The following is a 233,272-nucleotide window of genomic DNA, read 5'->3' as shown; positions in this document are numbered from 1 at the left end:
AAGGAACGCCTTTTTTATGAATCGTCGATAAATAGTCGAACGATGTTTACAAAGCGGCAAGTTTCAAAATGTCAAACGCCAACCTTGAACCTACTCATCATGACATGTTCAAAGATAATCTTCAAACAGTTGACAATGCTGATAAACTAAACTTCTAAGCATCAAAATGGAAATATTTCAATGAGTTTTCCTTCCCAATGAGGTACATTTTGTATAGATTATTTGTGAAGTATAATTAAATGTGTAGTGCCCCGTAGCATTTGGTATTAGAGGACGATAAAGTACACATTTAAGATAGAGGTGTCTGTTTTAAGTGTTGTTATTCATGATTTATTTTGATTTTAAAAATGTGCTGATAGCTATTTATTTCATATATCAGATAAACAAATATTCTCTACAGATATTGACAAGAGTCCCATTTCTCAAAATTGTCGAATATACTGCGGGTTAAAAAAAGATCTTTTTTTAAATACCCCCCCCCCTCCAAAATTAAATTTGTCGTCAATTGTCCGGTCTAGGGCTGCTTAACGTTCACCGTGAACGGGAAATCGAAATGCAACGGGTAATAGAGATCTTCACCAAGAAGAAGGATTGACGTATTGCAGTAATCGGTGAACATTTCCTTCAGTGCATACTTTGAACGACTTTTTGCTATGCAGTAGAAGTTTGTTTCGTGTTGAAAATGTTAAATGAGCTTAGGAAAACCTTTTAACAATCGTTCATTTGCATTTTCGTTATTTAAGACAATTACCATTTTTGAATTTCCTACGAACCCGTTTCAGACATAGCATTTTTGAATATAATATTCGTTGATTAATTGCTGATGATCCTGTACTAAGAAATTTATGTTGCTATACAGTATCATTCTGACCTATGACAAAACCGAGAGCTCCAGGAGGGGGTGGGGGGCAGACCCCGACCCCCCCCCCATAAGGACAATCTGCCCATTGCAACAGCAATTGTGCGTATACTTCGAAACGGCCTAGCTACGCCCCTGAGATCCTTTTGATTTATAAATTGACGGCTGCACGGTCATAAAGTTATCGTCAAAACCGAAATATTTGATACAAAAACTTTAAACTGGATCAAGACACTCTGCCTGCATGTCTAGCATACCGACGTTTTAAAGCGGTTTAAATAGTTTTCTTATACATTTAAACACATGCAAAAAACGTTCATGTAAATTTAGTATAATAAAAATGGCAAACTGGTTTAAACTGAATTTAAAATGTGCTTTTTTTCTTATCAGCTAGTTTTAAAATATGAAAGTTTAAAGAACATAACATGTAATACGCATTTAGAACCAAGGTCAGTTAAGAGCCTTCCACAGTGCAAAATATATTTGAAGGGGTAAAACAATAAATTCTAAAAAACAAAAACATAAGTTCAGTTTTTGAAATAACAGAGAGTGTTGAATTTTTTATTTACTTGAGCACGTGACAGACAAAACACCAGCTTATGGTTAGATGTTTTAGCAAGTAAAGGCCACAAATGAAGTGACGTAAAAGCCCGCCGTTAGACTTAGCGATTGCTGTTTTACAAACGTGACTGATAGAATAGGCCGTGTACGTAAGGCAATACAAACGTACATGCTGGCAAACTAAACCCAAACCACAAGTACCCCACACTTTACCACATGGACAAAAAATGGCTGACAAACCCAACCGCCTGTTTCCCACACTTTACAACATGGACAAAATGGCTGACAAACCCAAACCGCCATTTACCCACACTTTACAACATGGACAAAATGGCTGACAAACCCAACCGCCAGTTTCCCACACTTTACAACATGGACAAAATGGCTGACAAACCCAAACCGCCAGAACCCCACACTTTACAACATGGACAAAATGGCTGACAAACCCAACCGCCTGTTTCCCACACTTTACAACATGGACAAAATGGTTGACAAACCCAAACCGCCAGAACCCCACACTTTACAACATGGACAAAATGGCTGACAAACCCAACCGCCTGTTTCCCACACTTTACAACATGGACAAAATGGCTGACAAACCCAAACCGCCTGTTTCCCACACTTTACAACATGGACAAAATGGCTGACAAACCCAACCGCCAGTTTCCCACACTTTACAACATGGACAAAATGGTTGACAAACTCAAACCGCCAGAACCCCACACTTTACAACATGGACAAAATGGCTGACAAACCCAACCGCCGGTTTCCCACACTTTACAACATGGACAAAATGGTTGACAAACCCAAACCGCCAGAACCCCACACTTTACAACATGGACAAAATGGCTGACAAACCCAAACCGCCAGAAGTAAATTTTTGAATTATATAATTAATTTAATGTTGTGTTTAGCTTGTATTTATCTAAGTTTAAATTGATTGCCAGTGAAGTGTATTATTGCAAACATAATTAAGATTCCCAAGAGTTAAGTCATTAATTGCTAAAATAAATTACTACGCGATCTACTTGCAGCGGATTTAAAGATACCGATTTCTGAGTATGTAAACCGTCCATATACATCCGAGGTTGCGTTCGATAAAAATGGGCGAGGTCCTCCGAATGCTGTTAAGCATCGCCATAATGCAAAATATACGAAGAATGAAACTGTTAATATTTCTTTATCTAATCTACTTTCTTTTAAATCATTGTGCATTGTTAGCATATGACTATCAATGAACACATGTCAATGCTAATGTAGTAAACAGTCGCGAATATTGACATAAATTGACCTTTAAAGTGTCAAACGATATTATCATTGAAACTAAATATTTTCTTTCTTATATTTGCGGTCACATGGTATATTCTTTAACTGCGTATGCGTAACTCTGATCGGTGCACGAGTAATACCAGATTAACCTGCGAAGTTTATTTTCTGATTATTCTCACACACCCACAATGCAATTGTACTACTGAATTAGTTTTTTTTTTTTTTTTGCGTTCAGATTTGAAAATAGAGTAAATATTTGAATACGTGTTCCTAATTTTAACCATTGAAATTTTATTCAAGAGGTATTATCATTGTTTCATATCTTTTCATGCATTTGAAATTGCATGCGACAATGTTCTTTGTAAAGCATTGATCTTAACTTCCTTGTTTTTTTTTGTCTAAAAACGACAAAGGAGGGAATATCTGCCAGTGTTTTATGGAATACAAGCATCCTGATAAAATTGACTAATAATAGAAAAAGAAACAGTAAAAAAAATATTTTTAAAATTTCAAAACCTCGGAAAAACTTGTTTTCGGGTATGAAAGAAAATACATTGTCACATGGAAACAGACGGAGCAGAATATTTGGTGACGTCAGTTGCTACGTTTAGGACACGATAGGATGGTGCAAATAAATATGACACGTTCTGGGCATGAGCAAATGGAGATGGATTATATGCAGCAAGGTAACATTAGTCATGAACACTCGATGCACGAGAAGATGGACCACGAACATATAATGCACGAGAAAATGGGCCATGAACACATGATGTATGAAAAGATGGACCACGAAAACATGATGCACGGAAAAATGGGTAATGAGCATATAATGCACGGGAATATGGGCCACAACAACATGAAGAATATGTCTCCGGTATGTTATTGGCTGTGTTTCATTTTCGTATGATTATTTTCTATTTTCTTTTTTTGTGGCCATCTTTGTGAAATTTGATGTTAATTTTATCCAAAATTATGTATTTGTTCATATTGCCAATAAACTGAAATTTTAACTACATTTGATATAGAAAAGGAGGTTTCGTTCGATTGAAGTGGATTTATGTAGATTCGAATTTCAAAATTTGCAAAAATGTCCTCGAGAGTCGAAAATAACCTGCTGGATTAAAACTCAGTAGTTTTAACTTTGTTATTGTATACATAAATATGTATGAATACTTTTAATCATTTTAAAGACACGTAATTGCATGTTAAAATGCTTTTTAAACTGCACTATTTTGTTTTATTAAGACGTCATTTAAACATCGAGCAATGATATTTGTTATGACATGACGTCAGTAGAGGGGAATGTATTCGTATGAATGCACTACGCCGTAGAATGCGGACAAACGTTTTCTGCGACAAATGTTTTATTTACATATTTATTACATGTATATAATATTTAGCCTTTTTTTCTTTTAATAATACTTAAAAATGGTCCATTATTCCTTTCCAGTACTTCACGTACCATTTTCAAGGCGATTTCCTCATCAAAGATGTGAAGATTTCAGCTCCAAGTGGTAAGAACTCTTGTACTTAAGGCGACTACAAAATTATATGCCAGATTTTCATCCCCTCGCCCCCTCTTTTTTCCGCCGCCCCGTAAACTTAACTGACTCAAATAAAAACAGTGGTCTGTATTTGCGCATCGGTCCGGTACTGTCCAGTAACGGCGTCTATTCAAACCTACGGTGTCGATGTATAACATTCACATGTAAAACAGGAGAATTGGAACGATCTTTTTGTGGTTCGTCTAGAAACACATGTATGTGGTCCTTTTATGCAATAAAAAACGCATGAAAACATATTCAACGGTGAAACAGTCATCTAAGAAAAATTAAACATTACATTTCCTCTTGTGTCAGTAACCCAGAGACTCGCTCGTGTTTTTTGTAAAATGCACTCTTTTTGTATGGCGAATAAAGTGTGGGAAATCATTGGGAGTGTTATAACTAAGAAACTGACGGCTGGAACCCGTCAACAAATGTTGATGTATCCTCAAATATCGTCTTTGATTCTACGATTCAGCATAATATTCTGTATACTATTGTATTTTTTTCTGCAATATGTACTTGTTATATGTCTGGTGTTTATACACCTGTGTTTCATTTATAGCGTCAATGTATTTGTACAAGTTTAAGGCCTGGTGTTTAAACACCTGTGTTTTAATTATAGCGTTAATGTATGTGTGCATTAACATCTTTTAGATCTGGTGTTTATACACCTGTATGTCAATTGTAGCGTCAATGTCTTTGTACATGTATCCGTTATAGGTCGTGTTTATACACATATGTGTCGGTTGTATCGGCAATGTACGTGTACATGTTTATATTTAAGGTCTGGGTTTCATACGCCTGTGTGTCAATGGTAGCGTCAGTGTCTGTGTACATGTTTTAAGTCTTGTATTTATACACTCGTGTGTCAATTATAGCTTTAATGTAGCTGTATACACATCTATGTTAGGGCACGTGTTGCTGGCTCTCGATCTTAAACACGTGTGTCAATTATAGCTTTAATGTAGCTGTATACACATCTATGTAAGGGCAGGTGTTGCTGGCTCTCTATCTTAAACACGTGTGTCAATTATAGCTTTAATGTAGCTGCATACACATCTATGTTAGGGCAGGTGTTGCTGGCTCTCGATCTTAAACATGTGTGTCAATTATAGCTTTAATGTAGCTGTATAGACATCTATGTTAGGGCAGGTGTTGCTGGCTCTCGATCTTAAACACGTGTGTCAATTATAGCTTTAATGTAGCTGTATAGACATCTATGTTAGGGCAGGTGTTGCTGGCTCTCGATCTTAAACATGTGTGTCAATTATAGCTTTAATGTAGCTGTATAGACATCTATGTTAGGGCATGTGTTGCTGGCTCTCGATCTTAAACACGTGTGTCAATTATAGCTTTAATGTAGCTGTATAGACATCTATGTTAGGGCAGGTGTTGCTGGCTCTCGATCTTAAACATGTGTGTCAATTATAGCTTTAATGTAGCTGTATACACATCTATGTTAGGTCAGGTGTTGCTGGCTCTCGGTCTTAAACACGTGTGTCAATCATAGCTTTAATGTAGCTGTATAGACATCTATGTTAGGGCAGGTGTTGCTGGCTCTCGATCTTAAACACATGTGTCAATTATAGCTTTAATGTAGCTGTATACACATCTATGTTAGGGCAGGTGTTGCTGGCTCTCGATCTTAAACATGTGTGTCAATTGCATGTTTAATGTCGGTTCTCATGTACTAGTATATGTTATAGGTCTGGTGTTGTTGGCCCTAGTTTGTACACCTTTGCGTCAATGTATGTTATAACAGTATGCAGACATCCATGTTATAGATCTGTGGTTGCTGACTCATAAACATTTGTGTCAATTGCAGCTTTAATGTCCGTATACATGTTAATGTTATAGGTCTGGTTGTGCTGGCTCTTATATAAACAATTTATAAACATGTGTGTCGATTGCAGCTTTAATGTTAATTTGTCTTGTCTATGTACCTGAGTTTTAATTGCAGCGCCAACATCTGTTAAAGGTCTGGTGTAGGCCCTTGTTTATATATACCTGTGTTTTAATTACAGCGCCAATATCTGTTAAAGGTCTGGTGTAGGCCCTTGTTTGTATACCCGTGTTTTAATTGCAGCGCCAATATCTGTTATAGGTCTGGTGTAGGCCCTTGTTTATATACATGTGTTTTAATTGCAGCGCCAACATCTGTTATAGGTGTGGTGTAGGCCCTTGTTTATATTCATGTGTTATAATTACAGCGCCAACATCTGTTAAAGGTCTGGTGTAGGCCCTTGTTTATATACCCGTGTTTTAATTGCAGCGCCAATATCTGTTATAGGTCTGGTGTTGGCCCTTGTTTATATACCTGTGTTTGAATTACACCGCCAACATCTGTTAAAGGTCTGGTGTAGGCCCTTGTTTATATACATGTGTTTTAATTACAGCGCCAATATCTGTTATAGGTCTGGTGTAGGCCCTTGTTTATATATACCTGTGTTTTAATTACAGCCCCAATATCTGTTAAAGGTCTGGTGTAGGCCCTTGTTTATATAATCGTGTTTTAATTGCAGCGCCAATATCTGTTATAGGTCTGGTGTAGGCCCTTGTTTATATACCTGTGTTTTAATTGCAGCGCCAATATCTGTTATAGGTCAGGTGTAGGCCCTTGTTTATATACCTGTGTTTTAATTGCAGCGCCAATATCTGTTATAGGTCTGGTGTAGGCCCTTGTTTATATATACCTGTGTTTTAATTACAGCGCCAATATCTGTTATAGGTCTGGTGTAGGCCCTTGTTTATATACCCGTGTTTTAATTGCAGCGCCAATATCTGTTATAGGTCTGGTGTAGGCCCTTGTTTATATACATGTGTTTTAATTGCAGCGCCAATATCTGTTATAGGTCTGGTGTAGGCCCTTGTTTATATACCTGTGTTTGAATTACAGCGCCAACATCTGTTAAAGGTCTGGTGTAGGCCCTTGTTTATATATACCTGTGTTTTAATTACAGCGCCAATATCTGTTAAAGGTCTGGTGTAGGCCCTTGTTTATATACCCGTGTTTTAATTGCAGCGCCAATATCTGTTATAGGTCTGGTGTACACCCTAGTTTATATACCCGTGCTTTAATTGCAGCGCCAATATCTGTGATAGGTCTGGTGTACACCCTTGTTTATATACCCGTGTTTTAATTACAGCACCAATATCTGTGATAGGTCTGGTGTAGGCCCTTGTTTATATACCCGTGTTTTAATTGCAGCGCCAATATATGTTATAGGTCTAGTGTAGGCCCTTGTTTATATACCCGTGTTTTAATTGCAGCGCCAACATCTGTTATAAGTCTGGTGTACACCCTTGTTTATATACCCGTGTTTTAATTGCAGCGCCAATATCTGTGATAGGTCTAGTGTAGGCCCTTGTTTATATACCCGTGTTTTAATTGCAGCGCCAACATCTGTTATAGGTCTGGTGTAGGCCCTTGTTTATATACCTGTGTTTTAATTACAGCGCCAACATCTGTTATAGGTCTGGTGTAGGCCCTTGTTTATATACCCGTGTTTTAATTGCAGCGCCAACATCTGTTATAAGTCTGGTGTAGGCCCTTGTTTATATACCTGTGTTTTAATTGCAGCGCCAACATCTGTTAAAGGTCTGGTGTAGGCCCTTGTTTATATACCCGTGTTTTAATTGCAGCGCCAACATCTGTTATAAGTCTGGTGTAGGCCCTTGTTTATATACCCGTGTTTTAATTGCAGCGCCAACATCTGTTATAGGTCTGGTGTAGGCCCTTGTTTATATACCCGTGTTTTAATTACAGCGCCAACATCTGTTATAGGTCTGGTGTAGGCCCTTGTTTATATACCCGTGTTTTAATTGCAGCGCCAACATCTGTGATAGGTCTAGTGTAAGCCCTTGTTTATATACCCGTGTTTTAATTGCAGCGCCAACATCTGTTATAGGTCTGGTGTAGGCCCTTGTTTATATACCTGTGTTTTAATTGCAGCGCCAACATCTGTTATAGGTCTGGTGTAGGCCCTTGTTTATATACCCGTGTTTTAATTGCAGCGCCAATATCTGTTATAGGTCTGGTGTACACCCTAGTTTATATACCCGTGCTTTAATTGCAGCGCCAACATCTGTTATAGGTCTGGTGTTAGCGATGCTATTGGTGATGGTACTGTCAGCGCTGTTGGAAGGCACCAATTACTGGCTCAACCTCAAACAGGCTGCCAGGCGAGCGAGCTTTGCCAACAAGTATGCACGCAATATACCTGATAATTATATAATTTAGTTTTCGATATAATAAATTAATGTCTGGTCAATGTTTCAATTAGCGATTTTCGGACATCCATCGTCGGATATCCGCAGGCTCTTGCATGACTATAACGGTCCGTATATATACCGTCTTTTCGTTTTTCGTTTTTTTATAATTGAAAGTAAAAATCGGAAAAGAAACATACAAATCTGTTCCGTTTTTCTTATGCTGACCTATAATATTTCAACCGACTTCAGATAGTAGTATTTTTATAGCCTGTGGCGTTCGGGATCTGTCCAAAATAAAAAAAATACGATATCACTGTCCTGTTTCTTGTTCATTAATTCTGTTATAACGCATCATACATCTTTAAGAAATACATATCGCCATTCGGAACACCTCGGTCATTTTTCATCGAAAACAGCCTCGGATGTATCCGGACGGTTTACAATGTCAGAAATCTTTGCAACAACGATGCAAGAAGATCGCGTACTGATTTCAATTTAGCAGTTCAATTTAATTACCTAACTCTTGGGAATCTCAATTAGTTAAGAATGCAATTCAATGCCAAGTAATTAAAATTCAGTAATACAAAATACACGTTAAAACACTAAATTTAACTAAAAATATTATTAACAATTTTACGAACTACTTCTACTGATATACCGGCATACATCCGAGGTTCTTTCCGATGGAAAATGGCCGAGGAGTTCCGAATATATATGTCGCAATTCCGCCCAGTGCTAAACGGCCGTATTCCACTCAGCTGACATCACAACACAACAAGTATTATCACGCCATGTTAAAATTACGTCATTAAGAGTGTATCGTTAAATGAAATTTAGTATGTTATAGCGTGTATTCTAGGTAATTGAAAACCAATAATGTATAAAATAGGGCTGCTAGTATTGAGTTTTGATCCGAGAGGTCGTATTGGACTCTCGTGGATGTTTGCAGATTTTGAATTCTCGATAAATCGGTATCTGCAAAAATCCACTCGAGTCGATTGAACATTGTCCCTCGGACCATCACGCAGTTCCCTATTGTATCTGTATATGCAGATGACGATACCGTTTCAACATTTCCTTCAACGGCTGGAGTTCAAAACATCGGTCGTCGGAGGCTGTTCTGAAACAAAATCTCTAGAATTATTTTAACACTGTCTCTTAGAATAACCTTAATAAAACCGGGAAATATTTTTAGATCAACACAAGTCATCTGATAATTTTCTTATTTAAGATCGAAGCGTTCAAGTTCCATAGTAGACGGCAGTCTACAGGTGCTCTACGCCGTCCACAAGATGCTGACAGTAGCCCTCAGTTACACGGTGATGGCTTTACTTTACAACACTTTACAACATGCGCAAAATGGCTGACAAACCAAACTGCTAGTACCCCAACACTTTACAACATGGACAAAATGGCTGACAAACCCAAACCGCAAGAACCCCACACTTTACAACATGGACAAAATGGTTGACAAACCCAAACCGCCAGAACCCCACACTTTACAACATGGACAAAATGGCTGACAAACCCAAACCGCCAAATTTCTTTTTACAGACATAGCACACACAGAAACAATTCACAGTAGTTTGTCTGGAACGAAATTCTCCTTTTGGTGTCATATTACCTTTTAAAGAATAAAATATTTATTTTTTCATCAGATTTATCAAAGAGGCCTTCCAATGACCTAGCATGAACACTATGACATTTTTAAACTGCAGTAATTGATAGTTAATTAATAGGAGGAGTGATCCCTTTAATAACTCTGAATGCTCTTTTTTAAACTATTTTAGGTTGAATGTCACTATTTTAATAGGTCATATGACACCAAAGCAGGAGGTTATTCCCACCAAACTACTGTGGAAAAATGGCCAACGTAAACTTATCTGATTTGATTAGCGAATATGATACCAAATGGTACACTTATTTTTTTACGAGATATAACTGGTTTAGATGTCAGTGCAATGATATGGTTGGTTAACTGTAGGTCCTCAAGCCAAAGCATTACACCACCAACCATATTATTATTTAAAAGCGAAACAGTTATACACAAATTTTGAATTTTGATACGTTTACACATGATAGGCAGAATTGTACGCCACTATTGTAAAAATGTAACAGGTTGAATAACGTTGAGTCTTTTCCATGTGTCCACATCGCATGGGCGGCCTGACGCACAACCAATGGGAACCCGGATGCGCACCTAATACGCAATAGATTTGGCTCGAAAACGTATGGAAATCGTGACAAATTTCTGTTTAGCCTCGCTATCAAGCAAAATATACGAAGAATGAAACTGCTTATCTTTCTTTACCTAATTTGCTTTCTTTTAGTTCATAGTTTATTGATAAAGCCTGTTTCATGATTGCACATGACTATCAAACATTTATATTTACATTCACCTATTAAATCATTTGTATAGATAAAACTTGACGTTTATATTGTATAACACACAATGAATTATGACGTCATTGCTTATTTCAATATTGCACTCCTATTGGATAAGCGCGACGTCATTAAACCAATGATATACGATGATACAAATATCAGCTATTTTTTGTACAAACGTATGCTGTTGGTAACATTTCTTTAAGGAAAAAATATACAGAAAATACTACTAATTTTAATCGCAATGAATACTTATTTCAAATGTTAATATAACTATTGATGGCATCTTTTTCATGCGTTTATGCTGTATACATGCAGTAAGTCAAGCGAGCAAATGGCCAAGAAGAGGTCGCGCGCTTCATGGAGTTTGCTTGCGTACCCTACTGAGTTCATACAGTATAAACGCAAGAAAAATGCGAACATTATCCTTAAGGGAATGCTTATGTAGTTACTAGTCGCGGCTATTGAAAGAAAGAGCCCTTTTAACTGTCAGACGATCTTATTTTTGAATAAAAAATCTTTCTTACATTTGCGGTCACATGGTATATTTTATAACCTGCGAAGTTTATATTCTGATACTATTCTTATTCATACTCACCCACAATGCAGATGTTCTATTGAAACAGTTTTTTTATTTGCGTTGAGATTTGAAAATTGAGTAAATATTAAAATACGTGTTACTAATTGTAGCCAGTGAAGTTTTATTCAAGAGGTATACTCATTGTTACATATCTTTTCATGCGTTTGAAATTGTTCCGTTACAAGCATTGATCTTAACTTTCTTGGCAAGTGATTAAATGTCAAAAAGTGGGAGGCATCTAAAAACGACACGTTTGTGTTTTATTCAGAAAATGGAGGGATATTTGTCAGTGTGTTATGGAATACAAAAAAAAATAGATACAATTAACAACAAAAAAATAGAAAAATAAACAGTAAAAAAAAGGAGTTGAAAAATTAAAAAACAGGAAAAACAAGTGTTTTTCCCGTATGAAATAAAAAGCATTGTTTCGTGGAAACAGACAGAGCAGAATAAATTGAAATCGACAGAAGCTACGTATAGGACACGACTATAGTGCATATAAATATGACACGTGCTCGGCCTGAACAAATGGAGATGGATTATATGCAGCAAGGTAACATGAGTCATGAGCACATGATGCACGAGAAAATGGGCCGTGATCACATGATGCACGAGAAGATGGGCCATGATCACATGATGCACGAGAAGATGGACCATGATCACATGATGCACGGAAAAATGGATCATGAACACATGATGCACGGGAATATGGGGCATGAACACATGATGCACGGGGACATGGAACACAACAAAATGCATCATATGTCTCCGGTATGTTATTGGCTATGTTTCATTTCATATGTCAAATATATGAATGAAAACGGCAGTAATGCAGTTTATATTGTAAACGACATGAGATATATCTATTGTTTTACATTTAAATAGAAAAGGAGGTTGTGTTCGACTTGAGTGTAATTTTGTAGATTCTGATTTCAAAATCTGCAAAAAATCCACGAGAATAGAAATCGACCTGCCGGATCAAAACTCAGTAGTTATAACTCTGTTAGTATATTATACTCAAATATGTATACAAGTATATACTTTTAATCACTTAAAAGACACGTTATTACATTAAAAAATGCTTACGCACTGTTTTGTTTTATGACGTTATTTAAAAATCAGGCAATGATATTTGTTATGAAGTGACGTCAGCAGAGAGGAAACGACCGTATGAATAAGGACACACACTTTCTGCGATAAATGTTTCACGTAAATATTATGACACGCAGAACTACATAATAAAGACTTTTTTCTTTGAATGCTACTTAAAATGGTCCATTATTCCTTTTCAGTACTTCACATTACATTTTCAAGGCGATTTCCTCATCAAAAATGTGAAGATATCAGCTCCAAGTGGTAAGAACGTTGTACTTAAGACTATAAATTAATTGCTAGATTTTCATCCCCGCCCATCCCCTCCATTCGCGCCACTCCTTAAAGTGTATGACTCAAATAAAAAATGTCGAACAAGCATGACTTGCTTGGGTCTGTATTTGTGTATCGTCTGGTACTGTAACGGCGTTCATTCAGACATACGGTGTCGATGTATATATATGTGCCATTCACATGTGAAAAGGAGAATTGATTCGATCGTGATCTTGGTTCATCTAGAAAGACATGTATGATTCGAGGTGTGAAAGCGAAAAGGTTCTTCTTCTTTATTTAACGTCACTTAGAACCTTTTGGCATTCACCCCGGATATGGTCCCTTATGAAATAAAAAGAATGAAAACATAGTAAACGATGATTTTAGAAAAATGAAAAAAAAAATAAAGAATAAAATTTGACCTGCAATTTCGGTATCAAAGAGTAAAATATTTATACTTTAAGTGTGTTCAGATGCAGAACCGGGAAAAAATGCCCAAACATTAGCGAGTCTCTGATAATATCTCAAAAATAATCTTAAATAATCTTAAAATATCTCAATTACCTTCTCATGATTCACTTCAAGTTTGGTATTACATGTAACATATTTGGTCTGAATGGGGGGTATATTTACATTTTCAAATGTTGCACATACATCAATTGCTCAAACGTAATAGAAATAATTCGAAAAACATTTTACACAGTACATTTACTTCTGAACAAATGACTTAAACCTATCACTGTCTACTATTTGTATCATTTAATTCGGCATGCTTAAAAGTAATTTTACATTAAAAAGAAATCTTAATTAACCGAATGAATAGTTTCGTTAACATTATGAAAACAAAGCAACGCTTTGAAGGCTTCGATAATTGTAGCATATTTATGGAATTATGTTTTTCACATGAGGGAAAGGACCGAGTTATAGCTATGGTGTCGTCTTCGTAGTTGATGTCGATCCCAAATTTACTACGTGTGTAGCATGTACTAACAGAGTCCGACAATTATGTATGTTTACATGTACAAGTTATAGTTCTGGTGTTTATACACCTGTATGTGAACTCTAGCGTGGTTTTCGGTGTACATGTACATGTTATAGTTCTGGTGTTTATACACCTGTATGTGAACTCTAGCGTGGTTTTCGGTGTACATGTACATGTTATAGTTCTGGTGTTTATACACCTGTATGTGAACTCTAGCGTGGTTTTCGGTGTACATGTACATGTTATAGTTCTGGTGTTTATACACCTGTATGTGAATTTTAGCGTCAGTGTCTGTTTACATGTACATGTCATAGTTCTGGTGTTTATTCACCTGTATGTCAATTGTAACATCAATGTCTGCGTACATGTACATGTTATATTTCTGATGTTTATTCACCTGAATGTATAATTTATAGGTATGTGTTTGCTTCTGTTCATAAACGTGTGTGTAAATTGCAGCTTTAATGTGCGTATACATGTGTATGTTATCGGTCTGGTGTTACTGGCTCTTTTGTATAAACATATGTGTCAGTTGCAGCTTTAATGTCGATAGACATGTATATATAGGTCTGGTGCTGGCCCTTGTTAATAAACGTTGGTTTTAATTGCAGCGCCAATATCTGTTATAGATCTGGTGTAGGCCCTTGTTTGTATACCTGTGTTTTAATTGCAGCGCCAATATCTGTGATAGGTCTGATGTAGCCCTTGTTTATATACCCGTGTTTTAATTGCAGCGCCAATATCTGTTATAGGTCTGGTGTACACCCTTGTTTATATACCCGTGTTTTAATTGCAGCGCCAACATCTGTTATAGGTCTGGTGTAGGCCCTTGTTTGTATACCCGTGTTTTAATTGCAGCGCCAATATCTGTTATAGGTCTGGTGTAGGCCCTTGTTTATATACCCGTGTTTTAATTGCAGCGCCAATATCTGTTATAGGTCTGGTGTAGGCCCTCTTTATATACCCATGTTTTAATTGCAGCGCCAATATCTGTGATAGGTCTGATGTAGGCCCTTGTTTATATACCTGTGTTTTAATTGCAGCGCATATATCTGTTATAGGTCTGGTGTAGGCCCTTGTTTATATTCATGTGTTTTAATTGCAGCGACAATATCTGTTCTAGGTCTGGTGTTGGACCTTGTTTATAAACCTGTGTTTTAATTGCAGCTCCAGTATCTGTTATAGGTCTGGTAAATGCCCTTGTTTTTATAGCTGTGTTTAACTGCAGCGCCAATATATGTTATAGGTCTGGTGTACACCCTTGTTTATATACCTGTGTTTTTTATTTGCAGCGCCAATATCTGTTTTAGTTCTGGGGTAGGCCCTTGTTTTTTTATAGCTGTGTTTTAATTGCAGCGCCAATATCTGTTATAGGTCTGGTGTACACCCTTGTTTTTATACCTGTGTTTTTTATTTGCAGCGCCAATATCTGTTATAGGTCTAGTGTAGGCCCTTGTTTTTTTTATAACTGTGTTTTAATTGCAGCGCCAATATCTGTTATAGGTCTGGTGTACACCCTTGTTTATATACCTGTGTTTTTTATTTGCAGCGCCAATATCTGTTATAGGTCTAGTGTAGGCCCTTGTTTTTTTATAACTGTGTTTTAATTGCAGCGCCAATATCTGTTATAGGTCTGGTGTAGGCCCTTCTTTATATACCTGTGTTTTTTATTTGCAGCGCCAATATCTGTTATAGGTCTAGTGTAGGCCCTTGTTTTTTTATAACTGTGTTTTAATTGCAGCGCCAATATCTGTGATAGGTCTGGTGTACACCCTTGTTTATATACCTGTGTTTTTTATTTGCAGCGCCAATATCTGTTATAGGTCTGGTGTAGGCCCTTGTTTATATACCTGTGATTTAATTGCAGCGTCAATATATGTTATAGGTCTGGTGTACACCCTTGTTTATATACCCGTGTTTTAATTGCAGCGCCAATATCTGTTATAGGTCTGGTGTACACCCTTGTTTATATACCCGTGTTTTAATTGCAGCGCCAACATGTGTTATAGGTCTGGTGTACACCCTTGTTTATATACCTGTGTTTTAATTGCAGCGCCAATATCTGTTATAGGTCTGGTGTAGGCCCTTGTTTATATACCCGTGATTTAATTGCATCGCCAATATCTGTTATAGGTCTGGTGTAGGCCCTCGTTTATATACCTGTGATTTAATTACAGCGCCAATATCTGTTATAGGTCTAGTGTAGGCCCTTGTTTATATACCTGTGATTTAATTACAGCGCCAATATCTGTTATAGGTCTGGTGTAGGCCCTTGTTTATATACCTGTGATTTAATTGCAGCGCCAATATCTGTTATAGGTCTGGTGTAGGCCCTCTTTATATACCCGTGCTTTAATTGCAGCGCCAATGTCTGTTAAAGGTCTGGTGTAGGCCCTTGTTTCTATACCTTTAATTTAAACTTTTAATTGCACCGCCAATGTCTGTTATAGGTCTGGTGTTAGCGATGTTATCGGTAATGGTGCTGACAGCGTTGTTGGAAGGCATCAATTACTGGCTCCTCCTCAAACAGGCTGCCAGACCAGCGATCTTTGTTAACAAGTACGCACGCACTATGAGAAATTATATAATTTAGTTTTCGATAGTAAAAAATAATGGGTAATATTATTCCATTATGTGCACTTATTTATAAAACATTCTAAACGGTTTACGGATTAGCCCCTTCTTTAATTATAACTTAACCAGGTTGTTTTATTGAACAGTTTACTACATATCACATGTGTAGCAGTGAGTCCGAATTCTTCTTTTCTTTTTACTTCCTGTCTTTTACTTACAATTCTTTCACTTATCCATTTCCTTACATTTTTCTTATTTATATTTATCGCCAAATACTTATCAAGTTTATGTGCTCATTGGGAAGACGTTACTTATGTTGTTAGAACTTGTGTCCAACCCATTTGCTTTTTGTATACTCTATATAATTGATGTTAATTCCGATCATGTTGAAAGCAAAAAGGCAATAAAATATGTTTAAATAAAAAATAATGGCTGGTTTCAATTAGCGATTTTCGAATAAAGACATCCATTGCCGTATACCCGCAGGCTCTTCCATGGCTATAACAGTCCGTGAATATACCATTTTTTCGTTTCCTTTATTTTATAATTGAAAGTATAAAAAAGGAAAAGGAACATACAAATCATGTTGCGTTTTTATTATGACTGACCTTATTATAACGTTTCGACTGACTTCAGATAGTAGTATTGTTATAGCTTGGGGCGTTTTGGATATGGATAATACGATATCCATTCCTGTCCATTAATTTTGTTGCAACGCATAATAAATCTTTAAGCAATAATAATCGCAAAATATGTTTTTGCGTTTCCCACCTAGTGCAAAAAGGCCGTATTCCACTCCGCTGACGTCACAACAAGTACTATTGCCATTCGGAATTCCTCGGCCATTTTTATCGCAAACAACCTCGGATTGTATGGCGATAAAAATGGCCGAGGAATTCCGAATGGCAATAGTACGTATTATATAGGTCCTGAAGCCACGGCATGCCTCCACCACCCGTGTTAAACTGACGTCGTTAAGCAAATGAGAGTGTCGTTAAATGAAATTAAGTACATGTATGTTATAACGTGTATTCTAGGTAATTGAAAACCAATAATGTATATAAATAAAGGGTTACTAGTATTGAGTTTTGATCCGAGAGGTCGTATTGGCCATGACTCTCGTGGATTTTGCAGATCTTGATATCTCGAGTAATCGGTGTCTGCAAAAGTCCATTCGAGTCGATTACAACCCTCGGATCAATACGCAGTACCCTTTTGTATCAACAATTTGGTCAACAGCTTGAGTTCAACAATATCGGTCGTCGGCGAATGTTCTTTACTAAAATCTCTAGGATTATTTTAATACTCTTAAAATATCATTAATTTGACCGGAATCGACATATTTTCAGAGCAACATAAGTCACCTGATAGTTTTCTTATTTCAGATCAAAGCGTTCCAGTTCTCAAGTGGACGGCAGTCTACACGTGCTCTACGCCATCCACAGAATCCTGACAGTAGCCCTCAGTTACACAGTGATGTTGTGCGTCATGTCAATGAACGCTTGGATTCTCGTGTCGGCGGTTATTGGGGCTGGGGTTGGTTACCTCCTCTTGCGGCCGGCCGTTGCCTCCTGCTTTACGGTCAGCGTGCCCGTGAAAAATGTGAGGGAGGTCAAGGTCGCTGCGAATCGAGTTAACGGAACGGGTGGAACGGAAGAAGGGGAAATGGACAGTTTTCTAGAGGAAGATTATTCAAATAACGCTAATAATGTGATTCATAATAACTTTCCGACTGATGGGCTGTTGCAAAACTATACATGTGTCGAAACTGTTTAGTTACATATTCCGTCAAATTTGATGTATTGTATACTTACTACATACATTGTTAAAATGTAATTTCCCGTCAGGCACACGGAGTCAGTTTGACGAAGCTTACATAAAAGCGGTCGCTTTCTGGGAGCCCAAGCGGTATGCATACAAATATGCATTGTTTTAACGTGTACGCCCTTGTGTATGAGGACTTGTGCATTTTTCTCCGTCTTGATAGCAACATGTTCATTGTTGTCAAAAGATAGATTCATTTGATTTTTCAACTGACGGATGCACAGACGTGAAGTTAACCGAGATATTTGAGACTGACCGGCATTAAACTGGATCTCGCTTCTCACCAATGCGACCCGGGTTCGATTCCCGGCCTGGGCGCATGAGAGTTTGGTTAGTCGTCACCAAGCCGAACAAGTGGGTCTTCTCCGGGTACTCCGGTTTCCCCCACAACACAAGACCACACTCTCGCGCAACATCGTGCCAACGAGAGTGACTTAGTTATAGTATAAGCTATCACAGCTTCCTTCACAATCGTTGTAAAATATATAATGTTTAAAGTAAACTGGGTCTCGGCATTCAGTCTACTCTGCCTGCACGTCTAGCATAACGACCTTATAAAACGGTTTAGGTAGTTTGTTCATACATTTAAACAAATAAAAAACCGTTAATGTAAATTTAGTAAATATAAATTGTCAAACTGGTTTAAACTAAATTTAACATATTTTTCTTATCAGCTTGTTTTGAAAAATGATAGAACAGAATATGTGAAACGCCTTTAGAACCAAAGTAGTTAAGGGCCTTCCACAGCGCAAAGTCGTTTGAAGGAGTAAAACAAAAAGTGTTAAAATCGTTATTTTATAATTTAAAATTAAATGGGAATAAAAGACTGTTTCACTAAGGCACGTGACAGACACAACAGCAACTTATGATTAGATTATTTGGCAAATAAAGGCCGCAAATGTAGTGACGTAAAACCATGCATGTAGACTTGAAGATTACTGTTTTACAAACGGGACTGGAAGAAACAAATGTGTATGTAAGGCAAAACAAACGTACATGCTGGCAAACCAAACCAAAACCGCCAGAACTCCACACTACCGGTATACAGCATGGACAAAATGGCTGAAACCGCAATCCGACAGCACCCAGACTTTACAACATGCACAAAATAGCTTACAACCCCAATCTGCCAGTACCCTACACTTTTCAACATATATAAAATGCCTGACAAATTGACAATCCCAAACTGCCAGCATCCCAAACTTTACAACATGTACAAAATGGCTGGCCAACCCAAATCGCCTGCACCCCACACTTTACAACATGTACAAAATGGCTGGCAAAACCAAAACCACCAATCGGCCATGCTAGCCTGGGAAATATAATTACTTTTGACAGACACAGTTCACAATGAAACACGGCCAACGTTAACTTCTCTGATTTGTTTACCAAATACAAATCTATGATTCCAAAATATAACTTATAAACAATTTCTAGATAGTACGTGTTTAGAAGTCAGTGCAATGACATGGTTGGTAAACCGTATGTCCTGAAGCCGCAGCATGCCTCCACCACCCATATTGATGTTTATTCCTTAAAAGCGAATAAAGTTATACATTAATACATGATTCATACATTTTGAAATTAGATACGTTTACGCCTCACGGCAAAATTTAATGCCACAATATTTGTTTTCCTTTCAACCGATTCCTCATTATCAGATATCAAAAAACTATCCCCAAAATTATGCAATATTAACGCCGAAGAAGGCGTCATTACTCTAGTATAAGTGTTAAATGCCGATCGGTGTTGAATATCGTCCACAGACGGACCGGAACCGGTTGCAGTTCCAGATCTGCGTGCGGGGCTAGCTCCCGGAACGTGCCCATCTGAAAACGAGATAGCGCGTCGCAGATTTTGTTAACGGACCGTGGGAGATGTGACGCCCGAATTAGAATGTTGTATTTGAGACATTTAGAAGGATGGAGGCGCACGATGGACATTACATTATCTGGTTCTGATGAAAGTTTGTTCAACACATCTACTTCAAATGAATTGTCGCAATTAAACCTTACTATCTTTTTATTAAGCGATGAACTCCAATGAATACCTAAATAGAATACAACTCAAGAACTGTTATCTGCTTTTATACACCCTAGTTATTGGTTTGGTAGTCTGGGGCATTTTGGCACAAAAACAACTTCCGAATGCGAATGCTTATTGAGACAAAAACTGATAAAAACGTTGTTTTTTTTTCAAATATTTGTTCAAGTCCATATTACACCCAAACATGTCACAAAGCATGTACGTTTTATTGATGAAAAACAGTCCTCTTCAAAACTTAATCAAAAATGAACTTTTGAAACGTTTTCATTTGAGCTTTGCCCGCCCGCTTTTGCACTGTCGAATGCCATTAAGCGAGATAAAAAAAAAGAGTAATAAAGCAACCTAAACTTTAGGAAACGGAAAATGTGACTAGTTGGATCATAGTAACCTTCAAACATACAAAAACTAATGCCTCGGCAACGGCAATGATAGACATATTGTGTCGGGATTTGTCAACACTGCAGCGAAAGTTGTCAACAATCGAACGCTTTGTTTTTGTTCCGTGTGTTAGGTGTTGACAATATTTTATCATAATGAAAAAAACATGCGCGGATACGTGAAATATGTAATTCAACATATTCACACAGTGATACTTTGCTTTTATGTTTAAACGAAAAAAAAATCATAAATAAGTAGCAATAGTATTCAATATTTTGTTATTATCACAAGACAACAAGTAGCTGATGTATTCAATATTTCATTATTATCAATAAGGACATCTAATAGAAATTGCATTTAAAATTTATTATAACCACAAATAGCAATATAATTCAATACTTTAATTCCTATCACTAGACCACAAATAGTAATTGTATTTAATATTTTTTTTAAATTACCACAAGACAACAAGTAGCAGTTATATTCAATACCTTTAGTATTGCTAGGAGACAAAAAGTAGCAATAGTATTCAATATTTTAACATTACCACCAGACAACTATAGTAGCAGTAATATTCAATATTTATATTATTGCTAGAAGCAAACAAGAAGAATTTGCATTCAATATTTTATAATTATCACAAGACAGCAAGTAGCAATTGTATTCAATATTTTATTATTACCACAAGACAACAAGTAGCAATAGTATTTCATACATGTATTTGAGTTGTTAGAATTGGTCATATTTTGCATATATTTCCCCGAATGAGTAGTAATAGTTTATTTTACGAGTTAAATATTTACTTTAGTCACGTTATAAAGTAAATTGCGGTCTTACACTGAGCAAACACTTTTTTTTATTATAAACCTTAAAAGAATACATACATGTAACTACATTTAATTAAATTTTACATTACGTTTGAGATTTTAATTGTAATTTTACGAAATATAAATACCAACTTTATATTTCCACTTTTTGAAACAGTGAAATATCATGTATTATATTATAACAACTGTGTAAAAATGGTACACAATATAATATCAATATAATTAGATGTATATAGTAAGATGAAAATAATGAGGAAAAAAAAAGATAAGAATCATGTAAAGAGAGAGTGGACGAAAGAAGATAACAGTTGAACAATAAAAGGATGGTGATATAGAGATATCGGAATAAAGGAGCAGAGGGGATATTGTGGAAAGGGAAAGATGAATAGATAACAACGTAGTTGAACAATACAAGAAGGGTGGAATGGAGAGGGGGAAATATCAAGACTGGGCGGAAGGGAGAAGGCAGGACGAAAATATAATAACGGCATTGAACAATAATAGGAGGGTGGTATAGAGATTGAGAAATATCGAGGAAGAATGGGAGATAGGGAGCGGCGAAGGAGAAAAGATAACAACATAGTTGAACAATTAAGAAGGGTGGTACAGAGAGGGAAAATATCAATGGGTGGCGATAGGATAGGAAGAGGAAAAGAAGGAAAGATAACAACGGCATTAAACAAGAAAAGGAGGATTGTTCAGATATCGATAGATATCGGAAAAGAGTGGGCGATTGCGGGACAGGGAGAAGGGAAGAAGAAAAGATAACAATGTAGTTGAACATGAGAAGGTGGTATAGAGAAGGGATAATATCTGGAAGGAGTGGATGAGAGAAAATGTAACAACGGTCTTGAACAATAAATGGGGGGGGGGGGGGGGGGTAATGGTGGAGAACTATCGGGAAAGAGTTGGCGATAGGAAGTGGAGAAGAAGAAAATATACAGATGGAGAAATATACAGGAAGAATATGCTATAGGGAGCAGAGAAGAAGAAAATATAAGAACAGTTTTGAACACTAGAGAGGGATGGAGAGAGAGAGAGAGAGAGAGAGAGAGAGAGAGAGAGAGAGAGAGTGATTTCTGGTATTAATATAGAACGTCAGTTTGACATCTTTTGTTACATGCATGCCCACATATACACCTGTAAGGTTGTGACCCTGTGAGCCAGTGGGAGTCAAATCTCGCACCATGAACGACCACACGTACGACTGTCTTGTATCTCACTCTGTTTATTCAAGTCTTCCAATGTCTGGATTAGACTGCGAATTGCTGTCACTTCTATCTCATGTCACTTATGGCATTTAAACACAATTTAAGTCGTGATGGCGTCACGGTGGGGTCAAGCCATAATGCAGCCAATGGGCGCGGTTAGACCTTGATAAACTCAAATAAACAAACAAAACAACATTGGTGGAGTGTCGATTTATCATAGTAAAAATGGAGGTTATCAGGCTTCTTATATCATAAATTAAAAAACATATAAACAAATTTATTATTACCATAACAATGATTTAGTATAGCGCGTTTGCCATTTCAATGAAAGGTACACAACTGTCCATAATTGAAAAAAGGCTTGGCCTTCAGTTGCGTACTCGCAAATTTTCAAACATGAATACTGAGAAGTGCTTGTTACTTATGAAAACATTTTAAATAACAAAATTTGCATTTAACTTCGCGCACGATTTTGTTGTGTTTTTGGAATAAAACAGTCACTTATAACTATACATACGGTGTGTTGTTTTTCGAACACCAAATTTGTTATATTATTGGATAAAAATAATTTACTTACGGGCAATCACAATAAGGCAAAACAAATATGCTTAGTTTCTTAGGCACAGCCGCATTCGAAGAAGAAGAAAAAGAAGAAGAGGAGGAGGACGACGACGACAACAACAACACCAACAAGAACAAGTACAAGAAGCACAAGTTCAAGAACATGATGAAGAGAAGAGTTTATTTAAAAAATATATCGTTTTGTACATACATATTCGATTAAGCCAGCATGGCCCAATAATGATAAATGATAAATATATTCGTAAGTACAATTATCTTCGGCGAACAAGTAAATGATTAAACAAATATACTCATCATGAAACATTATTGAAATAAAAATTATGGGATTGATGGAACATTCCGCAGTAGCTGATAATTGAAATTAATTTATGGGACTCTAGACAGGCGTAACAAACTTTGACTAGGTTGTATACCGTTAAAGATGGTGTTGGTAAATTAATACTTGACTTTTTTGGTCGAACAAATGATAACAGACAAAAAATGGAAATGCCACCTCCGCGTTTAAAAAGGTGCCTGAGAAATTAAACATTACTTTGTTAGGCCTAATAAAAATATTTTTTCTCAGTTGTGCTACAATAATTGTATGTCTGTTGACTGGACGTGTTATTCGTGCGTTAGAGCACGCCGGTGGATTTCTCTGACTCGACTGGTTTAGATGCGAAAAGTTCCAGCGTTGTTGTTATTTTGTCTGTTCAGTTTCATCCACTGGCTTTGGTTTAAACATTGGGGAAGAACATTCATAATGTTCAGTCTGGATGTCGATGTAATCATCAGTATTGTTATCAAATGCTTGTAGGTCAGCATCGATTTTTCTCATTTCTTCATCACTGATTGTGAATCCCGGCATTTTTCGCTTACATGTGTAAATCACATCATGAATATTGCCATCAAATATAGCTTTTGTCTTTTCAGTTACAGCTGTGTTTTCTATGTCGTCGAACTTACGTTTGCCAGTGAATGAGTTTATCGGAGTGACTTCATCAAAGTTGGTAGACGTTTCTTTTTGAAGAGATGGATTTACATTCTTATGAAGAACTTCATGTATTTCTGCAATAAGATCATCCACATAGCTAAGCATACCTTCGATTCTTTTGTCTTCATCGTCGTCAAATGGAAATGAGAAATTTCGTCCCGCATCTTCTTCAGCGTTTTCTGGCTCTTTCTTCGAGCTCTCGGTACGGTATATGTCCTTTACCGGCTTCACAGACTTAGGACAAGCATTTTCTTCGCTAGCGTGTTCCTGTGTGGTTGCAATTCCTCCAAGAGTGTACTCCCTCTTCGACTCATATGCAGAATTTTGTTCAAATTCATACATTGTTTCTTTAGGAATGTACCGCTTCTTCTTTTTTTCGTAGATAAATGAGGATAACAACACTATTTTGTATCAAATAGAAAACGTGTCTTGCTAGCTCGGAAGCAAAAGCAGATATGACTGAATTCTTAAGAGCGTTGCTAACGTCAACTGGACGTCAGTGACGTCAATATAAAACGTCCTTTGCTTTAAATACTCGTTTATAAATGCGAGACCGGCTAACTATGATGTGTACTTAAACCTTCTCAGTCAGTGAATATTGAAGTTAAAATATAAGGCCTTGTCTAATTTATATTTAAATTTTCACTATGATCATATGTGTGTCATATACTTCAAGTTTATGAAAATTATGGAACATTCTGGAAATTAAGATAACTCGGGATGTACCAGCATCACCTGCGGATGGAATCACTTTTCTGTCTTCAAGCTCAAGTTACACACCGTCTAAGATGACAAATAATGCACTAATTTAATTAGTTTAAAATACTGCTTTTTATAATATGTATACTGTTCGTTTATTCATGTATCAGTTAATTTAATTCTATGTAAAGTAGCATTCAAATATATACATGTAATTACCTTTATACGCATATACACTGGCATGTACAAGCAAACAAAGTAGTTGTGTTGCAAATGTAAGGATGTACAACACGTTGGATTTACAATAAGTGTAATAATAATTATTCTTATGATAAATTGGGATAGTCAAGCACTCTGCTGGGCTTATTACTTTGGATAATCTATGTAGCGACCGAAATCTCTTATTTCTATTGATAACTCATTAAATTCTCACTGATTTTGGGAAGAAGTGTGTCCAAAACACTTATGTTCAGTTCGCACCCGTTTTTCTACCTATTGTATTCAAAAAGCTTGATATCAGTGGAGGATCTAGCCGAATTGATGTAAGAGGGGTCTTACCTTGAAGTTGGAGGCTTAATTCCAGACCGTGATACATACGCCCCCCCCCCCCCCCGGACCCTAAAAATATTTGTAAATTATTTATAAATGTGATTCGAGGAAACTTTGAGCTAATATGAGTCTAAAATGGATGGTGATGAATCTGTGTTTATTCTATGCATTTTATTTCTTCCAAATTATCATAAAAAGATGACTTGGACGTCCTTGCTTGAGAAATCTAGCTTCGCTACATACATGCAAAAAATTAGTGATGTTTGACCTAACTGTTTTGTTTTGGACGTTATAAACCAATCTTCTAAAGAGTCACGAAAGATGGCGGGGGCTGTAGAACTCAACGCTGTTCTGACTTCCGAAGAACTTTCTACGTTATCTGAAGAAATAAAAAATAAATTAAATACCGGGTTTGCAGCTGTAAATAACAGATTAGAGGAATTGCTATCAAATTATGAAAAACTCAAAGTCAATTCAGGTGAACATTATTCTTTCGGTTTCGTTTAAAAACAACAACGGGAAAAACACCGGTACCGTTTTGAATAGTTATAAAAGAATATTATATTCCGTTGTGTCATGTTTTAAAATCACATTCCCTGACTGAATTGGCTCATTTCTCAGGTTTTTGAACTGACAAAATTTCAGGTGGTATTTTGCTGTTGGATGACTGACACTATCGCCGATCACTATGCCTGCAATTAGTTTAACCACAGACAAACGAACCATGGGTTGGAAACTTTATTCTATGTCAATGTGCGAAATTAACCTATTTTACCTGGTAGCCAATGGGGCTACAGACTTTGAGATTTCTGTAGCCCAAGCCAGACTTCCATAGCCCACCGGTTAACAGAAAAACGCATCTTGAGTACCTTATATGGTTATAAACAAGGAATGATATGACAACTGTACAATATCTTATTATATTTTGTATAAAATGCAAGTATGGTGGTTGTGTGCAGGGCTCTCACTAGGCTGAAAATTTTGGGAGAAGTGACTTCTCCCTTCAGCCAATTTAGGGAGAAGTGGGGAGACTTTAAGGAGAAGTGATATTTGTAACACCTGATACAAAAACTATGCCATACCATTCACCTAAGTTTATATTCACATAAAATTGATTGCTATAACTATATAAAATGTTCATTAAATAATGTATCATTTTTGGCTCAGCAAAAAGCATCTAAAATGAAACAGACAAAAAAAGACAGCTTAGGTTTTGAAATAATCAAAATGACCTAAATTAACTGTCAATATAGTAGAGGGACGAATCTTGTTTTGGTACGTTCGGGATGGGTACGAATGTCACATTTAGCTATGCTGTTATTTACTTGTCTCTTGCTAAATAATTTTAAATATGCTAACATTTAAAAACCAAATGACATTTAAATCACTGTCCTTGATGAAAAATTTACCAATACATAATGGGAGGTTGAAAAATTAACTCGAGAATTGTTCTGACAAAATGGTGACCTCGCCGAATTTTTTTGACATCGTAAACTGTGACAGGAGAAAATCACTGTAAGTAAACTCTACATAAAGCAAAAAAAAAAAATTGTGTTTACAAATCAATTTTTATCATGGACATTTCACAAAAAACAATCAAATATTTGGTGATACGTCATGTTATTGATTTTCTTAGCGCCTACTTGCCGAGATGGCTATATTACCGTCTGCTTCAAAAGCAACAATGTTCAAATGTCTAGCATTGTTTGTTCAATACATATATATTAATTACTTTTTAACTTCATTAATGCTTGACACGATTTTCCATAATTAGGTTGCCTTTTCTATCTCATTTTAACGAACTTAAATCATTTGATCAGGGTCTTCTCAATGTACATTCTGATTGGTTAACTTTCAATAGCTCCGCCTACTGGCGATGTTTTGGTAATTGGATGACACGGCCCAATTATCGGATTAGGAGATTACCAATTTGTACGAATGACTTATTGCCTGTTTTGACTAATTTGACAATGGCAAAATACTCGTTGATTGACAGATTTACAATGTGCTAAGATTTTCGGCGAAGTGAATATCGCTTTGATGTTACAAATGGGCGAAGTCTGGGAATTTTAGGCGACCACTTCGCCCAAGTCGCCCCCTCGCGAGAGCCCTGTGTGTGGTCCTGTGTTGCCAGGGGGCTGGTGGTGGTTCGAGGGGGGGGGGGCAGTTGGATTGTTGATGAAGGGGGAGGATGGAAGTCCTGTCAACATGTGCTGCTTGTGGCATTAGTGACAGGATTTTACTAACATCTATGACTAAATAATCCAAGTTTATTTTAAAAAAACACACAACAAAAACAACATCCAAACTTTAATATCTCACTAAAACAAAAAAATAGTATTGACAGTCCGAAATATGATTTCTGTCAAAATAATTATTTTCAAGCAGTATATATAATATATATAGCGTATAATTGCTTGACAAGGGAGATTACTGCAACAGAAAATAACATTTACCCGACAATTTTTTTTAACCAACAAGCCCGATGATTTCATCGCCAGTCGGGCTACCTTAAAGGATTTTTTCATAGCCTGGGTCAATTTTTCGTCGCCACGGGCGATCGGGCTACCGTTAATTTCGCACACTGCTATGTCTATCCATATTATTTTGTATGCTCACGAGAAACGGAATTCCATAGGACATCATTTCCATGATAATCATTTAACTTTCGGAATTTTCTGGTGCTTGTTGAGAGAACTCTTCTGAAAGTCAATATATCATTTTACTGGTATCAGACTAGACTTAGTATATGTAGACTTATGGGAGTTTTTTTTATCAATTAGCTTTCTCATCAAAGGTTTCTCAATTATTAATCATTTTAAATCAGTCAGTATCATTCAACAAATTCAAAAATTATAATTGCTTATTACATAAACATACAAGTGATTATCATGCTTGTGCTTAAAAATGGGAAATCTCAGTTTAATGCCAATTATGAAATTGGAGGAATTTTCTGATGTATGCGTATGCTACTCTATGGATTATGAGAAAACTATTTTATTATAGTTTTACTGATATCAGACAGTTCCATTAAATCCATGGTTTATATGTCTGTGGTTAAACACAGCAAGATTGCAATTCCATTTTGTGCTGAAGAGATTTCGTTTGGTAGTGCCCAACATTCAGTTTTGTTACTTCAAAGGGTTTCATTTATTACTGTGTGGTTTTTGCATGCTTAATTTTATGCTATGATTTAATTGGTATATCTAAGTGAAACCATGGCAAACAGTACATGTATCGATGCTTTGTGGGGGTATGAGGCTAGCTTTTCAATAGTTACTTCCAGTTTATACATCCGAATATACTGTATGCCAAATTGCATATGGCTGCAGTCAGTTTCATTGAAGTGAGAAGATTGACTAAAGATGTTGCACTTGTTTGAAATTCACTTGTCAGTTTAAGGCGACGCAAAACCACAGTCATTCAATCGTTCAAAGCTTGAAATGTCTGTAAATTTGCTCATAGTAGAATTTAGGTTACAAGAAAGAACGTGTCATAATTCCTTTTGTTTATGAAAATTTGCAGAGCAACAATATGTTGATGTAGAGAGACAGTTGACCAGCACAAATGCCAGACTTGAGACAGAGCTGGCCACAAACAAGCGACTGCAAGATGAACATTCTGAACTTGGTAAGTTATTAAGTAACAGGGAATGGTTCTTGTTAATATTTGAATTACATAGACAATAAATGATCTTTATGATCTTTTGTATCTCATGAACCTTTGTCAGTAGTTGTAAATAAATACATTTGGTAAGATTTATAGTAGGTAATGGTTTCTTTTATTACATGAGCCGTTGAACTACAGAGTAAAGTTGGGGTTTCGTGTGTATTTATAATTTTAATTCTTGCTATTCATAGTTATTCATGTTCCATATGCTACAGCTTTTTTAAGCTACAATTTCTTCTACAATTGCAGGGCTCATCCTAGACCAAAATTTTAGGGAGAAGTGAGAATGGGGGAGGGTGCGGGAGGGGGGTTCCCCCTCCTGTAGGTCGGAAAATTTTGAGATTTTAATTGTCAAATGGTGGGTTCTGGTGTGTCCTGGACAACTTTTCTATGCATTTAAATAGGTGTTTAAATTGTTTTTAAAATAGTCATACTGGTTGTTTTTAGTTGGAATTAATTTGTTGTATATGCCTTTAAAAAGAAGTCAAGTTTCAAACATTTTATTACATGCAAACGGTTAACCTATCATGCACACATACATATATATCAGAATTTAAATACATGATACATGATGGCATCTTGTAACTCAGTTACACTCTTGTTTGATGTGTAAGAGGGTGAGTGCCCATTCATGAGATGGCCAAGATCAGCACCTATGGCCCTGGCAAGCTGGAGGTGGTACTGAAATTCCTCCTTGGGGAGCTCCCGCTTAGCCAGGTGGTAGGCATTCTTAAGGAGCTTGGGGTCAAGCTTGTCATCCTTGGACAGTTTGGCCAGTACGATTTTCCTCATGGGTTCCTGGGAACGCAGAACTGTCTCTCCAAGGCGGCCTTGTGCTGATTTGCTGAAAAATATTTTGCTGAAAATACACATATTTCTTTAAAAATATTTACACAGTATCTCATCATTTTCAGCTGTCATTTAAAATAATTTGGGCATATATTACAAAATGTTTTAAAATATATAAAACCAGACACCTTAAAATTAATACCACTTTGAATTGATTTATCTGCGGACTAAGCAATGCTTCTATTGTTTTAATAAATACTTACACAAGCCATGTCTCTGATGATTGGTTGTTTTTGCTGGTTGGTCATGTCCAAGGGCTTAGGCGTTGTCCAACTTAGCACATCTACAAACTTCGCAGTGCCATTTTTTATCTGCATCTTGTTTGTACCAACTGAAATTATTTTGATAATTTAACTTTTTGAATGATTTCTTATTTGAACTGTCGATCATGTCATCGCTATCAATATCGTCAGCTTTACGTTTCAGGCCTGGGGAATCCCGCAGAAGCCACGTAGAAAGCATGATTACTATTAAACAGAATGCAAAATATATCATATATAGAATATTGATGTGAACCGATCGAAGAAAAAATAATGGAAACATTTCTGAAATAAAAAAAACAACAAACCTGAAACTGTGATTCGCACTTGCCCTTCTCGCTAACTTCGCAGTAATCACACCCAATTAAGTTCATTTGTCATCAGTGCACATCATTTAAACCGCTATTGTCATAAAGTATAAATCCTTATTGGCCCAAATTGACTTTTACAAACATCGGCAAGTGTAAATATTAATCCCTTACAATTTTATTACATCGATGACGTAGCGCATGTACACAAAGTCAATGGTGCAAACACGTGCCTCGATTGAATAAAACAAGCGTTCTCATTGGTCGAAGTCAAAGGAGCATATTTACTAGGTTTAACACGATTGGCTGTTTGTCAATCGAGCTGACAGGCCGAAGGCGGAGTCGCTCTGTTTTGACAAGCATTAGTTCTTAGCGATATCGACTTTTTGATCTTTGAAAAAGTCGGCGAAGTTGACTTCGCTTTGATCTTAGAAAATAGCGAAGTTGCCGCGGGCAGGGCGACTTAATCGCCTAAGTCGCCTGGTAGGATGAGCCCTGAATTGCTTTTGCTTTTATTTCAGAACAAAAGTACAATGAAGCGAGCGCAAAGCTTAAAGAGTTTCAGGAGTCCCAGGATGGCAACCTCTCAACTCAGGTTTGAGTTAGTTTTCTAAATAACTAGATGACACTTCATTGACAAACGCAGTATGATCTTTTCAACTTGAATGTGATCTTTCGACTTTCTTGATCTTAACAAATATTCTTATTAAAGTCTACAACTGCACACCAAAGGCAGTGTTTTTTCTGCCCTTTTTGGGGCCGAAATTCAGCCCTATTCCCCTCCAGAAAAAGATTTTTAGTTTCCACAGGTAAAAAAATCCTCTTGTTTTTTATGAAGGGCATTGACTTATTAACAGTTAGCAAATGTAGCAATAAAGTGCCTTCTATAAATATGTAGAGGTTTGTGGAATAAAAGGTTGAAAACAAGTTGATCATTATATGATTCATGTTATTATTTAATTTCCCCTTTTTGCCAAAACAGCCCTTTTTTGCCCTTATTAAAGAGCACCGCCACCATTGCCTTAAAAGTGGGGAAAAAACTGATAGAAATTTCCAATCAGGTTTATTATGTGTCACATTTCTTTTCTAGTCTGATTGGTATAACATAATTTAGTTTGATAAAAAATAATTCTTAACAAATGGGGAGTAGTTTTATTCTGGTAACGCATTATTACTTTTTACAAAACATTTAATTCAGTTGCGACTGACTCGAGTCAATGAACAGCTGGAATGTGAGAAGCGCGAGATGGCCGTGGTTCTTGAGAAACGCAGCAGGGAAATTGATACACTCAATGGTAATAAACAGCTATGTTAAACTAATTTTAATTTCTTTAAGACAATATTTAACGTCACCTTAGTGCAAGAACTCAATATCTGCTTCTATTTCTATATTCAGTTACTGAGCTCTTGCACTCCGTTAACAATTATTTCAGTCAATACAGTCACTGAGACATTGTTAATTACTGCCACATTTTACTTAAAACTCCAGAAACTTTTTCGTAATACTGGTTTTTAACATTTGCGAATTAAAGGTTTGTTTGAGTACCAGAGCTTATTGATTTGATTGGTAGTCCCTGATTTTAATGGCAAGATACCTTATTTTCTGTTTTTCAACTAACATAATAGAAAAGAACATAAGTTACGTAACATGCATTAAAATTGTTACTGTGACTTCTGAATTTCTCACTGATCCATGTAAACCCTGAAACATTTATTGATATCATCTGAAGGCATATTTTGGAAGCCCTGCTGAGCAGAAAAACCTGTGTGCAGTAAGATACATGTAACACCTGTAGATAATGATTGTAAGGCTCTCAAATATTGAACTTTTATTTTCCCAGAGGAGTTACGAGAGATGTCTACGAAGATGTCTGAGATGAACCTGGCCAAGTGTGAGGCCCTTGCCAAGCTCGATGAACTAAAGAGTGGCGAGGTTCATAGAGAGGTGAGATAACAGACATGATACAGTGATCTGTTAACTTTTCGTACACCTACAGATGTGCAATTGATATGTGTCTTAAATTTGATTGACTAACCTCAATTATTAATACCAAACTTAAATCAGATTGTGACCGCCCTCATTAATTGATGTGAAAAAAATAACAGACACAGTTTCAGAAATAACATATATGAAACATGAAGCAGTTACCAAAAATATTATTGAAACATGAAGGCAGTCACCCATCATTTTATGATCATATTTGTGTTTTCTGCTAATCATGGCTGACACAGAGGTTGAGTTTGTCAGGCATTGGCATTACACGTTCATTTCTAATCAATTGCTTTTGAAACATAATGTATCATGCTTGGTTTGAACATTGGTCATAGTCAATGGATGACCCTTTGTTTGAGGTCAAAAGTCAGGGTCATGATGACCTTAAATAGAAAATTATGAGTGCTAGTTGATGTTAAAAAACTAAATGAAAAAGAGACTAATAAAGACTAACAAAAGATTTTATATTTTGCTAGTTCCAAGTCCAGCGTCTGACACAGGAAAGGGACAATCTTCAACAACAGGTCGAGTGGCTCAACAATGATTTAACAGAAAAAACTCGAGATCTTATGACCACAAGAAGAGAAAAGGTTACCTTGCTTTAAAATTAGATCAAATATGTGATGTTTTAAACTCTGTTAGAAACATGTAGCTTAAATAGATAGAAGTTATCCAAGGTATTTGTCAAATTCATGTATTTTCTTGAAACTTTTGCATACACACTTAAAATACTTTACATTTAGGTAAATACTTATGCCAGCCATTTGTCTGCTAATTTTTGAACCAATGTGTTGCTATTTGTGACTTTTATACTGATTTAAGGTTATTAAAGTTATGACTAAAATCCTTTATTGAGACTGGCTTCTTGAGCTTATTTCAAATAGATACTTGTTCACCAATGGTGCTATATTACAGTCAACCTCTCTGCTAGATGTACAAGCTCAGTTGGAGGAGAAGAACGAGGAATGTAGCTTGCTTAACACAACATTGGACACTCTCAAGAAACAGAATGCGGACCAGGCACAGAAGATTGACAACTTCATCCAAAGAATCAAAGATGTGAGACATTTGACTGGTTTGGCTTTTATATACATGATTATTTACTCCAGAGTTTTTACCCTTGAGTTCACCAAATTGGGCCAACTTATTTTGTCTGTTCTCTCATTTGAACAACTTGTGTCCGATCTTTTAGCAAACCGGGTATGCTTCTTGTTGAATGTTTACCTTAATTTATGTCTAGGAATCAGTTAGCCAATATAGCTGGATATATATGCGTTACATGAACCTTTTGTATAATCTCTTGAATTATTTTCCATATTTTCTCCCATAAATATGAAACACTCGTTAATTACCGTAAATGACTGGGTATAAGACGATAGGGGGTATTAGACGCAGGGAAAAAAATCTGTGAAAAATCCGAGAAAAAAACTTTTAATCTATGTTTTGGGTTAAAAGACGCATAGAAAAAATGTCAAAATCGTCCGGCATTTTCAGCCACCATGTTTGTTGACAGTGACAAAAAAAATTTTTTTCGTGAAAATGGCGATGGTTATCTTTAAAACCATACAACCATACTGTCGAGAATGAAAAGTTATGTTATGCAGAAAATATTTTGACAGTGCCCAACTTTGTTTTTTATATGTAAGTTTGATTATTGTTTAATTCAATTTATTATTCAAAATAATATTGAATACCGTAATTCACAAGAGTTCGGACACCATAAATTAATTATTTTTTTCGCTCTCCAAATACATAGAAAATTATCAATTTTACATTTTATTTACATGTTTGTTTAACCTGCCTTTTTTCTTCATGTTTGGTTTTTACCACTTATTAATTTATCCGTAGTAATCAATGGTCATAAACTTATTTATTACGCCTATAAGTGTAAATCCTTCATGAAGTTAATTAAAACACCATTTTATACATGCACTGAACTGAATAAACACATTCTATCGGCTTCAGATCAAAGAGTCACACTGTGTGACGTCACATAACTTACAGTTATACCCACGAGGATCTCGTGGAGAGCATGGACATTGCTATGCAGGATTAATGTACGATTATTGCTTCATATAGTCTATAAGTGTGGTACAAGTTTGAAAGCTTATTGGCAGATCGTTTTACAAACATGCCATGTCGATGTTTTCTTAATCCCTTGATTGCCCTTGTTGTTTGTTTAATCCTCAAATAAATATATCACACTTCCTTTTCAACAGGCAATAAATCGTTTAGGATGGGTAGTAACTAATTAAATTGTCACAGTGGTGTATACGGTTAGGTAATCTAGCCAGGCATTGTAAAGATAAAAATCAATAATCTTCGTCTGTGAAACTCGGTAACTATGAAAGTTATGATTGATGTATTTGGGAAATAATTATGGGTGTCCAAATATTTAGAGTGTACGAACTCTTAGGTGAATTATCGTAACTTTAATCGAAAAATATTTTTGTTGAAATTATAAACGTCTTACGATATACCGTGCCGTTTTAACCCGTATATACTCGATCAATATGACGCGAGTAACATCCCTTTCTACATAAATCTCAAACTCTCGGCTAGAAATTGACATCAGAAAAAAAGTTAAAAAAATTGTTACTGGGTATTATACGCAGGCATTTTTTTGCATCAAAATCTGAGGGAAAAAAGTGCGTCTAATACCCAGTCATTTACGGTAAAATATTTCAAAGATACTTTCATGTTACATTGTGGTAAAAATTACGTAAATATGATAAATGATTTCTTTTTTCTATATGCTAAATTAAATGTTTGAGCAATTTTATTTATCCACCTGACCTGTTAGTAACAAAATTCTTACAGCATGATGGGACATTATGAAAATCATGAAGAATTCATAAGGCTAAAACTGCGACTGACACTTGAATTATGTTTCACTCTGAGGTTTGATCCAGGACAGTAACATTGAATTGTGTTGTGCTCTGTGTAATTGTGTTGTGCTCTGTGTAATTGTGTTGTGCTCTGTGTTTAGATCCAGGACAGTAACAGTCAAGGGGAGGAGCAATACAAACAGGAGATTAGCGCCCGCATACGGCTTGCAGAATTGTACAAGGTACGTGTATAGAAATATAACTAGTCCACAAACATGTACATTTCTGTATTTTATATTTATTGAAAAGTATTATACCTTTATTTTCAAGCAGGGTTTTCTGCTTTGAGTCTGCTGCTATAGGCTTTAGAAAACAAGTACTGGTTTTTACCCAGGAACTTTTAAGACGATTTACCTTTCAGAAAGAAATTCTTATGAATTGGTATGTATAATTCAGTAAGAACTGTTATGAAATCTGGTCCTTATTTTTTTTGCAGACTTCATCAGAAGAGGCTGAGGCCAAGTCTCAAGAACTACTTGGAGCAGTTACTGAGCTACAAGTGCTCCTAAAAGATGCCGCTCAAGGTATAGTAGTAGTATTGGAGAGGCTGGGAGCAAGGGGAAACTGTGGGATTTATGTCCCATTTGGGGAATCAAAATCACTACATTTTAAGCTTGATTTGTATTTTTCAATCAAAAGTAGTTGAGTTAATGTCATTATCTTGGTCTTGTGTTATTGTCATTCTTGAGAATCCCAAACCTGCATCAGAACTCAAAAACTGTGTGAAATATATATTTACATGTTACCAGAGACAGCATGCATGCATGTGTCAAGACCCATAATTCTTGCTTTAATAATTGTGTTATATACTATACCCCTTGATTGTCTAGGGAAAACCAAGTCCAAGTTTTCCCTAGGTTTTTTTAGCCTGGTGGACCTGTTACCAATATGGTTCATAAATTTGGTGTCATGAGTAATTGCATTTGTAAACGAGGTTCCAAAACATTGTTTATCCTGAGTGACAGTTTTATTTTGGGAGTCCCAGGGATGCACAGTAAGTTCAAATTTGAGTCCTTACCTTGAAAATTGTGACAGTGACTCAGGTTTTCTGCATCAGGAAAATTTCTCGCTGCAGCTTCTGAATTGCGCTATAGCTGGTCTGAAGTTGTGTTTACTTTTCTCTCAGGGATGCCTAAGAACTAGATTAATCATGCAGTCAGAATTGATAGCTTTCAACTCAGGCCATCATACAGTTGTAAAGTTTGTTTTGTGTTCTTGCTGACATTTACATAAAAAATAGTAGGAAGTACATTGGAATTGCTCTGAACCCAATTTTAACAACTAAGCCCCTTTACCCTGATTTTGGCCTGAATTCATCATTCCCTTATTAAATTCTCAGGATGTCAAGAGATTTTTTTATCTGTGTTATCATCCTTGTGTCTATTTCAGCTCATACAGACATGGAGAATGAGAAGAATGAGGAAATTGAAAAAGTCCAGGCAGAGCTGAGAGAAAGAGGTGAGTATTTGTTACATGATAATCCATAGGATCTGACTTTTATACTGTTTTGCTATTGAGCTACTTGACTAGATTTTATTGACAAGGGGTAGATGATGAGAGGAGTTGTGGGTTTGATACCTATTACACATTAAAAGCGTTTAGTTACCATAAAATGATATTTTAAAGTGTTGACCCATTTAGCTTAGACCAGTTTTTTTCCATTTTACATGTTTAACCTGCTTTAAGATTTTGAAAGTGCACATATGTGTATGTCCTTTAGTTGGAGATCAGTTGTGTAATTAAATGTCATTTAATAAGAATATGTTTGCATGTGTTATCTACATTTGTTTACATTTGTATATGTTGTCCATCTGTTATCTACATGCTTATGTTTCCATCTGTTGACTACATGTGTACATTTCCATCTCTTGTCTACATCTTTATGTTTTCATCTGTTGTCTACATGTGTACATTTCCATCTGTTGTCTACATGTGTACATTTCCATCTGTTGTCTACATGTGTACATTTCCATCTGTTGTCTTCAAGTGTACATTTCCATCTGCTACCTACATGTGTACATTTCCATCTGCTACCTACATGTGTACATTTCCATCTGTTGTCTATGTGTACATTTCCATCTGTAATCTATGTGTGTACATTTCCATCTGATATCTACATGTGTATATTTCCATCTTCTACCTACATGTGTACATTTCCATCTGCTACCTACATGTGTACATTTCATCTGCTACCTACATGTGTATGTTTCCATCTGATATCTACATGTGTACATTTCCATATGTTGTCTATATGTGTACATTTCCATCTGTAATCTACATGTGTACATTTCATCTGCTACCTACATGTGTACATTTCCATCTTCTACCTACATGTGTATGTTTCCATCTGATATCTACATGTGTACATTTCTATCTGCTACCTACATGTGTACATTTCCATCTGCTACCTACATGTGTACATTTCCATCTGTTGTCTATATGTGTACATTTCCATCTGTAATCTACATGTGTACATTTCCATCTGCTACCTACATGTGTACATTTCCATCTTCTACCTACATGTGTATGTTTCCATCTGATATCTACATGTGTACATTTCCATCTGTTGTCTACATGTGAACATTTCCATCTGTAATCTACATGTGTACATTTCCATCTGTATTCTACATGTGTACATTTCCATCTGTTGTCTACATGTGAACATTTCTATCTGCTACCCACATGTGTATGTTTCCATCTGATATCTATATGTGTACATGTTGTGTGGCATGTAGATGATATTATTTTGCCACCAATCTTCTGTTTAACTTCTCTCAACAGAAAAGAAGATCATTAATCTTGAACAGGAACTAGTCAACGCCAATGATCTCCTCTCTGCCATGAAGGCTAAAGGTATGGCAACATTTTGTTAAAACAAATTTGTAATGGAAATATTTAATTATTTCGAGTGTACATGAACTTATATGTAAATTTAATTTTACATCGCAATGATGTATGTGAAACAGAAGTACTTTTTAGTTATGATCAGATGTAGTATTTTTTATTTTGCAAATGTGACTAAGAATGATTTACTAAACCTAGGTGATTATCAGTAAACATATCTCCAAGTTTGCATTGAATCTGGGACCCTGTGATCCTAATCTGATACACTGAACACTTTGCCATTACCACCGATATGTATGATCACACTATATACCATAGATAAAGAAAAACATCTTTAGTTATCAGCTGTATTTCTGCATTGGAATTTCTGGCTCTAAGTCGGAAATCTTTATATAAAAAAAACTACTATTCATGCAAAATACATTTAACTGTATAATGATGTGTCAATAATTGTTTACGCCTATAAAAATGACTTGGCGTAAAAAGAATCCTATGACTCCACACAATATCACTCCACATGTGAAAAACATGATTACCTATTGCAGGTGCGAGTTCAGAAAAGGTTGAGGCCATGTTCCCAACAGCAGCAGTCACCAGTAAAGTCCTCAAATCTGGCATGTCCCTTACCCAGATATACAACGAGTACGTTCAGGCCACAGACAGCCTACAGCTGGAGAAGGACGAGAATAAGAGATTGAATCTATACTTGGACCAGATTCTTCAGGTTTGTGTACATTATTATGGCCATAAAAGGGGGGGGGGGGGGGGCATCTTTTCAACAAGCAAATGGTAGGATCAATTTTTCGAATCCTTTATTCTTGGTTGTAGGGAGATGTTTTTTAATCAAATATCATATTTTCTAGGGATTTTAAACCAACGAAGTGAACCTGGTTATTAGAATGACGTATGGCAAGCGGGAGGGCGGTGTCAAACTTGCCTGGTTTTCAAAATATTTTAGTTAGGTTTGACATATAGTGACCAGGCTTGTTAGGAAGGAAGAGTTTATGGAGACCTTTCATGGGATTGCATTTTGGGGCTCCTAGGGTCAAGGTCACTGTTACTAAAATTAGAAAAGGGTTGGTACTGAATAACTTTAGTTAGGGTTGACATATTGTGACCAAACTGGTATATTAGAAGAGTTTATGGAGTCCTGTCTGGGAATTTCATTTGCGGCCACTAGGATCAACGTCAATGTCACTCTTACTAAAAAAAGAAAAACAGGTGAAAATGATTCTGACAACAAGACTGAAGCTCCTCTGGCAATCATTCAAAACTTGGTTTGGTCGAATTAGGGTGTTTCTTGTTTGTTATATTTCTTTGAATAAGTTACAGTGAGATTCGTCATGTTTATAATCTAAATGTTATTGTAAAAATTTGGGTATTTAAAAAGTATTGTGATAAACTTGAAGAAATCATGTACTGTCCATGGTCCTTCAAGGATGTAGAAACATGTATATGATTCTTGTTTTATATGCCAAGAAACATTGTAATTGGAAAAAATTGATGACATGGACATTCTCAGATCTTAACATTATATTTACAAGCCCATAAGCCCTGCTTTGGTAAAATACTTTATGGGCTTCTCTCAAATTATGGAGTTTATATGTCGGAGCTTGTTATGAAAAAAATGATGCAGAGCTTTAATGAAAGAATTTAGGCTTGTTTAGCCGAAGATCTAATTGTTTAAAAAACTGGTATGATTCTTGTTGAATGTCTTATTTTGATGACTGGAAATTGAGTTGAATTATTTCTTAATCTTGCTGCAATGTTTATCATACACCCACAGGAGATAGAAGCCAAGGCTCCAATGTTGAAGAAGCAGCGTGAGGACTACGAGATTGCCCTGCGCAGCATTGACCAGATGACCAGACAGCTTGATGGCGCAATGCTGGTCAGTGTTCATAATGGGTTTGGGAATCAGAAATCATCCTTTCTAGTTTGAATTTTTTTAGAAGATTTAAGAAAGTGTCACCAGGAAATTTCTTATTGTGACTTGCCATTTCTAAATTGCTTGTAAATGTCGTCAGCTATTTGATAATACCATATTAGAACCTTCTGACCTCAGCAACAACCTGAATTTAAAAAGAACTTTTATTGCGGGAAAGGTTAAGCTCTGCCTCCAGAAAATATAAAAGTTTTTTTTCTGTTCAGTTTTATTGTAGATTTGCTATGCAACGACCTGAATCAAAATAGTGCTATCTGTGATTGTCAAACTTTTACAAGTATGCGGAAATTTTCCTATTTCAAGCTGATGGCAATTAGTCCTATTTTGAAACTTGTCTTGATCCTTGTGACTAGAAATACAAAAAAGCAGTGGTTTTGTTCACAGGAGCACCAGACCCTACGTTCAGAGGCAGACAACAGTCATAGGAAGGCCAGTCACCTCCTCAAGGAAAACCAGAAACATGAGAAGACCATCCGTGACCTAGCTCAACAGGTAATGTACAACAAGAGCATTGAATAAGAGTGGTCTAGTGGTGTAGATGTCAGACTCAGAGGTTGTGGGTTTGAACAATACCTGCAGAACGTTGTCTAGGCCTCTAAAAAAAAACACTGTGCTCATTTCTGCCAGGGAAATAGACTCAAAAGAGTGTTTCATATCATCTTTTAGCTGTCTGTACAATCAAGGTCAAAGAAATTAGTGCAAACCAACAAATATTCTTGTCTCCGTCTTTCAAAGGCCAGAGAAAAACTATTTTACATCCCACATGGGTCACCATTCTGTTGGATTTTATTATAAAGGGACAGTAATACAGACTTGAGTGTAATTTCCATGAATTATAGCTTTCTTTAGTATACATCTGAAATTAATAAGTGTAAACTTAAGATATAATTGAATACTATATTTGTTCTCATGTGTCTCAGGTTCAATAATTGGTGAAGATTCTTTTGTTTCCCATTATGAGTACCTTCTCCAATTTGATACCTTTCATCCTAAAGCAGTCTTCACAATCAAGCTAAAATAAATAAGTATAAACAAATAAAGGAGGGAGAAAAAAAGGTGATAGAAGAAATATATGAAAATTAACGTTGCAAATATTTTTTAATGAAAACTAAATCATTACTATGTTGATACAGGTGCGGTACCTGGTCAAGGAGATGGAAGAGGTCCGTGGGGGGCGTGTGGTGCGTGATGAGCTATCATCTAACGAAATCAGCAGCTCGGCATCTCTCATCTCAGACAGACTGGTTACATTCGGGTAGTTATGACTCGTGTTAATCATATAAGACTGAAGTCTGTCTTCACAAGATTTTGCCACTTATTACATTGAGTCAATTTGAATGGAAAGTTAATGAAAACTACCGTTGTGTAATGTTAGACAGTTACATTCCTATGAATGAACCACACCTAAATTGTCACCTGAAATTTGGATACATATTTATTTTGCAGGAATATAGAAGAGCTACAGGAACAGAACCAGAAACTGCTTGCAGTGATAAGAGACTTGTCGGGCAAACATGAGGAAGAGGAAAACTCCGCCATTGATGCCAAGTAGGGAGAGCGTACAGTAGTTGTGGATTAGTTAAGAATGAGCTTGTACTTAAAAGTATCTGTTAAAGATTCACCTATGAACGCCACAACAAAGATCAGCTAATTCTGTTTTTATAATGAAGGATGTTTTTTAATGCTGTGCATGGGTGGGTGGGGGCTCTTTAAAAATAGCCAGATGTTCTTAGAGCTTTGAACTTCAGGATATTGTAGAAAAGTAAACATTATTTTTGTTTGGACATTTACATCAAAAACAGTACGAAATGTATGAAATATAAATAACTTTTGAGACAACTTCAAACAAGGTCTTAGCCCTTCCCTATTTGTGGATGAATCCCTAAAACTCAAACAGACCGCCAGCTGTTTCTCAGGATTGATAAATATAAGCTGTTAGAACCCCTGAATAGTTAGTGTTACGGTTGTCTAAACTCAATGTCTGTAACCATAAGAAAGTCATTGAATGTTAATAAATTAGTCAACTGTGTATAAAACATGGTCATTTATATTGATTAAATGGTTTTATGGTGATAACACTTTTAATGAACTATCTTTCATTGTGCTGTGTTCAGGACTCGTGAGTTGAAGCGACAGTTGGAGGAGGCACATGAGGAGCTGGGCCACATGAAGGACACACGTATACACCAGACAGAAATGGTATGTAACCTAAGAAATATAACCCAGGAGAATTTTTCATATAATCTTACATCTTACATCTGTAGTTAGGGTGGCAAGTTAGTTCAACTTATGTAACCCCCTCATGAACAGATACCCAGGTTTTATCTGGATAAACTGAGTAGATTTTATCTTGCATGTAGCTGTTTTAAAACTGTCTTTAAAATTGTTTTATTGATTCAGACATGATTCACCTTACACAGTGATCGTTTCTGTGTGCTTAATTCTCTTTCAAAGAGAACATAAAATAATGAACATCTTAAGTGATTAACTACCGGTATTGATTTATGATTTTATAAATCACAAAAAACAAATCAACAGAGCAGTCATCTAAGATACAAATGAGTTGATGGGGAACTTGAAATACTACTTGATACATTTCATATATTTTCAGATTGAAAGTATTGTGAGGCAGAGAGATATGTACAAGACATTACTGCATCAAGCTAATTCAGAAGAGGTACTGGTATTTTAGTTATATTAACATTAAAGAGACTTAATATCAGAAATTGTCTTTAAACAGTATTGCCTACATTTTGAGGAAAAAACTCAAACTACAGTCGAAACTCGCCATGTCCATCTTTGTTATCCTGATGTTCTGGTTATATTGAACTTTTTTCTAATTTTTTTTGGTTTCGTTTTACACTTTTTGTATTTCTGTTGTATCAAATGTTTTAATTGTCAATCACATCCTTACGACAGAGCAGGAAAGCAGTGTGCACCCAAGACAAGGTAGCCCTGAAGAGCCCTGGCCTGAATCAGAGAGCCCAAGAATATATATGTATTAGCTTTTCCACAGGTGTACATCACATTATTCTGGCCGAGCGGGACATGGTGTACCCAAGTTTAAGGACACTGAAAAACTCAGGGCTAAATTTGGGAGCCCAGAATATCTTGATATTTACTTTTACACCTTCAGGTGGCAATCACATCCTTCCAACAGAGTGGGGCAGGGCGCACCCCAGATAAGGGGTCCTTAAAGAGCCCCGGGCTTGATCGGGGAGCTCAAAAACAAGCAGAGGAGTCAGCTAAGGCCCTAAAGCAGCTACAGGAGGACTTTACCACATACAAGAAGGACAAACATGAAAACGAAAAGTAGGCCTTGCTTGAGAGCTGAAAAAATATTTTGTTTGTAACAAATTTTGCTTTGATCCAATATTTTTCTGTGAAGAAACAATATTTTATGTAAGATGATAAAAACTGAAAGTAAATTTTGATTTATTGTTTCATATAGAAACTAGATATGTGATATAATTATGTATACATGGCAAAAATGATGTAAAAATGTAAGTCATGCATTTACAGGGAACTTAGAAGCTTTGTAAAATTTTGATTCCAGGATTATCAATGCACAGTTGGATTCACAGAGGAAGGAGGTGGCTGACATGCGGGTACAGAATGCCAGATTATCATCACAGGTAGGCCACGCTTCAATATTCTTTAATTTATGTTAACATTGAAAATATGTGTAAACCATCATTAGAAGTACATGTACAGGACAAAATCGTTACTCCTTACTTATTATGCCCCTTCTGAAAAAAAGGGTTGGATATACACACATGTATGTTCAGGGCTGTCTTTCTAGTGATTTTAGGGCCAAACTTCAGTGCCCCATAATGCACTTTTACAAATTATATATTTTCGCCCATTTTGGTTTTAAAATTCCCCTCCAAACTGTCCTTTGCATGTGACCAATTGTTCATTTAAAATTCTCTTTCACTGACAATTAATTTCTCTTTGGAAGGACTCTAGCCTCATTCCCAAATATTAGCAAGACAGCCCTGACATTTGCAAATTGTGATCAGTTGTAAATCGGTTGATCAGTGGACCAAGTCTTTTCTGCACATGATCTTTAGAATGGTTTGAGCTAGAACCATGAAACTTCAGTAATTCAAACTTTGCCGTTTACAAGTATAAGACCCCTATTTGGGGTCAATATGTCAAAGTTTAAAACTTTGTCCATACAATTACTCGAAAATGGTTTGATCTTAGACCATGGAGTTTTGTTGGTTGGTTGTCATTGAACAGCAGATGACCCCTATTGATTTTGAGGTCAACAGGTCTGTTTTCTAGTACCTGAGAATTTGGCTGAAGAAAGCCAGATATTCAAAAGTAAGCTGAATATGCTGTACATTCAAGTATATGTATATGTGTATGAACTTGACACAAGTACACACATATGCATTTATGTATTAGACATATGTTTCTATAGTTCCTTTGTTTTTATTCACACTTTCAGCTTGAGTTTGCGGCCGAACGCAATAAGGTATCGCTAGCGAATATGGAAGGTTACAAGAAGGAGATTGCTGTGCTCAGAGACAAAGTGCAGAAGTACACAGCATCTGTGGCTAAACATGAACAAACTATTAATTCTCAGAGACAGGTGTGTATAAATGTACTGCAGCATGTTAAATGGTTAATTCACACTTCTTCGTGAACTGATGAAGTAGGGACTTTTTTCTTTAAGAAAGATATATATACCTTACAATTTTCTCATGATAAAATAATGGCATCTAAAAAAACACACACTGAAATTGACCAAAAAGAAAAACACTGGAATGCGTTTCATGAAAATATCCAATCAGATAGTATCATCCTCTCTCATTAGAAATTTACATGTAACTAATACCTAAAACAAATTTGGATTGTTCTTGAATAGTTATATGGCTTATCTTCATAACTCATTTACACAATATTGCAGGAGCTCATGTCAGTACAGGAAAAATTATCCTCGGCCCAGTCCCGGGCAGATAGTCTGCAGTCAGAGCGTGACATCATTAAATCATCGGAGAAACGACTCCTGGAAGAGCTAGAATGTCTCCGACGAGAACGCCACTCACAGACCATGCTTATGGCTAACTTACAAACAATACAGGTATGTGCATGTTGGCATTAGGTAGTGGACACATATGGACTATTTTTATTATCAATAAGCGTACAACAAAATACTAGATATCAAAGATGGCAGTAAGGTATTGAGTCACTATCACAGATTCAATTGAAAATTATGGAAAATTGTGAGGAAATACAAGATAAACTTTGTTATCTTCACTCAGTGGATTGAGGGCAAAGTGAATTTGGCAAACATTTGAGGTTTATGTGAAAAAGTTTTAAATGGTGAAATAAAATCACAGTCATCTTATATTACAGAACAACCTGCAGAGAAGTGAACATGAGACTCGACATCGCCTGTCCAAACAGATAGAGGCCCTGGAGAGGGAAAGAAATATGCTGCAGAGAAAGCTGGAAATGGAGGAAAAGCAGGGCCTCACTGTCAGAAAACACTTCCAGGTAGGCTGGTTTAAGCTTGTATAAGGTGAACAATTGAATTGAGACATGTGGATTTGCTACAGAGGAAGTTAGAAATGGATGAAAAACATTGTTAGAAAGATGGAAGACTAAGATGGTGTTGCTTTTCTGCAGTAATGGATACCTTGGGGTAGTTACCTAGGCATAATGCTATTTCAGAAAGTCCCCTTTACATCAGCACCGACCTGAATCAAAAGAGCACTATCTGGGAGGAAGCAAAATTCTAGAACTTAGGTGGCATTTGGAGCTAGCATACTGTTGCATAGGATTTGGTTGAAAGCGCTCGATACAAACACTCCCATATGTTTTTTAAATAATATGCATATTTCATTAATGTTATCCAGGACCAGGTGAAAGAGGTGCGTGGAGAGATAGACCAAGAACTAAGGGCCCATCAGAGGACCAAAGACCAGCAAGTGGCACTCAACACAGAGATCACTGAACTGAAACAACAGGTGCGTACAGCTTATAGCTGATCAGCAAGCTGCAATCAACACAGAGAAAACTGAACTGAAACAACAGTTGGCGACAGCTTATGAGCTGCACACAACATATCTATTTGGGTACAGCAAATAAATAAGGGTCTTTCCTTTATTTATTGGGGGGGGGGGGCAAAATGCAAAATGCTTGAAATTGTGTAAGAGAGATGGAATTTTCAGTGGTTGCTTTGAATTTTTGGAATTCTAAGAGTAAAAAATTCTAGTTACATTGATGTCTTTGACTACTAGCTTAAAAGTAGGGATGGAAACCGGATACCAAATCGGTATCCGGATATTCGTGTCAAGTATTCGAATACTATCCGGATACTCGTATTATATTGTTTTAATAATAAGTAAATTTCCTATTATATGTCACCCACCTTCTGTTATTTGACATAATTGTCCACTTAATTCATAATTTGTCATATGGCAATTTCACTTTTTCATTCATTTTTTCTCAGTCTTAATAATTTATAATGTTATAATCAACTCATTTTACGTCATAAAACTCATGATGAATACCACATAAACACCTCGCGAATTTGATAGTCACTTCGGCCGAGGTGGTTACTGCCACGTGCTTTCGAGTTTGTAATTTATCAGCAGGTTTCATGTTAAATGACACTTCGGTTATTGATAGTTAGTTGTAATTTTATTTCATTACATTGTTTGATTTAATGCAATACCTACAATTTCTGCGGTGTTTTGTCATAAAACAACACTTGTCATTGTAAACAAGGTCATAGAACTTCACAGGGTGCTGCACAAGGACACAATATCATGCCTTGTGCAAACACCCAATTAGCAGACGATTTGTGACACATACCCACTTCGCGACAGACACTGTTGATCACCTGAAATATTTCATCTGAAAAGTTTTATAACAATTGCTATGTCTCTGCTCAGCTATTTCATTGAAATTTTAATTCTTAACGAATATTCGAATACCCATTTTGGTATCCGAATACTGCGTGATATCCGGATATCCGGATACTCGGATACTCGCTTCCATCCCTACTTAAAAGATCAAAATTTTATCACAGAATAATTCTAATGGAGGTATCAATTAGAACTGGACTAAGTTGAATATTATGTATTCAGAATATAAAAAAAACAATACTACAATCAACTATAATAAAAAGCACCATTAAAACACAAAGACAATTTTATCTAAATCACCATCTTTTTCAGTTGAGCGTTACAACCACCAAATTGGCAGAGGCTGAAACGCGCCTTGCTGATGCATCAGATGGCTCAGTGGGAGGGGACTCGGCACGAGATAACCGTGCACAATTGGAGAAGGTTCAAGCTGAAGTTGCAAGCCTCACTGACCAGCTTCACAAGGCCAGACAACATACTGATCAGTACAAGACCATTGCAGATGGGTTACAGACTACCATTTCTAAACAGAATAAGGTAGGTGTTTATAGTTAGTGTTGTGCACTGAAGAAAAGTAATAAAAATGATCTTTCTTAGGAAAAAAACTCATTGAAAGGAGAAGTATGTGATAGGAATTTCGGTAATGAAGATCACTAACATGTTCTGCAACATTTTAAGTGTTTTATATGCATCACCAGGTCAGTGAAGAACTGAAGACAGAAATTGAAGAGAAGTTGCGGATAGCTGATCAAGGTACGGTTTCAACAGAGATGTAGTGAAATCTCAATAACAAAGTTATTAACTTATGTATAATTAAAGTCCTCTTATATTGTCATATATCAATAAAAAGTGTAAAAATATGTGTAGTCAAATCACAGTTAAACGTTTATTTGGTGTTGCAGAGCGTGAGTATTTGCGTGGTCGGGTAGATGACCTAGATACTGAGAGACGACACTTGGAGGAAGAAAATATCCGGGTGTCCGAGGAGAGCCATGAGCTGGTATGGACAAAATATTACTCTTGTCGGTTATTCAAAAAAATATTCTGGTTTATGCAGCTGAAAGCTGATAGGAATCAACCTCACGCTCTAGAGTCCAATTCCTGAGTGGAAAGCAGTACTATGTCCTTTTTTAGAAGCCTAGAGAGTGCTCCCCATGGTGGGGCTTTAACTTAAAACCTCTTGGAATAGGGGATTACACATTTATCACCACTTTCCCCCTTGGCATTTCATAGTGTTGTAGTTGTTCATATTGAGCAAAAACTAATGTTTGCCATTAGATTCCCTACTCAAAAGTTTAGGGGTATTTCAGAGTGAGGTTGTTGGTTGTTGGCCAGTGAGGCCATCTTGTCTAAATGATAAATCGTGAAAGTCAAAGGATTAAAATAGTTTCGGTTCACCTGTTTAACACCATTTAATTTGGTTGTAGATATCAAAATAACATTTCATTGACTTTTTAGAATGCAGAACTGCGAAAGAAACTTGAAGAACTCCAGAATGAGCTGCAAGAAGCCAATGAGCGGCGCGAGACTGCCATAGCCATTGAGATGTCAGCGAAGCAGGAATGTGACCACCAGACAGGTATTGCCGCCAATGCCGAGGACAAGTACCGACATGAACTGATGCTACATGCAGCCGATGTGGAGGCTCTGTCGGCGCTCAAGAAAGAGATGGAAGGGTTTAATTCGCAGCTCAGTGAAAAAGAGGAAAAATGTCATATAGCCGAGCAGAAACTTGCAGATCTTCTGGTATGCATTAGAACCAATAAATGTAGTCGCAATGATATTCAGTAGCGGAATTCTTCATGTATTGAATGAGAACCCAAAATACCATAGATGCTTGTGCGCCAGAGTGAGGGTTTTCAGTGGGAAATAGTTATTTTGTAAAATTGCTAGATAATACATGTTTATGCTAAATCAACGAGGTAAAAAATTACTCATTGAACTTCTAAATTCTTGTGATTATTAAGATTTCTTTGTGCCCTTTACACAGCATCTTTTTTATTCCATCAGGAATGAAATAATGACATTACCCTTCTGTACTCCTAAGCAGAGGGTTCAGATGGTAGAAAATTCAGCTCTCTATATGCATTTCAAATATTGCTCTCCCAGATCCAATTTTTGACCACTGAGCACGAGAGTGTGTGTTGAAAACTTAAATTTATAATCCTAATGCTATCTATGTAAACATTTTTATGAGGACAATTTTGAAGCTCTATACTAAAACTTCACCCTGCATGTATTTCTCTATCACAGGTATCCTCAGCACATCGTGAGAAGTTGTTGACAGAAGAGAAAGACAAGATGGCTGCCCGCCTTGCAGATCTTATGCAGGAAACCAAGGCCCTCCACCAGCAGATGACCAAGGTTTGTTGTTCGTCATACACGTCTGCTGGAGAATATTTAGGGGGAAATGCTACAATATACATGTAGCTTCTGGAACCATCCTGCCTACTCAGATCATGTGTTTGAAATGTTACTGAAGCCTCTTACATATGCATGTATATTAGCATCCTCAATATCCAGTCTGTTCATAACGTATAAATGCATTGAATACCCTGGGCAAGTTTACTTCAGAATCATCTTACTCATGAATATTTAATGAAGAGGAAGCCTGAAATAGCCGAGACATTGAGGTTGAATATGAATATTCTTGCTGTACAAAGTTTTACTAGCCTGTTTTCCAATGGTGTATTCTCTAGAAAAACTGGAATAATATTCCAACAATGGTGTATAAGAGGAATTTGATTGATATTAACACTGAACATAATAACCTTTGTTATGAATAAGCTTTATCAACTTTGAACTTACATGCTTGTATATAGTTGAAAGTTTGGGGTTTTTTTTGCCAAACACTAGAAAAATGTACATATTGAAGTTTTGGAATAGCCAAGAAGTCACATATATCATGTTACCCGATGCATTGACTTGACTTCCATTAACACACTGATTACAGCTGAGTAACCAGGTGATCAGCATCCAGGATAGGGCAGTGGCCAGTCCACGGGGTAAACCTGGCAGCTCCACAACACCCGAGGAAGATGCTTCCAAGTCCACTGAGCAGTTGTTAGAGGTGATCAGGTAGGCTTGAAACTGGTGTGGCACACTGTTACAACAGCCATCCCTAGTGCAGACGTATATCGTGGACACAATAAGCTCTTGCAATAGAAAATTAACTGGATGGCTATAAAGCACCAGAGGGGGATAATAGCAAATGAATGGGGCCAGTACGAGAGGTGATCTTGAGCACAAGTTTGGGACTCAGACTCAGATGTTGGAAATTATCTTTTGTAGCTATTTTTGACAAAAAAATGAGAAATAATTTTAAACATAATTCAACATATACCGTATAATATATAGGATGCACTTTTTGACCCAAAATTCTATTTAAAAAAATGCCTGCATTCTATCTCTAGTATTAGGATCTGACTTTTTGTCAGAGTGCATTTCTGGCCAAATTTTCTTAAATAGAGAAATCAATGGTAGAAAATATGGTTCTTTAGGTGTTAAAAATGTTATTGTCATTTTAGGTACATCCGGAAGGAGAAGTCTATAGTTGACGGGAAAATGGATGTAATTGAGACAGAGTGTTCCAGGCTCCGTCAACGCTGTGAGGCCCTGGAGAGACAGTTGGACTCCGCTAATAAACAGCTGGGAGAGGAGCGGGAGCAGGCACAGGTTGGACTAGGCCCTGTTTTTATGAAAAATTGTTCAAGTTAACTTTTCTTGTCATTTTCTAACAAGGAAAATTATACAAAGATTTGAAGCTTTTTAAAAAAGATTGGCTTTTTTCACTGTGTAATCTGGACCAAATGTAATTGTAATAAAATTATGCAATATTCTTTATTAGCTACTATCTGATTCATAAGCTTTAAACTGCCTTAAAATAGATTTTAATCCTTTTAAGGAAGAAACATATGTTTAAAGAGTTATCCCTCATGCCATGCCTTATATCATCTTATAGGCTGGTATGCAGACTGCTGCCCAGCATGCGGAGCTGTTGCACCGTGTAGAGTCGTACAACCTGCTGCATGACAGTAATAAAATGCTTCGTGAAGAAAGGGACCGCATTCAGACCCAGCTCACACAGACTGAGGCTAAGGTAAGGGAGATAGTTTAAGGTATTCAATATGATCAATGATGTTAATTTTTAATAACTGGTGACCCATATTATTTTGGCATATTTGAAAGAGTTTTATGTGCAGAAAAAAATAATGGAAAAAAATGAATAACCTCTTTTGCATTTTCATAAGGCTAATAGATCATGTTTGTTATATTAGTGTGTTTATTTTAACATTTCCTTTTTCTGCACTTGATATAAATGCCTGTCAAAACATACCAAAGTGATATTGGGTCACTAGGCATCCAAAATGCAGCTATTTGTGTTTCTGATACCTTGAATTACATGTAGCATTGATAATTTACAATTTACTGCAGACCAACACTTCTCATGAAACAATTGTACATATAAATCCTCAATCTCTTACACACAGCTGGCCAAGCTTGAGGAGACCATCCGTCCCCTGCAGTCAGACATGCGTGACATGCAGGCCCAGCGGGATGCCCTGGCTGTTGAGAAGAAATCCCTGACCGCAGAGATGGACCGCTGGAAGAACAGAACAAACCAGCTGATTGAGCAGTCACATAAGACTGACCCTGAGGAACACAAGAAACTCCTGTAAGGCATTTTGTGTGATAATGCTTGAATTTTTAGCTCCTAGGGGCCTTTTCAATTAAGATCTTGAACGATCTTAGTTGTGAACTGAATGTCATCCATGGCATCCTTGTCAGCGGTGTTGTCATGCAAAAACTAACCTTGAACATAATTAAAATCTGTTGAAGCTTTAAGAAACTTTGTAATCAAATTCATTATGACAAAAGGCACATGTGTGGTTTGCTTTCCTCAATATTTGTAACAAAGTTGATAAATGTTGTACGCACCATATCCTTAGGCATGCTGCTAGGGACGCTACGATCGCTAAGCAGTTTGGTATGGTTAAACCATAAAATAGCCGACCATATATGATGGAAAACAACTATGCATTAACATTCATGTCTTTCAGGCAAGAAAAGGAAGAGTTTAGAACGAAAAACACTGCTCTTACTGAAGAGCTGCAGAGAGTAAGGTGAGCTGATTACTACTATGCAATTATTTTAAACTTTAAAGTTGATTCTTTCTTTACAGACTGATTAGATGTCTTGTTTGTGATCATGATTTGTGTCACTGGATTTTTTGCCTGAATTCAGAACCCTGGGTTTGGTAAAAAAATAATTTCAGTGTCAATATTTCATTTTAAACAAAAATAAGATTTTTGTGGTGACAATGATTTATATATATTTATAGATAAATCAACCACAATTTTTGTATGCTTTTTGCATTGAAATTGCAAATTTTGCCTGTCATGACAGCATTTTGATGAGATCATATATATGCTGATGCATCTTTTTTGTAATTTTCTTTAAACATTATCTCTGATTATGTTATGAGATGTACTATTCAAGAAGTGTAACAATATTTATGTTATTTTTGTTATGCTTTTTAACTTCACTGGCTTTAAGGAGTGTATAAGATTATCTGAAGTTTACTTATCCGACCTATGTTCTTCTCTTTCAGGACTGACCTCACAAAAACCAACCTAGAACATGCCAAGCTTCAGTAAGTTCATGTACATAACATATACATGACCAGTAAAGCTTCTACTGGTTTCATGAAGACGTTTAGCAATACTAGGGGATCATCTTCCAGAATGTCGAACATAACATTTCATACTGTAGATCAATTCAGAAAAATATACAAATAAATATATGTGTTATATAATGCAGGGTAAAAATGAAAAGTTCTTTCAGCCTTTTGAGATGTACCGTAATTGTCGTAGTAGATGTGCATGCCCATACACATGCACATGGGGTGTTTCTAGGCATTTTGACAGTTTTAAGGACCTTATCTTATGTTGCTTCAAAACATAAATAGATTATGATGCTTTTGATGCTATGAAACAGACTACCTGACATTATCATGTTACAGCTTACCTGCTGGTTCATTGTTATAAACATCATGTAACCCTATCTTTTACTGGTGGATTACACTATGTCAGTATGTCAGGGATGTGATTTGTCCGCGGAATTCCGCGGATCTGATGGCTCCAGGGACCCAATCCAACCCCCTCAAAAAAATAAAAATATTTTTTTTTTTAGGTGATTTAAAAAGTTACTAGAGTGCATTTGGTTGTTTATGTAGATGTTCCAGTTTGCTTCACTTTGAAGTCAGAAGAACCCTCAAAACAGCTTCTAAAAAGCTAGTTTATCTTATACGGCAGTGTGCTTTTGACCCCAAAAGTACCTCGAGAACCCATGGCCGAAATTGTTTCAGCCCTCCAGCTGCCAGGTCAATTACATCCCTGTATGTGCAAATATCTAGAACGATGTTACTGCTAAAGACATTAAAAAATGTCACAAACCAGTGATTTTTTTTGGAATTATTTTCACCGCCTGTGCCTTGCAAATTGGGAAAAAAAGTTGACTTTGGGAAAAATACAAAATCAAGCCAAAATAGCTAATATGATGGCAAATATACATGTTTTAACTTTTTTATGCATACATACTGCTGTGAAAGAGTTAGGCTTGTCAAGATTTTATTTATCTTTCAAGAAATTCATTGCTTTTTCATTCATTAACGTAATCTGCATTTATCAATTTGGGGAAAAAATGATATTTTTGGGGGGGGAAATGGACATGTTTTCATAAGGTGAAACAGCCTTAAGAAGGCAGTATATTACACCAAAAATAATCACTGCAAATAGTGGGAGGCTATTGGGACAATAACAGTAGGTAGAGAACTTATTGCTCTACTAACATCTGTTGTTTGAAAACAGTTTTAGCTGACAAATTATCACAATATAGTTACTTTTCCAATGTCTGTAATATTGTTTTCTGTGTTGTAGGAGGCAGCTGGGCCAGCTCCAGGGAGAATATGCCAAACAGAGGTATGTGAGCTGACATTGCTGATTTTCATATTTTAGGTGTTTTAAAAGTGTTACCTTTCTTGAAGATGTTGGCTTTAACTATTAAATGGCATGAGATTTTAAATAAAAGTTGTACCCATATAAATAATAAAAGTAATGTTTTTTATTTGACATTAATATTTTTTAAAAAAAGGTTTGGGCTACAGTTATTGTTGAGTTATTTTGCTTTATCAACTAAAAGAAAAAACAACACAATAACGCACTGGTCGTTTTGAAATGTATTTTTGTTGGTCAGTGAGGAGGTGCAGAAGCTGACGGCAAGTGTGGAGGAGAAGGACAGTGAGATGAAGGACAAGATGAAGACACTCAACCAGGTATTTAAGATTCTCAAACATGCAAGTTTAAAGAAGTATGTAAGACACTCGAACCGGTTATGTAAGATGTCTAACCAGGTATGTAAAACACTCACGCAGGTTAATAGTCTTTGCTACTCCAAACATGTATACCAGGAAAATAAATGCAACTGTGCTAGACAAGAGGTTTGTCAATAGAGGTGTGATTACATGTTGTCCACCTGCATTATTTTACACATTAGTGCAACTTTGATTGTACCCGGGACTTCATTTCAACGTTAATTTATGCCTCCAACTGTCCTTCTTCCTTTCTAGTTCAGTCGGTTGTGAGGGAGGGGAAAATATTTCGCCTAGCCAAGAGTTGGCCGGCTGATTTTGATGGCAGTCTTGACAATATAGAATCTGTTTTTATTATACGCCCGAAGGGTCGTATTATGTTATGGCCTCCATCGTCTGTCCGTCTGTCTGTCCGTCTGTCCGTCCGTTAGCAATTCCGTGTCCGGGCCATAACTTGGTAACTAATAAAGCGATTTTCAAATAACTTTATACAAATCATCACTACATTAAAAGGATGTGTCGCGCGCAATTTCCAGGTCCATACCTCAAAGACTAGAATCACCATGGGGGTGCGTTAGCAAATCCGTGTCCGTGCCACACCTTGGTCACTAATAAAGTCATTTTCAAATAACTTTATACAAAGCATCATTACATTAAAAGGATGTGTCGCGCGCAATTTCCAGGTCCATACCTCAAACACTAGAATCACCATGGGGGGGGGGGACATTAGCAATTCCATGTCCAGGCCATAACTGGGTTACTACTAAAGCAATTTTCAAATAACTTTATACAAATCATCTCTACATTAAAAGGATTTGTCATGCATGCTTTCCAGGTCCGTACCTCAAAGGCTAATTTTACTGGGGGGCGTTAGCAATTCCGTGTCCGGGCCATAACTTGGTAACTAATAAAGCGATTTTCAAATAACTTTATACGAATCATCACTACATTAAAAGGATGTGTCGCGCATAATTTCCAGGTCCATACCTCAAAGACTAGAATCACCATGGGGGTGCGTTAGCAAATCCGTGTCCGGGCCACAACTTGGTCACTAATAAAGTCATTTTCAAGTAACTTTATACAAAGCATCATTACATTAAAAGGATGTGTCGCGCGCAATTTTCAGGTCCATACCTCAAACATTAGAATCACCATGGGGGGGGGGGACATTAGCAATTCCATGTCCAGGCCATAACTGGGTTACTACTAAAGCAATTTTCAAATAACTTTATACAAATCATCTCTACATTAAAAGGATTTGTCATGCATGCTTTCCAGGTCCGTACCTCAAAGGCTAATTTCGCTGGGGGGCGTTAGCAATTCCGTGTCCAGGCCACAACTTTGTGTTACTACTAATAAAGGAATTTTTAGAAAACGTGTCCTAGCCACAACTTTGTAACCAATAAAGCAATTTTTAGATAACTTTATACAAATTATTGCTACATTAAAAGGATGTGTTGTGAGCACTTTCCAAGTCCTGCTACTTTTAAACTTAGTAAGCAGTATACTAGCATAACCTAAATGTTTATTAAAGACCTCAAGCCCAATTTTCTTCGGGCGTATAATGCTCCGTTTCGCGGTGCTCTTGTTTAATTGGATATGGCTTGCAGAGACATCTTACTCACAGTCAGTTACCTTGGTGACATACCATGTGTATAGAGGAATCCGTAGTTAGGCAAAAAATCTTTAATTAGGATTTATATATTGAGTACAACAAATATCATGTATACTTCCATTTCTGGAATGATGCAAATCTTTCACAAAAGTCTGTTACCGGGTACATTTGTTTTATGGCCCCGACGTTGTAGTACTCGGCGTCTCGGTGGTTGCTTTCTTGCATAGCTTATGTAATGGCTGGTCTGTAAGATACAAATAACAGTTTTGCTTTACCTCAGTGATGGCGATTGGTTCATTGCTTCAGCACTGATGATTATGGTGAAAGAGTTGCAAGGAAATTAATGATGCTTACACATACTGCGTAATTTCAATAATCTGGTTTTTGTTGCCCTCAAGATTATTTCTCCAAACTCTGGAATACCAGTTGGGTCCCTAAGACTTTATCATGGGGTCCATGTTTACATCCTAACTCTCCAATATATTAATTGGATCTTAAGACATGTTTTCAAATTGTTTTACTGCTTGACCTTTTATATTTCAGTTAGAAAAAGTACGACAAAACCGTTTTGAAGAAAACTTGTTTAATGCTGATTTCATATTCAATTAGCCTGAAGTAGTGATATCTTGTATGCAATGATCTTCGGCAGCATATTTAGTTAAGTTATAAGTACAAGACACAGGCTAAGATGATACAGAATGAATAAAAGTGCCTTGTTTTTAACAAAATGATTGAGTGTGAAAAATAAAATCATACGCCGACCACTGTTACATTTTGAATTTTTTTCCTAGTTGCGTCAGCTGGGTAGGAAGTATAAGACCCAGGCTGAGGTGACCCAGAAGGAGATGGAAGAATTGAAGGCAGAGAGGGAGCAGAGGAAGGCGGCTGCCCAAAACCAGGTATGATAATCAGGATGTTTCTTTCGGCAGGTTTTATAGCTGATACATGGCTTTGTTCCCAGTCACAAAACCTATGAGAGGGTTGGAGGGGCCTAATTTCTAAAATGTTGAATAAGTATTAGTTGAGTTTATGAAAGACCACAAATAAATGGCTGAAAAAGAATTTTATATAATCAACCTACATAATTATTCAGTACAATAATATTTGTCAGCAGTCAAGACCACTCAGCCATGGAGGCTACTGACACCACAGGTCATTGAAAACTATTTAATTGTAACATGCAAATTCATTGGAAGAGGAGTTGTTTCCCCTACCTCATGCTAATTCAATAAAATGAGATTTTGTCTGTCAATTGTCCCACGATATATATGAAGCGTAATGGAAGAAAGTATTGTGAATGTCGATGATAAATGAAATTCAGAATTTGAATGAGCCCTGCAAATATTTTACCTGGGTTTATTTTGACCACTTATGTTTCCCATAATTTGAAAGCCTCTCAAGATATTCACATAAATACTTTGAAGATCATGTTGTTATTTAATGACAAATGTTGTTTTATAGCAAGTGAGCACAGAACGGATAGCAGCCCTAGAACAGCAACTGCAAGAGGCCAAATTAAAATGCTCAGGATTAGAATCCTGTCTGTCTCAAGCCCAGGCTAAACTCACTGAGGGTGAAACCAGTATAGCTAAGGCCGCTGATGATAAGACCAAGTTAGAGACACATATTAAGGTTTGTAGGTTTTGATAAGTTGAGCCTTTTGAAGTGTCCATTGTGGAGTATACTGTTCTGATGTTTTTTTTTTATTGCTAATACATGTATTTGTGTCCATGCATCTTTTTACTTTGATGTGCATGGACATGTGATCTGGTATTTTTTCCAGGTTTTTTTAAGCTTTGATTTACTACCACCATGTAAATTTTATGTTAATATATGTATGTGTGATGTAAAACTTATAAATTCTTATAAAGTTACACTCACAGCATGTTGGCGAAATATACAATTTATAATCTAAGATTTATTAACTTATATATTTTACAATGATTGTGAAACAAGTTATTACAACATTGGTTGGCACGATTTCACGCAAGAGTGTGGTCTTGTGTAGTGGGGAAAACCGGAGTACCTGGAGGAAACCCACTTGTCTGGCCTGGTGACCACAACCCAAACTCACATGCACCCAAGCCGGGAATGGAACCCAAGTCCCATAGCCTTTTTGTGTCTTCATTCGTAACCTGTTGGTATCCAAAACTTGTACAATAAAATTCTAACACACCATTGCAGGAAACAGTTGAAAAGAAACAGAGAATGGAAGAACAAGTGATCGGCCTTAAGATAGAGGTCGGCCAGATGAAGGCACAAATATCCAACCTAAAAGAGGAGAATTCTGCCCTAAAGGATCAGATTAGCAAGCAGACGAGCGAGATAAGTCAGCTGAAGGAACAGAATTCATCTCTAACAGAGAAGCAATCAGCTCAGCCAGACACGCAGCAGCAGGATCAGGTCAATGAACAGATCTCTGCTGAACTGCAGGGTAAAACAAAGGTAAGAAATACAGGTTTTTAAAAACAGGGGGCAGTTTCATCAAGAATAAATAAGTGATTTTGGTCATGCTTAGTGGTGAAAAATTGAAATGAGTACTCTTGATATTACTGTACCTTGTCTGGTGCCACTCTTAATATTACAAGATTTCCAAGTAACTTGACTTGAATTTTCATGACCATGAAGTGGTGTGTCGCATACAAGACACAGATCTGTACCTCAATGATCACACTAAGAGGTTAAATGTCAAAATAAGTACTTTAGATAGAACTGGTCTGGACTAAACCTTGTCTGGGCGGTATCTTTACCATGCCTTTTAGGATTTTCAAAAAACACTTGTTTTTGGAGAGCTCTGATAAAGAAAGACTGGATATTGACTGTTTTACTTTAAACTTGCTTCAGTGTTAGAAATGTCTTGCCTGAATAGTAAATGTTAAAAAATAATGTCATTTTTATCCAAACAACCTTCATTAATCAAAAATTACTTTACAGTCTTGATTTTTTTTCAACTTCCAGGAAATTCAGACCCTCAACGAGACACTTACTACCGTGAACAAGGAAAAAGATGAACTGAAAACAAAGGGTGAGCGTTGTTTTGCTGCACTAAAGTCAGCCAGGTCCAAACTGGAGTCAATGAAGGAGATCAACAGTCAGCTGACTAGTGAGCGGGCCGACATCATCACAAAATATGGAGACGGAGGAGAGATGAAGCAGAGAGCATTGGGTAAGTTCATGGCTAGCCGTAGATGACATTAGAAGACTACAATTACAATGTTGTCTACAGTCAGCTGACCAACAAACAAGCCAATATTATTGCTAAAAGCATTTGGCTGCAAGTCCGAAGCTCTGATTTAAAAAGTATTATTTGCATAAAATGTGTGTTATCGGTCCGTTATCGTGGTGCGTTGAAACATAAAAACCTGGTCATTATCGGTGGAAAACGTGCATTATTCAGTAAATTTATGTGCCGTTAATGACTGGCTTTTTGTTTTACATAAGCGGTATCAGGGCCCGCATCATAACAATGGACGCTGAGCGACCTGGTTTCAAACCGAGAGTGGGTCAATGATGCAAAATTTGCACAAAAACATATTTCAGCATATATAGCTGTATACAAATATTTAATAAATAAACCACATTTAACTTACATATTTTCTTCTGAGTTGTCTTTTCCTGGCAAGCTGAGGTGTGTTGATTAGATAGTACTTTCTGCAGTTGTTTCGAGTATTTGTTTGTTTTAAAAGCACTAAATTGTAAGTCAAAAACGTTTAACTCCTTCCAACTTGAGTTATATCTGTCGATTTTATTCAGAACAAACGACTTATATGAACATGATTCAATTGCGTCATATGCAATGAACAAAAAATAAATCAAATATGTTTTTCTCTATTGCTGAAGATGCTGTACATTTTATCAAGAACATTTTAACATTTTTTTCCGGTTTAAATAAGTTGCCAAAACATATTAATGTGAAAGTAGTAATAAATCGGTAATCATTTGATTTCCTGATAGGTATTGTGTGTAAATAATCCAGATAATTCAGTGAATTTCTAAAAAAACAAACACTTTCCGATCGACTGAAAACAGAAAAAAATGGCGTCGAAACAAAAATGCAACTGTCAAGTTACATTGCGACCCGTATCAAGGTTAATGTAAAACTTTTTCAATGACATCAATCATGAAGTCACACAGGTATCTGTTATTGAGGTTATTTTGAGCTAACTGTTTTTGCATTTAACGGCTCTTTTAAACATAAAAGTTACTCATGGTTTGTATTTTATGCAATAATAGCGTTAATACACCTTTTTTCGACCGTTACCATCTGCAAAGGCCCTCAAAATAGTTTTGCACTCGAGCTATAAGCCTGTTTGTGGGCCTATGCAGATGGTAATGACCTCAAAAAGGTTTATTAACCCTATAATAATCTCTGTTGCATTCAAATTAATATTAGCTCTAAAAATATCTGATGTTTCTTTTTTCACTAAAGAAATTGCCCTTGTGATATCTCTGACAAATTTTTCAACAACGTGATAAGATTTAAGTTTGAATTTCACATTGTGCATAAACTTTTAAGAAAACCCTCATATGTTATAAACAAATTTTACTGTAGGTTATACGCTGTGATAGATTATACATAGGGTGGAAAGTGAGAATAACTGCCTAATCTCAATTATAAAATTCAGTTACTACATTGTGTGGTTTGTTTCAGCAGAAGCTGAACAAAAGTTATCAACTCTGGAAAGTCAGATTGCTGCTTTGACCCAGGAAAAGGAAAATCTGCAGAAAGAGAATGCTGAACTTGCCACTAAAGTAAGAATAGTAGCACTTTAGCTTTGGGGTGTTTGTCGTTGATGATTGCATGCAAAAACTGTAACCTTGGCCATAGCTGCTAAGCTAGACAAGGTAGCTAAATGAAACTTGGTACAGATGTTGCCAGAGGCAGTACTCACATGTTAAGCTATGCTTGTAACATGGTCTTTAATAATTTGTTAAGTTCTGACCACTTGTATGACTGAAAAAAAGTACACACACAAAACAGTTGAGCTTTGGTGTTCCCTCCATGAGCTCTTCTTTTTCTTCTGATGATATTGTGGTAAAGTTCAGTTATATTTTCGAAATGACATGGATGGATATCTCTGCTTTGCTTTCTGTGGTGCTTTTATAGTAAATTGAAGCATACAATTTCATCTTGAAATGCACGTAAAATATACCCACAATGTTTCAATCTTGATTAATGTTTCAGTCAAAAGCCGTTAAATACCTTTTTTATAGACATTCATGCCGAAACCTAAATATCAATGAAGAGTTAAATAAAGGTTTTGTACAGTTATATTCTGTAAGTAATAATTACAGTGATATCATAATATATCTGCAAAGTTTAGAAAATTTAATGCCTTTTAAAATTTTACTATGTAAGTAGAGCATCCTGTTTATATGCACATTTGTTTCCATCATCAGGTAGCTCAGCTGCAGAGCCAGGTATCAGGAGGGCCATCAGCCCAGGGCTCCCGCTCCACACCCAGTGTGGCCCAGGACAGGACCAGGTAGGGGATGCTATTAAACATGTACATGGCTTTTAACGTATAAACACCACAGGGTATTGGTTGCCTTTTTCATTAGCTATAATCTTACCATGGCTTGAGGGGTGATAGCGTAAAAGGCTATAAATGTTTTGGCTTTCAGTTCTCAAGGATGCTGGTCTTGTATTTAGGTGTGTTTTCTTCATCAACCATATCATTGTTGATTATGTGTCAAATTTGACCTTGTATTTGATGTGTTGGATTAACAAAGCTTAATTAATGATAACTGCGCTTAGAATAGTTGTAGCTGAAATAGCATTGTCATAAACCTATTTCTGCATTGCTATAATAGTTATATGTTCAAAAGTTTATAGAATATATGCTTGAATGTTTTTCATCTGAACTGTTTGCAGCTCCCCAGCAGAGCCCCCAAAGACAGCCAACATTCGGCCCATATCATCCAGCAGCCCCGCAAGTACAAAGCCTCAGACCGTCCCTGTGCCCCCACAGTCCGGGGCTTCTAAGGTGACTGCCAGTATTCGCCCAATGACAATCCCTCCCGTCACTACAACTTGCACCCCTACTGCTACTGTGATGCCCACCACTGTCTCGCAGCCGGATAATATCTATTTGGAAGGTGTGATGATGTTCATTTAGTTCTTACATTGTGTAGCTTAAGTTACTGCACCAGCTATCCACTATATTATATTTATATACAAGCACAAATCACAAGTTGTATAATTTCAATCCTGAGGGTCCTGGGTGAAGTAACTTCTTTGTATCATGTTGTGAAATAAAATTTATGATACAATAAGTAGATGCTTAGCAATAAGTCACTTAAGTGAAAAGTGTTGTAATTTATCGGCATGGTATTAATTTCACAGTTAAGATTTGCCTACTTGCTCCTTTCCAGTATAGGAGTTAATGTATAGACCCAATCAGAGAAAATGCTGTTCAGCATGGTACATAGGCAAATTTATTGGCTCTCAGATAGGCAGTTGCTTTGACAACACTCTTTTATTGCCAACCTGTTTTGTACAGTAATCCATTAAAATTACCATTTAGATTTTGCATTTTCATTTGTTCAGCATCTCAACTTCCGGTAATGAAGACAAAAAAGACCTAAATATTCTAGTGTAACTCAATTATAGGATCAATATTTCAGAGGAGGTCCCAGGCCTGGTACAGCAGCAGCTGTTCTCCCAGCAGGCCGCAGTGGGGACAGCCAGACCCACCCAGCAGGTCCACAGGCTATTACCCACTCCTGGTATGCATTGAGGTCTACAAGTTGTGTTTACTACAATTATTTGACTATGAATTTCTCCATGTTTGATATGGCTAACATGTCAAACTTTGTGTCACCAAGTCCTCTGACTCTTTTTATATTGACTATTAATATGAAGTGCTGTTTAGATCTTGGCATCATTTCTTGCTTCTGTTGTTGCAGCGTGTTAGAAAAATTCTTGAGAAAGTCTTTAGAAAAGTTTGTCTCCTAATATTCGATGTAAAGTTTATGATGGACTATGGTAAATAAGCAAAATATGCAAAAATTAATGAATTCAATAAATATCCATAGCAACTATTTTATTGTTTTCACTCCATCTTCAGAGACTACGACTGTAGAACGCGTCCAAGAGCACCTCCAGGGTCACTCTGACCGGGCGAGCTATGTGGAGCCCCATCAGTCTACTTCCTGGGAGCCAGCACACCCGCAAGTCAGGGACACACCAGGGGGTTCTTCCCAGCACCAGAATAAAAGAACGCGAGATGAGAGGTAACTCATATGAATAAAATCTTTCAGTATTAATCCAGAATTCACTTCTTTAGAAAGTGTTTATTCTATACATCGTAAAAATAACATTTCAGTGACCAGGTATTATTTAACTTTAATTTTTTTTACCATGAAGACAGACAAACTGATAATTGTTTGAATTCTGACAGCTGTTGACTGTCACAGTACTAATCCTGCCTGATTTCTTCACCGGAAAAATAGGGTTAAATAACAAGATACAAGAATCTTTATTTAAAGTCGGGTATATGTTAACAAGAAACATTAGCTGAATGAGCAGAGATATTTTCCGACATGAATAACAAACAAACATAACATATAAAAATCATAACAATTAGCTTAAACTGAAAATAGAATAATAATCCTGTTATGTTGTTCACAAGTGGTATTTGTCTTTTAGCAGCCCAGGTGAAGATCTGTGTGTGAAGAGAAGCAAGGTAACAGTGGCCGAGGTAAATATGGCCTTCGTTTTACCAATTTGATGGCTGTGTGTCTTAATGATTGTATTTCATTGAAATATTTTAAAATTTATCTTCCCCAACATACTAATATTTCTCAGGGCTATTCCATTTAAACATATAACCCCTCGGTGGAAGGCACTTTTAAAATATACCACCCCCCTATGGAAGCAAATTTAACCTTTCAGGGTCCAAATTAGCAAAAAAAGACATCCACCCATATGCTTCTGAAATAATTGCCTTCCCCCCGTGGTTTATATGTTTAACTGGAATAGCCCTCAGTTGTATCATGCTTTGACTATTTGTTTTCTAAGAGATTTTTGTGGAACCGGATCATTACGAATTTGATTAAGTTGAAAAGTTTGTGTTTGTCCGTCAGTGTAGCCATTTTTATTAACATGTAAATAAGGGATTAAACGATAATCAAAAATTGTCAAAAATTAAGCGGTAAGAATTATGGCCACCAATAAGCTTATCATTGAAAAATTACTTCGAAGTAACAAAAATACATTCTAAGAATTTGCTTGTATGTTCATTTATTACGTGTTCATTCATTGTTAAGAACACTCTATTGAAATCCAGCTTGATTTCTTATTATATCTGATATTATCACCTAAGTCTTAAACATTTTAATGAATTTAAATTTTCAATTACATGAATTAAAATTTTTATTCTAAAATCAGAAATGTATGCTTTAGTAACATGAATTCAATTGAGAAAACTTAAACATTGCAATATCCATTAACAGGTCGAAGTTGCCCCAGAAGTATCGGAAGAGGCCCAGCCCCAACAGGACGGTATTCAAGTGGTAGAGGTGGCCCCCACCCCTGCAGTAGACCAAGCGGCCCAACAGGCCATTGAGGAGGGAGAGGTATTTGGCACTGATTGGTCAATTTCTTAGAAATATACAATGTAGCTTTCATTGCCTCAACCTTTGTTGGAATTGATAAAAACATGCACTTGGTGTTGAATAAATCTGACTGTCCCATACAGAAAGCTTAATCCTTTGCATTTTCAATACGAAACATGAGCATGTTATTCATGTGAATGCCACAGAGTAACCTCAAGTATCATAATCTGTTCAGATAAGAGTCTAGAACAAAAATGCAAATGGGGATGTTTGGGCTGAGAGACGAGTGAATTACCAAATAGAGTGTGGAAGTAAATGGTGATGTTAAAGTTGTCAAATAACATTCTTACTTAAAGGGAGATGAGGATGTCGAGAATGAAGGAGATATGGAAGAGACTGAAGAAGGTGAGGAGGAACAGGCAAATGAGGAGGAGACACAGGAGGAAGAATCAGAAGATGATGATGCCATTATTGTGGTTGGATCAGACGATGATGATGAGACGGTAAGTGGCCCCTTAGTTTTTGGAAAGAAAAGTACGAAATAATCAAACATTCCTTCCATATGTCCAAAAAATGCTGAAATGTGTAATATATGTGTCTTGTACTGGGTATATTGAGATATGATTCAGTATTCTTCTGCTAAAAAATACATACAATCATTTATATAAAATTCAGCAGCAAGAGGAAGAGGATGATGAAGATGATGACAATGACGATGAAGAACAAGAAGAGCAACAAGAGGAAGATCAGGGTATGGAAGAGGAGGAAGAGTATGAAGAGAGACAGGAGGATGAGGAGGATGACGGAGATGTAGATATCTATGCGGGGGTCGGACAGGAGGAAGAGAATGGGGATGATGGGGGACAGAGAGAAGAGGAAGAAGATGATGATGTGGTCATCATTGGTGAGTGATAATTGTGCTTGAGAGTGTGAGGGATAGTTGTATTTGAATGGAAGTGTAAGGGACATTGGCAAATGTGTCAGAGGTCTTTCTATGAGTGAAAGTTGTATTTAATTAAGAGTGAAAGGGACATAGACGGGGGTTTCGGAGGTCCCTCACACAATTAAAACTTCCTTTGTTACCTTGTTTCTATTTGAAATTTGTTGTTTACACAGAGAGCTTGATTCTGAACTTTATTTCCGTTGCTAGTTATTCCTCTTAAATAAGTAAATTACTTTTCAAAGCAATGAACTATGGGAAACAAGTTTGATTGTGAAACAGAAACAAACATTTACCATTGATCTAGCATTTTCTAGTTATAATCTGTACATCGTGCTTCCAGGTGACGATGATGATGACGGTGCCCTGAGCTCACAAGAGATTGGCTCCCAGCCCGCAAGCCAGTCGACCTCTATGGCAGAGCTGGTTCCCCCTATTGCACCACCAGAGAGGCAGTTCTCAACAGGAGGGACGGGGAACCTGTTGGCACCATTTATGCTTGGCGTTAGTATCTTTTGCATCTTTCTTTGAGTTACCGTAGTTGCTTTCAAAATAAATGTTCTGTCATTGTCTGACTTTCTGTTCAATATTTTTCACCACTACTTTATCAATGATGTGAGAACTTGATTCAATATGACAATTTTCTAATGTTTGTCAAGCTGCATAACTATGAGAGATTAAAGCCTCTTTTGAAGTTTTTCAGGCACATAAAAATGCACTCCATGCTCTAATATACAGTCCACAGTAATAATGAGAAGACTAACACTTTTGTTATTGAGAAATAAGCATTCTGTCTGAATTATTCAATTATTCTATTTTCCAACAGTCTGCCCAGACTGGGTTTGAAGACATGGATGATTGCACGGTGCCCAGTACCCCCACGTTACATGTGCCCCGCCACGGGGACGGGTTTGCTGAGGCGATTCACTCCCCACAGGTGGCCCAGAGGTTCGTGTTTGGCAGTGGGAGCGGGGAGCAGCAGAGACTGACACTGTCTGGACTCGCTCAGTTGGAGAACCAACCAGGTGAGTCAAGATAACTGGTCATTATACTTATTATGCTTATACATTTGCATCAAAAACTGTAGGAATCGCATTAAAAAGAATATAATGACTTTGAAAACAATTTCAAAAGGGGCTAAAGCCCTTGTCCCTGATTTTGGCATGATTTTGTCATACTCGAACAGAACCATAGCACATAATTCAACTTACATTTAAAAAACCTGTATGCAAGAAAAAAGAAGACTAGTGTTCACATGTATGTGGGGTTGATGAAAAATCCAACCATTATTTTTTCCGGATTCCACACGTGCATACATGTGAAAGAAACTTATACTCTTAAATGTGATTGTATATCCTTGGGTAACAGGCCTTGGTATGGGTATGGATGATACACGGATGGACTTATCACAGCTGGATGAGGGGTCAGGTAGAAGTGTCCCATCAACTCCACTTCCTACATCGGCCCCAGGTATAGTTATTTATAGATTAGACATGCACATGTATGGTTGGAATGTTGTAAATTATCTTAAGTTCAGTAGAAGTGTCCCATCAACACTGCCCCATACGTCGGCCTTAGTTATAGTTACTTGTAGATTAGACATGCACACATATTTTCAAGCTTTGTAAGTTTAAATGAATTCACTGATTATGCAATCGAGACTTCAGGGACATGACCACCGGCCTAGAACCTGTTGTAGTAGTCTTTCATTGTCAATAAAGTAAGATTTGAAAATTCTTTTGAAAGAGTATAAAATGGTCTAAATTTGTTGCCATGGCACTCATACCAATGTTTTAATTCAAGTGACAATCATCACGGAGGCGGAGCCAGTGACTGGCCAATCAGACATGAGCGTTCCAGGCAGCAGCCAACCAGAGGCCGGCAATGAAGAAGGGGCTGAGCAAGAAGGGGAACAGTTTGAAGAAGAGCTTGATGAAGAACAGTAAGCTCTCCATAAGTAATGATGTATATCGCAGTTGCCAAAACATTTGTATGTAGATTTCCATTACTGTAAAGTTAAGTAGTAATGAGCCATGATTCTACTGTATGAAATGAATATACTCTGGAATGCTTTTGGATGAAAGTGGATGATAAGTAAACCAATAAAAGATTTAGTTGCGATGAACAAACAAAACCACATGCTTCTCATGTATTCGCTTAATTCTGTTGACATCTAAAGCACAAGATTCTTAAGTTCATACTCATTAGAATGATTTAAAGTTTATATTTGAATATTAAAATATTGCAATTTTAGTGAATTTGAGGGTGAGCAAGGAGATGAAGATTCCCAGGAAGACTACCCTGTGATGCATTCAGTGCAGAACATTGATGATCTTAACACTGATGATGAGGAGGCAAGCCAAGAAACAGGTATGGTGAACAGGGCAGCTTTTATTTCTAGTCTAATCTAGTGACCTTGAAGGGGAAAAGGGGAAGGAAGAATACCCTGTGATGTTGTCAGTGGAGAATACAGATGATGAGAAGGCAACAGGTAGCAAAGAAACATGTATGGTGATCAGGAAAGCATTTATAATGTCTCCCCCATTCAAGACATAATTATTACTTTTTCCCTGTCCGTACGTCACAATGACTATAGAACCCCTGGACCCAGGAACTTTATACTCACTTTGCTGATTGGTCATGACGGGAAGATGACCCCTAAAGATTTTGAGATCAGTAGGTAAAAGGTCATGGTTGCAGTTACCTTGATGTGAAAAAAAGAACTTCATACTTGATATGCGAGTTTGTCATGACTAGTAGATGACCTCTATTGATAATGAGGTCAGTTTGTTGCAATGACCTTCAGGTAAAAAAAGATGGTGGTGACCGTAAGCTGAAAAAATAGTTTCTGCCCAATAACTAAAGAATGCTTGCTCCCAGGAACTCAATACTTACTATACCAGTTGCGGAATTACCTTGATACTGATGAAGTGGAGGCAACAGCTGTTCAAGAAAAAGGAATCGGGAAGAACTAATTTAAGCAAACTTAGTGACCTTGGATTCGGCTAAGGAGAGGAAGACTGTGTGGTGCAAACATTTGATGACCTTTAATACTGATCAAGAGGAGACAACAGCCACTTCAGAAACAGGCATAATGTTTCAAAAAATGGTTCACTCTTAAAGCTTTAAATTTTAAACCCCTATTATTCCACTTGTGTTCGACAGGTTTGGTGTTCTGGGAATCTTTAGATAATAAGCTCTTCCTGAATCAGTTTAGGTTGTTACATCAGAAATCTGGTTTGGTGTTCTGGGAAGCTTTGAATTACAAGCCCGTCTTGAATCTTTTTTGATGGCTATGTCAGGAGGCATGTATAGTCACCCAGTCATTAGTTGATCTAGTATTCGAACATGTAGTTTATAAAAAAAAATGAACTGAGAAGTTTAACAATTTTGTTTGAATTTTATAATGGAGTTACTAAATCTGCTTTGTTACATGGCAAAAGTGGACAGTCATAAAAGACCAGGGGCTGTAGTCATAGAGAAATTAAGTGAAGAATGTCACTAAGTGAAAATAGTGAAGAAATCACTTAGTGAAAATGTACGGAAATGTTTTGAATATATATCGTACAAGTTATAACAAATCTTCATATGGATTTACTATTTTGACCATGTCTGAATTTATTTCCAATGTTTGGTTTACAACAATAGGAAGTTTTCTTTCAACTTTCAGAAATGCATTTTTTTTTTTCAACATACATGTAAGACCAAGTTGCTTTATAAATGCGGCCAAAGTATGGTTATCTAGGAAAACAATAAGTAAATAAGGAAGAAATATGTGATGAAATGGGGGTAACAGGGATGGAGGAAGTGATAGGTATAAACACTCATTTGAACATTTATATTTTATATATATAGACATGTATTTCAAGGCATATATTTATATGCATTTCAGGTGAGAGAGCGGAAGGTGGTTTCCCTGATATGAGCAGCAGTAAGGAGGACTCATCCACATCAACTGATAAGCCCTCAGATCGTAAGTGGCCTATGACATTCAGCTTATTATATATTGCGTTTTTTTTTATTTACCAGTTGCAGTTTCTAGACGCTGATGTTTATTTTCTTGTCTTATATTTATTTATTAACATTTTCTGTTATACATTGTAGATGTTTATAAAAAAAAAACAGAATTAGGATACACTCAAGTGATCAAATAACTTGCGCTATATATACCTGTGTTTACAGTGAAAGTACTCAATTTTACATTAAAATGAAAATATTTTTAAAAAGTTTGTCAATCTTTAAGCATTTGTCTTTAAAATTAAACAACCGTTGAAATCTCAAACAATAACTTATTTTAGGAAAGAAATCTGAAAAGGAAACCTTCCAAAACCGGAATGTACACAAACAATTAATTCACAATTCCATTAAAATGAGGCCATATTCAAAAAAGTATAGGCTATACTACCTGGTATTTTTTGACAAAATTTTAAAGTCTGAAATACAGCTGCTATGAGAATCAAAATCTAGGGCAGGAATATACCTTGATCAGAATAAGGTTTAATAGTTCAATTTCAATGTAAAGAAAATGTGCCGACCATAGGGAATGTTTGGTTTAATTCTTATATTAAATCCAATACAAGTTTGTCAGTTTGTTCTTTACACTTTTTTAAATTTCAATTCCATATGGGCGTATTGTTTAGATATATTTTGTTTATCCATTAACAGCAAGACCAAGAATTCAAAGGATTGTGTGGCAGGATCCATCGCCAACTACAACCGCTACAGGCCCCTTACCGTCTGCCAGTCAGCCGATCCAGTCAGTTCCCATTGGTCAGTTCCGGCGTGGAGGTCCACCAAGGGGCAGGGTTAGGGTCCCCACTGGATCCCTACGTGGGGCTATACAAGGGGGTTTCCAGCAGAGAGGGGGTCCTCGGAGACCAATGAGGAGCCGTGGAGGGGGCCCGTTCCAGAGACGGCCCAACATGTATTGAAGAAAAATGACATTGAAGACTCATTGTAAATGAGTTTACTTTATATGTTGTAATAAATGAAGTGTACAGGAGTGCCGTTGCATTAAATGGGTGACAGATCATCTATGCTGAACATTTTTGATGAGATGAAAAATAAATAAAAATTGTGAATTAAATGGCTGATTTTTTTATATTTTAACAATCTATGTTGATGTGTAACAATGTCTTTATAAATTTATGCATTTCCTTTCAAATTTGAAAGTAATGTATGAGCTATTACTTGATGTTTGTCGAACATGTATTTGATATCTTTTTAGTGAGGGAAAAAATGTTTCTATTTTGCGAATGTCAATGTTTATTATTTTATCAGTAGCACCCTTTTTGTAAATGTGTTGGATATGAATGACAAACTCTGCTACATGTGTTCAAATGCTTATACATTTGTATTCTGTCAAATGTGTATTATAGTGATCATTTTAAAGTAAAGGTGAAAAATAAAGATGTGTTATGGGTTAAGTTTATTTATACTTCCATTCGGGCAAAGCCCATTCGGCGAATCCCACGATAAGATCATTAGTCATTTTAGCCTTTTTGGAGCATCTATATATATAGTGCAGAGTGTAACCCTGGTTGGAGCTACCCTGGTTCTTAAATGTGCATCAGTGTAAAGCACTGCCACACTGGATAGGACCCCAGTATAACGTCCCTCCATGAAGACAAATGGTATTTTATAGTGGTGCGGCAGGAATCAAACAGGCAACCCCTGGAACGACCACAGATCTGCAATTAAACAAGGATATTTTTCTCTTCTTTATATATAGCTTTATCAAACAAATGTGTTTGTCATCGCTCTGCCTGATTATGGTAAGCTGGACATAGTTGTTACAATATCGGTTTGATTTATTTGCTTAGTGCCATGTCCTCCCAATTTGGGCTAGTCTGGGCGGTAACTTGGCCATGCATTGGTTGAGTTTAAAATAACTTGGCACAAATCACTACCATCCATTTCCATCATCTTCAAAACAATTACACTCAAGGTCAATGAAAAACTTCTCAGAACTTTTTCATGTTTGTGACGGTGGCAGGCTCAATATTGTTGGCCTTTTGCCAAGACACATCAGGTGTATGTATATGACTCCAACACTGCATCCATCTCTTATATGCCTGTCTGGTCAGGGTGTACTTATATGATGTAATCATCACTATTGGCGTCTAGACATCAGCTCTGTCAGTCCAATTTTAAATGTGCTCCAACTATAATCCGATCTTTCTTAAAGTGTGTATGAAAGAAAAACTGAATGCCATGCTTGAAAATTTGTTTGGGGAGAGGGTTCAAGGAGGTATTTGGGACCCTCAGAGTCAGTCACTTTTCTAAAATGTAAGTGTGCTATCTTGAAATTGTGTTTGACATCTCAAGTATGACCTTTGGGTTGGCGATATAGGTCTTAGATGTGCAAGTTATGTAAAATTCTCATTAAACAGGACAGGTACAATCAAAAAATCTGTGTGCGTGAATGAATTTATTTTTTTGCTTCAAATGACAGTTACTCTTAGGCTAAGGTTCATGGAGACTTGTTTCAATCCCCAAGATACTGCTGTTCTGGAAAATCCTTAGTGAAACATGCTTTTCATTCAGATAATTAGAGCACAGTCACAGTACAATTTTGCACTTAAAATGGGGTTATGTGCCTTAATTATATTATCAAAAATTTAAATGCCTTTCTAAAACATCTGAGGTCATTGCACCATGTAGGAATTCACAGTTGTAGCCTGTCAATCACTGTTGCAGTGCCACACTCACAACGGGATTTTAGTTAAGCTCCATCTTGCGGTTCAAGATTAGCTGTGTACCAAGTATGTCATGATCCGTTAACATCTATTGTTGGCAGTTTGCTGATGGGGGCGACCTGTAGGCAGTTGCCTGAACTTGAATCACTTAAGGTTTGGGGTGTAGATAACACTGTGACTGTACACCAGATTGGCACCAAAAAAAGTTTTTTTCTGTAACGAATCTCGGGACAATTATCTAATAGAATGTGTTACGCTTTGATATCATAATTGTAAAAAAAGTACCAAAATGTAAAAAAAAATTGTGTCGGAGACCGGGTTCGAACCCGTGTCGCCAAAATTGAGTCCAGAGTCAAATCGACTGAGCTACGACGGCTTACTCTAATTGGGTGAAACAATTAAGCTATACACCTACCTCAGTAATATCACGTGATAACACCGACTAGCCAGTCACGCACAAGGAATGAATTCTACCTGGTAGACATACCAAGTAATCTTTTTTTAATTGAAAAATACGAAATAACTGCTAAACTTAAATAAATTGTAAACTATGTGGTACTTCAGTTAGTAAGTTTCAATGCATTATACACATCGATGCCAAGTTTATGTCAGTTTTCGACAATTTTCTCTTTTTCGCTATTTTATCATACAGAGTACAGCCCCTTTAAAATCTTTTAACATTTCGAAAGGAACTACTGTTTACAAAGACAAGGTACAACAGCCATAACACTGAACTTCAAATGACATAGGTTCATTTCATTGATCATTAGTGTTAAAAATAGACAGGAGGAAAACTCATCAACACATAATAGTTTTATTCATTCGCTTAATCCATCATCTAACAGAAAGTATAGATCCAACATAATATAGATGTACGGTAAAACATCATTCACTCTTAACACGATGGTAATATTTTTATTGGTTGTCAAACATCATTCACACTTAACAGGATGGTAATATTATTTCAATTGGTTTCAAAAGCTTAAATATCACAATAAACGGCAGTCTCTAATTATACCACAAAAACATTCCATTTATAAAAGACAAAACATGCTTTTAATCATGAATAATGGTCGAAGAAAACTTGGAAAAGTTTTACAATATTTAGGAATGTAATACATAAACAATATAACATTAATAGGTATGACAATTCATCCATTACCAAAATTAATGGGATTTTCAATACTTAACAAGCATAAAGTCCATTAACAAGAAACAAGACATGGTTTCAAACAACAGGGTGGGTGGGGAACACGTAAATAACAGATGCAGTGACGAGAAAACACACAGATTTTCTATCTACCAAGCAGCGGTGTATCACAGATAAATCAACAATAGGCAAAGCAGCCCAGAAGTAAAACTTGAGCTGAACATTTATGTTCACTTAATGTAAAATACTTTGTTGAAATTTAAGTGTTTTTAGTTTTGGTGTTGGCAATGTAAATATTACTAGATACCTAATAATATCTTCAAAATCTACTGTATTTTGGTGAAAGTATAAAAGCATGACTGCTATGCACTTACATAATGATTAAGAAGTATGAATAAGATACACAAGAACAAATGTGGCTTTAGTTCAATTTTTCTTAATTTTTATACTCCAAACTGATAACAGGTATATGTCACTTACACATATGATGATACAAATTTCAGAACATGATCTACTTGATCACACAGAAGAAGAAAAATGACTCAAAAATGTAATGTAAAATACTGATAACAAGTTCATTATTCAAATGCCTTCCCAGCTAATAAATCCATTAAAAAGAACAATAAAAAGTCCACTTTAGTGTCCATTAAAAGCTAAGTTTATTATGCGAGGATCTTGGATCGTTCACGCTCTATGCCGGTAATTGTAAGGTTTCTCTGCATTGAAGTCTGGGGGCGGCAAAGAAGCTTCTTGCGAACATCCATGCATTTGTTGTCCAGGTCCAGGCTGTTGTTTTTCAAGGCCAGGTCATCATTGATGCGGTGCAGGTTGTTATACAAGCCGTCCAGAGAGTGCCTGAAAGAACATGTAGATGAATGTAACATTTCAACAGGTAAGATTACTCATGTGCCAATGGTAAACAACTTTCATTTTTATAAACTGAACATAATGCTCATGGTAAGCTTTGTTCATATAATCATCTTGAACACACTTTTTGTTATCAAACAAAACATCAGCAAATATAAGAGTTAAAAAAAATGTAGCATGTTTGTGCGATTTTAATCGTAATTTACCTAAAATAACTTCTTGCTTGAAGACCATGATTTTTAGTACTGGTGATAAAAACATTATGTTGGTATGTGTAAAATTAAACAATGCAGAACAGCATTATTGAGGAATCACTCAAGTTGAACTAAAGTAAATTTGATTAATTATACAAATAAACCTACTTGGCCTGTCTGAGTTTCTCCTCAAGGGCGCGTTTTGTGGCCTCAAGCTGCTTAACCTCGTCTGTGAGGCCGTACTGGGGAGCATCCCGGCATAGTTCCACGTTTGGCCGGTATGTTCGGTTCTCCAGTCTTGTCTGAGCCAGCTTCATTGGGTTTGTCTTGGCACGGATGGCTTCCTCAACTCCACGGATGTCATTCTCCAATTCAGCAATTTCTTCCTCCGTCTGAAATTAATTGATGTGAGAAATAGCATGTTTTGTAAAATTAATTCATCCGTTATAATCAGCTTTTATGCTTTGAAATCTCATTCAATATTTTGTCCTTGTTATACTTTTTTTTCATAATATGTCACTTATATTTTCCCCTGGTGAGACTCGAACTCCATGACCTCATTGATAAGAGAATATATTATTTTTCAAGTATTTCTTTACTCAGAGTCAGACTGTCATATTGAATAACCATGTTTTTGTTTCTGGTTTTACACAAATGTGAACCACAGTAAATATATTGATTTAAATAAATCATAAATTGAACAGGTTTAATGTCCTTCCAAAAGTGTTAACACTTATGGTCCAGTTATCGAAATTAGGCTTTGGATTCAACAAGTCTGAATCTATAATTATGATTTACCTAAAGCAATTGTAACCAGCACTGCTGTATAAAATTTATATGTTCAGCAAGCTATAAACATTTTAATAGTGCAGGGCATGAGGGCTTGTGCTAATTTCGACCACTGATGCTCTATTAAATAAAATCGATATTCATCAGTTTTTAAAAACCACAAACTTTAGACTTCTTTAATCTACAAGTTTCTTTATCTATAAGCGATACCATAATGTTTCAAACAAATCCACTCAATAAAGCTTACATTTTTCTTCTGCCATTCCAGCTCATCCTTGGCACGTTCAAACTCATGAATTCTGCGACGGAAGGCATACTCGGTAGCGATCCTCTGGGTCTCAAGGTCGTTGTCCGTCTGCTGGAGGGTGTGATGTATGGCCTCCCTCAGGCGTGTAGATGCCTGCATTTCGGCTTCAGCCTTCTCCTTGTTGTAACGACTGAAGTCTTCCCACTGCTGGGGTGTTGTGCTCCTGCAAATTTAACAACAAGATTTTCTGTTTTGTTTACTCCATTTAAGCAAAACAAGAGATTGAAACAAACAAAAAATCCTAATTATATGAAATATAAATTTCATTACAGGACACAAATGTTAAACATTCAATAACAGCTGCTTGTAATTAATTCTTAACATAAGATTAAACTCAATATACCAGGAGTAGGATAACTTTATAAGAAGTTATACACTCACCCCTTTGGTACTCTGAGGGAGTCAGGCTTGAAGCTTATCTGAGGAGACCTGTCTGTTAGATTGTACTGATCAATGTCGATGCCAAGGGCAAGGTTCTTGTCCTGAAGGTCAGCCTGAAGCTGCTGGCGAGCTTCCTGGAGTAGACACAACTGCTCAAATGACTCGCCGATCCTCTGCTGAAGAATCTTCTTGATGCCATCGATAACTTCCACCTCCTGCAAATAATGAGTTAATTCGTCTTAATTTCATTCAATAAATATGTGATCATGTATCTAGGTAGTTGAAATGCAACCAACACTATTTGTTGTTTTATTTTCCTTCAATTTTATTAGAAATTATTTCCTTGTTTGTATGGATTGAACTGAATATTGAGTACTGACATTATCATGTACACTGTGCATGTATGCTTAAAAATAAAACACATGACAATGGGAAAGACCCTACATTCTGGAGTAAAAGTATTTCAAAACCTTTTCATCACACATTTTCACATAAGGACAGTATTCTAAATATATTAAATAGAGAAACATGCAAACCTTGTGAAGTTGATTTTCTGGTTCATCCTCCACAATGTCAATTGAGTGTCTGCCTTCACGAAGTGTTAGGTTTTCAATTGCAACATCTGTTGGCAGATTTTTAGCCTCCAAAGATTGCTCTGTGAGATCCTTAGCCTCAGACAAATCAGCAATTTCTTTATCAATGTCAGCCAAGGTTTTCTCCAAGATTTCTTTCCATTTTCTTATATCATCTACTCTGTCTGCTAATCTGACATTGTTTGAGTGCTGATCCCATTTTGTCTGGTTGTCTGTTTCATTGCGGAGGTACCGGCTTTCCTGTCTAACTTGGTGAGACGCATCTCTCTGACGTTCAGCGTTAGTGGAGATAGTATAGTTGTTTGTGAACCAGTCTGGCGGCTGGTGGCGCACAGCTGAGCGAACTTCAGTGGCCATTCTGAAAAAGTAAAATACAATTGATACTGCTGCCTAGTACATTCTGTCTGTTGCAATGGTCAAGTGGTTTACGTATCACAGGATTGCTAATATTAATTAGAAGTTCTTGTTCATCATTGTGAAGTATAAAACAAAGCTTAGTTTTTAAACCATAATCAACTATAAAGTATAACAATGAACATGATGCATGTACAACTATGAACACCATAAGGCATCAATGGTGGCACATTTCATTTCAAAATCACTGTAATAACTTGATGAATAAATCAAATATACTAGCCTTGTGAATTATTGACAAATAGTTGCAATTGAGTCGGTTATCTTTACATAAGATATGATTTTCTATTTAAATTTTAAAATATTTACCTGTATTTTTTTAGTAGTCCTGAAACTGCTGTGTCTGACTCGTTGCTACCTAAACAGCTGAACAGCCTTGCAAGTGACAGCAACTTTGATTGGTTAAAGCAAATTACACGACCAATCAAAGTAACTTTAAGTAAATATCAGTTGTTGCTATGGATTTCTCCGATAGATGTCGCTTTTTGTTCCGGAAGCAAAGTCTTTTCCGGTTCCGGTTGTACGTTTTTTCGCGAAAATATGTAAACAGGAAAACATTAACAAAATGTGTAGTTATTTATTTTATCAGCAGTTTTTAACTGTTTCATTGCTAACCATTCTCAACTTAATTATGGGAAAGGTGAGATTTGTTTCCAGAATTATTTACACTTGTATTTATCCAAACATTGGCCAAACTGACTGAAACTGTTATTGTCCAAATAAACTATTGTCCAAATCGCCTCTTGATCGTAACCATGTACAGCAGTGCGGCTTGTATAAATCAATGAGGTCGGAGGTGATCTAGATGACAAACCACTTTGATACTCCGGGTTGCTATTTCAATAAGTCTTGTATTAAAATCCAGTCTGTCATGTATATAGTTATATACTCTACGACTCTACGCAGTGTTATAGGCAGGGTTCCCGCTAGTCCAAATAATTGTACGTCGACAGATTTTTTTTAGATTTTTGTTATGGCAAATCCTTCACGTACAAATTGTTTAGTATCAAAAGTGGGTAGTTGTTCCGATCAGGATTCTGGGTTAAAGCATATAGCGTCTATAAAATATCATAAAAACAAGAAATATTACCAGATAATGTTATTTTATATTAGTTCCGTACACAAAAAAATAAATATCTGACTTATAATTATGAGTTTGACGGCTTTTTTTCATTTCATTCTGTCAAAACATAACGATATATACATGAAGGGCACCTGCAAGGCTTCAGGGCACAGTTTTAAATCGCTCGGAACATTTCGGCCATGGCCGAGTTGTTACGATTGTATAACAAAGTCAATCTCGAAGCTTTGTCGGAGGAGGCCGAGCTATTACGATTGTATCGAGTTGTTCCCCTTCGCATAATTGTTGTCTGTGTCAGTCAACTTTCGTTTTATTGGAAAGGTAAACAACTTGTTTTAAGGCATTAAATGCTTGTTTAGTGCAAAATAACATTTCACTTACATGGTAAAATATGAATATAACTCTTCATGATCAATTTCAACCATAAAATACTTCACTTAAAACAATTTCAATATTTTTAAAACACCCCCGTTTTTTGCACATTCCCGTTTAGACGTTAGGGATTGGAAGAATCCCATATAACACGTCTATTATTTTAGACTAGGTTCCCGCTGGCGATCGCCATTGTCGCCATTTGGGACAAAATCGCAAAAGTGGCGACAACTTTTCATTTATGGCGACAACGATTTTTTTCTAAAATATTTTCTTAAAATGACGTAAGTGGTGACCATGCGGCCTGCATGATAATCGATTCTGTCACTGTCATAAATCAAGCGCATCTGCTGGTGCAACAACAAAAATTAATTCGATAATTAGGGCAAGCAGTCACGGCCCAGTCAACACCTCGCTAATTATTGCAGAATTTTATTGCTTTCACGGAAAACAATGACATCCTTTAACTGTTATGTCTCTTATTAGCAAACAATTTTAATATTTAGCTCAACAGCCTTGTTGTTGCGTAATTATCGTGTTAGTTTTAAATATGCAAATCGTAGAATTTTATGTTGTCGGAAAGTCACGTGATATGCAAATTTCGTAATGACGTTTACGCGCTAAAAATAGACTTGCTTTCGGTTTTGTCGCAATTTGTAATTGCTATAAATGCAGCATTCTAAGAGTTCAAAAAGTGTCAAAAAGATTAACAGAAATCAAATAAATAGGATTAAACCCCATTTGATAAGGCTTCTTATATGTTGGCTGGAGTAAAGAGTAGGTAGACAAATTTCTATTAGGAAAGTTATGGCCCTAGTTTGACAATGTATATTTCTTTGAGTTTCCATTTATTTTAAATTTATCTCATAATTTCACAAGTGTCATCTTTTATTGTATGCAGGCATTAGACTGAAATCAACATATTGATGTTTATGTCACATTTTTTGCAATATTTTTTTATTTATATACTAGTCCATATACAATGAATTTTGTCAACAGAATAACAATTTGCTATTAATATCTTGTGCTTCATGTACAACAGAATGTTATGATTTGCACGACAATGTGCTAATTAAATGCAATTTAAGGCTCTTAAAATGCTTAAACCCCATGAGCTTCAGGGGGCTTCGCCCCCTTGGCCCCCACAAGGGCGCTGCCCTGGACCCGTAAGGGGGCATATCGCGGCCCCCTTAACCCCCCGCGAAAAAGTGGCGACAACTTTTTAGAACCCAGGGGGAACCCTGTATAGGGAACACAATAAATATCCAAATGTTAAAAAACGTTCCCTAAACGCGCATTATTGTGGCTTGTCTAGCTTAAGAACTTCAGCAAACACGTTATATATTACCTTTTTGGACGTGTTTTTTAATGTGTTGTAAACATCAAAAAAATAAATATCAACATTAAAGTTATGGAAGCCAGAACTATGGCTAGTCATGTACAGTAAATGTGTTACTAAAAAAGTATATGTACAAGTGTCTGTTCAGGCTGGGACCAGTAACAAATGCAATCTTTCTCCCAGGTGTATGTGCGCGCTAATTTAAGAGTGATCTACTGGTAGAGTTAGCATGGGTTATTTGGTTATAAAAAGTCCCCTCTAACTATCTATAGATAGCTAACTTCTACACAAAAAAGATCGATCACTTTCATACTACATGTATATACAGTATATAACTGTTTAATATGTGCACAACATACATTGAAAATACATTGCATATTTCAGTTGCTGCATGTCATTAGGTTTTTAGCTTGTTTCTTTTGTTGCTTTTTTTAAAGTCTATTATGCAAAAATTCCACCGAACAGAATTCACAAACGGATCTGACAGAATTCTCCATTCTGACATTCATATATATTAAATTTTCAGATTTTTAATTCATCTTAGTCATTTCTTGACGATTTTCTTTGACCTAACAAAAGCAAGTTACTAATGCATTTCACCAATCACATACTTGTAGCTTATTATGTTAGAAACAATAAGCGTGGGAATATTTAACTTGTCAGTTTTTCAAAATGAAATATGATAAAAGGTGGAGATATTGTGTCATAATTATTAGCATGTAAAAATCTAAACCTTGTCCATAACTCAAAAACCAAAAAGTCAAAAGAACACTGTTTGCAAGAGACAAACTAAAATTTGTTCAATGTCAAATAAACTTTGTATAAATTTACTAGTCAAAATATTTTTTTCTTTTATACATCATTACCACCAAGAGTACTATACATGCATTTGAAAAGCATTTTTAAGATATACTTTTTATTTAAATTTGGCCATCATGACGCAATGACTGTTTTCAGTTTTAACACCTGGAATTTTATATTTTTATTCTATTTGTAAGTAACCTTCTTACATAGAAATTTAACCAGATAAAAACTTAGTTTGCATTTTGAGCTGGTCTGGGGGTTTTTGAAGAAAATAATATGGTAGTACGGTGATAGCTGGTACTGTCAACATCAAGCAAAAAAAAAACATTGCAAAATCTCAAAAACCATTCAAACTGGTTGAATGGAACTTGGTATAAATGTTGCCAGTTGCAAGAATTTTGTAATTATTGAGATTTTCTCTTGGTTTCACTAAAAAACTAAACAGAGTCAACAAGCGTACGTTTTAATTTATGTCAATTAAAATCTCACCAGATTTTGTTTTCTAAGACCCCTTCTTACTCATATCCAATAAAGGACATTTTAACAATTGAAAGCCAGATGGGCTAATCAGCCTTTTTTATTTCAAATGCTGATAAGCCCTTCTGGCTTTTAATGAAGTTTTTTGTTTCTTTCCTTTAGGTTCCGGATATTTGTGAAAGTCCAAAATGCTCCCTTGTCATAGGTCCTGAGAGTGAAGTAGTACAGTTTTGCCATAAAGGAAATACTACTGGGGAGTTCAAGTTGGTCGGTTTTTGCTGCATAAACACAACAGAAACAGATGGTAGATCTGTTGTTGGGTAAGCATTATACTTGTTGTTGGAAATATAATTGATTAAACATATATGTATTAGTTATTGTTTATTCTAGCTTTACTAAACTATTTTTTCTGCATAAGGCTTGTGCAGTCCGTCTGCCAAATTAATTGTTTAGTAAAGCAAAAATAAAAAATATCTTACTGAGTGTGCTCATGAATGCCTATGTACTAGCTAGTGTGCATACCCAAGCTCCTAAATAACTGTGGTAATCAAACCAATTAATGACTAAATTGTTTTCGTCTGTGGCTTTTTAAATAATTAAATGTGATTCATACTAGTGATCCCAAAGGCAAGAGCGTTAACACTGAATATCAAAAATGAAAATGATTCCAATGCCGTTTGATGAAATGTTTTAACAAACCTCAAAACATTTTTAAAATGAGTGAAAAACAATAAACTTTATTCTACTGTTTCATTACATGAAATGTGCAGCAATTGAAGCTGTATTTCTCTCCTGAGTGTTTTTGGCTCTCTTTTTCAGATTAGATCGTAGCAGCTGTGGTGCTGATACAGTTAATATAGAACTTTCAAGGTTTCCAAATATCAATTACTTGTAAGTACCAGTGATCAGAATAGTAGCAGGTTACTATATAAATACCCTTCATGCTACATGTAGGTTAAGCTTCTTACAATTACCATTCTCTTATAATTCTCCCGGTGTAAAACAGAACTTTATCTTCTAAAATGATTCTAGTTTATTAAACTGTTAAAGGCATTTCTTAATCCGACAAAATTTCAAAAGTTTCCACTACATATTACAATCCACCATTTTGTTTTATACTTTTATCATGTAGGTTTTAAAATGGTTTTAACACATTACTCCGTACTGCAAAATATCAATAATATAAAAAGCAATGACAAAGTCATGGAAGCCATGACTCCCTTAAGGTTTAATGCATTAAGTGCTTTTGAATTGAATATGTGTTAATTGAATTTTATTAAGAATGCAACTAGTAAGTACAGTTAAATGCTTTAAATTCAATATGTGTTTATTAAATTTTTGATCGAAAATAAAAAAAATGAAGTCATTAAGTGCTTTTGAATTCAATAGGCGTTTATGGTATATATTTCAATTGAACTATTATATTGTCAAAACTGAAAGTCAATCTTGAAATACTGTTGATGTATATTTTAACAATAGATCTCTGCCAAACACCAAGAAATGTCCTGGAGGTAACTCGCTCTGGGAGCAAGTACAGACCTTAGAGAATGTCACTGTGTGCCTGCAACAAGTTAATCTGTGTTTGAAAAATAATTGTAAGTACTGATATTAATACTGTTATAACTTTATGAGATATATGGTTTGTTACTATGACATATATATATGCACGAATAAATCTATCTATCTATTAATACAGTATTCACAGTTAGTATCCTAATTGTCTCAGGCCATTGCAGTTTATTAGCAAACCATGTCGGAGGAATTCATATTTCTAGAATATGTACCAGCAGTTTGGTATAGTCATACGCCCAATGAGCCCTTAAATGCTAACGCAATGTAACTGGGAATTGGATGAATAGTGTCACTTATACTGACTCGATGGACCCCTCACTATGCAGTTGGACACTCTAAGGGTGGCCATAAAAGCTAGCTCCATAGCGAGAAAGTATTATGCTGCTATGTATCCAGAACCCGGTTACACATGATAACCCTTGACAAACGAATTGCATTTGAACTTGTTTTCAACATGTATATTTTATTAAACAATGTATTTTTGAAAGTTATCCGATTAAAGCATCGTTATATTATACCATTCCATTTGTGTATTGTTTCAGAATCATTATAGTTCTGTTTACCTACTGCATCATGATGAAATATAATGTAATTTCAGTAACCTGTGCAAACAACAACAGCCATTGTGAGATGGTGGGTCCTGGCGAGGCAGAATGTGTGTGTAATAAGGGCTACCATGGTTACAAGTGCCTTAGACAGGTGAGTACTGCTCATGTGTAAATCATGGTCAAGGACAAAGGTAGCTACAAGAAAAAGGCCTGCAGAAAAAGTATACCAATGCTGGTTTTAACCAAGGAAATAGACTTGAGAGTGATTTATTACCTTCATAAGTCAAGTTAAAATAAAATGAAATTGTATTTAGATGAACTAAAACTTGAACTCTGATATGCATAATATAGTATAAAGGTTACCTGTTTTGAATTGCAAGCTGAAACGCACACAATGTGTTATTTATTTTGAGCTTTTTGGTTTATAGAAGAAAGCAAGTCAATGTACTGTCATATCCATTTTTTCGTTAGCAGCTGAGTAATTGTCATAGTTGATTTTTCTTTTAACTGGCCATTACTCAGAAAACGATCAAGATTTTTGAGTTAAACTTGCCCACAGACATTTTGCACACATTTCGTAAGGCCCATAACTCTGGCTTTAATATTTCTAGAGTTATGCCCCTTTTTTTCTGAAAAACCTGTTTTTAGTACAATTTCAAGTGCTTAAATAGAATAGGATAAGACAAAAAGAACAAAGTTATGGCATTAATTAATGACTATTAAATACATGTATCGTTACTATGTTTCAGGGTACATTTCCAGACGTGGGTTACTCCATTGTACTTAGTGCCTGCACCGTTGTTTTGTCAGCATTATTGTGGTTCACACAGAGACGCAAAGTTACACACCACACACACTGATGTCACTCAACTTCAGATTCATTCCATTGTGGGCGTAAGGGGCATAAAAGGGACCATTGAGGGTGTTTGGGGCAAAATGTGATTTAAGACTAGATAAATAATAGACAGGATTTTGATATATTGACATACACAGTGGGACCACCAATTTTGGAAATAAAGCCTTACATATGGCCTAGAACAACTCCGACCACAGAGATTTTGCCAATTTACACTTTTCCAGGGATTGGATTAAGACAGCAAAGTTTCATGTTTGTTTGATTCCCCAGGGTGGGCCCTCCAACCCCTCCGATGTGGGGATAAAAACACTGTTGGTTGCTTAATGGGACCAAATAGTTGTTGGGTGTGCGACATTGTAACTTGTTAGCAATCTGTCTGACTTGGCAACTGACTATATTATGTTTTAGAATAATAATTCTTTCAATTAATGATTATATGTATTATATTAATTGTTGAATCATATATTACAGTTTATAGGTCTGTGCATATATTAATTCTGATTGATATTGATAAATACTCTATTTCCATTATTGAATCTGATACTATTTCATCTGCTTTAGAGGGATATATGAAATGTTTATAAGAAAAAAATATATGTATGATTATTTGTTCACTTTTAAAACTCACAACTCTTTATATTTGTACATATGTATGTACTTAATAAAACAAACAATATGAACTTGAATGTTGGTTCACCATGGTCATTTGGTTGTATTGTTTTCCAAACAGATGTTTCATGATGTTTTGTCTTTTATGTTTGTGCATCATCTTTTGTACAGTTCTGCTCTACTAAATGAGACCAATTCAATTATTTTTCTTGTCAACTGCAGTAGCACAAAATACAATTATAATCCTGTGGCCAGATAAACATAGTATAGGAGTGACTTATGTCCTGTCCTGTCTTGTTGCTTCGTGTCCTATTGTGTGACATCGCCAGCTTGTGTCACGTGTTCTGTAAAATGAGTGCAACTATCCTCTTGAAACTTTATCTTAAATGGCTGACAAAATCTTGTGTCACATGTTCACCTGAGCATTTTACAGTACAAAGCTACACTCATAAAACTTCATATCAATGTTGATAATCATAGGTTGTTGTGCACCTGCGATTTATTTGTCATTTCACTTAAACTAACAATAGTTATAGCCCTTGACTTACCGTATTAAAAAAGGAGTCTGAACATTCAACAATCACGTCGTATGTAATTCCAACAGTATTGCAACTACAGTCATAAAACTTTATATGTTGATAAGCATATAGGCAGTTAATTTGGTATTTCACTCGGTCTAACAATGGTTCGGATTAGGGTTATGGCCATTGATTTAGAAAAGCTATCATACTATTGTGTCGTATATACCTCCAACACTGTTGCACATAAAGTCATGGAATGTTGGTCAGATGGTAAAATTATGCACCGGCGATTCGTTTTACATTTCACTTGGTCTAACAATAGTTATGGTCTGAACAATCGTGTGTCACGCATTCTGGAGATACCGTGTTTGTGTAATCTCCACCCACACCTATAAACGTCCTAGTTTAGTTTTTATGTCGATATCGGAGAAAAAAAATACGCTCACAGTGCACTATTTCGGACATAGTAATAATATGTCCTGGGGAACACCCTTAACCCCCACCCCACCCACCGTCAGCTTTTTTCAACCATATACATTTCGGTTTTGAGAGTGGCGCATGTGAAAAGGTTGCACCCATAAGTTACGCCCCCTGTATCATCAATTTCTGGACCTGCCCCTGTCAACCCCAGATAATTCTTTTTTCGCTAACAGTACAATGATGTAGCTTTTCCTATTTTCCATTTTTTTTCCTTTGTCTTATCTGTCAATGAAATACGTTTCTGAACCAACTTGATCAAATTTACGAGAATGATTCTTGGTCGGTAGTCCTTCAAACTATTTTAAATCAACGTTTTGGATGAAAACAATTGTTTTTCCACAGCAGCCTTCGCAGTTGTGTTTGATGCATAGCCAATTTTCCCGCCTCGGAGGGATACTTGATTAAAACAAAATTGAACAAAACCTGGTTTAAATTAACGGATACAGACGTTAGACGTTATTTTACGACGATGTCTGAAGACACCGTTGCCATGAGGCTTGGTCATGCTGACAAATGACCACAGTGTTAATCCCGCTCGCCAAATGCCTGTAGCTTAACTTCGCCATTATGACAAAAACACCATATGGACACCTGGCAAAGACGATTTAAATAGACAAGATCTTAGACTGCAAAGTCTAGACGCTAGATCGCAAAGTTGACGATAAGGAACTTCTGTAAGACTTGGACATATGATAACACTACAAGGACGTTCATAATGTATGAACTGTTTTATTTTTCTGTGTGTTATTTAAAGTGACTCTTATTTAAAATCAATACATACACATGTATAACAAACATAAATTTTGAGTGATAGACCTTAACTACTTACTGAATAATGCATTTATGGAAAATATTAATTACAGATAATATTTTAACCGTGTATTTAATAGATGAAAACGCATCAATATTAAATGATCGTGAGTGCTAAAAGATTTACATGTTACAGTAATCTACTATCGTCTTATAAGGTAGAAATACCGTGGTTTCTGCACCTTTCTTTTAAATTCAACATGTTATCCAAGAACCATTTTTTCGACATTTATTCATCCTTTTTAGCATATTAAAACAAGTGTATTAATTATGGTAAATCTTATTTGGAAGTAAGAGTGCATCTTTAATAAGTGAATAATTTAACTATTAAAACTATTGCAAATTGCAATCGTAAATACATTTGTTTATATTTCAATTATATCAAGCTTCAGATTTGATTGACGGACAAGAACAATACTTAAAAAAGACTCTGAATGGACGGTCAATAAATGACCAAAGATGTAGAATTTTTCCATCCCCAGACCACCCTCGCCGCCCCAAAACCTATCATCGTCTGGCGCCCTAAAATAAAGCATCGTATGCTCATATAATGTCGATATATTATATTTTTTTTATATAAAATAGAGATTGTAATATATATGATATAAGGAATTGTAATGGATGAAGTAAACCTAGACAGAGCATGAATATAGACCCTTACTATCATCATAAGTTAAATCTCTTATATGGACGCTATACTATGGATGCCTTTAACATGACGCTGTGTCGGTCTATGTGTTATCAGCAAAGATATATACATGTTTGTCAGATACTAGTAACATGTGGCATAATTCTTAAATCATTTTATCGTCCCTTGGTTGAAGGATATCAGGTAGGAATTCATTTTGCTGTGTTTACGTTTAGTTTAACCTTTATTTATTTCATAAAAAAACATCAAACATCAAAATTTATCATATATATTATAACGTACATTAAATCTATAGTAGATCGTAAAGGATTGAGGGGATACCTAAGAGCTTATATTATTGCCTCTGTCCTTGTTTTCTCGTTCAAAGGTCTATTTTGTGTAGTCTGCTATTTAATCATAATTAAATATACCTCGTTCATGGTGCTAAAATATTCGTTGCAGTCACTGTAGTGTAAGGGATAGTAAAAGATGATGATGATGATGATGATGATGATGATGATGATGATGATGACGATGAAAGTAAATAATTACTTGTAGTGTCAGTAATAGGCTATATGTATTAAGTATGATACATGTTCTCATCATTATACCGCAATAATAAAAAAAAATATTATAGAATAGGGCTCGCTGACGCAAAAAGGGTTCGATGTTAATTTCTAGATGCGTCGCCAGTGAAACGCCTAAGAGTTATTTATAAGTTTGCGTTCAAGAGTGGTTGCACAATGGGTTCGTTTCAAAAACGAGTAAATATATTTTAATATGTAAAACTATTGTTTTAATAAAATCAGATCGTATTTTATTTTTCAGTGTGAGGCTATTTCAACATGAGTGTGACGCCAATTACCGAGGCCAGCAACCTCATTTCCGAGGGCATAGATGTAGAGCAACCAACCGGTACTCATTTTTTCCAGCCTTTTTTTGGTATGGCCTACGAAGTGAACGGCTCGAAAGTTACAGTATATTATATAACGACAGTGACCTTTCGATTGTGTCTACAGCTGTATGTGTATAGCTCAAGCTGTATATTTATAGCCACAGCTGTATTTTTACAGCTACAACTGTACTTTATAGCTACAGCTATATATCTATAGCTACTGCAGTATATTTATAAACTGAATATGTATAGCTACTCCTGTATTTTATAGCTACAGCTGTACTTTATAGCTGCCGTTGTATTACAAAGTATAACTAGCTATAAAATACTGCTTAAGTTTTTGTGTACTTTTGGCCAGCTGTATATTCACAACAGACTGTTGCATTTGAAAGATATAGTATTAAAAATAGCTACAATTGTATATTAAAACCTGCTTATGTAATTTACAGCTTTAGCTATATTTAAAATAAAACAACAGTCGTACATATACAGATGTGACTGTACATTCCAATACAGCGGTAGCTATAAAATCCAGCAGTATCTTTGAATTCAGCTGCAGCTATATTTTGTGTATTACGGCTGTTGATACTACACTTTGAGCCACTTGGTATGTCATATCTTTGTACGTTTGAAATACTACGAGGACGTTTGCAGACAAGTGATCCGTGTGCACTTCTTAAGAGTCGATGCAAACAACAAATACCTTTTTTGAAACCGTTTGTTTCACCGACCGTTTCAATTCGGCAATTGGTAACCCAATGTTTATTGATGTAGGTATGCAGTCGAACCCCGTTGGCTCCAACTGCAAGGGACCGGCGAAAATTCCTCGAGTTTCGGAAATTCGAGCTTAGCGAGAATGCAAACCTCCAGTAGAAGAAATTTATCCTTTACATCCAGTTCGAGCCAACGAGGAAAACGAACCAAGCGAGTTCGAGCCAACGGGGTTCGACTGTCATTGATTGATGTTGTTCGATTTCTAATGCCATTTCACTGAACTATCATTGCAAGTCTTCAAACATCTAAAAGTAAACATGGAGGATTGGGTCGACCTGAACGCTCGCGTTATCCGATGTTTAGAGTGACCCCGAATATTACAACCGTATACACAATGGCCATAATTATTCCAATAGGCGTTAAGCACTTGTGTAATATCATTATATCATTGAGCTGTTTCTGTTCTTTAACTTGAATTAATATTTGCAGGTATAGTTTCAATTCTTCAAAAATGTGACGCTGAAATCTTTGAAGGATACGAGGATTACAAGGTAATAATAATAATAATAATAATAATAATAATAATAATAATAATAATAATAATAATAATAATAACTTTAATTAACGAAGGTTACATACTAAGTGTACAATCATTACAGACATACTACTTATTTCCAGCATGGCCTTCACACAAAAAGTATTACAAAAACACATGTACTATACATATTAAGCAACATACAAAACATACAATCACACTATCACTATCATACATTTCTTCGACAAACACAACTCAGTTTAATATGATGATTATAAATTACAATAATTTCATACTGTAAATAATGTAGATATATTCAGTAAAACCACATTCAATCAATATATTTACATATTTGGTAGTATCCATTACAAGTTGTTGCAAGAATGTCATATACGTACATTAACACAATTCATGTAAACAATGAACTATTTATTATAATGTGATTTAAATAAAGTGTCAAGATTTTTTGTTCATGTGATAAAATTATTTTGCCAATAAGTAGCCTTTTAATGCATGTTTAAAGGCTGGTAGCTTATCTTGACATTTTATGTATGTAGGAAGATTATTCCAAATTTTCATTGCTTTATAGGCAAATGTATTTTTGATATAGTTTGTTCTAGGTTTTACAACAAAAAGATCCTTGTTTTCTGAAGAACGCAAGTTATAGTGCTCATTTTTGGCAAATGTTAACAATTCTGTGAAGTACGAAGGAGTCAAACAATTTATGCTTTTGAAAACAAGTAATGAGAGATGATAATAGCACCTGTCTTCAAAAGATAGCAACCCAGACTGTTTGAACATGTTTCCACAGTGGCTAGTTCCCGACTTCATTATTAGCTTAATCGCTCTTTTCTGAATGTTAGTGATTTTTGTGGTATCTGAGGAATGTGTAAGTCCCCAGACACTACAACAGTACTCCATGTTTGACATGATATATGCATTATAATACAATGATTTCATCTCGTCTGTTAAATAATATGCTATTCTTCTTAAAAGTGCCAATTTTGAATTAAGCTTATTCACTACAGTCTTAACATGTGTATGCCATGACAATGTCTGATCAACATGCACCCCGAGGACCTTTTGACATTTCACGTTTTCTACTGACAATCCATCTATTGATAGTTCAAGTTGCAATGCATGTTTTGCCTTATAATTAGTACATAGAATCATACATTTGGTTTTTGATGGATGGATTGACATATTATTTGTCTCACACCAACAGCTCACACTATTAAGACTTTTTTGTAGATCTGACTGAATGCTTAATATACTTGGACCTATTTTGTATAACGTGGAATCATCTGCATATAAGTCAATACATGAATTGGAAGAAATTAAAGGCATATCATTGATGTATATTAGAAAAAGTAAGGGACCGAGTATTGATCCTTGAGGGACACCCGACATAGTTTTCATTTTCTCTGAATTTATGTTGTTCCCTTTCACAAACTGCATCCTGTTAGTCAGATAGGACCTAAATAACTTCATAGACCTTTCTGTGAAGTGATAAAGTTTAAGTTTGTGTAAGAGTATTTCATGGTCGACTAAGTCAAATGCTTTTCGGAGATCGAGATAAATGGCCCCTACATAATCACCACTGTCTATACCCTTCAACCAAGTATCTATAAGATGGGTTAATGCAGTCTGACAAGAATGATTTGGACGGAAACCCGACTGATTTTTGTGTATAATATCCGTTCTCTTAAAAAACATTTGCAACCGAGACGCAATATGTCGTTCAAATATCTTTGATAAAGTATTGAGAATGGATATAGGGCGATAGTTTCCCGGTTCGTATTTATTTCCTGATTTGTGTATCGGGACAACAGAAGCTTCTTTCAATTTGTCAGGAAATATACCGCTTTCTATACTGTTATTGATGATGGAAGCTATTGTAGATGTTATGTAATCGCCACAATAGCGTAAAATGTTTGGTCCTATTCCATCAGGACCAGTGGACTTTGAAATGTCAAGTTTATCAATGATGTGCTTTACATCAAGGGCTGTAATATTTTCCATATTAAATTGATGATGTCGCAATTTTTCATCCAGATATTTCTGCAGAGTAGAAAAATGTTCCTTAGCAAATGGTTTTCTCTTAATTATATTAGATATATTGGTGAAGTGAGAATTTAAGGCTTCCAATATTTCCAATAGTTCTTGGTAAGAACATATATCAAGAATATACAAAAACACGTGCAAACAGATGAAACAGATTTTCCTAATCATCATCATCGTCATCGTCGTCATCGACATCGTCATCATCAAATATAAACTTCTTTAAGTCAGACGTTTTTTTCTTCTTTTGTAAATTTATTATATTCTTCTTGAAGTTTACATGCAGTCCAGTTGTACAGTTTATCTTCTTTATGTTTGACGACGATAAGTAAACTTACTCTCAAAATTAATTTAGTTGTATTTAGTTTAGTAATACATCTTTAATTAACCATCTTCTTCCTGTCCCAGTCACTACTACACGACGACACGGTGCAGACATTAGAAAACATAGCGGGCCACATCCAAGACATTTTAGAGGTAAGCATTGAAAAAATGTTACTCGTTAGTCTGGTCTTGTGTTATGTTGAGAACCTGTGTGGAATCCCACTTGTCCGGATTAAAGACTACCAACCAAACTCACTTACGCCCTGGCCGGGAATCGATCCCATGACTGCGCTAACCGGACACCAAAGAATGGCAATCTCCTACGCAGTGATCTCCCCTGACATAATTGGATCTCTGCCACCAGGCATAAACGAATTAAGCTTGAATTCAGCTATATAATCCTCTTTACATAATATAAAAAATAAATATATTTTGGGATATTTTTTTTATCAATTCTTCAAGATGAATGGAGGTTGAAATCCCGATAAAAACCTTCAAAATCAAAGATAATTTACAATCTTTTTCTCCCACCTCAGATAAGTTAAGATCCAATAAATTAACCATGCTAGAAATTCTTATCTTGCCCACGGGCGAAGATAAAATGCCCGTAAGAACTCGTTTTTAATGGTCGCCACATTGTAATTACCTCCCTTGTTGAAGACTGTCGTCTGTAGCATCATGGAAACCTTGTCTTGCGGCAATATTTAGAATGCTTATTAATTATTTCTCGCTTCAAATGTCACCATAAAAAAGTTTCTACGCACCTTTTAAGAAATAATGCTTCACACTCCTCAGAACTATTTAAAGACCGATTTGATTATTAACATAATGTGAATCACTGCGCGCATATCCATGACAACCACAAATTATCACATTCATACGCATTTATTTTCACTTCGTACAAAAGAGTTCCAACTCGGTAAACCTCGTTTCCGCAAAACACCCTACGCTCGGGTTGGGATGAACTATACACCCTCGGCCATGGAAGATACTTATAATCTATGCATCACGCGATATGTATCCATGGTAATGTGGTTTGCATGGTTACAGTGCGTCGAGTTTGAACGACTGGTCGACAGAGGGAAAAACATAATATAACAATTCATGAACGAGTACTATTTAGCAAACTCACGATTAATTTCATTAATATACAACCACAAGGTAGTATATTAAGAGTAGGATTTTAACATTGTTTATGCTTAGAGATTTTGCAAATCCCATATGTACGGGTACGGGTACATGTGATCTATTTTTTGCAAAATGAGCACCACGTGTATGATGTATATACATGCATATGTACGATGTACAAGTTAAAAAATGACATGTAAAAAGGCACGAGGAAAATTAGAGCCTGCAAGTGAATTTTATAGAAATAAATATTCAACCATGTTTAACTTTATGGAACTTTCACACGTACGTGTAGCTTCACATTTCACGTAGTGTTTCGCAACTTCGTTTATCTCATTTTGCTTGTGATTTGGCTAGATATGGTTCTAACATACTGCGGCTAAATGCATGTTCACTCAGTTTGTGTATTTAAATGTATATGACCATAAGACGTAAACATACGTTAAAACACAGCAAAGATTACGAAACACGTCGTGTACGCGTACTTGTATTTACACATGCATGCTTTAGTTGCAATTAAGATAAAAAGTTGTTTCACTCTAAACGGGTAGGCTCGCTGATAGTCTCAAAAATAAATTATTCTAAACTTGTACAATGTACACATATCTGGATGAAAAAGTACACAAGGAAGTAGTCCACTAGTATACGTACCCGTACAAAAAGTACACAAGGAAGTAGTCCACTAGTATACGTAACCGTACAAAAAGTACACAAGGAAGTAGTCCACTAGTATACGTACCCGTACAAAAAGTACACAAGGAAGTAGTCCACTAGTATACGTAACCGTACAAAAAGTACACAAGGAAGTAGTCCACTAGTATACGTAACCGTACAAAAAGTACACAAGGAAGTAGTCCACTAGTATACGTAACCGTACAAAAAGTACACAAGGAAGTAGTCCACTAGTATACGTATCCGTACAAAAAGTACACAAGGAAGTAGTCCACTAGTATACGTACCCGTACAAAAAGTACACAAGGAAGTAGTCCACTAGTATACGTACCCGTACAAAAAGTACACAAGGAAGTAGTCCACTAGTATACGTAACCGTACAAAAAGTACACAAGGAAGTAGTCCACTAGTATACGTACCCGTACAAAAAGTACACAAGGAAGTAGTCCACTAGTATACGTACCCGTACAATTAGTGTTTCTCAACCCCTCTATTGCAGAATCCTGATGGTGGTCTGGTGGTGTTTGGTGGCTGTGGAACATCCGGCAGGCTTGGCTTCGTGGCATCGGTATGTGCACATGAACATGTCGTGTGGTTATGTTGCTTTTTCTTAGCTTCTCACCAGAACTTGTACATGTCGCGTTGTAATGTTGCTTATGTAAGCTTCTCACCAGAACTTGTACATGTCGCGTTGTAATGTTGCTTATGTAAGCTTCTCACCAGAACTTGTTCATGTCGTGTGATAAAGTTGCTTCTGTAAGTTTCTCACCGGAACTTGTACATGTCGTGTTGTAATGTTGCTTATGTAAGCTTCTCACCAGAACTTGTACATGTCGTGTGATAAAGTTGCTTCTGTAAGTTTCTCACCGGAACTTGTACATGTCGTGTGGTAATGTTATTTTTAAAAAGTTTTCGTCTGTATGTGTACATGTAAATGTCATGTGGTAATGTTGCTTCTTTAAAAAAATAAAAACCCGACGCCTTATACATTAGGCCAAAAGGACTAATACAACAGTCGATGGATATTTTAACCTTTTAAGAATACATTGATAACATCACGTGATAATGACAATCAACCAATCACGCAGCAATGAACTCGCTCAAGGCCGTTAATAACACGATTGAAAGTTGTGGTCTTCAAAAACGATATTTGAGCATATAATTATTAATTTTTGCTAAAGAGTTCCACCTGTCAGTATCTTAGTTTAAACACTCCTTATGATGTGCCACACTTTATTTCGTAATAAAAAGTGCATTCTACAAACCATGAGCGAGTCTCTTTAAGGGTCGTAAAACGTTGCAGGTAAAATTACTTATTTACAGGTACAACTTTGTCGATATAACTTGGGTATCACACTCACTAACCGGCTAGAAATAGCAAATGTAATGATCATGATCTTGATTAAAATGCATTTACGTATATCTATCTATATATGGTAATAAGGTTCAAGAACTGAAAGGCAAAGTCTGTTTCATTCAAAAAACGTTGATGCATAATAATGCATACCAGTCCTTGAAGTGCTGTCAAATCTGCCATCATCTGTCCAGGATAGACAAACACAATTCAGTCAAGGATTAAAGCATTTAAATAATTTATTTGTATTAGGAAGTAAGCCATTTCCGCAAGGCTGTCACTTACCTTCAACTTTGTTTATGTTGCCCATAATTAATCATTCTTATAAAATGTTAGGAAGGCGGAGACTTTAGTGACAATTAGATTGAAACGAAAATTAATTCTTTTCAGCGTACGTTTAATGAATTACAAGATTTCCGCCGACAGCCAGAGTTATTCCGTTACTGCCTCGCTGGAGGAGATAAGTAAGGCCACAATAGTAATTCCGTGTGTTTTTTCTTTCCTACAATCAGTTTTAGAAGTAACGAAAATAACTCATTTTTTGTCATTGGCAACATTATATGCAAAATCATAACCGATTCACTTTTAAGACAACTATATTTGTAACTGTTTGCAGTATTTTATAAGCTATTTTAATATCACCGAATGTATATTTTTCAGTAAAAGTATCATCTTAGTAAAACAGATTCTTGTCATTAATTATTTTACAAATGTATCAACATTAGTGCAATATTTGTGAGAAAAGAAAAACTTGATATGAACTCTTTCAATATGTTCCAGAGCATTGTTTACCTCGCAAGAAGCACCGGAGGATGATCCGAATGCAGGAATTGAGGCGCTTAAACGGGTATATTTAAATTCTCAAGATTACAAAAGCTTTTGTTGTAATGATTCTTTGGCGGGGAGAGAGGAGGGGGTTTGAGGGGAGTGGTCTTGTCTGGACGTTGATATGTGTGTATGTTGTTTTGTTTATTTGTCCAATATCTTTTTGTGACCCATCTGTCATTAAGTGAAACAGATATTGGCCGCCTCCCTTGTTCATAAGTTTCATCTCACTATTTGTGTGCCTTATAGGCAAGTGAGGGTAAGACGAAGGTGGTCTACATAGGGATAACATGTGGACTATCAGCTCCATACGTGGCGGGACAGCTGGACTTCTGCCTTGACCACCCAGACCGCTTCATTCCTGTGCTTCTGGGATTCAATCCTGAAAAATTGGCAAGGTACAACCGATAGATATTTCGTTTTTGAAAGTTATTTCTGGTCTACGACACTACAATACTAGTTTCTAAAGCATTAATATTGTATCCAAATTTATTCGTATCTTATTTCGCCGATCTTTTTAACGATACATGAAAATTGATATTCATAAAACCTAAGTAGTCATAATAAAGGTTAAAAATTTAATTTTTATTTCAATTATGTTTAAACTTTTGCATTGTCCATAAACATTGTTGCTTTGTGATTTTTGTTTGAATTTCTAGAAATAACCCGATAGACAAGTGGGACAAAACGTTTATGCAAGGTAAAACTTTGAAAATTGTCTATTACACGTCGCTTAAAAGCATTTAATACTGTAAGGAATACATTTCTTAAATAGGTTGAAACAACCAAGTTTAATATACAAATATGCGTAAAATCTAAATATATTATTCTATGCGTTATTTTCTGTGGCTTTTTTCTTGACAGTTGTCAACAGATTGAAAGAACGAATGGACTCCGGAACAACTGCCTACATTTTAAACCCAGTCGTTGGGGTAAGTTTATTATTTGAATGAAATTTAAATAACGTGTCCTAAATGAATTAATCATGGTATTTTCACTGAATTAATTTCGGAACACCTGCTCACAGTTACCAGTGTCTATTTTTACAATAGGTTTAATCTACATTGAAATGCAACCACAAACAAAGGCAAAGGCAAAACAAATTGCAAGGTTTCTCCATCTATCAGGCTTTCTGGGCTCGATTTTGTCATGAAAATATATAAAAGGTAACAGTCCCTGATCTCTGCTCAAATGAATTTTATCTTACAGCCCGAGCCTATCACGGGTTCGAGCCGAATGAAGGGCGGCACTGCGACAAAGGTTCTCCTAGAGACCGTCTGCCTCAAGGCTCTCTTCGACGCCACACATTCTACAGAAAACATGTAGGTTTGTTTATCAAGGATCTCATTAACGCCACCAACTCAGCATAAAACATCTAGGTCTGTAAGCTCTATTTAACGCCACCCACTCAACACAAAGCATGCAGGTTTGTTCGTAAGCTCTCTTTAACTCCACCCACCCAACATACACCATGTAGGTCTGTTCGTTCGCTCTCTTTAACGCCATCCACTGACCACATTTAACATGCAGGTTTGTCCGTAATCTTTTTTTAACGACACCCACTCCACCCAAAACATGCATGTCTGTTCGTCCGCTCTCTTTAACGCCACCCACTACACACAAAACATGTAGGTCTGTTCGTTAGCTCTCTTGAACGCCACATATTCCACATAAGACATAAAGGTCTGTTCGTCAGCTCTCTTTAACGCCACCCATTCCACACAAAAAATGCAGGTCTGTTCTTAAGCTCTCTTTAACGCCACCCACTCCACACAAAACGTGCAGGTCTGTTTGTAAGCTATTTTTAACGCCACCCACTCCACACAAAACGTGCAGGTCTGTTTGTAAGCTCTCTTGAACGCCACCCACTCCACACAAAACATGCAGGTCTGTTCGTTAGCTCTCTTGAACGCCACCCACTCCACACAAAACATGCAGGTCTGTTCGTAAGCTCTCTTTAACGCCACATATTCCACATAAGACATTAAGGTCTGTTCGTCAGCTCTCTTTAACTCAACCCACCCCACAAACACCATGTAGGTCTGTTCGTTCGCTCTCTTTAACGCCACCCACTGACCACATTCAACATGCAGGTTTGTTCGTAAGCTCTCTTTAACGTCACACATGCCACATAAACCATTTAGGTTTGTTAGTAAGCTCTCTTCAACGTCACACATTCCACATAAACCATTTAGGTCTGTTCGTAAGCTCTCTTTAACGTCACACATTCCACATAAACCATTTATGTCTGTACGTAAGCTCTCTTTAACGTCACACATGCCACATAAACCATTTAGGTCTGTTCGTAAGCTCTCTTTAACGCCACCCATTCCACACAAAAAATGCAGGTCTGTTCGTAAGCTCTCTTTAACGCCACCCACTCCACACAAAACATGCAGGTCTGTTCGTAAGCTCTCTTGAACGCCACCCACTCCACACAAAACATGCAGGTCTGTTCGTTAGCTCTCTTTAACGCCACATACTCCACATACGACATTAAGGTATATTCGTCAGCTCTCTTTAACTCCACCCATCCCACAAACACCATGCAGGCCTGTTCGTAAGCTCTCTTTAACGTCGCACATGCCACATAAACCATTTAGGTTTGTTCGTAAGCTCTCTTTAACGAGACACATTCCACACAAAACATGCAGGTCTGTTCGTCCGCTCTCTTAAACGCAAACCATTGACCACATAAACATGTAGTTTTTTTTCGTAAGCTCTCTTTAACGCCACCCACTGACCACATCCAAAAACAAGTAATTAATTGATTAATTGTCAGCTTCTAAACGGACTGCATTTCTCATAACATTTGAATAACTGCAGGAAAGTTTTGACGAGGACAGTTGAAAGCCTTCTTTCCACATTCATATAAAAGATCAGATAAGCGGGAAATGCATATCATTATATGAGCAAGTTGTTAACAGTATTGTCAATGAAGCACATTTCTTTTAAGTTTTTAACCGATGAATTATGTCAAGGTATGTCATTGAATGTTTCAGGTCAGTGCGTTCCATGATCGAATGTTATCGGGCTGTGTGTGATGCCGTATACTCCAAGCGGGACGCATTGGCGCAGGTCGTCAACATGGCTGGAGAGGGGTGGGTCTGTTTTGACAAAAGAGCGATATGCTGATTCATTTTTGTATTTGTTGTTTCGCTGTTTGATGGATTCATTTGGATTGCTGAGCATGTTTTCTCAATAAAACAAAAAGCGGTTTCATGCAGACATACCTGATACAAAAAAATGTGAGTTGTTGGCATGTCGATTGTATTGTTTGTTATATGGTACACAACAGACTAGTATCTTTACTATGAAAGCTGCAAGTAGAATTGACACTTGTATCTACTTACCTACTTGCGTAAAATGCTTTATTGATCGTGATTATAATGATTGTATCACACCTGGGTAAAGTGGGCACCTGTCTTAAGCAGCCATTTTGACCTTTTCCCAAAGGTTGCCACTAAATGCATGTTTGACTGTACTATCTTGCCATGAACGCTGCAAGTTAAGGTGACACTTGTGCCGTTTGCTTTGTTGGCAGCCTCCGGTCTGGTGGGTGCATCTACTACCTCGGTGTAGACAGCCTGGCAATCATGGGTCTTATCGACGCTTCCGAGTGTCCCCCTACTTACGGATCGAGTAAGTCAACACTAAGTATTTGCATATTTGCTTCTCTCAATGGCCAAAATCCAATATGGTTAAGTTCTTTGTTGTTTTGTCGTGATGTAAATTTTGTTTTATCTTAGGTTGAATGTATGAATATCTACCAAGTATTAACCATTTCATCAAAAAAGAGCTTGCCGAACAGGATTCATAATCCAACAAGTATTAAAGTTATGGGCATTGGGATATATGTGCGTAAAGTCTCTGCCCTGCCATCAACGTACCAAGTTTCGTTTAAATTTCTTGAACGGGTTTGGAGTTATCTCCTAATTTAACGTTGTATGTACTCCAAAGCCATCCGACGACAATGCTATCAAAGTGCCTCGAGCTTTGCATTAGCTTTGTGTCACATTCACCTTTGGCAATCTAATCCTTTCAGGTTTGGACGATGTTCGCGGCTTTGTTGGTGCTGGATACGCATCTCTGAAAAATATGGAGGGAGACATTTCTCCATATGTACGCAACACAGTTCTTATTTAACAATATGTTTATTATATTGCTCTCATTTCTGCCAATGAGCCGTTTCAGCCGAACCGAGGTCGATATTTTTCATGTAATGGATTTATATTTTGTAAACCGAATTATCACACTTCCAGATTGTTTTGAAATTATAAATAACATAATAATACTAATAGTTTCACTATTTTCTTCATTATCGCTCATACGTTTTTTTGATCAACAGGGGAGACATTTTAGAATCTCACTAGACAACTTTGATGACATTCTGCTCACCGAAAAAGATATCGCCATTGTCATCAATGCAGGTGGGTCAAATCTTACAAAAACTGGTACAAGATTCAAGATATTTTTAAGATCATCAGACAATACCAATTATCTTAAGACTTGAGGATTTAATAAAAATACTACATTCAAATTACCTTGAATTAAAAGGCATATGTTTTAATTTTGATGTGATTTTTTCTTCTTCATACCTTACATTTGGTTATCCTTTTTTGTGAAAGTAATGTAAAATAACCTTTGTTTTACGTTTAAGGTACCGAAGAAAGTGTTTTGACACATATTCGAGGAAAACAGTGCAAGAAATTTTTACTTACGTTTGAGCATTTTCAGGCAAAGTCAGACATATTTGATCACGTGTTTAGGATTGACATGCCTCTAAATGTGTTAAACGAACTCATTGGTCAAGAGACAACGACCACAGCCAATCAGATGTTTCGAGAAATAGCGGTGAAATGGTGCCTTAACGCTATAACTACTGGAGCTCATATTTTAAAAGGGAAAGTCTACAAGAACATTATGATTGACGTCAAAGTGAGGTAGTGTTTTAAACTTTTAATGTTACATAACCTCTTTATTTACATCTACTGCGTAAAGCGGCGTTTAAATTTTGTGCGTTAGGGTATTTGGTAGTCATTCTAAAATGCCACCCAGGCTTCTTTGGACAGGCTAAACATCATTGAGAAATGAAGCCTGGACGGCATTTAGAGTGACTAGGGTATTTGATCAGTTAACGCGTTTGTCCCAGGTCCAATTCCCGTCATGGGCGCACGTGAGCTTGGTTTGTGGTCACCAAGTCGGACAAGTGGGTTTTCTCCGGGTTCTCTCCGCTTTCCCAAACAACACAAGACCACACTCTCCTGTAACACCGTACCAACGAGAGTGATTAATATCATGCTGTTATAATTTGTTGCACAATAATTGTAAAATAGTTAAAAAAAATATTTTCATTTGGTTCTAGCATATATGAATGTAATGTATAACGACATGCAGATGCCCCTTCCGATAAATATGTATATATTTCAACGAAAAAAATGTATGAAATTGCTAAAAGCACACAATAAAGGTTGATAAAAATACTTATTTTTATTCAAATGCGTTATCATGTTTTACTCATGTGGCTTTAATGGTAAAAACAAAAAAAGCGTATAATTTGGGTACAGTTAAAAAAATTTTATCTTTAAAACATTTCCCCAGACAGATTCCCCAGTTAAAAAGGCGCCAAAATATCGCTCATATATTTTTATCTGTATCTTAATCATATGCATATTTTCTGTTTGATCATTTAGACACGGTAATGCATTTAAGTTAAAAACATGTGTTTTGCGTCAACCTATATTGTGCGCCTTTAATAAACGTAAAAACTTTTATTAACTATCGGTTTAATAATCAACGTTGGTCTTATATGTATAAAAATTATAGTCTTGTAACGAATGTTTGATTTTTTGTTAGTAAATATGTTGAATCTTACATTATGTTCTTGGCCTTACTTAAACGTTAATGATATGCAAATGGAATGTTGATTAACATCATTATGTTAATAATGTTACAACCAAATTATATATACGGTATTAAAATGACAAATGATGGCATTACACTATTTACTTCTTGAATGAAATGCTTATGTGGTATCATTATCGTACTGTCGGCCTATTAAAAATAATTTACGCTCTCTGCATTTCAGCAACAACAAACTTTACCATAGAGCCGCGGGGATTTTACAGGTATTTGTTGTGGCACGTTATTCAAATCCAACGTATTCGACATTCTATCAAATCACATATTCTATGTAATAATTTGATGACATGATTTTGCAACCTCCAATGACACATGGTACATTACGCTTATATATGAAGCAGTATCGTGCAGAAGACGACTGTTCGCATCTGAAAGGTCAAGGTCACACTTGGAGGTCAAAGCTCTTGTGACCTTGCTTGCATACATTTTAGGTGCACACATTTCGTTTCAAAGATGTGATTAAATGCTCACTTATTTCATCATTTTGCAGTGCCTGGCACAAGTACAAGTATCTAAATATGCGATACATTAAAATTGAATTTTCAGCGTCTAGGTAAGCTTGACCACGATACTGCACTCGAATATTTGCTGCGGTCTATCTATGACACAGACCACGTGACCGACCATATCCGGGACCTCCCTATAGCACAGCACATACTAACTGCCACGCCCAGAAGTAAGGTGGGTAGGCGGATATATTTACACAAATATTTTTTTATTAAGAGGTGGTCGTAAAACGTGGATGGGAGACACGTTATTTTCAGTCGTTTGTTCATCGCCCACACGTGTAAACTTACCGCAGAGCTACATGCATACCACACGGTTTCAAAGATAAGCCAACTTGAATAGTGTTTTGATGGGTTTGATTATGTAGTATTTACGGTTGCAGCTAGTTTTCTGAAAGTCACAGAACTTACCACAGAGTTTCAAAGATAAACCAACTAAAATAGTGTTTTAATGGGTTTGACTATGGTATTTTCGGCTGCAATTAGTTTTATGAAAGCTATTGAGACACGCTATGTCTAGTTTAATAAGGCCTTCGATACTCTCCAAGAGGATCAGCGCAAACATGCGGACAAATCGGGTCTAAATAAACAAGAACATAAAACAGTCGAAAATATATTTAAAATATAACACTTAAAGTACTCACCTTTGTCTCTAGATAGTTCCTGTTGCGCTGGTAGCGGCAGTTACCGGAAGTTCGGTAGAGGAGGCGAGAAAGCGTCTGGATGAGCAACCCGTTATCAGAACAGCCATCGTCCAGGCGCTGGCAAGCGCCTCGAAGTAGATGAACTGTTGATTTGCTTGATCACGTGGTATATTTCGTTGAAATGTCAAGCTTGCTAATAAATTTATGTGAAAAAAAACTTTTCTGAATGTTTAACACAGCACTGTATTAAGTAATAAGTTATAAGTAGTATATGTTTAGCATGTATACTACATTCATTGTTCAGTGAAGCTCTTCTATGGTGAGATACACAGGGTTTGTAAAAAAAAGATAAAATACTTATATCAGTTCTACTTTTTAATTTATTTTTTACCCAACATCAACAAAAAAATTCAAATATTCAAAAAAAATGGGCATAAATAAATGTGGTTTGCACTTTGAAAGGACAACCCATTGATTTGTTCAGGTCGAAATCTAGGTCATTAAGTCATGAATTCAATAGTTTTTATCCAATTGATATGAGACTTGGTCAGAATGCTAATCCGCATGTTGTCTTGAACATTTATGAATATGGTCAAAACACGAGGTCAATAGGTCATATCTTAGGGAAAAGTATATCTCATAAATTCAAGAGCTTTTGTGAAATGGTTATGAAACTTGTTCAGAATACTTGTCTGACTGTTTTTTTTAGCTATTATGAATATTGGTCACCTCAGATCAAAAACTAGGTCACTAGGTCTTATCCTAGGGAGAAAAACGCCACAAATGCAATAGTTTTTATCTAATTGTTATAGAACTTGGTCAGGGTACTCATCTGCATGTATTCTTGAACTAATATGAATATGGGTCCCGTTAAGTCAGAAACTAGGTCACTAGGTCAAATCCTTGAGAGAAAAAATCCTCGTCATAAATTCAACATTTTTAATAAAATTTTCATAGAACTTGTCAACAACTAAATATTCACTTGCTATTCTGTTAACAATTAAACACAACCCCTAGTGCAGAATTTCTTTTTTTTCTTTCATAATTTTAACCTTATTATCTTGACCTTTGGTCAGAGTATTTTAATTTTTGCTGTTTCCTATAGTTGTGCTTAAAAATATACTATAAATGGTAGTTAAAGCAATTTCAAATTAATTGAGAAAAAAAACGCCATTGTCAAAATGCACATCCGGCTGTAGTGCGGCTTACTGCATTGTCCGTTGTTGAAGTTTTCAAGACTCTTTCTCACTCCTGGTTGGTACGTAAATTTCTTATCTGCAGCCTGTGAAAATGTGACTCAACTCGATAGGTTCCAATTTAATACTATGAAGTCGTAAACTTTAATAGATTGCACTTGGATAACTTCGTCGACACGGATGAATAATGCTAAATACTACCCACGTCTATTTATGTTATATTATGTGTGTGTGAACATATTGACTAAAGGCGCAGCTATGACGTTGATTTAGATAAAACTATTAAATGCAAGTATACGCTTATGATTACTTCAATGTCTCCGCCAATCAGATTTTATGACGTTTCTGACGAGAACGACCGCCACGGTATTCAAGGCAACCTTTGCGGCTATATTTGTCATCGTTCCTATTTAAATGTGTTGCATTCCCTTAGATGATGTCTTTTAGTCATAAAGTTGTTTGAATCTAACAAAAATGGATGTAAGGATGATAATGGGTTTTGATATGTATGCAGCTTTAATGTTCGCAGGTAGGAAGTTTAAATAACTGCTAATTAGTAATATATCTATTAAAACTTCCAAATACAGATACGACGAAGGTTTTTTTCATTATTGAAACTTATTCGCTTGAACAACATAAATCCATTAATCATTCGCATTGCATCTTGCGTTGTTTAAAGGGCGGAAGATATTCCAATTATATCTCATCGCTGAAGATATCTTTTATCTTGAAATAATCCAGGCTTTACCCCGATTCCTCATCTGCACTTTTGTTGATGAACAGTATATGCCACGTTCGTTCGTTAAAAATATAGTTTAACCCACCTTATCTAATTTAATTTATAAATAATTTTGCTAGGATTATTTCCCTGCTTATTAAGTGTATTTTATGGGTTTTTGCATTAAAGTATTATATGCTATGACATATAAACCATGGCATGGCTAATTTGTATATTAATTGGTTTCTTTATACTATCAGCAATAATGTCATCTTATAATATCACTTGTCTACCTCTATTAACATGTATGTGCGTTGAGCGTACTTTAAAAAAAAACATACTTAAAGGCGCACAATATATAGGTTGATGCCATTTTTTGTTTTTGATTTTAAAGCATTATCATGTTTAATTCATTTGATTTTAATGATAAATAACAAGGCAAAAAGCATATGATTAAATTTAAGGTACAGGTAAAAAGTAGCGATATTTTGGCGCTTTTTCACTGGCCAATTAGTGACCATTTAGCTATTATCTAAGATAAAAGTATAATGTTTTTATCTGTACTCGAATCATGTTTTGTTTTTGTTTTTAACATCAAAGCCAAATGAGCATGATACTCCATTAAAATGCAAAAAAAGTTTTGCAGCTATCTATATTGTTGGCCTATAAGACTTATACCAGTAGTTTTCAAAATGACATTTGAAAAATATTGACTTGAGATAAATACACAGAATACGTTATCTGCGTGTTCCAATACCGTCTTTGTGTATGTTACCCACGTATTCGCCAGTCTAAATTGCGCTACTATATATATATATATATATATATATATATATATATATACATATATATATATGTATTCTGCGTTTTACATCAAGGACCTGTCATTATTGATCATTAGTAAACTATTAAAAATAACCAATATTGTAGACACCAAAGCATTATATGATATAAAGCATTACACTATGTAACATAAACAAATAGTTATAAAACAAATAAAACCGTTTATATACTCCAGGCAATTATATACCGTTTATTGCAATCATATGAATAACAACGACTCCTTTCATATGAAAAATGAATAAAAATAGAGTCGCCACATTCTGGCCAGCGACTTATGAGTTCTCATTTGTTTCTATTATTTACTCAGTATTTTATATCATGATGATCGAGTTTGTCAAGGTGTCCAGAAGTTCCATCGAATTGTTGGTTCTGGTACATAATGGAAGGTTGAAATTTGTGGAGAATATCAGGAGGTTTATAGGTGAAAATTCTGAAAAATGTTGAAAACTCAATTTTCTCACATTGTGTTATTATAAGGCAGTCGAGGATGCTCTCCAACCTACATCCTCGGGGCATTCATCGTGTCCCAGACCTTTCTATTTCGTATGGCATTCAAGCAATCCATACCAGCACAGATTTTGACCGATTTGACAGTGTGTTTTTGTTGTTGTTTTTCTGTTTTGGAATTAGCCAGTTTTTGCGTAAATGTTTGGAAACCAGTGAAATGAGACTGCTTTCATGTGTTCTTCATATTTATATTCGAAACATGATGTTTTTTTGGCTATAAGCGTTACTAACGCTTTAAGTTAATGAAATTTTCGGCAGTTTTTATCTAACAATTTAGATCTGTTCTATTTTGAGTTATCTTACATGGCCGAATTGAAAGGCATTGATGCCAAAATAAGCTGATTCGTCAAAACTGTCAATCTTTGACAGTGCAGCTTTAACCGACTTTATAGTCTTGTTCACTTTTTTGCTTTTGTGCAGGACGTAAATCTCTAAATTGCATCATTTGACAATGTGAGTAAATTGACGTGGGTTTCAATTTAATACCGGCTATTATGTCGTAAATTGCACTTGGATTACTTCATTGTGACGGATGAACAAATGGGAAAATACTACCCACGTCTATTAATGCCACAGCCTGTATGTGAAAATATTGGCTTCGTTATTTATCAGTTTCAATGCTCGTGTTTTACGTATGATATGGTGGCATATAACTGCCTTAACATAACATGTTAACGTTCGCAAATTGTTTCATGTTTACCACTTAATTTTCGCGATAATTACCTAGCTATATAGTTAAAATTCACGTTAACTTTTCTGTAAGATAAATATCATATTAAAGACTAAAAGCAGGCTTGAAAGTGCCCAGAATTGCTACCTATGCCCAGTAGAAAAAGTTTAGTCAGTACTTCTACTTTGTCAAATAATTTTCGGAAATAAGACTATAACGTAAAAACATTTGACTTATAACATAGTTTATTTAATATCCAACATTAGTTAACACTTTAAACACACAATACCAGCTGATTCCAGTATTTGACACGTCATATTTAGCATAGGGGTCCAAATGAAAAATTCTGTCGATGTCAATATCTAGTGTGGCCACCCCTCGCTTCAATAACAGCAACACACCGACCTCTCATGCTGTTTATTAGTGTTCTAATAACGTGAAGTGGTATTCTCGCCCATTCCTCCTGTAAAGCCCGCTCAAGGTCCGCAATGTTATTGACGTCATCTCTGCTACGTACTTTACGTCCAAGGTAATCCCACATATGCTCGATCAGTGAGAGATCAGGTGATTTTGCAGGCCAATCAAGGGTGTCGATGTTGAGTCCAGCAAAACGTTTTGTGTGTAACGTGCAGTGTGGCAGCGAGCGTTATCCTGCTGTAGAATATCAGCATGACGGTTGGCTATGTACGGTGCAACCACGGGAACAATTATTTCATCACAATAGCGAACAACATTTAGATTTCCATGTATTGTTTTAAGTTCTGTTTTCCCACTGTATGAAATCCCGCCCCATATCATAACAATTCCACCACCGTATCGTTCACGTTGGATGACGTTAGCAGGATCCAGCCGTTCACCTTTGCGTCTCCATACACGCAGCCTGCCATCTGCCCCCTGCAGATTAAATTTGGATTCGTCTGTGAAAACGATCCTGTTCCATTGCCGTCTTATCCAGCCAAGACGTTGGCGAGCCCAATTAAGACGTGCTATACGGTGACGCGTACTCAGCGATATGCCAACGTAAGGGCGACGAGTGCGAAGTCGCGCGGCCTTCAAACGATTACGTGCAGTGAAAACCGAAATTCTGGTTTCTGTGGCAATTCTCAGTTGATTTGCGATCTTCCGGGCAACCATGAAACGATGACGTCGAGATGACGTCACTATGTACCGATCTTCGCCTGGCGTCGTTTTACGAGGTCTGCCTGACCGAGGTCTGTCCTTAACGCCGCCTGTTTGAATGAATCGTTCTTGCAGACGAAAAGTAGTCCGTACGTGAACACCAAAACGACGAGCGACGTCAGCTACGCGTATACCGGCTTCCAGCAATCCTAAAGCGATATTTCTGTCATCTAATGATAAGCCAGGGCGACGTCCCATGATTGCTGTCGATAATTTGTGTCCAGATTATTTCATCACTGCACTATTCATTTGATAAAATTGCCGACAAAATGACCATGCCGATTAATGTGTGCACGTGCACCACGTTAATTTCGAAAAAAATAGCAAAACTACTGTATGCAGTGGCAAATTAGGGATTAACCGATGAATTGATAATATATAGGTCAACCACATGTTGTTAAGACGTATTTACTTAAACTTTTTTCAAAATTCTTGACTTAGTTCAAAAATGAAAATACTGACTAAACTTTTTCTTCTGAGTATATTATCTTTTTAAGCTGTACAACATTAACATGTTAACTAGTTATGGTTTGCGAATTCCACTAAGTAAGTAACATAATAACTGTTTAACTAGATAAGATTCGTGTTACAAGTTACCTATAAATGCATTCCATATTCACTGTTTATTCAGGCGCTAACAGGTTATCTAGTTATGTTTTGCGAATTCCACTTAGTAAGTAGCATACTAACTGGTTAATTAGATAAGATTCGTTTTACCACTTATTAAGTGAAATTCGCAAATCATAAGTAGATAACCAGTTGCATAAATATATTTATAGATAAAATATTTATCGTACCAAAAAGTATCGCGAATTAACCGCATAGCTAGATATTAAATTATAGCGAACATTAAGTGGTTAACACGAAACAATTCGCGAACGTTATCAAGTTATTTTACGGCAGTAATATACCACCATAGTATTACTATCTGAAATCATATAATGGTCAAACCAAACATGAACGACGTTTGTATACTACAAACAATGGTACATGAAGAGATTCTTGGAATTATTTAAACTATGTCTCCTTGATGGAACGCCAAAACTACATTAACCCAAACATTTGAAGAGTTTTTCAAATGATAAGCGACATATTCAATTCAATTAAATGAAAGAGGGCCCCAATCGAATGAAAGCTAGCATCAATTGAATTAAAGACCTCTCCAAATCTTTTGGACAGCTCCACAATTATCTTGAATTAACCTCCTGAGCAAATAAACTGAATTAAAGAGCTCTTCAGTTGAATTGTAGAGCTCTCAGAATCAATTAGAGGCCTCATTAACCACATAATTACCTTTTTTCCGATTTGTCTCTAAAGGGTGGAATATAATTCTTTACATTTCTCAGCGGTAAAGAGGTCTTCATCTTGAAATTAACCAGGCGATTTCCCAGTTTCCAAACTGCACACTTGTTATATAATAATTTAATAAAGCTAATGGAGCTAATTAATGATGAAATCAAAGTTTTGTACATGTGACTTTCCTTTATACGGATCACCTGTATCTGCTCTGTTGTTGTTTTTATCAGTTTATCTACAACTTTCGTATTAGTATACTAGCTACTTTCTATATCTTTTTCCCCATTACCTTTAATGGATTTATTCCAGTAGTTTGTATTAATGGTAGGTATGGAATTATGTAAAATTAATTTTTAAATGCATGACAATCTTGTATGTATCTGTTCTTCTTTTCTGTTGTATATATGTATTACTTTATTGTTTATACCTTGCGGTCAAGGATAACCCGTGAAAGTGCAAGCACTTATTTTCAATGAGATCCTTTGTTTTTACTGAAGGGACAGTACGCGGGGATACAAGGGAATTTTGCAAACCTAATACTGTTTCAATATTTCTATTACAAGTTTCATTCACTTCCATTCAATAGTTCTGATAAAAATTCATTTATTTGCTGAAACATATATCTAAGAAGTATTAAAGTAGTGTTTCTTTCGTTTCTTTTGTATACGATTTGTTATGCATTGTTCTCACAAATTTAGAACTATTCCGCAAATTCCATTCTGTTTAAGTATAGACAACAGTCCAGACCCTATCACAGTGTGTGTATACCACGTGATAAAATACGTCATGATGCTATGAAGACTTAAATTTAAGATAACTTTCCCTTTACTACACCATTTTGAATAAAACAAAGGGCAGTCTACGCCGCTTAAAGAGCCCCACCGTCGTTTTATTACTGAAGTTTGATAGGGTGATTAGTTTCATCAAACACATCGACAAACCTTTCGAAGCAAAATATTGACTTCCGACATATAGCATTTATGACGCAATTTATCACGTGGAATACACACACTGTATCAGAAGCTTAATAAATGCCTCAAAATGCAATACATGTAGATTCTTTTTTATCAAATGCTGTAGATATTTGAAATATATATCGATAAGTTGATAAACTGTTGAATGACCTGGCAAAAAACAAACTGTTTAGAGTAAAAAACACTGTTAAATTGCAAAATAGTATAAACGTGTTTAAAAATTATTCGTTCCATGATTTTTTCGACACAGCTTATTTATTTACAGTTTGTCCTACTTTGAAAGCCAATGAGATTGCTGCATTTCGTTTTAAATTTGAAAAATATTTCCCATATTCTGCAATTCGTCCTTGATATGAACTCCGATACAGAGAAAATACAGTGATATTTGGCCTACGTGACTTTTCTAGAAAGTAGGCGGAACAAAAGATAACTAATACTTAGAATGCCCGTATTATTGAAAGCATCAACATTTTACAGTAAACAATACAGGCTCCGCCTACTTTCTAAAAAGTAGACCCCTAGATTTGCAACCAAAATTAATCAACAACATATCTTGTGTGTTTATTAAATTTTGCAACCAAAATTAATCAACAAGTTTTTAAAGAACTCATTATCACTATCCAGAATTGTCAAGTCCATGACGCTAACTTTTTAGAACAAAAGCCAACACGAGACAGCGACAATTTAATTCTTAGGTCTGCATGTACCGCACCATACATCACGTGACATCAAAGAACCGGTGCCGCGCCACTAGATTATTTCCCTGGCTTGTCAATCAATTTTTGGGTGGAGTCGGCATTTGTTAGTCAACGTTTTGCCGGGTGTGCGGACGTGACAAACTGTAAGCAAGTTATCTTTCATATTTTTAAAAATACGGAACATATTGCTCCGCTCGCCTTCGGCTCGCTTGCAATATATTCCGTACATTCCGCATATTTTAAAAAAATATGAAAGATAACTAATACATATAAGTGAAATGGGTCTATGATTGACAGGCTCTTCCTTATAATCCTTTTAGAATTACGGCATTACATGTGCAAGTTTCCAAATTTCTGGATAAACACCAGTATTTACTGAACGGTTGAAAAGGCATACATAGGGAAAAGCACAGTGTTTTGACGTTTCTTTTAATATTCTTTGACTTAACTGACCTTGACCAGTTCATTTGTTAATGTCTAGGTTTTCCAAAATGTAAATGACTTTCTGTTCATAAATGATAAATTCACTTAAAACAATGGTTTGTTTTTAAATTAAAACGTGGTAATGTACAACTTCAGTCATTTACATTAAATATAGATGTAAAGTAGTTATTTAGTGCGTTTACTTTTTCCACGGCTGTGTGTTGGTTATTCTCGTTGGTTCATTAATATAAATTGTCATATTATTTAATGATTAAATGTCACATGAAATTTATGGTTGTGATAATTTATAATTCGACTTACGTGTTGTTCTGATGCTTTCTCTAAACATGCATTAAGGTTATCCCAAAAGTCAATGGCATATTAAGAGGCGGTCTGTATATCGTGCATAATAAGAAGCTATTGTTACGATCATTTCTTCTAATCCATAAATATTCAGGAAGCAATCTTTCTAAATCTGGTAGTGAAGTTGGTCTAAGATGTCCGGAAACATAAGTAAGGAAGCCACTTGAATGTCATCTAACATTTTTTTAATGTGCAGTTTAGACACGATGTTACAATTTCCAGTTTTAAAGATCGTTCAACTGCAAGCAGCTAGATTCTGATATTCGCTTAATGCATTAATATCCTATTTTGTGTCGGCCATAAAAGTGGAAGATACGATGGACGTAAAATGGATATCCAGTTTGGATTTTCTTACTGTTTTAATACTCATAGGTATGTTATAGTTGTTATTACTTTTTCACAAATTAATAATGCATATCACTTTCAGCCTATTTTCGTAAAGTTTGAATTTCAGTTACCTTAGGTTTGATCTTTCCGTCCGCAAGTTTAAAAGCTTTCAGCGCATTCTCCCCGCATAGCATTGCCGCAATGTCCGGGCGCCGTCTGTCTACCCGTCTGTCTTTCCACCCGCCTATCCCAATTCTTGTCTGCTTTATAACTGCTCAAGCGTTTGAAGGATTTCGAAATTACTTTGCACCAATACCACGCTTAGCCACTGAAGGTCTACAGTGTATGTTACAGTCATATACCTTCAAGGTCAAACTAAAAGGCCATAGGTTAAAATGTTGATATAACTTTGTCTCCATGGGCGCTCCACCCAACGGAAATATTTCAAAACAAACCTAGCGCAAGCGTTCATTTGATCCAGCTGTGATAAATATCGTATGTCCATGTACCATCAAGGTCAAAGTCACATGGGCGCTCCACCCAAATATACTTCATTCCTTATTCATCTAGAGCACTCTCGTTTAAATCGTTAGATGATCTTAAATAATGTACTATATTAAATATTATTCGACAAAACCTGTGTCTTAATTGTTAGAATATGTTACCTAATGTGCTTTATTCTTAAACTTCTAGAGCACCTACGTCTAAATTGTTAGATTGTATTACGTAATGTTCTATATTCTTTATACTCTGAGAGCACCTCGTCTAAATTGTTAAACTAAATGACTTTTTAAAAAAACCCACATGTTATTAATCCCTAAAAAAGTCAAATTAACGTCATGTTAAACGGCATCAACTTGACAATTAAGTAACAAAGCTTTTAGCGTGTTTTCGAGGCCATATTTTATAATTGTTGTGTAAAAATGAACGCCCTTCAACGATGCAGTTTTGTGAAGTTTTGGAAGGTTTGCAATATATTTATATGAAACTGACGTGCAGATATCATCACTTACTTAGGTGCTGCAGGTAAAATATGTTAGCTCGGTAAGTGTGAATGATGCATTAACATCTGAAATTTTCCGATAACGACGAATGAAAAACCAGTGTATACATTTTTGGCGCAAAACATTTCTTTAACTTTTTTGAATATGCTTTTCGCGAGAAAATACTCATTCCGATAGCCTCAGTGTCAGAAAAATGGCTGTAAATGCATTGGATCAATGAATCCCCGTATTTGCAGGTTTAGTGCAAGACAGCTTCAATTCCGTAAAAAAATGATTTAGTTACAACAGGTCTGCACTAACCCTCAACTTTGTGCTAAAAAGTGAAGGTTCCTGATTTTCACTTTGTCACTTTGTAGTGTTTTTTTTGTCTCTCCTGAAAAGTACCATTTTAGCGTTTGATATATACACAAAACATAATGTTGTGTGTGTCCAACAAATGAGAAACGACATTGGCAATTCAGTCGTTTTTTTTCTTGTACATTCCATGTGACGTCACTTGCAGTTTGAGTTATTTGTACCTCTTATAACTGTAATGGTTTGAAAGCATGGAAAATATACATTTTAGTATACAACCTATATTTCCAACGAATGATATCGCTTGAAAGGTTGACCTTCTCCTTTTTCAAATGTATAAGGTCTTATTTAAATGCTAAACATGCATTTTGTTTTGAGAGCCGGATTTGCAGACATTCGCGCAGGAACATTATTCGAATACACCCACAAATAACAAACAATTGTACACAATGTTCTGGTGTCTGGAAATGATTAGAAATGTTTCTCTTTAACAAGACAGTTCTCTCATTGTTTATATTGTTTCGCATGCTGTAGAGTTTTATATTAACTACTCAACTCCGCTTGAAATTAACAAGGTTTGTTCCCTGTTCCACATCTGCACATTCATTTTCTCTCAATGAATCTGATACAATATCTAATGCTGCAGTAACACATCGTTAATAACATGAAGATTAAGGCTGGTATTCAATACTGGTCTTATTTGGATCTAAGAACGATGTGGCTAATCGGATTGCTTGCTATTAATAACAGACCAATAGAGTGAATGAAGTCAATGATGTATGACCATAAGATTAACTTAAGTTGAATATTGAACCCCTACCTCATTATCATAAAAATACTTAAGTCTCTTCGCAACGGCAGTCGCGAGTCATTGTATCACATAACATATTTTATTTATTTTTGTTACTCTTTTTAAAAGCGCATGTTCTCATAAGTTATGTTGATGAAATATTTGGTCTATATTTTATTGAAAGAAAAAATAATATTGCGCAGAAATTGTGCTCGAGTCAAAATTATTTTTCTTATTACTTAAAGTTCATTATTTTGCTCTAGGTTGTTTTTAGAATATTGAGCAATGATGTTTATCAACCTAATGCACAAAATACGTTGTTGTTTTTTATAAATAGTATTGAGCAATGATGTTTATCAACCTAATGCACAAAATACGTTGTTGTTGTTTTATAAATAGTATTGAGCAATGATGTTTATCAACCTAATGCACAAAATACGTTGTTGTTTTTTATAAATAGTATTGAGCAATGATGTTTATCAACCTAATGCACAAAATACGTTGTTGTTTTTTATAAATAGTATTGAGCAATGATGTTTATCAACCTAATGCACAAAATACGTTGTTGTTTTTTATAAATAGTATTGAGCAATGATGTTTATCAACCTAATGCACAAAATACGTTGTTGTTTTTTATAAATAGTATTGAGCAATGATGTTTATCAACCTAATGCACAAAATACGTTGTTGTTTTTTATAAATAGTATTGAGCAATGATGTTTATCAACCTAATGCACAAAATACGTTGTTGTTTTTTTTATAAATAGTATTGAGCAATGCTGTTTATCAACCTAATGCACAAAATACGTTGTTGTTTTATAAATAGTATTGAGCAATGCTGTTTATCAACCTAATGCACAAAATACGTTGTTGTTTTTTTATAAATAGTATTACTCTAACAGTAGTTATTTTGAATAATGTCATTCTACATAATGTGGAAAATTATTGAGGTATATAGAGATTGGGACTAAACTGAAGTATTTTCGTGATAAAGGGGCCACGAAGTTATATATTTCATTGTTTTCGTCTGTTTTCCTATAGCTTTCTGGGAAAGCTACATGCAAATTTTATGCATAAAGAATTCATTTTCAAACATCGACCCAAGTCCCTTGTTATTATACGTGTTCTGATTTATTCTGATCAGTTTTATATAAGGCCTAAAAAAAATGTCTGTTTCGGGTAACCCGACCCTACCTACAAAAATGCGCCGACCCTAACTATTTTTTTCCGTTTCTGAGCAAAAAAAAATATTCGTTAGCGAATAGAGAGTAACGAAGGGCGGATAAATGCAGATTTTAATCAGAATTATTGTTTATATGATAAAACAAAGTCAGGCAATGACAGTAAGGTAGGAAAGCCTGTCATGTGCAAGAAAACACTCTGAACTTACGACAGATTTTGAAAAAAATAAATATTTAAAAAAAAAAATCCCTACCTACCCTACCTAGAAATTTTGGGAAGGTTACCCTAAACAAACATTTTTATTTTTTTTTTGGCCTAAATGAAACTGGTTTAACGCAATAACATTTATAGTAAATTTATCGAATCTCTTTTAACATGTAAGAAAGAACACTAGTATTTGCTATTGGTTATAATGTGTTTAAAGTACAGTCGAACACCGTCGGCTTGAACACCAAGGGACCGGCGAAAATACTTCGAGCCTCGGGAAATTCGAGCCAAGCGGGAATGCTTACCTTCAGTAGAAAGAAATCGGTACTTTACATCGAGGTCGAGCCAACGAGGAAATCGAGCCAAGCGAGTTTGAGCCAACGGGGTTTGCCTATTTAATGTATATATAAAGAATACTTGTGATATGATTTCGGTAACTCTAAACATAGGTATTTTTTCAAAGGCATCAATTCATTGTTATTAAAAAGAACCGTAAAACTAAGTGTTCGGCCTATGTAACTGGGGTAGTCTACACAATGTTACAATTTAGTTTTTAAAGCTGCATTCTCAGAGATTAAACGTTTTGACAACTTTTTTTTTATTTTTTGTCCTGGGACGAGCCAATTTTTGCGAATATGCCAATTATATAAGAAAGCTGACAAAAATTAAATGGCAGATTTTTATATCTTAAGTTCAAAAATTGATGTTTTATGCATGTTCCATAAAACATTAATTTTCGAACGGAAATATGAAAATCTGCGAACTGATCTTTAGTCAGCAATCATATATCATTGGTTGGCAGATATTTACGCAAAAAATGCTTTTTCCAAGACAAAAAAAAATTAAAAAAAGGTTGTATAAACGGTATATCTGTAAGAGTGCAGCTTTAAACGCCATATACATATAAGTTTGCCACAAGACAGGTTCTTACTTTGATTTTACATTAATCATTTCCATAAGTCTATATGAATGGCCATAAAATTTAACATTTGTTTACTGCATTCTAATATCCTGTTTTGTCCATTGTTCATTTTTGTAAGAAACGGTGGACGCAAAATGGATTTTCAGTTTGGGGTTTCCTTCAGCTGCATTTCTTACATTGTTATCAAATTCATTGAACCGATTGTTCGGAACTTCGTTAAAATTAACAAAGCTGTTAACGCCATTGATGTTAAATTTGAAAGTTTTACTGCTCTGGAAATTCCTTAGACACACCCGTGATCTGAAGTATTTCTAACAATATTTGAAAGAACTGTTTCAGCTGTTTGTTTTATTGAAATATATGAGTACATGATCAGAAAGTTTAGCTTAAATAGTTTATAACTTTTGCAGTAATATCCAAAAAGACGGATCTTGAAACGCCCATGAAAGTTGTAATTATATTAATGGTTACGCATAATGCTTAATGATTGCATATCTCCACTTTCATTGGCTGAAAAACCGTTCAAAACTGTTTATTTTTCGTTTGGATTTGTATCGCACACCCTAATCTATAGAAACAAACCATGCGGAGAATGAAAACCCCAGCATGATATTAGTAACCCCACATTGCAATTACATAAGGTGCGTCAATCACCTGAGGTTGCAACGTTACAAAAATGATTTATTTGCCAAGGGTGGTATTCAATATTCAACTAAAGTTAATTTTATGGTCATGCATCATTGACTTCATTCACTCTATTGGTCAGTTATTAGTAACAAGCAATCCGATTTGCTACATCATTCTTAGATCCAACTAAAACCAATATTGAATACCGGCAGGTTAATTTAGAATTTAAATTATTTGATGTAAAGTATGATGAAATTATCTTTGTTCTACTTTTGTCTTTCTATATATTCGAACAGGGACATTCTTTACTCCTAAAAACAAACGAGTGTGCATAATTGATGTTATTGTAAGAACTACGTCTCCTCAACAACATATATCTCTGATTTATCCACATTGTATCTGATATATATATAGAAAGGTTGAATGTTTACATTAATTTCTTATTGCAGAGATAGCACCAGCTTGAAATTAATCAGTCTGTTTCATGTTCAACTGAATATTTTTGTAAACATTTCTATTCTTGAAAACAAACTAAGGGGAAATGGGAATAAACATGTTACCGGTTTCAATCGTTTCTTTGCAAAACAAATGAGTGATTTGCACCAAATGTGAGCTTCCTTTTAGTGAATATGTGCCCTGCTTTCTTTCTCTCTAATGTGTTTTTGAGCCACTTCATGTTGCAATTGACATTTATTAGAATGATAAATATTACGTAAAAATCATCAAAATGTTTTATTTTCCCTTTTACAAAAACACAAATGCTTTCTTATTCAGTGTTATTTTTGCACTTTCAAGGGAATGGTGGCGAGACCATTTGATAGGAGAAAATAGCGCCGTTTTGGCAAAAAGGAAAATACAAACATGATTCATATAATGTTCAATTTGTTTTCAAAGCGTTTATTCAACAAACCTATCGACATATTATTGAATGGCATTTTATTGCAACATTTTTCAATGGACCTTAAAAAAATGTTTTTTTTTGTTTGTTTGTGTATTTTTATGGTGATTTTTTACCTGGGTAGGAGAAAAATGTATACTTTTTTAGGAGGGGAATGGGGCCGAAATCTCCACATTTCCACTGTTATTACAAAAGTTTATAGGCCTTTAAGATAAATGCAATATATCTCAATACTCTAAATATATATGTTATCATTAAACTATAACAGGAAGACATATACTGAAAGGTGCTTATATTTTCGATTCATAAAATAAAAAATATATGGCATTTACTTCCTTAAAATCCGTTTTGTTACAAATAAGACAGCAATCATGGACATGCAATGGATTTTAATTACAGCTATGATTGACATAGGTACGTTAGGATTTTTTTTTATTTTCCTGAATGATAACTATATGCAAATAAGATTCACAGGAATGCTTTATTTAGGCAATATATAATAGGTTTTCCCTGAAGTTGACAACAACTATGTATGGTATATTATCCTAATCATTGTTGCTGTTGGCCTGTGGTTGTGGTGTTGGCGTTGTAGCGGTTCCGTTTTCTCTAAGTTTTGCGAGTCCAATTCCTGACTGTGTTGAAGTGAATACTGCATTTATACCCAATGTCAATCGGACAAACAAAGTAGAATTATTGACCACATCAATTGTTTTATTACTATTGTGCGTTGTACGTTAGGATTTGTTTTATTTTCCTGAATGATAACTATATGCAAAAGTACAGCTTACATAAGATTCACACAAATGATTTATTAAAGCAATATCTAATAGGTTTTCCCTGAAGTTGACACCAACTGTGTATGGTGTATTATCCTTTCATTGTTGCTGTTGGCTAGTGGTTTCGGTGTTGGCGGTAGTTGCGGATCCGTTTTGTTTTGTTTTGCAAATCCAATTCCTGACTGTGTTGGAGTGACGACAGCATTTATACCCAAAGCCACTTGTACAAACAAACTAGAGGTATTGGTTATGTTTCTGGAAGCATTTGCTTTATTATTGTTGTTTATAATATATTGACCCATCTGATGGAATATTCACTGTACTTTTATTGCAAAAACAACATCTTAACCACAACAGTTTTGTTTGATGAGTAATGCTATGTTTGTCACGTTCGTTTTACCATTTAAACGCGGAGAGATATCAACTAAAACAGTTTCACCTATTTGTTTTACTCTCTCTCTCTCTCTCTCTCTCTCTCTCTCTCTCTCTCTCTCTCTCTCTCTCTCTCCCTCCCTCCCCCTCTCTCTCTCTCTCTCTCTCTCCCTCCCTCCCTCCCTCCCTCCCTCCCTCCCTCCCTCTCTCTCTCTCTCTCTCTCTCTCTCTCTCTCTCTCTCTCTCTCTCTCTCTCTCTCTTCATACATTTGGTTTGCGTACTTTCACATCTTTACGGGTAAAGGTGTGTTATGCTGACCTCAATGATTTTGGGAAGTTACCGCTTTGCCCGCCTGTCCGTCGGTCCATATTCCGTGTCCGCCCCATCACTGTCCAACCTATGGAATGCTTCCGAAATAACTATGCACCTACCTTTATTTACAAGATTGAGCCAAACTTCCAGCAATGAAATTCTAGAGTCGATGCCACTCAATTTCTCCTCAGACAATCAGTAATAGCCTTGGACATTTTTTATCCCATCAAGTCGTCGTACACAGCACATATTTCAGTAACGTACCTTTAAGCCAAATCATGCCAGATGGCCATTCTTTATATATAGCCTTTGCTCCAAGATAGTGTAGCAAAGTACTTCCAAGGTTAACACACATTATAGTTCAAAGACAAGCCATTTTTCGGGTGCTACCCATGACTCCAAGGATTTTAAAATAATCTTCCACAAATGTTTACATGCACAGTGTTCCAGCTGAAAACTTTAGAGGTCGATGCCACATAATTCAAAACATATTTCATTAAATTGCTTTAAAATACGCTCTCTCTAAAAATAATGTTTGTTTTTGTTTTGACTAGATTTTTTTTATTTAAACAGTTGTCATATGCCTAAACACTTGTTTCAAAAAGCATGTAGGAGTTAGTGGAATTCAATGGTGTCTTTATTAGATCGTAAGCAAAATTATATATTTCAGGATGGAATGAAGTAAAATTTCGACATTTACTGAAATACAGTTAAACTTGGACATTGAGTGAGATAAACATTTAAAGTCAGAATTTTAATGGGATATAGTCGATTATAGATTTAAATTCCTTAAATTAAATTGCTTTTTGATTGCATCGGCGAATTAGCATAATGCTCAATGATTACAATTATGGTGGACCTTTTGCCAATGGCATTCATAGATTTGACACAAAATATATTTTAAATACAAGTGTAGACAGTTGACATTTCAAATAACAACTGTGGTAAGTGGGAGATTATGTGCAAACCAGTTGAAATGCCTGTGAATTCGTGAACTCATGTTCCATAAGTATTGATACAGAAGTGTTGATGCATGTGTGGTCTGTTGGTGGTGTTTGTACGTGTGTGTCTCTCATTCGGTGTTGTTGCTCCGGCCATTACCACCTTCTATCCACGTACATTGCTATATGAATAATGAGTGTACCATTTTTTGTGTATGCATTTCTATTGGATATAGCGCAACTGTGATTGAAGAAACAAACAGTAAAACTTATGACATCAGTAAAACTATTATACACGTATATACGTAAGACAATCCATGTAAGTTTAAAGACATATTTGGTAAGTCATGTTGTTTTTTTCTTTTGACATTAACGAACACATACATATTCTAGTATATGTACATTATACTGTGCAAAATTGATTAGGAACACCTTAGTCCAGATCGTTAGGTTATAGTGTACAATATACTCTAGGAACACCCTCGTCCACATAGTAAGGTTAAATTGTGCAGTACTCTAGGAACACCCTCGTCCAAATCGTAAGGTAATACCGTGCAATATACTCTAGGAACATCATTGTCCAGATCGTAAGGTTATACCGTGCAATATACTCTAGGAACACCCTAGTCCAGGTCGTAAGATTTTACTGTGCAATTTACTCTAGGAACACCCTCGTCCAGATCGTAAGGTTTTACCGTGCAATATACTCTAGGAACACCCTCGTCCAGATCGTAAGGTTTTACCGTGCAATATACTCTAGGAACACCCTCGTCCAGATCGTAAGGTTTTACCGTGCAATATACTCTAGGAACACCCTCGTCCAGATCGTAAGGTTATACCGTGCAATATACTCTAGGAACACCCTCGTCCAAGTTGTAAGATTATACTGTGCAATATACTCTAGGAACATCCTTGTTCAGATCGTAAGGTTATACCGTGCAATATACTCTAGGAACACCCTCGTCCAGATTGTAAGGTTATACTGTGCAATATACTCTAGGAACACCCTTGTCCAGATTGTTAGGTTATACAGTGCAATATACTCTAGGAACACCCTCGTCCAGATTGTAAGGTTATACTGTGCAATATACTCTAGGAACACCCTCGTCCAGATTGTAAGATTTTACTGTGCAATATACTCCAGGAACACCCTCGTCCAGATCGTAAGGTTATACAGTACACTATACTCTAGGAACACCCTCGTCCAGGTTGTAAGATTTTACTGTGCAATATACTCTAGGAACACCCTTGTCCAGATCGTAAGGTTATACAGTGCACTATACTCTAGGAACACCCTTGTCCAGATTGTTAGGTTATACAGTGCAATATACTCTAGGAACACCCTCGTCCAGATTGTAAGGTTATACTGTGCAATATACTCTAGGAACACCCTCGTCCAGATTGTAAGATTTTACTGTGCAATATACTCCAGGAACACCCTCGTCCAGATCGTAAGGTTATACAGTACACTATACTCTAGGAACACCCTCGTCCAGGTTGTAAGATTTTACTGTGCAATATACTCTAGGAACACCCTTGTCCAGATCGTAAGGTTATACAGTGCACTATACTCTAGGAACACCCTCGTCCAGGTTGTAAGATTTTACTGTGCAATATACTCTAGGAACACCCTTGTCCAGATTGTTAGATTCATCTGTACATTATACTCTAGCAACATCTTCGTACATATTTTTAGATTATACTGTACCATATACGTTAGGAACAACCTCGTCCAGATTGTTAAATTGCTCTGTGCAATATACTCTAGGAACTTCCTTGGCCAGATTGTTAGTTTTTACAATGGAGTATACTCTACATGTATTCAATTTAATGTTACCCTCCACTTCGGGAACGTCTTTGTCTTAATTTTGAGGTGCTTAAATGTATTTTTTTGTTTTCATTTTACTTCCGGAAACCCACCTTCTAAATTGTTTAGATAAATGACTTTTAAAAACATCTGTCATTTATACCTAAATAAAGTTGGATTAACGTTGTGTGAAACAGCATCAAGTTGACAGTTAAGTAACCAAGCTTGCAGCATGTTTCCGAGACCATTACTTTTACTTGGTGTGAAATAGTCAACGCCCTTCAGGCAAAAATGCAAATTTTCTGAAACTTTAAAACAATTCTAATTATGGTTTGCAATAAAAAAAGAAATTAACGATCATTAACAAAACAGTGCTTCAGGAAATATTTGTTATATCGATAAATGCGGTTAATGCATGAGCATATGGGAAATACTATAGAATAGTAATACATCAGTTTTGTTCTACAAGTGATTATCAGTTTACATTAATGTCGTCTCTTCTTGTTCATTTTCTGTGATATCATTTGCACTTGAGTTGCTTTGCAAGTTTATTAATTGACATGTTATATTATTGTATGAATACATGCTTATGATATTCAATTAAGTAGTACCTGGGAGAGAGTTTTGTGTGTCAAAAACTCATATTGCACTATCATCTCGTTTGAAAATCATATGCTCTATGATGTGGACATACGTGAATATACGTTTTTAAAATATTCGTTTTGATTCTTAAAATATTAATGTTCAGAAAGAAGAAACAGATTAACTTTTTTGTATGTATGCATGTTTTACACCTTAAAATTTATGACCGGATCTGCACTGCACACTCAGGTTTCATCCCTTTTACAGGAGCAGGTCATGCAGAAGAGGAACATGCATATCAACCCTTGTTTTGAAAAGCCTCAGTGGTTAAACGGTATTGTTGGTATTCGAGACAAAAACTGTTTAACAACATCTGAGGCTTAATGACTCGAAATAAACTTTGCTATATTTGTCATTTCATTAAATTTAGTTTGGTACAAAACAAACCTCAAACCCTATTTGAAAGGCTTGGCGTTGTTGTTATTTAGGGCGATCTATAAAACAACATTTGCGGTTTAAGGCGAGTGAGTTGACAGAAACTCGGCTATATTTGTCATCCTCGGTTTAACTATTTAAATGTGGTGCAATGACTCGTGATGTCCTTTTAGTCGTAACATTGTTTTGCAAGTAACAAAAATGGATGTAAAAATGATTATCGGTTTGGATTTGTATGCAGCTTTAATGCTTGGAGTTTTGAACTTTTGTTATTTTTCTTTTTTAAAAGTACGGTTACGGCGGCTGTCTTATTGTATGTGTCTAAAATGTGGAGTAAAATGACACCTTTTATTTATAAGAATTTAAATTGTCAATAGTTGTCTTGTTTTACGTAGTATGTCCCCAAATTTTACTCCAAATTTTAGATAAATAAGATGCACCAACCGCCTTTGGTTGCAGTATCAAAAAGGGAGAAAAAAATGTTGTTTAGAATTCAAATGAGGTGTACATATAATAGAAAGCAGATATCTTTATTGCTATTTTTGTCCCTTTTAGATTTTAGATTTAAGATATCGGAGCAGGCACATTCTCCGAGTTTCTTGGAATCTTTGGAACTATGTATCACTGACAAGATATTTCTCTCTTTTTTCCACATTCCATCCAATATGTTTAGAAAAGCGTAGACTTTACACAAGCTTCTCATCGCAGAGATAGCACCACCATGAAAATAATCAGTCTGCACAATGATTGTAATTATTATAAACGGCACATTCCTCTATGGAAAACACGGGTGAAATGGGAAACATAATGTTACCCGTTGCATACTTTTCTTTGCAAAAGTCCTACGTTCTCTACTGAATGCGAGGTTTTTCTTGGATAGGCCTTTGACCCGTTTTCTGTCACGCCCGTTTATCCCTAATCGTTCGGAATAAGCCAAATATGGATTTGAGGCTTAATCAAATTTTCAAGGTGAAGGTCACCTCTGTAAGTTATTCTGTTCTTTCTGTTCGTAAAATTATTGAACAGTATGTAAAAATCATCAATGGTTGTTCAGTCATTACCTGTTGGCTCAGTATCGCTTGGCTCGATTTTCTCGTTTGCTCGAACTGGATGTAAAATACCGATTTTGATTACTGTTTGTAAGCATTACCGCTTGGCTCGATATACGCGAAAATCGACGTATGTTTGTCGGTCCCTAGGATATCGAGTCAACGGGTTTTGACTGTATTTACCTTTTTTCGTCCTTTTAACAATAAAATAATTACTTATTCCATTGTTTGCTTGGCCTTGGCTATGTGATGTGAGCATGAGGGGCAATATTATGTCGTATTAATCGGATACATCATCATTTATGTTTGCTGTAAGACAATTACAATGACATTCATTTACCATTTCAATTAAACAATTCGCATGATGTATTCACTTCATTTATATCTTTCGTGTCATAAGTTTTGTGAGCGGCATGGACTTGAAATAGAGTTTGATTACGGCTATTATCGACATAGGTACGTCAGGATTTTTGCTGAATGACAGTTAATTGACAGTTATATGTATTGCATAGCTGTAACGGACCTGTTCGCAGATCTTATGTTGGCAACTATGTTTTGTAACGGTGTTTTATATTAAGTTATTTTGCTGACTTTTTTAAGCAAACACCAAACAACAGATGGTAGAATTGCCTTCCAACGACATTCGGTCGAAAAGAGCCCTTTCTGTCACCTTTTGAAATAATTATTAACAATAGAGTTTGTATATAGTTTTTTGGGTGATTTATTATTGAAACGAGCAGTTTGTTCACAATTTAATCGATCATTTATATATGTCTGACCGTATAAAACGTGTTCCTTTAAAAATATAGAAATTAGAGCAAAGATGTTGTGTAACATGGTATGTTTTCCCCTGCAATTGACACCCACCAGCCACTGTGTATGAGGTATTAGTATCAATGTCGGTGTGACGATGATGATGATGACGATGATGACGACGATGATGATGATGATGATGATGATGATGATGATGATGATAGTGATGCTGCTACTGCTGCTGCTGCTGCTGCTGCTGCTGCTGCTGATGATGATGATGATGATGATGATGCTGATGATTGCTGTGTGTCCAGTGTTTGACTGTGTTGGAGTTAACACCGCTTAGATACTCCATGTGAATTGTACACCCAAATAACGAATATTCCTAGAATTATTTTCCATGTTTGTTGAAGATAGACTGAATTTGCATATTATCATTATAACTGAGTTATAAGTTCATTTGGTGGATTATGTTCATTACATTTTATTACAAAAAAAACGCCTTAACCACACGATTTTGAATAATGTGTAATGTTATGTGTGTCACATTTGGTTAACCATTTAAGCGGGGGAGATAGCAATTACATACGTTCTCCTCTTTGTTTTTTTTCGTTTCAAATACTTGCATATTTAACTACCCAACCGATCAATTGATTTCGAAATGACATAGTTCAAATCTTTGAATGGTAAACCGCCGAAGTGCAGAGTGCGAGATCCAGTCAACATTATTCGTGTCCGCTTCATAACTCCTCCACCAATTTCAAAACACCCTGGCACACATGTATATCCCATCGAGCAATCTCCTACGCAGTGATCTGTTAAAAGATTTCAGCTAAATACTTTTTGTGATCATGTTGTTTTTTTCTTTTCTCTTTTTTTGGATATTTTAATATCGAGATGCATTTAGGTTAAAATACATTATTATTTTCTTTTAAATTAAAGATAATTTACAATCTAAACCGATATTCTATATTACGCATCATGTGAGCGTCTATGGCCACGTGATTTGCAAGGTGGCTGTTAGGGAAGTAACACTGCGTGGGGTTTGCCCATCGAATCATCGTACACGGCGCATGCTTCAACAACGTACCATATAGGTAAAAGGTCGAACTCTTATCTCCCAACCCGGACTTGGATATCATTTCTTCCATGGAAGATTATTAGTATGGCCGAGAGTGTAAGATAGGTGCACCCCAACCCGAGCGTAGGTTGTTTTGAACACCGCCTGTGCAAGGGCTGAGATGAACCTTTTCTCCCATCTCAGATAAGTAGATCCCGAAATTTCCAGCTTGGCCAAATATTTGGACCTACTTATCTGGGTGGGATAAAGATGTCAAGATCTCAACCCGCATTTCGGATGTTTTGAGTTTCAAGTCTGTAAACCTCGTTTTTTTTTCATAAAATACCTGGCATTCGGACTGGTATATATACACCATGAAAGCTGTAATATTTTGTTCGCAATGTTCATCAAGCAATGAATCGCATGTTTGAGCCATGTATATTCCATGCCAAAGTCACACTGAATAGTCTGGTGATAGGCTTTGTTCTTATTTTTTAATCCTCTCAAATTGTGTGGTTTATTGCAAATGTGTAACACTTCAAGGAGCATACATCATTTCCTTTAAACCTTTGATACTATAAAAAGCAGATTCATAAAACGTTTTTCTAATTAGCAAAACAGAAATAATCTAACTTAATGCATGTCTAACATTTAGCTTAAATATTACTTATTAATTGCAGTTTTTCTTGTATGTTTTATACAGCATAGCTTGATAATTACGTAATACATTAGGGAACATCTGTTCATGTTGCATCACACATCGATTGTTTCAGGTATCCGACCCATAAATATGTGGATTGTAGATGCCTTGTGATCCCACATTTTTTTAATGTATTATAAATATTATAAATTATAAAGATATTATAATTATATTATAACTACATATATTTTAAAACATGTGGTTTTACTAAAAATCGCAATAAATATACTGAAAATATTACAGCTAACAAGTTTTTTGGGCATCCAAAAATGCATAATACAGTCAAAACTCGCTATGTCGAACTCTGTTATGTCTGGTTATGTCGAACATTGTTTTAATGTTTTGAGTTGAGTTATACACTTTTTATATTTCATTTATATGGAATGTTCTTTATCTCGAAGTATTTCGCGGAATCCCAACGACTTCGACATAGCGAGTTTTGACTATACATGTATGTCTTGGCGTCCGATTTCAGTTGAAATCAAAAGCAAATCTACATACAGCAGCAACTTTGTGTATGATGTACTTTCGATCATTTTTTTAAATACTGATAATCAGCAAGCAAGTACCTTTCAAAATAAACAAAAGCTGTGCAGCGTCACCAAGCGTCAAAATTGAATACAAATGTACTTAGGTTAACGGAGCTAGCTCATTTGTTGGTCGTATTCATTAAAAATTAAATAACTTTAAAATCAAACGCTAGTGCAATCCTGCCATCATCTGTCATATTAATTCTGACTGTAATATGAATTAGTCTTTTATTTTAAATTTAGTGCACAATAGCCTAATGTAAGCACGATTTTTTATCATTATTCAGTGATCAATCACAATGTTAAATGAAAATGCAGCTTTTTCATATATGCAGGTGTTGAAAGACGAAGTTGAATCTTGTTGGTCAGCGTAGACTCATAGTATTATTGTTGTTGTTGTCATTGTTGTTGTAGTTGATGATGATGATGATGTTGTTGTTGATGTTGTTGTTGCTGCTGCTGCTGCTGCTGCTGCTGCTGCTGCTGCTGCTGTTTTAAATGTCTACCGGGGCCCTCTAATGGCTGTATAATGACTTAACCCCGTCACATCTCCAAGCTACAAACTATTGAAGCCGAACGGGGAGTTTTACGGAATAGTTGCCCCAAAATAATTTTGTACCAAAAATGCCACGAAACTTACGACATCTAGAGCGTAGTCCGACATCTCTGACTATTGGATATGGTATCGTTTCTAGTTGTAATTTAAAAATAAATAAATATTACAATTACCTTAAAATCATTAACTTGTAATGGTATATTTAAAAAAAAATGAGAAAGACTCTTGGTTTGTTCACTGACAAGACATTGTCATGATTGGCGCATCAATTACATGTATATAAAAATTATTTTGGTGCCATCTTTTCAGCTAGCTTGCGATAAGATATCGTATGACCGTGAAGTTCCGTCGATAACTAGGAGAGTATCTGAAATCGACTTGTCAAATCGTTTTACCCTAGCCTATCCATGAGTGACAATAAAATACAAGCAGAGTTGGTGAAAAAAAACGTGTTTTGAAATTATTGATTTATATAAAAAAAAATATTGTTAATGTAATGTCTCCAAGTCTGTTTTTAACCACTTGCCCCCAAAAAAACGGAATTTTCCAAATAACAACACAGAATTTTTGGCAGAAATCTGCATTTACCTCGAATACCTTACATTGTGTTACGGTTTTTGAAATATCCCTTTTATCCCACTTTTATCAGGCGATACGCTCGTCCTGATACCTGTATGGTATATGATCCATTAATGCCATCAAAATACTAAAAGGATTCTGACATATCTGACTGTTGTTTCATATGAGTGTTGTTTTGCGTTTTATAGCCACACATTCTTATATAATAAATTAACTAACTTTAATTTGCGAACACCCTCTTCATGGATAAACGAGGTTGTTTGTACGACAAGTTGTCATTAATTGTAAAGACCTGATATAGTCAGATGTCAAGTGTAAAAGTGCAGCAGCCTTACTTAACACCACTTTGAAATAAGCATGCAGGAACTAGTCAAATATAGATATGTCTTGCAATGTAGTCAAATATAGATATGTCTTGTAATGTAGTCAAATATAGATATGTCTTGCAATGTAGTCAAATATAGATATGTCTTATAATGTAGTCGAATATAGATATGTCTTGCAATGTAGTCAAATATAGATATGTCTTGTAATGTAGTCGAATATAGATATGTCTTGCAATGTAGTCGATAATAGATATGTCTTGTAATGTAGTCGAATATAGATATGTCTTGCAATGTAGTCGAATAAAGATATGTCTTGCAATGTAGTCGAATAAAGATATGTCTTGCAATGTAGTCGAATATAGATATGTCTTGCAATGTAGCCAAATAAAGATATGTCTTGCAATGTAGTCGAATATAGATATATCTTGCAATGTAGTCGAATATAGATATGTCTTGCAATGTAGTCGAATATAGATATATCTTGCAATGTAGTCGAATAAAGATATGTCTTGCAATGTAGTCGAATAAAGATATGTCTTGCAATGTAGTCGAATATAGATATGTCTTGCAATGTAGTCGAATATATATATGTCTTGCAATGTAGTCGAATATAGATATGTTTTGTAATATAGTCGAATATAGATATATCTTGCAATGTAGTCGAATATACATATGTCTTGCAATGTAGTCGAATAAAGATATGTCTTGCAATGTAGTCGAATATACATATGTCTTGCAATGTAGTCGAATAAAGATATTTCTTGCAATGTAGTCGAATGTAGATATGTCTTGCAATGTAGTCGAATACAGATATTTCTTGTAATATATTCGAATATAGATATGTCTTGTAATGTAGTCGAATACAGATATGTTTTATAATGTAGTCGAATACAGATATGTTTTATAATGTAGTGGAATAAATATATGTCTTGTATTGTAGTCGAATATTGATATGTCTTGCAATGTAGTCGAATTTAGATATGTCTTGCAATGTAGTCGAATATTGATATGTCTTGTAATGTAGTCGAATATAGATATGTCTTGTAATGTAGTCGAATATTGATATGTCTTGTAATGTAGTCGAATATATAGATTAAATGAAATGAAGTCGAAGAAAGAGATTAAATGGAATGGAGTCGAAGATAGGTATAAAATGGAATGAAGTCGAATGAAGAGTATTATGGCATAACGCTAATTATATTTTTGTTTCTTCATCTCAGCGCTGTAGTTGTCATGGAAATGAGTAGAACTGGAAGACCACGCCTAAAGGACCAGTAAAAGAAAGAGCCGTTATTCTACCGTGCATTGTTCTCCTGTACACAAAATATTCTTGGAATTAACAGACGTCTATTTTTACTGCCATATATCCTATCGTTGTTTGGCCAGGTGTTGTTCGTAGACATGACTTTCTCATAGCGTATGGCGCGGTGCGTGTCTGCTTGATGTTTCTTGATGAAATTCTTAATCATTCTTAAGCATACATTGTTATAGAATTTTGCAATTTAGTAGTATTAGATTCATCAGCGAGAAATCACAAACGGATTGCTTATTTTTTATACAGTATCTTGTTTAGAACATCCGGGGGGTAAAGTTTACTTTCCGTCCTGTCTCGGTAGAATTTATTACATTAGATAGAGTTATTCGTTATTAATTTAGTTGTAATGTTGCTTTTTACGCTGTCACCTAGACAATACAACACGTTGATGTGGTATTTTTATTAATTAATTGTTGTTTTGCATTTAAGCTGCACTCTCTCAGATATACTGCCATTTTTACAACTTTTTTTGCCTTGGAAAGAGCAAATATTTGCATAAATTTCTGCAAACCAATGATTTTGAGACAAAAAATCAGATCGTAGATTTTCATATTTCCGTTCGAAAATTAATGTTTTATATCTTGAACCGTTACTAACGGTTTAAGAAAAATGCTTAAAACATTTTTTTTTTTAACTTAAGTTTAAAAATCTGCGATCTAATTTTTGTCAGCAGTCTTATATAACTGGTGTCCATGGATTTTCGTAAAAATTGGCTCGTTCCAAGATAAAAAAAATGTGAGAGTGTGGCTTTAAATTCTTTGCATGTTCGTATTGTAAGTGCGCATCAACAACACGTTTTTCGTTTTACGACATCGCGGAATGATGGGCAATCATCTAAAGTGTACAACTATTGCTGTTGTTGTTTTTTGGTCTGTACACAGATCCGATATGGCCTTTCTTTTTGATGACTTTCAAACAAAATAATGCATTAAAAATGGCATCGACCTATATAGTGCCCCTTAAAATTGTTGCCTTAAGTTGGTGATGAATGCGGCTTTTATGAGTGACTTACTTTTTAACCTGACGTTGTATTTACCACTCACCTGAAAAATCTCATAATTATACCTTAGACTTGGTATCATTTTACGACTGAACTCTGTCATAACCATGCAACTCATAATGTTTTTATGGACGTTTTTTTTCTGAGGGTATGATCAGACGATAGCGTAGCCAACTTAGCATCATTCGGAGCTCCTCGGCCATTTTTATGTTGTTTTCGATAAAAATGGCCGAGAAGTTAGCATTGGTTTCAGACAAACGAATGGCAAATAACTTGACATGGCCATAATACGGCTGGGTAAAACGTACGGGGATTTTCATGTTTCTGGCCGAATGAATTAAGTAGCCATGCAGACTTCAGGGGCGGGAACAGGACTGGACGTCAAAGGGGGCGTCACTTAAAAACTTTTGTCAGACTTGCGCTTCTCCATCCGAACCGAAATTGTTTAGTTTAAAATAATAATAAAATGGGGGTACTCCCTCGCGAAATTTTTAACAATATTTAGTCCGAAATTATGCATTTTGTGCGTATTTTGTTACTTTTTTATCCTATATTGAAATAAAAAGTCAAATTGGACGAGTTAAGGGGGCCAGGGGGATGGGGGGAGCGTATGCGTCTCTCTTCGCCTTGATCCGTTGGTCTATTCTATTTCTTTGCGAGGGTTGAATCACACTTCAAAGACAATGCCATACAAACGTTCACCCGTACATGTTTCCGCAAGTAATAAAATATCGTATAGTTAATATCCTGTATTCTTGAATGCAAGAGGTGGTTTCTGAAACAGGATGTTGGGTAAACGTTGAATATACATATGTACAGAAGGCCATCAATATTATTACCGCTGCATATGTAATAAAGATAAAAGTGTGTGGGTCGGAATAGTAAAATTTTCTCAATATTTTTTGTTCGATGTTATCCGAAATAGCGTTTAAGTGTCCGTATAGTTTATCTTAGCCATTAAGCCGCTTAATGTATGTAGCTTACAGGCATACCGTCTCTGGTGTATTCGCCATCTTTGTATATAGTTACAACATACGGCGGAGTGACTACATACATATCCTTGTAGTCATACATTCTGTGAGATTATTATACAGCAATGGACGTAAAATGGACATTCCGTTTGGGGTTTCTGGCAGCCATATTTGTCATAGGTAAGGGTCGTTGGTTCAACACTAAGTTGCCAATAATTTATTGTAATGAGTTAATTATAACGTATGCATTAATCGTGGTGAAGGAATGAGCACTTGAAATAGGGTATTATTTGGTGAATTATACATAATACATTCCATACCTATATGGTTGGCGCATTTTTATTATTTAAAGAATATATGTTATTGATGTTTTTCAATTTATTTTTTATTCAAGTTATAAAGTGTAAATTGCATTCGTGACAAAATGCCGTGGATCTGGTCGGACAGGCTGAACACCGATCATAGCCGAGTTTAAACTGTTATTTATATATAAAGTTTGATAAAACGAAAATTTTCCCAAATAATTGCCGTTGGGAAAATATATGTTATACGCCACTTAAATTATAAAGCCAGACCGTTGCCATGACAAATAAAAATCAAATTAATTCCGCCGAGGATTTAATATCAATGAATTTGTATGCCCAATTATGTATTTCAATTATCTAGTTAGTTAAAACAGTTATGGAGAATAACACACATTTTGTATATTTTTTATCGTACTTCATACACCAACCATATCTTACTGAGTTTGTTTTATCTCAGAGAATCAACGCATCATTGGAAGTTGGTTCAGGATCTTCGAATTATCAAACACATCTGGAGGCATATTTCAGGCTAACAAGGCAGAGTGATTTATGTTTACGGATTTACCTGGCGTTTTCAATATCCAGATATTATAAACCAGGTTCCGCAAAATACTACCGCTTGCACATTTAAACGTCAGTATATATATATATATATATATATATATATATATATATATATATATATATATATATATATATATATATATATATACCTCGTCACCCAGAACCGGCGAACCTTTCTTTTCTATAACCGATCCGTTATATTTTGTAACCGATCCTTTATATTCTGTAACCGATCCTTAATATTCTATAACCGAACATTTATATTCTATAACCGAACCTTTATATTCTATAACCGATCCTTTATATGCTATAACCAATCCTTAATATTCTGTAACCGAATCTTTATATTCTTCAACCAACCTTTATATTCTATAACCAAATCTTATTATTCTATAACCGAACCTTTGTATTATATAACCGAACCTTTATATTCTATAACGGAGCCCCCCTAAATTCTATAACAGAACATTTTTATTCTATAACCGAACATCTATATTCTATATATATTAAGTGTGTTTTCTATGGTCAATAATTAAGTAATCTTCACACACTTGCCATGGCCCGTCTTTGACAGAATAAGTATATTGAACGGCCAATGTAGCAACGACAAAGCCTCTTATTTGTCATGACCATGGCTCTGTATAAGTATTAGTTATATGGCTATCAATACAGCGGTGGCACCAGACTGACTTTGGGACCCAAAACCTTACCTTTGTGCATGATATTGTTTGTCCGAATTATTTTAAGTCAGATTTGTGAATAATGCTTCACAAACGACGGCGGATAATCGAATGTAATGAAGTCGAATATGGATATGTCTTGTAATGTAGTCGAATATGGATATGTCTTGTAATGTAGTCGAATATGGATATGTCTTGTAATGTAGTCGAATAATGATATGTCTTGTAATGTAGTCGAATATAGATATGTCTTGTAATGTAGTCGAATATAGATATGTCTTGTAATGTAGTCGAATAATGATATGTCTTGTAATGTAGTCGAATATAGATATGTCTTGTAATGTAGTCGAATATGGGTATGTCTTGTAATGTAGTCGAATATGGATATATCTTGTAAGGTAGTCGAATATGGATATGTCTTGTATTGTAGTCGAATATAGATATATATTGTAATGTAGTCGAATATGGATATGTCTTGTAATGTAGTCGAATATGGATTTGTCTTGTAATGTAGTCGAATATAGATATGTCTTTGTCGTGTAATGTAGTCGAATATAGATAGTTCTTCTTATGTAGTCGAATATAGATATGTCTTGCAATGTAGTCGAATATACATATGTCCTGAAATGTTGTCGAATAGAGATATGTCGTGTAATGTAGTCGAATAGAGATATGCCGTGTAATGTAGTCGAAGATAGATATGTCGTGTAATGTAGTCCAATATAGATATGTCCTGTAATGTAGTCGAATATAGATATGTCTTGTAATGTAGTCGATTATAGATATGTCTTGTAATGTAGACTAATTTAGATATGTCTTGTAATGTAGTCGAATATAGATATGTTTTATAATGTAGCCGAATATTGATATGTTTAATTATGCAGTCGAATATAGATATGTCTTGTAATGTAGTCGAATACAATTATATCTTGTAATCTGTAAAAATATTGTAATGTAGTCGAATTTAGATATGTAGTGTAATGTAGTCGAATATAGATATGTTTAATAATGTAGTTGAATATAATATGTATTGTAATGTAGTCGAATATAGATATGTTTTATAATGTAGTCGAATATTGATATGTTTAATTATGCAGTCGAATATAGATATGTCTTGTAATGTAGTCGAATACAATTATATCTTGTAATCTGTAATAATATTGTAATGTAGTCGAATTTAGATATGTAGTGTAATGTAGTCGAATATAGATATGTTTAATAATGTAGTTGAATATAATATGTATTGTAATATAGTCGAATAAAGATGTGTCTTTAAAGTAGTCGACTTAATGTATGTATTGTAATTTAGTCGAATTGAAAACATGTTTGTCTTGAAATGCTGTCGAATTTGAATAATGTCGTGCAAAGATGTAGCATATAAATAGTGCAGTCGAATATAAATTCAATGTGAGTATTTTATGAAATATATGCGAATATAGATATGTCATGAACTGTATGCGAATATATTGAATTATGGTCGAATATGAGCATTTCATGAAATGTAAGCGAACACAGATATGTCATGAACTGTATGCGAATAAAGCTATGTCCTAATATGTAGTCGATCTTAACTAATGTTTATCTTGAAATGTGGACGCATACAAATATGTCTTGGAATGTAGCTAAATACAACTTATGTGTGTCTTGAAATGTAGACCAATACATCTAATGTGTGTCTTGAAATGTAGACCAATATTGATATGTATGAAAGTGTTGTCGAAAATAATTATGTCTTAAAATGTAGTCAAATGCTGACTTGAATAATGTCTAAAACAGGCACATTTAGTCGAATATAGACATTAAATGGAATATAGTCGAATATGGACATTAAATGGAATGTATTCATATATGGACATTAAATGGAATATAGTCGAATATGGACATTAAATGGAATGTAATCGAATATAATACATTAAATGGAATATAGTCGAATAAAGACATTCAAACGAATATAGTCGAATAAAGGCTTCCAAACGAATTTAGTCGAATAAAGACATTAAATGGAATATAGTCGAATAAAGACATTAAATGGAATATAGTCGAATAAAAACATTAAATGGAATGTAGTCGAATATATACATGAAATGGAATGTAGTCGAATACATACACTAAATGGAATGTAGTTGATTATGGACATTACATGGAATGTAGTTAAATATAAACATTCAATGGAATGAACACAAATAAAGAGTATTAACTCTAAGTACATTTTTGTTTCTTCATCTAAGCATTGTTGTTGTCATGGAAATGAGTGCGGAACTGGAAGACCACGCCTAAAGGACCAGTAAAAGAAAGAGCCGTTATTCTAACGTACATTGTTCTCCTGTACACAAAATATTCTTGGAACGAACAGGCGTCTATTTTTACTTCCGAATATTTTATCGTTGTTTGTCCAGGTGTTGTTCTTAGACATGACTTTCTCATGGCATATGGCGCGGTGCGTGTCTGCTTGATGTTTTTGATGAAATTCTTTACCATACATTGTTATAGAATTTTGCAATTTAGTAGCATTAGATCCATCAGCGAGAAAGCACAAACGGATTGCTGATTTTTTATACAGTATTTGGTTTTCAACATCCGGGGGTAAAGTTTACCTTCCATCCTGTCTCGGTAGAATTTATTACATTAGATATGCCAAAAGTTAATTGTTAATATGTTGTAATGTTGCTTTTTAGGCTGTCACCTAAACAAAACAACACGTTGATGTGGTATTTTTATTAATTAATTGTTGTTTTGCATTTAAGCTGCACTCTCTCTCAGATATATTGCCATTTTTACAACTTTATTTTGTCTCGGAAAGAGCAAATATTTGCATAAATTTCTGCAAACCAATGATTTAAGATTGCTGACAAAAATCAGATCGTAGATTTTTATATTTCCGTTCGAAAAAAAAAGGCTTGAACCGTTACTAACGGTTTAAGAAAAAAGCTTAAAACATCATATTTTTTAACTTAAGTTTAAAAATCTGCGATCTAAAATTTGTCAGAAGTCTTATATAACTGGTGTCCATGGATTTTCGTAAAAATTGGCTCGTTCCAAGATAAAAAAAATAAAAAAGTTGTCAAAACGTTCAATCTGTGAGAGTGCGGCTTTAAATTCTTTGCATGTTCGTATTGTAAGTGCGCATCAACAACACGTTTTTCGTTTTACAACATCACGAAATGATGGGCAATCATCTAAAGTGTACAACTATTGCTGTTGTTGTTTTTTGGTCTGTACACAGATCCGATATGGCCTTTCTTTTTGATGACTTTCAAACAAAATAATGCATTAAAAATGGCATCGACCTATATAGTGCCCCTTAAAATTGTTGCCTTAAGTTGGTGATGAATGCGGCTTTTATGAGTGACTTACTTTTTAACCTGACGTTGTATTTACCACTCACCTGAAAAATCTCATAATTATACCTTAGACTTGGTATCATTTTACGACTGAACTCTGTCATAACCATGCAAATCATAATGTTTGTATGGACGTTTTTTCTGAGGTGTATGATCAGACAGCGTAGCCAACTTAGCCAACTTAGCATCATTCGTAGCTCCTCGGCCATTTTTATGCTGTTTTCGATACAAATGGCCGAGGAGTTCTGAATGACTTAGCAATAGTTTCAACGCATGGCAAACAACTTGACATGACCATAATATAAGGCCGGGTAAAACGTGCGGGGATGTTCATGTTTCTGGCCGAATGAATTAGGTAGCCACGCAGACTTCAGTGGCGGGAACAGGGATGGACGTCAAAGGGAGCGTTACTTAAGCTTTTGTCGGACTTGCGCTTCTCCATCCGAACCGAAATTGTTTAGTTTAAAATAATGATAGAACGGGGGTACTCCCTCGCGAAATTTTTAACAATATTTACTTCGAAATTATGCATCTTGAATTAAATAGTCTTGGACGAGTTTAGGGAGCTGGGTGGGGGGATCCCCTTGATCCGTTAGTTTATTTCTATTCTTGGCGAGAGTTGAATCATACTTCAAAGACAATGCCATACAAACGTCCTCCACCCGTACATGTTTCCGCGAGTATCAAAATATCATATATTTAATATCCTGTAGTCTTGATTGCAAGTGGTGGTTTCTGAAAAAGGTATCCGGTTAGGTAAACGTTGAGAAAATTATGTACAGTACGTAGGCCATGAATATTATTACCCCTGCATATGTATTTTTTTTGTTCGATATTTTTCGAAATAGCGTTTAGTGTCCGTATATTTTATCTAAGCCATTAAGCCGCCAACCGTATGTAGCTCACAGGCATACCGTCTCTGGTGTATTCGCCATCTTTGTATATAGTTACAACATACGGCGGAGTGACTACATACATATCCTTGTAGTCATACATTCTGTGAGATTACTATACAGCAATGGACGTAAAATGGACATTCCGTTTGGAGTTTCTGGCAGCCATATTTGTCATAGGTAAGGGTCGTAGGTTTAACACGAAGTTGCCAATAATTTCTTGTAATGATTTAATTGTAACATATGCATTAATCGTCGTATGAATGAAAGAGTATTTACCATTGTCGTATTCTGTGAATTATACCAATACATTCCATATCGATATGGTACGTACATTTTTTTAATTATCGAAAGGATCTATGTAATTGATTTTAAATTGATTTTTAAAATGTATCGCATTCGTGATCATATGCCGTGAATCTGGTCAGACAGGCTGAAAACCGATATAGCCGACTGTTTAAACTGTTATTTATTTATATAAATGTTAAAACGGACAATTTCTCAAATAATTGCCGTTGGGAAAATATATGGTATACGCGACTCAAATTATAAAGCCAGACCGTTCACGGTTGTCATGACAAAAAATCAAATTAATTTCGCATTTCATATCAATTTGTATGCCAAATTATGTATTTAAATTATTTAGTTAGTTAAAACTGTTATGGAGAAAAACACACATTTTGTATATTTTTTTATCATACTTCGCACACCAAACATAACTTAATGAGATTGTTTTATCTCAGAGAATCAATGCTTATGTATAAACTCATCATTGGAAGTTGGTTCAGGATCTTCGAATTATCATACACTTCTGGAGGCATATTTCAGGCTAACAAGACAGACTGATTTGTGGCCTCGTTATCTTGGTCAGAGATATGAAGGCTGTTCGAGTTGATTTCCTATGGCATTTCCCTGATTTACCTGGCGTTTTCAATATATACCGAACCTATATATTCTATATATTATGTGTGTTTTCTATGGTCAATAATTAAGTAGTCTTCACACACTTGCCATGGCCCCTCTTTGACAGAATAAGTATATTGAACGGCAAGGGCGTAGCTAGGCTTTACTGAATGTTACGCACGAAAGGGGGAGGGTGTGGGAGGGGAATATCATTGTAGCCGTAGGGGGGTTCGGGGTGCTCCCAGGGGGAAATGGAAAATGGAACTAACATGTTAAGCACTGATGTGTATTTGGAGGGATTTATAGGTTAATGGCCGCCGACTTTGTAGTTACCAAGTTATTAATTTAGGCTCAGTAAGCTATCGAACACAGAGAAACCATGCTTACTATAGCTAATCTTCCCTTTATTCTGATATCAATATTTAACTTAGCCCTCGTCTATGCTATTTCTGGCCATAATTATTTTTTTTCATTTTTCAAATTGATCTTACGAACATGCGTAAGTGCGTAACGCTGGCTACGCCCCTGAACGGCCAACGTAGCAACGACCAAGGCTCTTATTTGTCATGACCATGGCTCTGTTTAAGTATTAGTAATATGGCTGACAATACAGCGGTGGTGCCAGACTGACTTTGGGACACAAAACCTTAGCTTTTGTACATGATATTGTTTGCCCAAATTATTTTCCAGTCGTGATTTTTGAATGTGGCTTCACAAAGGACGGGGGAAAGTGCTTTGGGTGGGGGACACTCCAGATCGGTTGCTGTTTTTCACATGCTATACCCAACACTATGTCTTGCTGCACAATCTTAAATTAGAAATGGTAAAAACAAGTACCATACATATGCGCTGTTGTTGATAAGTCGCTGAAATACTGTGCGAACTGTTAGAAAGTATTTTATTGTAAACAGGGTTTGCATGCGCATGGCTACAAGAACGTATATTTGGTAATGTAAAAAGCTATCCGTGAATAGCATTGATGTTCAAATATCGCCCTGTCAGCAAGAAGGTAGCCTGCCAACATTCTGTGTTCAGCATTGGAGACTATGAGATCGTTCTAACCTTTAAAACCCGTCCTCGAATGTTTCGTTATTTTATTGTCACTAACATGGTATTTTCTTTAAAAAAATATCGTCTTAATCTATAACCACTTTATTTTAGCATTTCTGACTGTGGCTTCTGTCCAATCGATAAGTGCAGGGCCTGGCCACTAGTATGCCCCTAAAGTTAATCCAAAACGAGTTAGGATTTCACATCAACAAAACCCTTTTTCAGTATTTGTGAAATGTGGCTGCGGCAGAACCCTAGATCCAAAACCTATAGTTTTTATAACCAGCTTAGATAAATACAACTTCAAAGCAATCAAACTTCTATTTCAGTGTTTGTGAATGTAGCAGCCCAGACGACGACGTTGGGGCCTGACTTAGGTCCTCTGGAGCCAACGTTCGTGACTTGCGCGGAGATGAACTGTCCGCCGAACTCGAAATGCGTGGAAATGGACCTATACACCTACTGTGAATGTGCAGCGGGGAAAACAGGTGAAAACTGACAGGATTTTGTTGTCTTTTTTATGCTAAAGACTTATTTTCCCTGATCGTTTAAAAGTTTATTTATTTCCTCACGAACGATTTTTCCTGAAACGCAAGACAGATCATCTTTTAAGGGTAAACACAACGAGTAAAACGCTAAAAATAGTATACACATTGTTTTCGGACCTAATTTTTTTTGGTGTAATACTTTATTACTTAATTTGAACTGAAATAAATTATTGCATAAATAAATAAAAGTCCTTAGAGTAAAGTCATAAATTTTAACGCTAAATTGAAATAACTACGCGCTCTACTTGCAGCGTAGTTAAATGTAAGGTTTCTGACATCGTAATGCACCAGTCAATTGTAACCAAGGCCCCCCATCCCCATGTCCGGGGGTATACCGGGGATAGACGGGGAAAAGGGCCGTGTTTTTACTTTCCATGTGGCCCCGCGGTGGTTTTGTCATAGCGCCAAATTAAGCCGAGATTGGGCCTTATATAGAGTCTCTGGGGTGCGGGGGCATTAGGCCGGGGTTTAACCATCAATTCGTCCCCGCAGGGCGGGGATTTTACCCGGGGTTGGCTGGACCGAAAGTCAAAGTCCCGGCTATTCCCCGGACCTGGGGGGCCGTGGTTACAAATGACTGGTGCATAAAACGTCCATATACATCCAAGGTTGTTCTCAATGTAAAATGGCCGAGGGCTTTTGAATGTACAATTATGAGTGTTCTTTATTCAGGAGTTAACTGTACGGAGGACGACCCTTGCTTGGAGACTAAAGAGAATTGTCCCGCGGGCATGACGTGCTATGGCCCCTGTAATCCTAACGTGTTCTGCGAAGGGGCGACGGGGATCCCACACTGTACCACGTGTATAGCCGGCTGGATTGGGAACTCCTGTGACAAGGACGAAGATGAGTGTACATGTAAGGCATAAACAAACTTCTGGTTCTGGTTACCCGATGCTACCTACGAAATAGGCGCCGATCCAATCGTTTTTATAGTCAGTCTGTTTAAAAAAAAGTATGTTTGTGTGTGTTTTAATATGAAGTTGAAAAAGCTTTATAGAGAATAGTTCTACAATGCCATTCCCCAATCATGACAATAACGTTCTTACATAAAGCCTAATAAAAAACAAACCTACCTACCCTGGACAAGATTTAACCTTAACAACCAAAATTATCGGTTTGGCCTATATAAGAAGCAATATTTTAAAAAATGACAGCAAACTATTGATTACTATTTCAATATAACCCCTCCTACATCTCATAACTATTCTTACATAGAGGAAGTCGCACTTCAGTACGGAAGGGGGGAGGGGCGTCCAAGTTTAGTTTCTATTTCAATATATGAGACAAAGAGTAATTAAATACACCCAAAATGCACCATTTCGGACTAGAAAATGTTAAAAATGTTCGTGGGGCGTACCCTTAACCCTCTGTCAACACTTTAAACAAAATAAAGTTCGGTTCTGAGAGCGTGGCGCAAGTCAAAAAGTTACGTCCCTTAGTTTCGCCCCCTCTAACGTCGAATCCTGGAGCCGCCCCTGAACAGAGCCCGGTATTCGTAATATGCAATTTAGATTAAATGTTCAACTTAGTAGGAGATTTCATTCCTACTATATTGAATTTAAAGTAAATTAATGATATATGAACAACAAAGTATAAAAAATATGGAAGACAGTAGTCTTAATTATGAATTCATATAAATACACACGATTTTAAGTGGAGGGGATTTAAGATAAAGAAATTTTCGCGAAGTTCACATTTTTCACAAAGATACTTAAACAAAATTCGGCCCCAGAGCTCTGTTTTGGTTGCTTATTATACATTGTTCCAAAACTCGCTAGATATGTAAACGCAGACCAAATTGTGGTAGTTATGTAATAGAATAAAATGTTGTATTTTTGCATGCACAATAATCGGATAATTATCTTTATTATCGTTTTGATGGCATTTTTTTTTTCGCACGGTACTTTGAAAAATATCATCAACAACAGCAGCAGCATGTTAATCGTTGGGATGATATTTATAACTTGTCTCGTACGGTACTTCGAAAATTATTATTTTCAACAACAGCAGCAGCACCGTCACCACCACCACCACCTTTTTGCATTTTATTTGTTGGGATTATATTTATATTTATGATATTTATAACTTGTCTCGCACAATACTTGGAGTTATCGTATATTCTAACTTTTTTCAGTATACGAAGACATATGCAACAAACGCGGAAAATGTACAAACACTATTGGCGGATACAAGTGCGCGTGCGAAGCCGGATATACGGGAAACTCGTGCGAATTGAAGGGCGGGCCCAGTAGCGGGGCTATCGGACGTTCCATCACACTACTGACCGTGTGGATTGCCTCGGTTGTGCCTTTTCTGTTGCTTCGAGTTCGACTTTAGGCTTTGATAAAACAAACTTGCTGCTTACCTTGAAGCATTAAATGCGCGAGAATATGAGACGGGGTGGACGGACATGTACATGTTTTGGGTTCTTTCTTATCTCGTTGCACAACGGGAAGGGGTTTCGAAATGGTATACAAATGTACATCTCTGTTTAAACAAAGCTTAAGTGGCGGAAATTTCCAACCTGAACTAAGTGGCCACCTGTCTTAAGCAGCCACTTTGACCTTTTCCTCAAGGTGGCCACTTAATACAGGTTTGCCTGTAGTTATACAATGTGTTATAGTGCTGAACTATATCTTCTATTCCAACTTGCAATAACTTGTATTATATGGGAACTAACTGCTGCGTATTATAGTGTGTGTGTTAACATAAGTTAATGCCCGTATTTTGTAACGGTCTTGGGCGACATCTTTAAATGGACCGTCAAAGCAAAATCTTCGTGTATGTCTGTTCATCATGAATTGGCAATATAATATAAAAGTAAAAAAACATTTGTAAGGCGAGTGGTTGATTGTATATACCAGCGGAAGAGTAGGTCTGGGTCGTATTACTATACATAAATCTGAGTCGATTTTTTTCAAATCAGTGTTGTTTTTTTAAAAAAATGAATATTTTATTTTCTCCCTATATGTCATCAAATATATTATCATACATTTATTGCAATGTCCTTTTTCTTGCCTTATTCTTATTTATTTTAGTTGTAAAATCATTGTTAGTGGGGTTTTTTTTTGTTGTTGTTTTTTTTCACTTAGTTTAAATTTTTCACTAAGATGCTTTATGAATATAGCCCCTGAACTCAGCTCCTGACGCGTTTTGAATGCGGTTTTGTTCAAGATACCTGCCTGATTTGTGTATACGTATTCATCGTTTATTTGATTTTAAACGCCAGCTTATTTCCTGGTAGAATCATTTAAAATTAGTTTTCAATAATCTATAATAACGAATACGGTTTATAGTTTTACGTAAGTAGTTCCATGACGTTTTCTTCAAAGACGTCATAAAATAGTGTATCCCATTAATCGATTTATGTTCAAAGATACTTTTATTAAATTTTAAGTCTTCATTGCAATAAAGATAATTATGAATGTTTTAAAAGCGGAACATACTGTTTTCCGCCTAGTTCTAGTTTTACGTAATTAGTTCGTAATTAGGACGTTTTCTTCAAAGACGTCATTTAATATTGTTTATATTTTTCTGTTTGATATTTGGTTTTTGTTCAAAGAGTTTTTATTAAGTTTGAAGCTCTTCATTGCCATTAAAATAATAATGTTTAAATAGCAGAACATACTGTGCTCTGCCTTTAAATTTATTTCATGACTTACACGGCGTTCAGTGATGTTTCTTGGCTTTTGGATACACACAACAATTGAATAAGATAAGAATCCTATTTTTATTAAAACATAACAAAACATCACAAACATTTGATAAATTTCGACAGCAGCTTGATAGATGTTTTTTTTTTTCCAAAACAAGGCAAACATTGTGACTGCTCGAGATCTGCTCCTGTCCAGGATCTACTCCCAGACTGGTAAAGTCAATAGTGCAGCTAAGATGTTAAAGTGACACTCTTATTTAAATTCAATACATACTCATGTATAACAAACATAAATTTTGAGTGATAAACCTTTAACTACTAGTACTTACTAAATAATGCATTTATGGAAAATATGTATTACTGAGAACAAGATTGGAACCGTGAATTTTATAGCTGTAAACGCACAAATATTAAATGGCTGGTGAGTGCTAAAAGATTTACAGTATTCAACTATCGTCTCATAAGATAGAAATACCGTATTTTCTGAACATTTCTTTGAAATTACATGTAATCACAGTATCCTATATAAGAACTATTGTTTCCGATATTTATTCATCCTTTTCGGTAAATTAAGATAATTGTATTAAATGTGTTACATCTTATCTGGGTCTAAAAGTGCATCTTTAAGCGTTTGTGTCAAGATTATGTACATGTATGAATGTAAACATAATCATTATGAGTTTTAGTTAGCAGAGATATCTTGCTTTATAAGTTACTCTTACTGGGATTAGTATGCACTTATATACATAAGTTTAACGCTTTTGAAGAAAAAAAAAACAGTATTATATTTGCACGTGTAAAGGCCTATTGATATGCCGGTTCAATAAATATATTTTCTTTGTCTTGGCTTCCTTTTTTCATCAAATAATGATCTAATACAATAGGTATCAAATTAAAACAGAGAAACCAGAAATTGAAAGCCCAATAAAGTAGTACGTAGGAAGTGTTTGGAAACATATCGTTGTACCGGTTTCAAACAAGGGAATGCATCCTGGAAATATTTACAATTTTGGTTACTTATATTAACCTCCCTTTGATAACGTTGAGCCGTGAACTAGTTTTATCTCATTTTGATCTCACGAGATCTTCATTCCAGCGCACAAAAATGACCACAAATTAAGAAATTGTCTGACTACATAGTAGTCAACGTTACCAGCACTAATCATAAGCAACAAGTTGTGTGTTTGCTTATTCGTTGTTGTTTTTTAAATATTGGGACTCACTCATGTATTTGGACCAACAATTAGCTCTTTGGTAATGCATCTGAAAACAGTTATTTTATCATTATTGTACGGCTCTATGATACCGAAATCGCGGAACAGAATAGTACAAAATAGTTTAGTCGGGTGCGAACCAACGCCGGTAAAGTCAAGAAAAAAATAACACCAATGCCTGAACCAATAGGCCACAGGGACGAAAAACGACAATAGATGGATATCGATTGATAATGGCAATGGTAATGGTAATCAACCAATCACGCTACAATGAATCGCTGAAATCTGTAATGCAGTCAATTCCCCCCCCCCCCCCAGGTCCAGGGAATAGCGGGGACTTCGGACCTTCGGTCCCATCCAATCCCAAGTGTAATCCCCGTCCTGCGGAAACAAACTGCTTGTAAAATCCCCGCCAAATGCCCGCGCACCCCTGGGGCATCCTTGAAAAGGCCTATACCTCACTATTTTGGGCTCGAAAACAAAATCACCGCATTCACTCGGACTGCATGGCCACCTGGAAGGTAAAAACACGGCCAATTTCCCCCGCTATCCCAAGTATACCCTCGGACCTGGGGTCCGTGGTTACAATTGACTGGTGCATAGGTAACGGTCGGTATTCAAAATTGTGATCTTCGAAGACGATATTTTAGCAAATTTCACCATTTGCTGAAGGGTTCCAAAACTATTTGTCAAAAATCATGAGTAAGTTCCTTTAAATGCATGTTTAGTTTTAATAGAGAGTCGTTGCTGAGCTAAAGAAAAAGGTAGGCATGTTGAAATTGAGCCAGCTATACCAGGGCTCGAAAAAGTGTTACAGTTTTCAATTATTTGATTCTTAATGCTGAATTTGTCAAACCGGTTCAACAGTTGTCTTCAGCAATCAATATCAGAAAGCGGCTTAAAGAAATATAAACCTTTGTAAGCTCGTGGATAAAGCATTCTTACAAGGTAAATCGGGGGACCATCAACAACTTTTACTGAGGCAGGTAAGATAAATACGTAGCACGTTCAAGTGCGACGTAGAAAATATGATAAACACGGTCACGCGACATGGACGTGCCCGCCGGCTTGACATAGAAGCTAGCGACGTTGAGGGCATTTTAACGTCTGCTGCCAACGTGTCGGAATACCTCGGCTATGTTCGACAAGTTGTTAACATGTGGTCACCGCCTTAACGGACAGAAAAACGTAGCGTCATAACATTTCAACACTAGATTACAAGAATTCGGTCCACCATGTGCCTTGTACTAGGTTAATAAAAATAATTATGTTAATGGCGTAATGATTGAACGAATTTCAGTGACGTAGGTTCGAACAAAAACAAAATATTGTTCATCTCAAATTGAAATTCAACTCAAAACTAAACTGTAGGGCAAGAATGATAACAAAGTTGTCGGCTTATTTTGAATGAACGGAGTGGAAACATTGTGAACCGCACCCCTACGCCTTCGGGACAAAAGTTCCACGGTTTTATTGGAAAATCCTCTGCAGAATACAGCAACTATGTAAACATTTGTATATAAAACGTTAGTAAACAGGAATACGTATGAATAACTTTCACAGTATATCTCTATGTGTTCTTAATTGGATGTACTTAACAAACAAAACATTATCTGTAATAAGTTTGAGAATTTACAAATTTATCATTCTCATTCTTATCAGAAATAACATCATCATCATCATCATCATCATCAGCATCAGCATCATCAATATTATTATCATTATTATTATTATTATTATTATTATTATTATTATTATTATTATTATTATTATTATCATTATTATTATTATAATTATTATTAATATTATTATTATTATTGTTTTTATTATTCTACCTTTATTTTATTTTTATTTTGACTTCAAGTTAAGAAATACAACGTTTCAGAAATGATAGATATCTGACGTATTCTGAATCCAATCCATAACAAAAATGCGCGTTGTTGTGAATGAGCTATAATCTATGGTGGCTGATTTCTGCCATTGGCGTATTTTCTCCCCGTAGCATAGCGAATTTTCGCCACGCAACATACAGTAGTTTCGACGCGTAACATTTGGAATTTTCGCCCCGACTGTTGGCATCTTTTAGTATTCTCGTATTTTCGCTCAGCCACTGGGCTTATTGTTCGAGGATCAACCACCATAATAAGCAGGACCACACAAGAATTAAATCCATTTGTACTTACATTACCAATGATATTTCAAATATATATTAGCAGACAATTAAAAAGTATTTTCAATGAATATAATTATCTTCATAGCATTCCATATATGTATTTTTGCTTTAAAAAAAACGGTAATGATACCTACTACGTAGTAGAATTTGTTATTGGTCTCAGATCGTAATAGATGTATTTTACCGAGATTATAAAAAATAAAGAATGAGATTAATATAAAGATTAATTATAAAAAAATGTATAATTTATACAATTCATTTCATGCGTTCACGAAAGAAGTACATCAACATGAAGTAGAAAGTAAAAAGAGCATTGTGAAGCAAGACCTTCGGTTTTAGAAAGTTTGTTTTGGCCCGCTTCAATTTGTTATGAAGTGTTTACGTGTACTCAACCAATCGGAAAACCTCGGCCATTATCCAAAATATTTGAATATCACGAAGCTTGCCGGAGATGGCCGATTTGTTACGATTGGTACTCGACGTTGTCGGAAAGTGGAGGTAACCCGTGTTGCAGAAGAAAGATAAAAATGTTCTTACAAATAAATGTTGTTGTTTTTTGTAAAAAAAAGGCTGGAATGTGTATGTTTTTATAAAATGGTTATTTTCTCGTCGACTATGTTAAAAAATAAATATATTTTCATATTTTTCAAGAGTGAAATACAGTCCTGTACTACATGTATAGATGTGTGCTTATATGCTAAACAGCTGGCTAAAACTTACTTGAGTTAAATGTTTGTTTGTGGTGCTTTTCCGATATCATGATGACGCTAAACATTTCCATTTATAACACTTTTTAATCTTGTGTTGATTGTTTTCTATCCAATAGCGCTTTAATCCTTTTTAAAGTACTTCTGCAGACGTAAGTAAGTTCAATAGTCGGAACACTCAAATGTTTATTGATGACCAATCGGAACTCCTCGGCTAGTATCAAGATGTCTATCTCGAAGCTTACCGGAGATGGCCGAGTTGTTACGATTGATTGATGACGTCTGACTTGTAATACTCATATTCGTTCCAATGTTTAATTCGTGCTTTACAGATCTAATATAATCTATCATTGACTTCACTTTATATTAAATTATAGAATATAATGTCCAGGGACGTAGCTAGCCCTCAATTCATGTCAATTCATAATGCGCGGAAATTTTTGAAAACCATGTAGCAATCTGGTGCATTCTTGGCGTTCTGAGGTGTTTTATTTAGTTCTGGAAAATGGCCAGTTTTAGGATCATGTAGTCAAGTACGCATACTGCAACTTGGCTGTTTTTTTAATATATATTTTGGTCAGAATCATGTGGATTTAGCCGCGTACTCGCGTATATAGCTACGCGCATGATTATTGACATAATTCTTAAATTAGATTCTGTAAGAATTCTGTACTATGTTTGCTGTTGCTTTGCAAATCATAATATACACCATGCATTTGTTTTTGTTTTGTTGTTAATTTGTATTGTTTTGTGTTGCGGCACCTCCACCGCTCCTTAACCCCATGACCCATAAGTGAGCATGTATGAGAAAAAGTGATACTCATATATAAAATCAATACAAACACGTGGCATGTATAACAAACATACTGAATTTGAATACCTTTAACTAGCTTACATCATAATGTATTCATGGAAAATATTAATTACCGATAACAAGATTGAAATCGTGTATTTAATAGCTGAAAACGCACGATTTTAAATGACTGGTGAGTCCTAAAAGATTTACGGAGATCAACGATCGTCTCATAAGGTAGAAATACCGTGTTTTCTGCACCTTTCGTTCAAATTAAACACGGTGTCCTTCATAAGAACCACTGTGTTCGATATTTGTTCATCCATTTTCGGTAAATTGAAACAATCGTATAAAGTGCGGTACATCTTGTTGCGTAGTAAGAGTGCATCTTTAACAAATAGGGGACGTTCAGTTAGGACAATGGCCCGCTAAAAGGTGAGGGATCAAACAGTAGGCTAGTGTTCTCCTATGATTTTGTATCAAGTCTTCAAAGTCAAAGAACACATCCATTTGTTTAATAAGCAAGTTATCAGTACGATAAAAAATAGGACGATCACAAGTGTGCGATGGTTAAGAAAGGCGACAGAAAAAAGGGGAAAAATCACTACATAGAATACAAATACCAGAAATTAGATGTATATGAAAAACAGACGTGATTTCTAAAAGCAATGACCTGAATTGTAGTGATTTGTCTGCTTATTTTGTTTATAGTATGCTCCGTGAATTCATGTAAGCACTTTCGCACATACTTAACGGCGCCATGGTATTTTGTGGAGAATAAATCCTTTTTAGGTCGTCAACCGGCCAACGTTTTACAGTATTAAGCGATGCGATGTCACTTCTACGAGCAAAAACGAATAAAATAGTAAACAAATAAATCCCTTAAAAATCTCTCACTGAAATAGTTTCTAAATCATTGAACTCCGAGTAAAGCACTCAATGGCAGATCCAGGAATTGTCGTAAGAGGGGTCATAACTTGGGAGTGCAAGCTGTTGACATGCGCCCCTCCCTCAGAATAACCGAAGTTTAAATGGTGGTTTCTAATGTTGAAGGGGGGTATACTCTCCCGGATCCGCTTGTGGACCCCCACTCGGAATCATCAAGATGGTGGTACGCTGTACGCGGTACGCAAAAAACTACACGTACGGATTATTTCGGAACGCAAACAGTCTTAAAAGAGTTAATACTAATTTGTTTGCATATGACTCCGAGGAAAAGGATGAAAATTGGGATCGTAAAAGGGGTGGGGGTAACAACCTCATGCGTTATGAGCCGATGTCTTGTCCCCAAAGTATATCGGTTATTTGATAGTTTATTTTCCGGTTTATAATGAACAATCCCATCAATTTCAAGTTTCGTTGATGGGAATGATACGCTTAGGAGTCAGTTTTAATAACTCTGTTTAATTTTCGTCAACTAGTTCCAAATTTTGGTCACTTGCACTTATGAAAATGCACCAAAGGGCATCAGTTTAAGATGACTCATGACAGATGGTTTCACCATAGTGTCTGTACGAGCGACGTTGTGGGGCAGTTTTTAAAACGAGGCATAGCTTAGAGTGTGCCCTTTTAATAATATTTACAAATCACCAAAGCCCTCTGCACTAATTAAACTGAACCAAAGGGCAGTTCCTTAAAATTTAATGACTAATTTGTCATTTTCATTTTGTTTGTCCAGTCAATTTTGAATGACTCACTGACACAGCCGGACAAACTTGACCAGGCTCGCCGTCAACAAACACGTCGTTACAGTCACTACCTCAGTAAACGGCAACGCTGACGTTTGACGGTATAATTACGTTAATATACTTGTCAGTTTTGCGTTGACGTGTGAAGACGGTAAAAATTTTAATAATTAAATTAAATTTTAACATTTTCCGCGTTTTTAACCAATTACTGATGCGCGTTCATCGTCGTCAGTGTATGTTCACGTTCACTGTACGCTATAGGCAAGTTTTAACGATCAATGATGATTACAAATCATCTGGAATGGGAAAGGTGATACGTGAATTATAACATATTATTTCAAAATTATATATATGACCCTTGGGTCATACGTTGAACTGTCGGCTTACCGTGATACATGTATAAACAACGAATGGCCTAACGTTATGTTCAACTGAATTAACTGTTACGCCACAGCGTTGGGTCCATGCCAAAAAGAATTAATGGTGATAATTAAAGAAGTCCAACTTCAACACAAATTATTGATTTAAGAATTCGAATTAAAAGAATTAATTAAGAATTAATGACATTGTAGAATGTTCGAGAATTCTTAAATCACACCCCATATAGGATCATTATGATGAAATTTCAGACAGTCCTATACTTATAAAATTCCGGTATATTAGCATACAAAATTCAGGGGCGGGTCCATGATTTGACGTTAGAGGGAACGTAACTTAGGGGCGTAACTTGCCTTTTGATCTGCGCCCCTCTCTCAGAGCCACTTTTTGATTTGATCTGTTGGCAGCGTGTGTGGGGAGAAGGGGGGGGGGGGGAATACCCATCCAAGAACAATTTCTGGTCTGAAATGGTGCATTTTTTCTCCTACATTGAAATAAAATGTAAACTTGGACGATTTTAGGTGGAGCCCCCCCCCCCCCCCGGATCCGCGAGAGCATATAGTCAATGATACATATAGTATGTATGAGTTATTGTTTTGGAGGTCATTGCCTTATGTAAAGTTATCGTTCAAGTCTGATCGTGGGCTCCATATGTATACACAATAATGGTTTACATTATTTTTGGAACAGTGGAATGACATCTGGTGCTTTTCAATACTATATAACATGAATATTAGTCATATTATATATTAATCAATATTTATTATAAGTTATAATATATAAAGTGCGAGAATTCCTGATTCAATTCGATAATCACACCATATGTGCTCCCTATGATGAAATTCAGAGGTAATGATTATTACGATTGTAGTCAGTAATATTATTATAATTTATAATTTAGAAAGAGCGAGAAGTTATGACTTCTTTCTAAACGTGTGATTGCGCCATATGGGCTCTTGAAGTATGATGACATTCAACAGTCATATGGAAGAACAATTATAGCTTTATAGAAAGGACGAGAAGGTCTAAGTTCATCCTAGAATCACACCATGTAACAGAATATTGGATCATATGATGAAATATCAGTCATCCGGTTTTCCAGTTTATTAATACAATATAGCCAGCAATACATTACAATAACAGCCAACAACGATTTGTATCGGCCACATAAACACGTCAACTAATCGCTGATACGTGGCATGAGGCATTAAGCTTGTCACACGTATAAACATGGTCTCCCAAAGTTTCGTAACTTCCTCAACATGCCTCAAGGTTTAATGAATAACAAAAGTTCTTATCGCTTGCAATGTGCATAAGGAAATTCCGGTCGAAGTGGGTGCTTGTTTTTGAACTGTTTTTCTACCAGGGTTTTACCTAAGATTGCCTAAGATTATAAATAGGAACGAAAAACATGTTGACATTGCGTATTTATGACAAGTACCTAGCGGACTCTATTAACAACCCATTAACCGATTTCTTGATATCGGCCGGGCTGACCACTGCAGATTTTACCCGTTTATCTTTGCAGTGGTCAATATGACCGCTACTAAACATGCAAATCTCGATTGACCATGACCCCGATTTCCGGCGTCCGAGAATTTTTTAACGACAATGGCGCCCTTGTTTATTGTTTATAGCAGTGGTTTAATAATAGGTGAGCGATTTAAGACATTAATGATATCCTTGCAAAAATATAAAATCATATGTGCTCTGACGCATAAATCAGATCTAGGAATGCATAAACACTGACAAAACATACAATTTGATTAAATTCCAAATCACCTGAGGCGGTAGTTTGTTACACTTTCAAGATGAGGCTTAATCATATTGGTTGTTTTGTCAATGGTTTTGTACTTCTAGTTTTGACTTATCTGTCAGTATACATAAAAACATAACTTCAGATTTGTCCAAGTGTAATTAAAAGCCCTTAATCGCCCATCTTTCTTCAAACCACGGTGGTTTCAAGGACACATGTGCACCTTAGGTTACATGAAATTTTGTACCTTACTTTAATTCAATCGCCTTTTAGTTTCATTCTACCTGTAAAAGTAAAGTGTTATGCTTAATGTATACTGTAAAACAGAATTTTACAGCATTCCTTTTTTGAGGAATACACCACTACAACATTATGTACTAAAAGAAGTAAAATGGTAATTTTGAAATAAACAGGGGCTGTGGTAAACAACGGCAGCACTTTTATGTGCACCGGTATGTTGTTTACAAACAGGTCGCTGAGCACAACGTGTACATGTACATGTAACTACATGTAGACGTAAAGCTACAGTCCGACGGCTTACGAAAGCTTGGATGATCGCTGATACTGAAAATATCATTTTCTTGTGGTATCGTACATGCCATTCTAAACGTGCACACACCTGGACACGTAATGCACAAAAAGAAGCTCCCCGTGTACACATAACTGTAGTACAAGTAGTGATTCTTTAACCGCTCTTATATTGTTGTTTCAACCTACGGTGAGCCTTTATTTGTAGGGAATGAATGAGGGCCCTTATTTGTAGGGTGTGAACAAGAGCCCTTATTTATAGGATATACAGAAGAACCCTTGTTTGTAGGGTTTAAACGAGAGTCCTTATAAGAAGGGCATAAACGGGATCCCTTATAAGTTTGGCATAAACTAGGTGGCCCTTATAAGTTTGGCATAAACTAGATGGCCCTTATAAGTATGGCATAAACGAGAGCCCTTATTAGAAGGGCATAAACGAAAGTCCTTATAAGAAGGGCATAAACGAGAGCCCTTATTTGTAGAGCATAAAAGAAAGTCCTTATAAGAAGGGCATAAACGAGATCCCTTATTTGTAGAGCATAAACGAGAGCCCTTTGCTGCCCTTCTGTGTAAGGTATAAATGAGAGCCTTTATTTGTAGGTTGTGTAAAACATGCCTTGTTTGTATGGATTGAAAGGCAGCCCTTGTTTGTAGGGAATGAAAGACATACATTTTTGCAAGTTATAAGCACAGTAAGGTGAAAAAGAACACAAACAGTTGAATTCTGATGGCACTTTTATTTCAATAACAGATGTTATAAATCTGGGTAGTCAGAAAACCACACTAACACCCTGAGACAATAAGCCTTCTACAGGAGTCGGATGTTTTCTCCATAACAACATTAAAATACCCATGTTGGTTACCATGGACACAATTATATAACAGTTCTTACCATTTCAATGTAAAATTTTGTACAATGAAACTATTATCAACTCATATGATTTTTTCTGTACTTGTTAGCATAACACATGTATTATGAACGTGATAATAAACATGACATACTGAAACTTAGTACAAGCCAGTATTAGCTCTGCATACAATGTAATAAAACATATTTGATATTTTCATATTCAAATGTTAAGAAAGGGCTATTTTCATAGAATAACTAAAATAGAATATTAAAAAAATACAAGTGACCTTAAGCCCTTAAGCCATCCATATTTTCTAGTTTTTCAAAATATTGCACTTTTTTCTATGATTTTATTTACTCCCAAGATTTTTTATTATATATTTCAAAAGCAAACCACAAAACCAAATCCTTGGTGGCATTACCTATGCACCTTTAGAGACATTGAAAATGGTAATCAGTCTCAAAATCATATTTGCACACTTGGCAAAACACTGTGGAATGCAAAACTAACTTCGACATACCAGTCTGTTTTAGATAGGATTCGAACATTGGTCCCATATTATCAGGGAATCATGAAAACAATCCAGTTCTTCAACAGACCGACTCTGCAGCAGATTACAAAATACCAATGTAGAATTGAAGCAGTTTTCATTTAACATAAACTAAAACTGGTAAGCCTACTACAGCAACTGAGGTTTTGAATATTGTCCAGAGTAAAAAGTTAAAACTGAACAGGGAAAATATTATTAACAAAGAACTTCAATCTTACATTGGTTTAACATATGGTTACAACAATTTCCTAAACAATGACACACAATTATGCTTATTTTTAAGCATCATGAACTGATGTTTAGGATTTTATCACAGATTTTCTCTACTTGCCAAACTTTCTTCCCCTGGATGGAAACAATGGGGTGACCTTGACACAGCATGCATCGAGCGAGTGCATAGAAACTTCTACACAATCAAGCTTGCTGTGCCATGGCCTGCACTGTGGAATTTTTGGGGAAGGAAGTGGCAGAACACAACACCATGACATAGCTACACAGTTTGAGATCATGACTAACCATCTTACACTGCTGCAGAGATTTCAAAGGAAAACAAAGAGGGACACAGACACTAATCGAAATGTTTAACTTTTCAGCATTTGCTAATTACATATAGGTTGCTCTTCTGTTTTCTTTTTGAAGAATGTGTCCCTTTTGTTTACACCTTAAATTGACAAAACACAAAAATTAACAAAAACATACATCAAATTCTATCACCAAATTTACCTGCGTGCCTTAATCTTGCTATATTTTCAATTTTAATTTAAAATGCATTAGGGAAAGCAAAATAATTAATCATGGAAGCTCTATTGGATGATTTTGATATAAGCAATCATATTGAATTTAAAATATTGCAAAATATTGTTATCATTGCAAGTAAAAATAAAACAAAATTAAGAAATTGACAATTGTGTCTAAAATCTAGAGCAAAACATTCACATCTGTACAACCACAGATTGCCTTGAAGTTAATCATTGGGAAAAATCAGATGTAACAATTGGACCATTAAAGGTCAAACACATTTTGGCTAATATTCATCATGTTGAGCAGTATTTTACAATGGGTCAAGTGGTGTTATCAAGTGGTGTACTGAATAATCTACTCTTGTTGTAGGTCCGTATCTGCTATATTGGACCCGTGTGCTTTTGTTCAGCGTATTTGTTGTACATAAACAGACATACAGAGAGAATTTCTATCACAGAATCAGCCAACAGACATGTAAGCACTTTCCACCAGATGACAATGTACACTCAAATCACCATTGTTATAACAAAGTAGTAATACAGATGCACAATCACAAACACACAGAAGATTTGATCGAGGTCTTGGAATTTTCTAGATGTCTTGGCTGTTTATTTTGTCTAATTTTTTACCTAAACCTAAAAAGAGTAAATTTGACTTAGATGAAGAAATATGATTTTGCCATTTATGTTAGCTGAGAGAAATAAACTAACTACACAAATTTTGAAAATAAGAAACAGGATACAAAAATATAAATAAATATTTTCTCAAGAGAGATTATCATTCACTCCTAATTTTCAAGTAAACCATGACAAACCTAATAAAACAATAAACTCATGTATTACACAGAGCATCATCATTTATCCCAAAACTGGCCACTATAATATGTAACAAAAATAATTTCACTTTTTTGCCCTATTATGGATAATTACAACATCTATCAAATGGGGAAACTTAAGTAGGTTTTTCATCTTCAAAAAATAGGAAAAAATGTACATATATAAATAAAAAAAGAAGAAGAAAAAATAGTTTGAATAGATCTATGTACAGGTTTTGCACAATTTTTTTTAGTACCTTTAACCCTTATTAAAAGAAATGTAAGCTGTTACACATTTTTAACTCAATATTCACACACAAAAATTAGCAAAAAAGCATAGGTAAAAGATGAAACAATGAGTCGATGGAACGATTTCATTACTTTCTGACCGTATAAAACAGTAAAAAACATCCACAAGCAAATACAGACTTGCTTAAGTAAAACATGAAGTCAATGTAAAACATGAGCTACATGGAAACCGGAGTAACCATGCACCAAAAATGACATGAACACACAAATACTGTCAATGGCGTCTCTGAACGTGGAATGATAGTTTGAACTGTTTGTATCTCTGTGTGATGGCGAAAGCAGCGATTCAGAGATCTACGAGTATTCATGAACAGAGATTTGTTTTTATAATTTTACAATAACAGTTCAAACTGGGCATCTGTTCAACTTGCACATATAAGGCATCCTGAAAGACTTTTTCGATAATCAAGCTTTTTCTTAACTTTTAAGCTTTCTCTTGTCTTTAGCAGTTCACCTTGCTTGACAAAGTCTGGTTTTATATATATTTACAACAAGTTCTGTCCTCGCACTTTTCGATTCTTGATAGCACAGTGTTTTTCTCAAACAAGGTAACAATGCTGAACTAGCACATGTAAGCATTTTGCACTCACTAGCTGTGAATGACCGTCGCATTTCAAAGTTTCGTTTTTCCATTAGATGCTAAGAAAACAAAATGAAATATCAGTGAGAAAACAGTCAATACTGTAACAATAACTTTTGTACAGAACAAATATCGACTATTTATATTTCCATTAGTTTTTTTTCACGTTTTTTTGTATTTCTCGAATCATCCTAACAGCATGAGGTATATATATATTGATGTTTTTGTGATGGAACGCAGTCTATGATAGATGACGAGTTATCAAAATCAAATTGTCCTCACACCCCCACCCAGTGGAGAATTGTTTTGTTTTTTCTTCAGCTTAAAACATGATGAGTCCACCAGTTGAGGACTGTGAATTAGGCAGAGAGCTGCCACTCTCAAACCCTGAAGACCCGATACTTATTCTCGCCTCGAGAGGCTGACGTCGCCTCGCAAGTTCCGAACACGGAGGTGACAACCTGAATGATGGCATGTTTAAGTCACAAAACCCATCATCTTCATCGTCGTTGTCATCGTTTTGGATTTCATCGTTCAATTCCAAGCCTTCATCGAAGGCATCATCCCTGATAAAGAACTTTGGTGGCTCTGATATGATAAGGTGCTGCTGCATCATTCTATTTATGGAGATAGCTGTATCAGCAAATGATTCCAGATCTTTTGTACTGTTGTTCCTGAAAACATTATAAAATGGTCCTTGTTAATAAGGCAGTTAGGAACAATTTATTATTCCCTTTACATTTGTCTAATACATTACAGAACTAAATATTGAAGTCCAGAGTGAAATAAACTATTTTTCAGTTCCAAACATTTAGAAAAGCTAATATAGTATCAAACAGGGAATACCATATTTGTTTCATGCAAGTGTACAAAAAAAGAAAGATGAAAAGGTCAGTAAGCTAGATCCCTACCTTGTAAGTATTTTAGGGGTAGCGAGAGGTGTAGCAGCCGGAGGACTCACAATCCATTGGTGGCGGAGCACTTCCGCTGCCGAATAGCGCTCACTTGGGTTGCGCACAAGGAGGTGGCGGATGAGATCCTTTGCCTCCTCAGACACGTTGCTCCACTCTGCCTCAGGAAACTCGTAGAAGCTGTCCTGGATGGAGGTGAAGAGCATCTCCTGGCACAAGCTGCACATTTCTCCCCGTTCCCAGCCACAGTCAGAGCCACACTGGCCGTAGAATGGTGGGTAGCCACACAGCATGATGTACCTGGGGTAAAAATCGGTGAATATGATAAGTAATGTTCCAAGACTAAGCAAAGTACTTTGTCTTTTGCATTAAAAATTTAAGTAAATTTGTAAACATGAATACTATTTGTTATTTGAGAATTATTAATTCCTTAAATAATATTATGCAATTGTGAAATAAGCCATAAGCAACTTACAGAATAATACCCAGGCTCCAGAGGTCGCACTTCTTGTCATAGGAGAAAGACTCCCCAACCCAAGCATCTACCACTTCGGGCGCCATGTACTCTGCCGACCCCACGGGCGTAAGAAGCTCGGGAGTCTTGCAGGAGTCCTTGTCGCTGCTAAGTGGAATGCCGCTGGCCAAGTCAAAATCACAGATTCGGATTGGTACCACTTCATCCCATTGTTCGCAAAGGATGTTCTCAGGTTTGAGATCGCGATGTGCTATGCCTGTGTGAGTAAGTAAAATAATACATAAATCAATTGGTTACAAAGTACATAACTTGAAAAACGTGCGTCTATAAAGCCGGATGTTGATCATTCATTTCTTTCGAATTTATTCATCCATCAACATTTATTATTCCATAAACTTTTCCTTGAATCCATTATAAAGCTCATTAGCATTTACAATATTTCATGTCAACTGTCTACGCACCTACGAGGCTAATGATAGTTTTTATTGCAATGAATATGTATGTAATCATTTTTATTGCAATGAATATGTATGTAATCATCAACAGAAGTCATCAATAACACACCTTCCCTTTATCCTATTACACATGGCAATTAAACCTCCTTCACATGTTTTGTTTGTCTTGTTATGAAACACCTTATGCTTCAAGGTGAGGCTCTTACATTCACTTATAAAACAATTAAGTTTAAAAACCTCATAAAATTGAATTATAAACCGCAAGTATTTCTGATAGCAAGTATTTGAGATTACAACAGTAGTGTAAACAACTATAAAAGTGCATTAACCAATACACAGTAATGTTGACAAACCTACTGCATTTCTAACAAACACACAAGACAACTCCAAACCTACCTTTGCTATGGAGAAAGTGGAGAGCCTTAGCGATGCAGTGGACAACCTGACTCGCCTCGAGCTCATTCAGCTGTCCGCGCTGCTCGATGTTTCCGAGGAGGGTGCCACCTGGGATCTTCTCGAAGACCAGATAGAAGGCCTCTTCTTCCTCAAAGTACTCATGCATCTGCAGAATGCTGTCCTGCCCTCGGCACACGTGAAAAATCTCAATCTCCTTGAAAACCTTGCTTCGGCTCCGAATCGTGTCCTTCTGGATCTCCTGAAAGATACGAAGAAAAATAGACATTAATTTACATACTGACTTTGATAATATGAAAATAGTAATAATAATAACGCATACTGAGCGAATTTAAGTCTTCATAGCGCAAGGACTTGAAAGTTTGTATCTAATCCTTTAAGTTACTGTCATAACTATGCTGTATTCAATATCAACCGGTTTGTTAAGGAAAGATTGGCTCCTGTCATGTCCAGGTTCCTTTAAGTTTCATAAAATGTGTTGAAAAAAAAAACCCAGTCAACTGTTAAATATTAAATCATTTCTTCTTTGCATTTTACAAAACTGTTAACAAGAAAATGTTTTATTTTTGCATGTTCCGAAAGAGGAAGTAAGGATTGGGAAATTGTCTTATCCATGTGAAAATACCGTTATGAGTCTGATGCAATTGTTTTTCAAAGAACCATTTATGGCTACATATTATGTCAGTCAAGTAAGCCTTCGTTGTCAAGAGTATCAATCTGAAAACTACTTGAAACAATAACAACTTAAGTATTTTACTTCAAAACACTTCTAAAAGGACAAAGGATGGAATAGATATCTTGCATCAACTATCAATTGTGGGAATGGCCCTAAAGTCAGTCAATATAAATGTCGCTTTGCACTTTAACATTAGATTTCTGTGCAAATCCCCAAAAAAATATTAAAAATGAAAAAACCTTTTTCAAGAATCAAGTTGTTTAAAAACATTTAGTTACTTGTTATTGAATAATACCCTGAAGAAATCTAGTTTTAAATTATACTAAAACATTTTGAAATATGAAGAAAGGATGTTAGAAGAAAGGATGTTGTTCTAAATTAAGAGTACTATTAAAAGCAAAGTCCACTTTTCACAGAACAACAGACTGGGACCATTTGATAACAGAAATTATCTAAGGAATGTCTTGTGTCAGACAACAGATGCTCAATTCTCATTTGAACTCCTGAAAGTCAGGAAATAGTAGAACTATCCTGAACAAGAGCTAGTACATGTTCTATTGCGCACTACAGTATTATTGTCAAAATGCCAGGGGTTTTTATTAAGCTGAAACAGTTAGATTATTATCAACAGCCTGCACAGTGAGTCACATCCTGTTGGTGTAGATATATATCATTCATCAATCAGATGCCAATAAAGTACAATTGAGTACAAATTTGCTGAAACTTTACTTCTATTAACATGCAAGTTAAAAAACTGCAAGTATAGCATTGTCCTTTTGAACCGAGCTAAATACAGGAAAAGCACAGAACAAAGATGGCACATCGCCATTAACTATTCCGTAATCAATACAACCATTTTGCACAAAGACCTGGGCTTTCAAGGATAACTGTGCTAAAATAATAACTAGGACAAAATCTTGACCCAGCCCGGGCTTTCAACAGATTGTTTAAATAAATTGCAAAGCCTTCCACTTTTCTTAAGCTGGAAAATATTATGACAGCTTGTCAGTCCAATTAACATTCAAGATGACAATTTCATTTTATGCTGAAACAGCCTTTATCTTTCCATGTGTAAATGCTCTGAGCTTGCAAGTTTCATTTAAATATTTATTTTGTAATCGAACCTTTTGTTTAAATTATCATAAAATCTTTTCAGTATGAAATTCAAACTGTCATCTGGGAGTAATGCTATTCAATATAGTTTTTCTCTTATCATTTTTTCCTCAATTTGCAACAATTACCTAGTCAGACTTGAAAATACGTTGTTTAAACCTCTATCACCTTGACCTTATCATCCCAGCTATTTGATAATGCTTGGCTGCTATTGTTTTCCTTGTCAATTTTCCTCATGTTTTCCTCTTGTTTTTTATCTGGCCAGGATTTCAACTTGATGACATGGTAAAAATGTATTTATAGAATGAAGACATTATTTATATAAATAGCTACAATAAGTGGTTAAATTTGCAATCTTAAGTATCATATATATAACAATTTCTCATCATATTTTGATTGGCTGCCCAGTTCAAGTGCATGACAAAATATTGGGAGCCCAGTTTTAGTGCATGACAAAAGATTGGGAGACCAGTTTTCATGCACAACTCAAGGTTCCTTTGTTTGGACAGCCCATTATATCTGGGCAGACAATGGATAATGATCATTATCAAAGTGAACAAGTACAATTAAGAATAGACAGACGAGAACAAAGCCCCCATTCTTCGGAACACCCACTTATCATACCTGGCCCAGTAGTCTGGATGACTAATTTGATATACATGCATTTAGAATTTGGTAGATTGCAATGAAAAAAATAGCCATTTTTGCAGCAATACCTGTCTGTCCTGTTTGACCAACAACTACTAGTTAATGTACATAAATGTAGCTTATAACCTGATAGATTACAATAAAACAAAAGCCAGTCTGAACCAACACCAACAAGCACATGCTGGAATAATTGAACATGTAGATAATGACTTGGTATCAAATGAAGTTCAGCATGATATCTAATTAACCTTAACAAACACTTTGCAGAACACAGAACTGCAGCTGAGAAACAAAGACAGCAGGTGCCGGATTAAGTCCCCAGGGTGAGAGTCCATAAAGCAAGGTGTTATTGTTACACCCTTGTGCAACATTACATGCACATTATCTCAGAGAATCAATAGATGCCAATTAGGTCAAATCAATTGTCCAGTTAATGCTAAACATTCTACAATAGTGTGCAATTTGCAAAGGTACTAATGCAAGTTGCAATGTTATATAAACGTGAAAATTATCAACCATTGCAAAATGTTTTTGGAGATTAACTTCAACATGTTTGTGTTTTTGAAAGGAGATTAGGTCAAAGTACCGCTTTTATTATTACTGACTCTCAACTTGTACAAATGAGCTGAAGTAATAGTCAACATTCATAATCTTGAAACTGACACACATAGCCCTGGGCAAGCTACACATCACATCAGACAACTAACCCGGTTTGCAATACCTTTCATATATCGTTTACCGCCTGGTATGAAAGTACTATCATACAATTCATCTTTAAAGCTCTTTTTTGGCAAACAGTGTATATTTCGCAATACCATGACCGACAAAGTCACCCACTAGAAAGTATAGCGCAAGGTACATGTTATTGTACAAGTTTAAACTGTACACAGTAAAGGTTTGAATACAAAAGTAACCTTCACCTTTCAGATGTTTACAAAAATACTTTGCTTGTCTGGTTTAAAACTTCTATACAGTTGAGCAGGTCAAATAATATGTTAAGAGATAATGCACTGAAAATAGGCCAATTTTTTGTTCGTTATTTGAATTCTTTCATACGGACAATTCCATCTCATTTTTTATGAAAATTATATATGCTCTGAAAAAAGGTTATATTTTCTAATCTCTTTATACTGTTGTTGTTTTTTTCAGTCAATTACATTTCCTGAAAAGTCTGGCCTGTAAAGTAGTCTTTTTTGTTAATGGAATAACAAATGACTGATTAATCAGAATAGTAAATATGATTATTGTCTCCTGCAAATGTTCAATCATACCCAATGGTATTTGTGACAATTAAGAACAAATATGGAAATTTCCGCAGAAATAATTTCTCATTTTCATGATCATCATTTGCCAATAATTTTAAGAGCAAACAATTTAAATCCCAGTGCATGTGCAATTCATTCTAGGATTGTTCCTCGATATAGAAACATGATTACAATAATTGCAACCTTAGTATATTTCATTAACTTTATGGGGAATAACTACAATCCTCGGTACAATACTATAAGCTAATAAGGGACTGTTTTGTAGAAATGCATATACTGCCTTTAATGATATTCGTGATCTTGGCAATTCTCTATCATGATAATGGCAAACTATTATTGACTTTACTTTTTCAGGGTAATTTTAATACCATCATGTTGTGATGCTCAGATAAACATACATATATATCTACTGTGTTATTTCTGAATCAATAGAATAAACTGCTGTACTTCTCAATGGCAATCAAACAAAGAAACCAAACTGTGAGTTCATTACCCTTGATCTAGTTTCCTTTTTATATAAAAAAAATAGTTATTTATACTCTAAAATTTTATCTTCAACTTCAACCTTTGTGAACTTAATGGGCAATAATGCCAAGCTAGTGTAAAGGGTTCCTGATACAAAAATCCCAATATGCAACATTAATGTTTTATAAACGTCAGATCCACCTATTGCTTGCCAAGATTGAAGGATATAAAAAGCTTCAATATCCACGGGAGAAAATACCTCAGGATTATTTCTAAGACAGGAATACCTGACAGCTACATGTATATCACTTCATGAGAGAGAGAGGCCTGGAACAGTGCCATGGGAATCTCGCAGAAATAGGAATGGCAGACACAAAATGTACCTGGATCCGGGTCAAAGAGGAAGAAACTACGCAGTAGACACCAGACATGTGCCACAATTACCGAAATACCCTTAAATCATTTAGATCATTTCTGGGATTGCGTCAGACATCAGTCACCAAATGATGAAAATGCAGGTAACAAGTTCGTTTCAGCGCCGTGGCCTCTAGATTGAGCATCAACAGCATGGAGTAATCACACGGGAGGTAGATGTGCGATGGGTAAAAAAATCTAACCTAGCTTATTGTAACAACGTAATACACTCACCTTCACTGCATACTCTTTGCCGCTCTCTATATTGCGATATGTGCGGACTGCTGCATACGCCCCATTACCCAAAATTTCCCCAGTCGGCTTATACAGGTCTGAAAGTAGATTAAAATAAATTGCATACATGATTGAACTGTATTTCAAACCTAAAATAGTTTTACCTCATAGAAATTAGTATGAGGCTTAAAAACATCAGTAAACTACCATTATAAAGCAATGTCTGACTGTGAAGAATAAAACTGACAAGCTGCATATCCCTAAAAACATTCTGTATTGGTTTGTAATCATAACAGAAACTATTTTCTTCAATGCCCTGCATGGATTATTGTGTCTCATTTCATTGTGGCCTTTACCCTCTCTAACAACAACAAAGGCTATTAATAACAAGACCCGGGCCTGAATTTCCACTTAACCCCAGTTTGAACTTCAGCACTTAAGTACAACAATGTTGATTGTTTATGTAGATAGCCTGACCGAATAACTGTACCAAAAAGAAGCTACCCAATACACTGTGAATAAACATCACATACAGTATGAGGCCAACATATTAGATTGGCTGGCTATTATTGCTATTCATACGTTAAGTTGTGTCCTAATAACACACCAATGAAAACACTTCAGTATTGGGAATTTTCCAATATCACCCGACTATACTGGATCCCAGCTCTTTGTGGGGACCAACCATATTGCAATCAATGTTTTCAAACACAAAATAGGTCAACCCTTCACTTGTTACAGTACATGATACTTTTGATAGCCCTGTTAACATTTGTTGACTTTGATGAATGAACTAGATTTTGCATTGTATGTCATGCAATTGTTTATTGTTAAGGCTATTTGTTTTTGATAAACTGATTTATCTGAAAACTTCCGTCTTAGCAAAATTAAAAAATATTATGTTCTACAATTACAGATGCAGGATCACTGAATTCTAAACTAGTATTTAACTTAACCCAAAAAAGTAAATAAAGCTGATGAGAACTCAAGACCTATATTTTAATGAGATGGTTAAGCAGGTTTATTTAAAGAATATGTAGATAGGTAGTGTGTTAAACCTAGCATTTACGATCAGCCAAAAATAGTTTTTAAAATATTACATCAGCCTTTCTATTTATAAACATGGTTAAGAAATTACATTACATCATCATTGTTAGTTTCTGTCAATATTGTCCGGTGTATTTTCCATGTTTCTATTTTTACAGAAATCCACATAATTGTCTTTAAATAGCCTTTGGGGATTTTTTTTTATTCCAATCAACTTGTTATTACACCATTGGATGTCATTCAGCCAATTGCTTATTGCTTGTCTATACTTTTTGTATACCCCTAACAAACAAAAACTCAAAAAACTTATAATGGCTCATCTTTGGCCATTTGTTACCAGCCAACAATTAAGGTTAACAAAAAAACACAATTGACAATACATGAATGGTTGTGACCGATCAAAAGCGTAGGGGGTGGAGGAGTGTAATAAAAAAGCTTTTACTAGAGTAGTAAACAAATACATAGAAATCCATCAAAGCATAAACATTGTCTTTCTGTATGCTAATGAGAACACCATATGTCACATCTTAAACCATCTTGTAAGTAACATAGCAATAATATTTAAGCAATGACCATATGTCTGAGGTATCTCTAAATGGCATGCATAATATTAATTTCTAACATGCACATATATATCCAAAACAGCATAGGTGGAAAGCTTGAACTTATTCATGGCAAAACAAAACTTGTCAACCCCATCATTTAATCAATGTGTCACAAAATAAAACTTCATATGATGAAATAAATACTCACCGATAAATTTCTTTACAGGAATGTCAGCTGCTCTTTTCTTCTTTTTCCGGTTCCGTTGTTGAGTGGTTCTGCTGGTGTTGTTGTTGTTGTTGTTGAAGTTGTATTCCTCATCCAGCATCTCCATGTCGAGATCCATTTCCTGTCCATTGTCGAGCATCAAAGTAGAAGGTCTTGGCGGGGACAACCTGCCTGTCATGATCGGATTTGAATCTACCTGAAAATATAAGAAAAAATCATTGTCAGTACTATTGTATTTTATGTTTATTGCAGAAACACAGAGAAATGATTGTCTACAGGTACAACTGAAGCATAAAGGAAACTTATCTCTCACGACTCACGGAAGCAGTTACAGAAAGGAAAATGATTCAGATATCTTTATAATAAAGAGCATTTAATAATTAGTGTAAAATGCACATCATACAAATCAGCTAATAGATGAATAGTTTCATATCACATAGGTCTTCGAAAGATTACCATTATGGCCAAAAATTACCTCCATATCATTATCACAAATTTCAATGAATATTCCCATTTTTAGCACTTTATGGTATGTTCTTTTAATCAAATGTCAGTTTGAATGTTCATGAAGGTATTACTCCTCCCAAGATCCTCCACTTACTGATACCTCTAATTATCTTTCCACTATATGTATAGCCTTTTTAATATCAAAATGCTGGGGGGATACTAATCTTTCAATGTTTAAATGAAGGTGTGAAAAACTATTTAGATGAGAGAACAGCATTGTCACACCATGTGGGAAATGCTTCATGTTTTCTATTGTTGTCAATCAAAAGAATTGTAACACTGGCAGTTCTTGCTGCTTAATTGAGCTTGAGTTCATTTTAAGTACAATGCATGCATCAAAATCATTTGATAGCTTTTGTCAGTCAATCATAACCCAAGCTTAACCTCTGTCTCAAGCATTTTACAATCATTACCATACATAATGTGACATCATCAACAGTTTACTATGCTGTACAATAAAGAGAAACTTCTGGAATACATGGAACACAGATGACATGGCTGCCACAGCCCAGGCGTAACATATTTACATATTAGAAGAAAATAACCAATACTTACAACTATATCCAACATTTTGAATTTCATTTAATCCCGTTTATTCGTACTAAAAGTATTCCGAACTTGTTGTCTTATTTACCCTTCTACAAAGTTTACTCAAAGACCTAACGCCTGATATTTCACATTCCCTTTTACAAGCCCATCTTTCTTGTTTCGTTTCTGACCCAACACTGAAGTCTTGTCAGGTGTTTATTTATATATAAGCTGCCGACGTGTTCTTTGTTATGACTCACATGACCCCTACGACATGCATAAATTAAGTGGCGCGGTTGTTTACATCAGATTCAAAAATAGGTCAAATAAGTGTATTCAAAGAAATAAAGCAATAGCAGAATTGTCTGCAATATGTAACCTGGCCAAAAGATACTCCATCATATGTGTCATTGATTGCATTGTCTGTTATTGCACGTGCATTGTTACCTGTTTCATTTTCAAGCGTAAAGCTTTCAACTTTCAATCGTCGCGTCACACCATTTTGTGTTGGTTGATACAAAAGAAAGAGAGACGGGTTCAAAGTGGGAACCAATGAATTTATGCGTCTTTAATATTAAAAGCCGAACACCATTTTCACGAAAATAAAAAGCAGTCTATTTTCAGATTTAAAATAAAAATAAGAAATAGCCAATATTTTACTTACAACATACATAAACTTTTGTTTTTAGCTTATAAAAAGCTAAACAAAACATTGCTTCAAAATAAACACAAAAAGCTGAAGTCACACAAACGTTTGACTCGAAAATATCAAGCGTCTGTGAAGTAACACATTGATCGTCAATATTTTGCTAGAACTGAATGGTAATGGACTTGCCAAAGCCTCCCGATGGTAAATGATATTGACTTTTAGTCAAATAAACTTTTAAACATGATATAACCCCTGTTTGTACATTATTTTATCTCCATCATTTTTGACTCCTCATAATTAATTATAAGATTATTTGCCAACTTTAAGTATCAATGATGATTGATTATCTTTATGGATGATCATACATTGGCTTAATCACTTCAGTGGGTTGCACTATAGTGCTTTTAAGCACTCCCTAGCTAACTAACTCCTTTGCCACATTTTATAACCCGATTGTAACTTGTAATTCCCCGCTGCTTCTAACACAACATTGCATTAAAAACTGCAATCTAAAATGAATCAAGTATATTCATACATGCCATATCTTCCGCCGGGGGGAAGAATCACCCAAATTTTTTATCTACCGTATTTTCTCGACTATAAGACGGGGAAATTGGGTCCCGATTTTGACCCCCAAAGTAGGGGACCCGTCTTATAAGCGAGTCGATAAAATATTAAAAAAAGATTCAAGTCAAAATCAGTAAAATTTTACATAGGGTATTCGTCTATCCAGTATATCGTCTGCTGATACAAGTATGGGGCAATTAAGTAAACAACAACACGAAATCTCTTCACCGCGCGTGCTCTGACGTCACACAGTGTACAGTTATATCTGCATTTTTTCTCATGGCGCCTGTCAGTATAATTAGTTTGACAGATATATCAAATCAATAAATTGGAATCTTAATATGATGTAGGTACCTAACTGTCAATTTGATTAAGCAAACAAATGACAATGCGAATATGAATCCTTTATGTTCGTCGCCAATCAAGGGACAATATTGCCTAAAGCATTATTGCTAAACAAACACCTATTCATGCCTCGGCCTTTCGCAGTTATGTTATTGAAGCCATTTATTTTGCCGAATAACTTCATTGGTGTCTTCAATAAAAAAAAACTAAAATAAACATATGTTGTTATTGATGAATTATTACAATTCTGATAAGTAACGACCTGTCCTGCAAACTTATGTACTCATTTTTAACCTACCTCCAAATAGAGAGCCCACAGTTGAGCGCCATTTTCTTTGAGTAAAACAAAAACAGTTACCGCGAAAGTCGATAATTGTCCGTTGAGCTTGAACATTTTTACACTTAGGAAGAATTTTAGCATTTTAGATTTGCTTAAAAATTGACCCCGTCTTATAAGCGAGTCGAAACAAAAAGCACCAGATTTCATGGGCAAAGTTAGGGGGCCGTCTTATAAGCGAATCGCCTTATAGTCGAGAAAATACGGTATCCCTCGGTCCCCCTGTGGGAGATAAATATCCCCCAGAATTTTAAAAAAGAGATTGAGAGAGATTTCACATAAGGCAATAATGACAAAGTGAAACCACAGTGAGTATAAGTGTAAAGAAACAACTCCACAAGGGCGAAATTACTGTTTAAAAAAGGTTTGATAAATGCCAAAAGGAAACAAATGATGATTGATGAATTAATTTGTAGTAAAGATCAAAGGCAAAACATATTACTATTTTGGAACAGGAAGAAATTAATAATATTTATTCCATTCTCTTATTGTCTGAATGTTATAATAGCTGATAGTCTAAGCAGATTTTTTTAAAAGACTTAGAAGGAAGGTAAATTTAATTTAATTGTCTTGAAAACATATTTTTCCAATGACATGCATTACAGTATGACGACACAGTTTATAAGAATATGATAAATCATGACAAAAAATAATTCCGTATAATGAAAAAGTTAGAGGTTTTCATAGCAAAATATATGTGAATACATTTTTCCGTACTTGCATAATTTTTTTCGCAAACTTAGGCCTGCTGAAATAATCCCCCGGAAAACTACCAAAATCCCCCTGAATTTTCAGCCTTTCTGAACAAATCCCCCTGAATGGTCTCCAGAAAGTATGGCATGTATGTATTTTATGCATGTTATAATTTTCCCAATTGTTGGACTGGTTGTGCTTATTATTTTCTGGGTTTCCGCCAAGAATTTCATAAGGCATGTCGGAAGGGGAGGGTTTGGGACGGGTGTCCCCTACCGACGTCGATTTTTTTATATTTTCGCCAGGTATTTCATAAGGCATGTCGGAAGGGGAGGGTTTGGGAGGGGTGTCCCCTCCCGACGTTGATTTTTTTATATTTTCGTATCCAAAATGGTGCAATTTCCTGCATTTTAAACAAGTTTACAGTTATGTTCCCATGATTTAGAATTACCAACTAAAGTCCGATTAACATTAAAATTATTTGTGAAAAGGTTTAATGGTTTCTCTTCCTTGATTATTGGTATTTCTCAAGTTTTCCGACAATTAAATATCGATGATATTGATCGACTCATGTTTCGTTTAGTGCGGGTATTATTTATATTGACACCGTTGACGTCACAGCAAAACGTGTAAAGCACGCTGCATGCTGGAACACAAAAGAGTCCGGAGCAAAGCGACTGCTCGTGTATTCGTATTTAAAGCTGCAACAGCTAATATTTTTAAAGCGGGGTTGGCTAAATAATAACTTAAAAGGGAATGTAATGTGTATTTTCAGATTTATTTATCTTTTTTCTAAATAAATTAAAAGAACGATAAAATAATCAAAGGTAATAATAAGCAACACAAAATATAACTTTACACTTTTAAGACGGGAACGCGACTCAATTAAAAACGACGACATAGCATAACCCTTGTTAATAACACAGATATCTTAACACGGTTCTCAATTATAATTTAATAATTGGTTAACAAACGGACTCGGGATTAAGAAACAAAATAAAACAACACATGATTTATGTTACCGAAATCAATTAACACTTATTGTTAACTTTGCGTTCATAGATGATTATAGTGATGAAGGTCGCAATTACGACAGTGGTGTTTTTCACACATTCCCATTCTGATAAAGAATAGGAAGAGTTTGGTTAATTGGCACTGTTGAACCTCACCGACACGCCTTCATGCTGTCGTCGATCCTGAATGGCTGATACAAATGTCGTAATAGTCCTGACACGCCTTCTGGCTGTCAGTCAACCGTTGCAACCGTTGCAATCGCAACAAAATTGTGTGTTGTCAAAACTGATGATTGTTTTGATAAGGATTGTCGCTACGCGGATTAAAGCATGTCGGCATAATTAACGCGTGTCGGTAATTGGCCTTGCCAGCAGAAGGCACGTCGGGCCCGACAAGCCATAAAGGGCTGGCGGAAACACTGATTTTACCAATGGCAGTAAAATTATTTTGAAAAAGAAATCACTTTAGGAATAGTTCTTCTGTCTCTGCCTTTATAAAACAAACCCTGGGAAAAGTATTTTCTGACTTGCTCAAATTCTTGATTTAATATAGAATGTCTTGCTACAAAGTCAAGCCAAGCAGTAGTAAAAGAATTTGAGTTTGTTCATCAAAAAGTCTAACCCTGATGACTGTGAAGAACTGATTTGGAATGAAAATAGCTTGGGACTAAAATTTTATTTTCAGACGACAGTTTAATGTGATAATAAATGTACATGTATGCTAGATTAGAATACCTTCTTTTAAAATACGGTAAATCATTATGTATAGGACCTTATCATATGTAGTACGGAAGAAAATTCAAAGAATGTATAGGCAAGTTTTTTTTCTCTTTTTAACAAATTTGCTTTAATTTACTGGGCAAACCAAGAGCACATTCCTAATTTGAAGCCTAAGTACCTTATTGCAAAACTATTAAATTTATTGCAAGTTCTCTAATTTGCAGGACTGTTCAAAACAGTTTCTACCACAGTATGTTATAAGACATAAATTTCATTACATATTCACAGTCATATTTTGTATGTTTCTTACATCTAAGAGGTCAGTGCCAGGTGTTTGAGACAACTTTAATTATTTACCTTCCATTAATGTTCTGCCTGTTGTCATAGACCTGATGTAAGATGGCGGGCAGGAGCACAGCGGTCACCACACTTATGGAATATTCTAACAAATTATATTTTGTTCAAATCCCATCTCCAAAGCGAGTACAAAACTTTCAAATATTTCCTAAAATGGTATGATTTATACATGCCAGAATGTTTAAAGCTAGGCCATAGCTTAAATAATTGTTGAGTTTTTGGGAAACACTCTATATCAGTTTCTAAATAGAAACAGTTTGTGTTCATTTGGAGAAGCCATGAGGTCCTTGGACAATTTGGACTTGAGAGCAAGACACAAGACAACTTGATCCTTTTGTTTTGTGGGTCTAAGCATTTGTATTGTATTGCAGAGCCGGAGTTGAAGAACATCATAGACAAGCTGGCCAACTTTGTGGCAAGAAATGGGCCAGAGTTTGAAAACATGACGAAACAGAAGCAGCAGGATAACCAAAAGTTTTCATTTCTGTTTGGCGGGGAACACTACGCCTACTACCAGTACAAGGTGCACGCTGAACAGGCCAGTAAGTACACGGCAAGAGGTAGAACTTAAAAGGTTTCACAGTGTTTTGTTTTGTTTTGTTTTTAACCGAAAGTAAGGCTTAAATTTAGCCCCATTTTCTGTCCCTAAAAGTTTACTCTTTTTTTACAAAAAAATAGGCTCTAAATGTTATCTTTAATAGAACAATAAATAAAAAAAATAACACATTAAAATTCAGTCTTATTCCCTAAAAGTTATTCAAATCCAGGATTTTAAACTGGGAGCTTTGCTTTGGGGTTGTTTGTGTGCAATATATTATGGCCAATGAACAATTTTAGGCATTTAGTTGCTATTTTCTCAAGTCTTAAGGCCCTTGGCCTGTTTCGCAAAAAAGTGGAAATGAATTCTGTTTCAGTCAGACCTAAAATCTGGAGCTACTCAATATTCCAGGTCTGATTTTCAGGATTTCTTAGATTTTTGAAAAAGCTGTATGTGTGTACCACCAGCTTAAGCCATTTCGAAAATATATTCACACAGTTGTTCAGGACCATCACACAATGAGGTTACATAACTCCATATTATCCTAAATACAAGTTATGGCCCCTGATTGACTTAGGTTAAAGTTTTAGGGCAGGTTAAAGTTTTAGGGCAAGTTGGGATTTTCACTTAAAACTCCAATACCATTCATTCAATTCACTTAATACTTCACACAGATTTGTTTTATATGTTGTTGATTTCTACTCTGTCGGCAAAGAGAACGTGAAATATAAAAAAAATGATTTCCTAACACTGTCAAAAAGAGCATCTTTAATTAGGCTTTGCTTGGATCCGTGCACATTGTACAATTATATATTCTATGATTGTCTGTACAATGTTTTAAATGAGGCAACTTGTTGCATTGTATTGTTTAACCTGTTTAATATAATGTCATGTACATAGTGATACACTTGGAGGCTCAGAACATGTTTTGAACACTGTTCTGCGTCATTGAATACCAGACCAATACAATTCATAGCGATGCAACTTCAGGGGGCAACTTTTGACAATGGGTCCTTCCATGGAATGGTTTATTTTTTTGGCAATCTTAAGTCTGAATTAGTGCATTCTGTTTTTAGCCCTGTTTTCACATAGTAACCCATTCCCCCTAGAAAAATATTTAGAATTTTTTCTAAACCTGGAGAAAAAAATCCAAATCCAAATTAAAAAAATAAATATATTTTTTGTATTTAGTCTTTTTACTTGTATTTGTTTTTATTCAGCATCCTTATGAATTGTGTGATGAAAAGTTTTTGGTAATTACAAATTGTTGTTTTTCTTCACATTAAGAGATCAGTTTGCGATATTAAATGTAACTGTCATATATAGCATGTAACTGTCATGATTTATTGCAATATTATATATAATCACACAGGTTGATATTTCAGCCATTTCAGTTCTATTGAAAGGGAAACTAATAATTTTAATAATTTCCTAATTTGCAGTAGATGGAAAAGCATGTTCTTTTAATTGAATATTTCCCAATTTTTTATGTCAAGTGATGTTTGTTTTTCTAGAAATGGCATTTTCACGATGCTATTTTTTCCCAAATATGTTGAGGGACTTTTCCCAAAATGAACAGAAAAAGGCCTGCCAAACTTGATAGGAAGAGTTTATGGATAACTAATATGGGATTATGTTTGGGGCCCCTAGAGTCAAGGTCACTTTTACTTAATAAAAAAAAGCAATTAAAACTGGCTAAAATTAGTTGTGTTTGAAATATTGTGACCAAACTTGGTATAAAGTTAGAGCTTATGGAGGCATTTAATGGGATTGCATTTGGGGGCCCTGGGGTTAAATTATGTTGTTGTTTTTTTGTATTGTGGTGTTCTTGTTAATTTAAATTTAATCTCAAATAATGAGATAAAACACTTTATGGACATTATTTTGTGGTGGGGGGAGGGGGGGGGGAGGGAAGTTGTGAGGGCACATGCTCTTGGTGTGTATGTCCCTTCCCCTTTAACCTGCTAGTGCTAAATGTGCTTGAAATGAAGCACGCTTTATATATCAATTATATGAATGTTTGCTGGTAAAAACTAATCCTCTCTTGTGACAGGTACAAAAATATCCGGTTTTGTGATTTGGTAATTAGTAAAAAATATTTTTCTTGGGATGCTGTTGCGGTTTCATCTTGTCAGTAATCAGAAACATAAAATGTAACATAAAGTGAATAAATTACAAGTGTATTTGTATGAAGTATTTGTACGAAGAATGAAACATTTAAATGTTATGTTTAATAGCTTTTATATGTAAATTAACAGAATCGCTGCAGTAAAGTACAGTTTCGTATACTGAATGTTAACATCAAAGGACTTGAAACGTCCCCACGCTTGAGTTCTTGGAGGTTAACATCCACTATCAAGGCGGTGGTATGTTGTTAGAAGTGTCACACCTGCAAGTGGTAACATCATTCCCTGGCGTAAACATGATTGTAACATTGATATTTACAGTGATTGCATATACGTCACAAGAAATGAAACAACAATGCTCCCTTGACATTCATAAGAAGAAGAATTTGGTTAATGAGGATACCATGTTATACAGCATGTCTGTACCTTAAGAAATATGTTGTTGTCTCAATAACGACTTAGACTTTTTACTGACCCTGCCATGGCAGATACACCAACTTTTACCCATGACTTAATTTTGATGGAAGTGTAATGTTTGTTGTCTTATAACATTGTTTTTCTTGTATGGTAATGTTTGGCCTTGATCACTGGCACATTGTGTTTAAACAGAATGTCAGATGAATTTCAGGTTACTGGGCTATTCCCTGTCACGTTTTTTTCAGCGAAAATTTTGAAGAGACATGGCCTATTAATTTTTGGGAAATTTTAACACGCCAAAATGTGAACAGTTTACGCATACACCTTAAGCTCATTTTTTGTCGAGCCTGCTTGAGATGAGAGAGACATTGTTGTCACAATGGCAGTTCCGTGTATGTGTGTGGATGTGTCCCTCCATCTAGACTGAATTTGTCTGGGCTATACATTGCCCATGCATGATATGATTTAAAAAAAACTTGCCATGAAGGTTCACAATTATGAGGTGGCGTGTCATGCACAAGATCGTCATCCATATGTCAAAGGTCAAGGTTAGATGTCAAAGGCTGAAATTAATCATTGTCCGGTATGTATCTTGACCATGCATTATAGGATTTTCAAAAAAACTTGCCAAGAAGGTTCACCATGATGAGGTGGCGAGTCACGCACAAGACCCTCATCTATATGTCAAAGGTCAAGGTTAGATGTCAAAGGTTGAAATAGTCCGGGCTGTATCTTGACCATGCATTTAAGGATTTTTAAAAAGGTTCACTATGATGAGGTGGTGTGTTGTGCACTGGATCATGCATTAAAGAATTTTCAAATACTTTACCATAAAGGTTCATCATGTTGAGCCCATGTCGCAACCTCAAAGATTAAGGTCACTTTGATTGTCAAAATAAGTACTGTTGATAGGACTGGTCTGTAATGAACCTTATCAGGGGTTTATCTTTTCCTCGTATGATAGGATTTTCAAGCACCTTGCCATGGAACTTTGCCATGCTGAGATGTAGTGTCACACGTCCCATGTATTGTTCAATCCATGTTTTTCTGTATTTTCATTGCATGGAAGAGTGTTACTTTAGTATGTCTGTGTCAAAGGCTGTTTCAACTGGCTTGAAATATGGCCATTTTTGTCAATTGTTATTATTTTAAGGCTATTTCTGTCTGATATTGGGTAAAAATTTAAATTGAGAAGTTTTCAAATTGTTGCCCCTGCTTAATAAGTTGCCAAGCCTTAAAAATCATCTCAGGTTATAATAAAAAAAAATATACAGTCCCTAGGCAAGCATTAAACAGCCATTGATATTAATTTAAAAGCCAATCCCCCTCTTAGTTCCTAAATGTAAACATGATAGTGAAAAAAAACAAAAGAAATGAATGGAAGCCTTATTTCTCTATTTGTTTTCAGTATACAACATGCAGAACAAGAAACTACAAGAGCATGCAGCCCAGCAGGTCCAGCAACAACAGCAGATGGGTGTGCGGGTTGGGAGCCAGCCTTTTGTCCCACCCCTTTCTGCCCCTCCCCCAATCCAGGTCTCCCCCTGGGTCTCCTCCGCCCCACCCCTACTGCCAACTACCACAGTATCCCTTGTGGAGCCCCCTACATCACAGGTGGGTTAAATGCATTTTTTGTAATTGGCTGACAAAAGCAAATAAAAAATTTAAAGACGTCTTATCAAACTTTTCAGAATAATATTTTAAAGTATCAAATACATAATCCCCCAACAAATTATTTTCTTTTTTAAATTAAAATGGGGATCTATCAATAATAACCATGGAGGCCCCCTTACATTTTGTATGTGCATATGTTCTGAAGAAGTTGTTAAAGTGACACTCTTTTTCAAAATTAATACAAACACATGTATAACAATCATAAATATTGAGTGATAAACCTTAAATCCTTAACTAAATAAAGAATTTATGGAAAATATTAATTACTGATAACAAGATTGTAACCATGTATTTAATAGCTGAAAACGCAAAAATATAAATGATTGGTGAATGCTTAAAGATTTACTGTGATCTACTATCGTCCCATAAGGTGGAAATACCGTGTTTTCTGCACATTTCATTCAAATTAAACACGGTATCCTTATAAGAATCATTGCTTTCGACATTTATTCATCCTCTTTGGTATATTAAAACATTTGTATTAATTGTGGTAAATCATTTTTTGAGAGTAAAGGTGAATCTTTAACATTTTGAAGCAAAAGCATACTTGGTATCGAAGTCACATTGAACTTAGTATAGTCGATCACAATTGTATGAACCTGATGAAGTCCAAGATGGCTGAAATGTTGTTATAATGAATGTTTTAATGTTAAGGTTGGACTTCTGTTATAACTATTGCTATGGCCAAAAAAATAAATGGTTCGGGGTCACTCATTTCAAAAACAGGTATGGCAGGTAGGCTTTTTGTTTTTAATTCTTATATTGGGCTTTATGTTAAGACTGTGATTGTCATCAATGGAGAATTGTGGTAAAAAGGTTTCAAAATACATATTGAAACACAAGGTAAAAAAAAAAAAAGATTTTTATTTTTTTTGACCACCTGACTATAAAAACAGTTGGTTTGACACCTATTCGGGTTAAAAATACATGGTAGGTAGGGTCGGGTATCCCGAAACAAATGTGTTTTTTTAGGCCTATTCAGAATTATATGACTTTCGATGAAGCTTGATATTAAAATCAACAAAAATGGTTTGCTAACTGTGCTATTTTGAGTGCAACAGAAACCCTAAGTATATTCAATATTAATTTTCAATCCACAGGCAGTGGTCCAGCAACCACCACCACAACAGCAGCAGACGCCACAACAACAGCAGGTGGCCCAAATACAACAGCAGATACAGCTTCAGCAGAACCAGATTCAGCAGCAGACAACACTCAACGAGCAGCAGATAAAACAGTCAGAACAGAACCTGGCTGCCCAGTATTCCAGCCTCATGCAGCAACAACAGGTTAGTGGATGTATGTTTATTTAATAATGGCAACCATGGGCGTTTACATCAGAAGTTACCATACCCTAAGTTTGAGCTATCCTGTTTCTTTACTCTGCCAGTGTTAAGCAATGTAACAGAGGACCCGGGTTTTACTTATGTCCCTCCCTATGTCCTTATGCTACTGGCCTAACCATTAGCATTCACAATAGACATTACTTTGGTTAGAGCTATCCTGTTTCTTTCATTTGTATAGCAATGTCACACTGGACCCCTGTTTTACTTATGTCCCTCTCAGGGTATAAATAGGGTTTTTTTGTGACGAGGCAGGGAATGGAACTTGGGATCCCCTGGTTGACAGCCCAGTGTTTTACCACTAGACCACAGATGCACTACATCACAACAGGTTAATTCAGTGATTTGCAGTGATAGGATGTCTGATTTTAGGTAGCAAATTGATGTGTCCTAGCATTGGTGTTGTTGCTTTACAAGCTGTGGAATAAACAATCAGATCAGAATCTTGCTGCACAGTTTTGAATGGCATGCAACAACAACAGCTAACTCAGGGTTGATGAATTTCGGTATTAATTCTGAAATCAGGATTGTGAGCTTTTAATTTCAGATAACTTTATGATGGTGAAGATTTTGGTTTGTTGTTTTGCTGGTAATAAATGAAGTGCAATGAAATTGACGTTAATGGCTTTGATAATAATTTCAACAGAGATGTCAGCTTATTTCCTTGCTTTAGGCATGGACTCAAATGTACTCAAAGTAAATTTTCAGGAATGGGATTAAGGGTCTGTCCTTTCAGCTACAGTGATTTGATACTTTTAGCTGATATTAGCAATCACTGTTTCGTATTGTTTTTGTTTTTGTTTTTTTTGACAAACCTTTCTTTGCTTCAAGAATCTGAATTGAATATGAAAAAAGAAGCTTGGTAGAAGAAGCAACTGGCTATCACTGTGTAGGCACATTTGATGCATTTTCATAAAATGAAAATGTGCTATTTGGACTTACACTTTTTCAGCGAGAACAAGTCATTTATCGAAACGGCTTTAACCTTGAAATTATTATGACCTCAAATATGACATACTTGTCAAATTAATTATGAGGTGATTAGTTATTTTATTGTGCTGGACACAGTTTAGGAGAATTTTCACCTTAATAATAGCAAAATTTGAAGAATTGTGAATTTGTTTATTAAAACAGTTTACTTAAAACTTACAAGATCAAGAAAATGTATAGTATGTGCTAAATGTCATGTGTAGGCCACTGCAATTTATAACGGGCGATCAAAAGCTTTGATATTTGTGTATGAAAGTGTCCCAAAATGAGACAACTGTCATTTTTGTAGCATTTATGAATATGATGGTTAATAATTAATCAGTGGAGTGATTGTCATGTCAGCCTTGACGGCCGAGGTTGTAGAGCTGGTCAAAGTTCAAAACTCCATAAAAAATACGAAAGCTTGCTCAAGTTAGACTTTTATATGGTTTGTTTTTCTTTTCACCCAAATATTTTATGATCACCTGTACTTGTTTTAACCGTAATGATGTGACTAAGAGCTTGTTTGTATTTCTTTCTTTCATTAATGATTTATGTTCGCGCATTTGGACTAAAGTACATAAAAGACTAGAGTACACAGTTCAGTCGTTTTTCAATCTTGCACGGTTAAGCGTATTTTACTATACCTAAAAGGGGGCCTAAACTAAAACTGCACTCTCATAGAATGAGAGATTTGTCACTTTTTTGGTAACGCTTTTAGCCATAAAAAATCAATTTTTGAAACGAAAATAAAAAAACTGCAATCTGATATTCCCCAAGCAGTCTTGTATCTCTTGTTTCAAGAATTGACACAAAAATTGGCTCTTTCAAAGACAAAAAATAAAAAAGTTGTCAAAATGGTCAATCTGTGAAAGTGCAGCTTAAAGCTTTTATTTAGTAATACTAACAATAAATAATAAAATTATTACATATGAAAACTTTTATATTAACATCATATTTGATAATTGGATATTGTAATTTCTTTTTTATATGTTTATTTAGTGCAGAAATAATGGCACCCAATGTTACAAGCCTCATTTGAAAGTCTTTTCACAATTGAGTGCATCATGTTGTTATTTTCACAATTCAAATGGCCCTGGCATCATTCAAAATTAGGTGTGAAAAAACACTGCAGTTACTGCATTCAAAACACTATAGTTTAGCTAGTAAACACATCATCTTTTTTCATATTTATGTGACCGTCTTGTTTTTAAGTACTGCGTGGTCCTTGTTAGTTTTTGGGGGGGGGGGGGGGGGTTGAAGAAAAAAGTCGAGGTATAGTGATATTGCTGTCGTCCTTGAAGGCATCATGCAAAAACTGTAAACTAGGCCGTAACAAAAAGTATTGTTTAAGATATACTAATGTATGTCTGTGACAATTAACACATGTATATCAAGAACCAGAACTTTATTTTTGATAATAATTGAATTATGTCCCATTTTCAACTAAAAAAAATGCAAAAGCTTTAACTTTGCACATAACTCAAAAACAGTTCAAGATGCTCATATGAAACTTGGTACACATAATCCCAGCGACAATAGGTACACATAATCCCAGCGACAATAGGTACACATAATCCCAGCGACAATATGCATGTGTATAGCAAGGCCCATAACTCTGATTATTATAATTGTACAGAAATGCCCCTTTTTCTACTAGCAACAACAGATGAGCACCCCCTGCAATAGTATTTATAAGTACTGTCTAACATCATATGTAATTAATTATTTCAACAACAAAAAATGTATGCCTGTCTAGTACATATAGTAACATTTGGAATAACATTTATTCTTAAAGTCTCATATGGTTTACATGCACAATTACATGTATATAATATTGTCTATTGCCCTTCAAATACAAAAAAATTATTATCAAATTCTGATGTACAGGTACCTGTATTATATTTTCTGTTTCGCTACTAATAAATTACCCTTTTTAAAAAAAACTTAGGCCTAAAAACAGCTTTTTAATATGGTTTACCTATGAAATTATCGCCAACCTTAAAGCTTTTATTGTCCGTCTCTAAAATAAATGATTACAATCGTGTTTTAATATTAATTAAAGCTTTATACTGAGGATTATTATTTGCTCAATGATGACAATAACATTCTTGCATAAATTATAGAAAAAAAAAGAAACTCTACCATCTCTACCTGTTTCTGGACAAAATCTTATCCTAACCATATTTGTTTTGTTTGGCCTAAAGTTAAATGATTGCATTTGAAATGCTGATGTGGGAAGAAAAAAGAGCAATCCTATTGTCAAGAATCCGGTCATGTTTGCTAAATTGCAGCTGAGAAATAGCATTTAAGTCTGTCTATTTATCAGAAAAAATGTCTAGATGTTGTCGTAGCCCTCAGTAGCTGGCATTTAAACACTTAAATGTTGCGGTTGAAAAAAAAAGACTTGAATTTGCTTCACATTTTTACATGACATAACATTATGCATTAATTTTTACGTCCAAAAAAATTGGCTTAGATGTTTGTTGAGCTATACTATCATCATAATCAGTTATTTGGCTTTTTTGTGTTGCTGGTAAAGCAAGGCTGACACAGAGGCACATTTGTCTGGTGTCATCTTTGTCCATTGTGGTGTCATCATCGGCGTCACACTATTTTTCTGGGCCAATGTTCAATATTGATTTTATTCTTATTCTTAGACATGCTTCAGTGATTCCATTTAGCCTTTCGGTCAGCTAAATATAGAGGCCAATCAAAACACTTAGTTTCTAATCTTAAATTTAAGTTCAATCTAAGTTGCTTATTGAATAATTATGGCCCCAGATCAATAACTTTTGAACAACTTGGTTAAGAGTCTTCAAACTTTGTATGTTCAGTAGATGACCACTCTTGATTCTGGGGTCAATAGAAAAAAATTCAATTTGACCTTTCGATTGTCCAGTGTGTGCAAAAGTTTGGTCCAAAGTTTGGTTCGTGGTCACAAGTGGGTTTTTCTCCATTTTCCCCCACAATAGAAGACCACACTCTCGTGCAACATCGTACTAACGAGAATGACTTAGCATAAGTTTATATAACTTCCTTCACAATTGTTGTAAAAAAAATAATATAGGAAAATAATGTAAAATGTAGTAATTTTCACATTTCTGAATTTTACTACCATTTTTGTGAAAAAAGGTTGCTTATCTGGAAAAGTGAATGAGGTCCGATCTTAGGTTAATTTAGGTAGAGTTTAATTACTGTAAAATCATTCTTTTAAGGCTCAAATTGAGGACGCAATAGAATCACAGCGCCAGGAGGAACTGATGAGACTGAGTGATGAGTGCTCCATCCCTCTAGAAGACCTCCATCGCACCGTCAAGCCAATCATAGACTCATGTACAAAGGATGCCATCTTGGTGGGTAGTTTTATGTACCGCTAGTAACTCTCAGCAAATCAGAGTTATTGTTCTTAGTGTCAAGGTTGAGATGGTAAAATTCCAGCAAATCAAAATTATTTCCCTTTTTTCATGGTATGGATAATTAAGTTTTAGCAGATCAGAGTTATTTCCCTGTTTTCATGGTATGAATAATAAAGTTTTAGCAGATCAAAGTTAATTCTCTTTTTTCATGTTACGGATGGTAAAATTTTATCAGATCAAGTACAGTGGAACCTCGATGGCTCGAACTCCCAGGGACCGGCGAAATTATCTCGAGCCTCGGAAAATTCGAGCCAAGCGGGATTGTTTACCTTCAGTATAAAGAAATCAGTCCATTACATCTAGTTCGAGCCAACGAGGAAATCGAGCCAAGCCAGTTTGAGCCAATGGGGTTTGACTGTATTGCCCTTTGTTTCGAGGCATAGACAATAAAAAAATCGGCAAATCAGAGTTGTAATTCAATGTTTCTCAGAAATAATGAATATTTAGTTGGGTTAAGGGTTTATTTTTAGTTTTTGGTTGTTTGTTAACTGTTTATTAATGTTTAACCATTTATTTTACAGAAGTTTAAACTTGGCCTTTAAGTGTCTTGAATTGACTCCAACTAATGGTCAAGTGCCCTAGGAATAAGATGACCGTTGATGTAAATTAATTATTCGGAAAAAGTGACTTGAGGGGTGATACATTTCGATAAAGAATGTCTTGTAGACAAAACAAGTGTCATTTAGGCCTAAAAAAACACCATTTGGTTCAAGTTACCCAAACCTACCTAGGAAATCGGCACCGACCCTACCATTTATAAAGTCAGTTGGTAAAAATTTAAAAAAAAAATATATATATATATATATATTATTTTTTTATTTTAAGTGTGTGTTTTTATATGTAGTTTAAAACCGTTAAAGCTTTCATACAGAAGATAACTTGAACTCCATTCTTCAATGATGTTCTTACATTAAGTCCTGATAAAAAAATAGGGCTAAAAAGCCTACTTACCCTATAGTTTTTGAGAAGGATGTAGCACTGACCAAACTTTTTTTTTTGGCCTTTCTTCTTTTGTTTTGTTGTATTCAACTAGACAGAAGTCACATGATTGTAGGCATGTGCTTTGTAGGTTGTTATTACGTATTGGTAAAGTACAGCCATATTAACATTTTTATTTATTGCGTTTTAAGTCAACTAGCACATCAAGATTGATCACAATTTGAGAGGCAGCGTTTTTACTGACCATAAAAATATGACAAATATGGGGTTAGGTTGGGTTATTGCGTTTAGTATAAAATATTTTACTATGATGAATCGACATCATAAGGTTTGCTTGTGACATTGAAGGGGAATATTGCGTAATATCTCGCTGTTTTGTTTTTGTTTTATAAAATGTTTACGCCTCCAATTTATAATGTAGTGTTTTGTTTAGATTTTTAAGTACTTTTGTTTTTTTCTCAAAATTAGTTTAATGTATTCATCATTTAATCTTATTTGATGAAATATAAGCTTTGAAAATAGGACGTTATAGATTTTTTTTGGTTTTGTTGCAAGGTTACTACTTAATGGAACATTTCTTAGAATGTTCACTCTTTGTTGTAAATCACGGACTCTAATTTCCCATTTATTCATTGTTTAGATATTTTAGTAGTTGCTTTTTTTTTAAATTATTTTAAATATTTAACATTTTGTCTAATTTAATGAAATATTAGCTCCGCAAATAGTATGTTATAGAATGATAACTTATAACAGTAGCTGTTTTTTGTAAATCACTGGCTTCAGTTTCTCATTTATTCAGTGTTTAGGTATTTTAGTACTAAAATTTCTCAAAATTATTTTAAATATATTTAATATCATTTTGTCTAATTTGATGAAATATTAGCTCTGCAAATAGGATGTTATTAAAAAAATACCTTATTTCAGTAGTTGTTTTGTGTAAATATCTAGCTTCAATTTCCCATTTATTTAGAGTTTAAATATTTTAGAACTTAATTTTTTTTCAAAATTATTTGAAATATATATTCATCATTTTGTCTAATTTGAGGAAATAAATGTTATAAAACATCAACTTATTACAGTAGCTAGTTTGGTTGCCACGTTACTAATTATACATCATATTTTATAGAATGGTCACCTTTTTTCTAAACCGACTCAGATTTCCCATTCACTCAGTGCAACAATACAGCACCAGACAAGTTGAGTCAATATGAGATAGTCTCATTATACAGAACATGCTTTAATATCCTTGTAAATGAATGTCACACGCAGGTCAACACAAGAGAGCTGTCAGAAATACGATGTTTTTGTCAGTGTTTTTGCTGAGTTGCAAGTTAGCGCAACACTTTAATTATGAAAGAGGAAGACTTGTTATGTCATCGTGTTTGGTTATTATGGCTGTATAATAAAAAACAAAAACACTACGATTTTCCTGGAAAGTCTTTGTTGAGTTTATTTTAATTATTGTTAGAAATATCAGCTATCATATAATGATATTAAATAATGATATATGATATTTATATGTATTTGTTGGGAAATTATTTTCTATCCAAAAGCTAACAAAACCATTATGTTAAACGGTTTATAAAATTGGAAAAAACAAATGAAAAAAATGCAACTTGAATCATGTGTATAATGGTGATGTTGTTGCCAAAAGCCTTCGAGCTACAGTAATTTGTTTTCCAGATTTATTGCCAAGAAATGACAGTCTCAGTACATAATTGGGTTTATTCTTGTAACTTTAATTCTATAAATCCGCTGTCAACATCGCAATTTATTTCTGTTGCCATCTGTAGGAACCATTTACTTATAGAAATTCTATTTTCCCAAGAAAACAGTCACAGGATTGTCACCACCCTTGTTTTGTCAATGTGCAAAAACTTTAGTTTCAGTGATGATTTTTTAAACCATCTAATTTTTTACATGAAACTTGGTACACAATTTAGATTACAATTGAGATACCCAAATCTTCATGAAATTTAGAAAGTCCCACAACTGTGGACAAATATTTGATTTTTTAGTTATTCTCGTTGATAATCTGTGAGAAATAGATGTGTTTTTGCATCAACATAACATGGCTTTGTTGTGTTTTCAGAGTGGGAAAAGCTGGATATTCCAGCACTGTAGCACGGACCATCAGTCATTGTTGATTGGCAAATACATGCTGCGGAGGTATGTTGACAACGTCTTGAGTCTAGTATATTCTATGTCTCAAAGACTAATGCATGCTTTCAGTAAAGTCCTAACAAAACAGAGTAACTGAAGGGGTAATCCCAGTAGCAGAATTTTTTACTTATGTATCATGTGAGAGCTGTATTCAATATCCACCAAGGATTTCACTTAACATAGAGTCCAAGTGTTTTGATTTGACTGTAAAATTAGCTGGCCAATTGATGGCCGATGGAATCACTGAGGCATGTCTAAGGATGAGTGTAAGAACAATATTGAATATGGCCCAAGGCTTTAAAATGAAATTATGGGAACTATTCTTAAAGCTAAATAGTTTCTAACGCTAATAGATTCCAACGTGCCAAGCCTTATATTTGAGGCTAAAACCTTTTGCCAGGAATGGTTTAATGGCTTGTTTCATCCCCTGGTAGTTCCTTCCTTTCATTCCTAGGGCTCTTTCATCTTCACAGTAAGGTGCATATTTGCTGGAATTATCTCACTAATGGATGTTTTGTTCTTTTTTTTTTCCGTTTTGAAAGATTGAAACATTCTACCTTCCTTCCAGCAGATAAAGGGACAGAACTCAAACTTTAATTTGTAACATTTTTCAACCTCCATTTTCAAATATTTAAAATAAAAGATAGGGGACAAGGGAAACCACTACAATTCAGTTTAAAAATTGTGATCAGATTTTATTCCCTTAATAGTTTTGTTGTTATTATTGATTTTTACAGATTACAGCATCAATTTTTTGGGGTTAAAAAGTATTAAATTCACTCAGAAAATTTTATTTGTTCAATGCTATGTTACCATTTTTTAGCTCTACTGGCCAAAGGCCAGAAGATTTTATGCGATGGTAATGTGTACGTAGTATGTGCATCTGTGCGTCCGTGCGTCTGTAAACAATTGGTTGTGAACATGATACAGTCTTCAGTTTTGATTGTATCTCGATGAAACTTGTACAGTATCTAGATATCCATTAGAGCTCGGTTCCTTTCGAAAACCAGCCAGATCCGTCCATGAATGCCTAGATTATGGGCCATGAAAGTTTTTAAAGAAATGCTTTCTATTTTTAGCCAGGTCTGCATGAGCGAATTCTATTTTTAGCCAAGTTTACATGTACATGTAAATTCAAGTCTAGAGTTAAGGGAGACAATTTGCTTTTTGCTTCTGCAGTTGATTTTGTGAATTACTCTACCTTATTCTTGTTGAAAGCCCAAAGGCCATTTTTTAGCTTTAAGTTCTGTAGTTTGAGCATTCATCTTAACAAAATTGGTTGTGAATGTTTAAGTTATGCACCTGGTGTCATTACTGGCCACACCCAGGGTTCACAGGTTTGGTAAACATAAATCTGGAAAGGTTTGAAAATCTTTTTGTGTGTTGTGCATCCATCTCAGCACAATTGATTGTGAATTTTTGTTCAAATTGATCAATGTTGTCCTAGAATGCCCTTGACTTTGACCTTTTGACCAACTTTTTTTAACTTTAAAACTACAGAAATTTTTACTATGAGTACAGTTTTGAAAGCATTTTTTTTTGTCAGATGACTTTTACTTGGCACATATTAAAATAGTTCATGTAACTAATCTGCTTACAATACTTTCTGGGCTCAGATGTTGAACGTGCTACGTTTTCAGGTAACCCAAACACAAAACATAAACTGTATGTCTGTTGCCTTTTACCCATACATGCTGTGGATTGATATGACCACAAAAGCCATGCCAGTAGAGCATAGGCCCTTTTGGGCCTCTTGTTTTATTATCTTGCAACATGATTTTGTAAAATCATATTTCTTATTTTCTGAACTTTCTTCCCAGGATTGATTTTCTCATTCCCTGGTGATGTACATCATATTAGTGACTGATATATACGTGTTTTTCTCCAACCATTTTGGGAATGGAGCCAGGGCCTCTCTGACTGGAAACCACTATGTCATTTTGACTAAAATGGGATTTTAGATTTGCCTAGAAATAAAAAAGAATGCTGTAATAAAGAAGAAGGCTAAAATGTGATAAAGATTGTTTCTTTCAGATTTTTTTAAAAACGAAATTGGATGATTTTTCTTATTTTATGAAAAAGGTATAATATTTTAGCACTGGAATTGGGGCCAGATTTCAGCCCCAAATTGGTTAGTTAAAAGCACTGCATTTGATTCAAATACTTTCAGTCCCATGGAATCGGCATAACAAGATCATGCAAATTTATTCTGTTAATTTTTAATTCAAAAGTGAAAGGAAGATTTGTCAATTAAGCTGTCTGATTTTTGAAGGTATTTTGATAGCCTTGGTGGTGTTAGTGGCAATGCAGTACAAAAACTTGGCCTTGGTCATAACTCCGAAATCATTCTTATTCAAATGAAACTTGGTACACCTGTTGTCCGAGACAATTGGCACATGCAAAACACTCTGGCTTAAATAATTTTAAATATTGTAGACATATTATAAATGTGCCTCTTTTTCGATAAAAAACAACAACATGACACCGTAATGTAGTACCGGGGTAAGTCAATATCTGCTTCTATTTCTACATACATGAAGTTGCATTGCACTAGGGTGACAAACAGATAAGCATTGGCATACCCTTGCAATGCTAATTTGTCATTCAAATCATTGTACTTTTTATTTCGTAAAAACATTTTCTTCAAATATTATTCACAGCCCTTGTCATACGAAGAAAATTTCAAGATAACACCGATATCAATTAGTCATTTTTGTTATCTTATATTCATCAAACCCTTTTGCAAATCTGTGTCACTGCCAAGCTGGCAGCACTGAGATCAGACTGCGATCAGTGACAGCTGTTGCCCTGCTGGGTTATTCACAATGGTTTTTAACTTGTCATATATTAATACGTGTAGCGCAATTTTTTTATTTATGCGTATTTCATTTTTGTTTCAGACTTTATACGTAGCATGAGTCAGAATGCCTCAGCTTTTGCGACATAGTTTATAAAAATATTATGATTAAAAGACAATTCAACATAAGATGCTCGAGGTCATTTTAGCACAGTCCATCAAAACTAGTTTCACTAATTGTTGTAAAAATGTGACACATGCAATCTGAGAACAAAATATTTAGAATATTTTTGCAGACTAGTGTTGACTCCGGGTTGTCTATGACAATGATAATAAAACTATTTTGAAATATTGGGGACTTGTGGTCATTCATTATGTGTTTGCACTTTGATGATTAAATAGGGTTTACTTTACTGTAATTATACATTTTTGTGTACTTTCTTTAGACTGTATTTTAAGTGCTTTATTATTAATACATTATTAACATTTGTGTGTACTTTTCTAGTATATTGTTAGTTCTTTGCCATTAATTAATCTGAAAATATTCTTCATGGAGCTATTTTTAGAATATGAAATTACTGAATACAGAGGCATCCATTTGTTACGAATTTGTCTAAAGTACAAATGTGACTTTATTTCCTACGTAAATTGCTTGTTATTTAAAGTATGAAGTACTCTTCTACTTTATGGACTGTTAAATTAATATTTTGTGTTTATCCCATAAAAAACACACTAAGGAAAGTAGAATATAACATGTTTTCAAAACTGCTGAAGGGTGAGTGCTGTGCTGTTCATTCAAAGGTACATGTACTTGCTCATGTTTTTGGATCAATACATCTGAAAACACTTATTTTATCATTATTTTACTCGTTGATATCAAAATTGCAGAAAAATACAGTGAAATTATGTAAATTAAAATATTTTGGTTATAGTGGGGTGTGAGCCCAAGCCTATAAAGTCCAGAAAAAAGTCTAGAAAACGCATGTTTAACAACAAGGCCACTTGGACTTGAATAAAATCAGTGGATATTTTGACCTCTTAACAATACATTGATAACTTTACATGATATTGTCAATCAAACAGTCACACAAAGCTGTAATTAAATGACCAATTTTGTTGCTAATGCTATTGAAAATTGTGATCTTCAAGACCATATTTGAGAAATTTATATCAACATTCAGTGAAGGGTTCCAGCTTTTGGTATCTTAGTTCTAACACGCATAATGAATTGACACACTTTATTTATTATCATACAAAAAAAAGTGCATTTTACATTAACATAAGCGAGTATCTTTAAAATGCTGTTCAATCAATATCACGAGATCTGAATTGACCACCTCACTTTGTCATTGCTGATGTTCCAAGGCCATAATTTTATTCACATGAAAATGCATGACTCGCCACCCTAGGCAAAAAAAAAAAATGGTTTGGTTAGGGTACCATTCTTTTGGTAGGCTTTTTTATGAAAGAACAGTATTGTCATCATTGGGGAATGGTGTACAGTAATCTTCTGTACAAAGCTTTAAAGGTTTTAAACAACATATTAAAATACACATTATTATTTTTTTTTTAAATACACAATTATATATTTATTTATTTTTAGCAACAGACTATAAAAAAGGGAATGTCAATGCCTGCTTCGTAGGAAGGGCCGATTAACCCTAACAAAAGGTGTTTTGTTTTAGGCCCTAGTGCTCAATCAATGCATGTAGAACCAGAAGCAGATATTAATTCTTTCATTCAGGGGACATTGTGTACATTTCTTGAATTAAATTGAATGGACCTCTCTCGATTTGTCATTGTTAATGTTCTCAGACCATATTTGACCGAAATTTAGTGACACATGATGAAATGAACGTATATATTTCGTAGTAGTTTCCATGTCAGCTGATAGTGAGAAGTCTGGCAACAGGTGGTGTTCTGAAATTCTTTCCAACTGACTCATTGTTTTGTTTGTATAAATGTATTAAAGCTCATTATTTGTAATTTGTACTCCATGTTGCCACGGCTTGATTCTAAATATGGTGCATTATTCACCTGCATACAATTGTGGATTAATGTTGAGATCAATATATTTTGCAAAGTTGTATTGACCTCTTACACTGTCTGCAAAATCTAAGGCGACATGCAATTGACCTTAACATGTATGTTTAGGCCTTAGATTATTGTAACATGTATTTTACGTTTTATATAAACCAAATGACAACTCTTTACTGTAGTTTTAATAGCACTATTTCATAAGTTTTAAGTTGCGACTTGACCTAAGTCCTTATATACCTTATCAAGAATGTTCTGTTTGTTTTTCTAGAATGCTTGTAAGGCAAGCTTTAAGCCACTATTTAACATGATATACCTCATTAATGATGTTCTGTTTGTTTTTCTAGAATGCTTATAAGGCAAGCTTTAAGCCACTATTTAACATGATATACCTCATTAATGATGTTCTGTTTGTTTCTAGAATGCTTATTAGGCAAGCTTTAAGCCACTATTTAACATGATATACCTCATTAATGATGTTCTGTTTGTTTTTCTAGAATGCTTATAAGGCAAGCTTTAAGCCACTATTTAACATGATATACCTCATTAATGATGTTCTGTTTGTTTTTCTAGAATACTGGCCAAAGAGGCAAGCTTTGAGCTGAGACTTCATCTTATATATCTTATAAATGACGTTCTCCACCATTGGTAAGTATTCAGTTAAGGTGTTTTATAAAGTCTACAATATTGTTTTTATCTTGTCTCTTTTTCTTGCTGAATTTTTGTGCAAAATGTTTAACCTTGGTCCGTTCAAGATATTCAAATGAAACTTGTCATAGATGTTCAAATAGGCATAACACACAGTCATGTATAACAAGGAACAAAACTCCTGTTTTAATATTTGTCAAGTTGTACCACTTTTTTCGGCACAAAGAGGAGTGTTGGGGTTTGCTCCTTGTTGCTCTATTTTAGTATTTTAACATATTTATTCAGTTCATATTTACAAAAATAATAGAACAAAAATAGTAATTTGAAATCCATTGGAATACAAGCAATGTTATTGCTTATACTAATTTCTTCTCATCTAGGAGTGTACAGTTACAAATTGTACAGAAAATCAGTGTATAATGTGCACAATATGATGTCAGAAAAATATTATTATAAAAAAGCCTAGTGGTATATTTTTACATGCTCAAGTTTAACACTGTTAGTTTGTTGATTACAGCCAACGTAAAAATGCGGACAACTTGAAGTGCCAGTTAGAGCAGGTTGTGGTTCCTGTATTTTGTACGTCACTGATCGGAGCAGGAGAGGACAAGAAAGTGAAACTAAATAAGGTAAGCTGCATATACAAACTGGAAAAATTGTTTGTAGGCATATTACGACACACCATGGCTTTCCTTGTTTTGGAATCCCAACAGCAACTTTCGATGCATGCCTGAAATATTCTTATTTATAGAGAAAGAAAGACCATTGAGGAATGGGTCTGCTTTAGACAGATGAAAATATTGGTCTCACTGAAAAGATGCCTTGATTGAGGAATAGATCTTTGCTGGTGGGTAGCAGCAACCTTAATCTTGGCTGTAAATGAAAAAACAACAACAAGGTATTCTAATGAAACTTGGGAGTCATGTTGTCTGAAACACTAAATACATGTATAGCATGGCCCATTACTCTGACTTATAATTGCCAAGGACAGGAAATGGGAAAGCGTTTGACATTTTTTCTGCCGTGCTCTTGTGTCTGCACTTGTAACAATAATGCACTTGTAAGTGGAAACAGTAATATATTAAGAAACAGAAATCAGGCCATGCTGGAGGTTATAAGGTGTGTTTGAGAAAAGGACATAATATTTGTTAAGAGCTCTTAGTCTTATGGACAATTACGTCTATAATAGGTTGATTGATGTTGATATAAAATAGATAAAAATATATTTAAAATAACAATAAAAGGTTCTATACTGATGGCCCCTGTTAAAAAAAGGCTGTTTCAATAAAAACCGTAACTTTCTATGTGTAACTCTGCTTTTGGGGTAACTGCTTTTCAATAAGGATATTGTATGGACATTTATCGCATAGATTCTGCCCGTATCTTTGCATGTGTTTCTGAGCACTCTAAGCAGCTTAAGCTTTATGACTAAGATATCTTATTGAAACGGGCCCCTGATCCTTTGTTAGGCTATGGATCGATGACTCAGAATGGCTTTAGAATCCTACCGCTTTATAAACCTGATGACATACATTTGTATCCACCATAAGATGCATACCAACTTTCCCCACCCACCCAAAATAGCCTTGTACAAACAACCAAATTATAAATCCAGCCTTGGTCTAAATAAATGCTAGTTAAAATTAATGTTAAACACTATGTTTATACAATGTTTTCTTTTATAATTGTTTTCAATTTCAGCTGCTCACATTATGGGAACAAAACAAGTACTTCCATCCAGATACAATCGAGGTATGTAGGGATTGATGTGTGCATGTTTATAGCCCTTTTCGCAGACATCATAAGATGCTGCATTTTATGTTGCATAGTTACGTGCTCTTCAATATCATGGAGGAGATAAAAAAGAGGATCTATCTATATGCCTGTATAGTTCGCTTCTGATTCAATGCAGTGGATCACCATTCAAACTATTTGGATATGATAGTGTTTGTATCAATGTCAGTGCATATTCACGAAAAGACCATATATACCAAGAAAAATACCTGAAAGAGACGGGTGTAGGTTTCATGTTTCTGGTCACAGTAAGAATTGTTTGTGCATGTTGTTTAAATAGCTGAAGCTTGAGGACAACCTTAAGATGATTACTTAAAATATCTGAAGCCTGTGGACAATGTTAAGATTTCCGCTTTTATCCGAAACATAAGTAAAATGTTTAGATGTTTACTTTAATTATCCCCCGCCTTGAAAAGGCGAGGGGATATAGTAATGGTAGGCGCGATTCCGTGCGTGCATGCATGCCTGTGTGCGTGCGTGTGTGCGTCCGTCCGTCCCACATTCATTTCTTTGCATCTCCTCTTACATTTCTCATGCGATTTCTACCAAACTTTCACAGATTGATGATCATAAAGTGAAGCAGCGCATGTTGTTGGGCTTTCCCGATTCAACCATTTTTGAAAGAGTTATTGCCCTTTGCTTATCAACCAGGTTTTCACATAGTGAAACCTGGTTATTAGAATGGCGAAAGTTGTTGTTCGGGCGGGCGGGCGGCCGGGCGGCGTCAAACTCACCTATGAAACTGAATAACTTTAGTAAGGGTTGACATATCTTGACCAAACTTGGTCTATAGAAAGAGGTTATGGGTACCTTTCATGGGATTGCGTTTGGGGTCCCTAGGGTCAAGGTCAAGGTCACTGTTACTAAAAATAGAAAAACGGTTGAAACTGAATAACTTTAGTTAGGGATGACAAATCTTGACTAAACTTTGTCTATAGGAAGAGTTTATGGAGACCTTTCATGGAATTGCCTTTGGGGTCCCTAGGGTCAAGGTCAAGGTCACTATTACTAAAAATAGAAAAACGGTTGAAACTGAATAACTTTAGTTAGGGATGACATATCTTGACTTAACTTGGTCAATAGGAAGAGTTTATGGAGACCTTTCATGGGATTGCATTTAGGGTCCCTAGGGTCAAGGTCAAGGTCACTGCAACTAAAAATAGAAATACGGTTGAAACTGAATAACTTAAGTATGGGTTGACATATCTTGACCAAACTTGGTCTATAGGAAGAGTTTATGGATACCTTTCATAGGATTGCATTTGGGTTCTCTAGGGTCAAGGTCAAGGTCACTGTTACTAAAAATAGAAAAATATTTGAAACTAAATAACTTTAGTTAGGGATGACATATCTTGACTAAGCTTGGTCTATAGGAAGAGTTTATGGAGACCTTTCATGGGATTGCGTTTGGGGTCCCTAGGTTCAAGGTCAAGGTCACTGTTACTAAAAATAGAAAAATGGTTGAAACTGAATGACTTTAGTTAGGGATGACATATCTTGACTAAGCTTGGTCTATAGGAAGAGTTTATGGAGACCTTTCATGGGATTGCGTTTGGGGTCCCTAGGTTCAAGGTCAAGGTCACTGCTACTAAGAATAGAAACATGGTTGAAACTGAATAACTTTAGTAAGGGTTGACATATCTTGACCAAACTTGGTCTATAGAGAGAGTTTATGGGTACCTTTCATGGGATCGCGATTGGGGTCCCTAGGTTCAAGGTCAAGGTCACTGTTACTTAAAATAGAAAAACATTTGAAACTAAATAACTTTAGTTCGGGATGACATATCTTGACTAAACTTGGTGTACATGAAGAGTTTATAGATACCTTTCACGGGATTACGTTTGGGGTCCCTAGGGTCAAGGTCACTGTTACTAAAAATAGAAAAACGGTTGAAACTGAATAACCTTAGGTAGGGTTGACATATCTTGACCAAACTTGGTCTATAGGAAGAGTTTATGGAGACCTTTCAATGGATTGCGTTTGGGGTCCCTAGGGTCAAGGTCACTGTTACTAAAAATAGAAAAATTGTTCAAACTGAATATCTTTAGTTAGGGTTGACATTTCTTGACCAAACTTGGTCTATAGGAAGAGTTTATGGATACTTTTGTGGGATTGCGTTTTGGGGTCCCTAGATTCAAGGTCAAGGTCACTGTTACTAAAAATAGAAAAACAGTTGAAACTGAATCATTTTAGTCAGGGTCTACATATCTTGACCAAACCAGGTATAAAGGAAGAGTTTATGGATACCTTCCATGGGATTGTGTTTGGGGTCCCTAGATTCAAGGTCAAGGTCACTGTTACTAAAAATAGAAACATGGTTGAAACTGAATAACTTAAGTTAGGGTTGACATATCCTGACACAACTTGGTATAAAGGAAGAGTTTATGGATACCTTTCAATGGATTGCATTTGGGGTCCCTAGGTTCAAGGTCACTGTTACTAAAAATAGAAAAACAGACACCGGCTGAAGTTCTTCTGTCAATCATTAAAAACCTGGTTTCGTTGCATTGCGGCGTTTTTTGTTTTACATTTAAAATTGGTTTCTTCAAAACTCCTCTTACGTTTTTCATGCGATTTCTACCAAACTTTCACAGATTGATGATCATAAAGTGTTTATTCACAATGGAGTGCTGCATATAAGGACATAGAGCATAGGTTGTCATGTCCGGGCTGTAACTTTCCCTTGTATGGACAGATTTTAAAATAACTTGCCACATGTGTCCCACATACCAAGACGACGTGTCGCGTGCAAGACCCGTGTCCCTCCCTCTAAGGTCAAGGTCACACTTAGTGTTTATTCACAATGGAGTGCTGCATATAAGGACATAGAGTATAGGTTGTCGTGTCTGGGCTGTAACTTTCTCTTGTATGGACAGATTTTAAAATAACTTGCCACATGTGTTCCACATACCAAGACGACGTGTCGCGTGCAAGTCCCGTGTCCCTCCCTCTAAGGTCAAGGTCACACTTAGGTGTTTATTCACAATGAAATGCTGGGTATTTGGACATAGAGTAGAGGTTGTCGTGTCCGGGCTGTAACTTTCTCTTGTATGGACATATTCTAAAATAACTTGCCACATGTGTTTGACATACCAAGATGATGTGTCGCGTGCAAGACCCATGTCCTTACCTCTGAGGTCACACTTTGTGTTATTCACAATGGAATGCTGCATATATAAAGACATAGAGTATAGGTTGTCGTGTCCGGGCTGTTACTTTCTCTTGTATGGACAGATCTTAAAATGATTGCCACATGTGTTTGACATACCAAGACGACGTGTCACATGCAAGACCCATGTCCTTACCTCTAAGGTCAAGGTCACACTTAGGCGTTTATTCACAATGCTGCAGATAAGCACATAGAGTATAGGTTGCCTTGTCCGGGCTGTAACTTTTTCTTGTATGGACAGATTTTAAAATAACTTGCCACATGTGTTCAACATACCAAGACGACGTGCCGCGTGCAAGACCCATGTCCCTACCTCTAAGGTGAAAGATACACGTAGCGTTTTATTCACAATGGAATGCTGAATATAAGGTCATAAGAGTGTATGTTGTCAAATATGGGTGGTATTGTTTGATGTTCAGAGGCAATTTAAAATGACTCGCCATATGTATTTGACATGTAAAGGCAAGATCAACTTTTCATGTACTGACCTTGTTCATAGGTCAATGTCACATTCGGGGGCATTCGTCACATACTGTGACAGCTCTTGTTTACATTTAAAAATGGTTTCTTTGCAACTCCTCTTATGTTTATGACTATATAGTGAAGCAGCACATATTGTCAGGCTTTTGCAATTTGACCTTTTTTGAAAGAGTTATTGCCCTTTCTTAATTTTACGCATTTCTTATGTTCCTGAGAAACTACCCATACCATTGATTGGCTTTCATTATAAAAAATACCCCCGTGAGGCGGGGGATATAGCTGTCTGTGACCGCTCTTGTTATATTTAACTTACAAATATATTAGTTGAAATATTGTGAAAAACCATGAAAAAATTTCCAATTCCAAGGGTATCTATAGGTCATTTTCCCAGTGAATGTGGAAAAAATCAGACAATTTTATCTATAACTACACTGAATAATAATTCTCGAGTTATATGCCTCTTATTGGCCCTCACCAAACTCTCAGCTTTAATATCTGGTTGTTGAACCGCTAGGATATTGAACTTAATTACACTCTTTCTAAGAAACATACTGTATCCTGCGGTTTGTTGTAAGGTTTCCTGTGGTTTTTCAAGCAGAGATGACAGTTATAATTCCATCTTAAACTTAGACATACTAATCTGCTATTATAGTAAAAATGAGATTAAGTTTACTACAAGAACAGTGCATTTTTGGTTAGTGACATTGATATCAGGTGATAAACTGAGAGAGGACACTGTGCTCAATCTTTATGATACCGTCTGAGTTTAAATAAAATAGTTACGATTTATTACTTTATACTCATTATTTTATCTTCATTTTGAAGAAAACAGAAAGCAACCTGCCAATGTTTAAATTTTGTATGAGAATTATGTTTTCCAAGATGGTACGAGACTTGGATTTTACAGTTTCTCAAGGTTATATGAGAACTAGTTTTCTTCGACAATGTGTTCATAATTTGCAAGTGTTGTATTGTTTCTCTTCTGAATTTTAAAAATTCTTGTGCACATGAACATAATGTTAATGTCAGGGAGAATTTCTGATCCTTGGGCTGTAATATGGAATTGAACAACACATTAAGAAAGTAGTTTTATTCTTCAGGCCTTCATATTTAAGACTTTTAAGATTTTTTTTCCTGTGTTTATGCATTATGAATGCTTTGCTGTGATTTTGAAAATCCATTAAGTGCTTCTTGGAAAATTTGCAAATCACGGGCGAGCATTCATTTTGCATGAAGGCATGAAATATAAAATACAATCCTTATGTTTATATTTTCCCCTTTTTATTGCATTATCTTTTGTGGTTATATAATGATTTTGGTTGTAGTAATTTTTCGAATTTATAAAAAAAAATATTGAGATTTTTTAATTTGTGTTATACATATGCATGACCCAGGTCTTTCTTTGGAAACTCCGCCTACAGAGGTCATGAAAGGAAGACAAGTTCATGCAAAATGAACGCAAATTTTATCATACAGATAATCAAATGAGGGATTGGGGGTACTTGGATATTCTATGAAACGTAATCGGAATTAATGTTTGCATTTTTGTGTGGGCCAATGACAGTCAAGGATTTTTTCAAATTTTCTGTTCATTAATTTTACCTAGATTGACCGTGACGACTGCTCCAACAAACATCAAATAAGAATAAATCCAATATTGACAATTTTCAGAAAATAGACGTGGTCTGTGGCCAAGGTGCACTCGCTCTTTTGTCTGTAGGTCGCCACAATTGGACTCTAACATATTTGAAGAAGGATGTTTGACATATTTTGATATGGAGTCATGTCCCTCTTACACTTAGCTGTACGTATGGAATTTAAAGTTGACTGGCCAAATTTCACTGTCTCTGAGGTCTTTGACACGTTCAAGACTCTGACCTAGTATGACCCAGTCATTGACAGGACTAAAATTCAGTTGATGTCTAGAGACAATATCCTTTAGCATCATTTGAACTTTATAGGATATTAGTATGTCTTTGCAATTTTCTGCCTGGAGAGTGTTTACCGAGGTCAATGCCTGGCCATATAGGTTGTTTCAATGGGGAAAAATCTCAGAGAATGTATATTTTCGAAAAACATAAAGATTAAAACGGTCAAGAGCCTTTAAAAAGTTATTATGCCCCCACAAAGTGGCGGCATATAGGGTTGCCCTTGTCCGTACGTACGTCTGTCTGTCTGTACGTACGTACGTCCCGAAGATTGTTTCCGATCTAATTCTTGAAAACCGTTTGTCCAATCCTCACCAAACTTTAAACACATGTTTGTGACCATAATATCTTGATCAAGTTCCTTAGCCATGGAAATCGCTTTTGTCATTTAGGAGTTACGGCCCTTTATTTGCAAAAAAAGACTTGAAAAATACGTCCCGAAGATTGTTTCCGATCTAATTCTTGAAAACTGTTTGTCCAATCCTCACCAAACTTTAAACACATGTTTGTGACCATAATATCTTGATCAAGTTCGATAGTCATGGAAATCGCTTTAGTCATTTAGGAGTTACGGCCCTTTTTTGCCAAAAATACTTCAAAAATATATGTTTCCAATCTAATTCTTGAAAAGTATGTGTCCAATCCTCACCAAACTTTACATACATGATTGTGACCATAATATCTTGATCAAGTTCGATAGCCATGGAAATCGCTTTTGTCATTTAAGAGTTACGGCCCTTTATTTGCCTGCCATATAACCTATACAGTCTTGCGATGCCATAAAACCCAACTCAACTCAACTTATCCTATATGTGCAGATTATCCTGAATAATCATTATGGCTTATTTTCTGTGACAAAAAATCGAAGTGGGGGCATCCGTGTCCTATGGACACATTTCTAGTTTCACCTGCTTTTGGTATTTGGTAATTATTATCATTATAGTTTTGTGACTCTTGACTCAAAACTTATTATATCACATTGTAATGCATTGATGGAGATGAAGAAATATTGACTTCAAAACCTGTTCCTTTTTCCAAAACTGCAAAATTGTTGTGAAAATCTTGAAAGAATCATCACATAAAGTAATATAAATTAAGATAAACTAGCATATAAACCCCTTAAAGAATTTTTACTTAACTGAATTAAGCCGACCATAGCCTAAATTTGAAATTGATTGTTTAGTAAAGCAAAAATAAATGATTATTACTTTATTAACATTTGGCCCAAATGGCTTGTACTAGCCACCTTGCATTCGAGAAGCACGAACTTATGCACTCAATTAATCCTTTTAATGAATATATGGAAATTTGGTGGGTGTTTTCGTCACGAACTTTCTAAAGGATTAAATCAGAATGTGTTGGCAGTCCAATGGGTGCAGACAGACATGATGGAAAACATGTTAGCTTGTTAAGATCAGCTGGCAGAGATTTCTTTTACATTATGTTGAAGCGCTATTTATTTAAATATATATATGGAAATATTTCTATTTGAATTTAGTTTGCTTTAACCTTCTCAACCTTATAGTGTACTGTTTGATACTTTACTTCAGAAATTTTCAGATGAATCTTGGTCACAGACCTGAAAACAGTTTGTCGTTACGTGTTATAACACAGTGTGAAAATATTGATATAAACATTTCTTGGAAAAGTATTATCTTACTGCCCTACCTGACCCCCTGGGCCCTTACCCGACCCTATGCCGAAACTCCTTTTTTTGACAAAATATTGGTACAAGAGCTTAATAAAAAATGACGGTACCAAAATGTAAAATATAAAGTGGTGTCTTCAAGTCCAATTTTGATTTAAATCGGACCAGAACTTATATAATAATTTTTTGCCTGACCTCAAATAGCAGACTTTCAGGTTCTAGCCTTGACGTGAAAATGTTCCTGGAAAATTATTCGCTTAAGTATTGGTCTGTGACTTTCAAAGGTTACTACATGACAGATCGTCTATGGAAAGTGCTGAAACAGCGTGTGAATTATAATACAATGTCTGTAATACTATCAAGTTGGCAAAAACGTGATATTTTTTAATGTGAGGTCTTACAGGAAAGCTAGATGAACTCCCAAGCGCATTATGTAAAGAAATACAGTCCTGTTATGTAATTATAGTAAAAAAAATCTGAACAGAAAATGTGTCCTAATTTATTCTGTAAGGCAACTATGAGTAGTTTTTATACCATATTATTCTGTGTATAGGGTGCTAGCATAGATAAGAACCCAGGTAAAAAATCTGTGAAAATTTGGGTAAAAAACTTAATACCAGTGGAAAATAGTAAAATTCAGAAGCCACCAATTATTTAATGTGACAAATTTTATTGAATTATGAAAATGGCAAATTTAATATCAGGTTTGCTTACAATCATATAATTTTTAACAGCTTGCCAGTTTTGATTTGCAGCTAGTCATAAGACTACGGGTGGTGCTGTTCACAGTAATTGTCAGTAAAATGGGCTCAAAAATCCCCTTTCACATACCCTGTGAGGAAGATACATTGTTTTTAGTTGGGGTTTTTATCTCAAGTTTTTGAAGAATATGGAGGGCTATACTACTTGCCCAAGAGTCGGTGTTAGGTTATAGTTGAAGTTAAACTAAATTATTTTCACTTATAACACCAATACCTTTTATTCAATTCACTTAGGTTGTAGCCTTGGCATGAAAATGTTGAACATTTCTTGGATATTCTCTTAAATAAAAACAAATATGACACAGTGTCTGTAATACTATCATTTGGCAAGAACATGAGACCATTTAATGTGAATTCTTACAGGAAAGCTAGATGAACTCCCAAGTGCATTATGTAACAGAAATATATTCTGGTTATGTAATAATAATAAAGAAACTCTGTATAGAAAATGTGTCCTATTTTATTTTGTCGGTCAGCAATAAGCAGTTTTGATACCGTATTTTACTGTGTATAATGGGCGAAGGATTTACGGTAGTTTGAATTAACGCCTAAAGTTTCAGGATTTTAAAGAGAATACAAATCTCTTACATTAACTGGAAAAATTAAAAAGTCCTTTAAAAAATCCTACTTTGTTTAAGAACCAGCCTGCAAGCTGTTTAAGTTATCTGGGTCATTTTTACAGCCTTTCCAGGTTTTCATAAGATGCCAGTCTGAGACAGAAATCTGGGTTAAAAATGTTTTAGTTTGAAATATTTATCATTTTCACTGAAGGAGATGATTATCAACTGTTGCATGCTGGGTATTAAATGAGTTTTTATTCTGTTTCAGAAAATGAAGGAGCCAGAGCGTGCATTGTCCCAATTCCATGTAAGTAGGTCAAACTACAGCCGAAATACATGCGACAAACTTAATACAGGGTCACTGATTTAAATAAGAACAAAAATAAAACATTTAGATCACCTTAAAACTATCGAAGCCAGATCGTGCATTGTCCCAATTCCATGTTAGTAGGACAAACTATGACCAGAATACACTCAACAAACTTAATAAAGGGTCTCTGATTTAAAAAAAATAAAAATACATTCAGATCTCCTGAAAACATTCACTTGTACCCCAAGATACATTCTTGTACTATTTTGACCTTATGTTTTTCTTGATTTATCTTTTAGTAACCTTTCCAATAGGCTTTTGACAGAAGTCATTTGTTCTATAGCAATATTTGAACACTTAATGGTGACCTTTGATTAATTTTGTTGAGTGTATGAGGCCATCTAGTTTTGCAGACCTTTTAAAGTGAATTTGACCGAGGCAAAAAAACGTTTTGTAATTCTTAAGACAGGTCATAACAATTACATAAAGTCGAAAACCCTGTTGGCTCTAACTTCCTTTGGCTCGAATTCCTTGTAGGCTCGAACAAGATGTCAAGGACCGATTTTATTATTCTGAAAGTGAACAATTCCGCTTGGCCGGAATTTTTCGAGGCTTGAGGTATTTCCGCCGGTCCTTGGAAGTTTGAATGAACAGGGTTTGCCTTTAGTGTTTTTTTTTAATCTTAACAGATATGAAGTCATTAATGTTTGAATCAAATACTTTGAAAAAGAATCACAGTTCATCTGAATGATTTTTCTTCAGGCCGACTTGATCACAGAAAACGGTCCATTGGTTACCCAGATCAGCTCTGGAATCCAGCTGATGTATCAGAATCTACAGAAGCAACACAATGATTTCTGTAGCCACCTCCAATCTCAACTACAACAACTACAGAGCCAGTTATCCCAACTACAGACACAGTTGGCACAGGCCCAGGCAGCCGGTTAGTGCAGATGGTGTAGTTTTAACCATAGGTTACTTCCAAAAGGCTTGATGAGCTACATGTACTTCCATAGGCTGAACTAGCTACTTTCAAAGGCTCGGATAGCTTCTTCAAAAGGCTCAGATAGCTTCTTCAAAAGGCTTGACTAGCTACTTCCAAAGGCTCGGATAGATTTTTCCAAAGGCTTGACTAGCTACTCTTAAAGGCTCGGATAGCTTCTTTAAAGAGCTTGACTAGCTACTTCCAAAGGCATGGATAGCTTCTTCAAAAGGCTTGACTAGCTACTCTCAAAGGCTCGGGTAGCTTCTATAAAGGGCTTGACTAGCTACTTCCAAAGGCTCGAATAGCTCCTTTAAAAGGCTTGACTAGCTACTCTCAAAGGCTCGGATAGCTTCTTTGAAGGGCTTGACTAGCTACTCTCAAAGGCTCGGATAGCTACTTCAAAAGGCTTGACTAGCTACTCTCAAAGGCTCGGATAGCTTTTTCAAAAGGCTTGACTAGCTACTCTCAAAGGCTCGGATAGCTTTTTCAAAAGGCTTGACTAGCTACTTCCAAAGGCTCGGATAGCTTTTTCAAAAGGCTTGACTAGCTACTTCCAAAGGCTCGGATAGCTTTTTCAAAAGGCTTGACTAGCTACTCTCAAAGGCTCGGGTAGCTTTTTCAAAAGGCTTGACTAGCTACTTCCAAAGGCTCGGATAGCTTTTTCAAAAGGCTTGACTAGCTACTTCCAAAGGCTCGGATAGCTTTTTCAAAAGGCTTGACTAGCTACTTCAAAAGGCTTGACTAGCTACTTCCAAAGGCTTGACTAGCTACTTCCAAAGGCTTGACTAGCTACTTCCAAAGGCTTGACTAGCCACTTCCAAAGGCTTGACTAGCTACTTCAAAAGGCTTGACTAGCTACTTCCAAAGGCTTGACTAGCTACTTCCAAAGGCTTGACTAGCTACTTCCAAAGGCTTGACTAGCTACTTCCAAAGGCTTGACTAGCTACTTCCAAAGGCTTGACTAGCTACTTCCAAAGGCTTGACTAGCTACTTCCAAAGGCTCGGATAGCTTTTTCAAAAGGCTTGACTAGCTACTTCCAAAGGCTCGGATAGCTTTTTCAAAAGGCTTGACTAGCTACTTCAAAAGGCTTGACTAGCTACTTCCAAAGGCTTGACTAGCTACTTCCAAAGGCTTGACTAGCTACTTCCAAAGGCTCGGATAGCTTTTTCAAAATGCTTGACTAGCTACTTCAAAAGGCTTGACTAGCTACCAGAAAAGACTTGACATGCTACAGCTATCTTTTGAAAAAGAAATTGTAGTAAAAAATGAACAGGAACATACCCCTATAAAAATACTTTCTTTAACCGCCTTGGGGTGGGTTGTGTATTTAAATTAGGGATGCAAACGAATATTCGAATACCGGTATTCGATCGAACGTTTGGTTTTCGAATGTCAAAATAGGTATTCGAATATTCGATGTTTTTGTTGAATTAATAAATTAATTAACTTTTTGCCTACAACTGTCATCTTCCTCTGTCTTGTTTTTACAACGATGGACCCCTAATGCCAGAGGTGTGAACTTGATGACACTATACATGCGTCATATCGGATATATATTGCTGGGAACTATAAACAGTCCCCATAATTTTGCATTTACTGGCTGTTAAACAAGTGACATCAGACACATTCCAATTATTTTGGTTACATTTAAATGGCCATGCCAATTAGGGTTTAAGAGATCGGCCTTTATACCAATGTGTTGTCTTCACTGCTAATTGGCGATATTGCTAAAATCACCTTGATGATATGAAGGACATGTGCTAGTTATGTGCTTTAAACTGTTTTCAATGTTTTATATATATCGCTCTTGCGTACAAAAATTAACTGTATGGTTTAACGTTTGAGGATATATGTCCTGTATTGTTGTACAATACATCAGTCAACATCGATGTTTTGCTATGGTGTCGTTTTCTTAAAATATATTTCGAAAGCATCAATCCCAGAACGAGGATGCAAATCCGGGAAAATACGCAATAACCTGATCTTATTTTGCATTGTTTACAAAAATGAACGCAGAGGAATTGGTATAATTCGGGTTTTTTAATAAAGATATATCGCTTTTTTTTTGGGATATATTTTGAAAATGGGGAAATTCGGAGGCTAATTTGTGGAACAATAAAGGTCCGTCGCGTGTACCGAATACGACACAGAAGGGTAACAGGGCCCTGTCTATTACATTAGTGAATAATAGTTTACTACAATTCTTAAAGGTTTATTTTGGTATTCGAATATTTGATCGAAAGAATTACCGAATATTCGAATATCAATATTGCCATTCGTTTGCATCCCTAGTTTAAATGGAATTGCCTCTAGTGAATACCCTTATTCCAATATGCAAAAAAAATGTTATGACCTTTAACAAGCACTTCTTGATACCTCATTTAAGAGTTACAAGACTAAAACTTGTGCTCATCTCAGAACAGCGCTTACAGAGCTGGTAGATACTAGTCAATTCTTCGTTTTGAATTTTAGATTTGGGTTGACTTAGATAAGTGGATGGAACGTATTCTCGGAATCTTCTTTGCCTTTTTCTTGTTTGTTTTAAATAAACTTTTATTTTGAGCATGGGCAATACCCGCTTGAACCAAACTGTTAAAATTAAATACGAGCATCACATCCAATAAGTAAATAAGACAGACAGTTTCACTTAATGATGCCATACTGTGAAAAAGAAGACGCCCATTGTATCAGATAATAACAGTTTCCTCACCTGAATGCGTTCATTCTAACCAAAACTGTTACATACTTTTACTGAAATGCTGTGATATATATATTGACAGCTTACTTTCATTTGATGTAAACACACTATTGTCAGATACTGTTGTTTTCTTTTTCTGGTTAACTGCATGTACTTACTTTAAATATAGTAAAAAGCCAACAACAATCTTTCCCAAACTATGCCAAACTGCGGAAAAGAACACACGCATTGTATCAAAGAATTGCTGAATCCATAAATAGTACCATTAATTTTAACCAGAACCTAAATCTTTCCAAACTGCGAAAGAAAAGCTGTTTCTGTAAATACAGGGATGATAAAGTTCAGGATTAATGCTGAAATCAGGATTTCAGTTTCAGACTATCGTACAGTTGTTTTTAGTAAGTTTTTGACGGACACTTGCATCAAAAATAGAAAGAAGTACCCTTTAAATGGAAATAAATGGCTTTGAAAACATATTCAAACTAATTTTTCAGGATTGGAGTTTTTGGTCCGTTATCATCCCTGTAAATAGTTAATGTTAGTATAGGGCGAGAGTGGTCTAATGGTATAGATGTCTGACTCTCACCCATGAGGTTGTGGGTTCGATCCCTACGAGGGGTGCTTTCTCACAGCCTCGCAAAATGGACACCAGTTCTGGTTCCTACCCAGGAAACAGACTCAAGAATGATTCTATAAGCTTCTACAAATGAACTTTTAATGAAAATTAGTATAAACAAAACTAATATTAACCAGAAATGTTATATCACCACCAAGGATAAACGTTTTGTAAAATTGAACATACGATATATTCATTGATAAGATAACCTGATATGTTATATATGCTACTTATATTTCAGTGATCACACAGTCAATCGCCCCTCAAGTGAGTGTGTCTGCACCACCCATAGATGTGATTTCTCGAGCCCCGCCAGATGGATTTCAGGTAGTGTAATATTTAGGGGAAGTCATTTTTCGCACCAGGACTCAGTTCTACAAATGACCTGTGGTGGCATTTATACTATATGATATTTACTCACAGCTTCACAATTTCACAATTTCAACCTAATGAATTCATAAGTTCACATATTGGCGATTTCACAATTTTTCAGAACAAAATCGCGATAATTTTTTTTCACAAATACATGATTTCATATTTTTTCATGATTTTTCTTCATGAATTAACAATATTTCTTTAAAAAAATCACCAGTTCAACTTCATTATTCCATAGAGTTTTCTTAATGAATGAATGATTTCAACTTTATGTATTCACTATTTTAACCAAAAATGTAATTGTGAAATGAAGATGTCACCATGGGTCTTTCATACAGTTTTGAAGAAATGATCAAAGGTAGACAACTGATTTATCCAAAGAAAAATGCTTCTAAAGCCCCTGAAGAAAGCAATATTTACAATTACTCTTCAAGGCTTGCCTTGTTCAGAGCCCAAGATTACAAACAGTCTCAAGTCTGAGTCTAGTCTCAAGTCTGAGTCTAGTCTCAAGTCTGAGTCTAGATTCAGGCTCAGAAGCACATCATTTTTACCAAGGGACAAAAAAATCCTATTTATTTCATTCCTTTTACAATAATTCTATATATATTTATAGTAAAACTCACAAATAGTGATATAATTCAGCAAAGCTCACCATCACTGCTATGCTAGAAGGATAGCTATAACTAATTGAAATTATAGAATTTTGAGTCTTAAGTCTGAAATTGGGCTTGAGACTGTATGTAAACAAGGGCCTAATGGGGACATATTCACTAATTTCTTAAGTTTGAGTTTCAGACTTGGGTTTAGAAATATGAATTATTTAATGTTTTAAAGTATCTATATTGTAACTGCTTTTGACACAAGATGTCTGCCTGAATGAAGAACAGAATATTTGTAAAACATGCATACATTTTATGATCATCTTTGCCCCTTTAGTGGCATTTTTACAGCAAAATTAATTATAGCTTTTCTGAGCCTGAGACTCACACTCAGGATGTAAGTGAATACGGGCCCTGGTCTGGTTTTCTTCATGTCCTCTAGAATCATTTGGATAGTTTTTGAAATATTTCTATTTTAAATTCTTACATTGCTTATTATGAATGATGCAGTCTGTGTTGATTTCAGACTGCTCCTGCTGGGTTCAACCCACCTCCATTTGGGCCCCCGCCTGGGTTCACCAGGCCGCCGATGGCCCCTGGGGGTTCTGCGCCACTGCCACACCCACCACCCTTCGACTACCATGGTATGCACTCAAAGAGTAAATGTTACAATCAATATTTCTAATTAGTTGTAATATCAATTCCAAATTTATTTTTCCTTCATTGGTCAGTGCAGCCAAAGTTATTTTATCTTGCCAATAGCTTTTTCAAATTTAAATTGTCACATTTGATATTTAACTGAATTTGGTATCTTACGATATTTTGTCATATGCTATTGATAAGATGGCAGGCTCCAATATGTTTGTTATTGCACAACCATTATAATTTCACCATGTAATACTATCATCAAACAGCTCCATGGACAGGCCCACCGCCTGTGTCAAGTGCGGGGGGTCCTGGGCAGATCCCTCTGCCCGACTTCAGCAAGCCCCCACCCGGGTTCCCGCCCCTGGGCATTCCCCGTCTCCCCCCGCCAGACATCGACCTCACACCATCTGTGCCCTACTATGACCTACCATCAGGGCTGATGGCTCCACTAGTGAAGGTAAGACTGTGGTTGTAATAATAATTTTGTGCATTGGATATCAAATTGAACTGCCTTTAAATTTCTTTTTTAAACTGTTTTTAAGATAATATTGTACTAAAGGAGATTAGTTAGAAAGCAATGGAAACTACAGGGACAAGCCTAGTTTGCTTAATTGTAACCAAGATCCTGGCACAAGGATCAAGACCAAGAAAACACAAAACAAGATACTCAAAGCTACATGACAACAAAAATCAAAATATAGTCATTGGTATCATCCTTTGTAAATGTTGGAGGAACTATTTGAAGAATATGGAGAGTAACCTACATAATTAGCATAGTAAGATAACTCTTTCTCCCACCTCAGATAAGTAGCAAAGATAAAACAAGTACCCGTATCAAACTCCTTTTTAATGGTCATTGTAATTACCTCCCTTGTTGAAGACTGTCGTCTGTAGCACCATAAAAAACTTGTCTTGTGGCAATATTAAGAATGCTAATTATTTATTTCTCACTTCAAATGTCACGATAAAAAAGTTTTAACGCGTTTTTCAAGAAATAATGCTTCACTCTCCTCAGAACTATTTAAAGACCGATTTGACTATTTACATAATCTAAATCACTGCATCCATGACAACCACAAAATATCGCATATCCATACGCATTTATTTTCACTATGCACAAAAGAGTTCCAGCAATAAATACATTTTACTTTATTTTGTTTAACTGAGGTGGGATACAAAGCAAACCTCGTTTCCCCATAACACCCTGCGCTTGGGTCGGGATAAACCTATCTTACACTCTCGGCCATTGAAGATACTTATAATCCTGCATATACTGTAAATTATGGCCTTAAATTATTCAACGTAGAAGTTCTGGTTAAGGTTTTGCATGTAAGCACACATCGGTTAATATGTCATCAACTACTTTATATATTGTATATATGAGACTTTTTACAATGGTACTCAACCATCCAACCTACTTAATAAATCAGGTTAGAAAACTCTATTTTGCATATAATGCAAATTATGGCCCTTTATTATTTGTCTTAGAAATTCTGCATGCAGGTTTTGCATGTAATCAAATTTACAGTGATCCATGCACGTTTCACCAAAAATTTGTAATCCTTAAATTTGAGTGGCAGAACAGTTGAGCGTGCTGTCTCTGTGACAGCTCTTGCTTAAATTCTAAATTGTTTATAAGTTCTTAGACTGATAACTTTTATTTTGATGCACATGTGTATTTTAATGTCCACAGATGAAAAAGGTTATAATAAATTGGTGTTACTTTTCAGTTAGAAGATCATGACTACAGGCCCCTGGACCCGAGGGACATCCGGCTGCCCCCTCCCATGCCTCCTAGTGACAGACTGTTAGCTGCGGTAGAGGCATTCTACAGCCCACCATTTCATGACCGCCCAAGGGACAGGTATGTTACACTGGTAAAATTGGAATAGAGGATGGGAGTGATCTTGTGGTATAGGTGTATGCCTCTTACCCACGTGGTTTTGAGATCAATCCCCTCCAGTGGTACTTTCTCATGGCCTCTTAAAATGGACACCAATGCTGGTTTCTACCCAGAAAATGTACTTAAGAGTGATTAATATCAGCTTCCATCTGTCTTCACAATTGAGCTATTGAAATACATCAAAATAGTCTCAATATTTTCAACCTAACCTAACATCTTCCATACACATGACATGAGATACTAATTGCCCTTTTGTGGCACACCCTCAACACAGAGGACCAAAATTTTGTATAAAACATTTATATTTAAAAAATTCAACCATCCAATTTATGAGATATGAATAGTTTTGGCTCACTCATTCTGCTGTTAAATTAGTTATCAAACACGTACACTTGTTTATTCGTATTAAATTCATTTCATGTATAACAGTCATGGAACACCCCTGTCATGCTAATCAAACTATAACAACTTTATTTTTTACCATTATAAATGTTGGCACTTCCCGCCCAAATAACACTTCAACAGAAAGGATGAATGAAATGTGTGAAATTCGCCAACAAAAATAATGTAGCACTTCAACTTTAAGGATGAATGAAATTTGTGAAATTCTACAACCAAAATAGCATTTCAATTTACAGAAAATTGACATAAATAAAATTGTTTTGTACAGAAACAGAACGAAAATATCAGGAAGAGTAAAAAAAATCATTTTGAGAAATTTCAGTTATCAGAGTTATTTGTACATGGTTAATTTTCACTTTACTAAGGAGTGCTTGTAACTTGACAAATTATTGTGTAGGAGGTAATTGCTGTTTGTTTTAGAAACATAATTGAAGCATGAAAACATTTTTTAATAGTGCTTGTGTTTTGTTTGCTAGAATCAACAGTGACTGAAGTTCAGCTGTGTTGATGTAAACTTACGCCCCGTTATCATTAAACCTTTTTGACTCAATACTAAGACATTTCTTTTAAAACTAGTGAACTAGGCCACAATTATAAAAATACTTTTCTTTGTCTTACCAGGCCCACAAGTTGAGGGTAGGTTAGTTTGTAATGATGTTTTTTTACTTCATAGCCCCTTGATTTCATTGTGAACAAAAAAATAAAATAAATATTACCACACAAAGGCCAAAAATACATCCCAGTTACAGGTACTTTTGTTGGTCAGTCTTGTAAAGGACAACCAAACTGTTTATTAATTGTGGCGCTAGTATTGTCAGTGAATAAATCCAGTATTCCAAAATTCTGATTTCTCAATGAATTCGTTTTCAAAAGTCAGACTCTCCAAAATGTTTGTTAAGTAGAGAAATCTGCCCTGAATTTCTTTAAACATCTGGATTAAGCTTAGCTCAGGATTTTTTGTTATTGTATAATTGTGTAATATTTACATTTGTAAGAGTTTTGGACTCTAAGAGTCTACTTATTTTGTTGAAAAATAGAAAATTACAATATTATTTTGTTTTTCAAATGAAGATAAAGAACAAAATTTGACATAACAAAATAAGCTACTTAAGCTTGTTATGCTCAAGAATTTTTGTGAAATCTGGGCCTTGTTTCTGTAGTATTCATGTCTTACATTTCAGCGAGGGCTGGGAAAAGTTAGGCCTATACGAGTTCTTTAAAGCCAAACAAAAGGCCAAGAAGATGAAAGAAGAGGAACAGAGGCAGAGGTCAAGGTCAAGGTCACGCTCCAGATCAAGGTCAAGATCTAGGTCAAGATCAAGGTCAATATCTCCTCCTCCTCCTCCAAAGCGACGCCAGTCAAGCCCACCTCCTAGGCGGCGACGATACAACAGTGGCGGCAATTCACAGTCACCACCAAGGTGTGTAAAGACTGAGGTGGTTTCAAAGAAGGATTGCAAAATGCTTACAGAGAAAAAAGAGTTTGAAAAATGGATTTGGATAAGTTGTGAAAATCTTTCTAGACGTTTATGAATTAAAAAAACAAAAACGATAGGTTTTATTGCGACAATTAGAATTTGCTATTAAATTTTAATCAGACAGGACTGATTTTTCTGTCAGTCATTTCCTAGTATGACAGAAGTGACTGAGCTCTAAAATATGAATTTAGTATTCATTATACAATACTATATTAGTTATCCAGGTATTGAATATATGTACGTTATACAAAATTGAATTCATATGTGAATATTTTGTCTTCAATTTCCAGTAAATCCAGATCACCATCCAACTCACAATCTCCGCTGCCATACAAAAGGACAAGTCGTTCCCCGTCACCAAGACGACAGAGCAGGTCACCATCTCCTAAGCGACGACAAAAAGTGTCACGATCGCCGTCACGCAGCCCTACACCTCCCATGTTGTATGTACACTTGTACTAAGGTCATGTTGATAAGTATATAGATGATGTTCAGCTTATCTGGTTTTTGAATAATAAAAGTCAAGGTACTGTAATAGCCTTGCAATGTCTTTGTCTGCAACAACCGTTGGCTTTTACTCAAAAACTCTTAATAGAGTTTTAGCTGAAACTTGGTACACATGTTGAAGGAGACAATACACTCATGTATAGCCAGGCCTATAACTCTGGCATTAAACATTGTTGAGAAATGCTCCTTGTTTAAGTGGGAAGAAAACAGACTAGCGTTGGCATCTCTTCTACATGCCACTCTTGTTATATAGTTTGTTAGCCATTGTATTGCATTTATAGAGGCATCAGTTTTAATCCAGCCATTGAAGATACAAGAAGCATTTTAAAGGGTCATTTTTAGCGATTTCCCTGTTTCTTGTAATTATGTCTATTAGAATTTATTGCTTAATATCACATTCTAATTGTTCCTTGAAGAATGGAAAAAATATGAATTTTTCAAGACATTGAACACCAAGTTGTTTGTTCAGTCTATAGGACACTCAGAATTAACACTTAAAAGACTTGTCTAGAAATTGGATGGCATTTGTTTATCTTGTAGCTCAACTGATCAATTCCTGGCAGCAGCTGCAGCAGCAAAGTCCACTGACAAACTTGGCGAAGAAAACAAGGGCCATATGTTGCTTAAAAAGATGGGTAAGTGACAATGACAATAACAAAGTTTATTTGCTATTAAGGTGAGCATAAGTTTTGTTGGGATGTGGAACATTTCTGTTCATTCAAATGACGCGACTTGGAGTGAAGCTTGAAAAACAAAATTAAGTTGGTTTCCAATCTAAAAAACAGAACTTGCACATCACCTTTGAGTATCAGAAAGCAGAATTTTTGACTGATTAAATCTCTTTATGCTGACAGGTGCCAAAATTACATCAGACACAAAGAGAAAATTCTTGAGAATACTTCTGCAGCCGTTAATTTTGTGTAAAACAGCTTATCTCTTGGGTAGTTGACTCATTTAAACGATTTGATTGGTTAGTTTGATTGGTTAGTAGATATAATTAGATAAATATTGACCAATTGATTAACAATTTGGACAACTTCGACAAAACCTAAAAACTTAACCAGTTTTATACATTTGGCTGTAGACCATATAAGATTCTGACACAATGGCTCAAAATGACATGTTGTAATTATACTTTCAACAAAATAAAACACTGGTCATGTTTGAAAACTGGTAACCTTTTTTTCCCCTGCAGGTTGGGGTGGTAGAGGCCTGGGAGCCAAGGAACAGGGGATTGTTAACCCGATAGAGGCGGGGGAGGTTCGCGACAGGACGGACATGTACAAGGGCATTGGGAACTCCCAAAATGATCCATTCGAGCAGTTCCGGAAAAACAAGAGCCAGGGGTTCATCAGTCGCATGCAGGCTCGGGATCCAGGTAAGAAATGACTGAAAGCTGTATATCCCTTAATCGCACAAATATCTGTTGAATCACAGCTGGTCATTAAAAATAAGGTTTATACAACAGTGGTTATATAATATCAGCTAATTTTAGTAGCAAAAAATATTTCAACTAAATACATTTTGTTGGCCAAGGCTAATGTTTTTGTTTTTTTTCTAATCCTCACATGATTAACTTGGCCTTTACTCACCTTGTTTTCTCTATGTGTTTAAACATGCTACCATCTAAAGCTTCTGTCTTTGATTTTGGTAACATTTAGTTTTTGCAACATTTTAAATAGTCATTAGATTTCAGATCAGAAAATAAATGAATGTAAGAATATTATTGTAAAAGTGATATGGTTTCTAAGTGACAATAAATAAAGAAGTAGAAAACTTCTCTGTTTTCACTCTGATCAATATAATATTCAAGTTATGTTACTCTGTTAAACATGTATGAAACATATATTATACAGTTGTTTAATATTTTATTTATCTTGATGAGCTATTGTAAATGGATTCCTACCTGAATATTCTCATATTATTTTTCAGGTGCAAAAAAGTGAAGAGGTTCACTTAGTATGTGGAATAACTATCTGTTTGGAAACTATCTGTTTGGAAGTGTCAGAAGTTACATGTTCTGTATATACAATATAGACATCGCCACAAGGACCTGTATTGTTTTGAGGTGATAGAACAATTCTGTGCGAAACAAAACAGTGTGAAGCAGATGTGAGGAAAGAACCACACACATTTTCAACGTAATTTGGAGACTTTCTACACATACATGAAATGCAGCATACAACAAATAAACATATTGTGCTTTTGGAAATGTGTTAGATCTATCTTAAAGATAAACTCTTGGCTAATTGCATTCTGAATTAGCTGACCTAGGCTCCAATTACTGTAAAGAGATTTTAAATTTCAAGATAAATAGCCAATAGCTGTAACCCTCAAGTTTTGATATGAAGAGAGAAGATCAGGTGTGCTTTCTGATATGTTATTATACTTCCTTAAGTTTCAAGTATCTTGGTAAACACCTGAACTCTTATCATTGAATCAGACTACCAATGTGTTTAAATAAGTTGTTTTTGTATTGAAATCCATTTAAATTGAAACAACCTTGAAGTTGTGGTTACAAATAAGACCTACCATAACTAAAAAAATGTTTGTTTCAGGTTTCCCTAACGATTTTATTGCGAGCAGACATTTCTTTTCTGACTGTTCATTTTTTCTCCTTTTGAGATTTATTTCATTGTAGTTTCTTGCACAGGAATGACGTGTAAAATTACCTAAAACAAATTCTGACCTATTTTTTTGTCAATAAACATTGAACAAGTGTTTGTTTTTATACTTAATGCAAAATAGTGTGAAAACCAAGGTGTGTAATTGTTCCACTTTTGGAAAAAAAATGGAAAAGAAGATGATTCACTTTTGACAATATGTAGCACATATGACCGTCACACCTAGCTTCAAAGTCAAGAACCCATATAATTTTATAATAGGTGCACAATAAAGGTTGATGCCAAATTATTTATATTTTTCAATTTCGAAAATGCATAATCATGTTTAACTCATTTGACTTAAATGATCAAAACAAAAACAAAATGTTGCAGATAAAAGAATATAAGCGATATTTTGGCACTTTTTTAACTATGGAATTTGTGGCAACAACATTTTTTAAAGGCTTACCTTTAATATGTATTTTTATGCCCCCACAAAGTGGCGGCATATAGGGTTGCCCTTGTCCGTACGTACGTACGTACGTACGTACGTACATACGTATGTACGTACGTCCCGAAGATTGTTTCCGATCTAATTCTTGAAAACCGTTTGTCCAATCCTCACCAAACTTTAAACACATGTTTGTGACCATAATATCTTGATCAAGTTCGATAGTCATGGAAATCGCTTTAGTCATTTAGGAGTTACGGCCCTTTTTTGCCAAAAATTCCCGAAGATTGTTTCCGATCTAATTCTTGAAAACCGTTTGTCCAATCCTCACCAAACTTTAAACACATGTTTGTGACCATAATATCTTGATCAAGTTCGATAGTCATGGAAATCGCTTTAGTCATTTAGGAGTTACGGCCCTTTTTTGCCAAAAATACTTCAAAAATATATGTTTCCAATCTAATTCTTGAAAAGTATGTGTCCAATCCTCACCAAACTTTACATACATGATTGTGACCATAATATCTTGATCAAGTTTGATAGCCATGGAAATCGCTTTTGTCATTTAGGAGTTACGGCCCTTTATTTGCAAAAAAAGACTTGAAAAATATGTCCCGAAGATTGTTTCCGATCTAATTCTTGAAAACTGTTTGTCCAATCCTCACCAAACTTTTAACACATGTTTGTGACCATAATATCTTGATCAAGTTCGATAGCCATGGAAATCGCTTTAATCATTTAGGAGTTAGGGCCCTCAGATTATCCTGAATAATCATTATGGCTTATTTTCTGTGACAAAAAATCGAAGTGGGGGCATCCGTGTCCTATGGACACATTTCTAGTTTTATTTGTACCTTAATCAAATGCCTTTTGTGTTTCGACCTATTGTCCGCCTTTAAAGGGCAAATTTATGTTATTTGATCTGCCCCATTTAGGTCAAGCTCGCTTGCGGTGAGCCTGACTTAGTGGCTATGTTCAAGTGCATGTTATTGTTTATTACCAGTGATGACTTGTATCGCCTTTTAACTTGGCTATGCAATGGTGTTTTCTTTAAAAAGCTTGACACCAATGTTTTAACATAGGAAGCGGGCGTGTATGTCCCAAATCAATTTGTCAAAGGTCAAGGTCACAAAGTTTATTGGTAAAAGATCCTTGTATTTTGGCTTATCAGGGCTGTAACTTGGCCATGCACTGGAGTATTTTAAAATAACTTGGCATAAATGTTTACAATGACAAGTCACATGCAAGACCCTTGTCAGTAGGTCAGAGGACAAAAGTTTACAATATGAAGTCAGTGTGCTAGTTTCTAAGGTCAAGGTTACACTGAAAGATCATTGGTTAAAATTACTTGCATTTTGACTTTTCTTAGCTGTTATTTGGCCATGAACTTGAAAAAAAAAATAACTTGGCACAAATTAAAAACCAGCATTTTGTAAGCAAGACCCATGTCTGTAGTTCAAGGTCATACTTATGGATCTTTGGTCAAAATTCCTTGTATATTTATCCAGGGTGTACCATGATTAGCAGTTGTGTCACATGCAAGACCCATTTTAGCAGATTGAAGTCACACTTTAGGGTTATTGGTAAAAAATATATTGTATTTTGGCTTGTCCGAGCTGTATCTTAGCCTTATACTGGGAAATGTTAAACATGACTAGGCACAAATGTTCACCATTAGAAGCCTGATAGTCAAATGCAAAAACCATGTTGGTAGGTCAATGGTCAAAGTCATACTGAAGGTCATTGGTAATTTCTTCAGTTATGTGGGCCTTTTCTCAGCATTGGGTGATTTTAATTTTTGCACTGATATTCAGTGCCTAATTTTGGCAGCAAAAGATGAATGTTCTAATAATGCCCAGTGCCTAATTCTAGCAACCAAAATTGAGTGATCAATAAATAGTCAGTGCCTAAATTGGACAATAAGAATTGTGTTCTAACAACAGCCAGTGCCAAATTTGGGCAACTAGTGTTCCAACAATGACCAATGCCGAAGTTGGGCAACATAAGTGTTCCAACAAAGGCATGTGCCTAATTTGAGCAACATAAGTGTTCCAATAAGGGCTAGTGCCTAATTTGAGCAACAAAAGGCTTGGGTTCAAATGATTGCCAGTGCCTAATTTGAGCAACATAAGTGTTCCAACAAGGGCTAGTGCCTAATTTGGGCAACAAAAGTGTTCCAATAAGGGCTAGTGCCTAATTTGGGCAACAAAAGGCTTGGGTTCAAATGATTGCCAGTGCCTAATTTGAGCAACATAAGTGTTCCAACAAGGGCTAGTGCCTAATTTGGGCAACAAAAGTGTTCCAACAAGGGCTAGTGCCTAATTTGAGCAACAAAAGGCTTGGGTTCAAATGATGGCCAGTGCCTAATTTGAGCAACATAAGTGTTCCAACAAGGGCTAGTGCCTAATTTGAGCAACAAAAGACTTGTGTTCAAATGATGGCCAGTGCCTAATTTGGGCAACATAAGTGTTCCAATAAGGGCTAGTGCCTAATTTGAGCAACAAAAGGCTTGGGTTCAAATGATGGCCAGTGCCTAATTTGAGCAACATAAGTGTTCCAACAAGGGCTAGTGCCTAATTTGGGCAACAAAAGGCTTGGGTTCAAATGATGGCCAGTGCCTAATTTGGGCAACATAAGTGTTCCAACAAGGGCTAGTGCCTAATTTGGGCAACAAAAGACTTGTGTTCAAATGATGGCCAGTGCCTAATTTGAGCAACAAAAGTGTTCCAACAAGGGCTAGTGCCTAATTTGAGCAACAAAAGACTTGTGTTCAAATGATGGCCAGTGCCTAATTTGGGCAACATAAGTGTTCCAATAAGGGCTAGTGCCTAATTTGGGCAACAAAAGGCTTGGGTTCAAATGATGGCCAGTGCCTAATTTGAGCAACATAAGTGTTCCAACAAGGGCTAGTGCCTAATTTGGGCAACAAAAGGCTTGGGTTCAAATGATTGCCAGTGCCTAATTTGAGCAACATAAGTGTTCCAACAAAGGCATTTGCCTAATTTGGGCAACATAAGTGTTCCAACAAGGGCTAGTGCCTAATTTGGGCAACAAAAGGCTTGGGTTCAAATGATTGCCAGTGCCTAATTTGAGCAACATAAGTGTTCCAACAAAGGCATGTGCCTAATTTGGGCAACAAAAGGCTTGGGTTCAAATGATGGCCAGTGCCTAATTTGAGCAACATAAGTGTTCCAACAAAGGCATGTGCCTAATTTGGGCAACAAAAGGCTTGGGTTCAAATGATAGCCAGTGCCTAATTTGAGCAAAATAAGTGTTCCAACAAAGGCATGTGCCTAATTTGGGCAACATAAGTGTTCCAACAAGGGCTAGTGCCTAATTTGGGCAACAAAAGGCTTGGGTTCAAATGATGGCCAGTGCCTAATTTGAGCAACATAAGTGTTCCAACAAAGGCATGTGCCTAATTTGGGCAACATAAGTGTTCCAACAAGGGCTAGTGCCTAATTTGGGCAACAAAAGGCTTGGGTTCAAATGATGGCCAGTGCCTAATTTGAGCAACATAAGTGTTCCAACAAAGGCATGTGCCTAATTTGGGCAACATAAGTGTTCCAACAAGGGCTAGTGCCTAATTTGGGCAACAAAAGGCTTGGGTTCAAATGATGGCCAGTGCCTAATTTGAGCAACATAAGTGTTCCAACAAAGGCATTTGCCTAATTTGGGCAACATAAGTGTTCCAACAAGGGCTAGTGCCTAATTTGGGCAACAAAAGGCTTGGGTTCAAATGATGGCCAGTGCCTAATTTGAGCAACATAAGTGTTCCAACAAAGGCATTTGCCTAATTTGGGCAACATAAGTGTTCCAACAAGGGCTAGTGCCTAATTTGGGCAACAAAAGGCTTGGGTTCAAATGATGGCCAGTGCCTAATTTGGGCAACATAAGTGTTCCAACAAGGGCATTTGCCTAATTTGGGCAACAAAAGACTTGTGTTCAAATGATGGCCAGTGCCTAATTTGAGCAACATAAGTGTTCCAACAAGGGCTAGTGCCTAATTTGGGCAACAAAAGGCTTGTGTTCAAATGATGGCCAGTGCCTAATTTGGGCAACATAAGTGTTCCAACAAGGGCATTTGCCTAATTTGGGCAACAAAAGACTTGTGTTCAAATGATGGCCAGTGCCTAATTTGAGCAACATAAGTGTTCCAACAAGGGCTAGTGCCTAATTTGGGCAACAAAAGACTTGTGTTCAAATGATGGCCAGTGCCTAATTTGGGCAACATAAGTGTTCCAACAAGGGCTAGTGCCTAATTTGGGCAACAAAAGGCTTGGGTTCAAATGATGGCCAGTGCCTAATTTGGGCAACATAAGTGTTCCAACAAGGGCTAGTGCCTAATTTGGGCAACAAAAGACTTGTGTTCAAATGATGGCCAGTGCCTAATTTGAGCAACATAAGTGTTCCAACAAAGGCATGTGCCTAATTTGGGCAACAAAAGGCTTGTGTTCAAACAATGACTAATGCCTAATTTGCGCAACAATGAAATTTGTGTTCAAACGATGGCCAGCACCTAATTTGGGCTACATGAGGGTTCCAACAAGGACCAGCATCTAATATTGGAAACAGAACAGTTCCATAATTGGCGAGCACCTAATTTGGGCAACAGGAGTTGGCGGGTGACAAATTTGAGTAACTTAAGTCTTCTAACAACGACCAGCGTCTATTTGGGGAAACAAGTATTTCAACAATGACCAGTGTCTATTTGGGGGCAACGTAAGTGTTCCAACAATGGGCAGTGTCTTATTTAGGCAACACAAGTGTTCCATAAATGGCCAATGCCAAAAATATGGTTTAATTGATGTTTATCATCTGTAATAATCTGGGCATTTTGTTTTTACAAAATTGAAATGATTATGTTACTTTAGTTGATGTTAACGGAAAATCTGGTGACCTTTGGCGAACAGTGGCAAATGGTGTGGCAGCATATTGCAGAAAAAGAGGCAACCAATTTTGTATGAACATGTTTATTTTCAACTATTGATATGTATATAACACATACCAGGGTAAAATAGTAATCTAAAAACAACACAGTTGAGTAAAATGCATACGAGTGCACAGTACAAATGTACAACTACATATAATAAAAATATACCTGAGAAACATACATGTCCCTTACAACAGAGACCATTAAAACAATAATCATAACACATTTTGTTAAAAATGCAACTGTAATCAAGTTCTGACATTTTTGTGTCTTTAAGTACAAGTTGGAGACCTATGCATTTATCCTAGTCTTATTTGAACAACCATGACATCATAATAGGGGTGAACAGATTATATTTTTCTTATATCATAATTTCTATTCTAAATTCTCCTTTGTAAGTGTTTAAAAAAGACATATTAATATTTTTTTATATAACAATCTAATATCACAGAATAATTTTATATCTAGTTATATATATGTTTGAATATTCAATTAAATAACCATCTGAATATCATATGTTTACAACAAGAGAGCTGTGGCAAGAAAGTAAATGCTTGTCCATTGCTTTTCAGTCGAAAAAGGGGAATAACTTAACATTTATTAAAGGGAGAGTTATGGGCCTTGTTGTGCTTGTGCATATTTCCTCTGGCAACCAAGGTTCCTTTAAATATCTGCAAATGTTTGTTAGTTATGGAAAAGGTTAAAGTTTCCGCTCACTACACAACCGCGCCAACAATGACACCGAGGCTACGATTATATCTAGACTTTTTTCTTTGAAAAACAGACAAACTAAAATAAGTGACGAATGTCACAACTTAATTCTTTATACTAACTACTACTTAATAAGCTAGTGGCATCATTTAAATATAAAAAAATGTATGCACTAATAATGAGGAGAAAGTTAAAGAGACCAGCAAATACAAAAACATGTATATAACTGAATTGTCACATCATCTGCAAAAATGAATCTTGTGGTGGCATTCACATTATCAACAAATTATTTTTTTTACATAAGCGGAAATAATTTTTTTTTAATTAAAAACATTTTAGTTAGAGATAGTTGTCAGAAATAAACAAATAAAAAACACTGATTGAGCCACAATATTTTACAAAACTGAACATGCCATTTTTACCTCTGCAAGACTTATTTTCGCAGACAAACGTCACATAATTTAGTACAGCATCACAACAGCATGTCGGCTTTATCAGTAGTAAATTAAATTTTTTGTCTTAACAAGTGCCTGAAATGTGTATTATTGCACAAAAAATGTTACAAAACTTGGTACTGAGGTTTCAAAAAATACCCATTCAACCAACATTTACTTCAATAACCATGAGAAATTAGTACAGTTTGAAAATAAGTCCAAAATCTGAATCACTTATTGGAAATAATCGGATAAGCTATATCAATCAGTAATTGATAAGGTTAAATGAAATAAAATATTTATAATACTGTTAAAAAATAAGGTGCTTTGAAAGTTACATGTAAATTACATAATATAAAATGAAGAAATAGTTATTGGCAAGGAAAGACAAGAAAATCCTAAAAAATGTTCCTCCTTTTTAGTAGAAAATAATTCCAATTAAAAACACATTAAGAAAATGAAATATTTAAAAAAAAATGACTAGCCCTGTTTGACAAAAGTCCTTAAATCTGGATTTCCCCCAATAATTCAAAGCCCGAGGTTTACAGTAAAATATGCCATATATGACGTCGCCATCAAGAAAAAAACATCATTATATTTGGATACAGAACTAGTAAAATAACTTTTGACTTGACATCATAAATGTATAGTGTATAAAATGTGTGTGTTATAAAACAACACTTTATGAATTTATATCGAATGTATGATATAAATTAAATATCACATTCACAAAGAAATTTTAGAAAATGTGTTCAATAAATTACACAATGAAATAACCTCTAAATTTATTAAATGTCGGCATTAAAAAATAACGCCAAAAATATCAACTGAGTTTCCCCAATAATGCATATCAAAAACCTACACTTTTTTTACACAAATAATTGTCAAGTTTCAAGTCTAACATAAAACGTCACAACCCTGACAGTATGATAAAAAGCATACAATGTAATGTTAGTCCACTGGGACAAACAAGGCCCTGCCAACCTTAGTCTACATTCACCTTCATCTGGCCGGTATAATTCAATCTTCAGAAACAATAAATATATCAAATATGGTATTGGCCCTAAAATTAAAAGGATTTCAGAGGATGATAACGATGAAATGACTCAAAAATATATTTTTGCTACATGTATAAAACGATTCTAGTAAAATATAAACTTGGTATTATAAAGTTTTAATGGTAATTTTGCAAGATTGAAACAACTTGGCCATATTTAACAGGAGCTACTGTAGTTGAAATTGTACATTTTCTTTAAATTAAATAATTTCCTTTATTGTTTTATTTCGCTTATATAAAGTGTTATGTTTAATGTATTTTCTACAATAAAAATGTGGCAATTTAGTTTTGAAAAATGATAAAACCATTTTAAAGCATTTTTTTTTTAAATATAATAAATCAAATTTTTACACACAGTAAAAAAAAAGAAAAAACATCTGTAATAACGACTGTGTTGTCTCTACCAAACACGCTAAAATTCATTAACAAAAAAATGTGGCATTTTTTCCTTGTCAGTAGGTTTTGAAATAACTGAAGCCTGATGCTTGAAAAATGAATCAATTTGATATTGCCTAAACTTTACCCCTTCACTAACAGTGAGCAAATTTGATACAAATTACTCCGATCAATTTTCACCTTTTACATTTCGGTCAAACCCTGCTGGCTACAAGTCTGTGCTTAAAGCTATTGTGGTAGGTTAATCCATCCAAGTCCTTTACTGAAGTATGGGCTAGCTTTTCAATACTAAAATCACTCTACTGGCCGAACTATACATGTACAACGTACATACAGCTAACAAAATACCAATATCAATTCAACTACAGTATTTCAATATAGGGATAATTTTAAGCTTATAAATTTTCTTTAACTACTCTCTAGTATATTATGGAAATATACTTGAAAACTGGCCAAAAATACCCATTTCATTCATATAAAGAGGTAGATACAATATTAAAGTAAGCAATAAGGAAGTGTTTGTAAGAGAAATGTTTGTTTTGATTTATTAACATTTTTAATTACGATTCCTATCCAACATGCCCAGCCCATGACAGAAAGGCATTTGGTACCCATTTATTCAGCTGCTGAGTCAGTAACTCCCCATATCAAAACAAGCCCTGTCGTTGTGGGGCTCAAACCTTTGACCTCCCGCTCCATACACAGACGCCCTTACCACTGAGTCCCAGACATACAATAATATGATAAAAACAACAACTTTTTTTCAAAACAGAATGCTGTGCTAAACAATTTGATTCTTAAAATCTTCCTGTCTTTTTAAAATAAAAGCTATTAAAAAAATGCTGAAATATCACCATACATGTAAAACAATCTTTAAACAAGAAAATTTTAAAACAGGTTGGACCATAAGAACAAATAAAAACAACTGTTTGTGAAGATAAGCTCACAATTACAAAATACTTTGTTTGGCCTCATCTGATCCACATTGTGAGCAGTGGCTAGGATTTTTTGTGTTGTTTTTTTATTCTTTTTTTTATTTCTTGCCATATATTTTTGTAATATTCATATGAACAGAAATTTAAAAAAAAAACCCACACATGATCAGTAAAGAGGCTAAAAAAAATCCGGAAGGCAGGTTTTTATTTGAATCAGTCGGGTAGGGTCAATCAAACTATTCTTTGATTGTGGCCTGACATATAATACAATTTACAAGCTCAAATTTGTTTTTCTATCATGTGTGAGTTTTAGTAAAAAAACAAATCAATGTTATAAATACAAAACAACAAGTACATAAATTGTAAAGTAAAAAAAATAATAATATTTACATAAAGCTTTAAAATGTTTTTCTTAAGAATTTTGAATACTGATTTTAACTTACAATTTCAATGTCTAAACCTTTCTTAAAATACAATCCCCTTTTGTAACATATATGTTACCACAATTAACATACTGTCAGTTTAAATGACAAATTCATCACAATTTGGATAAAAAATCCATAATAGATCATTTGTTACAAAAAAGTGTTCAATATAAATTAGAGTCAGACCTTTGCTTCGCAACCAATACCAAGAGATTTAATTTTCTATATTCCAGTCCATTACTGTTCCAACAAGTATGATTTCTAATTCATAAAATGAAATTTAAATACCCTAAAAATATGGATACCTGAAAAGTAAACAGATTTTGAGCAAGTCCAATTGAAAATTGTCCAAAACTAGAATTGAAATAATCTGGTAAAATTGAATTTTCGCAATTATTAAACCATTATTTCCAGTGAAATTTATTACAGCAATTTTGGAGTCAGTTGGTTAAACTTTTGGGCTCTTTTGATTAAGGCTTCATAAAACAATATCAAGAACATAACACTTCCACCAATTTTGATCCCTTTTAACTGATAAACAAATAATCACCAAATTGCCTGGGTCTACAGTAAGTTTACCAAACAACACATGAAGCATGACAAGCAAAAATGGGACTTCTAGTTAAGTTTTAGAAATATTGTGGGGTTTTATCACTTAATATATTTTACATAACAAAGTGTAAAGTACACATGACAGGACAAACACATCACCTTATAGGCCCTGCTGTTTTATTTATGGTAACAGAAAAGTATGATGTTTGGCTTGATGATGTCATATTGTTTGGATTGTTGATGTCATACTGTTTGGATTGATGATGTTATATTGTTTGGATTGATGATGTCATACTGTTTGGATTGTTGATGTCATATTGTTTGTATTGTTGATGTTATATTGTTTGGATTGATGATGTCATACTGTTTGGATTGATGACGTCATAGTGTTTGTATTGTTGATGTTATATTGTTTGGATTGATGATGTCATACTGTTTGGATTGATGACGTCATATTGTTTGGATTGACAATGTCATATTGTTTTGGTTGATGACGTCATATTGTTTGGATTGACAATGTCATATTGTTTGGGTTGATGATGTCATATGTTTGGATTGATGATGTCATATTGTTTGAATTGACAATGTCATATTGTTTGGGTTGATGACGTCATATTGTTTGAATTGACAATGTCATATTGTTTGGATTGATGATGTCATATTGTTTGAATTGACAATGTCATATTGTTTGGGTTGATGATGTCATATGTTTGGATTGATGATGTCATATTGTTTGAATTGACAATGTCATATTGTTTGGGTTGATGATGTCATATGTTTGGATTGATGATGATGATGTCATATTGTTTGAATTGACAATGTCATATTGTTTGGGTTGATGATGTCATATGTTTGGATTGATGATGATGATGTCATATTGTTTGGGTTGATGATGTCATATTGTTTGGGTTGATGATGTCATATGTTTGGATTGATGATGTCATATTGTTTGAATTGACAATGTCATATTGTTTGGATTGATGATGTCATCTTTAGTGTTAGACCTTTTCTGCTTGTCATGCACTCATGATGACGATGATGTAACATCACAATCTAAGCAGCCATAGCCCCAATTTCTCAATAAAACTTAAGCATAACAAGCTTAAGTATCTTACTTCATTTAGATGAATTCTGTACATAATCTTGATTTCTCAAAGTAAAAATAGTTTATCATGATGCTGTAAATCACGGCTAATAATAAACCTAGATTTTGCTTTATAATGGTTTATGTTTACATACTCATGCTGGTGGGTTTTATGAACATACAGTACTTGGGCTTGTTCAAGAAAAATCTTAATTTCATTGACTGTTACATTATATTCTCTTAAAACATCTCAAAATAGGAAAATTACAATTTTAGCAAGACAAAAATAGTGTGCTTAGCTTGTTCCTGTTATAAGGGATTGTTTGAGAAACTTGGGCCTAGTTTAACAACCTAATAATCATCCCAGCCGAACCTAGCGAAGTCCTCACCGATCATTTTGTATAATTTTTTGTTGTGCGGGGCATAAAATTCCTTTAGTTTTTCCAAGACGTTAGGCTTCAGATCTGGGTGTTCCCTTCCCTTGCTATCAGCCAAACATTCCTGTCCTCCTCCACTTTTGATGCAGTGAAATCCCTTGGTTTTGTTGAAATAGAAGTGCCTTGGTTTGATGTAATGTCGTAGACCCAAAAAGTCTTCAACTTTGGCCATAACTGCTGGTGGATCCTGTACAAGTTCACTGCTCTCTATGATCAGAAACTGCTTCATCGTGAACAGATCTTCTGTCCATCTCTTAAGGTGCTTATGGTAAACTGACCTACTCACCCCTTTGTAGCTTTTGTTAATATTTCCATATTTATCGAACACTTTCTCATTAAAGGTCTCACATGGTTTACCCTGCGTTATCTTTCCTTCGGCAAATTGAAGATAATCAGAGACAAGTCTCTCTACTGGTTCTCTCAGTATTAACAATAGTCTAATGCTGCTGTTCATCCTATACATTCTTTCTGGAACTAAAGGTTCAGTGAAATAACCTGGAGTCTTTTCAACCGTGAGCTGACCTTCAAATGAAGGAGGCATCTCTTTTCTGTAAGCTTCTAATGATTTAGTGTAAAACTCATCATCATCGAAAAAATGCATTTCAGCACCTTTGGCTACAACATCTGGATGAATGTTCAAGTATTTCAACAGGGCTCGAGTGCCTGCTTTTCGCACTCCAATGATAATGCACTGAGGTAGCCTCTTTTTCATGTGTTTGAATTTCATGTGGCTGACTGAGTCTTCAGCCACTCCTTGAGGTAATCGTGTTCCATTTTTAGATAAGTTACATATAGGTGTCTGTTCTAAATAACTTGATTTGATGCAAGATACGGCAATTGTTATTGAAACAAATATGACGACAAAGATGATTCCACATAATTTCAATCTGGTAATCTTAGGGACAGCAAACTTTTTGGACTTTGGCTGTGAGGTGTCTTTAGGTTCCAGGCCTGTCGGTAATCTTGAATACTTTGTTTTGGATGCCATTCCTCATAACCTTGGCTACAACCTGAAATAAAGGAAGAACATTGTTGAAAATTTGAAGTTGGAGGAATATAAATAAATATAAATGACAGAAATTGCCACCTTTGTCATTCAAATCGTATTGGTGTTGAATTTCATTATTTGTTAGAGTGTAGTTATTTCAATAACGAAAGGCGACGTTTTATTGATAACTGTAATTTTAGAACTCTGAATATATTGTCATTTAAATGTGTTATGAAATTAAACCCAGAATGTATTATGTTTTCAAAGTTGTGTAAATTTATGAAATGTATCATTAAACAAGAGCTGTCACAGTATGTGACGAATGCCCCCGAATGTGACATTGACCTACGAACAAGGTCAGTACATGAAAAGTTGATCTTGCCTTTACGTGTCAAATACATATGGCAAGTTATTTTAAATTGCCTCTGAACATAAAAAAATACCACTCATACTTGACAACCTACACTGTTATGTCCTTATATTCAGAATTCCCTTGTGAATAAACACTTAGTGTATCTTTCACCTTAGAATAAGGGACATGGGTCTTGCACGCAACACGTCGTCTTCGTATGTGGAACACATGTAGCAAGTGATTTTAAAATCTGTCCATACAAGGGAAGGTAACAGCCCTGACACGACAACCTATACTCTATGTCCTTATATGCAGCACTCCATTGTAAATAAACACTAAGTGTGACCTTGGCCTTTGAGGAAGGGACACGGGTCTTGCATGCGACACGTCGTCTTGGTATGTGGAACACATGTGGCAAGTTATTTTAAAATCTGTCCATACAAGGGAAAGTTACAGCCCGGACAAGACAACCTATACTCTATGTCCTTATATGCAGCATTCCATTGTGAATAAACACTATGTGTGACATTGACCTTTGAGTCAGAGACACGGGTCTTGCACGCGACACGTCGTCTTGGTATGTGGAACACATGTGGCAAGTTATTTTAAAATCTGTCCATACAAGAGAAAGTTACAGCCTGGACACGACAACCTATACTCTATGTCCTTATATGCAGCACTCCATTGTGAATAAACACTAAGTGTGACCTTGACCTTTGAGGTAGGGACACGGGTCTTGCACGCGACACGTCATCTTGGTATGTGGAACACATGTGGCAAGTTATTTTAAAATCTGTCCATACAAGAGAAAGTTACAGCCCGGACATGACAACCTATACTCTATGTCTTTATATGCAGCACTCCATTGTGAATAAACACTATGTGTGACCTTGACCTTTGAGGCAGGGACACGGGTCTTGCACGCGACACGTCGTCTTGGTATGTGGAACACATGTGGCAAGTTATTTTAAAATCTGTCCATACAAGAGAAAGTTACAGCCTGGACACGACAACCTATACTCTATGTCCTTATATGCAGCACTCCATTGTGAATAAACACTAAGTGTGACCTTGACCTTTGAGGTAGGGACACGGGTTTTGCACGCCACACGTCGTCTTGGTATGTGGAACACATTTGGCAAGTTATTTTAAAATCTGTCCTTACAAGGGAAAGTTACAGCCCGGACACGACAACCTATACTCTATGTCCTTATATGCAGCACTCCATTGTGAATAAACACTAAGTGTGACCTTGACCTTTGAGGTAGGGACACGGGTCTTGCACGCGACACGTCGTCTTGGTATGTGGAACACATGTGGCAAGTTATTTTAAAATCTGTCCATACAAGAGAAAGTTACAGCCCGGACACGACAACCTATACTCTATGTCCTTATATGCAGCACTCCATTGTGAATAAACACTAAGTGTGACCTTGACCTTTGAGGTAGGGACACGGGTCTTGCACGCGACACGTCGTCTTGGTATGTGGTACACAGTGGCAAGTTATTCTAAAATCTGTCCATACAAGAGAAAGTTACAGCCCGGACACGACAACCTATACTCTATGTCCTTATATGCAGCACTCCATTGTGAATAAACACTAAGTGTGACCTTGACCTTTGAGGTAGGGACACGGGTCTTGCACGCCACACGTCGTCTTGGTATGTGGAACACATGTGGCAAGTTATTTTAAAATCTGTCCATACAAGGGAAAGTTACTGAGCCGGACGGACGGGCAGGCGGACGGACGGTGCGATTTTAATATGCCCACCTTCGGGGGCATAAAAAGTCAATTATAAAATATAATGTACTCCTCTTTATACCATGATGTTAATTATTATTATGATTGAAGTTCATTTTTCAAAGCCTCTTTATGTGTAACTGTATAATATGTTCATTGCAATTCTCATTTTGTCATGCATGTATGACATGAGTTTACTGAATAAACTTGAAACTTGAATCAGATTTATTGGCATATCGGCAAATTTGCCTTGGGCCATTTACAAATATAACCATAAATTATGGCCAAGACGTACAAATAACATGACAAACAATAAACATACAAGCAAACATAAATAAACTTTATATAAGTGATACAGCATTAAGCAAAAATTTCTTTTGTATTTACATGATTAACAGTATAATTTTACTGGTCTATATTAAAATACTCTACACGTTAAAGTTTGATTTATTAAGAAGCAGCTAATTCTTGTAACTTTTCATTTCTTAGTTTCATAGCATAGAAAACAAATTTTGCAAGATTGTTAACCTGTTTACGGTTTCTATTTAACATAATGTGCTTAAAGTTAGCCTGAGAAGGCCAACTTGAGTATGACCTTATACAATATTTAATTCTTAATTCTGAGTATGCACTGCAACATAAAAGAAAGTGATATTCTGATTCTAAAACATTTTGCGTACCGAGTTTACATAATCTATCATGTCTATTTACATTATCATATCTACCAGTTTCTATATACAGTGAATGCGATGAAAGTCTAAATCGAGATAGTTCTTTTCTATATTTTTCGTTGGTTACAATATCTATATAATCTTCATGCATAAAGCTATTTTTATACATACAAAAATATTTCATCTTTGGTTGATTTGATAATGTATCATGCCACGTTTGTAAATATTGATCTCTTAATCTTTGTTCTAAGAAAGGTAAGTAATTTGTTTCGGGATTAAAGTCATCAAGTATATTTCCAAAACCGAGATTATTCAACAGCCTTTTAAGAGAGCTTTAATACACATTTGCATTAGAATTTACAAACACGTTCCTATGACTTTCAAACATCTGGTAAATTAATGAATCAGGGTTCCTCATTACTTTGGTCCAAAATTTGAATGATCTTTCTTTACATGTAACTGACAACGGAAAACATCCAAGTTCACCAAAAATAGCCACATTAGATGTTTGTGATTTAACCCCTAAAACAAGCTTACAAAACTTAAGATATAGATTATCTATTTCTTTATAACCATATACGCCCCAGACTTCCGAACCATACGTGAGTATGGGCAACACGAGGGAATCAAAAAGAGCTAGCTTAGTTTTAACATCCAGAGGGACTCTACTAAAAACGGAAAGTAAGCTATTATATGCTCTAATAGCCTGCTCACTTAACTTTTTTACAGCAAAACGCATGTTGCCCGTGTTTGTAAAATTGATACCTAGATAAGTGAAATCCTCAACTATTTCAATAACTTCGTCATTGATCATCCACTGGAAATTGCATTGACTTTTTCGTTTCTCAAAGATACATATTTTAGTTTTATTAGTATTATTTTTAAGTCCCCATTTGTTAGAGTATTCATATACCGAGTCTAGCTGACGTTGAAGACTAACAGGATTTGTAGTAAATAATGCAATGTCATCAGCAAATAGTAGCATAAATATAGATAATAAATTGATATCAGAGTCAGTCATGCTCAGTAGATCAATATTATCCTTTACATCGTTAATAAATAATATAAAAAGTAATGAGGAAAGGGGTTCACCCTGTTTAACACCAAGTGATATATCAAAAAATTCAGAATATGACATAGTACTTGAATCTTTTATACATGCTTTAACATTTTCATACATCAATTTTATCATTTGAATCATCTTTGAGCTAATACCAGTTTGCATGAGTTTTATCCACAGTGCATCATGTATAACAGTATCAAAGGCTTTCTCATAATCTATAAACGCACAGTATAATTTGTTCTTACAGTTAGTAATTTTTTGAATTACAATGTAACAAATGAAGTAAAAAAATACAATCAGCAGTACTACGACTATTTCTAAAACCAAACTGGGCCTCATTGAGAACCTCATTTGATTCACACCACTTATTTATTCTATTTCTTAAACAAAGTGAAAATATTTTAGCTAAAATATTGACAAGAGTTATTCCCCTGTAATTCGATGGGTTCAAGTGGTCACCCTTCTTATAAATAGGTATAATGGCCCCTTTTGTCCAATCATCAGGATAAATTTCATTATCAAAAATAAAGTTGAATATCTTCATGAGATATGGGGAAATAAACTCTTTACAATCTATATAGAAATCAGCAACATAATTCGATTAATCACAACTTTTAAATCTTTCATCGAAGAAATCGTTTTAACAATCTCATCGACTGTAAATGCACAATCAAGTTCATCAACATTGACATTATTATAAATGCCATCGGCTTCCTCTGGGTCAAAGCTACTTGGATGAGGATTACTGGACATATTTTTAAAATGCTCTACAAAATCATCAATATAAATATCATTAGCATTTATTTAGTTGATTTTTTTTAATTGTATTTGTGTATATATTTCCAAAACTTTCTTGGATCAGTTTTACTTAACGTAGCATGGATATCAACAGGCAATTTACGATGCTGATGAAGGTTAATGTTAGAAATACAAATATGAGTTCAATGGTAAATTGATTACCAAACAAAATATAGATGTACTTTAATGGAATGAGATTTCTTTCTATTTTCACAAGGAAAAACTAACGAATGTGAGAATGATTGACTGATATTTATAGACAAAATAACTGCAAATGTAAGCATTTAATTTCAACAATAGCAATGTTGTAGCAATGCATAAACCCCGGAGATCCGCTTTAAGGTCAATAAATACAACACGGCGCAATCACTGCCACTATTGGCAATAAAACCCTCTGTGAAAAACGAGCAACTCTGTGCAACTCAGTGGATTTTTAGAAAAGGTTACGTACTCAAGGGAAGTTTGTGATGCATTTGTAAAACCTTCAAAGTGACCCAGGAAAGTGATTAATACGCAAGGAGTGTACTGTATGTTGTTGATGTCATTATGATATACCTTAATGTCTATCATGAATAGTCATCATAAGATTAAAAAAATATATTCAAGAGTTCATATGCCATGATTGTTAATTTCTATTCTTTTTGTTGATTTATATGTTCCTTTCATGTTGTTGTTTTAAATGAGCTATTCTGGATTCATTTTTAGTTTCAAGACTTTATGACAAAAGTCTTGGTTTCAAATTAAGTGTTTTTACTTTGTTACACCTTTTTGGCTGTAAAATTTACTTCTTACAATTCATGCAGAATACAATTACAAATGCTTGCAAATATAACAATTTATTTACGTGCTATAAATTTTGGAAATCCAGTCTTTGGAACAGGATGTATGACCTAGTCATTTAAATAAGAATTTCACAGGACTATCAAAATTAATGATAAACAATGTCAACTTGTACTGTAGTTGTAATAGGTAAACAATTTTAATTAAACATTATAATATATAAAAATAAGTTTCAATCCAACTTAAACTAAAATTTTGTCGGTAAAAACTTGTAACAGATGCAAGGTTAAACTGTGCATTTAATAGTTTATTCATACTAACCTCATAGACCATTGGAAAGCTGAAAACACCATTTTCTGATGCTAATTCAGGATTATAAAATAATTTGGACCCGTCCCATGGTCGACTTGATTGAAGAAATAAGCTCGATACACGAATGTAGTTTTTTACGACAAATACTGTATTTAAATGAGAAATTTCACATTACCGATTAAGTGATACCTCACCTTTTATTTATATAACAATTTGTTGATCGAATAATGCAAAGGATTCATATTTAATCGATTCAATAAAATTATATAAAAAGTAAGCATTTCCGGGACTAAAGTACGTAAATATTTCCCAGCATTAAAATCCGCAAGTCAGCAAAACTGACACAGTGTCTTCCCCTTTCATCCAGCCCCCTTTAATAATTTTATTAATGAACATGCACTTGACTTCTTAACAAAATGTTTTATTTCAAACACATGTAATGTTTTGTTGCAGAAAAAGTGCTCATCAGTTCACCAAATCAACTCTGCTGCATGGCTGAACTCTCACCACATGAACCCCAAAGTGCCTCGTTTATCAGAGGTGTGAAAATGATAGATGTAACGCATTGTATCACCTCTCTGATGATAATGCAAAGTTGGGACAGAGATACCTTTCGTGCCGGCGCGGTATTTACTCTACATTAATGAAGATTTGGCACATTGATTGTATAAACATTTAATACTTACATGAAATCATGCTATTTTCTTCAGTTCTACTCAAGAGTTATATTGCAAGTTATCACATATTTTGGTCCAAACTAAGTTCATGCTCTCAGGCTGATTTATACAAGCGATTTATTAAAAAAGTAACAGTTTGCAATAGAATAGTTCCCTGTATTAAAATTCTATTATTCTTGTTATATGACATTGATCGAATTAAGAAATAAATGTAGTAAAAGACAAAAACCGAATTATACCATCTTTGACAGATGGAGCAATTGAATGTATGCTTAAAAGGGGGACTGACTATGCAATAAATGTTGATCACAGCTCATAAACATTTTCTCTGAATTGTTAAAGGTTGTGTATGTTTTGATATCATTTTTATATGTACGATAAATCGTTTGTGAATTTGAACAAAGGATAATTGATCATCGGTAAACATTACATTGTATGCTTAAGTTCTGACACAGTGTACAACTTCTCGTAATCATATGTTTCAAGAAAAAAATGCCAATACCGTTTTGAA

General features: G+C 35.5%; 8 protein-coding genes across 16 annotated transcripts; 5 read left to right on the top strand and 3 right to left on the bottom strand.

The window, feature by feature from the left end:
* Window positions 1-3,027: 3,027 nt before the first annotated feature.
* LOC128214656 (uncharacterized) lies at window positions 3,028-18,731 on the top strand. Of its 2 annotated transcripts, none has more exons than XM_052921228.1 (4): window positions 3,028-3,563; window positions 4,140-4,203; window positions 16,211-16,319; window positions 17,720-18,731. In XM_052921228.1, exons 1-4 carry the CDS (start codon window positions 3,312-3,314, stop codon window positions 18,108-18,110), a joined length of 816 nt encoding a protein of 271 aa, XP_052777188.1. In that variant the 5' UTR covers window positions 3,028-3,311; the 3' UTR covers window positions 18,111-18,731. The 2 variants fall into 2 exon arrangements, with proteins under 2 accessions (XP_052777188.1, XP_052777187.1); XM_052921227.1 differs by lacking the exons at window positions 3,028-3,563; window positions 4,140-4,203 and adding exons at window positions 11,632-12,184; window positions 12,706-12,769.
* A 7,013-nt stretch (window positions 18,732-25,744) lies between these two features.
* Window positions 25,745-70,972, top strand: LOC128213780 (nucleoprotein TPR-like). Of its 2 annotated transcripts, none has more exons than XM_052919829.1 (57): window positions 25,745-25,901; window positions 28,949-29,053; window positions 31,031-31,104; window positions 31,708-31,804; window positions 32,351-32,454; window positions 32,979-33,092; window positions 33,418-33,561; window positions 35,492-35,572; window positions 35,827-35,914; window positions 36,780-36,848; window positions 38,172-38,243; window positions 38,780-38,958; window positions 40,021-40,125; window positions 40,564-40,671; window positions 41,313-41,434; window positions 41,626-41,727; window positions 42,294-42,378; window positions 42,791-42,856; window positions 43,316-43,491; window positions 43,736-43,814; window positions 44,636-44,779; window positions 45,098-45,271; window positions 45,547-45,687; window positions 46,050-46,160; window positions 47,376-47,600; window positions 47,762-47,816; window positions 47,966-48,063; window positions 48,522-48,809; window positions 49,317-49,427; window positions 50,017-50,141; window positions 50,591-50,738; window positions 51,025-51,162; window positions 51,554-51,738; window positions 52,124-52,186; window positions 52,675-52,716; window positions 54,002-54,043; window positions 54,318-54,396; window positions 56,839-56,946; window positions 57,509-57,679; window positions 58,232-58,492; window positions 59,006-59,213; window positions 60,702-60,799; window positions 61,448-61,533; window positions 61,923-62,146; window positions 62,675-62,776; window positions 63,118-63,283; window positions 63,699-63,750; window positions 64,505-64,627; window positions 64,963-65,109; window positions 65,285-65,510; window positions 65,890-66,050; window positions 66,373-66,571; window positions 66,915-67,016; window positions 67,350-67,488; window positions 67,801-67,916; window positions 69,439-69,519; window positions 70,212-70,972. In XM_052919829.1, the coding sequence occupies exons 1-57, from the start codon at window positions 25,745-25,747 to the stop codon at window positions 70,475-70,477; spliced, it is 7,332 nt and encodes a 2,443-aa protein (XP_052775789.1). In that variant the 3' UTR covers window positions 70,478-70,972. The 2 variants fall into 2 exon arrangements, with proteins under 2 accessions (XP_052775789.1, XP_052775788.1); XM_052919828.1 differs by having other exon boundaries at window positions 65,282-65,510.
* A 2,072-nt stretch (window positions 70,973-73,044) lies between these two features.
* Window positions 73,045-77,363, bottom strand: LOC128212921 (tektin-2-like). The gene is made up of 6 exons (XM_052918318.1): window positions 77,249-77,363; window positions 76,469-76,883; window positions 75,933-76,147; window positions 75,492-75,714; window positions 74,624-74,847; window positions 73,045-74,249 (listed from the first exon to the last, which is right to left on the bottom strand). Exons 2-6 carry the CDS (start codon window positions 76,880-76,882, stop codon window positions 74,057-74,059), a joined length of 1,269 nt encoding a protein of 422 aa, XP_052774278.1. The 5' UTR covers window position 76,883; window positions 77,249-77,363; the 3' UTR covers window positions 73,045-74,056.
* Window positions 77,364-77,422: 59 nt separating this feature from the next.
* Window positions 77,423-102,819, top strand: LOC128214838 (glucokinase regulatory protein-like). 2 transcript variants are annotated; one of them, XM_052921513.1, is made up of 19 exons: window positions 77,423-77,579; window positions 87,865-87,951; window positions 89,135-89,196; window positions 91,650-91,718; window positions 93,865-93,933; window positions 95,110-95,183; window positions 95,500-95,566; window positions 95,794-95,942; window positions 96,204-96,244; window positions 96,409-96,476; window positions 96,754-96,866; window positions 98,547-98,645; window positions 99,089-99,186; window positions 99,590-99,666; window positions 99,893-99,974; window positions 100,205-100,487; window positions 101,633-101,672; window positions 102,013-102,147; window positions 102,629-102,819. In XM_052921513.1, the coding sequence occupies exons 2-19, from the start codon at window positions 87,882-87,884 to the stop codon at window positions 102,752-102,754; spliced, it is 1,722 nt and encodes a 573-aa protein (XP_052777473.1). In that variant the 5' UTR covers window positions 77,423-77,579; window positions 87,865-87,881; the 3' UTR covers window positions 102,755-102,819. The 2 variants fall into 2 exon arrangements, with proteins under 2 accessions (XP_052777473.1, XP_052777474.1); XM_052921514.1 differs by lacking the exon at window positions 93,865-93,933.
* A 1,395-nt stretch (window positions 102,820-104,214) lies between these two features.
* Window positions 104,215-144,582, top strand: LOC128215430 (neurogenic locus notch homolog protein 3-like). 5 transcript variants are annotated; one of them, XM_052922115.1, is made up of 4 exons: window positions 104,215-104,341; window positions 139,865-140,023; window positions 140,756-140,941; window positions 142,221-144,582. In XM_052922115.1, the coding sequence occupies exons 1-4, from the start codon at window positions 104,287-104,289 to the stop codon at window positions 142,421-142,423; spliced, it is 603 nt and encodes a 200-aa protein (XP_052778075.1). In that variant the 5' UTR covers window positions 104,215-104,286; the 3' UTR covers window positions 142,424-144,582. The 5 variants fall into 5 exon arrangements, with proteins under 5 accessions (XP_052778075.1, XP_052778073.1, XP_052778077.1 ...); XM_052922113.1 differs by lacking the exon at window positions 104,215-104,341 and adding an exon at window positions 111,699-111,855; XM_052922117.1 differs by lacking the exon at window positions 104,215-104,341 and adding an exon at window positions 118,116-118,148.
* Window positions 144,583-153,700: 9,118 nt separating this feature from the next.
* Window positions 153,701-166,958, bottom strand: LOC128213122 (MAP kinase-interacting serine/threonine-protein kinase 1-like). The gene is made up of 7 exons (XM_052918654.1): window positions 166,774-166,958; window positions 165,694-165,907; window positions 163,894-163,991; window positions 159,061-159,319; window positions 158,210-158,465; window positions 157,735-158,034; window positions 153,701-157,497 (listed from the first exon to the last, which is right to left on the bottom strand). Exons 1-7 carry the CDS (start codon window positions 166,798-166,800, stop codon window positions 157,146-157,148), a joined length of 1,506 nt encoding a protein of 501 aa, XP_052774614.1. The 5' UTR covers window positions 166,801-166,958; the 3' UTR covers window positions 153,701-157,145.
* A 535-nt stretch (window positions 166,959-167,493) lies between these two features.
* LOC128214798 (calcium homeostasis endoplasmic reticulum protein-like) lies at window positions 167,494-214,080 on the top strand. Its single transcript, XM_052921455.1, has 20 exons — window positions 167,494-167,596; window positions 171,799-171,969; window positions 175,917-176,122; window positions 177,283-177,471; window positions 181,713-181,850; window positions 184,945-185,021; window positions 190,423-190,497; window positions 191,015-191,126; window positions 192,199-192,249; window positions 201,107-201,145; window positions 201,911-202,091; window positions 205,690-205,775; window positions 206,949-207,066; window positions 207,337-207,527; window positions 208,801-208,934; window positions 210,557-210,796; window positions 211,144-211,296; window positions 211,901-211,995; window positions 212,556-212,738; window positions 213,293-214,080. Exons 1-20 carry the CDS (start codon window positions 167,566-167,568, stop codon window positions 213,304-213,306), a joined length of 2,484 nt encoding a protein of 827 aa, XP_052777415.1. The 5' UTR covers window positions 167,494-167,565; the 3' UTR covers window positions 213,307-214,080.
* A 5,297-nt stretch (window positions 214,081-219,377) lies between these two features.
* LOC128214586 (heparan sulfate glucosamine 3-O-sulfotransferase 1-like) lies at window positions 219,378-232,370 on the bottom strand. Of its 2 annotated transcripts, none has more exons than XM_052921139.1 (2): window positions 232,279-232,370; window positions 219,378-226,388 (listed from the first exon to the last, which is right to left on the bottom strand). In XM_052921139.1, the coding sequence occupies exon 2, from the start codon at window positions 226,364-226,366 to the stop codon at window positions 225,293-225,295; it is 1,074 nt and encodes a 357-aa protein (XP_052777099.1). In that variant the 5' UTR covers window positions 226,367-226,388; window positions 232,279-232,370; the 3' UTR covers window positions 219,378-225,292. The 2 variants fall into 2 exon arrangements, with proteins under 2 accessions (XP_052777099.1, XP_052777098.1); XM_052921138.1 differs by lacking the exon at window positions 232,279-232,370 and adding an exon at window positions 232,094-232,189.
* Between the last annotated feature and the right edge of the window lie 902 nt (window positions 232,371-233,272).

Source organism: Mya arenaria, chromosome 13 (assembly GCF_026914265.1).
Source record: "Mya arenaria isolate MELC-2E11 chromosome 13, ASM2691426v1".
NCBI lineage: Eukaryota > Metazoa > Mollusca > Bivalvia > Myida > Myidae > Mya > Mya arenaria.
This window is presented reverse-complemented; position numbering and strand designations above follow the sequence as displayed.

Coding starts and splice junctions, on each gene's coding strand:
- LOC128214656 (XM_052921227.1), top strand. CDS start 11,918: ATGACACGTGCTCGGCCTGAACAAATGGAGATGGATTATATGCAGCAA. Junction 12,770..16,210: donor GAAGATATCAGCTCCAAGTG/GTAAGAACGTTG, acceptor TGTCTGTTATAG/GTCTGGTGTTAGCGATGTTA. Junction 16,320..17,719: donor CCAGCGATCTTTGTTAACAA/GTACGCACGCAC, acceptor TTCTTATTTCAG/ATCAAAGCGTTCCAGTTCTC.
- LOC128213780 (XM_052919828.1), top strand. CDS start 25,745: ATGGCGGGGGCTGTAGAACTCAACGCTGTTCTGACTTCCGAAGAACTT. Junction 47,601..47,761: donor CCATTTCTAAACAGAATAAG/GTAGGTGTTTAT, acceptor ATGCATCACCAG/GTCAGTGAAGAACTGAAGAC. Junction 69,520..70,211: donor AACTGATAAGCCCTCAGATC/GTAAGTGGCCTA, acceptor ATCCATTAACAG/CAAGACCAAGAATTCAAAGG.
- LOC128212921 (XM_052918318.1), bottom strand. CDS start 76,882: ATGGCCACTGAAGTTCGCTCAGCTGTGCGCCACCAGCCGCCAGACTGG. Junction 76,148..76,468: donor CAGAAAATCAACTTCACAAG/GTTTGCATGTTT, acceptor CATTATTTGCAG/GAGGTGGAAGTTATCGATGG. Junction 75,715..75,932: donor TCCCTCAGAGTACCAAAGGG/GTGAGTGTATAA, acceptor TTAAATTTGCAG/GAGCACAACACCCCAGCAGT.
- LOC128214838 (XM_052921513.1), top strand. CDS start 87,882: ATGAGTGTGACGCCAATTACCGAGGCCAGCAACCTCATTTCCGAGGGC. Junction 95,943..96,203: donor AATCCTGAAAAATTGGCAAG/GTACAACCGATA, acceptor TTGAATTTCTAG/AAATAACCCGATAGACAAGT. Junction 96,867..98,546: donor ACACATTCTACAGAAAACAT/GTAGGTTTGTTT, acceptor TGAATGTTTCAG/GTCAGTGCGTTCCATGATCG.
- LOC128215430 (XM_052922115.1), top strand. CDS start 104,287: ATGGATGTAAGGATGATAATGGGTTTTGATATGTATGCAGCTTTAATG. Junction 104,342..139,864: donor TGCAGCTTTAATGTTCGCAG/GTAGGAAGTTTA, acceptor CTTCTATTTCAG/TGTTTGTGAATGTAGCAGCC. Junction 140,024..140,755: donor ATGTGCAGCGGGGAAAACAG/GTGAAAACTGAC, acceptor TTCTTTATTCAG/GAGTTAACTGTACGGAGGAC.
- LOC128213122 (XM_052918654.1), bottom strand. CDS start 166,800: ATGAAATTCAAAATGTTGGATATAGTT. Junction 165,908..166,773: donor TCAAAATGTTGGATATAGTT/GTAAGTATTGGT, acceptor TTATATTTTCAG/GTAGATTCAAATCCGATCAT. Junction 157,498..157,734: donor ACCCCTAAAATACTTACAAG/GTAGGGATCTAG, acceptor TAATGTTTTCAG/GAACAACAGTACAAAAGATC.
- LOC128214798 (XM_052921455.1), top strand. CDS start 167,566: ATGGTAATGGACTTGCCAAAGCCTCCCGATG. Junction 191,127..192,198: donor AGAAAGTGAAACTAAATAAG/GTAAGCTGCATA, acceptor TTTCAATTTCAG/CTGCTCACATTATGGGAACA. Junction 208,935..210,556: donor CATGACCGCCCAAGGGACAG/GTATGTTACACT, acceptor CTTACATTTCAG/CGAGGGCTGGGAAAAGTTAG.
- LOC128214586 (XM_052921139.1), bottom strand. CDS start 226,366: ATGGCATCCAAAACAAAGTATTCAAGATTACCGACAGGCCTGGAACCT.